Source organism: Tinamus guttatus, unplaced genomic scaffold (genome assembly GCF_059628265.1).
Source record: "Tinamus guttatus ecotype Peru unplaced genomic scaffold, ASM5962826v1 Tinamus_guttatus_pri_ptg000696l, whole genome shotgun sequence".
Classification (NCBI taxonomy): domain Eukaryota; kingdom Metazoa; phylum Chordata; class Aves; order Tinamiformes; family Tinamidae; genus Tinamus; species Tinamus guttatus.
In genome coordinates, this window is record NW_028289230.1 from 69,408 (window position 1) to 347,169 (window position 277,762).

At 45.7% G+C, this 277,762-nt stretch overlaps 2 protein-coding genes, 1 long non-coding RNA gene and 1 pseudogene across 4 annotated transcripts; 2 read left to right on the plus strand and 2 right to left on the minus strand.

Annotated features, from left to right (window-relative positions):
* Positions 1–1,992: 1,992 nt before the first annotated feature.
* Positions 1,993–120,012, minus strand: LOC104578877 (dynein axonemal intermediate chain 1-like; annotated as a pseudogene).
* Positions 120,013–125,808: 5,796 nt separating this feature from the next.
* Positions 125,809–230,073, plus strand: LOC104575381 (protein FAM219A). Of its 2 annotated transcripts, none has more exons than XM_088536683.1 (6): positions 125,809–125,868; positions 190,903–191,002; positions 222,716–222,818; positions 226,858–226,938; positions 227,292–227,346; positions 228,567–230,073. In XM_088536683.1, the coding sequence occupies exons 1-6, from the start codon at positions 125,809–125,811 to the stop codon at positions 228,723–228,725; spliced, it is 558 nt and encodes a 185-aa protein (XP_088392809.1). In that variant the 3' UTR covers positions 228,726–230,073. The 2 variants fall into 2 exon arrangements, with proteins under 2 accessions (XP_088392809.1, XP_088392810.1); XM_088536684.1 differs by having other exon boundaries at positions 228,570–230,073.
* Positions 206,245–219,635, minus strand: LOC148591849 (syncytin-2-like). Its single transcript, XM_088536678.1, has 2 exons — positions 219,603–219,635; positions 206,245–207,084 (listed from the first exon to the last, which is right to left on the minus strand). Exons 1-2 carry the CDS (start codon positions 219,633–219,635, stop codon positions 206,245–206,247), a joined length of 873 nt encoding a protein of 290 aa, XP_088392804.1.
* Positions 230,074–236,596: 6,523 nt separating the features above from the next.
* On the plus strand, positions 236,597–237,624 carry LOC148591850 (uncharacterized). The gene is made up of 2 exons (XR_015914013.1): positions 236,597–236,913; positions 236,947–237,624. It is a non-coding gene; the product is annotated as an uncharacterized LOC148591850 (long non-coding RNA).
* Positions 237,625–277,762: the final 40,138 nt, after the last annotated feature.

Below are 277,762 nucleotides of genomic sequence, written 5' to 3' on the forward strand. Positions count from 1 at the left end.
TCCAAAAGCTGCTACCTCTGGAAGCACCAGCTGCAGCTTCTCCTCCTGGGGCTCAAGCAGGTTTCTCCCAAGACCTCTGCAGTGATCAAGTACCAGAGAGGCCAGACTGTGGCCTACCAAGAGGCCTACCAAGCCAGGCACAAAAGGGCTTCTCAATCTGACACCATCATGTGGTGCTGCAGGTGCCACATGAGCACATAGGATGGGATCAGTGACCCCACTCACCTGTCCGCTCACAGCACAAAACGGCAGCTGGGCTGGCTGGGCCTGAACTGAAGTGCTGCTGCCACTGCTTGTTACCTGGCTTTAGGTTCCTTGTCACTTTTAGAAAAAGATGGCTTTAGCCAGGGAATGTGCACACATCAGCAGCCATGCTTAAATATCCCTCCTCCTCCTCCTCTACACATGGAGGAAACATTTAATTCAGTGTTCAGTGTCCCTTCAAACCTAGCCAAACAAGTAGAAGACAGCTTAATAACATCAGAGCAGCAGAGTTCATCATTTCTATCTAGTTTATACATTGTTTGGGATATAGTACCTTTTCATTTAAGGTCAGCAGTGATTGTGCTATTCCTGAACTCACGGGTCAGATTAAACAGCCTTGTCAACAACATGCAATTCAACTCTGAAACAGGTTTGCAAAAGGACATGATTTTAAGAGATAACAACATTCATACCTACACATAGTAGACATTCAAATTCCTTCTGACCCATCGTGCAGTACTTTCACACAGTGCTAACTGCACAGCTGGCTGCTTTCAGGGTAGAGGAAGCAGCCACACTTGTGTGTGTGGCTAGTCCCCACTGGGAAATCCTTGTGAAACCAAGGCCAGTGACAGGTGGCTGACACCTGACCAGGAAGGACTCATAAATCAACAAGGAAACTTGACCTGAGCCAGAGGGATGGCAACCTTGAGAGCTCTGATGGTCTTGGACTGTGGTTTTGATGGAAATAAAAAAGCTTGATGTGTATAGGACATTCTCCTCCATGGCTCCCACACCCCATCCCCAAAAAGACTGCCATGCTCCTGTATTTTCTATACTCTCTTAGCACAGGGTAGATTCTCATTTCCAGCAGTGTCCGGCAGAAGGAACTTGTTTAAAATCCATTAAAACATTCTGGATTGACACCTGGGTGATTAGTTTCTGGCCAAAGACCATGCTTAATACAGAGGGTTAGCAGAGTATATAAAGTCTTTGGGGATGTACATATAAGATGCGATCATCCTGAGCAGTTGCTTTCCTGGATCAATTCTAAAGAGCCTGAAACTGAAAATGCTCCATTAAATGTAACAACTAGATAAGAGAATTATATGGGCTTAGAAAGGGGGTTACCTTTTACAGGAATACAGCTCACGGCTGGCTGAAGCCCAGAAAGAAAGTCTAATAAAGGAATCTTGGGGGGGGGGGAGGTCAGCATCCTCCATGATTGACCCTTAAGGCCAGGTGGAAAAAGAGAAAAGGGCTTGTGCATCTCATTCCTGTCATTTGAGATAAAGATCCCATGTCTTCTCATTAATGAGATAGTATGAAGGGGTGATGCACAGTAGTCAGGGGACAAACTCTGATGATCCAGGAGCACAAGGGACATGCAGCATGGACTATGTAGGAGGACTTGGGAGGGGTTAGGACCTCTTTAATTGGTTCCAAGGAGTTTTTCAAATGAAACCCAAGTTCAGAAAAGATGTGAGCTTTGGAAAGATGTGAACCTCTGCAGAGCTTATGGGCTTGCCTGGAGCACAGTGATAAAGTGCCTTCTCACAATTGTCCCACAAACCGTAAACCCTCTTTCCACCATCACCTGGTCCTGCTTAGGAAGGAACTGAGCCTTCTTGGGTAAACAGAGGGCAGGGATCTGACATCCCAGACATCCTACTTAAAACGCTTGGAGTAATGTTAAGTGTCTTGCATCGAAGGGGAGCTTTGCCAACCTCATTATACAGAAGAAGGGACAGTGAGGAGGCACCACGAGACCTGCTATGATGAAGTGCCTCAGTCAGAGGAATGCTTGGGCATCCTGCGCAGGTTGGGAGAGAGCTTCGGGCAGGTAACGTGGCCTCGGTCATCTCCAATGATAACAACAGGGTAGACAGGGTTAAAGCAGATGTGAGTTATCCTGTTTTTCTTCTTGGCCACCACTACTTGGGTGCATATAGCTTCATACTTGTTAACACTCAGATCAAACACATGGGCCTGAGGAACAAAGGCAAAAAAGTCAAAGGGGATTAATCAGGCGACAACACCCTCTCTGCAGAACAATGCTTGGAGAAACCACAGAAAGAAAAGGTCCAGTGGAAAGCCAGCTTCAGCACAGAATTACCATCTGCAGTGGGTGGCCTTGTCATTTTTTTTTAACCAAGGGATGGGCAGAGGCTCTCTGCTGGTTTGAGGGACTCTGCCCATCCTGAAGGGGCTCATGGAGTGAGAGCCTGGTCCCCATTGCAGCTGCGAGCTCTTCCCAAGGGTCTGGAAAGGCTCCAACTGCGCTGGTCCAGAAAGGGCTCAGAGCCAGCACTGCTCACCTCAGATGCCTTAACCCCCCTTCCCCCTATTGCAAATAATGGGACAACCAGGTGTTAAATCATGGTCTAACAGAGACAGATGCACGAAGCTAGGAACGCTGTCAAAAATACTAATTACACTTGATTGCAGAGATTTCCAACATTTTGGGCTTTAATAATAATAAAAGGGTCAAATCAGTAATCAAAGACAAAATGATGGGAACACGGACAATATGACTGGGAGGATACCACCAGAGTGAAGGAAGGGGAGCACAGAGAAATGAAATGTGCAGCACAGAACAGCTTGGTGTGGGCAGCCCACTCCAGCCCAGCTGCCGTGGACACTGTGCCTACACAGATGTCCTTCTCCTGCAGCATTGACACAAATGCCAGGTAAAGGAGAGATGAACAGGAAAGGCAAGCATGGAGCGGGGCAGAGCCTGGGATTCCCACTGGAGCAAACCACAGATCTGTGGCACTAAAACAGTGCTCATTTCATCTGACTCCAGTGGGAATGATGGTAGCTACACAAGTAAATGTGTTAACATTATCTCCCAATAATTGCAATTAACTCTCGTCATTGATACAGCTTGCAAAGGCTAATAAAACATGACGTTTCTGTCTTCTCTGGTGCTGATGCGAGCAGTCTCTGGCATCCTGGACTCTCACCTAGATTCCATCATGGAGATTTTCAGCCTTATGTTTCTTTCCCCTTTTTTTTTTGTCTTCAGAAAAATAAACAAAAAAGGAAATATTTTATGCTAACAAGTACAGTGGGAATATGGGGAAAATTATGACCAAACTAGTTGTATATCTCCTGCTAGCTGTGTCTTGTTTACCACCACTTAGGAGATGGATGAGACATATTTATTTCAACATTGTGCCATGCTCACAATTTGAATCTAGGAATTAGTTTAAATCAGACTGCAGACAATGCCGCCTTTGCTTTGCTGCAGCCTGGCTGTGGTGTAAAGGTGCAATGCATTGACACCCTTGTAAAACAGCAATTGCTCCTGAGAAGGAGCATGGCTGCTAATTCCATGTTGCTTTTTTTTTTTTTTTTTTTCCTTTTAATTAATTGATACTACTCAAGAAATGGGCATTTCCTTGGCTCTTAGGTTAGTATGTATTGATCTTGTGTCACTGGGGAGAAGAATCATGCCCTTAAATTAGGGAAAATATATTCTATGAAGCCAGACAATTAAATCTTCAGTGTGTGTGGGTCATGGAGGGCTGAAAGGCTTAAAAGAGAGTTTGTTCTCTTTCAGAGACATAACACCTCAGGCACAATGTGCAAACTAGGATAGCCATCTTTCATACATAGAGGTAGCAAATTGGGAATGCCTTGGCTGGAGAGTTGGACCTCAAATTTCAGGTGTAGATTCAGAATTTGAGAATTTGGTCCTGGAAACTGATATTTTAAGTGGATGAAACTCAAGTCTTGTTTTCCACCTATGCATTTAACACCTGGGAAGGGAAGAGTTCTCCAAACTGTGGCTGTGGCTTTGAACTCCAGTCTGGAATTATAAGATATCAGGGATGTCTGTCCATTTCCCAAGCTCTTCCTTGTCTTTAAGTCTCCTATTTTTGCTTTGGTCTGATCTTGTCTTTTTTGCATCTGTAGAACTTTAGCATGGGTCTGCAGCCCAGACTAAGGATATCACAAACTGCTGGACATGGAGCCCTACAGAGATCCACCAGCATGTGAGACTACCTGGGACATGTGTCCTTGCAGGCTGCCCAGTTCTCTGTTATGAGCAGCTTTAGAAAAAAAAACACCAACTCATTGGTGTGTGATAAGAAAGTACATGTAGCCAGTTGTTACAAAACCAGAGAGCCTGAGCCCATGTGTCTCGAGCATCAGTGTGCCAGGAAGCTGCAGCATCCTGAGTTATTAGATGCTCAAAGGGCCAGCTTGTTTCCATGCCTCTGGCCCCTGATTCCTCACTCAAAACCATGGCAGCACCCATGCTGCTTTTATCTTCAGCTACACAGCAAGGCAGTGATGCTTCCCAGAACACAACACTTCACAATCCAGTGAATCCTCAGGAACTATAACAATTTGCTCATGGTCCTGAAAGCAGAGAACGTAGCTTCGATGGGAACACAGCATGTAGCACCTCGCCAGTGCAGTGCTCTGTGCCAGGACACCTGCTTGGGTTTGTTGTGGCATCAAGGACTGCTTAGGAACAAAAAGCAGATCAAAGAAGAAATCAGTGAGGGTCCCACTGTGGGTAGCCGTAGCCCCCAGCGGTTGTGCTGGAGCAGGGCGGTTAGTGCCCCTTGTTTGCTTCCCCACCACATTCACCCAGGAGCAGCTCAGCAACTATGGAGCAGGGGCTTCAAACCACTGATCTGCAGCCCTCAAAGAGTTTCCACTGTGGGGCATGACCTCAAAGAGGGACTGGAGCCTCCTGACAGTAAAGTCACTTCTCTAAGATACCTTCTGCAGGACACTTAGAAACAAAGCGGGGACCTGCAGGTCTTTGCTGCTTGCAAATCACGGCAGACACCTTCGTCCTTGCTGCTAATAAGCATTCAGATAATGAGAAAGGGCATTTCAGTCCTCTTGCTACACAGTCCCTAGGAAGGATACGTAGCCGCTTTCTCGGAGAGACATAAATCAGGCTCTGAGAGCAGGAAACCTGAGAATGGAGAGGCGCAGACAGGGAAGAAAAGGAAAGCTAAAATGGCCAAACTGAGGAAATTTTAAGAACTCTTCTTTGCTTCCCTCAGCTCAACTGCAGATCCCTGGGGAGAATAGAGAGCTGGGCAGTTACCAATGATCCTAATGGCAGTTTTATTTATGGTCCCTGTAAACCCTCCTGCTCAGCCCAGAGAGGTGCAGGAGGACACACACACTACCCTCCAAATGAAGCTTCCTCTGCTCAGCGAAGCAATTCCTTGCACCATGGGGATTTATGAGCTGCCATCAATAACTGTCACAGGAAACCTGGACACCCAGTGTGGGAAACTGAGAAATCGTGAGAAACTGTGGGAAGCTGTGGGAACAGTGAAAGTTAGGAGTGAGAAACTGAAAGTTAGGAATAACAGATTAACAGATAGAGAAACCCAAAACACAGGCTGGACGCACCGATCTCTGGTTGGTTACCTGTTGTCTGTTAGCAGGATTGGACCCAGAGAGCAATAGAGTCAAGGAATTGGCTGAAGGCAGGGGGAGGGAGCGCGTGGACACTGTATGCTCAGATACTCGGAGAATATATAAGTTTGGTCTGATGCTCAATAAAATGGCTTCTGGTCCTAAACCTTAAGCCCCTGCTCCTTCGATGATTCCCACAACCCAGCACCAAAGTGACAGACAGTCTGATGGTAGATATGACAGCCAGATGTTCACAGCAAACTTTCCCATGGTGCACAGACAGTAATTTTGCTAAGTCGGTACCCCCTGGAGAAGAGTACTCACATTAAGCAGATGCCCAGTTATCTCTGCGCTGGGATCTGATGAACCTTGCAACCTCTGTCAGATACTTTCTATTCAATAAGAACATATCTAAATTATTGTCACAGTAACAATAGGGCCTCAATGTTTGATGTATAGGCAATAATGGCTATAACTTGGCTGTGTTACACTTGCAGAAAATATCTATCTTAAATGAGCCACTTTGATGCCTAACTCTTGAACAGACAGAGGAGGAATCCAGCTCAGCTGCATCCAGACCTGCAGAGCCTCCATCTATGAATCATGCAAATATATTCCACCTTCCAAAAAACCTGCAGCTCCTGACCGAGACTCCGCACAGCTGCTCTATAAGCATAGCACAGTGCAAGTCCAAGTCTATTACTGTATCTCCAGCGTTAAACCATGCTCAGAGTTTTAAATTACTCCCTCACCAGTTCCCAGAAGCTCTTTGGTGACTCGGACCCTGTGATCTTTATGTCGTGCTGTCCCCCACAGCCCTACAGCCTCAGTGCTACGTTAGAGGGCCATGGCACACTGGAGCTACTTGAAATCCCAGCGACTTATGGAGACACAGAAAGGAATCAGATGGATCCTTCCCTTGGCCAGGCTGACCCTGCAGCTCAGGAGACTTGAGTGGAGGCAGGACAACAATGTGGTGAGGCCAGAGAACGATCTGGTGGAGAGCTGGACCCTCCAAACAGCACTAACCAAAGACAATCAACCTCAGCAACCTGTTCTGACAGCAGAACAGACTACTTGACTTTTGTGGCCCACTAAGGAACCTGAAGGCTATCTTGACCTATCCTGCCATCCTTGCATGCCTCAAATCCAGGTTGGGCCTACAGGGGCTGCAGTTTTTGCTGTCCTTTCCTCTGGCACTCCTGAGCTTTGAGCCCCCAGCTACGGTCCAGCCACTGGTAGCCTGCTCAAAAATAACCTGACAGCAACCAGAATCAACACGAGGTGAGTGGGGTGAGGGAATTATATATGTGAGCAAGGCAGATACCTGGTAACTTGGCAACAAAGAATAAAATCAGTGAAAGACTGAAAGGTGAGGGATGATTTAGTATCATGCTGCCCTTTATCAGCTGACATCTCCCTCACTGCTTGACTTTCATTGTCTTTGTGATGGATTTCCTTCATTTTCTTGACCGAAAATCATGATACCTGATCCATGGACAAACCCCATGGCTGATTTGTTTCAAACTCTTAGACAATATATTTAACAAATTTAATGTCAGGTCTGCCTGCCAGAGCATCCCAAAGACACATGGTGAGTAAATTAGCCCCAGTTTGTACCCCGATCAAGCTGACATACAGCAGAGACCTTATTTACATACTCACTACTGCTCCAATAGAGCCTGTCTCACTGCAGAATAGGCTATAGAGCAGCTCCAATACATTTAATCATCTCTAGAGGATATTTCCAGATTATACATAAGGTTTTTAAGACATTTCTTGGTCCCTCCAATGCATGAGGCCATCAGAGGCTCAACAGGAACAAAGGCAACCTGACTCAAGGAAGAAATGTTCATCAGCTCCCTGCTTCTGCAAGGAGGATGCAGTAAAGCTGCCCCAAAATTAGCACCAAGAAGGGGTGCAGAGAGCCCAAAGGACCCTTCTCACCCACAGCACCTCAGTCTATAGCCAGGGGTGATATAGAAGGAAGCAACAGGTGTGTTATCAGGCTTAATATCCTGCAGGCCCCTCTTTATGGCTACATCTCAGCTTTTTCTCATTCAACAGGAACTGGGCTACTCCTGATTGACACAGCAGGCAAACAACATCAGATGATTTGACTTAGCTCCCACATGCCAGTAAAAAGCCAAAGCTTCAGCATATAGTAAAAGAGCTGTAGCTCATTCAGCCAGGCTGAGGGCCAGTGATCTGACCACTTGGCTTCTTCAGAAAGCACAGCCACATTGTTTTATAAGAATGTGTTTGTTTATCCTAGCTAGTTTCTATGCTACTTACTACTTTCTGCCAGTCTGACTCTGCTTTGATCATCTTAGCAATTAGCAGCATTTAGAATAATCTCCTCCATGTCTCTGTCCCGCTCCTGAATGTTGCTGTCTAGTACTAAACAATTGTTACATCCTATCCCAGAGCTGATGCTCTTCAGTTTGGTCTAATATGATTCTATCATGTTGCCTGTGACTTTTTTTTTCTCCTCTTTAACATTAAAAGGATGCTCTGGAGTGAATCACAAATGGAGCTAATGTTTCTTACACCTCCTCACAAAGCTTTCTTTTGCTCTTCAGCTTTGTACTAAATTTAATTTGTTACTTTCTAAATCAGTTCTGAAAGGCGCAAGCCCAACAGAAAAATTAATCTGTGCTGAACTCCTGAGATAACTAGGCCGATAGCACACAGTACCTCTGTGCTACACTGCAATCTCTTCGGAAACAGCAGAGAGGACTCTTCCTTTGAGACCAGCATCTAAAGCCCAGCTCGAGCCCTGTTGTGCTCCTGGGGTAATTCCCCGCTGCGTCTCCCTGGGTTTGTCTCCACAGCTGTGACTCAGAAGCCCAGCTGCTGCGTTTGCAAGAGCATAGCAGCATAGGCAATCCCCAGCCAGCCTTGCAGTCCTGCTGCTTCCCCAATTAGTGCTCATTTCATATTGCACATTTGGTTTCTGTCTTTATTGAATTTCATCTCATTGATTGCAAATTGCTGCTGAGGTTGTCAAGCTCATTTACAATCCCAGTTCTGCCTCCAAAGCACTCGGAAGTCCTATCCACTTAGTGCCACCCAAACTGCTGCTGGGTTCCAGTACTAGCCCAGATCCCTGCAGCACCTCTAGCTGCACTGCACACTCTGCTGAGGATGAGTTTCCTCTGCATTACATTCACCTTCTCACCTACATCGAGGTTTTCTCACCTGCAGCATAGCTGAAGTCAAACTCTATTATAACTACTCCTTCTTCTGACCTACTTGGCCTGTTACTGTCAAAAACTAAATTAGACCAGTTTTATATCATATAGCATTATTAAAGGCCTGTTAAACTGGCTGCTCCTTGATCTGTCAGGGCTTACAAATAGATTGCTCAATGATTCGTTCCAGGATCATATTTAAGTCACCTAATTTATCCCAAAATGTCGTCCCCTTGAATACTGGGTAAAGAGTCTTTCCTTCATTTCTCTGACACTTTCTTACTCTGTCATCCCACCCCTAAGACCTGGTGAAGAACAGGGAGATTGTTTCAGGAGATCCTCACGGGGCTCCGGGCAAATCTCCCAAGGCTCTGCTGCATAAACATATCCCAGCTGTGCCATCCATCCCCCTGCTCTCTCCCTACTGTGTCCAGTGGTCCAGCCTCTGGTGTCAGGCTAAATCTGTGTCCCCACAGATCGGGATCGATCTTCATCTCCTCACGCTTGCTGCACCCTGCCCAAACCTTGTGGAAAGCCGTCACTGGAGGCTTTGGGGTGCATGTGAAGGCAGGTGGAGTTGCACAAGCAGGAGCAGCTCAGAGCCTGATCCGGAGAGTAGTCACTAATCTCTGTCCTGCTGCTTTGCCCACTGCAGTCCCAGCAGCAGGCCAGCAGAACTGCTCATAAAGTAACTATATAAAATAACTATCACAGTTCAAGATTATCATTTAAAATTAACCAACACTAACTCCAGGTCATTATAAAATGCAAATAATTAAGGTTCAGGAGCTACTGCCCCTGTACAGCAGGACTAGGACAGATAGCCGGGGGCTCTCAGCATGGTAATGGTCCTAATGCCGCTCATCCTCACTTCAAGTTCAAACCTAAGTGATGATCTGACAGGTTAAAGCAGGGGAGCAGCTAGGAGCAGCTTTCCCAACTGCAATCGCAGCAGGCTGTTCTGGTTAAAATGATGTCTATCACATCCTGAAAGAGTAGTAGCTCTAGTAATGAAAAACTGGCCCAGGAGGATCTGTGTAAGAAACAATCCCCACAAAGGCTCTGATGAAAGAGTTTTAAACTCCATGCTTTGATTTTGCACTGAAACCCACTACATCTCTCACAAGGCCACTTTATCCACAACTTGGTATCTAAGGGCATGAGGTGGCAGAGAGTAGGGTGCTGAGCTGCCTTTTGCACAGCTTCAGAGCCCACCAGAGCACCCTGTAAAGCAACAGGAGCTACAGCAGGATGGAGGTGAGGGCTCAGGACCTGTAGGGACACACCAAGGTCTTCTGGGCCTCCCTTCGTTCCCCAGAGCAGCTGCTGAGAAGGAGGAATCATCACACCGAGAGCCTGATGGCTGGGAGCCCTGAGGACAAGAAAGCTTGGCCACGACAGAGCGAGGGGAGGGCAGCATCAAGGACACTGCTCATCTCCTTCCTTCAGTTCTGATGTGGCACCAGCCCCTGGTTTTAAAGCACACACAAATCTCCCCAGCAGTCCACATTAATCTCAAGGATTCCACAGGGAATAAGAAGGTGCCTTTTAGATTTTGTGGCAGAAGAAAATGAGCAGTTTTACAAGAAAAGAACCACTCTGTTGCAAATGCCACTTAGAGGCCATTTTAAGAAAGTCCCTGCCCACTTCAGACTCCTCGGAGGTCCTTCCAGGTGATGCAAAAGGGACCTGCACTCATGTAGTGTTTTCGCACCCCAGCTATTGCCCTGGCCAGTGCCCAGAGCGCAGCGAGAGGCTCCTGCTCCCAGCACAGCAGAACTAGGAGGAAAGTCCTGGACACGGCAGGGACATTTGCAGTGGTGAGGGATTCGTGATCAGAGCAGCCTTGGGCACAAGCACGAATGCTGAGAGATCTGCCAGCAGGCCGGAATCACAGCCCATGGGGAGGGCAGGATTTGGTCCAACACCCAGGGTAATACTTGCAAAGCTGGAAGACTCAGCAAGTCTTTTATCTGCAAAATCTTAAAACCTTTTAAAGACAGAGACCGTGGTTTTTTTGCCACTAGTCAGCATTAAATGGGCAGCAAGTTGCTGAGAATTGCTCCAAGAGCAGACACAGATGCCAGTACTAAACAAATATTTCTCTCCTAGCAGGGAAAGGACAGGTACCAAGATGACAGGCGTTTCTGCAGCATCTTATATTTTAAGTGAGATACAACAGGAATCTGGTCTTCAAGATTTTCCAAACAAAACATTTGTTCAGTAAAATATGCTTATATAGGCAGGAAAGGGCATACTTGCTTCCTGAGCAACACAAAACATTAACTAATTTCCTGAAGGTTTGAGTCATTTCAAGTATTTCATATCTTGAAAGGTCAACAGCTTCAGTGAAGGGGAGAGAAGCCTGGGAGCACATGTCTGAGCAGCTTTCTTTGCAGAGTGTACGCTTGGATGGTATTTATCTTGAGGCTATCAATATTTACTAAGGGCTGCCATAACATTACCCTGCTTTCACTGCATTAGTCATGAAGGACACAGCCTCTATCTCACAAAAACATGAGAGCGAATGGACTTCAACTCATGCTCGTGAGCTACTTGCTCTAAAACCTCTTCTCTTATGATGATGCTTCAGAGTGTCCCAGAATCACAGAATGGTTAAGGTTGGAGGGGACCTCTAGAGATCATCTAGTCCAATCCCCCTGCTCCAGCAGGGACACCTAGAGCACGTAGCACAGGGTGGCATCCAGGCGAGTTTGGAAGATCTCCAGAGAAGGAGACTGCACAGCCTCTCTGGGCAGCCTGTTCCAGGGCTCTATCACCCTCACAGGAAAGAAGTTCTTCCCCATATGGAGGTGGAACTTCCTGTGTTTCAACTTGTACCCATCACCCCTTGTCCTGTCACTGGCCACCACCAAGGAGAGTTTGGCCCCATCCTCCCTACATTCACCCCTCAGGTATTTATACCTATTGATCAGATCTCCTCTCAGTCTTCTCTTCTCCAGGCTAAACAGGCCCAGCTTGCCTAGTCTTTCCTCATATGATAGATGCAGATGAATGTATCGGGAGAAACAGCAGGAAATGGTAAAAGAATGACCCTGTGTTAATTATGTTAACTGACAGCAAATGTAGTCATTGAAGTGACCAGATAACAAGACATAGAACAAACTGAGAAAAGATAAGATGGTGAGAAGATGAGGAACAGAACTCAAGTCATAAAATATCTAGATAAGGAAAACACCTTTACTTAAGACTCAGACATGGTGAGAAAAGATACTGAGGCAAAATAAGACAACAGTTCTCTGCTCCTAAAGGGGCACTGGAAGTCAGAGCATGTCCAAAACTCAACCTGTCATTGCCAATGAAGGAAAACCCAGGATGAGGTGAAGAGGATTCAACAACCGCCATCCTTTGCCTTCTGTATGACCACAAGAAATCCTGGCCAGACCACAGGTACAAATATCTTGGTGTAAGAGAATGAGTGAGTGAAATTAGTTTTGCTTAAAATAAAAACCATCTTTCCTTTCTATACAGTTTTTCATTGAGTTTTATTACATTCTCAGACAAACTCACTAAGACTGAAAATCTTTCATGTCAAATCTCCTCACAAGTTTTCTGTTGAAGTCCTAATGACTAAGAAGTAATTTTGATCAGAGCCACAACAGTCACAACAACATCTCAATCTGAATATCAAGGACCATCATTTCTTATAACAGAGCTAAACAGTTCCTCAACAGCGAGATATGCAAAAAGGCAGCTTTGCATTACAAAATCAAATTAATGCAGAAACAGTTTGTCCTCTATGTAAAAGGGCAATAGATAGGCCTGTGTGTAATTAAGATAACAATTACTTGGCATTAGAAACACTATTAATGAAACCATTTTAAAAAAATCACCATAATTGCTCCGCAGCTAAAGAATCAACACATTATCATGCTATTTGTTGGCAAGCCCTGTCTCTGAGAAAAAAAATGCCTTTCTGAAATTCATTTTTCAATTTATTTAATAAATCATCTATAATATGGCCTGTGCTTGATCCTTGACTTGTACAGCATATAAGGAGTCTGTCCCTCTTACTCAATACGCGTGGCAACAGGCAAGTGCTGCAGAGACCTGAGCAGCTCACTGCAGCTCAGGGCAGCTGTACAGCCTGAGAGCAGCCCAGAGGATGGCAGGACTGTCACTGCCCTCAGCAGCAGAGCGGGACAAGGCTTTGGGAGGCGGACCAAAGCTAGCTCCAGCAAAGGGTTAAGATGTACCGTGTTTCAATAAAAAGAGCAACGAGGAAGGTGTGTGGCAGTCCAGGCAAAATGTCTGCAGCAGCAGTGACCTGTTGATCCTCAAACTTTTGAAACTGCCTGTAACGGGCTCTTGGGGTACTGAAGGCCCAGGCATTCTTCCCCCTGTTTCTGTGGGTACTATGGAGACCTGCTGTGTGAGACACTGGAGATTCCTCTTCCCTGACTTACCCCATACAGTCTGGTAGAGGACTGCTGTTCCCTTATTACGGGAACACCTGCATTGTATATGCAAGCGCTACACAAAGCAAGAATGGTCCAATATTCCTCTAATGCTCACCAATACTACAAGAATGTTTTGTTTCTTGTCAGTAACCCTGAAATTAGCCTTAACACTAACAAAAGTAAAGTTCCTATGTAACAGATTTAAGAGAAATGTAAGAGGTATCTCTGTGTTTGTCCACCCAAGAAGTAGCTAAATGCCTAAATGGCTTCATTGTTGGGCTCACTGCTTATGCTAAAACTCCATCCTAAGTATAGTTTCACTGCAGATGATCCAAGGCAGGCAGACCTACAGCCTTGTCTATACAAACCCTGCCAAACTATTCCTATTCAATCTTGCTCCACTGAGGATTTCCCTTGAATGTCAGCCTGAACATTTCTCCTGAATGGCTACTGACTGACCCCACCTAAGACTGACATATGCAGTCATATACACTGACATCCCTCATGTGTGTAAGCACAAAGTTGAACGTGTGGTTCATTACTGCCTCTTGTCAGGACAAGCTACGACAGGACCCAAACAGCTTGGAGAGCAATACCCAGGGTGCCAACCACTGTGGGTGATCTGCCAGCTCCGAACATCTGTCTGTGATTGAACAGCTGCTTTGTATCCTGAGAGCATCAGCAAAAAGCCATCTCGCCTCCCCCATCGTCCTTCACCCCAGATCCCCATCTCTCCCATTTCCCTCTGTGTCTGTCTTGTCAAAGGAAAGTGACTCAACTCAGAAAGTCTCACAGACTGGCAGAAGGAAGGACTTCAATCAGCATTGTCCCTCTATAAGGGATACATATCTACTAACTTTGTCTTGCCTAAATGATTGATATTGATTTCAGAATGGGATTTTATTTGGGTTCTTTTTCTCTCTCTCTTTATTTCTTTCTTTCCCCTCTGTGCAGAAAATCTCGCTGTCAGGAACTGAATGTCCAAAAAGGAGACAGAGGAGTCCTAAAACTTCATTCGAATAAAGGGAGAGTCCACCGGGCATATCCCTGTGGGGTCTCTCAAATTGTTGGAGGACACAGCCCCCCTTTTATCCTAATTTCCCGACCGAGGGACACCCTCTCCTTTTCCCCATTGGCCAAGGTACTCAGAAGTTACAGCCTTCCCGGCCCGCCTATACCAAACTCCTGCCTCCTGCCATCTGTTCTCACCTAAGGTCACCTGACTCCTTTGTCCCCCTTGCTGAAGAATGTGAGGGAATTCCCCTATTTCCCTCCTTTGTAAAGGCCCCCAGCTCTTGGCAGATGGCTCTTTTGTCCCCTCAGTCTCCCCTCCCTTTGTCCTGCTCTTCAGCCAGACTGTGGGGAAATCCCCTTATTGGTGAATACACAAACTTGAGCATTCCGCTCACCCTCTGTTTTGCAGGGGCACATGGGGAGGGAGCTCACAGCCACCTCTAGAGAGGGCTGGCCAGTTCTGCTCTGCGAGTCAGCCCTGCTGATGGGACGTTCCCCCTCGCTGAAGGGCTGTGGCTACAACATTAACAGAGCCCCAAAACAAGCTGAGAGGAATCCTGCACAAACAAAACTATTATGAGTAACATGAGCTGTTACTGGCTTTATTTGCAAGGCTACATACAACAGAGCTCAAAACTTTCTATTTTTAGCTTGGTTTCTTAAGAAACCACAATGGCTGTGACCTGCTGTCTGCTTGTCTCTCCTCCCAAACAACTTTTGACCTTACTTGCAATTTCAGTCAAAGCTGGTGGTACAAGGGCCTTGGCTATCTTGAGATCTTATGTATTTCATAAAAAGAGGTGGTCATGAAGAGTGCAAACCCCAGGCAGTGCCTAGCCCAGAGAAGGACAATCAAACTCAGCTGCTGCTCTGTCCACCTGACAGGAGCTGGCCAAGCACTCCCAGCCAGCAGCGGGTACTGTGGTGTCAGGCTGCAGGTGGACACTGGAAGGGAGGTAGCTGACAGTATCTGAGCAAAACAAGGGCTACAGCATGGTATTGCAAGCATTAAAATGGGGGAGCACAGGGTGACCAGAGGGAGGAAGGATCAGAGATGGCGAAAAGCTGGAGGTGAGGCCAAGGGGAATGTAGGGCTCAGAGGAGGTCCAAGGCTGTAACTATGGAAGGAGAGGGCTGCAGGACACCAATCCATGGGGGAAAAAAAGGTTTCATTAGCCTCATTGCTCATAGGATAACAGGTTTAAAAAGAAGAGAGGAGATTTTTCTCCTGCCATTTCCCCACAGCCATAAGGGCAGAGGATCGGTGCCTTTTAACTCCTGCTCTGATCAGTTGGTACCTCACTCGCACAGCTGCAATCTGAACAGCATTCTGGGTTGCAGCCTACATGAAAAACGTCTGCAAAAAAGGTCTTAATTGGGTCTGTACAGAATGCTCCTCACAGGCCTCTGGGGCTCTACGTGGTGTTGGGCTTACCATAGGGATCTGAGGGCAGGCCTGGCCTCTGAAGTTGTACTTTGTTGCTGTCTGAACAAACAGTCCAGATGATGAACCTAAAAGATGAGTGATGGCAAGGGAATGTAAAGCAAGAGACAAATAAACCATTCTTACCTTATAGATCTTCCCTTCTTCAGTACCAATGAGAATTTTGTGAAAATCAAATGATGTCCCACAGCCTGTTAACAGAAGAAAGAACTGTCAGACAAGAGATTGGGTTCATCTGCCCTGCACACATTCCCTGCCTATGGCGCACACACGCTGCCAAGGTTTTCAGAAGCGATTTATTAGCCAGATGCCCCCAGCAGAAATCAGAGCTGTTGCTTTGGAACCACTTCCTGAGTTGCTCCTGTCCTCAAGAAAACATAGACAAAGAGAACAAGGGAACCAGGAGAAGGGTGAATGGACTTAAAGAAAGTTGTATGGCAGGTCAGGAACAGGTTCGAGCTGAGTTATACCTGCCCCATACCCATTAGTGTGAGCTGCCTTTCCAACTGGTGCCAGGGATCAGTTAGTGAGGAGATCTGAAGCCTGTGGAACCCTGAGGCTGTCTCTGGGAGTTCAGACTATACAAAACGTAACCCTGAGCTCCATGAAGAGCTGACACGGATCTGTGATTAGAAGTGCCTGCCAGGTGACCTCTGCAGGCAATGGCACCCGAGGGACAATGTCTCTTGCTCTCTGGGGTCAACCTCAGGCACCCAAACAGATAACAAAGCTGTTCAGAAACAGAGCTTCTTTTCAAAAACATTTCCCACGGTTCCAGAGACACCAGCTTCTGGTTCAAACCCAGACTTCTCTTCTGCGTAACTTCTAGGCTGCTGCTAGGTACAGAAAAGACATCAGCATTGCACTCTGCCCTCATACATTGCTTTTATTCCCATTCTCAAACATAGTCGCACCAAACTTCCCGCTAGGTTTTAGTCTCTGTCTTTGATTCTGAAAGTCCCTAAGGTCTCCAAGAGTCCAACTGCTCTTGACACCTTTGTGGAGCTCCAGGACAGCAGCATTCTCCAGGCAATGGTGGAAGCAGTGAATGTTAATAGTGTTTGTCCCAAAACTGGGATTCATTCTGCTATGAATTTTAAATGCCTGGTACAAATGTAAGAGTCATCAGGATTAGGTCTGCCTTCTAACAGATTAGTGAAGAACAGATCTTTTTTGCTTCCTTGTTTTTCACAAAAATATAAATGATTTCCTATGCCTAAGAGCATCCAGAGAGGAAATGTCATATGATGCCTCCTTGTGTCCTTTTCACCCTTAGCTAAGAAGCCATTTAGCAGGCTCATTTCCATAAAGCCAAAAGCAACAGGTATGATTCATGAAGAAATCTTTCACCAGGTGCTGAAACCCCTACCTGATTTCAAAAGTCCTGAATCAAGCAACATTGTGACCTGTGTTTTATACAGGCATCAGTCACAACAGGCTGTGACTCTGTGAGATCTCTGGGCTTCCACTCCCAAGGCAGGTGCAACATTATCCAAGAAATCCAACTTGCAATCTCATTTCCATTTTAAAAGAAAAGCCACAGGAAGCAGAAGGCAGAATTGAAAGAGACATTCCATGACGGGCACTAAGTACCGAGAACCCTCTCAGGAGCGAGGTTCATGCTTAACTGGAGAGCTCAGAGCCTTCATCACGCTCTGCCTGCAGGACAAATGCACTAAAGAGGGAAGCCACACACACCTGCAGCTCCAGGGGCATCAGGCATGCAGGTATCAGCAGGTAAGTGGACACTAATCACTAATGGAGAAGGTGCTGGGCACAGAGGAAGGGGAGCGGTTGCATCTAGAGACCCTCTATCCAAGAGCAGACATGGTGGTGATAGGAGGGTCCTTGCAGAAGATGGGGTATCTGAGGAGTGCTGCAATAATCTGGGGATGTTGATCATCAGGGAAGCCACATCAGGGTAGACACCAGAGGAGGAACAGGGACAAGCAGACAAGACTCAGAAGCAGAGAACATTTTGCAAAGGCAGTCAAAAACAGCCTTATGTCTTAAATGTTTAGGAAAAAAAAAAAAAGAAAAAAGAAAACCACAAAGGAATTGTTAAGGTCGTTTCAACCCAGTAATGCTGTCTGCATTTTTAACATTTAAATAGATTGTTAAATATTCAAGGCAAGTCTTTGAAAATCTATTGCCTGGTAACATTAACCAATAATCTCAAAGCCCCTGGGAGTTTTGCACTGTACTGCTTTAGCTGGTCTCTCCCAAACTGTGTGGCAGAGCAAAGACTTCTCACCAACATACATTACCTATCAATTATTAGCCTAGAAAGACGGTGATCCTTAAATGCAGAGCAAGTGCCTTCTGCAAACCCAGGCCATTGCTTCATGCCAAAAGAGGTATTTTCTACAGGATATAAGGGATTTTTCAAGGCTCCCTGTGCAGTCTAAGGCCTCCAGAGCTGACCCATCCCATCCTATCTCAGACATAGGAGGGGCAAGATGAGAGGATTCAGCCTGGAAGTATTGCACTGTCTCCACTTTCTACAGAGGGAGTCCAGCCAGCTGGCTCAGAGTAGATGCTGAAATCTAAACAGCAAAAGTCAGATGAGCTATATCCCACCACAGGCCAGTCAAGAAGCATGCACAGGAGAGATGGCTTTTCATCTTGATTTGGCTAGTCCAGACCAATGTCTGGTAGGAGCAAAAAAGTGGATTTAGTTTTGACAAATAAAGGTAAAGCCCTATGTCTTGTCCATACTAAGATTTCACAGCAAAACTAGACATTTATTTTTTGGAATGGATGCTCATCTTTTCTTCAAGCAAAGACAGATTTAAACAGCAAACCTTGACCTCAATTAGTGGCTTCTGCTCCAGACAGATTTTGCCCTACTACATAATCAAAGCAAGGAGGAGTAACATTTCTTTAGCTCCCTTGCAACTCACTACCCCAATTTAATTCTCTGAAATGACTGATTAGAGACTTCGTGTCAGTAATTGATCAGCATGGCAAGGACTTGGGTTCCTACCAAGCGTTTGCAACTGTAGTCCCTCTGGCCCCTGCATCGTTGCTCCTTCTACTGACAGCTTGATGACATCTGTATGAACCAGCTCATTCTGCAGGCAGAGGAGATTCTACATGCATAACAGGCTTTACAGAAACAATACAGAGATATTCAGTACTTCAAAATGGCAAATTTTATGGAGGAATTTTAAAAAGCTGTCCCTTCATGCTTGCAGTTGGCAGCCTAGTAATGTCCTCTTTTACATAAAACCTCCTGGAACCTGATGCTTTTACACACTGGTGCTTAGGGCTACTGCAGCACCTCATGCAGGCACATGACCTGAGCTGGTAGAGTGTTTTGGTCAACATTTTCAAGTGCGGGTTGCTACTGTTAGCTTAAATCACAGTGGTAAGTGAAACCATCCTGCATGCTGTAAGATGGGTATTGCATATCACCATGGGGCTAACTAAGACCACACACTTCCTCTGCTAAGGGATAGTGACTTACCACCTGGCTGGTCCTTGATTCTTATCATCTCCCTATTATTATCAGAGCAGCTGAATGTCCCATTATTCACAGGCTTGGAGGCTCTGGGATTCAAATGAAAACTACATGTCTAGCAAGCAGCTCCCCCAAGGGAAAAGTACCCTATATTGTTATCATAAGAGCTCCAAAGAGCTCTCACTGCAGGCCAGGACACCACTGTGCTGGGTGCAATGCAAACACAGAGCAAAAATGCTATGTCCCAAAGACTTTACAGTCCAGGCAGCAGAAAAAAAACATACAGATGAAAATAGAATAGATACAATATGGGTGAGTATGAAGAAACAACGAGAGGGCAAAGATCCATTCTTAGACTAGCTTTGGGAATTAGAATACCGCTGCAGAATGGAGTTAGTTGTGAATATATGAATACCCTGGGGCTGATAAAAAGAACAAAGAACTAAAGATTAAATTAGTGAGCAGTGTGGGCTGAGGACTGGATGTTTTCATGAATCTGCAGATTTCCCACTGGAGTACTGTGAGAACAAAACATAACTTTTTAACTCATGGAATCAGGTTATAGCTTCCCTAAGCCCAGAGCAGGACGCAGGTGGATAAGGAGATTCTGCTTGGGAAAGTCAATCCCAGGAAATTTTGTTAGGGAAGGTGGGTAAAGACCCTGTGAACATCTACATGGTACTGCAATTCAGAGGAGACAACGCTGTGGCACTTTTAGTGTATTTTTGGGGATAAATTCAAAGAAGCTCCAAGAAAGTTCAAAACCTGTAAAAAATAATTTACCTCCTTCTCATTAATTTGCACTGCTGCATATCCATGTGCCCTTGCCACTGATGGGTAATTCTGGGGGAGTAACTTTTATGTGCGAGAGGTGAGAAGCAGCCCAGACTCCTTCAGCCTTAGACACCTTCCTTCTGTTAGTGACTCTTCTTGCAGAATGTGCGTTAAATTCAGAAGGGATGTGTAAAAAAGTGGTCATACGAGCTGGTAAATGTGTGAGTTGGAAAGAGCAGTGCCCAAGGTGCCCAGGAGCAGAGCACATATCACCTGCCGCTCACTGCCCATCCGCACAGACCTGCTCTGGCCATTGTGAGCACAGTCAGGACACACTGAGCAGGGTGCTCACACACCAAGGTCTGACGGCTCTCCAGAGGGCACCTGCCTTCATGCAAGCTGTATCTGGTGGCCATGTGAGCCCCATCCAAAGAGCAACTTTGGAGCTGCCCACAGCTAATCATGCTGATGCACCTAGAGTGTCTAGTAGAGCCTCTGCTCATCAGACTTGTGCTCTGGACTGCCCATATGAGTGCTAGCATAGTCAAAGTTTGTCCAGATAGAAGCATAAACAACATTACGGTTGGACTTGATGATCTTGAAGGTCTTTTCCAACCATAATGATTCTGTGAGTCTACAAGGCTGTTACTCTAAACATGCATCTTCCTGGGGCCTTTCTTCAAAGATCCCTCACAGCACCTCTACCTGGTCTGGGCCTCCTCCTTGGGCTGCTTTTGTAGCCTCTCAGCTCAGCAAGGGATCATACTTGCATGGACCATTGTGCTGTTTTTATTTTGTACCCAGCGTTGCAATCTGGAAAATGCATCTGATCCAGGGGCTGCTTATCGCCTGAGCCATTCACATATTCCTCTGGGTAAACAGCCTGCCGGCAGCCTGGCCTTCCAGGAACACTGAACAATAACACGTTGCCTCTGCCTAAGAATTGCAAAGCACTTTGTAAGCATTAGTGAATTAGGCCTTGCAGCTGCCCATTTCCCTTTAGTCATTACTATTCAAGTAACAGAGGAGCCCAGAGTGATCGTGTCAGTTCCTAACAGAGACAGCCACTGTGGTCAGGGCTGATGGGCTGCTCCTAGCTACCATTTGACAACAATTCTATGCAAATTTGGAGTGGGACCTGCCAAATTTCCAGCTGGAAGTAAGAATGAATTTGTTTGCTTTGTGCTCTCAGTGTTGGAAGTGTTATCAGTATTTGAAGAAGCTTTACTTCTGGATGGTCCTTTCAAAGAGATTAATGAAGCTCTCCTTCATTTATTCCATATTTGTACTATGCTTTTCCAAACAGAAGATCTGGAGTTCCCTTAATTTGATTCTAAATAAAAATCAGAGATCATTCTTCTGTAAAACTATCCAGAGTTCAAGCTGGTTGGCCATTCCTCCTTGTTGGGTACAAAACCACAGGTAATGAAACACCCTCTTGGTTCAATCTTTGGCTTTCCCTGTCAATCTCAGCCCAAGAAAAAGCTGTCAGCTTGTAAAAATGTGCTGTTTTCAACCCTTGCCTGCTAAGTACATAACAGCTCTGCTAACTTCACCTTAAAAAAATATCAAAAATCTAATAAAACAGAGCTTTCCACATGGTTAGAGTGTGGCCAAGCTTATAACTGAAGTACAAGGAATGAGTAGAAATGACATGGTGCTAAGCAGATCTCAAAACTCACACCAGGGACAGTTAAGTAGGTATAGAACATGTTCAAGGGGACTAGAAATAAACAGCTAATTATGTAGAAACACAGTTAAGCATAGATAAATGACAGAAATAAGAGCAAAAGGCTCTCTACCAGGTGAACTGCCATCAGAGTCCATCTGCACACTCTTAGGTTTTCCCACTGTGGCGTTTCTCTGAAGTTTACTCCAAAGTGTGACACCTCCTAAGTGGAGCAGGCTGAGCACACTCTGTTATTGAGGCTCACATGATAGGGGTAACTTGCTAAGTCACTTTAACTTGATGTATTTAACTGCATGATCTATATCCAGATGTTCGTATTACCCACTTGATCTTCTGATGTTCACTTGGTAGTTACCTGTCCCTGCCTAGGAAGCTCTGAGAGCTAATGTGGGACAGGGATTTAGGATTTATAAAAGAGATTTTTGTACCTAAAGTTGCATATATGAACCTGGAGGAGTTTGCAAAGGAACTAATAATCAATGCATTCTCTTGCTGTGTTCATTGCAAGGAGCTCCCTCTCCCTGTATAACTATGGGACAAAATACATACAGTTAGACATGAACTCTTGCCCTTGGTGGCAAGGCCTAAAATGCTCAGAACAGACAACCTTTGAGCAGCTTGGTATAAATAGTTGAAAAAAATGAGCACCCAAGGATGTAAATAAATTTCTTTGCTTGCTGGGAAATAATTGCATTTTGAACTCCATGTATTTTAGGGTAATTCAATTATTTGCGAGGTACAAGATTTGAAATCTTCAAGTGTTAGATCAGCTAGTCAGCAGAGAAAAATAGAGTGAGATTCGGAGACATAAACCTAAGGCTCATTTAGGGACATTAAGGTTAATTCTCTATCAATGCATGTGCTCAAAAACAAACAAACAAACAAACAAACAAAAAAAAAAAAAAAACAAAGAGCAGGAAATGTCATGCCAGAGCTGGGGAGGAGGTTGTACCTTCCAACTCTCATTCTGAACTGAAATCTTCCAGGAAGCATTTTAGAAGCAGGAGTCTTGAAGGTGAAGAAGAAATTGGATCATTCTGCCCTGTCTCTGGGTGACTCTCCCAGGACTCTCTCTTGCTCTGAAGCAAGAACTCATCTTGAATTCCTGCAGCTGCAAAGCAGGAAAATGATTTCTGACCTCCAAGCCTATGGATCTCTGTTCTGTGGTCTGCAGCTGCAGGCAGGATGAAGGATAGCCTCAGAGCAAGGAGTTGGCTGGTTCTGCTTATTTCAAAGTTTAACATGGAACCCCAGACCAGTTGGAGACCAGCAACGCCTGCAATCTATTGCTGCCACTTCTTTTCAAACCTGACTCATTATAAATACTAATAAATCTAGTGCATCATTGAACTTTAGAGGCAATTGGCTTTAGTTTGTCTAGAAAAGGAAATTGCCACCTACTGCTTACCTTAACTAACGTCCATGACACTATCCACCCATCTAAGGAGACAGAAAAGAAGTTCAAGTTGTTGTCCATGTCATCTTTTTGCCACTTGACCTTAAAACAAGCAAACAGTCCCAGTCAGCACTGGGCATGCAGCATTAGCAGAGCAGAACAGAGTCCTGGGCATTCAGCAGTGTCTTCTCACATCCTTCCTAAGGAGGATGTGGTTTTCACCCAAGATGCCTGATGCTGGGCATCTCATAGCTTCCACACACACTTCCCTGCTTTCCACAGGCAGTGTCACAGGCAGGGCTCCTGTCACTCAGGTGTGGGACTCCGACTCTCCTGCGGGGATGCTGGTGGGAGGGCAGAGTCCCACATCTGAGGACTCTGTCTAATTCAGAACCATCTGCCCACCATCAACAGGAGCACTGCTATCGAGGACAGGTCTCTTGAGGCATCTGAGCCACATAGCACTAGACACTACAGTGCAGTGCCTTCTCAGAGATCCCTGAGCCTACTCCAAATAGCGGTGCTAGTGGGTAGTGCAATGGTCTCCAGAGCAGGACACTTACACAGGTAAATGATTTCTCTCTGCAAAGTAACCCCATTCCATTTGGCTAACTACTCCAAGCACAGTGCCACGTGGTTACCCTTCAGTCAGCCCACATCACATTAGCTTTCTGTCCCTATGTGAGGGGCAGACAAGCCCTTGCAGGCAGTTACATTTTCCTAAATGCAGATACATTTTCCTAAAAAACATTTGTGATAAACAGACATAATTATCCTGGTGCTTACCAAATACTCCATCTATGACCAGTTATTTACCTGGAACCTACTCCAGAAAATAAGCAGCATTCATATACTTTAATTACACAGATTAGATATCCTGATACTACTTCCTTGGGAGAAATAGTGTTATTTCTATTTTAGAAAATTGTTTATACTATGAAGCCCTGTGGAGCATGAAAATTCAGCAAGAGACTCACCACAGAGTAATTAATCCTCCAGTGAACAAGTTTCCTACCTAGAACATGCTGTTCTGAGGAAGGAAAAACAAAATTTTACGGGAATCCATCTGAGAATGAATCAAAATACCAGTAACACGGCCATGAGAAACAACCGAAGAGTCTCATGAAAGCAAATATCTTTAAGCATCCTTGCACCAGAGAAATAATAAGGTTCTCAGTGGTTCCTTCTGCTATCTTACCTTAGCGGAGCGGCACAAAACAATACAGCCCAGAATAAAATGGCTACTGAAGTAAGAGTTAGTTCAGTGGCACACATAGGGAACAGTGATTTCCAAGGCTGGAATAGTGCCATAGTGCATAAAATGTGCTGGATATCTATTCCACAAATGTGTTCTTGGGATCATGACCCAGCACTGACAGTGATGGTCATCAGTGGGTGCTTCAGATGAAGGGGTTAGCATAGTGAGGATTTTTAATTCAAAGTGAGAAATGTGGTGTTCAGAAGAACTGGTTACAAACACAGGTCTCAGGTGTCTGATGTGAGGCACATAAAAATTATGTTTCAAATTTGAAGGTTTTTTTTTTTTTAATGTCACTCTAAACCTGTCTGACAATAAGATCTTTCTATTCATATATCCAACATATCTCTCTCTCAATTCATGTCCCTCCTATCTACTTTCCCAAATGTTTTTTCAAATAAAAAACTTGGCTTGAGGCAAGGGAAGCAAATTCCCAAGGCAGTATCTTCTGTGAAAAGACAATGCTAGGATTTTGCTATATAAGCTTGGGAGCAGTTAGCAAAAGTGTCCCAATATCCTTTACTGTGCCAGGACCACACCAGAGGAAAAGCAGATTCCCAGTATCTGAAATCTCCAGATTAAACCCAACAATAACCCAAGATGCACATGAAAGAGAACTGCAGGCCACACACATCTTTGCTGCAGTCAGTATGGGTCTGAGCCCATCCTTAAGCCTAAAGCCACCATCTGCCCCACTTACACGATGTAGATGCTTAGATCACAGCTGGTTGAGGTCTTCTCTGAAGAGAGGCCCAGCACAGCTACCATCAAAGTACACAGCCAGGCTCTCATTAGTGACATGTGCTCAAGCTGGGCAGAGGCAACTGAAGCCGATTTCACCAGCTCTGCTCTTGCTAAGCACAATGTAGACATTTTGTTCCTGAGCTAGAGCCAAGTAACAGCCCATCATAGCAACAGAAAACATGCAGATGAAGGCCCAAGCGCTGGAGTCCTTCCTTGATCCCACTGTGTGAATGCTGCCTGGAGTCCTCATGTCCACACTAACACAACCTGCTGTAGCAAGCTGGTGAAGACCTTTTCCCCAGCATTTGCACGCTCCAAGGACTCTCCCCAGTGGGGATCTAGTTGAGTCTTTTACCATCACTTCTCAGTTAGATTTAACAAACCACTTCACCTCATGCATTGCACAGACAGCTGGGGTCAACTGCCCCAAACAGCCAAGTGGGCTGATTTGCTTGGTACACTCCTGCTCCTAAATTCAAATCAGTCAACAGAAGTCAACAAATTCTTTCAATTTGCCTTCAACACCTCTGACACCTTAATAGTGTTTGTGATTTTCTTTTCTCCTGATCTCTGAATACCATGAACACTTATTAGAGTGATTAACCTTCACGATACTGCAATAAAATTGGGCATCTGTTCAGAATTGGTCTTTTCTCTCCTCCCAGAGGCCTGTGAACATGGCATAACCTCCTGTCATTAGCAATATCCAGGCTGTATGAGGTGGCACATTTGACAAGAGCACTAGGCAACTGTGCATATGGTAGGAAAGTTATTTATTTTCTGAAGCTTATGATAATGATCCTGGGATTTTAGCTGCATGATACAATTCAAAGAAAAAGTTCAACTATGATATGGCGAAAGCAAAGAACCATATGAGAAAGGAAAGTGTGTGTAAACAGTGGAACTGAGACAAGTAAACATAATGGTGCAAGTCACTTGCTGTGACAGATCATTGTGGGATCTGCAATAAAATCAAGGAAAACTGCTCTTTAACCTGACTGTTTTTTGCAGTGCAAAAATAGCCTGTGAAACTCAGTGCTATGAGGTAACTGTGAGAAGAGCCTAGCACTTTCTTCTTTTTGTGAAGCCTGTTTTTTTGAAGTAAGACTGTGCAAATCTGTATTTGTTCATAAAAACATAAAGGTAGAAATCTGTATGTTCGCTGCTATGTACATAGGGTTAGCAGGGCAATAATCCACTAATTCATGGCAAGAGAATACTATCATCTTTGTGGATAGCAGCTGGTAGTGGCTCTTGTTCAAGGCAGGAGATTAGTCCAATCTGATTTGAAAATTCCTATCTTTCTGATGTCATTTCTATATAAGAAATAATGCTGGATCAGTTCTCATGGTGTGGCGGCCACTAGTCCCCCACGTTAGCAAAATACAATTGGTCAAAACAATCCCCACCATGCGGCTGCCTTGGCTGCTTTCTCGTAAGGGGACACCTGCTATTGCAAACACAGATCCCTCCAGCTGCCTCTCAATCTGCCAAACTGTAGGGTGCAACACACAACAGATGCATGATGACTATTGAGCATTTACTTCTGTCCTTGTTAATTAGCTTCCATGGAGCCCTTTGCTGGAGCTGGAGTAACAGGACTCGACTGTCTCCTGTCCTAAGTCAAAGAAATGAGTTCTGGTCATTCAGCGCTTAAAAGAGTAAGATCTGTCACAGGTAAAGAGGAGGAGACACAAAAGTATTAGTGAATCTCCAGGACCCCCTTCTAGGAACTGTTTGGGTAAGACATGCTCAGACAACTCCAGCAGGTGACAATCTCTCTGGGCTGCTAAAGAAGGTCCCTGCCAATGTGAGCTAGAGACAAATTCCTCCCAATGCCAACCTGGCAATCCGTGTGGCCCTCAGCAAAGCCACCATGGCACTGTCTGGGTGGGAGGTGACCAAAGAGGACCTCTATCCTGCTCTGATGCAAGGCGAGATACACCGTTACCATTGCTGACAGTTCATCTGGCCTATTCTCATAAGCCTCCAATGACAGGCACTTCTTGTGTGATGACTTTATTATATTATTATTGTTATAGCATTGTAGCATTGGCTACATATGGGAAATCTCCTTTACTGCAAATCAAGCCAATTACTCCTTGTCATCTCTCTTTCGTTCATTCCCTCCTTGAAGCAGTCTTTGAAAGGACAAGAAAAGTTTATAGTGTCACTGCTCTTCTTTCTCAGACAAACCCCATTACTCCAGTGTTCCTTCCAGATCCTGTTCTCTAAGCTTTCATCCTTCCTGTTCCTGTCCTTCATCCCTTCTCTGCAGCTGGAAACACGCTCTGCCAAGCCTCCCCCAGGCATGAGCAGGCAGGACTGCAACCTCCTGCATTTCAGATTCCTGCTAACACAGCAGAACAGCACGTGTCTCTCAACAATATTGCACTGCTGACCATTGGCTGCAATCTGCCATAATCCCCCTTCTGGCACCCTGCTGCCTAACCAGCCATGCCTTGTTTTGTATCCATGCATTCATTTCCCCTTTCTAAATGTAGTATTTGCACTTGTCTTTATTGAATTTCATCACATTGATTGTGGACCTTTCTTTCAATTTATCAAGATCATTTTGAACATAATTTCATCCAGCAAAGTGCCCTGTCCTCCCAAGGGGGCTTCCTTATTCTGTAATTTAAGTTGTTAATGAAAGTATTGATCATAAGAACAGGCTGGACCAGCAATTGGAGGGTCTCACTTGAAGTATCTTCACAGTCTGACAGCAAGCCCTGGATAACTGTTCTTTGAGCACACTGCCTGAGCCACCTGAGCAACCTCTTAATGGTTATTTTATCTAATCTATATTTCTCTGCTTATAAAAATGTCACTGTGTGAGCCTGGATCAAAAGCTTTAGTCAAGGCAAGATGGATAGAGGTGATAACCTCAACTGCCTCCCCTTCTTCATGATGCCCATTTCTCTAAAACAAAAGAAATAAAAGAAATTGTACTAGCCTGACAATTTATTCTGCACAAATTCATCTCAGCTTCACTGAATCACTCTGTTATCTAGACATTTACAGATGGTTTTGCCAGTTGTGCCAGAATTTGGTCTGGCTGGTCAGCTGGTCCATTTATACCATTTTTCCCAAGGTATTTTTTCACTTTTCTGTTCCTTTGGGACCTATGCTCCTTTCCTTGGCTATGTTTGTACTACAGGCCTGAGTGTAGCCTGATGCACTGCATGCTCCATCATCCACACTTTGAGTCCTCACAGCTGGTTAGGATGCCTCTAGCCTGGGTGAATTGTCTGCATGCTGGTTTCTAGGCCCTGCACCATTTCCATGCCATGGTCTCTCAGTCTCAGATGTTTATTGTAAGGTTAAACAATATGGATAGCATCAAATATTTTATCCTTCTTCATACTACTCATTATTAACTGAAAGCTTGCTTTACTTATGGGCCTCTATTCATCATTCCTTTAGCTTCTAAGGTACTTCCTAAATATTTTCTCTTCCCTTTTATGATCCATGATAATCATATCCCATTTTGCACCTTCACCTCTTCTAGCTTTGTTCCTATTCCTTCACGCTTTTGTTTACTACTCAGCCATATATACATATCTTTGTTTCCATACTTCAGAGTTCCCTTATAATTCATTAAAAAGCTCTAGGTATCAGGTGCTCTCTGCACTTCTTGCCTTTCCTTTGCTCTCAGATAGCTTGCCATTTGTCTGAGCACAACAGTTCAGGGTGTTCACCCATCTGGCTTCAAATCTGACTTGTGTCACCGTCTCACAGAGGAGCCCATCTGTGAATAACGGGAATGCAAATGCTTCCCAGCCCCTCCAGAGAGCCAGGAGATGTTTTGCAGCATGAACCTTACTTACCTAATCACACCCTGGGAGCACATGAGATAGATGGGGAGATTCAGATACTTCTCTCTCTCATACAGAAGCCAAAGATTTTTAAGCAAGACCTAAATCATGGCCTCCCACTGACAAACATCTGCTTCTTGAGGAGACACCCAAACACAGCAAGTAAATCACCCTTCAGCTGTCTTTAGCTGCACTTGTCCAAGAATACTTTCTCCATTTTGCTGATATCCTGTTTTTACATATCTACAGATGTCATAGGCTGTCTCAGCATCACATCAAGGGTTTGTCCTGAAGTGGTGATCCAAGATAAATTCCTTTGCCGGTCATTTCTTTTGGAGTTGGGCTATCCCCTCCTGTGTTCCTGGAGCAAATGTTCTCCTGAACTCCCCTACTGCCATCTTTGATTTGAGCTAAGAAACAGTTCTCATTTCTTCCCTCTATCACATCCAAATGTTTCTTGTTCGTTCCTGTCAGCTATTCTCAGCTGAACAGCATCTGGAAGCATCGAGTCATTACCAGCAGAGAAGAAATTTTTCACATCCTTTTTCTTCTGTCAATGACAAAGTGTCATTTCTTTATTTCCCTGCCCTTATCACTTGCATCTGCTATTTGCCCAAGGGATCCACTGTGGTGAAAGTCCCTTAGAACCATCAGCTGATCCTGAGACCGCTGACTTTCTGTTTTGCTGGAGCGAATAGCTTTTCCTTCTTTGATGCTGAGACAAACTAGCACCTATATAACAAAGCCCCCAGATATCCTGCATCAAGCATTCTGCCAGCTATTCTTTGCTCTTTATCAGGCTCATCAGCCTGGCCCTGTTAGTGGGCCCTGCTGCCTCCTGAGGATCACCAGCCAGCTATCAAAAGGGATGCCAAGGCCTTCGCCTGGGGGAGCACACATTGCTCTGATGAAATCTGTCACAAGAGACCCTAAAACACCAACTCACTCGGTCACTTCACTCACATGCAGAGTCACAGCAGTGCCAGTGGTTATGCATCCCAAGTGACAGGCAGAGCAAGATTTAATGGTGAGGAGCAGGCCTCACCCTCAACTGTGGGGGGTCCCTCACGCTAACTTTGACAGAAATACATGTTGTCCTATGTGCATGTAGGTTGAAAGAAGGAAAATAGAAAGCCTCACTCCTCATCATGGTTAGTTGGGATGAATGTAAGACTGAGCTAAATCCAGATGACTCAACTTGACTCAGGGCAAGAATGAAGATCTTACAGAGCTCTGATAATTGAGAGCAGACTGCTTGCTCCAAGTTCTAGGTCAGAGCAGCCCAGTTAACCTGCCTTTTCAGCTATACTTTAGTCTATACTTTGGGGAAAGGGAGCTCCAGGGTCCTGAGTGCACCTTGGCCACCTGACAGGCCATATGGCAGAAGAAGATTTGGCTGTGCCCTGGCTGCCTGTTGGTCTGAGCTTCCTGCCAAATGTAAATCTGGGAAGCAGAAAGGAAGGAGCCATGGGAAGCTCCTATAGGTCCCCTAATGAGGAGCCAGGACAGCAGATGTCACAGAAAGGTTCTTCTGAGCCTCTGATGTTAGGACTCTGTTCATCGCTTACATAAAGTAGGTCCCACTGGAAACCACACGTAAGGTAGAAGTATTCAAGGCCTTCTTTGTTGCAGTCCTGCATGAAAAGATAAATTGTGACTAGACATATAATAAAATTAACTTTAAGGCCAGAATGCTGAGTTAAGACAGATACATACAGCTTAACCAGGCCTGCCGAAATTCACCCGTGGGTGCTTAGGGCAGCAGCTGAATCAATCTCTTAATTATTTGCAATTATCTATGAGAAACAGAAGACAGGAGAGATCCCAAAGGACTGGAAAGGAGCAAATAACTCCCCCAGGAAACCCAAAACAAAGACTGTCTTGAAAGATAGGTTACCAGATTTTAGACCAGTCACCCTAACTCTGAATGTGAGAGCTGGAAAAAAAACGTTGTTATCAATACATAAGTATCTACAGGATAAGAAGAAACAGTGAATACAGCTTGTCAAGAAATGATCTTGTCAAACAAAATTGATTTCCTTCCCTGACAGGGCAATGGGTCTAAAGAACTAGAGGGAAGCAGCAGATATGATTTACCTTTGATTTAGTAAGGCTTTAGCCATACTCCCTGTGATATTTTCAGAATCAAGCTAAGAAAATGAGATCTAGATGTAATTACTATGAAGTGGACGAATAATTTAAAAACGAATCTTCAAGAGTAATAACCAGCAATTTCCTGACCCCCTGGAAAAAACATCTGTTAGAGGGGCCCCACAAGAGACTGTCCTGGGTCCAGCTCTATTCAGTATTTTTAATAGCAACTTGCAAAACTGCAAAACGTATGGGATATTTGCAGATGCCACTAGTTGAGAAGGAGCGGATTTTGTTAGAATTAGAACTCAAACTTACCCTGACAAATTGGAGACAGCCTGAAAACAAGGTGAAATTCAGTAAAGACAAGTGCAGAGTGCCACAGACCAGAAGAAGAAAACATATAAACAAGTTCAAAGTAGGGAATTTCTGGTTACGGGGCAGTAGTACAGAAAACGATCAGAGGCTGGTGAGGGAATCAGCAAAGTGATACTGCTGGGGAAAAGATAGAAATCCTTTTCACACGCATTAAGAGGTGTGTACCATGAAAGACATACAAGGTAATGACTTCAGTTTGTTCAGTACTGGAGAAGACAGCTACATTATTCAGTCTCATTTTGAAGAAAGCACTTCAGGAATGATATTGCAAGACCTGTGATGCCCTGGCTGGGAGGAAAGGGACTCTCCTCTCACAGACTCTGCCAGTTCTCATTTCTGTGATTCAGGAACAGCTCTCCAGTTCCATAAATGAAGGTTCAGTCAGATTTTAAATTCAGTCTCAGGTCTCATGAGTTTACTGCATGTCAAGTTCAACCACACTGTGACTGCTTCATTCACTGCAATAGATGAGATTGCTTTGTGTAACAGACAAGTCTTATAAGAGTGAATAAAAGCTGATGCAGAGATATAAATAAAATTACTTTAATTTACATATATATATATATGTAAATTAAAAACACTCAAAAATAAATCCACTTAAAAGTGTTCCTAATCTGAAAATCTAGATTTTCTTTTAAATGTAAATGTTTCAGCTATGACAGCAATCCACAGATAAAAGATAAGCACAGCAGAATTCTCAGTGCTATTCTGATCTCTGTAGAAAAATATATTGATGATTTACTGTAAAATCATGCAACATGACAGAATGGATCAGCTCTATGTGCTTAGGAAGTAAACTTGTCCCCATGATAGAAACCATTAAAGAGATAAGGTCTACAATGAGTACATCTTCCTAAAGGTGAACCAGTAATATTTAAATATTTGGCTGCACTATTTGCATTAGAGAGGAGATTGTTTAGACGGTTGATGAATCACGAACTGTTCAAGGATCCCGATAGCTTTCGGTCTGGTTCATGCTTCCTTCATTGCTCTTTTCCTTCAATGCATCTTTAATGAACAACTCTAGCCCTAAATACTCCCTACCATCCTCTCTGCAGCAGAATTAGGGACTTATTCTGATGTAGATTGAATCACAGAATGATTTTTATCTACTGTCTTTTTGTGTACACAACTTTCTTGATAATAAGCATGCTAGTTAGGAGAGCCAGGGTGACTTACAGCTTTGGTAACAGTTGATAGATACTCAAATGAAGACAACTTCTGCATTTACAAAGATGTTAGGCAGTGTCCAAGGCAGCCAATTTGGCAGGACAATAACTTTCCAAGCAAATATCCAGGAGGCAGAAACAAAGCATCTCAAAGCACCCTGGCAGGGAAGGTGCAGGGCAAGAGCTGTTAAAGAGGTCAGGTCCCCGAGACCCTGGATGTTCCTGGAGCAGGACTGCTCTGCAGGCCATCAGCTACCTGCTCATGGGCTGCCTGATGGCTTTATTTGTGGGTATAAGGAAAGAGCATGCTCATCCGGTGAGAGATGGTTGCTCCTGCTACAGACAATAGTGTGAACTTATGGTCCAATAATTTACAGATGCCTCCTTCTAACAGCATATAGCAATTTGCAAGCATTACTACAGGTCTTCCTTATGTTTGCTCCTCAAAAAGTTCCTCTACCAAGCAAGAGAGCTCCTGGAGTAGCCAGCATGGCTATCACTAAGGGAAGCTTTCAGCAGAGGTGTTCACCACCACTGAAGATTTCACATAAAATAAACTCCCATGTCATATTTAGCCTTATAAACACTCCTCTTTTGAAAAAAAAAAAAATCACTCTCCTACAGGTAAATCAAGTGCCTTACACATTGACAGCTGTGTTCTGGGGCTCACTGCCCCACACACCATCCCTTGGATGCCAATGAACTCAAGAGGGTTAGACCGGCAGACAGAAGAATCAGACCCACTGCACCACTGCGTCCACACACCACACACCCCTTTGAGAAGGAAAAAAGGGATAGTTTGAGAGGCAAAACCCATTTCCATGATGCTGGGAGTGACTCCGGTACTGAGCTGAGCAGAGCGTATGGCCATGAGAGTGACATTCACGCAGGGCAAGGATCCAGCCCGAGGCCTGTGCATCATTCATGCTTCAGAAACTCAGATTCGTGTGAAGAAGCACAGCTCAGTTATAAATAGAATTGGATAAGGCTGGCCCTACTTTCAGTTTGTTTTCTTCCTGCTGGGACTCGGATGCTCTGCTCAGTACAGTGTTTCACCAGGAATCTGCTTGCTTATTCCCCTCACAGTGTTTCCCGCTGTATTTATTAGGAAGAATCTAATGTCTGCTTCCTTACTCCTCGGCTGTTAACATACCAGCCTGTTTGTCCTGTCAGTGGTCGTGTTCCTGTGTCAGACACGACACGTAGCTGAATGATGAGTGCCAAAGGCCAGCAAAGCTCTGGGGCATTCAACCTATTGCAATTCATGGCCCATAGTTTCAATTCTGACTGTGCTCGTCAAGCAAGATTTCCAATTTGTAGACAAAATTGGAAGTTCCCTGCTCCATGTGTAGGGGAAGCAGACACACATGGCAGGCAGGCTCACATCCAAATCCCCAAGCCATCTGATGCTGCTAAGTCAGAGGCTGCATTTCTAATGTGCCTGACAGAAGGTTCCCGCCATCGTGGAGCAGCAGAGAAGGGGAGAGACAGCTCCCAGGCAGGCCAGACACTGCACATCTCCTAGAGCACAGCTCCCCTTGGCCCTGGCGGGCAGCAGAAAGCTGCAAAGGGTCCCAATGTACCAATGTGGTGAGCCCCGCTTCCCATACCCTGCTATAAATCAGCACGGCTCCACCTACAAAGTCCCTGCCCAGCCTGCATCTAGCTCTGCTCTTATCTCTAGCTCCTCTTCTTCAGTGAAGCCCTCCAGCTTCCACAGGCTGGGTAAGACCCATCCATTCTGCATTCTTTCTGCATCTATTTTCAGGATCCAGCAGTCATCATTTTAGACCAGGGTGATCCCATTTTATGAACCAGCATAGGAATACTTTCTTCTACAAAGATCCAATGTAATTTCATAATTCCTGTTAAATATTTCATTAACTTTTGCAATTGCCATAAAGTAATAGAATGGGATTCAAGCAATCAAACAAATGCATTACATCTCTACCATTTGAAACTGCAGACTAGCATTTTCAGCATCTCAAGGCCTTAAGGGACTCTTAAAATTTAAGAGTGATTTTTTCTCCACAAACTAGCACAACTACAACTAACAAGCAAAAAAAAAAAAAAAAAAAAAAAAAAAAAACCTTGGCTTGTAGGCACCAGAAAATAAATAGACAGCCTGAAAATCCACAATAAAACGGTTCAGATCTTAAGTAAAACAATCAATAGGGAGGGAGAAGAACAATACAGTGCTAGAGGAAAATTTAGTTAGCAAGCAGCAGTGACAGCAGAAAGTTCAGTATCTGTATGAAGTACAGATGGAAAAGCAGCATCAAAGGGGAAAAGCTCCTTTTCAGACAAAATTTACATGATCTGCAAGGGAGGATTTACAATGCTTTGCAAGAGAATTTCTAACCTGCAAGAATCCATAGCCAAGGTGCAGTTTAAAAATAACTAGCTACAGAAACTGAATTTCCAGAATGCATACTCTGATACTACCTAAAAAAAAAAAAAAAAAAAAAAAAAAAAAACCACTGCTGTTACCAATCAGGGATTTTGTCCATTAATGTCAAAGATACTTAGGAAGAAGTATTTGGGCACTTACCTTGCATAACCTTAAAGTGGCTCCTAGAAGTGGCCCAACATTTTTTGAACAAACATGTTGCAAAAGATTTCATCAATGGCTTCTGTCACAGCACCATGTCCTGCCTCAACCACCTCCACCTGACTATAGGAGTCCTCTCTATCCCAGCACTGCTGTGGCATTCATACCTCCTTCCTCCTTTGGCTGGTCTACAACACTGCAGAGCACTTAAGCATGAGGCTGGCAGCATGTGGAAAGCTGCAGCTTTTGTTGGTTCACAGCACATCACATCTTTTCCCTCATTCTCTACGTGTGGTTCTCATACAGCCACTTTCAAGTCCTCCAGTCTCTTTATCACTACAAAGCCCTGGGCTCAGGATGCTGAAGTGAGTCCAAGGCTTCAGGAGACACAACCTCCCTGGCTCAACAGAGATTTCCCTAAAAATAGTGGGACTTGACTTTGTGGGAGACAGGATTTCCTCCAGCACAGCTGTGACTCTGCAGCAAACTTTCCCAGCTACTAAGGACACTTGGGAAGGTATGGTTCTTTATCCTGTTTTCTGCAGCCAGAAGAGAGCAACCTTTCCCATATACAGCCCCTGCCTACATTCCCTTCAGGAGAGGACAAGGGAGCAAAAACATATGTCAGATAGTTGTCAACTATCAAATGCTTCCTGGTGCTGCAGCGGTGAGTGCAGTGCAAGGTCCTGGACAGCCTGGGGCAGCTGATGCTGCAACACCCTGATATTGGATGTAGACTAATTTTCTGGGATATAAAAGATCAACCACGGTTTTTGTCCTGCTTGCACTCAGCCAGGTATGCAAGGCAGGGCTGGTAGAAAGAGCCAAGTAGGAGAAAGATCCTGGAGGGCTGCAGAGGCATGTTTGCTGTGCAGACATTGCACTGACCCTGAGTGAGAGATGCAGTTTGCTTGTATAATCCCAGGTGTTCTGTGCTAAATGAACCTTGCTGTCTGGTTTCTGTTCTGTTACCCCTTCAGTTCATGTTCTCATTCCTGCCAGCTCTCAACACAAGTCATCCTGAGTGTCTTCATCCCATTTCCTGTCCAGCCTTCCTAGTTTCAGGTCTCCCTTGCTCTCTTCTCCAAATTTGTTTCTCCTCTGTATGTCTTCTGTCACAGTAACCTCATCAAGTTTAACAAGTTTTTACCACAACTACCCCCAGGAAACATTCATTTCATGCTCTGTAGCAGTGAAGGCAAGAGAATGGGAGTGAGTCTGTCTGAGACAGCGGATTTTTATTCTGACCTTGAGAGCAACCTTCTGTCTCTCCTTTTTATTTTCTTTGCATCAAACTCTTTGGTTGCCTGAAGCCAAAGAAACACACTATTATGTGAAGCAGTAACATCTTGGAATCAAAGTATGCTGCAGAAGCTGTTTGTCTGATGGTGGATGACAGATTTATGAGACTGACAGCCATCAGGAAGGAAACAATGTGCTGGTGTGACATTAGATTACGACAAAATGTTTTTTCTTCTTTAAGTGCAGGGAATACAGTCAGCTCGCTGGAAAGGCCTTCTTTGCAGAGCTGTGCTCAGTAGCATGGAGTGGGGTGCAGAACAGCAGGTTGTGCTGACTGCAATGGTATTCTGTAAAGAAATTCATTTCCTTCCATCAGAAAAACAAGATTTTGCTAGGTGAGTCCCCGGTAATGTCATGTGTTGCAAGACTCACTGAAAAGTTATTTAAGGACTTAGATGAAAACACAGAAAGCAGAGATGCAGAAGAGATCACACTGTTATGGGAAAAATTTCAATGACAGAGTCTCAGGAGTATTTTATTTGATTTGCACCGAGCTGGAGCTTCCACAAATTCTGCTGGGAAACTCTTACACAAGCTGATACTTTCTCTGGTTTCCTTTAGCAAAGTGCAGACTATCAGAATGCTGCTATGTCCTTTTCATGCTAACAGTGAGCATCCCATTTACCCAGAACGGCATTTGGCAATGAGGTAGCAAGCACTGGCCAGTCTTTTCTCCTCCATGCACAAATATAAGGCAGAAAATAACTCTTCCAAGACCCCATCTGAAGCGCCGTGTTGTCAGCTCCTCAGGCAGGCCAGGTCAGATTTAGTAAATTCACAATGAACAAAGCTGCTTTTCTAACCAGCCATCTCTCTATAGAAATCCCAGGCCAAATTGTGTTCCCAGGTAAGCCTGACACAGCTGAGATTTGCTCTAAGCACAGCTGAAAGAAATGTTCCCTTTGCAGTTAGGGTCAATATTCTGCAATGGGAATTTAGTCAGTAATTCTGGTAGTGAGCAAGTAAGAAAAGAAAAAAAAAATTGCAGCTCCCTGCAGCATTACTGGCTTTGTGATAATTGACTCTATGATAACTTTGAGCACACAAGGACCCCCATACGAAGACAGTGAATTATGGAATGAATCTAACACTACTATAAAATCTGGAAAAAATAAGCAAATAAAAACCAGGAAATGATATTTGATACTTTTGAATGCTGGTCTCTTTAATTCTGCTAATTGTCATTAGACTATTTGAAAATAGATATGAGAAAGTTAAAAGAATCATAGAAATGGCCTTCTATATATTCTTTATTAACAGCACTGTGATAATTTGGAAAGGGACTGATTTGTTGTCTAGGGTTCCTGAAGGAATACATAAAGTCATCAAAGAAATACAACTATGCAGTGGATATGAAAGTAAAAGTTATTTTTATTAGCAATAAAGAAAAATATGCAATTGTGATCTTTTTCCATAAAGTTCTCTTATTTCCTAATACAGCAGTACTGATACCATAAAGGAAATCTTCAGGGATGAAAGTTTATTCTTAAAATTTTATTGTTGGTAGAATACTCCTTTCTCAAAAAAAAAAAAAAACAGAGAAATATGCTTACACACATGCACTGTTTTTCTTCAAATCTATGTAGCTTGTTTACCTCCGCAAAACAACAAATCCATAATCCCAGTGGCAAGCAGAAATAAAAGTCCTTATTTTGACATGCAACTATGAACTAGAAACACACATGGAAGCAAACTTCTTAACAAAATGTGTTTTAAGAGACAGCAGAAGAGCAGAAACAAACTTTGACACAGCAGACAGTTTCAGTTATCAATCCCTGTTTCTGAAATGCTTAAGCTTCCAAACTTTTCAAGCTTTCTCAGATGAAAAAGTCTATCTGGATTATTTGAGGTTTGCAGAAAATATTTGGTATAACCCAGTGACAGAAGATAAGAAAATAAAAAGCACTCTCCTCAGCTGTAAATAAACCTAATCATCATCTCTTTAAAAAAAAAAAAAAAAAAAAAAAAAAGAGAGAGGGGAGAGTGAAAAGAAAGTGTGAAGCTGAGAGTGCCTTCCCAGCAGGGTGACCTGTCCCCAGAGGAGGCTGCTCTGCTGGACTCTGCAAGGTGTGTGGCAGAGTAATCCAGCTGTACCACTTTGGCCACCCTGATTTACACCCAGAGCAAAAATGTGGGATTCAGCCCCTGGCATGAACAGATGCCCTGTCCAGGGACTTGCTCTCGAGGAGTACTCAGGGTTGAAGATGGCATGGGCTGAGGCTTTGGATGGCTCTTTGGATCATTACTGTGACTGCAGTGGGCCACATGTTGGGCATTTTCACAGGAGCTCTCTCCTTTTAAGCTGGTGTTCGATCTGTTTGCACCATGCAGTCAAAGGCAGAGGCCTGAACTCGCTGACCTGGGAGATCATTTCCAGTTTTATTTTCTGTTAAGACTGAGGTTTCAGTAACTATATTGGCCACACATCACTGCATACATATGTATTCTCATGTTACATATGTCTTTATATCTACATATGTGTTTGTTTCTTTCTGGTTTTGGAAGTTAATCAACTGGAAGTAAGGAATTAGAAGTAAATGATTTAAAACAAGCCAGAATTTTCTATTATTTACACTGCAGTAGGGCTTAATATATAGAAGACTCTTGTCAAATCTATAGGATGTAATTGCCAGGCACTTTATGAAATGAGGGCCAGTATCAGGCAGACAACCTCATTCTTAAGTAACCGAAAATTTGTACTATATTATTTTGGTCTTAGTAATAGGCTGTGTTACATTGTTTTATGCAAAGTTATTGAGATATTACTAAGTCATTGAAGATGAAATGGCAAAAGAAAAGAACCATCAGGTTGCTTTACTCACTTCCAACTTTGTTTCTATTGTGAAAGGGACTGTATTGTTTCAAAAAAAGGGCACCATGTAGTCCAAAGAGAAAGACTCTTAATTTTTTGGGGAGACCTTTGTTATTTTTCTAATTGGTCTTTAAAGTCATGAGTTTGCAGTCACTCCAAAAGTAAGAACTGCACAAGGTAATCTAGAGAAGGAAGAGGCATTCAGTCTAGCTGGAATATTTGTGCAGAAGGAACAGTCTCTTTGAACTACACCTGAGAAGCCATCACTTTATAGAAATGGTTAGTGCAAAATGAGGAATAACAATCCCTTTTCTCAGAGAAAAAAAAATACATCCTTCAGGTCCATTTTTCTCCCATTAAATGAAATTTGAAAACCCTTTCTAACCTTTTTGGCTGATGTTGGCAAACACCTACAGTTCAGATCTTTCCAACAGAAAGACAAGTTCTTCTGACTGCTGTTCAATCACCTTATGACAATGCCAATAGGGGAAGCTTGAAATTCTTCCACTTGCAAGCAAGTTTTATCAGAAGATGCAAAAAAAAAGAGCTGTGATAGGAAGGACAACCTATGCATGACATGTGCCAAAGCACAAGGAACATAGTGTGCACGGAGGCATGACTGCATTAGGCAGGAAAGCCCAGCATGGGTGAAAGCAATAGTTTTGGTGGCAATATCTTTAGCCACAGCCAGCAAACCAAAAATACATCCCAGGACCTCAGCAAGTCTATCGAGGTTGAGTTGAAATGTGTGCTGGCACAATGTGCTGCTGTGGAAGAGGCCAGAAGCACGTACTCCTTACAGGTCTCCAATTTTAACTCTGGTTACGATGTAGATATAAGTATAAAGCCAGTCGGATGTAACAATATATTCACCCCAGCCCTTTACCAACCATCTGTCTGGAGACTGTAACAGATGCCAGGGAGGCTTTTTAAGAGGCATTAGTTTAAGATCAGCACCTGCACGTCACAATCCTTAATTCACTAGAAATCTTCAAGGTCAATGACATAGTGCATTTTGAATCCCAATAGCAGCCAGTTTCACAAGGAGATGTTTCTGGGCCATCTCTGTCCCATTCCAGGTCTCTCTTAGGGCCAATTTCATGTTTTACACCCTGCTCATTAGTGGCTGCCCTTGGAGTTTGTATTTGGAAAAATAAATAGTATTAGATGTTGCTATATACAGAGGAGACTGGTTCCTCCCCAAACAGAAGTAAATTATAATAATGAAAACTAATGAAAAATAATAATTTAAAGCAGAGGTTTGCTCACATGTTTAGCTCCTGTTGAGGACCAAGGATTCACCCAATTTCTTTGCATTTCTGTACAGTTTAAAAAGTAGTTTTAAATATCACATTTGAATCAATCACCAATGCATGCATTAAACCAACACCTCTGCCCCTGCAGCAGTTTCCCCTGCTGTGCCCAAACTCAGTGCAATCAAAAGGCAGGTTAGAGGAAAGGAAAAGTGCGTTTACCTACCACACTGGATTCGTGTGCTTTCCTGACTTAGCGCTGCTCTTGTAGCTGGGCTGGGAGCTTGGCTTCTTCAGACTGTAGATGGCCACGTTGCCGTGATAAAACCCCATGGCCACGAGGTGCGGGTGGTTACTGTGGATGTCCAGGCACATGATGCCGCTCTCGCTGCTGAAGACGTACTTGGGGAAGGACAGGTTCTTCATGGTGAACAGCAGCAGCATGGCCCAGCTCTGCTTCATGAAGTCATCTAGGCAAAGAGGAGTTTCCCTATCAAATTAGCTTCCCAGATCTTCTATGATCAAGATGTATGATCTGACAGCACTGATCTATGCCTAAAAACAATCCGAACACAAGGTAATGTGGAAAAGACTTGAATCACAGGAACATTCATGTTGGAGTGCCCAGATCTGAACAACTTTTCCTCCATTGACATGCCAGTCCCAGGACACAGGGATAATGTGCTTATGAAGAAAAACAACTATTTTCAGAGGTTGTTTCTATGAGGAAAAGTTGAGAGACTTTGGAGGACAAATGTATTCAAAACTCCTGGACAATTACCTTTTGGGGCTTGGATTTCATTAATATTGCATACACACAGACAGGTGTATCTCAATTTCTGTATTGGCATAGTTTGATATTACAGCGACTTCTGCTTCTTCAGAGAAAAACATGTCATTTAAGTACGTATGCAGAATCACACCCACTGCCATTATATGTAACTGTGCAATGCACAAGTCACCACAGCTTTATTTTCAGTTTATATCCAACATCTCCTTCGTTTTGCATAAAAAATCTCTTTTGCCGAAAATTTCCATTTTCCTTTGAACTTATTTTTACCTTTCCTTTCTGCAGCCTGCAATTAGCTCTCCCTATTCTCAATAGGACCATTTTTCTTCCAATTTTATCATGTCCAGACTGTCCTTAGGTTTTTTTTGCTTGTCTAAAAAAACAATTTCCAAATTCTTTTACAGGATGTTGATGCAGATAAGCTCCAGAGAAGTAAAAAATGAACTTTCTTAATCTTTCAAAACAGTGTTCTATCTGAGGGAATCCTAGCCATCCTTCCAAATGTTATTTTTTCCTTTGGCACATAGTATATGGGAAACAAATTTACCACTTTTTTTTTTGTGTGTGTGTGTGTACTTCAGCTACCTACTGTATGTCATATTTCCAGAATAGTCACCTTTTAAAAGCACTTCCTACCTTTCCTAACATTTTGATCAGCCTGCAGGATAAGGGCTTGGTAAATGCATACGCAGAGATAACATTAATTTCAGAGAACTCTCCTTGGCACTGAGCTGTTCCCAAATCAGCCTGCAGGTACAGATGTTGCTTCCCACAAACTTACTGGGGTCACATAAAGAACATTTAAGGAATTAGTAAAGTAACACATCACGCACCAATAAAACCCACCCATCAACAAAACTATTAATGCTGCTCTTTATTTGGATCACAGATGTATTCTAACTTTGGAAGGATGCAACGCTCCTCTGTAGATGAGGGCCAAGCAAGGGGAAGAATTTCCTTAATTTGCAGAAGTGTGAGATACCAATGCCAATGTCAATATTTCATTTTAGAAGTATCTGAGCCCAAACAATATTTTTAACATACTATTTGGAAAGAGGAGCTTATTCCTAGAATTCCAGCTGAAAAGGAAAAAAAAACAACCAACCAGTCAACCAAAAACTTGCTTTTTCTGCCAAAGATCTGCACTATCCTTCTCAGAATTCATAGAGTTCCTGGCCAGAATTCAAAGGCCAGAATTCATGGCCTTTGTTCTTAGCCAACTAATGTCATCAAGCTGTTACTAAGTTAGGCCCAGTCCTGATAAAGAAGAATCCTTGGCACTCCTCAGCAGGAGAAACACTCAGCAAGGCTGTGCAGGCATCCTACCAGGAGCAACTCACAGGAGAAGGAACTAGGAAATCAAGTCTGCTATTTGGCTTTCGCACTCAACTCACTTCTTGCTCTAATTTCTCCTGGAGTGTACTGAACAAGGAGACATATTTCTAAAAATATCCATGGCGCACGTTCATTCTGTCTGTAGCCACTGAGCTGCACAGACAGCAGAAACATCTCCAGGGACGTAGTCACCCACCAAAGACCCGAACTGTTTCCCGGAGGTGCCTCTTTCTTTGTTGGTCTGGCAGGATCATATGCCAGCCCCAGTCCTCAATTAGATGGGGCAGAGTAGGGCCTTGACTGAATAAAATAACTCAGCATCACCAGCAAATGCTCCTGGAGAACGTTTGCCTCAAAGCGGAAAGCAAGGCCTTGGAAGAAGCTCTAACAGAGATGAAATGTAGGATTCAATTTGCAGATTAAGACACCTAAATGGCTGGCTGCCAGTTTGCTCAGAGCCTGAGTCCCCACTGCGACAAGCAGAGATCAATCATTGCACTTCACTGAGTGCACAAAACTCACCTTAAAGAAGATCCCTCTATTTGTTCTGCTGACTTATTCTGCAGGCTCCACTGACTCTAAGGGAAAAACCCAGACTCCCACCTATTCTCTCTTTTGTGTTATGAAATACACTGGATATGAGTTAAATCATAGTTGTGTGAATTCTTCAGATAAGCCTAGATAACATGTTTGCTCATGTAGAGCCTATTTCTGATGAAAGGCGAAGAGATGAGAATAAGCCATAATTAACATTGAAGCATGGCATATAAATCCCAGTAAAACATTAAGCTCCAGAGAATAGGCATATAAATCCATTTCACTGAGGGCTGAATTCTCATCCAGAGTCCTAAGATGTGACATACCAACATCCTCTGTAATAAACTAAAAAATATAAGCTGATTTCATTAGCAATATTCAATACTCCACAAAGCGCATAACCAAAGCAGCATATCTGAATTATAGTTTTAATGCATGGGCTTTTCAAGAGGAAGGTTTGTGTTTCAGTAAAACCTAAATGCTCTCGATGAGCACTGCAGTGTGCCCCAAACCCTGCGTAATCAAACTGCCAAGATGAGGTTAGTTACTGAAACAAGGTTAAAAAGTGTGGAGCATGCAGCGGAGCAAAAGGTGCAGACTCGAGTGGTAGCGGGAGATCTGAGACAGCTTCTCTACTCGGTGCTGCTCTGCACTATTACAGATGCATCAGCATGAACTGAAAAAGCAGAGTACCTGCTCCATGCAGGTCCTCCCCGTGCAAATGAAAATGTGACTTTTTCCAAGAACTAAGGCCTGGAAATAACTGAGATACTACATGGTTGTTCTGAAAAACATGCCAGCAGGAGATGTTCTTCCACTTACAGGAAGACACAAGGCAGCACAGGAATAAGAGGACAGCAAAGAGACTCTTGCCATAATGAGGAAGAGCTGTATGTGATGAGGTTCCTAAATGTCCATTTGAGTAGAGGTTAAATTTCAGATCCTGACACAGAACAAGGGTATGTGGAAAGAAAAGCTCTGCTAATGAAAGCAGCAAATAGCATTAATACCAGGATCAACCTGGAGAGTTGAGCCTGTAAGCAGTACATGCAATCAAAATAGCTTTCAAACCAACTGTTACTGCTGTATAAAATATTCATCTGCATTTGCATTTAGAGGTGGGAAGATTCCACCCAAACCCCTTTTCAGAAGAATTCAGATTCAGTTACAGCAATATGATTTGAGACGTAATTATAGCACCACCAATTTGTTAATGCAAAAAAAAAATCTGAAAAAACATCTAAATGTTTCATTCTGACATTTGCTAAATGTCTCTTTTATCAGATTTGTAATTTATCTTTTTCCTTCAGTTGAATTCAAAAGCATTGATAGATGTTGAATATCAGATCAAAATATTTTGTTTCTTTGACAGAAAATCCCTGTCCCTTTTGGTTCACCAAAGATCATCAGGCAGACATGGATTTCCTCCATTTCTTAAGAAATGTTTGGTGGGTAGAACCAGTCAGCTCAGTGAAAGAGTATCTCCAAGTTGGAAACCAGAATGCTTGGGATAAATCCTGCATTCACACAGTAAATCTCCAAATGGGAACTCTCAATCATCATCAAGCAAAGTAGAGATTTTTTACTGCACAAGAAGCCTGTGCTACAGTTTCTTGTTTGAGAAACTGGTAAATTACTCTCTCTTCAGAGGATTTGAAACCCAAAATACTTCAACCCTACATATTAGATCCTATGATACAGATTCTTATAAAGCAAGAGTGTAAACTGTCTAGCAGAAATTATTCAAGCCAAGAAATCACCATGCTAAAAGTCCTGCTGCATAAAATCTGTCCTTTCTCCTCCAAGATCCCATCTAAAAAGAAAAAAGCAAGATGGGCGAGCACAATCGTAAGCAGGTGCTTGTTTCTGAGCATCACAGCTGCACAAGCACATCTTTTTTCCTTTCCTAAATATATCCATGATTCGATGAGCTTCCTGGCTGGGCCTCCCTCCTCTCAGCTTGAATTTCTGAGCAGCCAGAGGAATGGGCCAGCTGTGCTTGGCACCTGCGCAGGCAAGATGATCTCCTCTGTGGAGATCAGTTTCAGAGACAAAAGCTGTGGTACCCAGAGAAGTGGCTCAGCTGCTTACACGCCTTTAAAGCCTTTAAAGGACAGGAGAGGTTTACTGCAGAGCAGCAAATTTTCTCAAGCAAGATCTTTTAAAGCCTGACTACAGCCTAAACATAAGCCCTTGCTGTAGCGTATGTGGCAGAGAGAGATGCAAGCCACAAACAAATGAATTCTCAAAGTCTCAAAGAACTTTATTTTTTTTTTCTATCAGCAAGTAAAACCTGGGCAGTGTAGCGCTGAGCACTGCCTAATCTGCCCTGCTGCCCAGCATGATGAGTGAGTCTGTGCTGCTTCGGCAGGGTTCTCCTGGCTCTCCTGGCTTATTGAAAAAGCTCAGGCAGCTCCCTACCTCACTGCAGGTGCAAAAGGTATATTCCAAAAGAAAAGAAGTTGCTGGCACTTTGAGCTCCACTGCACGTCAGCAGCATAGAAATACCAGAAGTAGTACAGAAAAATCATATATCTCCTCTTTATCACCAAGGGAGTGAGAAAGGCCTGTGGAGTAGACTCTAAAGGCAAGTCAATGAGCTGGAGGCACAGGGAGCAGGACTTAGGACTTCACAGGGATCTGCTCCAGGTGGCCCCATCCCAGGATACCGGAGAAATTCGGACAGGAATCGCTGATGCCTGCTCTGTTTGTGTTCCCTCTGAAAGCCCAGAAGCACTTGAATACACTGCTATGGTGATACAAGGCCAGAGCACTGTGGCTCTAGCTCTGAACCACACTGTGGTCAGGGAAAGACTAACACAGAACTTCCAAACTACACCTCCCTAGAAAAGAAAAAAAAAGTTTTGAGATGCATTAATCTTGGCCTTCTATATATCACAGACCACAAATATCGCTGGTATGTCCTGTTTTGAGTCCTGTAATTTGTTTTTTGGCTAGTACGAGCATTCTTCATTGGAAGACCTCAAGAGTCAGAGAGGGCTTTGTGTCATTTGGTAGTTTGTTTCAATGACTTTGAGTGATTAAAAGTTGCACCTAATTTCTCATTTGACTTATCTGGCTTTCCCTCCCCACTGCTAATTCTTATTATGCCTTTCTCTGATGGAATAAGGACTTCCTCCTTATCTGGTGTTCTCTCTTCATTAAGATACTTAAAAACTGAATGCTTGTCACCTTCAAGCCTATTTTTGATAACCTTCACAGACTGAACTCCTCAAGAATCTCACTTATTTCTACTAGTTCTGCACACAGCGACCTGCTTAGTGAGAAGCAGGGAGCCACCATGTGCCTTGTCACACCAGACCAAGATATTGTATTCACAGCTGCAAAAAGAAAGCTCCTTTTCAACGGACAGGGAGAAAAAAGGGACTTTGCACAAAAATGTGAAGGATATCACATGATTGGGACTTGTGTTATGGGTGGGTAAAATTCACTTACAATCTGGATTTCAGATGGATATTTTCCCTTGAATCAGTTTGGGTCTCGTTGCTGAACTATTCTGAATTTTTCTGCATCCTTCAAAAAATGTTGGCTCCAGAACCATACATAATATTCCAGCATCAGTCTCCCTACTGTTTAAATCATCTCTCTGCTGCCACTCAAGACTCCCAGTTTGCATTACAGGATCACGCTAGCCCTCCCTGCCAAAATATCACACTGAGAACTCAAATTTACTGTTAGCCCACAGAAGCCTGTCTGTTTTAGAGCTGCTGCTCTCCAGGACATGGCACTCCTGCTTGTTTATAGAATTATAATGTTATATTAGTCTGCATTAAAATGCATTTGGTTAGAATAATTCCAGTTTATCCAGAGATTAATCACTGTGTACAACAGCCCTGCTCCCAGCATGATTTACAACTCCACCTGCTTTTCCATCACACATCTCCTCGACTGTGAGCTCCTATTTCCATCCAGAGCAGCAATGAAAATAACGTCTAGCTCCAGGCCTACTGCTGATCTCCCCTCGGAGAAACTGTATCAGATGATAACTTGACCAGCATTTATTTTGTGACATCCGTCAGTGGCAGTTGAATCCTGTTGGTGAGACCACCTGGGTTTGGCTGAACTCACTGAGAGGAGACATTTTCCACCCCCAAGGAAAATACACAAATCCTGCAGTCAGCAACCCTGAATTTGCAAGATCTGCGCACTCTGAGGGATCCCACCAGTCTGGTGCAAGCAAATTAAACATCATTTCAGTTTATGTTAATTCATGCATTTGAATATCATCATTTAACATGCTGCCTGACACCTTTCACTAATCGCTGGACTAATTCCTGGTATTTCTGATAAAGTTAATGTTATTAGCTGTGGGTCTTCTTAGGAAGAATGGAATCTGCTGTTCAGATAGGAGAGAGAAAAAAAATGGATTTTCTAAGTCTTTTGGACATTTCAGGAAAGACAAAATTGACAGGCGACAAGGCAGGCTGTAATTTATACACATCTTGAGGCTGTGCCACAGTCCTAATAACTGCTGTGAGCTCTGCAGCCCTCAGAGGCAAAGCACACACCTAAGAAACACAGATCGATAGATAAAAGCAACCTTTAAGGAAACAAGCTGTCAGGTGCGCGTGATTCTTACTCTAAAATACTGTCTGGCGAAGTAACACAAGAGACACTACAGACAGTTTCTGCTCGCAGGCCATCAGAAAGGAGAGCCCTAGGAAATGCCTGGAAGGATGCACTTTGTCGTTGCGTTGGAGCGCAGGGGTTCAGAAGCAGGCAAGAACAGGGGAGGAAGGGATGAAAAGATGCAACGTTGCCGTGCAACTCAGCTCTCCCTGGATTCACCCAAAGGAGAGCAGGGGAGCATTAGAAGAGGAAAGGGAATACAACCTGGGCAGAGCTTGCAGTGCTGTACATGAAAACAGACTTTTCTCATTCTCATCGGATAGGGTTTTGGATAATAGGTCTAGTAGGCATCTTCTCTTTCTAAATTCTCTTTTTAATCTGCTCCTTTAAATAAGGTACTCGCAGAGGTTTGATTTTACAACGCAAATACTAAGAGTGCAACCGCCCTCATGTTATGAATGCGAACTTACATCCTGAGGATATTCATATAACAGCAAGAGATGGTCCATATGATGAAGGGGCAAGCTGAGGAACTCAGAGAATCACAGAACGGTTGAGGTTGGAAGGGACCTCTAGAGATCATCTAGTCCATCCCCCCTGCTCCAGCAGGGACATCCAGAGCACGTGGCACAGGGCGGCATCCAGGCGGGTTTGGAAGATCTCCAGAGAAGGAGACTCCACAGCCTCTCTGGGCAGCCTGTTCCAGGGCTCTGGCACCCTCACAGGAAAGAAGTTCTTCCTCATATGGAGGTGGAACTTCCTGTGTTATAATTTATACCCATAAACTGCAGGAACTACAGATTTGTATTACAGAATCTGGTCTGCCAAGACTGGCTAATGTGGTCTCAGTCTTTTCCTCTCTGTGCTTTACTTTATAGCAGTTCTGAGGATACACCACACAGATGGGGGAGGAAAAGAGAGTGACAGATTGGGGCTATAAAAGTTCCATATATCAATAACATCAAGAACATTCCTACTGTTTGCAGGATTACATTTATGTTTTATTCCTGAGACAGGCAGACTAATAATTTAACATAATGCACTTACAATAATATGCAGAAAAGCCAGTGCAATCAGACAATAGGAAGACCCCAGTGCTCTGCTTCCCAGTATGTCTCCAGGACTTGGTGACCTTTCTAACTTCACCCTTAGCACCCTGATTGACTTTGCTCAGCTCCCACACCTCACTCCCAAATGCTGCCCCAAATCAACCTCCTCTTCCAGGTCTTCCTCAGAGGTTCAATTCTTAGAGTTCAGATCTTTTCCTGCTTCATCATGTCCACCATGACTCCCTTCTTGCACATCTTGGACAGGACATCAGATACTGACTCAAAGCGAGAGGGCACTGGCAAATAACTCCCCTTCCAGGACCCTTAGGTTAGAGGGAGTGAAGGGCACTTCCCATTCCCAGCACGCAGGAAGATAGGCTCATCTGCAGCGTGCCATGGAGCTAGGAAAGTAGACAAGTGTTAATCCTGCTGTTACATGTCTGGCAGCGAGTAGCACAACCAACTGAACTCTTATTCCTGCCTTTCTTGTTCTGGTCAGCTTAGGCTGCAGTCTTGATAGTGTTTCACCATTTAATGCCTGAGGGTCTTTTTCCTCTATCCCTGCCCTGAAAAATTGACATACTTGAATTCATTTGCAACCAATAAAATATTCGAGCGCCATCAAGTGGCCAAATGCTTGTTAGCGGTGAGTGGCTTCCAAGAGCTTGCACGCTGTTCAGAAATCTCCAGGATCAGGCAACAAATGAGCATCTCTAACTATGCCTCCTTTGGCACAGCCTGCTGTTACTGTAAACAAGCCAGACCGTCCTCATCTAAGTATTTTTGACCTGACGAGCTCTGAGGAGGATATGGGCACTGTAGGAGATGCTTATGTGTTCCATAATTAAAGGAAAGAAACATTAGGGTTGTATGATCGTGCTGCAGCCTCTTGACAGCAGACAGATGCCTGATGAGGTGGACATGCACAGCCTAGACCATGGAGGAAGCAATCAGAAATCATATGGCTCCTTAAGAGTACTTTTCTGAAAATATTTGGCAGAGTAGTCAGTTTTGGTTGAGGGGCAAAGAGACAGCTGAGTAACACGTTATATGCCAGGCCAATCTGCACTCAACTTTGCACAGGTATGTACTTCAAGCACGAGTGAATATAAGAGCTGCCTTTACAACTCAGACATCTGCCCCATCCTGTTCCCAGTAGTGGCTGAAATCAGATGCTTAGGGAAAGGAATAAAAACAGGGCATATAAACAGTGATAACCTTCCAGAATCCTGTCTAGATGCCTACCAGTCTGTGGCTAAGCTTCTCCCAAACAGAAGTCCCAAAAGGTCCTCTCCTCATTTCTGTGTGCAGCAACCAGCCCCAGACCATTATGCCAGGACTGTACCTTTCCACACTTCTTTTTGTGGTTCTGGTGTATATATGGCCAGTATATACACAAGATACTAGTATATACACTAGATAATCAGTCCTTCTCACAGTAATTCTTTATTTTTGGAATGTTTTAGTGCATTAAATGTTTTGCATCTGAAGCAGATCTGTGAAGCAGACAACTGGTGGTTAGTCTAAATGGTTTTTAAGAGCTTCTAAAAGTAGATTTCGGAGTAAAACTATTACTTTCCTAAAAAGCTGAATTTAAATGAAGTACTTCTATTTATGCAGTCCAAAATAAAGCCAGCTAGCTAAGTATATGGTAATAAAGCAGCAGTTTGAAATCCTTTGATCACAGAACAAAAGCAAGGGAGAAAAGGTAGCGATGGGAAAAGTAGAGAGGATCTTTCAGAGTGAAATCTCCAAACAGCAACTAATGGAACTGGTCCAAAAGGCTCGCAAAAAGTATTTACTTCAAATATCTGTGCAAACCAGGAGTCATATTTTAGCTCACATTTGGATGTGATGGGAAAAGCTTGAAGAGGAAAAAAAAAAAAAGAAAGAATTACAGAATCACAAAACAGCTGAGGTTGGAAGGAGCTCTGGCGATCACCTGATCCAATCCCCCTGGATTGGGAGTGGTCAAATAACCACCCTCACAGCAAAAGAGTTTTGTCTTATGATTAAATGGATTTTTCTGCATTTCACTTTTTGCCCATTGCCTCTCGTCCTTTCACTTGACACCACTGAAAACCACCTTCTTTACTCCCTCTCACCATGTATTCACGTATAACTTTCACCTTTCTTCTTTGACAGCCAACTGAGCAGACTCCCACTCTAGGAAAACAACCGCTATGTGAACCAAACCAACGTACAAATCTGAACAAGACCATTGATGAATTAGGCCCTCCATCACTATCAGAGTCAGCTGAGCTGACTGAACTGGAAAAAGCTCTTGGAACAAGTACATGGAACAAGTACATGCCACCTTTCTTTTACTGCAGATGAGACTCTTTCTGATGACAGACACTTTCTAAAATGCAGCAATGATCTAAAACCAGTGTGAAAATGTGGCAAAAATCATAGTCTTCATAGCAAGTTGGATGCCACAAAGAGTGGCACAAAGAGTGAGCCTGAAATTGCCCAAAAGGAAGGCAATATTCTTCTTATCTCACGGCTGGGGAAACTGAAGAGGAACTGCTGAAGACACAACCCAAAGTTAGTTACATGATTCACAGTTTAGATTTCTCACTGATAGAGATCTAAGCATCCCTAAATCCCTTTTCTGTCATCTGTAGTTAACTTCACCTCACAATATCCTAAAACTCACTTTTTCTTCTCTCTCCTGAATTTCAGCAACGTGATATCCCTGACCACAAAACATGCAGAGGAAAAATAACAAACAACAAAAAATGGTACAATGTTTTTTATACTCTTCTGACTTCATAAGTTCTTATAGACTGAAAATTTAGGCTGTACTTATTTTTCAAAGATCTGAATTTTTGAAGCATTCTTGGCAGGCTCTTAACCTAAAGTGACCTATAATAAAAGTCAATGGAGGTTAAAATTCCTGGATATATTCTGACAGTCAGGAAGTCTAGTGAGTACAACCAAACATGAAGTGAAAAATGGAGAACCATGATTGAGTTCCCTAAGTGAGGATCAGCTGAGAAAAATGTTGTGCCAAGAAAAAAATATATTTGTGTTGTGCAGTGATAAAAAATGCAGCAGTAAACTAAAAAGAGTTTGGATGTTTCCTGAGTTTCAATTCTTCATTACTTCACATAGATTACATTCAGGATTTCACAAATTCTCTCTGCTGAAAAATGATTCTTACTCATCTCTCTAGAATAAAAGACAGAAGAGAAAAGTCTTTGAAGGAAAAGTCTTTAAAGGGGCTTTATACGATTTCTTTGTACAGATCTGCCCTCGGAATAATGGCAAGCCATCTAACTTCAGAGCTTACAAAGTAACTTACATGCTGCTAGGATTAATGATGGAATGAGCCCAATGCAGATTCATAAATTCTAAGGCCAAAGGAGATCACTGTGATGAATAAATCCTGTATTTGCTCCCATGCTTAATTACTACCATTAAAACTTCCAATTTATTTTCAGCTTTCTGAGATCTCTGAACTTTACTTTCAGTCACTAGATTCTATCCTAGATGAAAAAGTAAGATGAAAGAGTGCTCTTCTGTCAGGTATCTCCTTCCCCTAGAAATAGTTAATGGGCAGTAATCAAATCACTACTTTCCTCTTTGATAAGTTTTGGTAAGTTTAGCTGATTTACTATTTCTCCGTAAAGCAGCGCTTCCAAACATAAATCTTAGGGCACTGATGGTGATATTGCACCTGTGTAACTCTCAATCAATGTTCTTAAATGAGAACTAAAGAGGAGCAGGTCTCTAAAGCTGCCCTGTGACTCAGCTCTCAGAGTGGATGCTAGCCAGCAGAGAGAGCTGACTTAACAAACTTCGTGCTCTTTTCAGGGGTAGAGGATGGCTAGGACAACCGAGAACTCTCCAAAACAGGAAGACAGGGCGAATGGACTGGTCTAGAGAATTCGAAGCCCAGGTTGGATAATCTCTTTGCAAAAAAAGTCCCCAGAGTCACTGTCTTTTAAATGAGAATTGCTTGAATAAAGCCTTTGGTTTCTAGGACTGCTCTATCAAATCTGAGATGAAGGAAGCTGCAGATACATGTTGTCTTTTGCAGGTCCCTTGGCACATGAGCTGGGCCTTCTCACCAGTAAGAATGGATCAGCATTGCTTGACCTCTTTTGGAAAGAAAAAAAAAGAGACAGTCAAAGCAGAAAGGAACTCAGATGTCAAAGCATTGAAAAACAATTAAATAACTAAAACAGGCAGACAGACATCCTGCCTACTCTGTAATCCTAAGTCACCACAAAGGATCTCTCACATCCACAGGCTCTGAAGTCAAAGAACAAACACGTGTAAGTGCAGCACCAGGTTAAAAGGCAAAGGCACTTAGAAATTAGCTCTGCTGGGAGACGTGCAATACGAGTTATCCCATCCTCCAGCTATTTCTATCTTAACCTTGCAATGCTAGAAGCATCCTGACAAGCCATGTTTGGCCTGGAGAAAGGCTGGATCAGGGTTGCTTCCTCCTAGTCTCTAGGACTAGATGTCCCAGACGTAGCAGAAAGTGTTTTAAATGAATAGTAAAAAGCTGACCTCTGGTGTCAGGAGCAGGGGTATAGAGAGGAGACAGTAAGAAAACCATTCTCTTGTACTCCTGTACTCTGCTTTGAAGTCTGAATAATTCTCTGATAAGCTTCATTCACTAACACCACTGTGGGACAAATGAATATAACCAGAAAGCAATATATAGCAACAGGCGACAGTGCTTGGCAGGAGCATTGATGTTTTCATTTCTGTGCTTTCATATCAGTTCTTCCTCCACAAAGCATCTAATCAGCCAACGCTGTACAGTGGAAAATGAATGGTTTCCTTCTGAGAGCTGCCTCACGATGCCAGAAAGCAAGGCGAGTTTGTTTGTAAACATTTGATTAGGAAAAAAGCAAGTAAAATTGGCATGAAAACATGCAGAAATTAATGCTGTGCCACTCTGATGCAGATATTTATAGGAGAGAGGAGGAGGTGACACCAGCCAACATAACATATGTAGCACCATACTAAATTCCTTCGCCAGCGATTCTGCCTGCACTAAGCTAGCATTTCCACAGATCCGCGCTGTAAGTAGCTGACTGACAGGAGCTGACATAGTTTCCAGTGCATATATTGGGTGTTACGTTCCTGTCCTGACACAGCACTCATAGGACAGCACAGAAGCATCCTCAACGCCTCTGTGAACACCAGGAATGGGGCTAAGGAGGGGAATGCTCCCTGCTTCATCTCCCCTAAGCATCCTTTGAAAATCTCCTGACCAGAAGCAAACTCCTGGGCAGTTAATCCTGGGTTAATGAGCAGTCATTAACCCAGGTATATCCCTCCGTGGGCGTTTTCATGCAACAGGGCCTTGCTCTGAGGAAGTGTCTCCTTGGAAGACCCTCTCTCTGAACAGTAGGACCGTGATGAGTTTAAAAGAACTCTATACATATGTCTGCCAAGGAGTTAAGAGGTCCTTGCTGCTATTGGGGCTAGGATGGCCAGCAGTGCCAAAGGAAAAGAGAGTCTCCTCTACAAAGGATGGGTTTTTGCTCTCTCATCTGGCTGAAGAGGGAAATCCCTCTGCTGGTTTCCAGTCCAGACCCTGTTATTTTTGAATTTCATCTTGGGAAAGATAAAAAAAACTGTGGCAAGGAGTGTTAGGTGCCCTCTTGCAAGTTTTTTTCTCCAACAAGTTAGTGCCGAGACAGGCTGCATAAGAGGAAACAGAGTCCCCATCCTCTCAAGCTTTTAAGAACAGTATAGCCACACATCTGTCAGAAGCCATTTAGGCAGAATTAAGCTTGTCCTGGTATAGGGAAGATGATTTCTGCAGGCCCATTCCAGACAGATTTTATAACATCCCTTAACTTCATGCTTTAACTTTTGTATGAAACCAGTGCTACAATACACAAAGATCAAAATCAAACCAATATACAGATTAAAAAAAAAAAAACAAGAAAAAGTCCTATGTTGTAATGCAGAAGGTAGATATTGCCAAACACCTTCCCAGTGAAAACAATAAGCTGATTCTGATCTTGTTTATGTGAACAGAAATTAGACATAACTCCATTATAGCCAGATATGATCATAAGCCTAAACAGGAAATCAGAACTCAGCCAGGACTATTTTAGATATTATCTGTTTGCGCTGTCCTACTCAACACAGCAGGGAGTGTCATGACCACAAAATACCAGCAAGGTGTAATAACCATCCTTACTGGTAGTAAGCTCTCGCTGCCCAATTATCTCAATCATTTCAGGTAATTTTTAGAATTCCTTATCTGTAACTGCTTGCCCAAACTGTCAATTTCTTTTTCCACTTCAGATGGAAATAACATTCTCTCCCTTCTTTTAACTATCTCTGCGAATATGTAGAAACATATGCTATGTAAAAGAAGAAATGCATGATTAATAGTGAAACGCCACCCATTGAGGCTTGGAGAAAGCTAAGGACTTGAGAAATAAAGAATTAAAAAGGGAAAGGCAATAGCGTGTTAAAATGTGAATCAGCTGGTGGGCAATACCCAACATAGAATATGGTCCCAACTGACTGTCATTTGGAAATTAATTAAGATTTCCTGTTGGTGGCACCTACCCCGAGAGTCCAGTTGAAATCATTTATACACTGCAGCACAACTCAGAAACAGCATTACAGTCTTAGTATTCAGGATGGGACTCCATACTGTCAGCTGTAATACCATATGCAAGAAATGATAAGAATTTGTTTCAAAGAAGAGAAGGGAATTACAATTTTCATAGAACACTGTGAAATCTGAAAGGATTAGAGGCTGTCAGAGATTCTGCAGTACAAGAGGCATATAGGAAGAAGCTAAGCTCTGATGTCTTTAAAGTATGGGAGATCCCAATGGGGCCAAGCATTTGGCTAGAAAGTTTGAAAGCATTTTTGCAAATCTGCAAATATAGTTCAAATTTCCTTTGCAAAACTTAACTCATACTTCCCAATGGGAGTCCAAATTCAGAAAATTTAATTAGAAAGTCAAATAAAGTTGAGCCACAACAGCAATCTAATCATCATAGGTCAACAGAAACAGCTCAAAGGAAGGTCATGAACAGCAAGGAGCATCATACTAGCAAAGCTGGATCAAACCTGTGATTTACCAGGGATTTCCTAATTGTATTCCAGGGATCAGAGTGGAGCTGCAAGCTCGCCTGACAAGCCGTGTGAATTGGCAAAAGGTGCAAGTCATTAGTTTTGCACAGTTGCCAATCCATTGGGATTTCTCTTGGGTCACAGAAGTCCATTCAGTCGGGAACCACTGTCACTACCTCCATCAGGGGACAACTGCTTAGAGCTGTGCAAGGCATCCTCCAGGCAGAAGCCACAACAGAGCTACCTGTTTTATCAGGAGTACTGCAACAACAGGAGGTTTTTTTCAAGCTTCTGCTTCACTATTTAAGCACAAGCTCAGCTTGCACTTAGTTTCAGAACAAAACATTCCCAGCCCTCCTGACAATTAAGAAGGTTTTAAAAAACCAAACAAGTTCCACCCTGAAAGCACAGCAGGCAAATAAAAAGAAGTCAGGTCTTATCAATCGTAATAATGTCATGGTTTTGTGAGCCTGCCTTATGATCTCTGAATGATGAGACTTGGCAATATTGTACCAACCTCTGGGAAAAATTTCCTAACTGCCCAAGAAATTTTCCTTATGTTGTGCACTGTGAACTCCGAACACTTATTAGTATTACCTTTCCTACTTCCAATTCTTCCTGTTCTCTCGCATATATATATATATATTTATTTCTGCTTAAAACATCATAAATTCCTACACTGCACCCAAAATGATTTAAAGCACATTGTTTTTATCACATACAGGGACACAAATATTCCATCACTGACCACTCCCTTAAATTCTAGCCCACAGACTACTTTAATAATGGAAGTAATTTTGCTTTAAGGGCTGCTAAAAAAAAGAAACAGATATTAGTTAATATATTTCTCAAGTGATTACATAAAAAACAGGTAAATTTGTGCCTGCAGAGGTTGGTAACATCATTTTTATATATGGCCTTCCATTTAGAGATAATCATTGCATGCAGTGTAGCAGGAAACAAATTAAGCCACAGAGAGAAGTTACGGAGAAGGAATTGTGCCTACTTCATGCAATGTTTTCATGTAAATAGTTTTTCGTACTGTAATTTCAATCCCAGATTTAACTGACACGCATGCTGCTCATGCTGATTCATACCGCCACGCTGTATAACTCACCTTCTCTGCATAGATTCTTCTATAATGCCCAATATTTTGGTATCAGAGTAACAAAGCTTAACAAATAAAGCAAGGAAAATATGTTAGGTCCTTAAGTGGGCCCTTTTGGCCAGTGAAGCACCAACAGTTACTCCACTGCTAATAATGTCTGTGTAGAAAGCTCGATCACGAGCTCTCAAAACTTCATGTGTAGTGATTTATCTTTTCCCCAGCTGAATTAGAGAGAAGATGGATGATTTCATCTCAGTGCACAGATAAGAAAGTATTGTCACAAAATGAGCTAATCTAAACACAAACAAACTGATTGCAGCGGCATGGCCGAGGGTGGTAAAGTATTACAGCTGAAAGATATCAAAATTCATTTTGAGCTGGTACATCCTCTAGATCTCAGCCACACAGCAGCGTGCTTATTAAGAATTCCCACTGCATCTTCCCCATCACAGGACTAAAATGGAGATGTTTTCTACAGCAAAAAAAAAAAAAAAGAAAAAAAAAAGAGGGGGATGGGAAAAGCCCCAAACCACACTCTTCACTCGAGGGAACTGCTTGGTGCATTACAGACTCCACAGAAGGACTCATCATTAAAGCAAGCTTGAAAGACTCAGTGTGCAATGGAAAGGTGAAGATCACCTGATCATACCTGTGTCTACAGCAGTTAATGTCAAAAAAAAAAAAAAAAAAACATAATGGAACTCAGTACAAATGATTTATATAATCAAGTTTTTCAAAGACAACTCTTAACTACAAAAACTGCATTCTTAGAGCCATGAAAGATTAATAGCTCTACCTTCTTATGAAGGATTTTAGAACTTTTGAGCTTTAATGGTACTGAGATTAACCATTGCAAACTATGCCCTATGCATTAAATAAAACTTATTCAGTCAATGAAGTTCCTTATCCATGTGGATGATTTCACAAAGGTGTGTTTGGGGAACAGGATATTGAGAAACATCTCAGGTCACCAGATGCAGAAATTTTCCTTGGCAGACAACTATAGGAAATCCATATGAGTGTATTAAGCTCTTCCTTAAACTAATAATTGTGCCTGCACTGGCCTTAGGTAGCTCCTAGGTCTCCCTGGCATTTATCGCTCCTGATATATTTATGGAGAGCTATGAAGGCTAAACAAATGAAATCTTTTTGTCTTCACTTGTATGGAGGCTGTTCTCATTCCCTTCTGATCCGTACAACCCTTCTCTTTGCTTGTTCTAGTATGAATTTATGTTTCCTCAACACAGGTGACCCTGGAAATCGTGTTGTGCTCCTGCTGAGACACAGTCATAGAACATGAATGATGAAGAACAAGACAGTATTTGTGCTGGAAATACTTCACCTGACTCAGCCTCAAACAGCTGCACAACAGCCCATAGCTATTAATGCAGCATAAGCAGCAACTCAAAGTGGCAAGAGCCAGTAACTCAGACGAAAGGTTGGGAGGTTGCATATTTTATGCAGACATTGAAACAAGAAGTTATGGCAAGCATAATCCATGTAAGATGAGAGTTCCTGCCACCATCAGAATGCACCCTCAGTTTTTGCCATCTCCTATTTAAAGTCTTCTGAGATGACTGAGACCTTTCAAATCTCACCACATGCTTCATTTCTGCTCATCTCCTAGGTTTGCCATCATATAGAAGACGGATTTTCCCCATGTTTTGTTTGACTTAAAGTCATCACTTTCTGTGCCACTGTTCATCCCAGTAATGGTACTTTCAGATTCTATTTCTTACACTGCTCAGGAATGACACCACTTCCCAAGAAGTTTGCTACTCTCTCACTACTGCTTTAAAAGTGAAGTACGATCAGGATGAGAAAATATTTGAATGGAATGAGCAATAACATCTGAGTGGTGTAAGTAGTGCTAATGCCTTAGAAAGAGGTAATAGCCATTCTGGGTTAGCAATGAATTAATAACCAGAGCCATGCAGGATGCAATACTCAACAAGAGCTTCCCCGTAAGACAAAAATACAGTCCTTGTTCTTGGGATCTCTCAAGATCTCAGTTTAGTACTGCTAAACACAATATATGTATTAAATATATAGATCATATATATATACACATATATATATATATCAGTTGCATTTTGTCCTGACTCCTGCCTACACAATCACAATATACTGTGGGAGGCCAGACACGACTCCTGAAGGCTTCAATATGAGTCTAGCAGAAATCATTTTATTCGCGTTACAGCACGCTATTTATCTGCTACATTTCTGCTAAGTCATCTAGCCACGCGTACGCTTACATTGCGATTGGTTGCATACTACTGTCCACGCGTCTTCTACTGTACTAGGTTGGCTGTAGATATCGGGGCACACGTTTACATGATTGGCCCGCACACAGTCCTCTATCCTGCACTGATAAGCTTGTTTACAGGTTCTTCCTCTCCTACTTCTGTGTTCTTGCCGCTGGTGACTTTCCCACAATCTTTTCACCTTGGTCTTAGTCCGGCTCATCGTATCCGTCTTCTATCGGGAAGCCTCCATTACTTAGATATCCTCCCACAGTATACTTTGCTAAATTTTCTTCAAAATGTGTCTAACCAGTTACCATATTCTCCTTCAGATGCAATCCTACACCCTTCATCTTAGTGGCCGGAAGCCACTCTGTATAACATTGGAATTCCCCTGAAGAAAGCACTGTATAAATCTGATTTATTGTCAGGGTAAAAGGATTTCATCAAATTCCCAGCCTTTGTGAAACTATACATGTTAAGGAACTTCTTGAAACGTTAATGAAAAGAGTTAAATCAAGACCAAATCTTTGATACAGATTCATAGTCTTACTACTGTTACTAGAACCATTTGGAGTAAGTGCTTTGAGGACCATATCAAGGTTTTAGCAGTGAAATATAATACAAGCAGAAGAAAACCAAGTCCTTCAAAATACAAGTTAAATAGGAAAAAGCAATTATGTAACTGGCATGAGTAAATCATTGTAACCAAGTTATACTGGGTTGTTTTTTATCTAGATTTTACTTTGCTATTTATCTACCTAAATATTAGGCTAAGTCAGGGTCTAGCAAGGGCTGGCTGCTCCTTAAGGGATAGGGAGCTGATACCCAACTGCAATAACACAGTCATCAGGGTCCTCACCAGCTCGTCCCACTGTCCCCAAGTGAGGCAAGCAGGGCAGGCCCAGAGATCATGGCAAAGTTCAACCAAGAGTCCAGATCATCCAAGAACTTTGTGGTGACAGGGCAGGCTGAGGCTGGGCAGGATGGTTACCCACAGGCTGGGGCAGGTATCAGCAGGGCCGGGACCAGCAGAGGCAGGGTCACGGTGGGGCTGGAGTCTGGCACCACTCTAGTTTGGTTGGACAGGGACCAAGGGCCATAGGCTGGGCTGAAATAGGAGCCTGGGCCTGAGCACAGCAGTGGGAGGCCCCAGGAAAGGTGGGCAGAGAGAGTAAGGCCTGATGGTGCCCTCAGGAGCCTGACCGTATGATTGCTTATTAGATTACAGTGTGCATGGTATACTTGATTCCAGGATTTTAGTCAACTTGATCCCAAACTTTTGATATCAAAAAATCAAGCTACAATAACAACGTAACCTTAGTATTGGAGTGGGAGTCCAAATACAAAAATAAAAATATACTGTTCAGTTAATAGAATATGGATATATAAACAAACATCTGTATTTCAGCAAATAAATCTTTAAAATAGATAGAAGTATGAAACAACACTTTTAAGAGAGAGTGTGCAGAGTTGTTTTGCCTATCCTCATTATCTTCTGATCATCTTGTCCTGCCAAGTCAAGGGGTCTCTCAGTATAGAAGGGGGTAAAGTCTTCTAGTATGTTCTCATTATCAGACCATTGTCTGGACATCCACAGCGAAAAGAGCTAACACCTCTCTGCTCAGTTTCTTTTTGTGCAAATGCAAAAAAAGAAATCCCACGACAACTTAACTGCAGCTGTTTTCAGGGACAAAGCTAAGACAGGGAAGGAGTCAGACTGGCTTTATCAGACAGGTAAGGCTCTGTGGCATACAAATGTTTAGTCTCCTGAGGATCAAGATGCATTAATCAAACTAACTGGGCTAGACACAGAGGTAAGTGGATAGAAGTTAATGGCCTGCAATGCACCGGAGACATGACAGGATGGCTGAGCGTTTTTTTTTTTTTGATCTCCAGGCTGTACAAAACCTCTTAATATGATATGTCTTTTTTTTTTTTCCCCAAACCCATCAACAGAGCTCTTTATTATTTCATGCTTAACAAAATGCTACAGCACAAGACTACATTATCACCTGATTTAAAATTAAATGAACCAAAAGGTTAAGGCTAGGAAAATTAGGCAAAGCTTAGAGAATTTAAATTACAAATCAGTAATTAAGTCACCAACTGGAATTAATGTTTCATGTGATTCATTCAAAGTATTATACTTATTAGGTTATATTTACTAACAGAGTTGACAGTATAATAGGTACTGCCATTGGTACACTCCCAGATCTTTTATGACTGGTAAGAGAAACTCGGTATTTGGAAAATAGATATAAAAGCATTGTAATTTTCAATGTAATTATGTTTAATTGACCACAATTAATTACTTACCTCAATACACCAAATGTATAATGGCTTAAATTTCTAACACTGATTACACTAGAGAAGTTTTCAGAGACCACAAGACCATGGAGGAGAATACAGATATTTTGCGAGTGAACTTTAGACACAGTAGCCCCGCAAAAGCCAAGACTCTCAAGCCATTAGACTCTTGAAGAACATAAGCTATGAAGAACATAAGATTTTCCTACATTATTGCTTGTTTTAAATCAAACAAACATAGCTGCCAAAAAGCAGAAATTAGAGACAAATACCATATCTTTAAAATTTACACATTTTAAAATTCCAGAAGTTGGGAGTTTACCACACTTCAAAGTTAACTGTTCTCAATTACCCAACAGCCACACTTTGGGCTCAATTCATGCAACTCCAGCTTTCCTTAGATCTCATTGCAACATTTTTTTTCTGGCAGATTAAAGATCCCGTTGTTACATGAGCTGTCTTCCTGATATAGGAAGTTAGTAGACCATAATCCAACTACCAAATAAGCTTCTCATTGACAAGCAAACAGAGTTCCTTGAATTTGTTTCTAAGGTCAGCCATCCAGTTCTAAGATCCTTCTTTTGTTCTTTTCTGAACCCTTTCAAATTTATGACCCTACTTCTCAGCATGTCAAAACCAGAAGTGAGTACACCATTCCAGGGCAATCACTCCAGCACACTAAATCCTAGGGTAAAGAAGCCTCTCAGTTGCCTTGCAAAACTTTCCTCTGTACAGAGACAAGGATCTTAGAGGCTTTTTCTTAACTGCAGTATAGCCCTGGGGTTTCACCACTGCAGAATCACAGAACAGCTGGGATAGAAATGGACCTCTAAAGATCATCTGGTCTAACCTGCAGGCACAAGCACAATTGCCCAGGACCATGTCTAATCTAGTTATAAATAAATAATGCTCTGATAAGGCTCCCCCATGGATGTATGGCTTGACCTTCTTTGTTTAGAAATACGAGCATACACTTGGACACTCTAATACATAGTCATAGAATCATAGAATGCTTAAGGTTGGAAGGGACCTCTAGAGGTCATCGAGTCCAACCCCCCTGCACACGCAGGGTCACCTAGAGCACGTGGCACAGGACTGCGTCCAAGCGGGTTTTGAAGATCTCCAGAGGAGGAGACTCCACAACCTCTCTGGGCAGCCTGTTCCAGGGCTCTGTCACCCTCACTGTCAAGAAATTTTTCCTTAAGTTCCTGTGGAACTTTTGGTGTTTCAGTTTCTGGCCATTACCTCTAGTTCTGTCGGTGGCCACCACTGAAAAGAGGCCAGCACCATCCTCCTCACTGCCTCCCTTGAGGTACTTATAGACACTGATCAGATACCCTCTCAGCCTTCATAGGGCAGATGTTCCAGGCCCCTGATCATCCTTGTAGCCATGAGCTGGACTCCAGCTCCACATCCCTCTTGGACTGTGGAGCCCAGAACTGGACACAATACTCCAGATGTGGCCTCACCAGGGCTGAGTAGAGGGGCAGGATCCCCTCCCTCGACCTGCTGGAGATGCTCTTCTTAATGCACCCCAGGATCCCAATTGCCTTCTTGGCCACGAGGGCACACTGCTGCCTCATGGTCAACTTGTTGTCCACCATGACACCCAGGTCTTTCTCTGCAGAGCTGCTCTCCAGAAGGTCGGTCCCCAGCCTGTCCTGGTGTCTGGGGTTATTCCTCCCCAGGTGCAGGACCTTGCACTTGGCCTTGTTGAATTTCATGAGGTTTTTCACCGCCCAGTTGTCCAGTCTGTCCAGGTCCCTCTGGATGGCAGCGCAGCCCTCTGGGGTATCGGCTACTCCTCCCAGTTTGGTACCATCAGTAAACTTGCTGAGGGAGCACTCTGTGCCTTCATCCAGGTCATTGATGAATAAATTGAACAGGACTGGACCAAGGACTGACCCCTGGGGGACCCCGCTAGCTACAGGTCTCCAACTAGACTCTGCACCGCTGATCACCACCCTCTGAGCGCTGCCATCCAGCCAGTTCCTAATCCACCTCACTGTCCACTCATCTATCCCACACTTCCAGAGCTTGCCCAGGAGGACGCTGTGAGGGATGGTGTCAAAAGCCTTGGTGAAGTCGAGATAGACGACATCCACCGCTCTCCCCTCATCTATCCAGCTGGTCATTCCATCATAGAAGGCTATCAGGTTAGTCAAGCAAGATTCCCCCTTGGTGAATCCATGCTGACTACTCTTGAACACCTTCTTGTCCTCCATGTGCCTGGAGACAACGGCCAGTATGAGCCGTTCCATCACTTTTCCGGGGACGGAGGTGAGACCCACTGGCCTGTAGTTGCCTGGGTCCTCCTTCTTGCCTTTTTTGAAGACTGGCGTGACATTGGCCTTCTTCCAGTCTTCCGACACCTCCCCCGTTCTCCAGGATCTTTCAAAGATGATGGAGAGTGGTTTAGCTATGACCTCTTCCAGCTCCCGCAGCACTCTGGGGTGCATCCCATCAGGGCCCATGGATTTGTGGGTATTGAGGTTCCTTAGGTGCTCTCTGACCCAATCTTCCTCTACCCAGGGCAAGTCTCCCCCGGCTTCTTCTCTTGATTGTGATTTCTTGTATTCAGCTATTAAAGTGGTCCAAATTGCTCTATGTCTTTGACTTGATTGTTCCATTTCTTACCACTTCCTATATTATTTATCTCATCAAAACATTTTATTGGCAATGATTTTCCATTTACTTTTTCCACATGGATGAAAACATAGGCTAGCATTAGGTCTAGTTTTTGATGACTTTTGATGCGCCTGCCCTAGGGGAGTTTTATCATTGGGTTTGATTTCCTGCTTTCTTTTCCCCATTAGCCTCTTTTAATTAATACAGCGTAGTCAAGAATCACTCCTTGCAGCTATAAAAAGCCACATAGCATACACAGTATTTATAAATCAACACAGATTAGGCACATGTCCTCCAGGGTTTTCTTTTTGATTGTGGGGACGCTGAGTGTTCATACAAATTTTCTTAAATTATTCACAAATAAAACTCACATTTTTACATTTTTTTTCTCTTTGCTTATTTGGATGATACATGTTTTCCACATTGTAATAGGAACCCCTTAGAGCAGCAGCTTGGTTTATTACTTAGAGGGGCTTCAGCCTGCCTGCTGTAACAAATATAATCAAGCAAAATCACTGGCAACTAAGCAACCATTAATTTTTAATTCTCTAACTGTTTGATTTTTCTTTCTCAAGATAAATTCTAATATAACACTAACTGTTAAATAACTAGCATAATAACTGGATCATCAATATTGTCAGTGACACTCCTACAGTTTATATGCAAATGCTCCAAAATGTCAATGAACAATACATTCACAACTAAGAAGAAATGCTCGGCCATCATACTGGCACAAGACAGTTCTCAATATTGTTATCAAAAAATCAGAGTCATCCTCTTGGGTCTGTTAACATTAAAGAAATATTTAACTTGGACAGCATCAAATCAATGCCTCTGAACAAGCCTCTGAACTGACATATTCTCCCAAAGCTGGGATCTGTTATGTTGTTTTCGTGCTTTATACAAATATATGCCAAATAGGAAATGGAATCCAGACTACAACATGAATCTCCCTTTGAGGTGTGTACAAGCGACTGTAGGGCATATGAATCTCTATTAGTTTTTTTTTTTTTTTTGTGGTACTGTGCTTAAGAAAATGCAGCAGCATTACTATGGATCCTAAAAGGCCATGGCTCCTTGCTGGACCACTGGTGTGACCCGGGAGCTGCCAGCCCCTTGCTGTAGTGCAATCCACTCGCATCACAAGTACATACAGCCTTATACAAGGAGTTTCAATTAACTAATCTAAAATGCTTTTTCTCTCTCTGACAAGGACTTCACTCTCATATTCTCAATAAAAAAATTAACTCAAGCAGCTTGGAAAAAGGGAACTCAGCAGCATCCTCTGTCCCATTCTGGGAACATGAATTAAATAGTTATCATTTCCAAAGCCACCTGGAAGAGACTTTCCAAGAGCTGATTCAGAGATCTGAATTTCTAAGCCAGCACTTGGTTCTGTTAGTGCTTTTACTTTCAGAAGCTCTTCAGTTATTCATCAGAAATTAGAAAATGTAATAGCAGGTTGTTATATAAATATAGTCCAGCCAGTATCTTCCACATGCCACATCACAGCCTTTAAATCTACTACTACAGAGAAGAAAATTATACACAAACAAACACCCAGAACAGTTTCTAACACTGCCTCTCCTTTACCCCTGCATCTTCAAATCAGAGTTTTCACAGACTCGTAGGGTTCTTCACCTCAAACATCCACTTCTCTCCTTGACCTAAGGATTACTTGTTGGCTATAGGACTTTTTCTCTCATCTGTGCCAGGAATTACACTGCATGCTATCTTGAAGTTCAATTAAAGCTAGTTATCCAACCCATGCTTTAAAAGTCCTGTCCATAGGAATGGAACAATGACTTTCCGAAATCTTTCAGAGTTCTATTTTCCATGAATTCCTAATGTATCTGTGAGTTTGAGACAGCTGGACTTCACATCTCATTGATATTCATATAATTTGACCAAGATCTTGCAGAAAACTTCAAAGAATCATCTATATTTCAAGATCAGATAAAGCATTATAGTTTCTAACAAGCAGTAAATGTGAATTAATATTCATCCTCCTTATCTGTGTGTGGTGAGATTCCTTCAGTGTGAGGATCCCAGGCCTCCTGCTGAATTATCTCCCCACTTGCTTAGGTCACAAGACCTATACAGAGAGTAAGTGTATTGTCAAAGCTGCTGTCCTTTTTGGCAGGGTGACTGATGAAATAACTCTGCTGACAGAATCTATCTGTATATTCCCTAGGCTTCTAGTTGCATACTTCACAATTTTTGATTTAAAAGCTTTTATGAAATGGAACCAGCAAAGCTGATGGATTAAAAACTGGCTCATTGACAGACCCTAAATTGAAGCTGTAAACAGAGAGAGAATGAAAAGAGCAGGTTTCTAGTGCAGATTCCCAGGCATCTGTTTAGTCCAAAGTGACACAATATTTTTATTTTGATCTACATAATGATATAAAATATTTGCTGGTAGAGCTTAAATATGGAACAACATTGGGTGGCACAGAAGATATGATGTAGACAGCTGCTCTTACAACATGCTCTGAACCTCTCAGTTAAATGGACACCATCACACATCCGAGTTCCATGCTATGTTGGGAAACCAAACATGAAGGTTACATTGAGGATAGAAGGGTACAATTTGGAAAACACAAACTTAAAGATGTGTTCCAGTTACTGTGGCTAACCATAAACTACCATAAGCTGTCAGCGGCTTGGTATAAAGTGAGAGAGCCATCAGAGATGCAGTTGTGTCTCTATATGAAGCACACGTAAGACAGCAACTAAATCAGTGTGTCTGGATATGGTGTCTGCACTCAAGAAGAATGTGGATGTGCTGGAGAGAGGTCAGAGAAAGCCCAGTGAAATGACATGACAGATGGAAAAAAAAAAAAAAAACACCTTCTTGAGTATGGCTTAATGAGTTTAGCTAAAGAAGAGAAGAATGAGAGATGTCTTCATCAATGCACATTGGGCACTTACCCATGGAGAAGGGACTTGCTGAAAGGATCTTTTGAGTTTGCTGACATGAGAATAATGAGTTTCAGTAGCTGAAAATGTAAGCTAGATAAATTCAATTTTGAAATAACATGCATTCACCACCAGGAAGACCAATTCTAAGTTGAAATAGCAAAGTTGGATAGGCCAGAGGGACATGGTGAAGGATTCACTATCAGATGGCGTTTTGACAAAAAAAAAAAAATGAGTATAATTCTAAAAGGTAGGCTTTGACTCAGCCTGTAAGAAAAGTCTCCCAGTCAATGTGTGGAGGTAGGACAGAATTCAGCCTTGCTGTCCATTACTTTCTTCCTTGACCCCAAGAATACTTCCCTCCCCGTGTTCAAAAGGCAAAACTTGTGTTTTAAAGCTTCAGTAGCTCATCTATCAGGATCAGACGAGAATCTTTTCCTGATGCCTAACCTTGCTCCTGGATTTGGGGGTTTTGCACATTTATCTTAATCAAAAAAGACTGTCCATGGCTGAAGTCTTCCACTTTTCAGGGCAGGGTACAATTATACAGTGATACCAAGAGTCCTTTCTGATGCTTGGCTCAAATATCTTGTTTTCCTACTCAGGATCCTACACTCTGTGTTTGAGAGAATCTGCCCTAACTCAGACTTCGATGTCTTTCTATAGCATGTAGTATGAACCAGGCTCTGAAACCATCAGGGTAAAGGATGCCTAAGGTATTTCCTTCCCTTAGAAGAGCCTGGGTACAGGATACCTCAGCCTCTTCTACTCTTCAGTTATGCCACTCAAAGCCCTGGTGAGGCCACACCTGGAGCACTATGTCCCCAGTTCTGGGGCCCCCAGTACAAGAGGCATGTGGAGCTACTGGAGAGAGTCCAGCTCAGGGCTACAAGGATGATCAGGGGCCTGGAACATCTGCCCTATGAGGAAAGACTGAGAGAGCTGGGCCTTGTTCAGCCTGGAGAAGAGAAGGCTGAGAGGGGATCTGATCAGTGTCTATAAGTACCTTAAGGGAGACAATGAGGAGGATGGTGCTGGCCTCTTTTCACTGGTGGCCACCGACAGAACTAGAGGTAATGGCCACAAACTGAAGCACCAAAAGTTCCACAGGTGTTGCAGCTTGGAGCGGGTCAGGAATGCCAGACATCAACTTCATAGAAGCTGGAACTGACTTCGTTTATTAGCTTTTCATGCAGTACATTTATATGATTCTTAACAATTAGTGATGTAATTACACAGGCTCCTAATTGGTAGACAATGATCTAACTCAGACCCTTACAGCTCCCCTTACTTGTTTAGCTCATCCTTTTAGTTCAACAGCTCTTTTATTCCCTCTGACCTTGGTCTACTTTCTTATCTCCTAGTTAGCACTCCCTTTGTTCTTTCACTGAAACCTGAAGGCTGGAATTGAGCAGGCCTGCTGGGCAGCCATGTACGCGGCTCTCTAGCCATCCCTCTACAATTCCCCCTTTTTCTTTTGTACCAGCAAGGCCTGCTTAGTAGTACAGGACACTTCTTCCTCTCATGATGTTCTGCAGGCTCACACTTCCCACCGCTAGGGTACCAGCTGTTTGCCTGCTACATCTGATGTATGTGAGGTTGCTTCCAGCTAAGGCCTCTCCCATTTTCTCTGTCACCCATCCGATTTCAGAAACCAAGCATAGATAATTACTCTTGAGGTAACACTCGTCGGCAGGATACTGAGACTGAGTATTCTCTTGAGTTAGCAGATTAGAGGGTTGCTGACAGACTCCCAACTCGGCAGGCGTCCCCGCAGAGACAACGTGGGTCTCAGTGTTAGGAGTCTCACCGCCCCCCCCCCTTTACGCTCTGCTTTATCTGTTTAAGCCCGGTGCATCCTGTCACGTAGGGCCAGTACGTGCCAGCAGGCAGACCGGGGCGGGTGGACAAACTCCACCTTCAGCCACATAACCTTCCCTCCTGGTCGTGCAGGTGCGCATACCAGTAAGTGGTCGCAACCGTCAGTCTGAGGGTCTTGCCTTTCTCATCTCCTCCCTCTCGGGTGTTTGACCTTCAAACTAATTTAGAGGATGTTTGCAGTTAAGTTGGCTACAAGCCCGGTTGAGCAGCCGCCTTCAGCTGCTTTTGGAGGAGGTCGGCTCTGAGCCTGGCTGGGCAGCCGCCTCCGCACTCCTTATCTCTCAACCCGGGCAGGCAAACATCTTCTTTCTCAAGGTCTTAGGTTCTGTTTTGTACAACAGTTTTATGATTCTACGGATCGTACAAGTTTCCAGCCTTCAACCATACCTCATGTCAGCATCAATATACATAGGATGAAACACATGATAAAGAGGAACATAGCAAATAGAAATACTAGCCCTACTAGCGGTTGCTATCCTCGTCTAAAGCATTACAATTCTTCAACCCCCACTTTAAAAGAGAAATCAAATCCCCCCTTTTCTTTAGATTAGGTGACCCCGGGAAGCAAGCCAGCCTTGAGGCGTCAGATTCGGATTGCGTGAAAAAGCAGTTAATAACCGTGACATTAAAGCGCGCAAACAGGTACAAGCAATCATTAAGCCAATTACAAACAACAGTCCCCATAGTAACAACATTAACAACGATTTCATCAACGATTTTATCCATCCCCCAATTCCTAACCAGTCCGTTAGTCCATCTAGACCGAAGAATCCCACATCCTTTGTTACTTTCTCTGTATGCTTGGTCAGGTCGTGGAGCTGTTGATGTATCGCCGCTGAATGATCCTTCAAGTCCATACAGCACATGCCGTCAAAGTCCTGACACCCATGTCCGTGAGCAAGAAGCAGGAAATCAATAGCGGCACGGTTTTGTAATACAGCGTGTTGTACCTGGGTTAAATCATCTGACAATTCGCTAAGCACCATACTGGTTGCGTTTGCCTGCTTGACTGCCCAGCATGCAAGCTGTTCAATATTCCTGTGGGCTCGGGCGGCTGACACCCCAGGACCGAAGAAAGACGCCACTATCACCTCCCAATCATTCCATAAATCAACATCATCAATGCAATCACTGCTTATAGCAACCTTTGTACTTCTTCGTCGCCTAACTGCTATTTTCCGGCTCCCAGGAGGCCCGTGGGGCCATATCATACTAAGGCGACCGATTGTGCAAGGTCCTCCCATGGGCTGGGCTGGAATGCCAGCCCAGGCTCGATTTCCACATATAAGGAAATATCCGGGAGGAAGTTTACGAGGCAGAGCATTACCTTTAACCTCAGGGACTGACCCGGCGCACCAGTTTTCCCAACTTAACCTGTTTCCAATCGGGTTTACAGGGGTGGTGTTATTGGATAAGCGGAGTGGATAAGGCAGTGGTACTGCCGTGGCGCTAGTGTTTAAAAAAATGCAAGCAGTAGCATTAAGAGAATCTAGTAGCTCAAACTCCTGTGGGGGGTTATCCATATCCAGCTGACCGTTAACCCACTGGTCGAACTGCGACATCACGACAGACATGTTCTTATAGTCACACCAGCTGCTACTTGCGTTCTTACAACTATCATCATAGTGAGCCGCAAAAACCACCGCTTCGCTATCGTTAAGTGGGACCCCTACCAAACAGGTCACAAAGGGTGTGCTGGGTGTCGCTAAGCTAGCACAAAATTGTGTAGTATTTAGCTCTCTGGCCAATGTTACCCAGATATTTTGCCGAGGGTCGAACAGCCGTGGGTGGAGTACCGAAGCCTCCCACTCACAGACACTAAGGCCCACGAGAATCAGCACCAGAAATGTCTTCATCTTGCGTGGGTGGCGTTGGCCCCTCTGCTACCTTCGTCCACCTGCTGGGCACCCACAGGGGACCTGAAATGGTAGAAACACACATGTAACCCCTGCCGAGGAACAGCACTTCAGCAGGACCTTCCCAGATTCCAGTTTTCGGGTTTCGGAACTGTACCCACATTCTGGTCTCCACGGGAGGAACACACTGCGTGTGCTTGACAATAGGTGGCACTTCCTCTGCACCAAAAATGCACAGATGATTTAGCACAAAGAGAACAACTGAAAGGCGCTCTTTTGGGTCAGAAATGTCCTCAAACTTTCCCAGATACTCTTTCAAGGTTCGATGGGCTCGTTCTACTACTGCTTGTCCCGTAGGGGAGTGTGGGATACCCGTACTGTGCTCCACCCCCCAGGTATCACAGAAATGATGGAGTGTCTGACTAACATACGCGGGGCCATTGTCAGTCTTAATCTTTTCAGGTACCCCCAAGACTGCAAAGCATGCTAACAAGTGTTTTTTTACATGTATGGCCTTTTCCCCAGGCTGTGCCGTTGCCCATATGACTTTAGAAAAGGTATCGACACAAACATGGACGTATTTCAGTCTTCCAAAGCTCGACACATGCGTGACATCCATTTGCCACAGCTCTAAGGCCCTCAATCCTCTCGGATTAACCCCGATACCCAATCCTGGACCATGGTGACTACACTGTGGGCACGCCTGCACAATTCCCCGTGCATCTTCCAAGGATATCCCGAACTGTCTTGCCAAACCCTTAGCATTAGCATGCAACATTCCATGACCCACTCTTGCTGCCTCGAACCGACTGAATGGTCCCATCCGAGGGGCTACACTCACCAACTTATCTGCTCGGGCGTTCCCTTCCCCTAGGCCTAATTCCCATGTATGGCTACGGATATGTATCACGCAGTAGGACTCGGACCTCATCATAATCGCCTTCCTTAGTTGAAAAAACAACTTTCCCAATCGCTGATCTTCCATGGCCTTAATCAAGGCATCTTCTATTCGGTCTACCACTCCTGCTACGTATAAGGAGTCAGTGACCACATTCAAGGGTACTGACACCCACTTGGTGAAGGCCCAAACTACTGCTTTCAATTCCAAGGTTTGAAGGGAATCCTTCTTCTCTGCGGATAAAGTCTGAGACTCCCACCGATCTCCATTCCGCCAGGTAATTGCGGCCAAGCGCGACTTTTTACCTGCATCTGTGAAAGCTGTCACCGCATTTGCCAATGGTCGCTTGGATCGCCTAGGGCGTTCGACCCAATCATAATTGTTTAACAAATGACCGATTTTCCCCGACACTGGGCGCGATATTATGTCCCCTGAAAAATCCAACAACGCCAGCTGCAGAGCTGTCGAGTGCCTAATTGCCCACTCTAAATCTTCCTTTTGTATCGGTAGACCTATCATGTTTGGCTCTTCACCTGCGATCGCTACAACCCGATCCCTACCTTTCCGAATTAGAGATCCCAGAATCTCAAAGGGTGTCGCAAGGGCTGTTTTTGGGCGCACTGCAGGGAATACCCATTCTAGCACCGATACCTGCGTCTCTCTCCCTTTTTCTTTTGTGAGCTGACTAATTACAGCAGCGTAACTAGTCGGCCCCTTTAACAGTAGTAAGGTTATACCGAGGTCCAACCTCCGGCGGCGGGCTAACCGCTGAGACAAGACCTGGGAGAGATTCTGAAGGCACTGTTGTTGCTGCTCTGTCAGGTTGATTGGCGTCGCTGGGTCGGTACCTTTTAGTAAGGGCACTAACGGTGCAATCTCATCATTGGTGATACCTAGGACAGACCGTACCCATTGCAAATCCCCCATAAGGGTTTGCACATCAGACAACGTGCGCAGGCTCACCTTCAATTCTGCCTTCTGTGGCTTAATGGTAGCCTCTGATATAAGCCAGCCCAAGTACTTCCAAGGCTGAGTACGTTGTACCTTTTCAGGTGCGATTTGCAACCCTCGCTCCCGAAGGGCCTTCGAAATTACTTCCTCCTCCTTTACCGTAATAGGTTCTGCTCGCACAAAAAGGATATCATCCATATAATGATAGATCAATGAGTGTGGCCACTGTGTACGCAATGGCTGAAGGGCCGCAGCCACAAACAGTTGGCACATTGTCGGACTGTTCTTCATTCCCTGGGGTAACACTACCCACTGATAGCGCCTAGCAGGTGCTGCCCTATTTATGGAGGGTAGCGTAAATGCAAAACGGACGGAGTCCTGGGCTTGCAGCGGGATGGTATAGAAACAATCTTTTAAGTCAATTATCAACAAGTACCAATTTTCCGGGATCATAGAAGGAGAAGGCAGGCCGGGCTGTAGAGCCCCCATCGCCTGCATCTGTTGATTAACTGCACGAAGATCATGAAGTAACCTCCACTTCCCTGACTTCTTAGGGATAACAAAGATCGGTGTATTCCATGGGCTAGTGGAGGGCACCAAATGACCCGCCTTTAACTGTTCCTCTACTAACTCTTCCGCTATTTGCAGCCTCTCCTTCGTTAGCGGCCACTGCTCCACCCAGATAGGGTCTTCTGTTATCCAGGTGATAGCAATGGGCTGCTCGACAGTAGCCGCTAAGGAAAACCCTGTCCTGACGCAGTTGAGAGAACCACTCCTAGCTGGGCCATGCACTCCCTGCCAATCAACATCTGAATAGGAGCAGGCAACGGCAGGATAGACACGTGAGTGCTGACCACTTGATGGTCTATTGTAAGCTGTACAGGGTAAACACTTTCCTCTGTTTGTTGAACCCCGCCTACACCTCCAATGCACGCTGCGGCTATCCTTTTTGGCCAATGCCGTGGCCAACACTCGCTTGAGATGATGGTGCAATCTGCACCAGTGTCCATTAACCCTTGACAGCACACGTTTTGGCCCCGGAAACTCACTTGCACCTTTACTAACGGCCGATGTTTCATGTTTAGAGTTAAGAGGGCTTGTCCTCCTGTAGATCCAAAGCCTTTTTGCTTCCGTGACGGCAATGAAGCCGCCCGGGGATTAATAGCCCCTAACAAATTCTGCAAAGGAACTAATTGAGTCAATTTACTACCTTTAGCAATAGTTACTGGTGGGGTCAATGTGTATACCACCAGGTTGATTACTCCTTCCGAATCCGAATCAATAATCCCAGGTATTACAAAAATACCAGACATTCCTGCCGAAGATGGTCCCAATATCAACCCCCCACTTCTTTTCCCTGACCAAGGTAAGCCCTTAAACTGGGATGGGATTCGCACGGGGGAGGCATCTTGTAGACAGATGCTTACTGCGGCTGCCAGGTCAATGCCCAGGCTTCCCCTTGTGGCAGGCAGCCAGAGCTCCCCCCCTGCACCATTGTTCTCCTCGCACGGGCAGGGTTCGCGCTCACATTCCCGTTTCCCGAACAAACAGTACCAGGGGCTGATCGTCACGCCTTTTGGGAATGAGTGTCTCTCTGACATCGGGGGCACCAAACACGCCCTTCATCACAATTCTTCCGAATATGTCCCCGACGACCACACCGAAAGCACTTAGGGCCATCATCACTCGGCCGTTTCTTCTGTCCCTTTCCCACAAGGGGTTGCAGTGCCGCCGCTAACACTCGAGTCGCCTGCGCCTGCTGAGCGGCTGAGTCAAGCAGTGCCTGCTCTACCCGAGCCCCTAAGAATGCTCCTGGGTTTCCCACACCCCGACGAACAATCTCTTCAAGCATTTCCTCAAGGGACACTCCCTGAGGCAATGTCACCAGCACATCCCTAGTTCGCTTAATAGCATTCTCGACTGCTAAGGACTGTGCCATAAGCCTCCTAGTTCTTTCATCTAACGCGTCCATTTCCTCTAAGGCCTTAAGCAGACGATCCACAAACTCACCAAAAGGCTCGTTTACACCCTGTTTAACATTTACAAAAGACGGCCCCTTCTTTTCCTCTGGTAAGGACATAAACGCTGATAAGGCGGTCTGTGTCACGAGCCTCAAAAGAATAGGAGGATACTGCATCTGCACCCCCACATCCGCGAAGTTTCCCTGTCCGATGACCGTTTCGGGCCGTAAATTAAACAACGGATCATCCTGCCCCCGCGGCACAGCGCATTCCCGTGCCGCGTGAGCTGCCCACTGTCTTTCCCATAACAGTAACTGACCTGGTGTCAAGATTAATTTTGCGATTTGTTGACAGTCACTAGGAAGAAGCATATCGCTGTTAAAAATGTAGGATAGCATTTGTCTGGAGGGCTCGCCTTTGATCCCCCAACGCACGACCGTATCCCTCAATTGACTCAGAATTTTCCAGTCAAACGGATCCCATTTACCCGCTGCCCCCCCTTGACCATCCGGCTCAAAGGTTACCGGGCACGCTACCCTCATAGCCGGCTCCCATTGACCCTCCAGAATTGCATCCCTGATAACCCCAGACCAACGCGAAGAGGAAACCCGCGGACCCGAAAGCCCCCCGGAAGCCCCCGACCACCCCCCATCTGTGGCTCGCCCATCTGCCTGGGCTTGAACCAGCGCTCTAGAGGCTTCTCGGAACAGCTTATCAGAGGGTCGGTCCCGGCTTCGCTCTGGTGGTTGCTCCTGTGGTCTATTTCCAGCTGCCCCTGCCGGGAGTGATGGCGCCGATGGCTGCTGTGGCGATTCGGGAGTCGCGGTCGATTCGGCTGGCGCAGGTTCCGGTGGTGGAGGTGATGACTCCAAGGGACGCTGAAGTTGCGACGACCCACCTCTGAGAACGCTATCGATCAACTCCTTGGCGGTGCTCTTTGGGACTGCAGTGGCGCCTCGTCCAAGGGGGCCCTTCTGCACTGCCGATCCCTCAGGAGTTGATTCCTCCCCTTGCAGCATCTGCGTCGCGGCTGCTACCATTTTCTTTTCAGCCTGCATACACTTGAGCTGATTCGCCACCTCGCGCCAAGTTTGACCCAGTTCTTTGGCAGCTTTGTTGCCCTCCAGAGTGGCTTCCCATAATGAGTTCCCTATCTCACGCCACTCTGTTATACTAAAAACAAATTGTGGCTCCTTTAAATGTCCTTTCTCCCTTGCCCACTTAATCAACTCATACAGCTTCTTCGTGCTCACTGCTGCTTCCCTTTTTGCTAATAAGTCCAGCAGCAGTTGTTCAGCAGCTTCTCGCTCCATGTACACGTGCACTGGGAATTCTGCTTCTAACCGTTACCCCACGCCGTCTTCCCGTGTGCGCAATCACGGCCGGCTTACCCGCTCCGGTCCCCTTCTTGGTCGGATCACTCGGCTGCACCCGTACGTCGTCCTCCGGAATCCCGCACCGTTGTGCCAGGTCCCTGTACCAGTCCCTGTTCGGAATCTGGTCCCTGTTCGGGCGCCACTTGTTGCAGCTTGGAGCGGGTCAGGAATGCCAGACATCAACTTCATAGAAGCTGGAACTGACTTCGTTTATTAGCTTTTCATGCAGTACATTTATATGATTCTTAACAATTAGTGATGTAATTACACAGGCTCCTAATTGGTAGACAATGATCTAACTCAGACCCTTACAGCCCCCCTTACTTGTTTAGCTCATCCTTTTAGTTCAACAGCTCTTTTATTCCCTCTGACCTTGGTCTACTTTCTTATCTCCTAGTTAGCACTCCCTTTGTTCTTTCACTGAAACCTGAAGGCTGGAATTGAGCAGGCCTGCTGGGCAGCCATGTACGCGGCTCTCTAGCCATCCCTCTACAATTCACAGGAACTTAAGGAAAAAAAAATTTTAACAGTGAGGGTGACAGAGCACTGGAACAGGCTGCCCAGAGAGGTTGTGGAGTCTCCTCCTCTGGAGATCTTCAAAACCCGCTTGGACGCAGTCCTGTGCCACGTGCTCTAGGTGACCCTGCGTGTGCAGGGGGGTTGGACTAGATGACCTCTAGAGGTCCCTTCCAACCTTAAGCATTCTATGATTCTATGATTTGCAGAAAACAAAGTATTTGGCCTAACAAAAGTCTCTGGGCTTGCAAAAGGCTGTGTACAGGCTGAAATGGTTTGTAATATGGAGCTGATCTTAATTTTTATGAAATCTTTGGAGCAAAGAATGCATTGGGAATTCTCTACTAATTATTATTTTCTACTTGGCTTCCTAGATGGAGAGATTCAGGCTTCTTGCACAAGAAGAGAGAGAGAAAAGGCAAGTCATAGAATGCTTAAGGTTGGAAGGGACCTCTAGAGGTCGTCTAGTCCAACCCCCCTGCACACGCAGGGTCACCTAGAGTCTCCAAACATACTCCCTCAGTCCCTGGAGGGTGACTCTCTCTTTTCTGGAGTGAGCAAGTTATGTTAACAGTCATTTTTCTCTACTCTAAACTCCAGGCCTGGTTTAATGGCCTGTTTCCTCAAATAGTCACTGCCAGTTGTGGAGAGTTGTGATGAACCCTCCCTTCAGTTGTCTGTTCAGGATCAAATCCTTCCAGAGAAACTGTCTGCAAGGGAAGAGAAGCAACTTCCTTGTTCATGCCAATTTGATTTCACATTCATCTTGCTAACTTGTCTTCACTACCCTCTTGGAGAGAAAGTTTCTCGGTGTTACTGAGGACTCAACTCCTTGAGGAGCTGTTCTTCATCCTTTAGTGCTAAGTGCTCACAGAGCACTAGGGATGAACAGATTGAATTGACTCAAAGAATGACAGATATGCTGTGGGACGAGACCTCCAGCGGAGTGAGCAATACTTTTGAGACACAGAAGTGAACAGGAAGCTGCAGAATATTATTGTGAAAGCTGCCTGGCTCATTTTCTCCTCTCCTTGTTCCCTCTGAAGCACATTGAGTATGTCACATGGGGGAATATCCTTGTAATCTCCATCTGTCAGCCTAAATCAGTGGAGGGTAATAAATGAAAGAGTATCTATGTTCTTTGGGAAGTGTATTTGAGAAATAGTAAAAAAAAAAAAAGACTGTCCAGTAGATACCCACAGGTCCCCTGTGCTTTGTTGCCACCATGCTCTAGATGAGTTCAGCAAGAGCCCTCCTGTGGTCTCAGTGTCCAACCAGGACTCCTCAGCACCCATGGGTGTCAAGCCATGTTCTATCAAATACCGGCTCATGTCTGTCAAGGGTTTGGTCCAGATTTTACACCAATTTAATTCAGTCAGAGTCATAATAACTTTTACTTTAGATGCAGTCACATCAGTAAAAAAGGGCCCTGTACCAGCATAGATCATCCTCCTGATTTTACAAGAAAGCTAGATCAGTACAGAAGTCTTTACATGGCCTAGTTCCATCCACAGTCAGCCCCCCCTAACCAGAGCCATCTCAGATCTAGCAGAACTGGGAGGGAACACCTTTCTCAAATACCTCAGAGTGTGAGTCTGTACTCCTCACTCACCCTTGTGATGGGCAAGTTATATATGCACAGTGCAAAGAAACAGTAGAAGAAAATGTAGAAACTGCTTTACCCTACTCACCTCTTGTGCTGGCAGACAGAGCTGCACACAAAAAGCCATCCCTGAATGCCATATGTCACTGGCATGCCATGTGTCACTGGCATACTTACTTCTGCAACATGAACGAAGGTTCTGCTAAGCCCTGCACTTGTGTTAGTTGTGGAAGCATTGAAGAGCAGGGGCTCAAGGTTAAGAATCAGAAGCATTTTGTTGTTGCAAGCACATATATATATTCCCCAAGCATGCACTGTTCCCATGCTGTCCATGCGCTCCCTCCCCCTGTCACTAGCCAATTCCTTGACTCTATTGCTATCTGGGTCCAATCCTGCTACCGGGTCAGCAGGTAACCAACCAGAGATTGGTGTGTCCAGCCTGTTTTTCTCTATCTGCTAATCTGTTATTCAGCACATTCCTGACTTTTACGGTTTCCCACAGTTAGTGGCGGTGGTGTCAGCAAGGCAGACTACAAGCCCAACATCCATCACAGCTTCTCTGAACCCTACACTGCAGGCTGCTAACATAGCAATAATCCAACAATCTCATTTGTGCAAAAACAAAACAGAAAGACAGTTCCTCCTGATGGGAATAAAAATTAATTCTAGCCAAAAAGCAAAGACACTGAATTGCAAATTATGATGACAATACTCCTGTGTTCAGAGGAAAAGGAAAGTGCCATTATCATCAGCAGGGTGGTACTTAACCAAAAAAGACCATTGGTAGAATTACAGGAAGGCAGGGGCTTCTTTGCTCAGAACTCCCCACACTGGAGTGAAATGGACTCACAGTAAACAGGGCCCTTTTGTTTCAAAACATATGCTTTGGGCAGAGCACAAATGTGTTACTTGTATCCTGGCAGTTCTGCCAAATCCATGTTGCACAAAAAAAATCTGCTAATGTTACAGCCACTGTATGTGGCTGTTCTGCTCCTGGCTCTACCCCAGCCCCTACCTGTCTCGAGGACTATTTATTCTATCTCGGATTCATCTTTCCTCCCTTCCATCATCCATGAGATAGGCATCTAGACTAGCTTTACTGGGGAGAGACCATCACTTCCAGAAGGACATTTAGCTCCTTTTCTTGGACACCACCCTTGGGACAGGACAGATGGTCTCTGGATGTGCTGATCTTTCATAACTGACTGAAGAGGAAGCCTAGGCCAGCGACTCAGCTCCTCTTAGGTGGCTACAGCTAAGCGAGACGAACTCTGCCCTCTGTGCCTGCTATAAAACTGGGATAAGCAGCCATCAATATCTTGCACACTTAAGATGACAAGCCACTGACCTAGGATCTGCTTCTCCCTACATCTGCATTGCTCTCAGCACAGGGGACCCTGGCAGAAGTAATGCAAACAAGTAATTCTGCACAACCCAAAAGCACAGATGTCAGGGCTTTGCTTAGTGTAATGAGCCTGAGCAATTGTCAGAACAGGCTAAGTGGGAAGGTTATCACTCCTGAGCTTGTATCTCTCCTTATGCCCCTGGGGAGCAGGGCAGTGAAAAGACTCTAATACCTACACTCCTCTGAGCACAGGAGCTGTGAGCACAATAAGATTTTGCTCTGCTGCACGAAGTGAGAAGTATCTTGGGTGTTTCTCCCTACCCTTTGCAAAAGCTGATGGTAATCTACCCTTTAGAATAGCAGCTGCCTGCTGAATTAGAGAGATTGTCAGGACAATTTAGGCTTCCTGGCAAACTAAAAGGAACATTTCCAGGGTTCACATGGAATGAACTTTAAGAGAAAAGTGTCATTTTAAGATAAAAACATAATGTTGCTATATTTCAAGCAGAATACAATCCTCACAAGTATAAATGAAAGCAACCCATCTGTTTTTATTGTCAGAGTAGACAGAAATACAAAAGAAGAGCTATTCTGGGCCACACTGAAGGCCCCTATAGCCCACTCTACTGTCTCTGACAGTACTGAGCAGCAACTGCTTAAAGAGCACAAGAAGCAGGGAAATATAGTTCTACTTCCATGTATATTCTCAGAACTTCCAGCAACTTGCACTTTTGAACTTAGTGAATCAGATGATTTGTTCTTTCCAACAGGCATCAGCAAACTGGCATGCCATTAAGTTATCTCACCCCTTTTGAATCCATGTATACCTTTGTCCCCCAGAACATGGAGGACAGGCACAAAAGTTCCACAATATCCTTATGTATCACATTATTGTATTTTAATTTTGCCTTGGTTCAACAAATTCATAAGGTCTCCCTCATTCTGGTGTTACAGAAAATAGAGAATATTTTACTCTTTTTCACTTTCCTTGTACCACTCAGGATTCTATAGACCTTTATCACATCCCCTCTTCCTTGTCTATTTCACAAGTCCTAGTCTGCTAGTTCTCTCTGATATAGAAGTTGTATATATATTTCTGTGTTGCACCTTGTGAAGGAAAGGACACAATCTGGGATGCAGAGTGAGACAACTTTATTTTCAAAACAACTTCTTTTTATACTCTCTTAACAAAAGTGTTGCAAAGCTTACAACCAATCAGCATATTGCCACCCATGCAGTTGTAAATAGCTTCTTTTCCTGGCTTTGTTTCTTGTCTTCTGACAAGACATTCTGCATGGGGGTTGCAGTCCTCCTCCTTTTCCTGCTCTGTTCTTTATCTGCTGATAAGACTGACATCCTTGGGGTTAACTATCTGCTAACAAGGCGTCTATTATCTACTGACCTGACAAGGTACTATGCCTCCACATTTCTGCTCATCCTTTTTGCCCTTTTTTTGGATCTTTTCCATTTTTTCCATAGCTTAATATATTCTTCTTCAGAGTTCACAACTAGAACTGTACACAATAATAAAGATGTCACTTTTATCAGGGAACTTGTTTTCTCTTTTGTTTTCTACTGTTGTTTCTATTGGTGTTTCATATGTTCTTTTCTATTTTGTTTTTGTTGTATCCAGAAGTTTACTTTTTCTTTCATAGCAATTCCCATCAAAACTTGTTCTGCCTTTTTGACAATTGCTGAGCACTACTGACTGTTTGAAAAGGAAAACCTAGAATGACTTCAAGATCACTTCCTGAATAATAGCAATTTCCTTCGGGACCAGCACTTAGTTTTTTTATCCCACATGCAGTACATTTCTCAACAAAGATTTTCATTAACCATTCTATTAGAGCTGAGATCCCCCAGCTTCCTTTCAAAAAAAAACCAAAACAAAACAAAAAAACTGCTTCCTTTGTTAATTCAGGATTCTAACTTTTTCAGGACAAATAACACTAGCAAAAATGTTCAACTGTAATTTTCAAGTAAATGTAGAACAACTGAAATGGCTGGTGGGCAAAGATGCTCCTACTGGTAGGGCCCCTTCTTTGGCTTCCCCATTCTTTGTCCTCCATAAAAAAATCCTGTGGTTACAGTGTTTGGGGTGAAAGTTTCAGTGACTAATGCTGCTATCTGCCCATCTCAAATACTGTTACCTGTAGCAACATGACTGATTTTCATTTCAGTATTTACCTATTTCAAGCTAGACAGAAAAGTGCCTTACTCTAGAGTCATCTTTTATTTAAATAAATAAATAAATAAATAACAGTCAAGGAAGGACAACTATCCTGGGAGAGAGGATGGGGAAACTGCATGGGTCAACACACCTGGTTCCTCTTAGCAGATATAATGAGTACCATTCTGCAATCTAGTTTGAGATTTTGGTGGTGGTTCTGTATTCCCTTTTGCGAACAAGACCTGCCTCAAGTAAAGGTGAGGTTTCAAGGTCAACACCCCTCATATGGGAACGCCAGCAACAAGACTAGTCGTATTCCCAAATGAGGAGGGAAGCAGAGTCTTAGGGAGGCCCAGAGGTACTTTCAGAGGTTCTAAGAAATTCATGGAGTAGCTTGCTAACATGGTAACAGTGAAAAGCGAACACTACCTTGGTGAGGAGATTCCAGGAAAATTTTATAGTCTCCCATCAGGACTCCTTCCTAAAGGAATTGCCCTGGGAGGCAGTAACCCTAGGGGGAAGCTACCAGAATGCTGTCCCTGGAGTAAAAAGCTATTTACAACAGTCAGCTCTTCAGTGACAGCTGGAAAGTAGAAGACAGAGGGGAATGCAAGAGATAATGTTTATGCGCAGTGTCTGTTACTATCTTGTCTAGACAAGAGTAAAGGGGCAGAAGCAAAGGCAAGAAATCAGAATATATTCAGAATATAGCAGCCACTTTGTCTGTAAGCAGCAACAAGAGTTACCAAACAGGAGGAAAGCAAGACTGTTGATACAGATGCCAGTTACATTCAGGGAAGGAGACAAAAGATGACATTAGATGGCAATGGTATTGCTCTAAGGCACCATTCCATAGCTGATCAGGGGAACAAACTGGAGATGTTGCGTAAATAAATAAATAAATAAATAACATAGAGAAACTGAGCAGTTAGGTGTAATGCGCTCAACAAAACAGCAACAATATAATGAGAAAATACTGGTTTGCTAGAATTCTTTTCCATTATCTGAAAGTGAAAGCAGTAATACTAAGCACACATTAATATAGAGAAACATAGGAACTCTGAAAGATATGTTCATAGCTGCTCATAGCTATCCTATGTCCAATCCTAGATACTACAGTAGGGGAAGAGCCTTTTCACAACTTTCAGGCTTGATGTGTCCTGTTGGAGTTTATCCTTTGAGACAACCTGAAAGAAGGTACCATCTAACAAGCAAGCAATGAGTTTACACTTAGAGCAGTCTCTCAAGACTGGCTTCAGGCAAGAGGTAACAGATCTGGTCCTTCAACAATCAGAAGGGCAGGAGCAGAGAAAGCCCAATCAGAGGCCAGGAGAAAAGATAAAAAGGACTTGGTGGTGCTTCTAGAAGCCAGTCCCTATTTGAAGGAAAACTCAGCACTGCCATAAGCCAAAATCCCTGGCTAACACTGCCTATGCCTTTCTGGATATTTAAGTCACATAAAGACCCCATCCCTACCTTGGATTAAATCTCTGTCAATTGCTACAAAATCACCTGAGATCACCTATGAGATGCAATCCATGCCCAGAGTGTTATATGATTTAATTTCAATGAACCACCTTGACATTTTAAATCTCTCAATAATGCTTTCATATTCGGTACTTACAAGAACCATACTCCACTGCAAAAAGGTCCTTATACTTTGGATTCCTGTAATGAGAGAATTAATAAAAGATTGCATTTATTATTAACCACATAGCTCAACAAAAATGCATAGTGTATCACACTAACATCAGAGTCCATTCTCATAGGACTGCGTACAGTCTAAGGGCTTGACCTTGGGAACATAGGCGCAAGTAAAGTTTGTGTGAATAATTTTTCTAGACTCAAGACTTATAAAAGAAATAGAACATCAGAAGACCACAGCAGTACAAGGAAAGGATAAAAAGGGCACAGGCTGAGATAGGATGTCAATCTCCAGCACCGTTTGGCTTGTACATTTCATGATCACTGAAAAGCTACATTTAAAGATGAGTCTTTAAGGAAGGGGAAAAGGTAGGGATGTGTCAGCTTCCATCACTCAAGGCAAGAATAAAGGAGCTTCTAAACCACAACAGAATAATATCCGGCATACTCACTTTCCCTAACCTGTCACTAAGTAATGATGGATGTTCAAGAGACAGCTATCAATTCAATAATTCATGACCACTACCACAGACCAGGAAGGAAAATTCCCTTCTGATCCAGTTGGTGATGAGTATGTTTGCTGAAGCGTAATGACTATGAACATTTAGCTATTTATGATGCCTTCTAGAGTCCCTTTATTGAAAAACATCTACCTTCTTTTACCTCTCCTGATATGTGTGGACAGTTACTGTAGGGTTTCGGTGGGACAAAAGTCAATACTGCTGCTGCCCTTGAGCTCACACAGCATTCTATGGATATAAATTTTCCAACATATATGTATGTCAAACACATCTAATGAATGTTTTTGCCAACCTTCTATTCTGAATTGATAACATAAAAACATTTCTCTTTTCGTTTTTCCATTTTTCTTGTGCTAATACCTCAGAGTCCTAATGTCCCTTGGGAGACATTAGGGGACTTTCACTAATAACAATGTGTAAAAAAAGAGTAAATTTGGAAATCTTATTGCATAATTCAATTTGGGATTATTTTTCTAAGTCTAGGAACACCTTTCTTTTATTTCCTTGAAGTAAGAACAACAATAGCATACACTACCTACAAAAAAGGTCTTTTCTCCCAATTTTATATCTCATTTTAGTATTAATTTGCAATTCTCACACAACTGCATCCTCCTTTCTTAAAGCATAATTACTGCAATGGCTTGAATGGATGTGAGACTTCAGTCATGCTCTGCCTCTCCATAGATCTTGTTTGGCAAGACACTGAGCTGCAAATAAGTGAGAAGAGGCCTGGCTGCAGGGGAGCAGAAGGCAGAAGACAACTATATCAATCTCATGCTTAGTGCATGAACCAGACAAGTTCTAGAGAGGATTAAGCCTATTAAAAAGTAAAAGGACTCATTTGTGCTGATGAGAATTTTTTCACTGTAATAACTAATGCCTCAGAAAGACAGTGTTGACTTGAAAGTATTAGTGATAGCTTCTGGACTGACTAGGAACAAAGATACAAAGGTGGACTGTAGGGCAAATTGCTACTACACTGAACTGTGTAAGATCGCAGTACGCAACTATTACTGCTGTCTACACAAATACCTTCATAATGCCGTGAGTAAACAGGCTTTTCTCCTGTGATGGTACTTGGTCACTGGCCCTTCTCCTGCCCTAGGCTGCCCTAGGATTGATTCCTACTGAATATTCTGCAAAGGTAGACATGTCACTCTCAGCTTGCTCAAGAAGGGATTCTTATTTGCTCTGCCAACTGCACCTGCCTTGCCCTAACACTGTGCATAGAGCCTGCTTTTGCCTTCCCCTTTTGCTGAACGGTGCGTTCAAGTCTCACAGAGGGTGCTTTTCATCCAAAGGCACCTGGCATGCTTATGTGCTGCCAAAAGTAGCTAACTGGCACTAAACAGTGTTCCCAATGAGACAAGCGCTGCCTAGTAAGCTGGTATGACATTTAGTCCATTTTCTCTGCAAACCAGCAGAGGAAGTGTGCAATAAAAAGACTTACCAGGAGATGGCAGTAACTGCAAGTCTCTTGGTTTTGTCATACTGGAACTTCCAGAGTGGGAGGAGGGTGCCCAGCTGGTCTCTGTATTCATCAGAGGTATCCTCAAAATATTTAAAATATAAAAACAAAAATCAAAGAATAAGTCTTGGTGAATAAATCTGAAACAAAATAGCATGGTGCACTGGCAAGAGAAGCTTTAGAAAGGGCTCTGTCATACCTGACAGCTTCTCTACAACCCAGTTGTTTGTATAACAACAATTTGATCCTGAAGTCCTAATCTCAAAACAGCACCTAAAGCCTGTAAATATACTTTTCCAAGCACTCAGTCGTTGCAACAAAAAGCTTATAGTCCAAAAGCAGACACAGGTTGAAAAAGAAAGCAGAAGGCTGGAGTGAGGAGTGACCTGTCCAAGGGCAGCGGGGCTGTGGAAGGGCTGAGACTATAAGCCAGGTCTCCCAAGTCACAGTCCAGAGGATGAAACACTGTGACAAAATATTTCATTCATCTGGGGACACTTGGAATAATCTATTAGTTTCTCTGTGCATGCATATCACCAAGTCACAGATAGTCATATAAACATCAAAGGCTGAGGGATTCTTATCTGGAAGCATGACAAAGCTGTGGACACAGAAAAGCAGAGTACAGAGAAAGGCCCTGCTCGGGTGAGCAGATACGGCTCCCCGTGTCCCTGTATTCCGAGTACACGGGTATAAGCACACACCACACGTGGTTCTTTGGGAGTGAGCTGAGCAAAGGTGGCAGCACCCTTGCAAACTGGCATAGCCACGACAGTGTCCCCATGGCTGGGCCAGCCGGGAGGCTGCTCTGCACTGCCGCATGGCGCATGCCCCAGGGAGCTGTGTGGAGTCGGTACCTTTTGGCTGGCCCTGCTGGCCCGGGCTGCTGGGAGCAGGGCCCATGCGACACGTCTATCACACTGGGGTCCCATGTTCTGTTTGCCTTGCGTGAGCCAGCACGTTGTGAGCCCCGTTCGTTTTAGCTCCATTTTCCAAATGTTCAGCAGAGGCAGCACACTGGAAACACCAATGTGCTGTAAGGTAACAAACCAGTTGCCTGCAAAAAGGCACTATGCCCTAATCTGCCACTGCTAACCTCTGCCTGGGCATAATTTGCTAAAATCCTTGACAGGCGTATGTGCTTGAGTGTAAACATCTCTCAGCAGGGCCGTACCTTGTGCAATATCATCGAATGTGTTCTGATTCACCATCCGCTCCATTATTTTGGCAGCCTTTGAGACCTTGGTTATATCATCAGTCTGTTGAAAAGAAAAACAAGGAAAAGAAAACGTATATCCCACATTTTTACAAGTTCTTCCGACCTTGTCTTACTGGAAAATTCTTGAGTACTTCGATTTTTACTTGAATACAGGATAACCTGAAGCTCCTCACGCCAGCATTTAATGATAAGGGCACTGGAATTAAGGAAAATGTTTTATATGATTTTTGCAAGCTACCATCCTTTGGATGAACTTCAGTATTTGCCCCTGATTTAGCATAATTGCAAGATGTTCATCTAAACCTCGGTGAAAACTGTTTGGGGCTGTTTTCCTCAGCCCAGCACACCTACCTCATAGGGGAATGAGGAGAAAGCACACACATGGGCCCTCCCCCATCTCCTGCGTGGATGGGCAGGGAGCTGTTGAGTAAACTTAATGAGAAAAGGAGCACGTACGTAATGTGGAAGAAGGGCCAGGCCACATGGGAAGAAGATAGGAACCTTGTCAGAGAACGCAGGGATGCAACGAGGAAGGCCAAGGCCCGCTTGGAATTAGAGTTAGTGAGAGATGTCAGGGGCAACAGGAAGGGCTTCTATAAATACATCAGCAGCAAGAGGAAGACTAGGGAAAATGTTAGTTCGCTGCTGAATGGGGAGGGTGCCTTGGTGGTGGAGGATGCAGAGAAGGCAGAGTTACTAAATGCCTTCTTTGCTTCTGTCTTTACTGCTAGGGCCAGTCCCTGTGAACTACAGGGCCCGGAGACAAGAGAGAACTGGGAGAGAGGAGGACTTTCTGCTGGTCGAGGAGGATTGGGTTAGGGACTAGGCAAACTGGACACCCATAAATCTATGGGCCCGGATGGGACGCACCCAAGAGTGCTGAGGGAACTGGCGGGGGTCATTGCTCAGCCACTCTCAGTCATCTTCGGGAGGTCTTGGAGAGCCGAGGAGGTGCCGGAGGACTGGAAGAAACCAACGTCACTCCAGTCTTCCAAAAGGGCAAGAGGGAGGAGCTGGGAAACTACAGGCCGGGCAGCCTCACCTCCGTCCCTGGAAAGGTGATGGAGCAGCTCATCCTAGAGACCATCTCTAGGTATGTCAAGGAAAAGAAGGTGATCAGGAGTAGTCAGCATGGATTCACCAAGGGGAAGTCGTGCTTGACGAACCTGATAGCCTTCTACGATGAGGTGACCGGCTGAATGGACGATGGGAGAGCCGTGGATGTTGTCTACCTGGATTTCAGCAAGGCTTTCGACACCATCTCCCATAACATCCTCATAGGAAAGCTCTGGAAGTGTGGACTGGATGAGCGGACAGTGAGGTGGATTGAGGACTGGCTGGACGGCAGAGCCCAGAGGGTGGTGATAAATGGGGCCGAGTCTAGTTGGAGGCCTGTGGCCAGTGGTGTCCCACAGGGGTCAGTACTGGGCCCGGTGCTGTTCAACTTGATCATCAATGACTTGGACGAGGACACAGAGTGCACCCTCAGCAAGTTTGCAGCTGACACCAACTGGGAGGAGTGGCCAACACTCCCGAGGGCTGTGCTGCCATTCAGAGAGACCTAGACAGGATGGAGAGTAGGGCAGAGAGGAACCTCATGAGGTTCAACAAGGACAATGTTAGTCCGTAATCTCAATAATCACCCGCACGCTCAACCTGGTGGGTTGAAAAGCAAGTTTTTATTAGTCGGTCGGCAGCGGACCTCTTACAGTTTGCCTGAGATCCGTGCCGTCTTGGGAAAAAGTTTGTGTTTTTATAGACAGCTGCAACTCCTGCATACGTTATTTGCAGTTACCAGTTCTTCACGGCTGATATCTTATTTCATGGTTGCAGCAAGAGCAGGGGGGGGCTCAGCATGAGTGGCAAGCTATGTTCACAGAAGCAAATAGCGAAATTAGGTACCTAGTCATCTCAACCTTATTAACTTCTTATATGGCCCCTCTTTGCACAGGGTTCTACAACAAGTGCAGGGTCCTGCACCTGAGGAGGAATAACCCCAGGCACCAGGACAGACTAGGGGTTGACCTGCTGGAAAGCAGCTCCGCGGAGAGGGATTTGGGAGTCCTGGTTGACAACAGGTTAACCACGAGGCAGCAACGTGCCCTTGTGGCCAAGAAGGCCAATGGGATCCTGGCCTGCACCAGGAGGAGCATTGCCAGCAGGTGGAGGGACGGGATCCTGCCCCTCTCCTCAGCTCTGGTGAGGCCGCACCTGGAGTATTGGATGCAGTTCTGGGCTCCCCAGGACAAGAGGGACATGGAGCTTCTAGAGAGGGTCCAGTGTAGGGCCACGAAAATGATTAAGGGACTGGAGCATCTATCGTATGAGGAAAGACTGAGCAAGCTGGGCCTGTTTAGTCTGGAGAAGAGAAGGCTGAGAGGAGACTTGATCAACATGTTCAAGTACTTGAGGGGTGATTGTAGGGAGGATGGGGCCAGGCCCTTTGTGGTGGCTGGTGACAGGATGAGGGGTAATGGGTACAAGTTGAAACACAGAAAGTTCCACCTCCATATGAGGAAGAACTTCTTTACTGTGAGGGTGACAGAGCCCTGGAACAGGCTGTGGAGTCTCCTTCTCTGGAGATCTTCCAAACCCCTCTGGACGCCACCCTGTGCCACGTGCTCTGGGTGTCCCTGCTGGAGCAGGGGGGTTGGACTAGATCCAACCCTTCCAACCTTAACCATTCTGGGATTCTGTGACTTGCTAATAGTTCAGTGACATAATCATATTTAATAACATATCAGCATTCTCTGCTCTCTGTTTGAAGAACTTTAGAGTCTTGCATGTTAAGTAAAGACCCAGGGATCTAAGCATCCTTCAGTTAATTACTGGCAATTCCAACTCCATGCATACATGCAGATCAGCAAGATCATACAATATATAACAAACATGCCAAAGACTCTATGTTGCCCAGCTCTTCTGGAAAGTCAAGGAGAATTTAGCTCCTGCTTGCTTTAAGTACTGTGGGAAATCTCATCCTCCTGGCCTGGGGCCAGTACGAGTGGCAAACTTGCATTATGTGAAGGTACATAAGCCAGATTTCACAGATGGTTAAGGGGCTGTTAAGTGAGAAATACCAAATTTTCAAAAATAATTGAAGGGAAGTACTGGGGACCTTCCAGGAGATGGCATCTTGCAAGGCCAGCAATGCCTATGTAACTGTATCAGTAATGTCATGTAAGGCCAAGATTGCCTAGGTAACCTTATCAGAAGTACCGAATTTGGATATGAGTGTGACAAAAGCAGGACCAAGAGAGGAAAAGTATCAAGGGGTAGGTTGCTTATTTGGAAGAAGAGTGGAGAAAGGGAAAGACCCAGGTGGATGGGAGGAACACAAGCCTGGGGAAGTAGAGAAAAGGGCTGTAAAAGGGGCTGTTTTGAGTGTAAGCAGGTGGCTGGACAGTAACGCTTGCCTGACTGAGCTACGTGTCAGGTCACCCCAGTCTTATCCTATCTTCTTATTAAAGTCTCTTCCTAACTACTTCTGTAGGGGTGTACTCCCTATCATGTGTGTGTATGTGTGATCACAGGTAAACTCCAAGTTGGACTATGACTGCCTGGACACTCTCTTCCAATACAGAAAGAAGGGGCGTTAAGTGGAGTTAGTGGAGATCATGTGTAGAGAAATGCTGTGCTGAGAATCTGCACTGTGCTGGGAATCTGCACTGTGCTAAGAATCTGCACCACCTGCGCCTTGCTGATAATGTACTGGGGAGTGTTAGTGAGTTGTCCTTGGCCGGCTGGGAATGGGGAGCTATGTGGGAAAGAGTAGTTAGCCGTCTCTGGTAAACAACTTTGCAGAGCTGGGAAAGAGCCTATGCGGCCGGGACATAGCAACCTCCCTAGCAACCAATCGTAGCTAACCTGGATATCCCTCAGATGCTTGTAGGTATAAATATATGTGCACTTCCGCTAATAAACGGAGCAAGATCTAAACTCATATTGGGATCGTGTCTTGTAATCCGGCTCGGCTCCCGTAAAGGCCTGTGCAGTTGTCCTGCGCCTGGTTCCAACATCTGGCGCCCGAACAGGGACCCAACGGCAGGGTCGTCGGGACCTGGCGGCGGGAAGGTGCTGTGGCAGGTCGGAGATCCTGGATAGCCACGGTTGACGGGGGAAGATCCGTGGGCGGAAGATCCGGGGTCAGCGCGGCTTGACGGAGGATCGCGGAAAATCCAGGGTCACCACAGCGTGACGGAGGATTGAGGAGCTGGGAAGCGGCGTCTGGTGTGAGGTACCCACACCGCCGGGACAGTGCTGGGCACAGGGTCTAGGGGCGGGGGCAGTTGAGCCGTCGGGGCCCCTCCACGAAGACCGCCTTAACCATGGACTGGGAGGCGGCAACACAGCTATTGCATATTCTCGCCAAGCGAGAGGCAGCTGTGAGTACAAAGAAACTCTATGAGTTGTTACGATGGGCACAAGAGATGGGACATCTGCAAACTCTGGAACTTATGTATAGTGCCACTGAGTGGCAGGAGATAGGGGACTCTCTCTGCGATGCCACCATTGGGGGTAGTAAAACGGCTAAGGACTTGGGTTGTACGTGGCGAGAAATAATGATAGCGAAGGTCCTCCTCACTCCCGCGCAATATCTGTTATGGGAACGGGAGTGGGAGAAACAAATCCAAAAGGTGGTGAATGCACGTAACATCTCGGGAGATCCGTTGTGTGGTGTGACTGTGCAGATCCTTATGGGACGGGATCTCTATGGTGACCCCGCAGCCCAGCCAACCTACTGGATGCCCATGTATAATGCTTCACGGAAGCAGGTGCTGTTTTTAGTGCCATCAGAACGAAAGACCCCATCATTTACGATGGTGAAGCAGGGATTGCGGAAGTCCTACGGAAATTTGGTGAATAGGCTCGTGCAATCCCTGGAGCAAACTACTGATGAACAGGCCCTCTGCAAGCTTTAGATCTGGTGCAGAGAGAATGGGTTCAAAGCCGAGCCCCACCTAGTATTCAAATCCGATGTGAAAGCCAAAAGCAAGGTGGCCGCCGGAGTCACGTCCGCCTTTGCGAGCACTTCAGGGCCGGGACCGCCACACCGCTGAAAACCGCTGGTGTTTGGAGATCCATCGCCAACCCCCCCACCCGTGCCTGCCTCTGTGCCTGTGCCTGCGCCGCCTACACCGTCTGTGCCCCTGCTTCCGGACCTGCCCCTGTTGCGCCTGAAGAACGGTCTGGCTGGGTCCAGGACTTGTTAGATAACCTCAAAAAAAAAAAAAAAAAGGGGCGAATAAAGTGCGAATGAGATCAAGGAGACTTATGTTGCTGAAGGCTTGATGAAAGCCAGGAGGGAGGTGCAGAGGAATTTGATTCATCTTTTAAAAGTGGGGGTTGTAGAACTGTAATGCTTTAAGTGAGGACGGAAACCGTTATTAGGGCTATTGTTTCTATTTGCTATGTTCATCTCTATTATGTGTTGTGTCCTTTGTATATTGATGCTGACACGAGGTATGGTTGAAAGCTGGAAATTTGTATGATCCGTAGAGTCATAAAACTGTTGTGCGAAATAGAATCCAAGATCTTGAGAAAGAAGATGTTTGCCTGCCCAGGCTGAGCGATAAGGAGTGCGGAGGCGGCTGCTCAGCCAGGTTAACAGCTGACCTCCTCAGAAAAGCAGAAAAGGCGGCTGCTCGACCGGGCTTGTAGCCAACTTAACTGCAAACATCCTCTAAATTAATTTGAAGGTCAAACACCCGAGAGGGAGGAAGATGAGAAAGGCAGGACCCTCAGATTGACGGCTGGGACCACTTACTGGCATGCGCACCTGCGCACCCAGGAGGGATGGTTATGTGACTGAAGGCGGAGTTTGTCCGCCCCCCTGGTCTGCCTGCTGGCACGTACTGGCCCTACGTGGCAGGATGCACTGGGCTTAAACAGACAGTGCAGAGAGAGGGGGGTGAGACTCCTAGCACTGAGACCCACGTTGTCTCTGCAGGGACGCCCGCCGAGTTGGGAACCTGTCAGCAACCCTCTAATCTGCCAACTCGAGAGAATGTTCAATCTCAGTGTCCTGCCGATGACCAGTGGAACTCACTAGTGGAGTGCACAGCTACGTGAGGTCGTGCCACTGGACAGAAATTGTGTTTGTGCTGTTTGTGTGTGTGTTTGGTCTTTAGATCTTTATTGTGTAATATATATCAGCAGAGAGGGCTAAATAAGCACAACAAGAAAGTCCAGAATTTGAAAACGGGAAAGTCAGGAATAACTCAGACTATGGGTTCCCCCCCACCTCCCCCGCCCACCCCCCCCCCACCGATGGAGGACTGGGAGCCGTACTCTGACTTATATCCTTGGACAGAGCTTAGGGGAATACTTAATTGATTTAAAAGATTGTTTTTTCACCATACCATTGCATCCTGAGGACCATGACATAGTGGAACACATGAACCAAACGCTGAAACGCCAGCTACGAAAAACGAAAAATTGGCAAGAGCAGTATATGTTTTAAATTTTGAGATTACCCCAGGATGGCCTAGTCCCTCTGATGGTCAAACACAGGGCTGGGCTAAAGGGAGCCCTGACAGAAGTACAGTCGGGTCCGTGTAAGGTGATGCTGAGAGACTGGAACACGGGAAAATGGACGGGAGCCTTGGACTTGATAACCTGGAGGAAAGGGTATGCTTGTGTCATTACGGATACTGGAACTTATGGGTGCGCTACAGCCGGGGATTCCATCGCCTGCCATGTTACCTCAGGGGTGGGATCTGTTGATTGTGGATTTAAAAGACTGTTTCTATACCATTCCCTTACATCCGGAGGATTCCTCGAGGTTCGCCTTCAGCCTGTGTCGAACGATTAGGGGAGTTAGTAGCTACGCGCTTATGCCCGCGGTATCTTCCAGGATTGCCTTTGAGCCTTCTCATTCTTTCACGGGAGAATTCCCTCACGGTGGTAGTCATGCAGTGGCAAAAGAAAAAAGGGGGAGAAGACTACCTTGCAGTTTTAGAATGGATTTTCTCCTCAGTTCAACTGTGCAAGAGTGTGACCCCTCGGTTGGAAGCGGTGGCTCACATGATCCGCCGTGGGAGAATTCGGGTGCTGGCAATCTCGGGGGGTGAGCCAGCGGTGATCCACCTTCCCCTGCAGGCGGCAGATCTGGAATGGGCCTTGCGGCACTCCACTGCGCTGCAGCTAGCGCTCTTGGAGTTCCCTGGGGAGGTGACTTCGGAAAGGCCTGCAGGAAAGCTTGGCCACTTCCTTACCAGCTATTGGTGGGTAGAAAGACCAAAGTGTGTAGAAAGACCTCTGCGTGATGGCCTCACGGTGTTCACAGATGCAGGAAAATCTTCCAGAAGGGCAGCCATCACCTGGAAGGAGAAAGACCTATGGAAAGCCCACACCCTACAAGCGGTAGAAGGTGACTTGTTGCAGACTTTAGAATTGGCAGCTGTCGCATGGGCGCTGATGCACTGGAAGGACATCCCGTTGAATATTGTATCGGACTCCCTGTACGTCGTCGGAGTAGTACAGCGAATCGAGGATGCGCTTTTGAAAGAAACTTCTAACCAGCGATTGTTCCAGCTGTTTCTACAAATCAAAAGAGCGGTGAGGTGGCGTTCGACAGCATTCTGTATCATCCACGTCCGGAGTCATCAATGGACACTAGGTTTGGGAGAGGGTAACAATCGGGCTGACCAGTTAGTGAGCTTGGTGCGTGAACATGGGCCACTGAATCATTTTGAAATCGCCCAAATTGCTCATGAACAGTTCCACACTAATGCCAAAGGCCTGATCCGGATGTATGGTATAACTATGTCCGATGCCCGCGGAATTGTGCAGGCCTGTCCCCAGTGTAGTCATCATGGGCCAGGTCTGGGCATTGGTGTGAACCCCAGGGGCCTGAAGGCATTAGAGATATGGCAGATGGATGTAACTCACGTTCCGGAGTTTGCTCAACTTAAGTATGTGCATGTGTCTATTGATACTTACTCGCATGTAATATGGGCAACCGCTCAGCCTGGGGAAAGAGCCCTTCATGTGAAAAAACATCTAACCGCTTGCTTTGCAGTATTAGGAGTCCCAGAAGTGATTAAGACAGACAATGGTCCGGCATATGCCAGTGACAGTGTCCGTCAGTTTTGCGAAAAATGGGGTATTAAGCATGTCAGGGGAATTCCAAATTCACCCACTGGCCAAGCCATGGTAGAACGGGCTAATCGCGCCTTAAAAGATTACCTGATGAGATTTAAGGAAATGACAGACCCAAAAGAACGGCTGTCCTATACACTGTTTGTATTAAACCATCTTTGTGTGTTTGGAGACGACACGGAACCCCCCATGTGGGTGCACGCGCAGCGGGTCCGTAGTCAAAAGATACAAGAATCATCTATGAGCGTGCACTACCGGCACCCTCGGACCGGGTTATGGGAGGGTCCAGCAGAAGTTGTATTCAATGGTCGAGGGCATATGTGTGTTTCTACACCCACAGGTCCACTATGGGTTCCCAGCAGATGGACTCGCCCTGCGAAAGGACCCACGGATACGAGGGAGCGTCCTGTCGGAAGGGACATGCAGGACAGTGGTGGGCAGCAGCGTTGCTGATGTTCTGAGTACTGGGCTCTGGGACGGAAGGGGCTCCAGGGTACCATCCACGGTTGTTTGATCCTCGACAGAACATCTGGGTGACCTTAGCTCGAGAGCTAAATACCACGCGCTTCTGTGCTAGTCTGGCCACCCCTAGTACCCCCTTTGTACCATGTCTAGTTGGGGTACCTGTGAACGAGACCACGTGGAAGTATTTCTGGAATGCAGTAAAGGTAATGCCATTGTTGGGGAATCCCCAAACTTTGAAAAGATTGACAGTACTCGAGAACTTGGCAACGGGAATCAACCGTTTCGATCTTTGGAGCCACAACCTGCCTGCAGGGCCTGAACCACAGGAGATAGAGTTAATAGATTCTCTTAATGCTTCTATTTGCCTTTATATTAATGCATCGCATAAGGGTTGCGCTTCGGGTTATAATAATAATTGTCGCAGTAGCTCTCAGGTGCCCACCTGGTTGTACCCAATCGGCAACGGGAGTCGTTGGAATAAATGGTGTGGTAAGATGTCCCACAATTCCTCACATCCGGGATCCAGCCCTGTAACCCCTCGAACGTTGCCTGCAGGATATTTTCTCATATGCGGCAACCGGGCTTGGTCCGGAATTCCATCAAAGCCCATAGGGGGTCCATGTACAGTAGGCCAAGTAAGTATGGCTTTGCCCTGGGTCCATCCTAACAGCACCAGGGTCAAGAGAAGAACTCGGCGAATGGCGCGTAGCATAACCCAGACGGAGGACTGTAATGACAACGTCCATCTCTGGTCCAAGTGGGAGGTAATTTTGACATCCTTCTTTGTACCGGGGGCAGCAGCGGCGCGAGCTCACAAAGTCCTAGACACCCTATTCTGCTGGGTGGTTAAACAAGCAAATGTCACCAGTCATGTCCTCTCTAATCTTGCGCTAGATTTATCACAGGTGCGACACGCAGTGCTACAAAACAGAGCAGCCATCGACTTCCTGCTGCTAGCCCATGGGCACGGATGTGAAGACTTTGAAGGAATGTGCTGTATGGATCTGCAAGACCACTCTAAGGCAATCCACCAGCAAATCCAACAGCTGATGGAACACACCCAGAAGATACAGAAAGATGTGGGCTTCTTTGGACTGGATGGGTTAACTAATTTATTGGGTATTGGTGGGTGGCTGAAATCCTTGCTTAAAAGAAGTTTGATGCTTTTGATTATTCTGCTTTTAATCCTAGGCTTAGTCAGCTGTGCCCTTGCATGCTTAAGGCAAATGCTATCCTCCCTTACTCATAACGCCTGGTTAATGCAAAAGAAAAAAGGAGGACTTATAGAGGAATGGCTTGGAGATCGAGGACACCTTACAGCTCCAGGCGGTTGGTAAAACCTCGGCAATGAAATGATCGAGAGTCCCTGAACTGCCCATCAGCAGATCAATAGACAACGGGTGCTGCTCAGCAGGACGTCAGACTCTTGACTGGAAAGACCTTGCAGACCGACACGGACTTGGGGATGGGGGCATGTATTAGTAAATCACAGCTAATATGACTAGTTGTTCTATTGCTTATGCCTTGTAGTTTTTGGCTGTGCTTTTGCATGTATTAGACATAAGGTATTCTGTTTTTGCATGTATTAGACATAAGGTATTCTCACTTATCAGCAAGGCTTGATTAGTGCAAAAGAAAAAAGGGGGAATTGTAGAGAAATGCTGTGCTGAGAATCTGCATTGTGCTGGGAATCTGCACTGTGCTGAGAATCTGCACCACCTGCGCCTTGCTGATAATGTACTGGGGAGTGTTAGTGAGTTGTCCTTGGCCGGCTGGGAATGGGGAGCTATGTGGGAAAGAGTAGTTAGCCGTCTCTGGTAAACAACTTTGCAGAGCTGGGAAAGAGCCTATGCGGCCGGGACATAGCAACCTCCCTAGCAACCAATCGTAGCTAACCTGGATATCCCTCAGATGCTTGTAGGTATAAATATATGTGCACTTCCACTAATAAACGGAGCAAGATCTAAACTCATATTGGGATTGTGTCTTGTAATCCGGCTCGGCTCCCGTAAAGGCCTGTGCAGTTGTCCTGCGCCTGGTTCCAACAATCATGCTGAAAACAAACAAGAGGAGGTGACACTTAAATAAGAATGGCAGGTCAGGGGAATGTATTCTAAAGGGTGCTGTAGGCACAAGAATTACAGAGGTTCAAGGGAGAGACTGAACAAGTATTCCCATCCATGCACCAAAGTACATGAGGCTTGGAAAATCACTGAAAATAGTTGAAGGCTGGAAGAATATTTAGGGATGGGGAGCAGAGAGGCGAGGGGGATATAATATATATTTGCTATGTTTTTACTCTTTCCTGTGGAGGCATAGTACCTTGTCAGTAGATAATAGATGCCTTGTTAGTAGATAGTTAATCACAAGAATGCCTTAGTAGTGCACGGTTGATGGGCTGACCCGCAAGGACTAATGTCTTATCAGCAAAGAACAAAGCAGGAAAAGGAGGAGGACTACAACCGCATGTGGAATGTCTTGTCAGCAGATGAGGAACAAAGCAAGGAGAAGAAGATAACCACAACTGCATGGGGGCAAGATGCTGATTGGTTGTAATCTTTGCAACACTTGTGTTAAAAGAGTATAAAAGGAGTTGTTTTGAGAATAAAGTTGTCTCACTCTGCATCCCAGACTGAGTCCGTTCTTTCGCAAGGTGCAACAAATGGCGCCCAACGTGGGGCCCGAAGACTAGCTGTCTCTCCGGTTGCACCGCCCAGCTGAACTCCCGGGATTCACGCTGAAAGGAAGCGTAAGGATCACGCTGAAAGGAAGCGTCCTTTGTGCGCACACCAACACCTCTTGAAAGGAAAGAGGTAAGCAGCTGGGGACTATGGGGTTACACTTAACGAAGGAACAAAAAGATGTTTTAGAAGTCTTTTCTAAGATCTTAAAACAACAGGGCAAGAAATTAGATGAAGAAGACCTACAAAAAGTTCTTGCATGGGCTTCTAAAAACGATCCCTCCGTGAACAGTAAGAACATATTTGATAAGGAGAAGCGGGACCAAATTGGGGTCTGATTATGGGACTGTGCCACTCGCGGTGATAAGGCTGCTGCTGGCCTGTTGCCACAATGGTGAGTTGTATTCGAAACGCTGAAATCTCACAGTGGGTCGCAGTTGAACACAAATGACGGAGTCGGGGCCCCTGACATCCCCTCCGTGCCTCCATTACCTCAATCATGTCCTGATGAGAATCAGAAAAGAAAATGCGCTGCAAAAGCCTTCACGGTACAGTCACCTGATGACCAGGACGATGATCCTTTTGACCCAGGTCCTATTAACCCTGGAAAGGAGCCAGACCTATACTCCCTGGATCTGCATGATAAATGGGCTTCAGTAAAACGAGGAGCAAGACAGGCGGGGGATGTGGGCATGCTGAAAGCCTTCCCCGTTATCTATGCGCCAGACCAGAATCCGCGCTGGGAAGGATTGTCACACAATCTTATTAAGGATGTGCGGCGCACAGTGACAGATCATGGCCTTGGCACACCATATACCACCCACCTTATACAATCTCTTTGTGATTCTTTGGTTTTTATGCCTCACGATTTTAAAACTCTGTTTCGCCTGATTATGACTGATATGCAATATACGATGTGGGAGTCAAAAATGAGACAGCTTGCTCGAGCACAGGAGGAGGAAAACCAGCGCCAGTCAAAAAGCGGTCCTTTACGGACTGTTACTGTGGACATGCTAATGGGGGAGGGCGATCACAGTGCCACAACAGCACAAGCAGGAATTCCCCCTGAGGGCCTGCAGCAAGTTAAGGCACTTGCTCTCCGCGCCCTTAAGACCGTTCCGGAGAGTGGTAAACAACGAGAGCCTTTTGTTAGCATAAGACAAGATGCGGATGAGCCTTACATGAAGTTTTTAGATCGGCTTAATGAGGCTTTGGAGAAACAAATTGATAATGAACAAGCACGAAGCTACATTTTTAAACAACTAGCAATTGGGAATGCTAACCCTGATTGCCAGAGAGTTTTGCGAACACTAAAGGATCCTACTATTGATGACATGCTGAAGGCGTGCATTAACGTCGGCTCTAAACTGTATGAATGCTCTCTGATGGCTGAGGCGTTTGCAACAATGCCTATGAAAAATCCATGCTTTGCTTGTGGCCAATTTGGTCATATCCGTAAATACTGTCCAAAAACGCAAGCAAACAGAGGAGCGCCTGGAATATGTCCGCGCTGTCACAAAGGACGACACTATGTCAATCAGTGTCGATCAAAATTTGATAAGGAAGGTCGACCACTAGCCCCTTCGGGAAACTTCAAGCGGAGCGCGGCAAGGGGTCGCGCCATGACAGCAAATCAGCCCTCAGAGTGGCCTCACCGGGAAGCAGTGGCGCCAGCACAGGCGGCAGCGCCGGTGTGGACCTGACCACCACAATAGAAGTGCTAATTACTGATACATCAGTTGTGCTAATTCCAACTGGTGTCCATGGCCCCCTGGGGCAAGGAATGGCAGCACTATTGATTGGGCGGTCTTCAACAACGAGACAAGGGCTGTTTGTGTTACCTGCAGTTATCAATGCAGATTTCAAAGGAGAAATAAAGATAATGGTATGGAGTCCGATACCACCCTGTACTGTGCCAGCGGGGAGCCGAATAGCACAATTAGTATACTTTTTACCACAGACACCAAATGCCGCAAAAACTAAATGCGGCATAGGCTCTTTTGGGTCCACGGGACAACCAGAGATTTTCTGGACTCAACAGATAACTATGAATCGCCCACAGATATCCTGTACGCTACAATCAGGAGTGATAAAGTTTAATGCACAAGGAATTTTAGATAGCGGAGCGGACGTTACAGTCATCGCTGTCTCGCAATGGCCAAACAGTTTACCCCTGGTGAATGCGCATACATTGCTTTCGGGAATTGGTGGGCAGAGTACCCCAATGCAAAGCGAAAGCCTGATAAATATTATTGGTCCGGAAGGGAGAACCGCAACCATTAGACCATTTATATTGCCTGGATCCGTTACCCTGTGGGGGAGAGACTGTTTGAGTCAATGGGGCATGCAGTTAAGTACGGATTTTTCTTAGGGGCTACTATCCAGCAGCAGGTCCAACCCTTGATCTGGAAAACAGACAAGCCCGTATGGGTGGATCAGTGGCCCCTTCCATGAAATAAACTGCTGCAGTTACACAAGTTAGTAGAGGAACAATTGCAAACTGGACATATAGTTCCTACTACAAGCCCCTGGAATACACCAGTTTTTGTAATGCAAAAGAAAAATAATTCCTGGAGATTGTTACATGACCTTAGAAAAATCAATGAGGTCATTGAAGATATGGGAGCCTTACAGCCTGGACTCCCTTCTCCAGCGATGTTACCTCAAACATGGACTTTGATCATAATAGATTTGAAAGACTGTTTCTTTACCATTCCACTTGCACCACAGGATGCACCTCGGTTTGCATTTTCTGTACCTTCCATCAATGCTATGGAACCCCATAACAGATATCATTGGAAAGTTTTGCCACAAGGCATGAAAAATAGTCCTACATTATGTCAACAATTTGTGGCAGCAGTCTTAAGTCCAGTACGGAAGTATTTCGACAACGTCCTCATCTATCACTATATGGATGACATATTGATTGCTGCAGAGCAAAAGGAAACGGCACAAGAGGCTCTGCGTCAGATTACGCGAGCAGCATCAGCTGCAGGATTAAAAATTGCAGAAGATAAAGTACAGGAAACTCCGCCTTGGCGATATTTAGGATGGAGAATTTCTGATCATCAAATTCGACCACAATTATTGACTCTAAAGACAGACATAAAGACTTTAAATGGTCTTCAAAAACTTTTGGGAACTATTAACTGGATCCGTCCCTCCCTAGGGATTTCCACGGAGGAATTACATCCTCTATTTAAGCTTTTAGAAGGAGACACAAGTTTGACATCCCCAAGGAAGCTTACCCCTCCCGCGCAAGCTGCACTTGACAAAGTTGTGAACAAATTAACCACTCAGACCGTTCACAGACGAAAGCAGAACTATCCTGTCAGCCTTTTTGTCTTTTATTCTAGCTTCCAACCTTATGGCCTATTAGCACAATGGATACCACAGGACGCATGTCCGTTAATAATCTTAGAATGGGTGTTTCTACCTCATAATTTTGGCAAAACTGTCACCACTGCTATTGATATGATCGCAATGGTTATTCAAAAAGGAAGAGAGCGTTTGATGTTTCTAGATGGCACAGAGCCTGATATTATTTATTTACCACTCAGTACAAAACAATTAACCTTTTCGACTCACCAGTCTCTTGTTTTTCAGTGTGCCTTGGCAGATTATCCAGGACAAATAAGTATCCACTTTCCAGGACATAAAATCATACAGTCTTTTAACTCTCTTTCTCTATGTTAATTCTGTTAGGCATGCTTCACTTCAAAATAGAGCTGCTATAGACTTTTTGTTATTAGCACAAGGCCATGGGTGTCAGGATTTTGATGGACTCTGTTGCATGAATTTATCTGACCATTCGGAATCCATCCATAAAAGCATTGAAAATTTACAAAAAGGAGTGCAGAAGTTACGTCAAGACGATGGTTTCAATATTTTTGAGAATCTTTTGGGGAATTTAGGATTAGCTGCGTGGATTATGGGATCATTGCAAATAGGTTTGATGTGCTTGATAATCTTTGTTTGCCTTTTAATTTGTATCCCATGTTTGTTAAAAACAATTCAGTATTTAATAGACCGTGCCTTGAAACAAGCATTCTTCATAAATAAAGAAGGGGGAGATCGGGGGATCTCAAGGACAGACTCGAGAGTGTTGGTGGAGAGACCTTGGGAAAAGGACACTGGTATGGTTGTTGGAATCAAACCATGGGAGTAAATGCAACAAACTAAACAATTTTTTGCTTAGCTATATTAACGCAAAGTTTCTAACTGTTGTACTGCCTGCATTTTGTACTAACTGTATTTTGCTTATTGTTAGTGTATCTATCTGCTTTGATTCTTATTATGTGTTCAGTGATTGATTGATTGATCATTTAACTAAGTCATGGCTGTTCAACTAAAAACAAATAAAGAAGGGGGAGATGTGGAGGCATAGTACCTTGTCAGTAGATAATAGATGCCTTGTTAGTAGATAGTTAATCACAAGAATGCCTTAGTAGTGCACGGTTGATGGGCTGACCCGCAAGGACTAATGTCTTATCAGCAAAGAACAAAGCAGGAAAAGGAGGAGGACTACAACCGCATGTGGAATGTCTTGTCAGCAGATGAGGAACAAAGTAAGGAGAAGAAGATAACCACAACTGCATGGGGGCAAGATGCTGATTGGTTGTAATCTTTGCAACACTTGTGTTAAAAGAGTATAAAAGGAGTTGGTTTGAGAATAAAGTTGTCTCACTCTGCATCCCAGACTGAGTCCGTTCTTTCGCAAGGTGCAACACTTTCCTACATTTTCACGTGTGGTCACTATTGGAAACAGACTACTGTGTTAGAGATTTGATCTGAACCAGAATGGCCATTCTTATGTTCTTCAGATTTTCCTTCAGTTTCTGGAAGGAATTCTTGAGAATGACACAGTGAATTTGCTATCAAGTTCAGAATTTAAGAAAGCACAGGAGAAAGGTTTCATTTTTTAATCCAGTTTTCTTCATAATGTTCTTTAGACATTAGGGCTTCATAAATATTAAGAGAAAGGAAAGCGAGACACAAAGAAGATATTTGGAACATCCCAGTAGAAATCAACTTTCAGTTGATTCACTCTTTTGATTTTTAGGTTGCCATTATTGCTTCTGCCATGATAGGACTTGTCATTCTCTAAAACACTTCCTAAAAAACAATTCACCTGTGCTAACGCTTGTCCAGCTCTATTGGCATCACAGCTATAAAAATGTCATTGGCTGCTACCAGTATATTACTCTGAGTAAGCTTAATTAACAGAGGTTAAGTGTTGGAAACTTTACAATAAGATTAAAAAAGAGAGAGAGAGAGAGAGAGAGAGAGAGAAGAGCAATAAATACTCTTCTCTCCAACCCAGTAAAAAACAGTAAAACTCATAGTCACAAGGTAGAGTTGGAAGATACCCTGAAGTCCTGCTGGTACATCAGGTGTGTTAGTTAGCTAAGCTGCCTTCCATTCACCTCCTACTTACCATTTTGTAGGCAAAATTCTCTTCTCCCTTTAGCTTGCAAGTACTACTGGAGGGAGCTGTGGAAGTACGTCAGTGCAGTCCCCTACAGACAGTGGCAGCTGTAGCTCTTACATGTCCAAGGAAACCCGCACCCCAAATATTGTGAAATTTCAACCAGAGATACCCTTCTGAAGTGAAGATCAGAAGACAAGGCTTACTTCATTGTGTTCTCATGATATGATGAATCCTATAGCCTGCATCATCTGTAACTTTTTTTTTTTCCCTTTTTAGCAAGTGGGAAACAGTTCTACCTTAAAAAAATCTGCAAATACAGGAACAATATATTATTGGACTTTTTCTTGAAGTGCAGAAAACTGTCCAGATAAATTGAAAGAGCTTTAAATCAGCTTTCTTTTAACCTAGCTGGGCTGCCAGCAATGCAGCCATGAATAACTACACTTTTGGAATTAAACTAGATCACAGTATGTTATTTTCTCATTGGATCATGTGCTATATCGGGTTTGATTTATTCCATGTTTCACTGAAATAAATCTTCAGTGGAAGGGATAGGCTTAATTTATCTTTTTTAAGATCTGTTTGAAACTGATTTTTTCTTTGTAGGCCAACTCTGGGCTAGCTAACCAAATGTAATGAGAGCTCATCAGCTAACAAATTTTTCATTCATTTCTGTGCGTAGGTTATTTTTAGAATGGCAATAATGTTAATGGAATCATATGTTAATACGGATAATGGGCTAGTACTTTGAAAATAAATGCTTTTGTCTTGGTCTTCTATTCATTAAGACTAATTGTTTCACATTTGCCTCTCAGCAGCTAGACAGTTGCAATGTGCAACTCCAGTAGACTGGAGCATGAAACAAGGCTTCTGCTGAGGTATAACTGAATATCCAGAAGACAAATCCATCCTAAAACCAATGAAATAACTGCTTGTATCTCTGACAAAAAGTATGCTGTTACTAGAAGCTCCCACTTTCAAAGAAAAAGCATGGTATAACTGTTGTCATCTGTTGGACAGCCATCACCTTCATACACCTCAAATATCCACTGTTAATCCCAAATAATATCCCCCAGGATGAAACCTGTCAAGCAGTTTTAAATCTTCTGAATTGTTCTCATCTGTTCATTTTTCACTATTTGCTCATACTCTACAAACAGCAGAATGAAGACAAGGGAATCGGTAACAACTTATCTGCTCCCCAAGATGAACTTCCATCTGAGCAATTATGTAAAGATTAATTGCAGTCAGATTTCAGCTGCTGTTTCAGAAATAACTAGTAGTCATCCAGAAACTTCCAAATGATAATTTCAACCTGTGGGCTAGGTTATCTCGGTGGGCATATCTCAGAGTTTAGCAAAACTCTGCTAAACTGTTTTGCTAAAGCAGGATGCACAAGTCAGGTCAGACTTCAAATCATTACCAATCACATGATCTAGGCATCATGTGGGTATTTCTGTTTTAAATCTAAGCTTTCTTTGGACTTTTGAAGAAATCATTAAACCATTTCTGCTTTAGAGGAGTCAAGAGAAGATGGTATTTCCGGCACACTACTGTGAAAGAGCATATTCAAAAGAAGGCTCAAAGAAATTTCTAGGGCGACATTGAGTTAGTGCTTCTTGTGTTCTTTTCCATACTTGTCAAGGTTTGTAATTATCTGCTTTGAAAAGGGGTGACCAAAATTACAGATCATGCACTATCAATCTATGTATCTATATATGCATTATTCTAGATGAGTTCTCCCAGGGTCTTGCATAACAGAAATAACATTTCTCTGCTATCCCTCACAGAATATATTCTACCAATGTACTTGCCTTTTTCATAGCCGTGTCACAACTCAGCGATACAGTTTCTTGACATCAGTTTCAACAGTAAGTCCTCACCTCATCAAAGGTTTTTTAATCAATTCTAAAATGCAGTCTTCCTCCCCAGCTGTCCCTTCCAATATGTACTAACAAGCACCTTTCCCATTTATCTAACAATTTCCCCAAAATATTATAGCAGCAGCTTTACTATTCTTTTCTTAACAAGGAAAACCACAACTGTTCTCTTATCAGAGAGATGAGATTATTTGGACACAGTCCACCTTTGGTAAATCCGTGCTATTTCATTCTAGAGTTTATTTCAGATTTACTCTCAAGTCTCTAACTACTCTTTCCCTACAAATTAATTCTAATACTAAGGTCATATTAATGGAACCATTTTAACCCTTTCTACATATACTCTGTTATTCTCCAATTGCACAGTTCCACTCCTCTTTTAATAGATTTGTTAAAGGTCCACGCTATCAGACTTGTGATTTCATTAATCTCGGGGTAAGAGGAGCTGCTCTGCATCAGGATAAGTGCTTTAAGCTCTTGGGATGTTAATTGCTCCCTCTAGCCTCTAGGCATCCTTGATTTGAGCCCTTTGTACATCTCCTGCTTGATGTTCCACAGATCCCCTTCAGCAATGATCAAAGGCAGGATGCCCTCTGAGACGGGTTATCTCTGTTATAATTAATACGTACAGCCCAAAATTTATAAGATATGAGTTGGCAGTTCCACAAAATCTACTTCCACATCTGGTGACTTGAGAGTGGGGTACAGATTCTGACACCACTCACCCTTATTTACATAGGTTTACACATGAGCAGATGTAATACTCGATGTAAGTCAGATTCTACCCTGGGATTATAGCAAGCTGCATGGCTCCAGCGCTAATGAGTGGGAAATTCAGCAGGCTTTTCTCACAATCAGTCCCAATTCTGAAGACTGGCTCCTCATCAAGAAGCTTTTCCTTTCACTTTTACAGTGTTTTGACATTTTAGCTTCCCTGCAATCACCCTTGGAAGGGGCTAAGAGGAAAAAGCACCAAAGGGGAGATCATGGGTGCACAGTTTGCAGCTTCCCACTGTTGTCAATGGAGCATGCAGCAGCAGCCTGTTACAAGGAAACATCTCCAGTATAATTCTTACTTCTTTTTAACAATCAGCTTTTAGCAATCCATCCATTAGGCCCTTAATTATATTGCTGACTTCAGGCTTAATTCTCCAACGCTTACTCAGGTGATTTATTACTTTTAGAAGGAATTGTGAAATTCAATGGCACAATTCACACAAAGAAGCCTGTAGAATATGTTCCTGGTTTGTTTACACTAAGAGGCTTTTGATGGCAGAGTGTCGAGGCTCACTCCACGAGTCGGAGTGAGCAACACTTTAATACAAAGCAGGTTTAACTCGTGTCAAGTGCCAAAGCTTACTCCACAAACCAGAACCAACAACACCTCTATACAAAGCAAGACCACCACCACCACTTCCACCACCACCACTTTATACCAGTCCACGTGGGCATGAGCTAAGAAGCAGCATTCTCATTGGTTGGCTACAGGCTCCCAGCTGATTGGTGCTCCTCCCGGTGCTTGGTTGCTAGGTCTCCCGGGCGTCGGTCCAGTTCCCCTGAAGCTTGCCCGCGAACACGTTATTCTCTTCTGGGTAAATCCCATTACTCCAGTTTCTTATATTCTTACTAAGGCCCCAACAGCAGAGCAATAGTGGGGTAGCTAAACCAGCAAAATCTTCTACTGCCAACTTAGATGTATTGCTTTAAAAGTGCTTTTATTCCCAGAGAGCACCATTTTCAGGGAGCCAGCATATAATACAGAGGTACATCATAGTTACAGGGATATAACTATACTCATTCAAGTGGCAAGCTAAGATTTGATTTTCATATTTTTATATCATTGTTTTCATTGCATTTAGCTCCAGTCATTGCAAAAACTACTTCAATTTGTCTTCTAAATAGTTTAACTCAGACTGAGAGGAAGAAAAGAACCACCCACCATTCTGAACAGATCAAATCCTGATGAAAACTTCCTGAATCCCCTGAAAACATTCCGGAACATGAAGCAAGTCTTTAGAGGTTGTTATTGCTTTCCCGGTGCTTGAAGTGGGACGACATTTTAAACACAGGTTCATTGTCACTTTGGAGCATGGACTGTGGTGCAACTGCAGAGCGCAACTAGTGCTGGATGAGAAGCCAGTGCCAGCCTGGCAGCAAACACACAGCAGCAGCTGAGTTGTGAGCTTGGGTTAGGATACCTGCTGCTCAAAAAGGTCAGACTAGCAGCCACTATTCAATTTTGTGTACATAGGCTTAGATCTCAATAATTATTAATAACTTTCATATAAAGCACATATGGATATTATAGGTATATAATCATAAGTGATAATTATACAACATCATACTAAAAAGTCAAATGTGTCATATTGCTTTAGTAACATTTTGTAAGGATCACAATTTCTTTGACTTGCAAAGAAGAAAATTATGGCAAACAGCTAAATCCCTTGGAACTCCTTGAAAACTCAGACATTGTTTCTACTTACTTCATTCTATTATCCTTCACATGCTAGTCAAAAATGGAACACAAAATTGATAATGCACACCAGAAGAGACCCACAAATCCCATTTGGAAACCAAATTAAAGTCAAGATTATGGTGTCACTTTTTTGCATTTTCATAAAATAATACAGCAACTAGAAAAAGGAAATGCTGTTTGGGAAATACAGTTCCTGGCAAAATAAATGAGTGTTTTCTGCATTTCTTAAGAACCATTACATGTCAGTTGAGAGAACTAATTATGCAACCCACATGAGTTGCTAACTTTCCCCTAATTTGCACTCTGGGTGAGTTTCTGCCAGATTATAAAATGTGCACCTGGCAGTACCTGTGACTCCAGGGAGGTTGACTTTCTATCCTTCCTCTTCTCTTCTTTCTTTGCTATATGGGCTCTTGGTTTTTCTTTCTCTTTAGACTTTTCCATTTTCTCAAGCTCCTCCACATAGGCATCATAGATCTCCCATTGCAAGACAAACAGGCAAGGTTTACAGGACCTGATTATACTCCAGAAAACAAATGTCTGCACCATCACAAAAACATGACAATATTCACGAAAGTAGCACTCCCCCTGGAATCAGTCCAAAATCAGTCAAGAGACAGTATTTTTAAAGCTTCATGGGGCATGCCTAACTTTTTGAGGAGTCAGTATCGCATTCTTAGCTATTTCCTTACCCCAACTCCCTTCTTTGTGCTTCACATCTACATCTTTTCCGTAGGATATTCTGTCAGCCCTCTTGGGCCATTTTACCAGTGTTAATCAGGAAACATGCATTAATCATTTGCCTTATGCTTATGCATTTCTCATGTGGTGTTGGAAAATTACATTGTAGCTGCTTAACACAATTTAAATCTTTGACTCTGCAACAAAATTCTGCAACATATGATCAAACGGAAACTGAGAGCAGTTTTACATCTTCTGCTCTGCCAGAAATGTCTTACTTGAATAGATCTGTAAGTAATTTTTCCAATTAAGAATTAATTCATTTGTGCTGGAGCACTAATACAATATGAAGCAGATATGTTACTTTTGAAACAAACAAAAGAAAATCTAATTCTGACACATCAGCTTCGGAGAGGGTGTATGATTCAAACACAAAAGGAAGACTAAAACACTGACATAAAGAAAGATAGCAGAAATACTCATTTAAAAAAATGTATTGTGTTACAAATTTACAGGTGGAAATGGAAAGTAAGGATGTTCCAAACATCATGGAAAGGACAAAGAAGATGTGACAAGAAGAATGGGAGCAGCAGCAGAACAGACAACTTTGGAAGAGGAATATGCAAGCATAAGGAAGAAAAAGAAGAAAGAAGAGTTGAAGAAAAAAAAAGTAGTTAAAATACTAACATATTCATTCAAATATTCAAAAGAATAAAATGAAAACAAGGAAAAACTTTTCCTCTTAGGTTTCAGACACTTTCATGCAAAATTTTAACAATAGCTTCTTATCGTAACAGTTCTATTTTTCTCAAGCTTTCAGATCATCTTAGTGTCAGAAAAAAAAAAAAAAAGGAAACTCCAACTCCAGTTGGATGGAAGGAAGATCTTAGGTTAATTACACTGTGATTTCAAGTTCAGAAATAGACTGAGCTACAATTTTCAGCTTAACTGTGACACTCTCCCCCCCACTTCCTTTCCTATCACCTTCTGGCAATCTCATTTTTAAAGACATTATACTAGTTTACCACAGAAAAAAAACAGGTAATCCTTTTCTCATGGATGTTTCTGTGGTCAACTGGTACAATAAACAGATAAAATAGTTTGAGTCAATATTCGTATCAGTGACAAACACAAATGCATTTTGTGAGTATCTGTGGGAAGCAGCAGAGTTGATTGGATTTCCTTTCCATCTACATATTTCACCTGTAAAAAGTTTATATATATATATATGTTTTTAATATATATATACACATACATACACACATATTTTTAAGAGATGTATAAATACTGAATAACAGTTTTGGAACAGATGTTTATCATGAATAAACAGGCACATTCCCACTACCTAAAATGGAATTAAGTCTAATTCAAAGGCTGCAAGTGGGCCTTCCATCAAGGCAGGGAAGGGGGCAACACTAGTTTGTTCTCAGATTTAAGCCAGAGATCAAAGCCACAGTATTTGAGCACAATCCAGTGCAAGGAATACAAACATGGCAATTTAGTTTCTCCTTTCTCCCATCTCATTCTCCTAAGTATACACTAAAAGAGCTTATAAAGCCAAAAACAGATACCTGATTAGCAGTAGCTGAAAAATTTTTACAAGGTGTAGGCTCCGATTGACACACTCTGTCCTGAATGAAGAAAAAACATAAAAAAGTGTAACCAAACTCTTTGCAGTTCTAGATGCAGAAACTAACTTCTCACAGCATTTAGTTGGAAAAATATTGATTGCATGAATTCAGCATCCAATGTGCTAAAATGCTTTGCATCAGCTCTGCCTAGCAAATGCTTAGCAACATTCTACTACCTGTTAAAATACTCTACCAGATTGTAAAAGTTTTGACCTATATATTAAAAATCCACGTGGACACCACAGAGTCAAAAGAAAAGAGGTGAACAGAATGATAACCTTTAAACAAATCATTTGATCTTACTGAAACAATATTTCTATCACCCTTTTACCAATTATTGGAATGAAGTTAGTAAATCTCTGTGAAATACTTTCATTTGGGGGAATAGTGTTTTCTTTCAGAAAAATATTGTGTCAGGATATTTTGAAGAAGTTGCCTGTCACATCTCACTGGCCCCTGAAATACAGTAGTCTGAGGTGGAAATTGCACATCCTTCACAGCCACAACAGTGCTTGACAGCTATTTAAGGGCTACTTTCTGCTTTCAAAGGCACTCAGGTGTTTTTCAGCATTATCAAAAGGAAAGGAAGATGCAGAACTAGGGAAAGAGAAATAACAAATTGTATGTCCTCTATAGGGATTGTGTGTCGTCTACAGGGATTTTAAAAGATGCAGAATTTGAAGTAAGCACTTTGCAAGTGCATAAATTCTCCTCGGATCCCCAATCCCTACTGGTGACTCCTCTTCTAGGAGACAGCAACTCCAGCAGCACCATACTTCTTAGATTTCTCCAAGCTCATCAGTCCTGCAGGCTCTCACCTTAGGTGAAACGTCTGGAAAGCAGGCAAGCAGGCTCGCCGGGGAAACCATATGGATTTGGACTCCAAGGCAGCAAGGAAAATGGGAGAATTTTCTCCCCGAAGCATCTATCAGACTCAGAGGCACCTGCCGTCTGACCTCACAGCTGGGGGCAAACATCATCGTGACTGTTCTGTGAGGGCCCTGGGAAGACAGGCTCCCTTGGAAGATCCACAGGCCCAGCAAGAGGTATGGGGAGCAGAAGGTCTTGGGCCTGCACTGACCACAAAGCCCAGACATGGAGTGGGAAGGGAGATGTACTGTGTATTGGCAGTGAACATCTGCCAGCCTTATGCGAGCCTAATGCTCTAGTACCTGAGCTTAACACAAACTTTAGCACCTTTATCCTCACAGTCCTCTTGCGATAAACAGCTGCTTATATCCTCACTCTGCAGATAAAAATCAAAGTACAAGGCTGTACAGGGCGTGTGTGACAAAAGAAAAATGAACTCCCTAAGGATCCCAAGCCTTCAGCTACTCCCCTAACCACTGGTCTATCCTCTTTCTTTTTCTGCTAAGGAAAGATACATGAAAAGTGCTATAATCAGGTAGGGGTGTAGGGATTTACAGTAGCACCAAAACCTCTTTTAGGATACCCAAGAATCCATGATGCAAGAATTTTTCATCACCCCAAATGTTTTACCATAGTTAGTCACTGTTTTTTTTCCCTTCTCAACAGTATCTGCAGGAATTAGAGGACACAACATAAAAACAGATGCTCTACATATCCTCCCAAGGGAAGGCTCCTCCCAGCCCCTGAAGGAAAGGGCAGAAGCAGAGTACCCACAAGGGGTTGTTGAGCATCTTTGAAGCTCTCTTGATGAAGTTGAACTGGTTTGCAAGCTTGCGCTCCCTTGGTCTGGGGGGAGGAGGCTCTTCTGCCTCTGCAGCTTTGGCTACTTCTGCTGTTCCTGTCTCCTCTGCCTCTTCCTCTGCTGCAGCCTGCAAGAGAGTAGAGCAGAAACTCTCAACTGGAAGAACCACACACCTCTTCCCCGCTTCGGAAGGGCTTTAGCTCAGACTGCTGGATTTCTACTGTTTAGCAGATGAGATTATTATTGAAGATTGAGGGGGCAGTAATAAAACGGGCAAATATTTTTTCTTTCAACCAAGTCCATCTGTAGCCGAAATGATACATACTGCAGAAACACACTGGGACGGGCCGGGGTATGTAGGGAAATACTGTGCTGAGAGTCTGCACCACCCGCACCTTGCTGATAATGTACAGGGGAGTGTTAGCGAATTGTCCTTGGCCGGCGGGGAATGGGGAGCTAGCTGCTTCGGGTAAATAACTTTGCAGAACTGAGAAGAGCCTATGTGGTCGGGACCTAGCAACCCTCCTAGCAACCAATCATAACGAGCCTGGAAATCCCTCAGATGCTTGTAGGTATAAATATACGGGCACTTTGGCTAATAAACGGAGCAAGACCTAACCTCATATGGAGTCCGCGTCTTGTAATCCGGCTTGACTTCCAACATCTGGCGGCCGAACAGGGACCTGGCACAACGGTGCGGGAAAGTCAGAACCTGGCACAATGGTGCGGGAATGGTCGGCCTTGGAACATCGCCTTGGGACAGTGAAGGGAGGTCGGGGAGCCGAGAAGCGGCGGTGAGTGCAACAGCACACCAGGATTGGACGCAAAGGCCTAAGTCCAGGGGTGCACAAAGGTGGCCCCTCCGCGAAGACCGTCCTAACCATGGATAGGGGGGCGGCACTCACCTTGCTGGGAGAAATTCTCGCTAAGCGAGAGGCCAGCGTGAGTACAGAGAAGCTCTATGAGTGGGACAGAATAGGGGTGGAGGAAGAAGCAGTGGTTAAGCTCCTCCTGCATATTCTCTCTAAGAGAGGAATTAAGTATGATGAACAGACCCTCTGCAAGCTTTCGATCTGGTGCAGAGAGAATGGGTTCAAAGCTGAGCCCCACCTAGCATTCGATGTGGAGACGTGGGAGAACGTAGGGTGGCAGCTCCGGGATCATATCGCTGACGGGGATAAGCAGGCTAGGGACCTTGCTACTACATGGCAACTGGTCCTATCTTCCTTATCCGATATGAAAACAGAAAAGAAAGTGGCCGCCGGAGCCATGGCAGCCTTTGCGAGCACTTCAGGACCGGGACCTCCACGCCACCGAAAACCGCCGATGTTTGGAGATCCATCGCCAACCCCCCCGGCCCGTGCCTGCCTCTGTGCCTGCACCTGCGGCACCTGCGCCGTCTGTGCCCCCGCTTCCAGACCCCCGCCCCGTCGAGCCTGAGGAACGGCCCAGCTGAGTCCAGGACTTGTTAGATCATCTTGGAAAAAAAAAAAAAAAAAAAAAAAAAAAGGAGAAGTGGGGCCAGGGAAGAGAAGGGAAGAGAAGGCGAATGGAATGAGATCAAGGAAACTTATGTTGCTGAGGGCTTGACAACAGCCAGGGGAGAGGTGCAGGGGAATTTGATCTGTCTTTTAAAGTGGGGTTTGAAGAATTGTAATGCTTTAAGTGAGGACAGAAACCGTTATTAGGGCTATCATTTCTATTTGCTATGTTCATCTCTATTATGTGTTGTATCCTTTGTATATTGATGCTGACACGAGGTATGGTTGAAAGCTGGAAATTTGTATGATCTGTAGAGTCATAAAACTATTGTGCGAAATAGAATCTAGACCTTGAGAAAGAAGATGTTTGCCTGCCTGGGCTGAGCGATAAGGAGCACGGAGGCGGCTGCTCAGCCAGGTTCACAGCCGACCTCCTCCAAAAGCAGTTGAAGGCGGCTGCTCGACCGGGCTTGTAGCCAACTTAACTGCAAACATCCTCTAAACTAGTTTGAAGGTCAAACACCCGAGAGGGAGGGGGATGAGAAAGGCAGGACCCTCAGACTGACGGCTGGGACCACTTACTGGCATGCGCACCTGCGTGACCAGGAGGGAAGGTTATGTGACTGAAGGCGGAGTTTGTCCGCCCCCTGGTCTGCCTGCTGGCACGTACTGGCCCTACGTGGCAGGATGCACCGGGCTTAAACAGACAGTGCAGAGAGAGGGGGGGTGAGACTCCTAACACTGAGACCCACGTTGTCTCTGCAGGGACGCCCGCTGAGTTGGGAGCCTGTCAGCAACCCTCTAATCTGCCAACTCGAGAGAATGTTCAGTCTCAGTGTCCTGCCGACAACCAGTGGAACTCACTAGTGGAGTGCACAGCTACGTGAGGTCGTGCCACTGGATGGAAATTGTGTTTGTGCTGTTTGTGTGTGTGTTTGGTCTTTAGATCTTTACTGTGTAATATATATCAGCAGAGAGGGCTGAATAAGCACAACAGGAAAGTGCAGCATTTGAAAGCGGGAAAGCCAGGAATAACTCAGACTATGGCGTCCCCCCCACCTCCCCCGCCCACCCCCCTCACTGGTGGAGGACTGGGAGCCGTACTCTGACTTGTATCCTTGGAAAGAGATTAGGGAAATACTTTGGCAAGAGCAGTATATGTTTTAAATTTTTTGAGATTACCCCAGGACAGCCTAGTCCCTCCGATGGTCAAACACAGGGCTGGGCTAAAGGGAGCCCTGACAGAAGTAAAGTCGGGTCCGTGTAAGGTGATGCTGAGAGACTGGAACACAGGAAAATGGACGGGACCTTTGGACTTGATAACCTGGGGAAAAGGGTATGCTTGTGTTGTTACAGATACTGGAACCAGATGGGTGCCAGTGAAATGGGTGAGACCTTGGCTGGAAGCAGACTCACATACATCAGACGTAGCAGGCGAGCAACCGGTACCCTAGCTGTGGAAAGTGTGAGCCTGCAGAACAACAACATGGGAGGAAGAAGTGTTACTGTTATTATTAGCTGTATATTGTGGCTTTTAGGAGTTAACGTTGCTTTTAACGCTATTATAGGAGCTGATGCTGCTTTTAACGCTAATGGATATGTTATGCTTCTTAGGCGTATTGTTAATTATACCCAAATTAAGAGTTGTTGGCTTTGTGGGACAGCAGATCAATTTGATGCACTGGTGTTAGGTATTCCTCTAAGCAACTGGATAGACCTGAATCCGTGTAGCCTACTCAATACATCATATCAGTGTAAAAAAAAAAAAGGGGGGGGGGAATTGTGGGAGCATATCTAAGTAACGGAGGCTTCCCGATAGAAGACGGATATGATGAGCCGGACTAAGACCAAGGCGAAAAGATCGTGGGAAAGTCACCAGCTGCAAGAACACAGAAGTAGGAGAGGAAGAACCTGTGAACAAGCTTATCAGTGCAGGATAGAGGACTGTGTGCGGGCCAATCATGTAAACGTGTGCCCTGATATCCAGGAACAATGCATCCATCGCCTAGGACAGCTCATCTCCACCTCGTGGGCAGGACGGTGATGCTCTGAGCTTCCGATAGGCCTCATGGTCGTCTCCAACCCAATCTCCGTGTTTGCCCTCATCATGCAGTGGCAAAAGAAAAAAGGGGGAGAAGACGATCATCACTACACTCATCGCTTTATCATTCTGGAATGGGTATTTTTAGCAATGCGACCAAAAAAGAGTGTTCAAACTTGGATGGAAGCACTCGGTGAAGCAATCAAAAAGGGACGTTCAAGGGTCTTGGCGATCCATGCCACCTGTGTTAATGCAGGCACTCCCATTAAAGAAATGATGGTTAATTATCGTAACCCTAGAACGGGGATCTGGGAGGGCCCCGCCACTCTCATATTTAATGGTCAAGGGCATATGTGCGTTTCCACCCGAACAGGTCCGCTGCGGGTACCCAGCAGGTGGACCCGAGCCGTACCAGAGCGGAACGACCATCCCGAAGCCTGCCACCCCTTGACAGAGACCACACCATGCGTCGAGAACGAGGAAGCAGAGAATGGACTGCAAGGCGGGGAGTCAGGTTTGGAGGGGTCTGGGGGGTTTGGTTGATCCTTGCGGAACTGACTTTAGCTAGCAATCCTGGAGTGAAGGTACAACACGCGGTGCTACAAAATAGAGCGGCTATTGACTTCCTGCTACTGGCCCACGCACATGGATGTGAAGACTTTGAAGGTATGTGCTGTATGGACTTGCAGGACCACTCGAAAGTGATCCACCGACAGATTGATCAACTAATGAAGCACACAAACGCTGTGCAGCAGGACGTCGGATTCTTTGTCTTGGAAGGCTTTGCAGACTTTCTTGGACTTGGGGGATGGGTGCGTGTGCTGGTGAAACCGGGGCTAATGTTACTAGTTGTTTTACTGTTTATGCTTTGTATCTTTAGCTGTGCTTTTGCATGTATTAGGCGTATGATATTTTCGCTCACTAGCAAGGCTTGATTAGTGCAAAAGAAAAAAGGGGGAATTGTAGGGAAATGCTGTGCTGAGAGTCTGCACCACCTGCGCCTTGCTGATAATGTACAGGGGAGTGTTAGCGAATTGTCCTTGGCCGGCTGGGAATGAGGAGCTAGCTGGGAATGGGGAGCTAGCCGCTTCGGGTAAACAACTTTGCAGAACTGAGAAGAGCCTATGCGGTCGGGACCTAGCAACCCTCCTAGCAACCAATCATAACGAGCCTGGAAATCCCTCAGATGCTTGTAGGTATAAATATACGGGCACTTTGGCTAATAAACGGAGCAAGACCTAACCTCATATGGAGTCCGTGTCTTGTAATCCGGCTCGGCTTCCAACAGAGGTATGCTAGAAAATGTCTATTTCAGCTAGAAAACAATCTTGGCACAAATTCAAATGGCTACAAGTTGACACTGGAAAAAAATCACTGTAAATTAATTGGAAATTAGAGATATCTGGCTACCAGATAGTTGCTTTAAAACACAGCCTGACATGAATGGGGTAATATGGCATGACTGCCTATGACAAAAGAAACCCAAGATCCAGGAAAATGTATTTCAGTCCCATAACCCATGTTTTCATTTCCTTGCTAAAGAGACCAAATTTATTTGAAATTAGTCAGATTTTGATTCCAGGGCCCAACACAGTTTGTGTAAAAACAAACTTCTTGCAGCATATTCCTTTTCTGATCGTCCAACTACCTTTAAATCAAACCAGTGCTTATTTCAGGTAGTTATACCTGCTGCTTTCATCTCTCCCTATCTAGCTTTTGCCCAATTTCCCTTTCAGGGATGGATAGGTTGTCCAGGAAGTTTCCAGCTCCCAGAAAGTTACAGTCCATCCTGACGGAAGCTCTGGATGAAGACAGACCTGTTATGCAGGGACTTCCCACCCCGCTGTGCATCTCCTCCAAACCAAGCAACAGAAGGAAGACCCTGACTATTTGGTAGATTCTCATCATAGACATCTCAGGCATAAAGAAATCAATTACAGAAGCTTCTAAGTCAGTCCGTCTTATAATAAAGTGATTTTCAAATCTAATATTAAAAATAAGATGAGCATCTCTCAGTTAACTATGGAAAATTACCTGTGTATCTTCTGTGCTTTCTTCATCTTTAATCTCTGCTTCTTCAGGTATTATTGCAGAATCCTCAAGAGGGGGCTTTTCTGATAATGGAAGAGATAAGTGTATAAGCCCTACACAATAGGACACATTATCCCATATTTTGCAGACTCTCCTGTCCTCTAAAGCATTACTACAGATACATGCTTTTCCAATACTATCTCATTAGTTAACACTGTGATCCATTCTCATTTTGCAGGGTTATGGTTTGCTCGAAGACACCCAAGGAGACAGTATTATTGCAGTAATTACTGCAGTAATTCTAGCTGGACTGAAATCAAAACTCTGATTTTCACTCAGATCAAATCTCTGAAGTTTACTACTCATCTGGGTAGTTTTGTTTCAGGCTTTGCTTTCAGTTCTGGACCTTTCAGTCCTGCAAAAACGGCTGTAATTACATACAACCATGGAGAATGACCAGTAGAAAAGAGCAGTAATGAGTTTTTATCTCACAGATGCGGAGAAAAAATAAGAGATAACTTTTGGCTTTGTGAATCTTACCTGTTTTTTGGATACTGCTTTAGCAGGCCTTTGCGGTACTGCCTTTCCTCCTGAGGATCCAGTTTGGCCCTGGAGAAAAACAAACAAAACACATCCAATGTAAACCTTTAAAACATTTTGTTTCCTAATATAACCACAGCAGAATGAAACTTGAATGTGCTTGCTAACATCTCCCGCAATGGCATATTTCAAAAGCCAAAATAGTCCAGTCTATAAATTATTTGAAGGAAAAGCAGTTACTTTCCTAATATGACAGCACTTTACCTGCGTGAAGCAACACTGTGCTCTATCCTTCTTACTGCTAATCTGTTATAAACCTAAATGTTGTGCACACTGCATGCTAGTGCCCTGTTCAAACTCGTCAGAAAGTCTGCTTTGGCTTCAAACGCTTGCTCATCACAGTGAGGCCAGGGACAGCACGTTAGTACCTAGGGAGCAGTGAGTGCTGAGAGGCAGTGGAAAACACTGATGAGCAGCTGAGAAGTCAATCACTGCCGATCCCCCGCACTGCATCAGAGCAATAAATAAATAAATAAGAATTTTAAGATAGACTTTGAAGAAAACAATGAAAAATGGTACAAGGAGCCTTACAGTGTATTTCTAGGAGAGGTTACAAGGAAGTTAAGGTAATAAGAAGGGCACCGGTGACAATGTCTTACAAAAGCTTTACAGAAAGTAGGGAGGAAGCAAAGAGGATGCTTTTCAGAGGACACTGAGGGACAAATAGGAAGAGAACCTGGAAGACCATGAAAGTGCCTTATTTTAAGAGGAGCCTGGCTGACTGAATTGAAGAAAACTGACAAACCAAGGAAAGAAGAAGACATAAGAGAACGCCCTAAGAAGAGCCTCAGAGAAAATTTACATCTATATGTTCTATAAAGTTGAAGATAATTTTTAAGGATAAAAATAGACTGGTAGCTGATGATGGGATTAACAGCGTAGAGATATTTATTTACACCTTCTGGTGTTAGGGGGAAAAGACAGAAAAGAAAGATGCTATGGAGATTATATGAGAAGAAGGTACAGGATGGGTACACAGGCAATCAGGAGATCAGATGGGACAGGAAGTAAAACCAAAGGAATTTAAATGGAAAAAAAACAACAACAAAAATAAACTTTGTATTTGTGAGAGGGCAGAAGGGTTTGTAAAATGAGAAGTTGGAATGAAAACAAAGAGGTGAGGTTCCTATATATTTTTCCATTTTCTTTAGAAGAACGTAAGACTAAGCCTTTCAGATCAGATGTACAGTCCACCTTGACAAGTATCTGTCTCCAAGAGTATTCAAAAGCAGGTATCTATGGAGCATTTTCCAGGATGCCCTTTCAGCCTCGAACAGGGATTTCTTGAACCAGAAATGCTATCTTTTTATTTCTGATTAGTGTCTCTCCCAGTAATTTTCAATCCATGTATATTTTTAGCATGCACAGGACAACCACATGCTAATGCAAAGAACCACTGCTTGCTGTTCAAGGCTGCCACTTCCTATTTTCATCTGACTTACCTAGTTTTTCTATTGGAAAGTCTACTTTATCTCACTACTATTTTCATCCCCTTTTCCATATATCTTACGAATACCTTATGGAGTCTCTACATGGGTCTCTACACAATTCCTAGACTCTCCCCTCATGATTCCTCTTGATTAGGAAAATTAAATTTCCACTTCTACCATCTGCTTCCTGTGCATTAAGCAATTATGTAGCCATAATGACTTTGACCCTACTTCCCCAAGTCTCATTTCTATAACCCCATTACTTGTTAAGACTTGGCAAGAAGAATTCAGAAGAAAAACATTTTCTTCTGAAAATGTTGATGAGGCTGAGAATTTCAATGTTTTTTCCCTTTGTACAAGTTAAGCTATGCAATATTAGTGGTATTACAAGGTGTCAGGGTTTTTTATTTATTAGGAAAAAGGCATATTAAAAACAGTGAATGGGGAATGAGTAGGCATACACCTCTGTGCTTATAAAATGGGCCTCACTTTGAAATAAGGTGTGTTTTTACTCTTGGAAGAAATAAAGAGTTTTGACATTTCCTTGAAGTCCCACCATGGGCTGGGGCAGACCACCCGTGAGCCCTGACAAAATTTGAGACAGATTTCCAGAGCAGAATTTAATTTAGACCGAAATCAAAATGAAACTGCTAATTTTAAACACAAAATAAAGCCTACTCACTATTAGCCTCCGTAAAAGGGCCTATAAAGCCCATTTAGCAGTTACCCAGCAGTGAAGGCACAGGCAAGGCAACCTGAGGGTAATTGGTTTTGGCAGTTGCAACATTTCAATTAACATGATCTAAAGAAGCCCCAGTGAATAAATATCTGTGATTCTACCAAACTCCCCACGTGACAGTGCAGGAGCTGGGTTCTGAGTGCCCCAAGGAGGCTGCCCAAGCCCTGCCCTCGGGTCCCCCGCACCGGGCCGGCCAGTCCAGAGCCACGCAGAGCCCGGGGAGGCCGCAGTCACGCAGTGCTGGGAGGACGCGGCTCCTCCGCTCCGTCCTTGGTCCTTCCTCTCCTCTTACACCAACTGGCCGTCATCACGCTACTTGGGCAACAGGTAAAGCTGAAAATAGTGTTTGTATGTTATCCTAGAGCCACTGAGGGCAAATACTGTTGCTCTGCTTGACCCAATATTGCACAGAAAGCGTGTGCAAGCACCACCGCCGCTGGGACGTGCGGCAGCAGCCTGGGGCTGCGGCCCACACCAAATTCTGCAATATTAGAACCAGGAAACACGCTTTGAAACCAGCAGATCTGTTTAAAACCTACAGAAGTGGCAAGACATAGGGCAAACATGGGTCAGACAAGAATACAAAATGTTTTAGGCTGTCTCCTAATTCAAACTCCCACTCAAATGATACCACAATGTCTATGGCTGTGTTGTCTGTTGAAAAAGGCAGTCTGGATATTCCTTTTTGGGGAGGGATCTCTGAGCTTTGTCCTCTTTCTTTTCCTTCTGCAAGAAAAACCTTTCCAAAGCGGCACATTGACCTTCTTCAGATCTTTTCTTGACGCTCCTCTCTCCCACATGAGCTATAAAAAGTCCTCAACAGCACATGTAATAAATAAATGGTAACTGTAAATCAACATAATGGCTGTCTGCTGGCTAGCAAGATCCTCACAGCAAAGACTGGCTTCAGACACACCTCTAAAATTCAAGCATCTTTTGGCTGATATTTATAATTAGCAAGATAAAAAAAATCTTAAGCTAACAGACTATTACTAGGATCACAAAGAGGAACATTCAGAAGTTAGAAGAATTAAGGTTGCTGTGGCAACCTTCGCTTCATCCTGTTGGGCACAGACATTATGATACACTGATTAATTACATAATCACACATCTTTTGTAGGCTCCCTGCCTCTCTGGAGCTCTCCTGGGCTTACAAGCATGGACAGAGTTCATATAATAAGTTACTACCATAATTTTGGCTTATATGGTTCAGCATCTGGGAGAATGATGTTTGTTTGTTTGTTTGTTTGTTTTTTAAATGTAGCCTATGTCAGACACCCGCCCAGCAAACAACAGTTCAAATCAAATAGTTAATTTTTGGCGAATTATATGTAAACTGAAGATAGCCTTAATACAGAAACCATCATGAGTCATCATACATCTTCTTAAGAAATGGTGCTGCTATATCTGTCTGCAATAATAATAATTAACAGGAATACAAGAGTGAATAATTATGGGAGATTTATATTAAGAAAAAAAAAGCATTGTTGCTAGGGTACTATAGAGTAGATAGAAGGCATAAAAGAGTTATAAAGAGTTTCTCACTTCCAGGTCATCACTGTAACTCAGAGCACACTGAGAGGTGCTATGGCAAAAAATGCCAAAGCAATAACTCATGTATGCTAAAAGTGGCTTTTTCTGATGACCATTTGCATCTTACATGGAATAAATGAACAGACTGAGCATAATTTCCACAGTGAAAAGAAATTAGAACTCGGTAACTGTCATAATATCTAAATTAAGACTCTATAAGGGTCAAATGATTCGCCTCTTCTGTACCCTTCTTCCAGGGCATATTTATGATAGTAGTGCCTGGAAATTCTTACCTGGGCCAAACATTGACTTTTCTAGAAAAAAAGCACAAAGATACAGCACTGTAACAGGGCAGCACAGGTGAAGAGGAGAAAATCGAGGAAAAGTGCTCATTTAGGTTCCATATAATTTTTCTTTCTTTCTTTCCCCACTACTCCCCTTAAAGCAGAGAATTCATTGGGAGATACAAATAGTTGCAAAATCAAGTCCTTCAGCTGGAAGTTTTCCTGTTGCTGTGCTTGAGCTATCCAATATTCTTTTCTAAGTGCATTTCTAAGTAGCATGCTTGGTCTGTCTGCAAATTAAATCCTTCTAAATATTTTTATTATAAAATTTAAATCCTTCTAAATATTTTTATTATAAAATTGAAAATTTAAAATAAGAAGGAATTCCTGGCCACTTTCCAAAGGACACTGCTGTATATCCAAGGGGCATTACCAGGCTGGCATTTGGGAAGAGCTATCCTATTTCTGCATCTGCCTTTTTGAAGAAATGCGTAAGCGGAAGACAAGCAGCAGAGAGATCTGCTGTCTGGTGAGAGCACATTATAGCCTCCCAATATGCTTCCAATTTGGCCTGAAAAAAGGAAAATAGAGAATCACACTTTGCCATACACCCAAATCTTGGTCTTCTCGCTAACTCTATCAACAGTGATTTTTATTCTCTCTCTCTGCTGGTGATGTGACAACCTCCTAATTGCTGATCTGAGACTTATTAACTCATTTCACACAAAACAGAGCTGTCAGTTCCTGCTTTCTTGGAGAAAGAGCAAAAGCTCTGAAGCTGTTTCCAAGTCCTGAAGCAATCCTGCTCATTCGTTTTTTTTTTTTTTTTTTAAGAGATATTTTGCATAGTCTTACTTTTCAACAATTTACCCTCTGATAGAGATAGCTCCCAAGTTGTCAGTGGCAATGCTGATTGTAAGTAAATCATCTAGGAAGCAGAGATTTACTCCCAAGAACAAGCGTTCATTCAAGAAACAGCTCAAATCTTCAATTCCCGATGGCAGAAATCCTTCAGGAAAAAATGTGTCCGTCCTTCATGTTCCCATCCAAGGCCTGCCCCAACTGAACCAGTCAGAGATGCGAGGATGTTGCCACGTGCCAGGAGGAGACCCCTCACTGCAGGCTTCTGAGTGTCAGCTGAGCTCACCCCTTCCCAACAGGCTTTAGTGGATGCTCACTGCACACACGCTATGAGGTGAGAAGCCAGGTACCCCACTGCACAAAATCCCCTTGAGCAAGGGGAAATTCCTCCCTGTGCTTAAGGCATAAGGAGGGCTGAGCTGCCTGGGTTTGCAGACTCAGCTTAAAATACCAGATAGTTCAGAGGCAGGTTGGTTACTTTCCAAAGGAGAACTGTCAGTTTGTATTGAGCCAATTTTCCAAGGGCTGAAAATCGGTTATGTACTAATGAAACACTCAGGGCAGTGATAAAACCGTATTTTCATATTTTTTAAGACCACTGAAGAGACATTCCTACAGCCTCTTTGCTTCCCATACAAGCTCTCAGACAATCAGATTGCAAGGCTGAGTAATCAAAGATCATTTCTGCTAAATGTACTTTATTTTCCTTAGCAGAGACTTTATCCTTCCATCCTCCCCTAGAGCACAGAAGAAAGGTTAACATGTAACCTGAAAAAAATAAGCACAATGCTGTTTGTGGGATTCTGAAGGTAAGAGGGAGAGTCAGTTATAGGAGTAAACCAATTTAATAATTTCCTGTTAGCTTTTAATTCTTGTTTGGAATATTAGCAGTCTCCATAGTAAACCATTGCATGACACAATGAGCGGAGAAACAGGGCATGGAAATAAAGCCAAAGGAAGCAAAATAACTTCTAGGTTGCCCTGCAGCAGCCAACCACTTGCACACACTAGGGATGCCAATTCAGGAGCTATTTGCCAACACATTTTTAATCTGCTTTCTGAGATACTAAACTAACTGTTTATTTTATATTACATAGATGGTTTAATGCATGTTTAAGAACCAATAAGCATCTTAAAGCCTTTGGTGGCAAAAAAAAACATGACTGGTTGTTGACTGCATTGGGGAGGGATCTCCTTGGCTTGTTTTGATGACTTGCTGAACAAAAAAGAAACTGTTATAGGTCAGCAGGCCCAAGCCCACATGCCAAGTGTAATGAGAAGTGCCTCCCTGTCCAGAACTGTTGGCTCCTTCCTCTCGCCACCCAGAAGTGACCCAGGGTTGACACAGGGCTGTGCCCTGCTCTGCCAGCAGGCCTTCTGTGTTCTTGTACAGGTCACCCAGGTCAATGATTCCAAAGAATACTATGTTTTTGAGGGTCACTTGTCATACTCGAGACCTAATTTTCAGAGAAGCTGAGAATATAACCTATCCATTGACTTCAGTTAGATTTGGGGATATTGGCTTAAGCCTTTCCATAGCTCTGCGTCTGCCTAAGATACTGCTGGGCTCGACTGCTTGTAACATATTTCAGATCTTCAGATCCCAAAGGAAGGATATGACTGGGGTACAGATCAAACATAAGTTTTATTATTTACCAAGCTGCATCAGGAACACAAAGCTGCATCATGCACACAACAGTCCAGTGCATTTAATTATTTTAACAGACTTTGAACATGGAAGCACATTCCTTCCAAATGAACACAAACACAGACCAGGAATGGCCTAAAGACACTTCTCATTAAGGATTAGATTGAGTCAAATGATTCACCTTGGAGGGCATGGCCTTTATGCCTAATGACAAATCAGCTTTTGACATATTTTGATACAAGACCTGGGGAGATTCCATTCAAAGAGAAATAAAAAGAGATCATGTGGCAGAGGTTGAACTGGAGATGAAGTCACCAGGATGAAGAGATAAAGAGCAAGACAAGAAAAGAAGCTGATATCAGAGGAGAAGGCAGAGACAAGAAGGGCACACAAGAAGAACAGACAACCACCACCTGCAGGGAAAGAAAGAAAACAATGATCAAACCACTTGAAGAACACACAGCCATGAGAGTGAAGGAGGGTCTGTAAATGATGCCTTAAAAGGGAAGAACTCGATAATGGTCAAGTAACTATCTTGGCTGTGAGAACCATCTTAGGAAGCAAAAGTTCAAAGAGAGTGATCCACAAAGAAAAACCTAGGAGGCAGAGCAGGGCAAAGGAAATGTGCAGGAAACGGGAGAGAGGAATGAAGAGCACAGAGATGGCAACGAAAGGGATGAGTTAAATAGTCCACGGAAATAATGTTCATGAAAAAATGGGCTCACAGACTGCTAGCAGGCTCATTTCCTGTGTCGTTATGATCGTTGATAGAGAGGAAAAACACGTATGAGGCAAGACCTTAATCATTTTCAAAAGAGATTTTCTTGGCAAGAATTGGAATCTAGACCTTGACTCAATGATTTGTTTCATATTGGCCATCAGGCCTCAGTAAATAACAAATGTCAGGGCCTGGCTGTCAGCTGAGGCAACTGTGACAAGAGCTGGGTTTTGAGTTGGTGACAATGAGGCAAATGGCCCTGGACTCCAGAAACAGCCCCTGGAAATGCTCGTACTTCCTCCACAGCAGGCAAAACTTCAGAAAACAGCAATCAGATTTTAACGAGTGCAAGGCACATATAGGAAAGGTGATATAGGTTGGGTTGCAATAACCTGGGAGATCATAATTTTATTAAAAGTTATGTGAAAAGTCAAAAAATGCAAAAAATGGAAAGAATTTAAACAGCTTATGACTTTTCAAGAGCTTCAAAAAAACTAATGCAATTGCAGAACATTTAATTAAGCTTTTCAAATAACATGTAAAACAAAGCCTATTCATTTCAGATTACTTAAGATGATGGCTACTGAAAACAATTGAATGTTATGTGGAAACTTTAAAAATAAAAGAAATCGAAATTCAAAGTATGCACTTCAAGCTAAGTTTAGCACATATCATTATTGCTATTAATGGGCTATATGGTTTCAGCATAAATATCTTCATTATCTGGGACTGAATGCAATCTTTGGTTCTGAACTTGTGGCAATAAAGCCCTCTTGTAACTTGAAAATTGCTCGTTCTTCAGAGTAGAAGCATTAGAAACAATGTGAGGAAGGAGCAGGAAGCGCTGCCATGACAGCACGCTAGGGCGAGCAGCGCATGCGGGCCGCATGCATGAATATGCAGCAGGGAGGGGGTGGGGCGGCGGCCGGATCCGGACCCGGAAGCGGCGCGGCTGAGTCACCCCGGCGGCGGTGGTGATGAGGCAGCAGCAGTTGTTGCAGCTGCTGCGCGTGGTGGCCTTGTCCTTTGGCGACTGAGGAGTTCCTGCCCTCTCGCCACCATGATGGAGGAGATAGACCGGTTCCAGGTGCCCGCCGTGCGCGCCGAGATGCAGCCGCTGGTGAGGGGCAGGCGGGGCCGCCGTCGCCTCGTCGCGATGGGGGGCGGGGCGAGGCGGGCGGCCGACCGAGCGGGGGTGGCCGTTATGTAACGGTCGCCACGGCAGGGCTGCGGCTGTGTCATCCCGGGGTGTGTGGCCGCTAACGGGCCCTCCCGTCCCGTCCCGTCCCGTCCCGCTGCAGCGGCGTCCGCCTAGTGTGGGTGGTTCGAGGGGAGCCCCCCGGGCCGGGCGGCTACTCGAGGTCCGGGCCGTAGACGTGCGAAGCCGGCCGGGCTGCCGGTGCCCGCAGGCAGACGCCGTGCAGAGCGGCGCCTCACCAGGCTGAGTGCCCGACGCTGCCTCTAAATAGATGTATCTCTTTCTTTATCGTTTTTAAATCCATGCGTGGTTTATTCTGTGCTAAGAAATAGAGGATTTTGTTTTCCACCTACTAGATGCAATTATGTGGAATTAATGCACTCTGGAGAGGTTGAAATCCAGGTTGTGCCAGGGGCACCCTAGGGGATCCCTCCAGGCAGGAAGCAGAGTAGCCCCCGGGACTCTGTGGCTGCTGAGATGGTGCTAAATGCTGGGCAGCGATGCCCAGGCAGACAGGCCCCAGGAGACAGCAGTTCATCAGCGGGTGGCCCTCGGCTTTGTTCCTCTGGTAGCCGGGGCTGGCGCCGCATCCCTGTGGCAAAAGGGCCTCCATCCTGTTCGGGTGTCTGTCTGGGAAAGGTTCCCCCTATGCTGTTCTCCTGCCCGGGAGGCACCTTGTTACAGGCGGCTGGAGACCTGTTGACCACACAGTCCACACGAGCATTAACCTGAAAGCTGGATACCGAGCTGGCTCGCTCGAGATGTTGATCCCCTCTGGCGGCTCCGGTAAGCAAATTCCACCTCTACATCTGATTGTGTGAGCAGTGTGAAGTGTTTGGAGAGGAGGAAAGAACTTTAATGAAATGCATCTGCGGATCCTGCTGACAGCAGGTGAGAGCAGGGCGTTGGCAGCTTCACGGTAGCACTCAAAATTTCCACTACTGAGGCTTATAGTGCATCAAGCTCCCTGTTACTTTGAGTTGATGTACTTCTCTGTTCCTCATTTTCTTGTTGCTAGCATTGATAAAAAGTTGAGAACAAAATAATTGCCCTGTGGCGCATGCCTTATTCTTTTTTGTGTGTGGTTTCCCAAGGAGCGGCAGTGGATGTGACGAGACCAACCCTCTTTATTCATGTCACTGAGGGCAGTGGGTAGCCCAGTGAGATTAACAGGTTTGGAAAAGGCTCTTGCAGTGAGTGGATGTGTGTGATTCCTTCATGTGCTCTGAAATGCTGGCCCTGCTCTCAGGTGTGGGACAGCAGGTCTTGTACAGCGTCTCCAGTGCCTTGAGGCTGTGTGACCTGGTATATGTGCCCTGGTCCCTACCTGGCAAGGAGCTTGGAGCAAGCAAGGCCGTGGTGTTCACAGGATTCTCTGCGGCTCAGCACCTGGCTGGGTTTTAGCATAGTATTTGCTTGGGTAACACATTTCCGCACAATTCTGCTGCTTTGTTCTCTTACTGTTATCTCCTTTTTTTTCTCCCTTTCCTTCCTGACTCCTATATTTTAAATTATGGAATAACCTCTCAAGACTTGTTTTGTCTTCCTAGTGTAAGAGGTTTTGTGCCATCTGGCCTCGGAGATGCTTCATTTGATGACAAAGACCAAAAGAGTCTGGAATAGGTGTCCCCATTCACAGGGGGTTTGTTTCCCACGTATGAACTGTGGCCACTGTAAACTGAAGCTATTAAGAGAGATGTTTTGAAACATAATCCTGCTGAAATGTGTACATGACCAGTACCCGGCAGTGTCACAGGGGGCCCCGGAGTGTTACTTATCTCCAAACCCTTCTCAAAATCCTTAAAAATGTTGCTGCACTCTTGACCAGCATACACCTTTCTAAATGTCCTGTCCCTCTGTGTGGATGATGGTCTTGACTTTTTGATGGTTTCATGCTGAATGCCAGGCTAACTATCAGCTATGCCTAGAGGCCGCCTGATAACCCAGGTTGCTGACCTGATGTTGTTCAGTGTGGGAATATATAGGATAAAAGGTTAATAAAGGTCACCTGTTGAAGATTGCAAAACTAGGAATGAGGAACTGCTGGTGAAGCAGAGGGGATTCACTTAAATCCAGGATTGGTCATGGGGTTGCTGACACTCCAGGATTGGTGGGTTAATACGTGTGAAGGTTGTATAAATACCCAAACCCTGCATTTAATAAAGGCCTTTGGCTGAAGACCACTGGCCCCTGCTCTGTCAATTACCCTACAGTTCAGATTTGACACTGCTACAGCTGTAAGATGCTTATGGAAAGCTGTCCTTAAAAAGCAGCTTTTGTAGGCACCTCGACTTCCAAACCACCCAGGACACTATTGATCACCTGTCTGTCAGGGGTGACAGAGCACTAATATCTGGTGCCTCCTGAGAATATTCCCTGACAATAACCAGCGTTGTACTTACTGAGCAGGGACAGAGAGCTTGATGCAGCACAAATAACTCCTTCAAAAATTGAATTTGTCTGGAGGGTGGTGGAGGAACCTTCTCTCTTTGCCAGTCCTGTTCTTTGTAGGTGTCTGACCAAAACTTGCCCAGTAAGGGCTGCGTTGGCACCTTGTTGCAAGACCGAGAGCAGCACCAAACTGATGTAATGGGAATAACGTGGAGCGCTGCTCTTGGAAAAGCCTCCTGAGACCTCTAGGCTCTGCGGGTTGTTCTCTGCTAATGCCAGGCTGGGGTAGGGGCTGTGGTGCAGAATGAGGAGCTCTTGATCTGCAGGCTCTGCCTTGGCCAGCTCTTCCATACACGATCCTCTACGGTTCGGACCCGGTGATATAAAGCTAGGAGCATGGACAGGTATTTCCTTTCCCCCCAGCCTGCTTGGATAAGCATCACAGAAGTCAGATTCCTTGACTGCCTCTACAAAGAGGTGTTTTAAGAGGAGAACTGCCGAATACTAATGCAACCCAAGGAAGGGCTCAGTGCAGGGCTCAGTGGGAGCGAGTTCCTGTAGTCATGTGGAGAGAGGGACTTACAAACCCTGGTTAAACACAGGCCTGTTGCAGGATGGCGCCTGATGTTGCATATCTCTGCAGGATGTTACTCTACCTATTTTGATATTTTGGGCACAGTTTTGTGTGTATTGTTTATGGGAGGATGGAATGACCATAACCTGCGCTTGGTTCATGTGGACATGCTCCATAAGAGCAGGAGGCTTCCGATCCTTGTTTCCTCTCTTGGATGCTGGTGCCTCTTGACTTGCCTCTTGGAAATGGCTGCCTTTTCAAATCCACACGGTTTAATTTGACTTGGAGTCTTGTTTGTTCCTGACTGTGCACAGTGAGGCTGTTACAGAGAAGATTAAAATATTCTGTGAAATAACAGTAAGAGAAGCCTGTACTAAGATATGGACCCTCTTCTGCACTGGAGCCTCATTACCTTTTCTCCCTGTGATTTATAAGCGTAGGTCTGTTGCGTTTGTCAGATGGCCTTTTGTGAAATCCTCAAATATCTTTATTTAAAACACATGTACTGAACATAAAGCAAGTATGGAGTCTGCTGGTGCTTGAAGCCCAAGCCCTCTTGAGTTTGTGTCTGGCATGTACTGAGTACTGGTGGGTAGCAATGATAGCCAGATGGAAGTGCTGGATCACACATCACTCCTGTGCACTGACCCAGGCAACTGCTGTTCCTAGCACCAAAATGCAACTAGAGTAAAAGTGCAGTTTCACACTGGCACCACTGCTGCCTTTCATGAGAAGAAAATGTTAGTCCATAATCTCAATAACCACCTGCACACGCAACCTGGTGGGTTGAAAAGCAAGCTTTTAGTAGCCAGCCGGCGGCGGGCCTCTTGCAGTTTGCCTGAGATCCGTGCCGTCTTGGGAAAAAGTTTGTGTTTTTATAGACAGCTGCAACTCCTTCATACGTTATTTGCAGTTACCAGTTCTTCACGGCTGATATCTTATCTCATGGTTGCAGCAAGAGCAGGGGGGGGCTCAGCATGAGTGGCAAGCTATGTTCACAGAAGCAAATAGCGAAATTAGGTACCTAGTCACTTCAACCTTATTAACTTCTTATATGGCCCCTCTTTGCACAGGGTCCTACAAAAACACCTTTCAAAGTGTAGCAGCTTCAGAGAAGCTTCTCCACCAGCTCCTGAGGTCTTGGCCTGCTTTCTGAAACTTATTTTCCCACTTCTCCATCCCTGTGAAAAAATGGGAGCTCTCTTCAGAGAAATTGGGCTAATGATGCCTCTATCTAGTTCTGAAGCTCTGCTGCCAAATTGGTTCCTAGCAAATAGTTGCAAAGCAATGGTACCTCAGGCTGGTAATTCTAGTTGTGATGACTAAGGCAGACCTAAGGATTTTATTTAACCACATCCTACAATGAAGCTGTTTGCTTTTTTTAGCTGAGGTGTCAAATTTACACTGATCCTGCAGCTGTAAAACTTTCAGAAACCTTGAAGATAGAAAAAGATGCATGTCAATATAGCTTTTTTTTTTTTTTGAAAACTAAAAGCCAGAAGACTAAATGGAAATGTCAGATATGTCTTCAAAAATTAATTATAATTTTAGCTGTCAATATGAAGTGCTTAATGCAGTTAGTGTTGTCTATTTTCAGAAAGTATTGGCTATATCTCATACCAGAGAATTGCAGTGGGAGATACCTGTTTTGTTTGGTGCATCTCTAAAATAGGGGAAAACCTGAAAATAGAAAAGCCACAGTAACTAATAAGCAAAAAGAAAGGTTATACCTGTAGGGCTTAGAAATAGTATGGTAATATAACATGAGGTTTCTAGTGCAAATACACAAGAATCTTGTCTTTCTAGAAGAAAAAAGCTAAAATGAAAATGTCATCCTATGTATCTTCATTGTAATGTAGCCCTGGGGTTACATAGCTGTGCTGTATAAACACCTACAGTATATCAGATTTATGATAGCCCAATACTATGAGTCCTAAAATAGAAGCATCTTTGAGTTATAAAACCTTTTTGAAGAGCAACGGTGTCATTTATAGCAATAGTCCAAAACTACCTCCCTGAATACTCGGTTTCTTCTCCTGTCTTTTTCTGCAATCTTCATATTAGGGCTTTGGCTCAGAGAGACTGGAACATCTACCCCTTTACCTCCCTGCAGGCCTTTATATCTCTCAACAAGCTATGGAAAAACTAAATAGTTATTTTAGCCTGGACTCTCAACCAGCTGTGGGGAGGGATGTGGCTCTTGGTAGGGACAACCTGCACAGGAGCATGGTGAGGCTGGCGCTGGCTCAGCAGGAACACACACAATTTCTTCTTTTCCACTTTTTTTTTTTTTTTTTTTTTTTTTGCACAAATTCTTATTCATAGTTGTTCTCTCAGACATGTTTTGAAATCTCAAAAAAAAAAAAAGTATTTTAAAAGGGTCACTGTGAACTTGCAAAGATTTAAAATTGCACAGTTTACTCTTCAGACTTTTCCATAATGGCCAGGAGTTAATTATGTGTTGCTCGATACTAGTATTGTCTCAGACGCTGCTTTTTGTATGAAAACAGCTGTGTGCTCTCTCTGCCAGGAGGTAGCGGCAGGTCCCTAAGGAATCAAATAGGCTGAACAAAATGCTGGGGGCAAGAGGGGAGATAACTCATGCCTCCCAGTTCTGCAAGCTTTCGCTCCAAGAATGGCTTCAGCTTAACCACAGGCAGTACAGCATATGTGACCTCTCAGGATTCGTGTCTTCCCTGCCCTGGATTTGAAGCTTGAACCCAGTAAGAACAGGGGAGAGGACCCTGCCACTGATTTTATTGGATATGAGATTCAGAAGTGAGGTCGGATGGCTAAAGACAGAAATGGGAATTGCTCAGGATGATGATGTGCCTGTTTTTTTGGCCCTTTGAGACCTTAGCTGGAGTAATTGTCTTTCTGCTTCTATACAGATCAAATATCTGTCACTTTCTGCAGACAGTTTCTAGAAATGTGTCTGTGCTTCCCCCTGCACTCGCACATGCTGTGCATCTTCTGTGCAGTCTTAGACTATTTGGGATGTAAAGTCCCTCTGTGATTATTCTGTGTCTGTCACTATAAAATTGACACTTTGGTGATGAAGCGCCTTGCAACTAGTAAATCCGTCAATTCCAGCTTTAACCCTGTTTAGCCTCTTGACCATTATTCTTGCTTCTGAGGTTTAAAATCTAATCTTGTTCAATGGATCAGTGTCTGTTTTTGAGCATGCAATAAATAACAAGTATTTGCTTCTCTGCTCTGACCCTGAGGGTGGTGAGTTGGAGTGAATAAAACTGTAGGTGAAAATTTTCTTCAGTTTTGAATAGGTTGAGGTAGAATTTCTTCATCCTACCATGCAGAAGGAAAGAATCACAATTTGTGATGTCTGAAAAAGCTCTTCAGCTGTGCTAGCAACCTGTCTCATGAGGATCAGCAACCAAGACATTTTGCCAGAATCTTTTTAAAAAGCTTCCCTTAAGTTCTGCCATGTAACTGCATTTTTATTACAGCTGTTAAGTTGTCTGTCTGGAGTTAGTGGATAAAACTGCAATATAGATCAGGCTCTCAACTACCCAGTGAGTAACTGGTGTGAAAACTCCTCAACCTCTAGCGCTTTCCCTGTCTACTGGACCACATCTCTTAGTGAGCTGTGCTGAAGTACATGGGATTGCCCTTTCTCATCAACTATTTGAGGATTTTCCCTACACGCTTCCCAGAAAACTTGTTTTCAAAATAGATTGTGGAATTTCTTCTGTCAAACTTGTGTTTCCTTCTGGGTCCAGGGCCATCAAATGTGAAACCTTTATGCCTGGCTATGGTATAGCTCTTGACTCGTGCTTATCTGTCACTGCTCCTCTCAGCAGCTTTTCAGTGTGCTTCCTCAATTAAGATTCATTGCTGTGAGCAGCTACCTTTTAGGCTTTACAGAGCCTAAAAAAAAAGCTGTGCACACAGTCTCTTTTTACAAGGACCCAGGCATAGTGTTGGTGTTTTACTGGTAGTTTGTGTCCTGTGCATTTTGCTGATTATATAGGTGTGCAGGTTAATGATTTAATACCCACATTCAAAGAAACTGTTTATTTGGGTTTTGACTTGTTTCAGGGTTGTCTTTTGTGTTGGGCCTTGGTGTGCAGAGATGGACTTGGGGCAGCAGAAGCCCTTCTCCCATGAATACCTGTATTTCTCCCACCCTCCAAGCTCCATGTAAATGTCGAAGGGACTTTGTGTTTGTTCCGTGAGTTTGTTAGAGTGCTGGAGAGCCCTTGAGCTGGCATGAGATGTCCCGTTCCTTTGGTGGCTAATTCTAATTTGGTGGACAAGGAAAAGCAGGTGGAACTTCTCTTGAGCCAAGATGATTCTAGGAATGGAGCTCCTTGGAACATGTCAGAGTGTGCAGGTCTTACTCCTGTTAGAGGCTGGAGTGCAAGTAGATTCAAATCCATTCCTGCTCAGCCTCCCAGTCTGCTGAGTTCCTAGATGCACCTTTATTGCTGTCTTCTGAAGTGATGTCACATGTTCTTTAAGGTCACAATATCTTAAAAAAAAAAAAAAATTCCTGAAGTAGCTACGAGAGTCCAGTGATTCCAATTTGATACTTGAAGTGTACTTGATACAAAGAGACTGTCAAACAGAATGCACAGAGTCAGAGTGATGACGTTCGTGTTATTCAGAAAACTTTTGAATTTCACATGAATAGCGTAGTCCATAAGTCAAGCCCTTGTGTTCATGACCTTGGTTAGAGACATCTAAGTGTTGCCAAAGGTCTGCTTGTAAACACAGATTTTCACCTGCAATAGTTAGTGTAAGTGAAGGGATGCAGTAATCGCTTATCCTCCTTGGTAGTCATTTAATTGTAGGGGTTAACTTTTGATCAGGGATTAGTTTTATGCTTAGCTGTGGCAATTAGCTTCAGATAAGTTAAAGACCAAATTTAAAAGTGGTTTCTGAAGTCTGCAGTGCTTGGGTGTTCACCGCCTCAACAGATCCTCCTTCTGGGAGTCGGGAGGAGGAGGAAGAGCTGCCCGCATTGCTGAGTGTGCATATTGGTAGTTGAAATTAAAACCCAAAATGTTCCTGACCAGGGGCTGCCTTGCAAAGCTTTTGGCTGGTGGGATCTCGTGACTGATGCTTACTATGACTGACACTTCTGAAGACAACTTGCTCCTCTGTGTGCAAGCAGCATTTTCTTCCCTTCCATGTGCCTATGATGCAAATGTCAGACACCAAATACGTTTTCCATCTGGAACTGCTGCTCCGGTTGAGCACCACATAGGCATAAGGCTTTTGCAGGTACAGCTCTGCCATTTGGGGTATGGAATGGGATCTCTGCTGCTCATCACATTGCTAGAATGACCAAAGAGCACTCCTGGTATTAAATGCGGGGCTGATTTGTTTCTGGTGCAAAACAAATTTAGCCTGAGTGATCAAAATGCCATAGCATCTCCTCAGCTGTAGCACTGAGCTGTCTTTGTTTTGAATACAGATCCTTTTTGAAAGAAGGACATGCATGGTCTGTAAACCTTGGTTCTTGTAATGACTGCTCTTGGAATAAACATGGAGGAAGAGACAGCTAAGCATAATATCCCTTGAGACAAGCTGTGGAGTTCTGAGATCTTGCGTTTCATACTGGAAATGAGGCTTTCAGTTGGTCATGCAGGTGGTGACTGTGTGGTATGTGCTTTGCAGGATCTGTGTGATACAGAAGAAGCAGGAAAAACACTCGTCTTTATTTTTATAATATTTTCTAATCTCCATATAATCCTGCAGAATAATTATAGTATAGCTCATGGACAGGCTTAACCATCCCTTTTCCCCTTCCCTTTTTTGGAGGTCTCCAATCTTCCCCATATACAAGAGGGAAAATATATATATATATATATAGAGAGAGAGAGAGAGAGAGAGAGAGAAACAGTCCAGAGAGAATAGTTGCAGTTGCATGTTTACAGGCCCTAAAGCTGGAGGTCACCTACCCACTGGAGCATGTGAAAGCCCTGTTTCACACTGTGTTGGTGGCAGTTGATAAACTTAGGAGAAACTGAGCTAGTGTGATCGAATTCCTGTAAAGCTCTGTGGGTCTGAAGTTGGATTTTGCTTCCAGTTTTGATTGCTGCACTAGGATTAAGGGAAAGGAATAGGGGAAAGGAGTTGCAGGAAGTCCAGTGCTACAGGAAAACATGTTATCAAACCTCTGTATTGCAGTTTAACTGATAGGAATAGCTGCTTTGGGATAAAAATGCGAAGCCCAGTGCTATAGTCTAGAATTCTGCACAGCCCTAGTGATTCCTCTGCTGCTTGTCTTTCTCTGCTCCAGTAGAACTAAACCCTTCAGCATAGCATACTGCTAAAAGGCTTTTTCTGAATCTAACTTCTTGTAATTCTTGGAGAAATCGGGGTAAAATGATTGTGAAAATAACTGAGATGATCCATGCTGTGCATGTAAGAATTATTATAAAGAGATTATCTGGATATGGGAGAATGCTTCATTTGGGCTACATATAATTTAATAATCTAGATTCCCTGCCTTTTGCAGAAAAGATCTTTCTCCGCTGCAGCGGGAAATGTCACATATGAGCTTTTTTTTTTTTTTTTTTTTTTTTAACACTTCTGATCCTGCACTTGCAACATTGAATTCAGAGAATTTAGGGGAATACTTCTTTACTTTAGGTGCAGACCAAATCAGCACAGTTTCCCCTCAAAAAAGAAAACCCACAAAACCACATTGGCCCACCAGATTCAGTGAGTGTGTGACATCTGCAGGTGACTGGGAGGTGTGAAGCTTGTAGCGCTTCTCTCTTTGCTCACGGCTGCAGGCGATGCTTAGTTTGACAAATGGAGACTATAGGAGCTAGGTATGTGCTTAACCTCCTGCCAGTGATTAAAAATCTATTTGTTGATCCATCTGTGTATGAAATGGAAAAGTATGCGCATGCTTTGCCAAGACACAAGCTCTCTGTTCAACTCCAGAGTGGAGTACTTAGGATACAGTACCTAACAGTGCCTGAGTTCTCCCTCCCTTCTCACACGATTAACCACAGAGTCTGAGATACTGCTTATGTGCCTGCATAGTACTGATTTGAGGACCTGATGGCTAATATCCTAGCACAAGCCTGGTTAGAGAGAGACAAGATGCTTATATTGGCAATATGAGTTTGTACTTGATGCAATTTAATTTTGGTTTCCAACTTGTCTGTGGAAAAACAGTCCAAGAACTTTTTTTATTATTTTAAGATAAATAGGACAAAACCAAGTCCTAACGTTTCTCTGCTTCTTATTTCCAGGCTACTTGGTTTCAGATTTTGAGAGGGTTTTTTCAAATGACCACTGAAGTCTGGCTTGCTTCTTCTAATGAATAACCGGGAAAAAGCTGCATGCTTTTACCCCAGGTATTCCCCGTTGACATGGAAGTTGGTAGATATTGTGAAAGAACCCGCTGGGAGACTTTGCATAAATTCAAAACTCATTAACATCACAGGGAATTGCTAGCAGTTGGTTGCAATGGTGGTAGGATTTTCATGCTGACATAGAGAGAAGCTAAGGGGCTTGGTTGAGATGGGCCTATTCAATGCCTCTCCAAGCCTGACTTTCAGAAGTGTATTAGACACTTGCTGCAATTTTTATTCCTTTGCTCTCAGGAACTTGTTACTCTGTTTTAGTAGGGTTGAGGCTTGCTCATCCTGTGCTTCAGGCTGTGATCTTAATTGATAAAAATGGCAAATCCTTTAACCTTTTAAGGTTAAAGGTAAATCAGGCTGGTAAATCAGGTCAAATTCAATAGGGATTATTTCTAAAAGTGTTTTGAAAACTCACCCTGTCTTTCCTTGTGGAATCACTACCAAGATCTGTTTTAATAGTAGTTTCTAGCTGGACATCTGCCTGCCCTTCAGAACAGGGAGCTGTTTCCCAGGCAGGTAGTAGAGCAGCATGTTCTGTACTGCAGTAATACTGAGTGGTTAGCTGTCCACCACTGCCTCCAGAATCCTCCCAACTCAAAATTCAAAATAGTGTCATACATGTGGAATTTCTGTCCTTTATTCAAACACTCTGCTTCCCCTTAGGTGTCTAAAGGGATACATTTTTGAAGAGGATGTAGTGAGTCTGTAGCTGGGAAGTATTTTGTGTGTTACTGGGATGGGTATCTGTCCTATCTCACATCAGTAGCTGGGCGCTGTAAAGAGCTTAAGAAACTGAGCAACAGGGGAGAACATCTGGGTGCCTGATACCTGGGAGCAGAGCAGCTGTTAGAAACCTCCCTTTACAAGAACCAGGGGAGAGGCTGCAGACGCTGAGGTGGCTGAGCTTCCTGGGCTGCACAGTGAAAGGCCAATGCCAGGACATGTGGAAATGGGGAGATGGAAGGAGAACTGTCTGGAAAGCAAATGCAGGAGAGCTGCTGCAGCAGTAAGTGGTGGGTGTAATTAAGAGATAAGACAGAGGGCTTAACATGTGTGAATCTGTCATATACCAGCAGATGATTCTGTGGCTTCTTTGTACAATATCATCAAACTCCCAAGTCCTGTTTTCAGCCTCTGAAAAGACTTTAAAAAGTGATGCCCTGTCAGTGCTGCACTGACGCAGCTCTTTGTTTAGGAAAAAAATTATTCCCACGCTAACTGAAATAAATCAATAACTCCAGCAGTTGCTTTGGCTGCACTTTCAGATTTTTACAGAGCAAAAGAGTGTTGCCACAAGTAGTTGCCTTTAATAATGATAGTTTTGTTTTGAAAATGGGGAGCCTTGTAGCTTTGAGGCCTGAGTAGGGAGTGCTGTTTAAATGCCACAACTCTCCATACTTAAGATCCTGGAGAACGGGGGAGGTGCCGGAGGACTGGAAGAAGGCCAATGTCACGCCAGTCTTCAAAAAAGGCAAGAAGGAGGACCCAGGCAACTACAGGCCAGTGAGCCTCACCTCCGTCCCCGGAAAAGTGATGGAACGGCTCATACTGGCCGTTGTCTCCAGGCACGAGGAGGACAAGAAGGTGTTCAAGAGTAGTCAGCATGGATTCACCAAGGGGAAATCTTGCCTGACTAACCTGATAGCCTTCTATGATGAAATGACCGGCTGGATAGATGAGGGGAGAGCGGTGGATGTCGTCTATCTCGACTTCACCAAGGCTTTTGACACCGTCCCTCACAACATCCTCCTGGGCAAGCTCTGGAAGTGTGGGATAGATGAGTGCACAGTGAGATGGATTAGGAACTGGCTGGATGGCAGAGCTCAGAGGGTGGTGATCAGCGGTGCAGAGTCTAGTTGGAGACCTGTAGCTAGTGGGGTCCCCCAGGGGTCAGTCCTTGGTCCAGCCCTGTTCAATTTATTCATCAATGACCTGGATGAAGGCACAGAGTGCTCCCTCAGCAAGTTTACTGATGACATGAAACTGGGAGGAGTAGCTGATACCCCAGAGGGCTGCGCTGCCATCCAGAGGGACCTGGACAGACTGGACAACTGGGCGGTGAAAAACCTCATGCAATTCAACAAGGCCAAGTGCAAGGTTCTGCACCTGGGGAGGAATAACCCCAGACACCAGGACAGGCTGGGGACCGACCTTCTGGAGAGCAGCTCTGCAGAGAGGGACCTGGGTGTCATGGTGGATGACAAGTTGACCATGAGGCAGCAGTGTGCCCTCGTGGCCAAGAAGGCCAATGGGATCCTGGGGTGCATTAAGAAGAGCGTCTCCAGCAGGTCGAGGGAGGGGATCCTGCCCCTCTACTCAGCCCTGGTGAGGCCGCATCTGGAGTATTGTGTCCAGTTCTGGGCTCCACAGGACAAGAGGGATGTGGAGCTGCTGGAGAGAGTCCAGCGCAGGGCCACAAGGATGATCAGGGGCCTGGAACATCTGCCCTATGAGGAGAGGCTGAGGGAGCTGGGCCTGTTCAGCCTGGAGAAGAGAAGGCTGAGAGGGGATCTAATCAGTGTCTATAAGTACCTCAAGGGAGGCAGTGAGGAGGATGGTGCTGGTCTCTTTTCAGTGGTGGCCACTGATAGGACTAGAGGAAATGGCCGGAAACTGAAGCACCAAAAGTTCCACAGGAACTTAAGGAAAAATTTCTTGACAGTGAGGGTGACAGAGCACTGGAACAGGCTGCCCAGAGAGGTTGTGGAGTCTCCTTCTCTGGAGATCTTCAAAACCCGCTTGGACGCAGTCCTGTGCCACGTGCTCTAGGTGACCCTGTGTGTGCAGGGGGGTTGGACTAGATGATCTCTAGAGGTCCCTTCCAACCGTAAGCATTCTATGATTCTACTTTCTTTCCATGCCCTAGTGGAGCAAGGGAGATAGCAGCTTAGGTCTGCTCCCAAAGAGCAAGGATGGATCAAAAACAGGCTTTATTTTAAAACTGAGTGCTGCCGTTTTTCTTGGGTTGCTACAGAAGTGTAAGAACTGCTGTGCAGTTAAAATTACTTCTGTATCTGCCTTGTTGTCTTGCCTTATTGCAACTCTAGCTTCAGAAATAATTAACTGTGCATCAGTATCCAAAGGCAGTATCCATGTGGAAATAAAGCATGGGATATGTGCACGTTGGAAATGACAATGCCACCAAGGGGCCCTTATCAAATCTGGTGAATTTGCTGGTGATCTTTTGCTCTCTAAAAGGGACTTAAAATTTTCTACAAGCAGTGTTAATTAAAAACAAGATAATTTGGTGGTGCTGTATCTTTAAGTATTCTTGTCTAAATAACCAGGTCTAGGTGTTAGAAAAATGGTACAACCATCTGTTTCAAGAGCTAAAATGTCAGCTCTGACAACAAAAGCCTTTGATTAGATGTGCACTCAGTTAATATTGATTAAAATTGCAGTGTCAATTAAGCAGAGTCTGGTGATAGTGCCCTTGTGTTGCTATAGGCAACCGATGTGTTGCACACTTACTAAGTGTTAGACTTATATTTGATGTTTCCATTGTGTTTCTGTTAGAAACAAGATTTCCTTCCATAGATGAACAGTGCTCTGACAGCCCTGCATGTCCACAGAAACCATGCTAACAAGATCAGAGATTTAGATTTCTGTTTTCATTTGATTATTTTAATGTGTTTCTACTGTGGAATAGGTTTTCTATTCAAGTTTTACGTTCCTTTGCTTGCAGGGTGCTAAGGGGCAAATGAAATACAGGCTGCACATCACATGGCTTTATCTTTTAAAATCAAGCTGAATTTTACGTTTGTATCTTAGCAATGCCTTTGAGATTCTGAATGACCCCCCAGTTATGGGCTTCTCAAGAAGCCAGCTATTACCTTAAGGCAGGTGAGGAACAAAACAAGACTAGATAAATATATTTTTCACATCAGCTTTCATTTGGAGCCCAGCAACTCATTCATGTCCCTGAGGTAGTAGGAATTTTCCAACAAAAACAAATGAATTCTGTCTTGGCAATGTAATTTAAATAAACAATGTTGGGAACTTTATGGCTTCTGAGTGGGAGACGCTTGTGTTTCACACATGTAGCTTTGATTTTTGTCTTTATATGCTTTGGTATTTCCCACTGAAACCAGATGGTAGCCAGCAGCCATCCTGGTCTAAAAACAGCCTCTCCAGATATCGGGGTGATGCCCACATCCCCTGTTCTCTCTGAACAGCCACCTCTCTGGCTCCTGCACCTGCGAACTGGCTTCAAACAGGACCTACAGCTGCAGAACAGCTTTGCCTGGAGGTAGGCTGGAAGTATGTGAACTTGCTTGCACCAGACACAAAAATATTAATGTAACAAACTTTGGTTTCTTACTCCTCGTCGATTTGACTGATTGACATGGGACGTATCTATCTCCTTTATCATGGGTAAATTAGCATTATTTTCTAGTGGGTTTCTTAGGGCTCTTCCATGAAAGACACCTGCTAATGTGCAGTTTGGGATAGGCAGTTGTATGGCTAGTCCTGGGCTTCACTCCAGCGATGGCTCTTCCAGCCAGGCACTTGGATGGATCTCTGGTACTGCTGTCCCTTCCCCAGAACCAGAGCGCCCCTGTGCCCCAGCTCCAGCAAGAACTTCAGTGTCACGTTTGGAGACCTGAATGAATTTTAAATGAAGCCTCTCCACGTTGACGTGCCAACATGGGGCCCACTGCGTCAGCAAGGCCTGTCCCAAAAAGCAGGTAGATTTGCCTGCGATGAGCTTTGTGCTTTCCAGGTGCCATGCTGCAATACACCTCAGGCACCTTGCTTAAAGTCAGTGGAGTTGTCGTTCTGCTGCATTGCAGTAGCTCCAAAGGTAGTCAGACCCCCAGAGCATTGAATTTTATTTATTAATAAAAAATAAAATAATAATAATTACTGTTAATATTTTGCTATGTGGAAGAGAGGTTCTTCCGCCCTATGCACAGTGCTGATCTTACAGGGATTGTGTTGCCTCTTGGTTACATGTCCTTTACTTACTGTCATATTCAAACTACTTCTAAACAGGTTATCTGCTAAGAGTGTGTCAGGAGGGAAGTTTTCAAATGATTTGTGTGCTTATCTGAATGAGTCTTAGGGGCTCCTAAAGGATGTGTTTGGTAGGTGCCCTGGCAGGGGAAGCATAGTGAAAAGCTGAGCACGGGTGTCTTTTTTAGGAAGAGAGAGACAAAACTTGGTTTTGCTTGCAGTCATTTGTTGAACTGTACTATAACTTTTTTGAACAATTTCTGTGTTCTATAGAATAACTTCGTTTCATCTTTTGTGTTGGTGCAAGGCAATAAGTGCTTGAGGGCACCTGCAGTCTCTAGAGCTCTTGTAGTGTAATGGGGACCTGTTCCCCTATTTGCAGCAATGCCAATTCTCCTACTATAAAGCTGTTTGGAAGCTGGAAAATCTACTGGTAGAAGGACTTCTGCATCCTGCTGCTATTGGGAAGGTGTTTAAGAACAGAGTTGTATGGATTGGCCTGTAGTGTCTTGTTCTATTCTTGAGTTAATTTTATTGAGAAAATATCTTTAAACGCTGATTTTTTTGATCTTGTAGCTTTAAAAATAAAGAAATTATTATAATATATAATATATTATTATATTATATATTATAATAAAAGAAAAATCTAAGAGTAATAGAAAATGGGATCATTTATACAAAGGACAAAAAATCAGAGAGCTAAATAGCGAGGTTTCCTGCACAGGGATTCATACAGGTATTGATTTTTGTGTTGCCAGTTCCCAGTGATTGACACTTAATTTTAGGGCAGATGTCCCTTGATGTAGAAACAGACGATAAGCAGTTGGGTGTCACCACTGTTGGATGCTTCCTGCAGTGCTTTGGGCGAGGAGCCTGGAGGTCTATGGAGCAGAAGGCACTACAACTTAGGTGGTGGTCACTTGTGCCCCAAATAGTGAATGAATGGAGTAGAAACTCTCGTATTTAAAGATGTTGTCATGAGTCAGAAGGCTGCAGATGCCATATAAATAGCTTGGAGAACAAGGTCTGTCTCTCTACACTTGGGTAAGCTCAAAGCCTGGCTGTAAGCAGCTTATCTCCTGGTGCTGAGGGTGAAGGGGATGCTCCAGGCAGAGGTTTCTGATGCCTTGGGAGCTTGTGTTGATGCTGTCACAGTGCACTAGGTGCCCAAGACAATTGGAAACCGATGGAAAATCTTTAATCTGTCCCAGGGAAAGGCATCTGATGAAGTTTTGAATTATCTGTGGACTGTGGTTGAGCCAGTAAGAATATATGGGAAATCAGGAAACTTGCATCAAGAAGCCCATCTCCAGATGCTTTAGGAGAGCTATGTTTAAAGGAGAAATTAAACAGGACTCTTTAGCATGTACTTGTTTAAGGACAGCCATATCAAAAATAGCAAATGTGTGTGTTACAGCAGACGTTCCTAACGGAGTATGACTGGGCCAGTGTGGCTCGCATAAGGAGTCAGTACCAGCTGCTTGCAGTGCTGCTGCAGCTCGAATTGTGGTTGAGCTCTGTGCAGGGATTTGTCTCCTGAGGGCGAGTAGTCCCAAAGGACTCAGCATGGGATGTTATTTCCTGGTGACTTGGAGGCCCTTGGCAGCCTTTCTGTCCTGAGACAGACTTTCTCTACACAAATATCCGTGTAGTTGGGCTCAGAAGGGGAGCTGTTTTGACTGTGACTTTTTTCTTAAGATGTCTGTATTTCACGTGACACCATTTAGCCAACCTGCTTTCAGGGACCTCACTAAACAGATCTTTTCCTAACGAGTCCCCCTAGCACTCGTGTCCCACCCTATGTTACTGCAGATTGCAGGGTCATACGTGGCTTTAAAACGCAGGCTGCAGCTGAGTGTGCGTGTGCAAGTGCTCCCTTCTGTCCTGTATGCAAAGAGACTGCGGCCTAAGAGTTCGAGGGAAGAAATCTTGCACCCGGTTAGCTTGCAAACCTCTTCTGGGGGCTTGCAGCTCTGTCACTGGAGGACTGACAGTGGGTATCAGCACCTGAAGTGAGATGGAGGCTGTCGCATCCAGGACAAGTTGCAGTGCAGCAGAGCAGAGCTGCTGGAGAACTTCAAAGAACCAACTCGTCAGTCCTCTGCTTGCAGAAGAGGGAGCGACGGGCATTTCCCTCAGTGAGGAGTGGTCCCAGTGGGGTGGGATTTCTGCCAGGGAAGCAACAATTAGTCTGTGGTGGTAATAAAATGCTAGAGGCCAGGGATGCTTAGGAAGGAACTGCCCTCAGAGGTCAGGATCTTCTCTGCAGTCAGGGGTTCTCTGAAATGTTGTTAGACACTGAAACCTGGTGAGATGAGGGGAGTTCTTCAGGGCAATATTAGATGTAGCACTTGGGGATATGCGTAAAGGGTGAACTTTCTGTTGGGGTCCTGTGATCTTGGTGATATTCTCAGTGCCAAGCTCTTTTTCCGATGAAACCAGCTTAAAAAAATAAACCTCTTGCTTTATTTTAAGCACTGTCCTTTAGTTTTTGTTTTTTTAAGCCTTATTTTAAATGACACTGAGAAATTCTTGTGAGTGCATTCATAGGAAGATCAGGCCATTGGTTAATCACTTGAAGTGCTCATCACTTCGGGGCTGAGACACTTGCTGCAGACACCTGCTTGTTTTGCAGAGCCCTTCTCAGCACCTGCCTGGCAGCAGAACAGAGCAAACGCTCAAACCACCGTCACGTTTTTGGTCACCTCTGTGATAAAACAGTGCTGCTCTGCTTCCTGCTGCAGGAGGAGAGCACCATCCTGCTTAGGGGTATGTGTTTGTCCTCTACCAATCTGAGCACTTCTGTATCCTGGAGACAAATTACGAGAATTCAAAGATGTCTGTTCAGTTGTGAATATGTTCTGTACTCTTAAACTTTCTCTTTTCTCTTATAGAGCCTTATAAGAGATCCTGTGTGAAGGAGTCAAGCAGAGAAAGTCTTACCTAGTTTTCGTTTAAAAAAAAAAAAAAAAAAAAAAAATTGGAACATGACTGCAGAATTAGGGAGTGAGGCAGTTACTATGTGCTCTGTTCTCCATTTTTAAGCCTTTAGCTGCTCTCAGACCAACTGTTAACTATCCATAGCAGGAGATTAAATGTCGAGGAACATAACAATGGTAGTAAAAACATAAGAAGAGAAATGGGGAGATGCTTCAGGGTATAGCGGAAGGAAAATGACTGAGACATGCAGAGCGACTGCTTTCTTGGAGAAACCTGGATTATGGTCTTCTCGCTCATGGTTGCAATTTCAGCAGTAATAATATTCAGATGGTGGAAGATAATCATTTGGAACATCCCTGGCATTTCCCTGTTATTAGGTTATTTTAGATTTGAGTCCAGTATATATTGCAGAATGAATCTATGTGAAAGCCAAGCTTGTTCCTGTATAAATAAGACATTTGGAAGAATAGGCAGTATGAACACTTCACTGTCAAACCAGCAAGCTGGAAAAGTCAATATCCGAACACTTGGAGTTTGATGTATAAAGCCCCAGCTTTTTTTTTAGTAATAGTCTCTTCAGGGGCATGCAAAAGATTTTCAGGCTTTTAAACTGAACTAGTTGAATAATAATTTCACAGCTGAGAAATCAATTGGGAGTTGGAGGGGGGGGAAATTTTTTTTTTTTTTTTAAAAAAAAAAAAACCAACTTAAGCTTTGCAGGAGATTTGAGGCAGACCTGTTCTTTCTGCAATTTTGTGGGATGTACTGATTGAAATACTGATTGTATTTATAATCTCAAACATGCAGTACTTTTAAGATGTCTTTTGCCTTATCCATCCTGTGTATGGGGTCATGTTAATCTGCTGAAACCTGGGGTCTTCATGCACTTGTGATCAGTACAGCATGGCTGTGTCTCCTCGTTGACAGTCTGGACGGCTTTATGGAGCCTTGTGTTCCAGCATGTTCTCTTGGCTTAGTTTCCACTGTTTGGTTAATAAATGTTTGTTTTCACTACTTGCTGTTTAGTAAAGCTCGCTGCTAGAGATTCACCTGTTCTCGTAGTTGCATGCTCTGTATCTATTAAAAACTGCCTGTTCAGAAAATCACTGCAAAAAGGAAAACAAACTTCCTTTCTAGAAATAGCTACCGTGGACTAGCAATCATTGCGTTGTACGGTTGGTCTCCCTTCAAGAACCAAGGCACAGGATGCTACGGTATCTGTCAGTCCTGGGTTAGTGCTACTTAGGAGGAATAGGCTTTTTTTTCTAGGGTGCATGAGACCGAAAGGCCTTCCGTGAGCATCCACATAAGTGCAATATAGCAGATTATGTGAAAGTGGGGGGGAAAAGGATGTAGTGTAGCTTGTTCTACTTCCCTTTCTCTTTTTCCCTCTTCCCTAAAACCTGTGTCTGCCAGTGCCCAGTCACTCTTTCTTGTTCTTCTAGATGTTTTGAAACTGTTGTGTGCAGGGCAGCCTCTCTCTGTCCCTCAGTGACTCAACAGACTTGCAGACAGCAATTAACTTGTGAGAGTGGCTGATGCAACTGGTGGCAAAGCTTCAGTCCAGAGGAGTATAGGTGAACTTGAGGAGTATACCAGCAGAAACCTAGTGAAATCCAACAGGACTTGTCAAGTCCTGTACCTGAGACCCCAACTAAATGCATTGGTGTTAAGTAACCAATTATCTGAACAGCAGTTTTTCCTGAAGAGGACCTGCGTGTCTCAGCAGATATAGCTGAGAGTGATGGGGCATCCAGCCTATGGGAAATGATTGAGGGAGCTGGACTCCTCTTTTCTGGAGAAGGCAGGGATCTAATTCCAGCCTGGAGCACTTGAAGGGGATTACAGAGGTAATGGAGCTAAACAACTTGTTAGTGATAGACAGGGTAACAAGGGGCAATCGCCACAAGTGTTAGGAAAAACTTCTTCACGAGTCTGGTGCTGCCCTGGAAGCACCTAAAGGTACTTAAAGAAGTGGAGGTTTTCAAGGCTTAGCTAGAAAAAGCCACAGCTAACGTGATCTGGGGCTGGTGATAATCCTGCTCTGAGGTGATGATGTCACTAGAGATCTCTGGAGGCCCCTACCACCAGCACTTCTGTGTTTCAAATACACTTTTTCTTGAGAAGACTTCTTGTTTTTGTGTTGTTGTGGTGTGTGGGAGTGTTCTTTTTGTTTGTTGCTTTCTTCTGAAAGACTGAAGAACTTGAATGAGATAGGTAGGATACAGAGGATACAAGAAATGAATAAGAATGGGCACAAACAGCAGAAGCCAAAAATGGAAACTTAACTTCCCAAAGCTTTAACTAAGGGGACTGGCCATGAGCAGTGTTACTGCTATTCCATATTTGCTGGCTGGGTTGCTCCTTGCCTGACTTGGTGGGAAGGTGCTGTTTATATGATCCCCTCAATCTGGGCCTGGATAGTCACACAAGGCTTCATTTGTAATGGAAACCATCCAGATCAAACCTTCTCTGACAGCAATGATCTTCCCTTCAGCAAGGTAAGGTTGTGAGTCAAATAAAGCACTGACTGCTTTTAATAGGTGAGGGAAGGGGTTCTGCCACAGGGTTACATTGCACACTGCTCACCAGGAAAATATTCCTTGAGAGCTTAAATGGAGCGTGTTTGATCTGGGCCACTGAGATTCCTAACTTGGAGTTCTGTAGTGGTATTTTTAGAGCTGGTGTCCAAATGGGGAGCCACGCTTTAATTTTTATGCAGGACTGAAATGCCATGGTGACTGACCCCTGTAAATGCTTGAGTGGGTTGGAAAGAAGCACATCTGTGTCTAATGAATCTAGTTAGAGCTGAGAAACTTTAATTTCTACAGCTTGAGGTGTGGAGAAATGATTCGAACAAAGAAGTTATGTCTTGATATGAACACTACATCTGCATGGTGGAAAAAAAGAAAGGCTGACCCAGGGCAACCTCTCCCTGATTTCTTCCAGTTTTTGAGGGGTGTGTGCAAGAGCCCAGTTATTTTCATTCTTTAAATACTGTTCAGATCTCTAGAGGTAAATGTTACATGTTTCATCTTGTTTAAAATGCAGCTTAAGGCCTGTTTCAGCAGTGCACGGAAATATGGAGATGTGTTACAAGATAATTCCTGAAGTACAGATCCTGCATCCAGAGCTGTGGTTTGGCCATGGAAGGAAAGAAGACTCAGATGGTCATCACCTGACAGTGATGATCTAAGAAGGGCATTGAGAGCCGACATCGTGCTGGACAGAGGCAGCTTTGAGGATAAAAGATGGATCTTTGAGGAACCAAGATTCACTATTTCTGCTGCTTAGGTAACAGCCTGCTGCTTTTTTAGAAGAAAATCAAAGGCCTCATTTTAAAGAAAGATCTGACTATGGTCCAGGGTAATCTATGAGTCATCAGACTGAAAACCTCTAATGGACAAAGCATTGCAATGAAGGGCAAATTTTGACCATACTGTAATGATGTTTGGAGCCTGCACTGGATGAGACAGTTCAGTGTTTTCAGAAAGGCCATTCTGAGCATCATTTAACTTCTACCTTGTTTTGAGCCTATAGTCTTACTCCTTCCCCTCCGTGTTTTGGCAGCTGTGTTTCTGGTTCTTCGATGCATCTCCTATTGTCCCTAGAAGCCAAATGTTCCTCTGTGTGCTTTTTTTTTTTTCTTGCTTTAAAGGATAAATTTTGATTTCCTTGAGGCTAGAGATGAAAAAATATCTAAGCAACAGATTAAATTGCTCAGTGAAAGCCTCAGTTACAATAGTGCTGGCGTTTCCCTCTCCCACACAGATTTAGACTGAATGGAAACTGTTGTTTGGGAGGAAAAAACGTATTGTAAAACCTGCACCAGTGTTTCAGATCCCATAAATGAATTAGTTGTCCATCACGTAATTACTGTCTGGATAAGAACCCAGCAACTCGGGTCCTGCTGTGCAGAGTTCAATCTTCTGCTCACATAGACTCCTTTCAAAATCAAAATAAAAATTCATTCCTGCTTGTGATATTCTGGGGCCAAGTGTAGCAGTTAGAAGATGTCCTTTCACATAGTTGTCTGTCTCCTCCTTTGCTGCCACTCCCGTGTCCTCTGGGCACGTGGTGCCTCCATACCTGGATCTTGGGAGCGTACTAGGAGCGAGCGGGTAGGAAAGGGTGCGACCATCACCCAGCAGCCAAATTCAGAGCAAAGCGTCTCCTTGTGCACAGCAGTGTTGTGCAACAACCCCGGCTTGCTTCGTACCCTGGGAACTTTGTGCAAATGCATCTTCAGATGGTGGGTGATAAGGAAACCTCAAATGTTGCTCACCTACAAAGCGGTTGTAAAAGCGGCACCCAGAGCAGGGCTGGGTTGGTAGCTGGCAGAGGTGACGGTGCCCTCAGGACTGTGCTGCTTTTCCAGCAAGTGCTGTCCTGTCTGCCAGGAGCTGAATCCTGAACTGCTGTTTCTTATTAGACCAGCCTGCATAAGCCTACTAAAATCAACACTTGAAACTAGGGCAGCTAGGTGTCATCGTTCATCAGTGCTTTATAACATCAAGGCACTAGGGTTAATCATAGGAAAGTAAGTGGCAAGTGGACAAGTCAATTTTTAATCTAATTGCCCTTTGTTTTGGCAACTGGTTGGAACCGCTGACCTTTAAATGGGTCAAAACCGTAAAGTCATCATCTTGGGCAATAAACGCCTTGGCACAGTGTCCAAACACAACAATAGGCTATGATTTTGCACTCTTAATAATTAAAATATATATAATGCATTCACTGTCAGTAAGGTAGATGTTTCTGTTTGATACTTGTTAGAGTTAGAACATCCTTACTTGGCAAGGAAAAGTCATATGTAAGAGAAGTAAATCTGTTGGGGTTCTTCTAATCTGGTCCTACTCCAGTGCAGGTTTCAAGCTATTCTGATTGGCAAACTGAATATGCTAGTCCTGAAGATATTAATAAGCCTTTTATAAATGAGTTTTAACTTGTTAATTAAGATTTCCTAGTTACGGTTGTGACCTGCAAGGAAACATTTAATTGGGTGTTTTCCCTAGCTAGCTACATGCCTCCTCACTAGGAAAAAAGCAGGGATGCTTGTGGGATTTGAGTGCCTTAGACCTAGTGTGAGCAAGGGCTGTGGTGCTGAGCAGAGCAGCAGAAATGTTCACATATAGCCTCTGCAGGGCAGATCTCTGCTTCAGAGCAGAACTCACTGCTTCAGTTTCCTCTGACTTCAGAGACAACTGCAGAAGCATAAGGCAAAAGAAACCCACTCTTCTCAGCTGGAGAATGAGAAAGGGAAGGGATGCCCGCTCCGGATCCCAGAATAAGGATTCTGTGAAAAAGCCCTTCACAGAGGCACCGTGGGTGTTTACAGCAGCCGGCTGTGTTTGGAAGAGGGATGGGCAGATCATGAAGATGAAAACCCCTGTTCTCCAGCGGGATGGAGGTGACAAGAGACTGTGCCTGGAACCAAAGCCCTGGCAGCCTGTGCTGCCAAATGGAAGCATCTCTCTGTGTCCTGACCGGCTTTCCATGGTCCAAACCAACCTTCCTCACTTAGCTGCTAAAAATTCTACTAAATTACTGGATGGTGGACTAAATGCCAATGTATTTATTTTTACTATAGTTAAATACTCATGAAGCTCAGTTAGTTTGAATGAACCATTGGAGCTAATTCAAAGCTTCTTACAGCGAGGAGGGTTTTCCCTTCTGCGGAAGTGGAACCACCTCCTCACAGTGATACCCTGTGAGCATGGGGGGCACAGTGGGAGCTATGGTGCTGGGTGGCAGGGGCGTTTGCCATCCCTTTCAGGTGGGACAGGGATTTCCTGCTCAAGAGAAGGGTTCTTTAATACCTAGCATGGGACTGCAGTACTAAAGACGCCAAGGAGAATGTTTCCCTAAGATTAATATTGAGCTTTTGTCCAATTATATTTCGAAGGCGATTTCTACCTGCTCTGCAGCTCTTTTTAAATTATCAGTTGCAGGTGAAAAGTCAGGAGCCTGAATTCAAGTTCATTTTGACAGTTTTCAGCTTAAAAAAAAAAAAAAGGGGGGGGGGAATCCAGTCGCATCTGTCTGCAGGCGTTATTGGGCTTTTTGAGAAGTGTGTTGGCAAATCTGGGGTGAATCACTGATTGAAAGCAACTGTCTTGTAGCAAAGGCCGCATGGAAGTGCCTATGGTGGCGTGGGTATGGTGAGTGAAGAACCCCTCTGTGGTGAATGATTACATGGACCCCAAGCTGTGTTTAATCGGAATCCCTTTATTGCTCAAGTAAACACCTTATATACTAACACCATGGCTACTAGAGCCAGTCAGCTTTGGATTCATGGCCTTGCGGATGCCAGGAATCAGCCGGCCCCGTGCTGTATCCAACTAATCTCTAAAGTAAGTTTTGCATGCGAACAGCAATGCGCTGTTCTGTCTTGAGCTATACTGTCCCCCACAGTTCCCCCTTTTTTGTTTAGCCAGGCTGTTGACGATAAGAGCTACCATGATTCGGGATTCAGCCTTTTGCAGTCTTGTCACCAAGGCCCACATAAACTGCAACACTAAAAACAGACATAAGAGCACAAAACCACCCATCGCTACAAAAATCCATGTTTGCAAATTTAAACCCGAGAGCCATGTCTTCATGTTTAACCATGTCAAATTGTTACTTAGATCATCCATTACCTTTTTTTTTGCGTCAGTTTTTGCAAACTCGAAAGCTGATCTTGCAACTGTGAGTGGAGTAATTGGATATCCCCTTCTAAGGCTAAATCGAAAGCAACTTGTAAGTGCTGCTTGACTTCACTCTGCTCATTTATCGTTTTATTCCATTTTAATGCTGTAACACATGGCCAGGTACGAACGTGCTCTCAGTCACAAAGCAATTTCGTTTGAGTTTGCATGGCGTTTTGTTGATCTCCTATCCATATCACAGCCACTTCTACAGCCTCGAGTCTTGCTAGTATTTGCTCATCTATTCTTTCCTGGACCTGTAATTCCTGTGTGACATCGGTTAGAGCCTCCTCTACTTCGTGTGTTGTTTGGACAGATTCCGCTAAGGCAGTAGTGGCTACTGAGGTGGCGATGAGGATGATAACTGCTGAAATTATACAAAAAAATCAACCATCCTAATTTTTTATTGTTGTTTACGAATTTTATCCATTTCCTTCCCATGTATCCTTGAAAAGCAGCCTATGCTACCTTCCCCTTCCCATTTCTTATGAGATTGATGGGAACCCAAATCTCTGCCCATCATCTTGAAGGTATTACCTAAGAGAGATTATTCATTGTGATGTTTTGATGTGTAAAACAACTAGCATAAATAGGATTAGTACTTGTTACAGAAAATGAAGCATTACAATTCATGATACTCAGATTAGATGCTAATAAAAAGACATATAGATGTGAAGTGCATACCGTAACCTACTGGGTGTGAAGAAGGATCAAATTAGCCTGAGAATGGTTGCTATTAGTTGATAATTGAGAAATGTTCCTTTACAAAAAAGGGTAAAGCCATATGCCATAAAGCTTCATGCGTGGGTGATGTGATCCCATTATATCTCAAGCTAAGAAGCAGCCATGATGTTCCCCCATTATACCAAACAAGAAAGTGATTAGTGTTAATGAAAAAGGGGACGAAATGATTTCCATTCCATAATATGCCATTAGGTCCCCAGTCAATGCATTCTGCTTGTTGCCCTGCAATTGTACAATTTCTGATTCTTGGGGACTACAATTGACATTTTCCACTGGTTTCCAAACCAGCGTATGTATATCCTGTAATTTGTGTAATGCGCATCCAGGGTAATTTGGAGCTTTGTATCCCAATGTTATATACAGAATCATTAGATTTTTGTAATCCTGGGATGGTAACAATGGTAAAATTAATTCATTTTTCTTGCTTCACAGCTGTCATATGATATTGAGGTCACAAGGTCCATCTTCACTGTTGGTAGTGATACATATTGGTGGCAAATCTGTTATACGGGCGTAGATTGATTTACTTGCATCCAATTTTCTTTCTGTATGGATGGTGGGACCCAAGCACTGCCTGACCACAACATCCCAATTGGAGGAGATGCATCCCACCATGTCAGGGGTCGAAATAATGGCAGATCAATGATATGAGTCTAGTAAATTTGTGCTGGGGTTATAGGTATACACATCACACACACAAACATCCATAATATTCCATATCGGGTATCCATATTAATCATATAGGTTAAGATCAATGTATATAAAAGCATAAATTATTATATAGGTTAAGATCAATATACATAAAAGCATAAATCTGCAAACATCACCACATCTATGCCCTGCTACATCGAATGTTTAGAAATGATTTGTGATTCACTCCAACGGCCCGTTGGTTTTTGACTCCTGCACTGGGCTGGAACTCTCCTGTGGCTGTGATTCTTCTATTGTCAAGTAAGGCTTTACATTTTTTGCTGGTAACCAACGGGGACCATTAATTCTGGAGGCAAAGGCAGTTGCAATTTTATCCAAAACTTTCTGCAAGGCAATTTTTGCTTCTGGCGTCAATCTTTGGGAAGATAACAGATCTGAATCCCATGTCAACAAGGTAAATACAGGGGACAATTCTTCAGTCATGATGCCCAAAAGGGGTCATACCCAATTGATTGTTCGTAATAATTTTTGTAGATCGTGAAGAGTGGTAACCTGGTCAACAGTACACAATGGTTGTGGGAACACTTGTGAAGTAAAGAGTTTCCATCCTAGATACTTTCAAGGCTGCTCTGTCTGCACCTTTTCCAGGGCTATCTGTAACCTGAAGGTTTTTAATGATGATTCTAATTTAGCGAAAGCAGTGAACAGCACATTTTGTGTTTCAGCAGCGAGGAGGATGTCGTCCATATAGTGATATAGGTAATTCTGTTTAAAAGATTGCCGTACTTTTAACACTGTATCCACGACTATCTGGCAAATCGTGGGGCTATTCATCATGCCTTGCAGTAGAACGACCCAATGGTATTATTGCATAGGTTTACTGTTATTAATTGAAGGCACAGAAAATGCAAAATGGGCGCAATCATCAGGGTCTAAAAAAATTGTAAAAAACCAATCCTTTAAATCAATAACAAAAAGAGGCCAATCTTCTGGAATCATAGTTGGGTTAGGAACACCAGGCTGTAGCGGCCCCCTTAGACTCACTGCTGTATTTATAGCTCGCAAATCTTGTAATAGTCTCAATTTTCCAGATTTTTTTGGAACGACAAATATAGGGGTGTTCCATGGACCAGTAGATGGTACTATGTGACCTAATGCCAGCTGCTCCTGAGCTAGCTTTTGTGCCCATTCCAGCCGCTCTCCCTTCAATGGCCACTCATCGACCCAAACAGGCTTGTCCGTTAGCCAGGTGAGCTTGAGTCAGGGCTGGACATCAGTGACCCTTTGTGAAAATTTGTCGTTAACACCACGTTCCACTCTGATAATAAATCTCATCCTCAAAGATTGCAAGGTACTGCAAGAACATATGGTTTTAATAGGGCTTGTTTTTTGTCAGGGCCTTCCACTAACAAGGTTTGTGTGCTTTGTAGTGGAATCTGTAACCCCCTGACCCTGGTGACCACCACAGACGCTTGCGTTAAAGGCCAGGTCACTGGCCATTCATGTTGATTAAGAATAGAAATGTCGTCGACAGTATCCACCGGTCCTGTAAATGGTTTACCATTGATCGTGTTTGTCAACATGGGTTGCCCTGGTAATACCTTCTGCGTCCAAAAAATACTTGGTGCCCCTGTACTACCAAATGCTCCTTCCTGCCTTTGTTTATTGTCTGCCACGACAGCATGATACGGTAATAAAATCAACTGCGCAATACGCTCCCCTTCCGGGATAGTACAGGAAGGATTTGCAGTCCAGGCCATTGTTTTAATCTCTCCATGAAAATCAGAATCAATAACTCCAGGTAATATGAAAAGTCCTGACTTGGTGGTTGAAGAATGTCCAATTAATAGACTACATACATTGTGAGGTAGGAGGCCATATACCCCAGTAGGTATAAGGTTTACTGATCCATCTGATATCGTAACTGTTGTCGCTGTGGCCAGATCCAGCCCGGCACTGCGGGCTGTGCTGTGTCAGAGGGACTGGACAGTTTTAAACCAGAGTTCACCGTGCTTTGGTCCCCAGTCGGGTCTGCCAACTGTTGTTGGGCGACCCTGTTGTGCATTTTCGGGGTGCCGGGTCTTGTGCCCTGCTTCCCCTTTCCCTGGATTGGATTTCCTTGCTTATCAAATTTTGAGCAACATTGGTTTCCCCAGTGATACCCTCTTCCACACTTTGGACACAGCTGAGTAGGTGGTTGTTTCATATTTTGCCTCTGTTTTCTATTCTGGGGACAATCCCGCTTCATGTGCCCCTCTTGACGGCATTGAAAGCATTTAAGCACAGCCTGTGCCACTACCAGCTGCTGAGCTAAAGCAGTGGCGAGCAGTTCTGCTTTATGCTGTTCCAATCCAATGTTCTGACAAGCCTTTATGAGATCAGCAATTGTTCTTGCCGAATTATGTACAAGATCAATTGCTCTCTTACAGTCTGCATTTGCATTTTCAATTGCAAGGTGAAATAGCAAAATCTCAGCAGCTTCCTCTTGTTCAATTTGTCTCATAATAGCAGTAACCAATCTAGGAATTGAATATAAGGTTCCTGAGATCCCCGTCGAATTGATGCAAAAGACGCTTCTCGTCAGCCCGAATCTGGCACCTTTCGCAAGGCCTTAATAGTTAATTCCACAGCTTGTGTAAATACTGCTCTTGGCAGTGCAGCTTGCCCTCCCCCCGTGGCGTAATTGCCTCGGCCCAGCAACTCGTCTTCTCCAATACCTTGTCCAGGAACAATATTATCCATAACCTGTATAGTCACAAGCTCTTTATATTCTGATGCCCAGATGGCATATTGTGCAGGTGATAGAACCATTCTAAGTATTGATCGCCAATCAGAAGGAGTCACGCCATAAGATTCTCCTACAGCTTGTATAAGATTTATAGTAAACAAAGCCTGGAGACTGTATTCTCGTATCGATTTCTGGACTTCCTTAATAACCTCGTATGGTAAGTGAGCATGAGCAAAAGGAGGGGGGGAGTCTAATAAGTGACATGTGTGATATTGGCTTCTTTTGCTGCACCTGCAAAATTTCATCTGCCATAGGGGCGGTGGCTGCCATAACCTTTACTGGAGTTAGAGGTGGGTACAAATCAGGTTCACTGTCGGGGTCTATTTCCCCGGGATCAAAAGGATCATCAGGTTCTGACGGATCTACCTCCCGCACTCCCTGTGTCGGGTTAGGGATTATTTCAAAAGTCTGCAGCTCAGCCTGTTCCTGCTTTTAAGAGAACGGAGAGGGGCAGCAGAAGCTTGTAAGATATCTTCTGCAGGTCTTAGAGCATTTAAGGCTGTATACACCAATGATTACATGAAACCCAAGTTGTGTTTAATCGGAATCCCTTTATTGCTCAAGTAAACACCTTATATACTAACACCATGGCTACTAGAGCCAGTCAGCTTTGGATTTGTGGCCTTGCAGATGCCAGGAATCAGCCGGCCCTGTGCTGTATCCAACTAATCTCTAAAGTAAGTTTTGCATGCGAACAGCAAAGGGAGGAACAGGATGTGCTGGTCCTTCAAGGTCATGGGATAGCGCTGTTCTGTCTTGAGCTTTACCGTCCCACACACCCCTCTTTCCCCATTCCCTTATTAAACTCCCAAACAGGGTATTTCTTTGAGGGAGCAGTCTCAGGGCAGTTGTTGCTGTTGCAAAGCACTGCACCAGTTCAGATGCACTGAATCGAGCAGAAAGACTAAGGGAAAATGTGAATATAAAATGACTGTGGGCTGTGAGTGCAGGAAAGGCTTTAGAGCAGGCTCGGTTGGAAGAGGGAACAATATTCTGCTTATTAATGTAGATTGGAATTTCCTGCTAGCTGAGAGTAATGCAAAGGTCACTCACCAGCTGCAAGTAAACAGCAGGCGGTTGTTTCTAAAATTAGTCAGTCTCCGGCATTTCCATTTTCTCTTCCCTACGCTTCTTGTTCTCTCCCTTAGGCCCGGGAATCCTATTAAAAGTGCTGCAGGCTCGAAAGAAAATTCACTCTGTGTTTTTGTGGTTTTTTTTGTTGATGATTTTGGTTTTCCCCTCTGTAAGTATCTCTAAACTGTTGCAGTAGAGATAGATGGATGTCTTTTGCCTGCTGTTATGGCCAGCATATTGTGGCTGCGGGCTCATGACTTTTCTGGAAGCCCCTGTAGATAGCAAACCACACTTGGGAATGCCGCGTATCCCGGCAGTGCAGTGGACATTGCACCTGGGTAGGGAGATCTGATGGCCCCTTTCTATGCAAAGGTCTCGGGCATCTCTCCTTTTTCGCCAGCCTGCACATCCTCTACAGGGCAACAATATGTCTGGTAGCTTGTCTTATTCTCTCGTTTATGTTTAAGCCTGGAATAATTTCAGTTTTAATCTTGTTAAACATTTCTGAGCAACAACATCCCAGAATTTACAAATCACATAACTCTTGGCTTGCTTCTTTTGGCTACAGCTAATATTTTCTCAGGTTGCAGAGTCGCCTGTTTCCTTCCTATTCTGTAATCAGTGTAAATATTTCTCTTTTAGGATTTGGGGTTTCCCACTTTTTGGGCATAATAGTCAAGATTTCTGACTCATCATCTCATCAGTGTTAGTGTGTTTAAACAGATCTCCTGGCTAGTCAACCTAACAGGAATATAGTACAGAAGGTATTAAATGTAAACATACAGTAATGTTGACTGTGCAGAGATATTCAACTTTCTGTATCCTGAGAGCCCACATCATCCTAGATGCCATTTTCCCATCTCAGTGTTGTTGTAACAGAGCACTGCAGGCTGCAGAAACACCACTACCGGAGAAGTGTTTTCTTCAGATTTCCATGGTGGTCTGCAAGCAGGACGTGGTCTGCAGCCTTGTGCCATGTTTTGTATATTAATTACAGGTAGCAAAGCAGAAGGAGCAGACATTAGGGATGTATCCTCTTGCACAGAGCATCCAAACTGCAGCAGCAAGAGGGGAGGAGACCCCCTGCCAGCCCATGTTCTGGTACCCCCGTCTCACCCAGCTTCACTGCAGCGTGGCCTGCGTCTCGCCGCGTTCCCAGCACGACCCAGCTGGCAGCACGAGGGTTTTGCAGCCATGCAGGCATCCTTAGGAGAGGCGGTGTCCCATCTTGTATGTATATTCAGCTTTGTTTTCTTTTTTTAGTAGATCCTGACCTCCTTTTCGTAGGTGTGGAATGTGGCCTGAAGGATGGGGTTATGTGGGTACTGTCATTCAGGATGCTCATAGGAACATGCAAACGGTGCTAGCAGGGGAAGAGGGAGAGATGGTGTTTAGAAGAGGGATGTGTAGAGCTTGTTTGGATGTTCTGGAATGATTTTCATGGCCTTGTAAACTACTAGGAAAAAATAACCCACACTGACACACAGCAAAATAAAATACCACAATCTGAACTGCTTGCAGCTCAGCGCTGTTCCGTAATATCCAGTTTGAGGGCAGCAGAAGCAAAAGGTTAAGTCTTAAAACCCATAAAGCTAAACATAACTCATCCTTTCATTCAACCACCTATTTATGCCCCTTTCACTAATCTTGGCACAACAGACCCTCTTGGTCCTCTTTAGTTCAGACTTGCATTTTCTCTGTCCTCTCTAGTATGGTTTTCATAACACTCCTGAAGGAGGCAAGTGATGGAGAATCGATTAAATAATAATAAGAAAAACTTTCACAGTGGAACTGCTAGTTCCAGTGCAGCCAAGGCAATAACCAAGAGTCATTACAACTCAATAGTTATATGTCTTGAACGGCCTGGAAAGGTACTTGGCTACAATTAGAATTCCACATACAATAGGCGAATTGTAAATGTAACTCATCCAGTGGAAAATTGTGCTATTACCCTGAAGCAGTAGCCCTAATCTGTACAGTTTATGCTGCTGCACAGCCTACACATTTAGTAATGTTCTGTGAGTCCATAAAGTTGAGAGGACAGTCTTTTAAAAGCAGAGCAGAGCAGTTAAAAAAATCATTAATACATTATTTTACATTTCTTTATTGTTTTTTAACATTCCCAGGCTTTTCCACATTACTCTGGTTTAAATGGAAAGCAATTTATCTCTGCCTTACCAAGATACATTAGGCAATGTTCCTGAAAGGGCTACATTTAATTAGTTTCAATCATAACTTTGCTACCTGCAGGATGGAGAGAAAAAAAAAATGCTACGCAGATTTATCCACAGGGAAGAATAGCAGTAATTGCAATTTGGAGTCTTTGTGTTCCACAGCAGCGCTTGGATCTTAACATGCCCTTAACTGGCGCTGTGTGCCCGCGGAGCTGCTTTGCGGCCAAGCTCTGCGCATATTGAAAGGCTCTGCTGGTTGGGAAGAGCCCTGGGCAGTTGGGAAGAGCCGCTCCAGAGCTGACCTGTCCCAGCTCCTGCAAATGAGGCACTGCAGTGGCTAATTTGACATCTGGAGCCAGCAGTCTGCATACACCTGTAGTTAAATAGAAACAGGAGGGGAGCTTTCACTTTGTGGCTAGAAAGACAAGCTCTAGGTAAGCCCTTCAACCAACAAAAGGGGTGGGAGATCCTCCTTCTGCTTTGTCTCTTACTGTAGTCTCTGTGTGCACGTAACTTTCTTTCCTCCATTGCCTCAAGTGAGGAAAGTTTATTTAAAATGGTGAGAGGTTCGGGTCAGGCAGTAGTTTGCATATGAAATGCCAGGCGTGCTCAGGTAACATTCAATCTCTCCTTTCTGAAGCAGAGCTGAATCCTCATGCTGTAGAGACGTGCGGCGTCTTACCTCACAAGAGACTCCCACATCTGTTAAGAGCGTCTATTTTTTTCTCACAGTGTTTTTGTGACAGTCACCCTGAATACAGCACAAAATGCGCCAACACCCTCTCTCTGCTGTGCCAGCAGCATCCATTGATGAGCATGGCCCAGCCGCGCTAGCCTCGGGGCAGGCGCTGGCTTTGGGGACCAGGTGGCACAGAGGTGGCTCCAGCAGCAGCTTCCGGGAGGGCTGCCCACGTGCCCGGCCTTGCTCCTTGCCGTGGGTGTGCAGCACTGTGCGGGCTGCTAGCACCGCTCAGCACAGCCAGGCCCAGAAGACAAGTGGGTGTTGGGGCATCCAACGTGGGGCACATCCTTCTGCAAGGGAAAAGCAGCCAGCCTGGGTCCCCAAGCTGCCACCGTTGTATGCACTGAAGGAAATACAAAACGTATTGCAGGCAAATGTCATGATCTGGGGGCAAGTAACTTGTCTGTCTAGCAGCTGCTTGCAGCTGAAGGAGGAGATTCATCTGAATATAGCCAAGAGCTTTACTCAGGTTGACATTATAGGTTGTTTTGTATTCATCTGCCTCTGCTGATTTGTGCTGTCGGTGCAGATGTGGCTGGTTAGGGATTTTCCAAGCTGTACCTTTTGCTGGTGTTCTCCAGGTAGACGACTCAGGGAGTCAAACTGGCAGAAGATACGGGATGTTGGTTTTACAGTGGCTAAAAAGCTCTATTAGTTGGTTGTTACTGGGCTGGATTCTTCTCCCATACAAAAACACCCTTACCACATTAGTTGTCACCTGCAGTCTGTAGTGGTTAGTACCAGACTTAGGCTCCTTTTGGAGACCATAGCAGGTTGATGTTCTTCAGGGGCAGCCATACAGTACAGCAGCTGCCAGATGTGTTGGGAACTGGAGAATTTAACTGGAGTTTAACTGAAGTGGGGGGAGATGCAACTTCAGCATCTCCGTTCTCACGTGGCCACACTGTTGAAATGTGTCTTGGCTGTATGTAAACCACCATATTGGCTCCTGTTCTACTTGTAGTTTCTCACCCTGAGTTTAAAATATGGCATGTTAATGCAAACTGATACCCACATGATGAAAATACAGAACAATTACTAAAATGTCTATGCAGGATGAGCAGGAAGATATGAGTTGAAGGTGGTGGGCATGGTTGCAGATGAAAAAGTGTTTGGCACGGCTGCAATGTAACCAAGATGCCTCACGTTGTCTCTCTGTGCGTGGGGCATTGTCAGCACCTCAGTATTATCAAGGCCGTAAGCAGGCACCTACCTGCACATTTTGCCTGATGTAAGAACTGGCAACTCAGACTAGAGTTCAGACCAGCTATGTGCATGTTTGTGGAAACTTAAAAAGCAAATCACAATTTCTGAGAGTCTTACCCCATTACAGTTCGGGGAGTAGTTATATCTGAAAATCCCTTGAAGCAGTTGGAGTAAATGGCCCTAACCTTTACTGTTTGTGCAATTTAATATTTATTTCCGCTCAGAGCAATTCTGCAGGGACTTCCCATACAGCAAGAGCAGAATAATTTAGTTCTGCTTTGTTAAAAGTCTATTAGCTCTCCTGCAAACAGGAAATAGTTCACAGCTTCCTGATACCTCCAAAATGACTAAGGTGGGAAAATCAAATGACTTGCATTTCTCTGCAAGCACAGATGTATATTCAGCATGCAGTACATTGTTTTGCTTCAAATGTTTACAAATACTGCAGAAGAACAGACATAAAATCAGAGAGAGAGAAGCCCGAACTGTTCCATGATTGTATATAACAGTCTTAATGTCATTCTCAGCATACAGTATTTTCCTAGGGGCTGTACCAAAGGGATGAAGTAAAGGTTACAATTAAATTGCTGGTCCCAGTGGTATAGAAGAAACACAGCAGTTGTTCCTGGTGTTTTCTGGCCATTACTCTTTGTCCCTTATTCGGCTGGGCTGAGGCTACCTTTTGCACCATTGTGGCTTCACCCCACATCACACCCACTGATTAAAAGCCAGGGCTCTGCAGGCACTTTATACCAGCTCCAGATTTGACACCAATCCCAAACTTTGAAAATGTTACTTTGGAAGCAAAATAGTTGTGAGGGGGATTTTTAATTCAACGCAATGACTACAGACAGAAGAGAGTTTAAATGGAAGTGTAAATGGACATGAAATGGAAGTTTCAGAGTAAGTTGAAGGCCTCCAAGTTGTGCTAAATTCGAGTGTAGGTTACAGGTGGGTTAGTGCTGGCTGTTTGTGGCAAGTGAGGTATCTCACATGGGAATGATTATCTCAACAGGAGACCCTCTTCAAGACTGATGGGCTCCCAGCTATGGACAGCAAGCTACTTAGGAGTGAAAATGAAAAGCCTGGAAATAAGGAGAGGGAGCAGGTAAGAGGAAAAGGGGGAGTGTGAAAGAGCAATAAAGACCAAGAGAACCTAAAATCGTGTCCTGAGATAACTGCACTTAGCTTACAGGCTAATCATTATGATTTCTGTCATCAGTCAATTATGTGATTATACACTGTAATGAGCCAGAACTCTGCCTTTTTGGGAGGTCATTACAGTGCATTTTAGGTATCTTGTGTTTGTACAGCATGAACATCAGCTTGGATAGATCTGTGTGCAGTGAAGAACGCTGAAGATATGCCCATGGGTTAGGCTGTATGTAGATGAGCTTTCTAAAAAGCGAATTTCATCTGAAGCATCAGAAGCTCTGCGAGCTCTGGTGCTGGGGGCAGGGACCTAATGAGACTGCTTTAATGCAGCTCTAACACACATATTAGGTAGTGGTTGGAAAGACCGTCTATCTTTCAAGATTTAAGCAGCACTTTCTGAAAGTGCCTTCAATTAACAGCTAATGACAAGCTTTCTTCAGTGCTTCTCTCGTTATCTCGTATAGCCAGATAATGAGGATGATCATGTAGAGAGACTCAAATTTATTTACCATTTTTCATTTCATTGGAAGACTCCTGGGTATTTGAGCCAGTAGCATTCCTGATTTGAGCCTGTAATGTTCCTTATTTGTGCTTCAATAAGTCAAGGGCCCAAGTTCAACTTAAATCTATCATGGCTTTCTAGATTTATACTTGCAGATAGCTTTTTTCCCAAAGCACAGATGTTGCAAACCTTAAATGATGCACAAAGCTGCTCCTACCCTGTGAAAGATGACATGTAGGTAAGGAAAACAGTATCTCTTCCCCATGTCTATCATCTTAATGCTAATGGCAATTAAAATATCTAAAAGGGGTTATTTTGGCTCATGTCACTCATGTCCCAGAGTGTTTGAGAAGAAAATAATGAACTGAAAATGTCTTCATGGTCTTCAAATAACACTGCAGGTGAGCTCAGAAACAAAGAGGTAGAACTAGACTCAAGGGACCTTTTGTATAGAAACTTTGTCCAAACCATCTCTCTTGCATTTGAGTGTATTTTCTAAGTCATCCTCATTAAACCAAGAGGCTTCAGTGGTAATGAGGTCTCTGTAATTCTCCCCCTTGTATTAATTCTACAAGCAATTTATAAATTACATTGAAAGCCTTGTAAAGATCTTTATATGTTACATTGACCCTGTGCTGATCTTTCTGCTTTTCCATACATGCTAAGTACAACAAAAGAAATGGACACAATGTGACCAAGGCTCAGAATTTACAACTGAGAAGGGACCTGCAAGGAAGACAGAGGGGAAACTCATGCATTTCCATATGCTTTTTAAGATCATGTGTTGGTCTTACCCTTTTAATTGCGAGCTCCTCATAGAAATGAGACTTGTGGGGGAAAGAACTTGGCAGATGTGACAGATTAGCAGAGACAGGTCTTTCTGCCCTGATCTGGGATGTGTGACATAATTGCAACATTGGGGAGCGCTGTCCAGATTACAGTGGTTTGGGTGATAATGAGAAAGGAGTAAGTTCCTGAGAAAATTAACAGGGAAGAGCATAAAGCAGTTCATAAGGCAATTCTGAAAAAAAAAATATTTGTCAGGAAAAGGAAAGTGATAAGAAAGAAGCCTGTATACTCAGCCCAATCTTTAAAATGTCAGGGGAACAGTTCTGACCTGTGAGACTTGATTTGTTTTTGCAATGTTATGCTTAATATCAAATATGTGCAGGAAGGGATCACTTTTCAGCACTGTAGCATAGTCCTGGAACTGCAGCTCCTGACTACTTTCATCCTCCTGTAGTGCCGTTTGAAGTACAATACTGGTAGTTATTGCTTTCTGGTGCGTGCTATCAATTGTATTCAGTAGAAATGCGTTTAGGAAAATGCTCTTATCTGGGGGGGATGAAACCCTGGAGGAGGACCGAGCTCTGTTGCTGCTGCTGCTGTGCTCAGCAGCTTCGCCTCTTTGGATCCCAGTTTTCCCAGCTATGGAATAGGGTCCGATGGTTCAGGCCTCTCTTGCAAAGAACTTTGAAAGATGAAAAGGAAGATTGAGACAGAAAAGAACTTAGCATCACTGCAGGGAACACAGAGAAGCCATCTGTGCAGAGTGGTGACAGAGGCTAAAAGACAAACAAAAGTTCAGGGAAATTAAAATGCAATCAGGAATAGACAGAATACTGCAAAGCCATTTTAGTTCACTATTACACTAAATGAGATACTGCACAATCAGTAAGAGTCTGCCCTGAGAAAGAAGGAGATAGTGAAAATAACTGCTTTTGTTTTTCCTAGAAGAAGCAAATAAGAGGAGGCATGCTAAAAGGAGGAAAATAATAAAGGAGATAGATAGAAAAAGAAGATAAAGGTCTAGTGGCCATCCTGACTACTCCAAACACAAGATATTGAAAACATTTGGGAAGACTAAAAGACTTAGATAGCAAAGCTGATGTAGTAGGGTGAGGCTGGAATGATCCCCACAGCTTATGGACCCACAGGCACAAGGCACCATTTGCCAGAACAGGAGAGTTAATGGAAGGGATACAGACATTGGTGTGCCAGCACTTTTGGCAGCCCTCTAATTATTAGGGCTTAAAGGGGAACTTTCCCAAATACTGGATCATCCTGAAAGAGATTTCTTACCTCATTTGGGGTTAATGAGCAGGCCTTTGGTAAGGCTGAGGCAAAGCAGGATGAGACTGCTGGTCTGATTAGTTATGGTGGTTCCTTTGCTCTTATTTCAGTTAACAGAAAACGAGTGTATGTGCAGCAGGCTGATGCTGGCAGAATATCTAGCAGGGTTACACTAATAAACACAGGGCAGGCACCAGCTGGGCGAGGAGAAGCCTCCTGGCTACAGAAGGACACAATAGGATGAAAAGATGCATAAAAACTGCCAAGTTAAGCCTCTAAAAAGGCTTACAGCCTTATTTGGACTTAATGCACTACAAATAGTGCATGGTCATGTAATCCAAGAGCATTTCACTTTTCAGACGGACAGGCTTCAGCTCACAAGCACCTTATTTGTATTTTGCTGTAGCCTCATTGCTCCTATTGGGTGTCTCATTTATTGAACAGATAAAGAGCTTAGACAGATAGCGCTCAAGTCCAGAATATTGTTTGGATTTTCAGTGCAGGGTACCTATGATTCGAGGATTGCTTTTTTTTTTTTTTTCTTCTTGGTCCATGGCTTTTTGCCTTTTCAAAGCACAGCTCCAACTGACCTGGGTAGCAGTTGCGAGCAACTCAGCACATCACACCCCAGGGCTGTGACCCAGGAACCCAGCTCAGGAGGGAGACCCTAGTAGTTGATGAGACCTAACACAGTTCACGTGAGAAGTGCAAAGCAAAGGTCCTGGTTCTCTAGGAGAGCCCTGCGTTGCATAACCAGGAGATGATCTTTCCTCCTGTGTGCTCTACACGACTTGTGGCTTCAGCAAGAAATCAAGTCCTTGAGCTTCTGTTACTTCAATGCACAGTCCTGATTCCTCTCTGTCCCCTGAATTATCCAAGGAAAAGGGACTACAGGAATATGTCATTAAAGACTGTTTCATGAAACATAGGTTGAATGAGCTCAAATTAGACTGCAGCATTTGAGAGCTGGGCTAACCAGCCCAACTCAGTCTTTCTAAGGTCAGTTCCCTGCTGTTTCAACAGACAAAAATGGAATAAAAACAAACCCTGTCACACTCTGGCACAGTAGCACCAATAAAGCTGGGGGCAGAGCCTGGGAGCACTCAGCTCTGTGCCACAAACCTGAGCTAAGGCCAGGCCCCAGGGACAGGTTCTTAAATCCTGCTGATTTCTGTTGCTTGTGAGGGATCGCCCAAGGAGCCTGATGCCCAGTCAGTCGGGGGGCAGTTGGGGAAGTAACAGCAGGTTTTCCTTTTGTGTGAGCAAGCCTGGGGAGAGCTCGGAGATGGATGGTCTCGCAGATGCCTACTGACACCTCTGTCCTGGCGTGCCTGCAGCCCCATATGCCTTTTTCTGGCCGTGTGTGTACAGAAATATATAAATGTATGTATGTATAGTTTAGATTGGGATGATCTAAGATCGGGATGTGTATTTCTGATTGCAATGACTGTAGTAGTAAATTTGAACCCAAAGAATAGACATTTGGCAAGTGAAAGAAACTTAGCGAACTGAGCAGATTTGATCAGAGAGTGAAGCCGGCAAAACAAAAGCCCTGGGTGGCTTCGAGCTGTCTGCCTTCCCACCGGAGCCTGAGGTTGGGGCTTCGGGCTTCATTGTGTCTCCATGACAGAAGGAGGAGCAGCCCAGAGGGACCTGAATAAGCAGCAAGGGCAGGGAGTGTCTGAGCCTGTCCCTGGAGCTGGGAGCAATCTGTGTGAGCAAGCCCTGGGGCCGGGGTTGTTGCAGCCACCCTTTCATCTCCATGCTGGCATAGACAGCTTCCCCCTTTGGCTCTTTGTGCATGCAAGGAGCTTCCTTGCCCTCCTGTTACCACCTGGTGGGGAGTTTCCTCTGTGCTTGGCAATCTGGTGCATCTCCTCCAAGAGGGCGTGTGCGACGCGGTTTGATTTGAGCACACGAAGGGGCTGCCTTCAAAGGAGAACTGCTGTGGAGGCTGCTCGGCCCCATTGTTCTTTCTGATGCTGCCCCCAAACGCAGCCACATGGAGACCAGCCCCGCTGCAGGAGGGAAGCTAATTCCTCTTTAAAAATGCTCCCTTCATGCCATTAGATGGGCCTTGGCTGCCTGTATTTCAAACCCAGCCAAGTTTATCTCAGCATTTGAGGTATATTATGCTCTTTGCTCCCGTTTGCTGCATTGTGCGAAAGATAACAGTGCTGGACTGTCCTTCCGGGGCACAGCCAGGAACATGGTGGGTGTTGTGCCAACCACTGGATTTAACCCCAGTGTGACACAATCCTAGCGGCGCTTGTCACTCCTCAGCACAGCATCTGGCAGCACCGCAGCACAGAGCCCCTCGCCATCTCCTAAACCCAAACCCTGCCGCAGCTGAGGGAAGCAGAGGAGCCAGCTTAGCCTTCCTGCTGGCAACAGGGAAGAAGATAAAAGCTGCCGCTTCCAGAAATAAAAGTATTTTTTTCTTCAGGGAGCTTCATCTTGCATTTCTTTCAGCGCTGGGTGGAGGAGAATCACATCTGGTCTTTGGAGACAAACTGATTTAAAAGCCGGCTTTATAAAATCAGCCCTTTCCCTTTAAGTCAGCTCCTGTGCCTTGGCTTCTCTGATTAGTCACATAGTGAGGATATTTCTAATATAAACGTATCAAGGGAGAGCTGAGCCAAACAGCATCTTATCAGAGCAGGATCTGTATCCTCTTGCATGCTAATTAGTCCCCCAGACAAAAATGAGGAGCAGAGTGGGGAGGCAGGGGGTGAGCTGTGATTTTTATAAAAGCTGCAGTGCTCTGTGCCCTCCAGATTTCTCATATATGGCTCGAAAGCCATGCCCAGGTGGACAGCAACTCGAGCATAGACGTGTTTGCCTTGCTGCCAATCCTGCTGCCATTTGCCAGGTTATTTCTGTTGCAAGCTTGGCTAAACAGAAACTCTTTCCTTATAAATATGGAAACCGGCCAATTGAGCTCTCCCTCTCTCAGGATAAGTTCAAAGCCTTGTGCTGAAGAGGACGAGGCTGGTGCGCACTCTGCTTGGCGCCTTCGTTTTCTGTGCTCCCCGAGAGGCACTGGTAGCATGTTGTTACTGGAATTCATCTCTGCAGGATGGCCCCTCAGGCCATGTCCAGGGCACTGTGCTGAAAACCTTCAGCTGGAGCCAAGCTGAGCCCAGCAAGGTAAGGAGAAGAGAGGAGAGCATGGCTGCCACACAGAGCTGGCCTCCCGCAGGCACTAGCATTACCAGCCAAACCCCTGCTGAGCTCTTCAGCCTGCAGGAGGGGTTGGGAGGCACTGCTGCAGGATGCAAAAGTTTGGAGAGAGGTGTGGGCTGTGGCTCACACACGTATATACACGTATATATATAAATACAAATAGGTGATTTGGCCAGACAGTAGCAGAGCAAGCAGGGGCTGCACAGCTTTCACACTCTCCATGGTGCAGGACCCCACTCTGTCCAGGCTAATGTGGTGTCCACCGCAAGATCTCCACGTGTCTGCAGTGTGCCAAGCATGGCTGGTGTGAGAGCCTTGGGTTGCATTGAAAGAGTCTGTGTTTTCAGTTTTGTTAAGCAGTTCTGAATGCCACTGAGCGTCCATTATTTCTGAGAAGACTCTTGAAATCTCTATCCAGAAGTGATGGGTTTCCATGGTGCTCCTTCAGAACTTTGTTTAGATCCCGCTTTACAATGTTCTCCTCTCTTCCGTTTTCTGCATGTCTTCCTGGGACAGAGGTAGTTTTAGTATTGGACAAACACATGTATATTTGTTCTTCTGTTCAACCTCCTGACTTTGCATTTGCTATGCAGCCTTGAGATTTCCAAGCTGGTGACTTCCATCTGGTGACTTCTTTTTCTTGAGCCAGTTTTGTGCAAGTGGTTGAAGGAAGGCATGGTGCTTCCCTGAGGCATCACGAGATCCCTCCATGTCCTTGTTTGTGAGAGCACACCAAGTAAACTGGAACTTTACAAACTCAGCTTGGCTAAATAGCAGCCTGACCAACGCACCTTGTCTTGAAGGGTGATAGATCTAGCAAGTGTAAACTAGGTGTGCAGTGGAAAAGAAACCCTCTGGACATGAATCCAGAGGCTAAAGAAAGGTTTTGCACTTTTGTCATATTTCATTTTCATTCCAAAAGTGTCCAACGTTAAGTTGATAGTTGGCAGGCAATGTTTTTGGTTGCATGGGTCTCCTCGTTGACTGAAGACATCAGTCAGGTACATGCAAAGCCAGACATACCTGCGCTCTCTGAAAGGCAGGGATTTACTAGAGAAAAGAAAGCTGAAGATGATTATTGGAAAAGGAATGAACAGGAGGAGCAATAAAACAGCTTGCTTAGAAAAAGATCTGAGAGAATGCATAAAAGAGAGTAGAATATCCCCAGTTCAAAAGGCAAGGCCTCATTCATCTTATGTGAACATGTCAAAAATCAGCTGCCTTCCTAACTGTTACCTGGAAAAGAATAGGTGGCCCCAGGGGTATGCTAGTAACAACAGTGCCATTGCCACTGTGTTCTGTTGAAAGGTACGAGTGTGGGACTGTCTTGGCCTTTTCCTGCTATTGTTCCCACCGCCAGACACACCGAGAGCTCAGCAGCGTAGGGTTTGCCATGCTGGATGCAGTGCCTGACTTACGGACATGGTCACCCCATCCCCAGGGCACTGGAGGGAACTTACGTCACTGGAACTGGACTTTCCTGCTGTTACTTGTATCGTGCTGGGACATTTCTGTCTGAGCACATCATCTCTGCGGGACCTGCCAGCCAGCATTTTTAGTGTTTCCTTCAGGCAAGCTTTGATCTCATCTATCGTGTACAGCTGCAAGAGCCTCGCTTGGTGCGGGGAGGCCTGAGGCAAGAGACACTCCGTGCACCAGGTCTGCACTGGTCTGGCACACAGCATTGCAGCACTGATGGCACCGCTTATTTTGCACTTTCCTAGCCCAGTTCTCGGGGTATTAGCCGTCCAGGGGAAAGAATCCCAGCTCCTCTCTGGGACGTGGAAGAGACTCTGGTTGCCTTTGTTTCTGGTGGGAAATACGTTCCTTAAAACTACTTTTGTTCTTGGTGATGCTCCTTTAAGGCCTAAACACTAACCCAGGAGGATGAACACAGTCACTGACAGATCCTGCCATGCTCTCGAGCTGTGCAGAGCTCTGGTGCTTTCTGTAGGATATGGCGAGAGCTGTTAGCTGGGAGCCCAGACTCCTGTTCCTGCCTACACTTGGGCTGACCCACACCTTGACTTTTAATAATTTTTTAGGATCTCTTTCTCGTGAGTTGAGGTTTAAAGAGCAGTTTTAAAGTTGCTTGGAGGTTTTGAGTGGGATCCTGGTTTCGGATACATGCCAGCAGCTAAAATGGCTCTTAAAACAACTCCTAAGGAAATTCTCTGTGTTGCTTTATTGACTTGAAGACTCATATGGCTCCTGTAGGACTTTGGAGGGGCAAAAGGACCTCAGGTCATGTTGGACCTTGGAGGGGCAAAAGGAAAAGTATAATGCCCTTACATATGTGCATCCTTTACAGGGAAGGATCTCGATCTCGAAGGGAAGGGCTCTGGAGCGGACGCTCGTCCCGGAGCTCCTTGTCTAGAGGCGAACAACAGAGCGAGAGGCAGCCCCAGCGCCGACCCCCGTGCGGGCAGTGCTGAGCTCCCGGCCAGAGGCGGCTCTGACTCAGCGGGGGCGGAGCCGGCAGGGCAGGCGGGAATTCAAAAGCTGCCCCCAGGGAGCGCGAGCGATCAGGAGCGCGGCGCGCCAGGGAGGGCGCGGCGCGGCGCGGCAGGGCAGGGCAGGGCAGGGCAGGGCAGGGCAGGGCAGGGCAGGGCAGGGCAGGGCAGGGCAGGGCAGTTAGCGCAGGCAGGGGTCAGGTAAAGACATGGTCTCCACTCGGCAGAGAGCTTCCGCCAGGAAGACTGTGGCGACCCAGACTGAACCGCCACAGAAACATGCAGCGGTCCAGGTTTCTGGCTGCGGGGAATGCCTGAGCCTCTCCACGTTACTGGGGAGTGGCGAAAACACCGTTTGCCTTAGGTGTGAGCAGGTGGATGACCTGCTCAGCCTGGTGGTGGAGCTAAAGGAGGAGGTAGGATGACTGAGGGCCATCAGGGAATTTGAAAGAGAAATAGACTGGTGGAGCTGCATCCTGCAGTCTTCCCAGGAAAGCTACCCTGAGAACTCCCCAATTCAGTCAGAAAGTCCAGTGCCCTCTTGCCCTAGGGTAGAGGGGGTGGACTTAACAGTATCCAGGGACGACCAACAACGGAAACGGGTCCCCACTCGAGGTGGCAGAAGAGCCCCTCCACGGCCCACCTCACCTCCACCGGTGACCACGTTCAACAGGTACGAGGCCCTGGAACATGTGAATCAGATAGAGGAGGCCTTGAACCAAGGCCCGTCTAAGGGGATCTCTACAGAGGGGCAGTCTAATCCATGCAGCAAGGCTGCTCCCCCTAAAGTGAAAAGGAGCACCCGGAAGAAGCGGCGGGTGATCGTCGTGGGTGACTCCACGCTGCAGGGCACGGAGGCACCGATATGTAGACCGGACCCCTCATCCAGAGAGGTCTGCTGCTTGCCAGGGGCCAAAATAAAGGATGTCACAGAAAGGCTCCCAAGGATTGTTCAGGAGTCGGACTATTATCCTCTAGTATTGTTTCATGTGGGTGCTAATGATGCCATGGGGAAAATGAGGGACGTCAAGCAAGACTTCAGAGCCCTAGGGATGGCCATCAAAGGTACAGGTGCCCAGGTGGTGTTCTCCTCCATTCTGCCAACGACGGGAATGGACTCAAGGAGGAGAAGACGGATATGGCAGCTTAACAACTGGCTGCGCCGCTGGGCCTGGCAACAGGGTTTTGGCTTCTATGACCATGGGTCTCTGTTTGATGACCAACAGCTAGTGGGGAATGATGGGACTCATCTTAGCAAGAGGGGCACACGTCTCTTTGCAAAAAGGCTGGCCAACCTGGTTAGGAGGGCTTTAAACTAGGCAAGAAGGGGGAAGGGGAGTGGCACACTGACACGGCAAGCAGTACCGCACAGCCCAGGTCAGATGGCGTCCAGCGGGAGTATGCTAGTGGGGAAGTGAGGATAGGAAATGATCACGGAGGGTCCTCTTTCACCCCTCCTGGGAAACCTGTGGCCTCTGTTGCTTCCCTGAAATGCCTGTATACCAATGCGCGAAGCATGGGGAATAAGCAGGATGAACTGGAGATCTGTGTGCGGTCCCAGCGTCATGATCTCATCGGAATCACAGAGACGTGGTGGGATAGCTCGCACGACTGGAGCGCTGCCATGGAAGGCTATGTGCTCTTTAGGAAGGACAGGCTGGGAAGGTGAGGTGGTGGAGTTGCTCTTTATGTGAGAGAGCAACTGGAATGCATGGAGCTCAACCTGGGAGTCGAGGATGAGCGAGTTGAGAGCTTGTGGGTAAGGATTAGAGGGCAGGCTAATGTGGGAGACACTGTGGTGGGTGTCTGCTACAGGCCACCTGACCAGGACGAGGAGGTTGATGAGGCCTTCTATAGGCAGCTGGATGTTGCCTCACAGTCACAGGCCCTGGTTCTCATGGGGGACTTCAACTAGCCCGACATCAACTGGGAGGACAACACAGCCAGGCATAAGCAGTCCTGGAGGTTCCTGCAGAGCGTCGACGATAACTTTTTGACGCAGGTTGTGGAGGAGCCGACGAGGAGAGGTGGGCTACTGGACCTCGTGCTATCAAATAGGGAGGGCCTAGTAGGAGATGTGAAGGTGGGGGGTAGCCTCGGCTGCAGTGACCATGAGTTGGTGGAGTTCAGGATTCAACGAGGAGGAGGCAGGGCTGTAAGTAGCATTGCGACGATGGACTTCAGGAGGGCCAACTTTAGCCTCTTCAGAGACCTCCTCGGAAGAATCCCATGGGCTAGAGCTCTAGAAGGAAGGGGGGCCCAAGAGAGCTGGTTAGTTTTCAAGCGGCACTTCCTCCACGTCCAGCAACAGTGCATCCCTGTGTGTAGGAAGGGAGGCAGAGGGGGCAGGCGACCTGCGTGGATGAGCCGGGAGCTTGTGGCAATGCTCAAGCAGAAGGCGGCGTTATACAGAATGTGGAAAAAAGGACAGGGCCCCTGGGAGAAATACAGGAACGTAGTTAGGGAGTGCAGAGATGCGACAAGGAAAGCTAAGGCACGTCTGGAAGGCAAGCTGGCAAGGGACGTTAAAAATAACAAAAAAAAATTCTTCAAATACATTAACAGCAAAAGGAAGATCAGGGAAAACGTGGGTCCGCTGGAGGACGGGATGGGCACCTTGGTTACAAATAACACAGAAAAAGCAGAGTTGCTCAATGCCTTCTTTGCTTCGGTGTTTACCAAGGGCAGCCCTTTAGAGCCCCAGGCCCTAGAGGCAAGAGAAGAAGCTGGTGGAGAGGAAGACTTGCCCTGGGTAGAGGAAGATTGGGTCAGAGAGCACCTAAGGAACCTCGATACCCACAAATCCATGGGCCCTGATGGGATGCACCCCAGAGTGCTGCGGGAGCTGGCAGATGCCATAGCTAAGCCGCTCTCCATCATCTTTGAAAGATCCTGGAGAACGGGGGAGGTGCCGGAGGACTGGAAGAAGGCCAATGTCACGCCAGTCTTCAAAAAAGGCAAGAAGGAGGACCCAGGCAACTACAGGCCAACCAGCCTCACCTCCGTCCCCGGAAAAGTGATGGAACGGCTCATACTGGCCATTGTCTCCAGGTACATGGAGGACAAGAAGGTGCTCAAGAATAGTCAGCATGGATTCACCAAGGGGAAATCTTGCCTGACTAACCTGATAGCCTTCTATGATGAAATGACCGGCTGGATAGATGAGGGGAGAGCGGTGGATGTCGTCTATCTCGACTTCACCAAGGCTTTTGACACCGTCCCTCACAACATCCTCCTGGGCAAGCTCCAGCAGTGTGGGATAGATGAGTGCACAGTGAGATGGATTAGGAACTGGCTGGATGGCAGAGCTCAGAGGGTGGTGATCAGCGGTGCAGAGTCTAGTTGGAGGCCTGTGGCTAGTGGGGTCCCCCAGGGGTCAGTCCTTGGTCCAGTCCTGTTCAATTTATTCATCAATGACCTGGATGAAGGCACAGAGTGCTCCCTCAGCAAGTTTGCTGATGATACCAAACTGGGAGGAGTAGCCGATACCCCAGAGGGCTGTGCTGCCATCCAGAGGGACCTGGACAGACTGGACAACTGGGCGGTGAAAAACCTCATGCAATTCAACAAGGCCAAGTGCAAGGTCCTGCACCTGGGGAGGAATAACCCCAGACACCAGTACAGGCTGGGGACTGACCTTCTGGAGAGCAGCTCTGCGGATAAAGACCTGGGTGTCATGGTGGATGACAAGTTGACCATGAGGCAGCAGTGTGCCCTCGTGGCCAAGAAGGCCAATGCAATCCTGGGCTGCATTAAGAAGAGCATCTCTAGCAGGTCGAGGGAGGTGATCCTGCCCCTCTGCTCAGCCCTGGTGAGGCCGCATCTGGAGTACTGTGTCCAGTTCTGGGCTCCACAGTACAAGAGGGATGTGGAGCTGCTGGAGAGAGTCCAGCGCAGGGCTACAAGGATGATCAGGGGCCTGGAACATCTGCCCTATGAGGAGAGGCTGAGGGAGCTGGGCCTGTTCAGCCTGGAGAAGAGAAGGCTGAGAGGGGATCTAATCAGTGTATATAAATACCTCAAGGGAGGGAGTGCAGAGGATGGTGCTGGTCTCTTTTCAGTGGTGGCCACTGATAGGACTAGAGGAAATGGCCGGAAACTGAAACATCAAAAATTCCATAGGAACTTAAGGAAAAATTTCTTAACAGTGAGGGTGACAGAGCACTGGAACAGGCTGCCCAGAGAGGTTGTGGAGTCTCCTTCTCTAGAGATCTTCAAAACCCGCTTGGACGCAGTCCTGTGCCACGTGCTCTAGGTGTCCCTGCGTATGCAGGGGGGTTGGACTAGATGATCTCTAGAGGTCCCTTCCAACCCTAAGCATTCTATGATTCTATGATTCTAAGGAAATGTTTTGGTAGTGAAGCATCCTGAAAACATTCCTCAGTTATCATTGCTTTTAAGTAGTTCTTGCATGCCAGCTGCTGGGCTGCAGGCAGTGGGGAGCCCTGTGTGGCATTTCTCTGATTTGCAATGTTAATGATCCAATTTAAGTTGCATAAAGTTAGGACAAGATACCAAACCTGTAAAGGGCTGTGATAATAGTGATGGTGCTTATGCGCATGAGAAGAGCCTGGAGGGAAATAGGGTGTTAAATATACCCTGTCATGATTGAAAGGAGGAGACCAGGGGCGGCTTGTGCAATCGGTTTCTTTGAGGGGACTCTAACAGGAATCATAATTACTTCCATCTTTCTTCCTTGTCCCTCGGTTGCTTTCCCAAACTATTTGTGTACTTACTGACTTGGCACTTCCTCTATTATATTAGACTCCCAGGATTAGGCATACGTGATCATCTTGAAAAAAAGGAAGACAAAAAAAAGAAAAAAGATTATCTCCCCAGTGATGTGAATACTGTTTTGATTAGGAAAACAGATGTCTGAAATTTCTCATTCACTTCCTGCCTACACTTCTGTGGCATCCCCAATGCTTGCCCATTTGAGCAAGCAAAGAGTGATGAGGCTGAGGGAGCTGGGCCTGTTCAGCCTGGAGAAGAGAAGGCTGAGAAGAGATCTAATCAGTGTCTATAAGTACCTCAAGGGAGGCAGTGAGGAGGATGGTGCTGGCCTCTCTTCAGTGGTGGCCACCGACAGAACTAGAGGAAATGGCCGGAAACTGAAGCACCAAAAGTTCCACAGGAACTTAAGGAAAAATTTCTTGACAGTGAGGGTGACAGAGCCCTGGAACAGGCTGCCCAGAGAGGTTGTGGAGTCTCCTTCTCTGGAGATCTTCAAAACCCGCTTGGATGCAGTCCTGTGCCACGTGCTCTAGGTGACCCTGTGTGTGCAGGGGGGTTGGGCTAGATGACCTCTAGAGGTCCCTTCCAACCTTAAGTGTTCTATGATTCTATGTCCTGGTTCCCTGCCAGTGAGCTGAGCTCCACCTTGCAGGTATGCAGGGTGGAAGGCAATTTCAATGCTTTTGAATATGTTCTTCAATACTACTGCAGTTTAATTAAGAAGACTTGAGGTTTGAACCATGCAGCACTGCTGGCTTTTCAGTTGTTGCAAAGCAGTGACTTCAGATGCTGCTTTCACTTATAAATAGATCTGTTTTAAAACCTGTATCCTGTAGTGGGTATTGCAGGCCTAATTTTTTACTGTTAAATAAAATCTGTTCAGCAGCTGCTCAGAACAGAGAAAAGAAAACGATGTTGTACCTGGTGCCTTGGCAGAGCTAGTGGAAAGTCAATAAGCAGTTGTTTATTGCTTTTTAAAATGGAGTCAGTGGCTCTCAATGTATTTCAGTGCATCATTCACCGTGTCACCAAAATGCCACTTATTTTCACTCAGGTAGGAGGTGGGAATGCTGAGATAAGTGGTTAGTGTTTTGAATCCAGCAGCGTGCACATGTTGCTGCGAAGTGCAGACTGTGGCTTCCTGGGAGCCTTCACTTTGTTCACCTTGTGATTCTGGAGCTACCTGAACACTTGAGACTCACACAAATGACACTTCCTTCTTACTTCAGCTCACCGAAATGTAAGCGGAGGCCTGTCGAATGGTCCTTGAAAGAGCATGGGGAAGTCTGGAAAACCTCTTATTCCGAGGATAAATAGGTGTTGTGCATAAATGAAGCAGAGTCCTCTCCTCTGAAGATGGCTGGGGGAGGAAGTGGCTGCAGGTCATCCCGAGGATGGGTTGGAGAGAAAGGTTTGGAGCCAGGGTGTATGTGACCTCTGTCATCCCATCTGGGATGGGTCCTGGATGGATTAGTGGTAGGAGACTGTAGGCTGAGCACAGTGTCTTGGCATCAGTGCCCTCCTTCGCTGTTTGAAAGAGTTTGTGGTCTTGTTAGGCCGAGCTCTGAGTCCCAATGTACCTTCGACCAAAGTGGAGCTCAGACCAGCCTCGGCATGTGCATTTGTGTGCCATATTTTCCATTCCCTGAAAAACAGTTCTGGAGCCTAACAAACAGGGATGTTTGGTGCTTGAGGGCTCTTCAGAAATAGCACTGCTGACTCCTAGGTCAGGGGAGCATCAGTTGCTTTGTCACCTGAGTGTTGTCTGCTGTAAACCCGACAAGTTACAGAGCATAGGTTACCTCACAGCTGCTACAGATAACTGTTTCCACGCACTTCTGGCTTACTAGCTGACTATCTAAGCATGCAGGCATGTCTTCTTACCAATTCCCAAAGTGATTTCTCCTCCCAGATCTCCTTTTGCAGAAATACAAGGGCTGCCTTTGCTTATGTTCTCACTTGGAGGTGTCAGGGCGATAGAAACCTACCCCTGCCATGCTGTTCTCCTCCTTCCTAACTAAGCATTTGGCTTATAAATTCTTCTGCAATTTTATACTCATCTCACTGGACCTCTGGTCTAACTCAATAAGACAATTTGTATGTCCTTGTTTCATATTTCATATACTGTTGCCGTTCGCTGTCTCCGGCCGCGCGGTCTCCGGTCTCAGCTCTCGGCAACGTAAGGTGTTCACCCAGAGGTCGGGCTCTCCGGGGCCATCCTACCCCGCTAGGGGACAAACCACGTAACACCAATATGGTTGAAGTGGAGTGCCGTTTATTGTTTACTGCTCACTACAGTTATACAGTTGCGAATGCGGAAGCTTGCTCTGCCACCAATTAGCAACAATGTCACCTTATATGGCTATGTACTGATTCTTCAGAGTAAGACAGCTGACTCGCCTTAATCTCTGCTGACCTTTTGCTTTCCGTAACATCGCGAGATCTTCCGAGCGCCAGGCCCTAAGCCTAAGTCTGGCCAAGTCAGCTTATGTCAAGCACGAAGCCATATTGTTATATCTATATATCCGTCCACATTTCCCCCTCCCCATGCAAGCGTTTATTCAGTGTCTGCTTCTTGCGTTGCGGAATTAACAGAAATTGTGATATGTGGGCGGTTATTAATTGTCTTATACAGCGTAAAGCACAACTAAGCATCACAGCGCCTACTATTATGATAATACAGAGCATGATTCCTGTCTTAACTATAGATTTTAGCCATCCCCCTAGTCCGAAAAGGTCCGTGAGTCCATCCAGACCAAAAAACCCCAGATCCTCCTGTATCTTTTTGGTGTGATCCATCAGCTGTTGGATTTGCTGATGTATTGCCTTAGAGTGATCGCTGAGGTCCATGCAGCACATTCCTTCAAAGTCTTTACATCCGTGCCCATGGGCTAGCAGCAGGAAGTCAATTGCAGCCCTAGCAAGCAGAAGCATTAAGGGAGTCTAATAGCTCTATCTTCTGCGGCTCAGGCCCTACAGGCAGGTTGTGGCTCCAAAGATCGAAATGGTTGATTCCCGTTGCCAAGTTCTCGAGTGCTGTCGATCTTTTCAAAGTTTGGGGATTCCCCAACAATGGCATTGCCCTTACTGCATTCCAGAAATACTTCCACGTGGTCTCATTTTCAGGTACCCCGACTAGACATGTTACAAAGGGGCATGTCCCTTTTCACAGGACGCTCCCTCGCGTCCGCGAGTCCATCTGCTGGGAACCCAAAGCGGACCTGTGGGCGTAGAAACACACATGTGCCCTCGACCATTGAATACGACTTCTGCCGGACCCTCCCATAACCCAGTTCGAGGGTTCCGGCAGTGTACGCTCATAGGTGACTCCTGCACCTTTTGACCACAGACCCGCTGCGCGTGCATCCACATGGGGGGTTCCGTGTCATCTCCAAACACACAGAGATGGTTAAGTACAAATAGAACCTTATCCGAACACTCTCTTGGGTCCACTATTGAATTGAACTTTTGCAAATAGTCCTTGAGTCTCCTGTTTATGCGCTCCACTATAGCCTGACCAGTTGGAGAGTTTGGGAGCCCGGTGGTATGCTTTACTCGCCAGGTCATCAGAAAGCGTCGGACAGACTCACTGACACAGGCTGGACCGTTATCCGTCTTGATGTGCTCGGGCGAGCCCATGACCGCAAAACATGTGGTTAGATACCTGCAGACATGTAGGGCCCTTTCGCCGGTCTGCACCATGGCCCACACAAACTTAGAGTAGGTGTCTATGGACACGTGGACATACTTGAGGCGTCCAAATTCAGGTATATGTGTGACATCCATTTGCCACATCTCTAATGCCTTTTTGATTGCTTCACCAAGCGCTTCCATCCAAGTTTGAACACTCTTTTTTGGTTGCATTACTAAAAATACCCATTCCAGAATGATAAAGCGATGAGTGTAGTGATGATCATCCTCTCCCCCTTTTTTCTTTTGCCACTGCATGATGAGGGCAAACACGGAGATTGGGTTGGAGACGACCATGAGGCCTATCGGAAGCTCAGAGCATCACCGTCCTGCCCATGGGGTGGAGATGAGCTGTCCTAGGCGATGGATGCATTGTTCCTGGATATCGGGGCACACGTTTACATGATTGGCCCGCACACAGTCCTCTATCCTGCACTGATAAGCTTGTTCACAGGTTCTTCCTCTCCTACTTCTGTGTTCTTCCAGCTGGTGACTTTCCCACGATCTTTTCGCCTTGGTCTTAGTCCGGCTCATCATATCCGTCTTCTATCGGGAAGCCTCCGTTACTTAGATATGCTCCCACAATTCCCCCCCCCCTTTTTTTTTTTTACACTGATATGATGTATTGAGTAGGTTACACGGATTCAGGTCTATCCAGTTGCTTAGAGGAATACCTAACACCAGTGCATCAAATTGATCTGCTGTCCCACAAAGCCAACAACTCTTAATTTGGGTATAATTAACAATACGCCTAAGAAGCATAACATATCCATTAGCGTTAAAAGCAGCATCAGCTTCTATAATAGCCTTAAAAGCAACGTTAACTCCTAAAAGCCACAATATACAGCTAATAATAACAGTAACACTTCTTCCTCCCATGTTGTTGTTCTGCAGGCTCACACTTTCCACAGCTAGGGTACCGGTTGCTTGCCTGCTACATCTGATGTATGTGAGTTTGCTTCCAGCCAAGGTCTCACCCATTTCGCTGGCACCCATCTGGTTCCAGTATCTGTAATGACACAAGCATACCCTTTTCCCCAGGTTATCAAGTCCAAAGGTCCCGTCCATTTTCCTGTGTTCCAGTCTCTCGGCATCAACTTACACGGGCCTAATTTTACTTCTGTCAGGGCTCCCTTTGGCCCAGCCCTGTGTTTGACCATCAGAGGGACTAGGCTGTCCTGGGGTAATCTCAAAAATTTAAAACATATTCTGCTCTTGCCAATTTTTCGTTTTTTGTAGCTGGCGTTTCAGCGTTTGGTTCATATGTTCCACTATGTCATGGTCCTCAGGATGCAATGGTATGGTGAAAAAACAATCTTTTAAATCAATTATTAAGATGTCTCAATCATTTAGCTTCAATTTGGTTTCCTCTCTTTCCAAGGATACAAGTCAGAGTACGGCTCCCAGTCCTCCACCAGTGAGGGAGGTGGGCAGGGAAGGTTGGGGGGGGGGACGCCATAGTCTGAGTTATTCCTGGCTTTCCCGCTTTCAAATGCTGCACTTTCTTGTTGTGCTTATTCAGCCCTCTCTGCTGATATATATTACACAGTAAAGATCTAAAGACCAAACACACACACAAACAGCACAAACACAATTTCCATCCAGTGGCACGACCTCACGTAGCTGTGCACTCCACTAGTGAGTTCCACTGGTTGTCGGCAGGACACTGAGACTGAACATTCTCTCGAGTTGGCAGATTAGAGGGTTGCTGACAGGTTCCCAACTCAGCGGGCGTCCCCGCAGAGACAACGTGGGTCTCAGTGCTAGGAGTCTCACCCCCCCCCTTTCTCTCTGCACTGTCTGTTTAAGCCCGGTGCATCCTGCCACGTAGGGCCAGTACGTGCCAGCAGGCAGACCAGGGGGGCGGACAAACTCCGCCTTCAGTCACATAACCTTTCCTCCTGGTCGCGCAGGTGCGCATACCAGTAAGTGGTCCCAGCCGTCAGTCTGAGGGTCCTGCCTTTCTCATCTCCCTCCCTCTCGGGTGTTTGACCTTCAAACTAGTTTAGAGGATGTTTGCAGTTAAGTTGGCTACAAGCCCGGTCGAGCAGCCGCCTTCAACTGCTTTTGGAGGAGGTCGGCTCTGAGCCTGGCTGAGCAGCCGCCTCCGTGCTCCTTATCGCTCAGCCTGGGCAGGAAAACATCTTCTTTCTCAGGGTCTGGATTCTATTTCGCACAATAGTTTTATGACTCTACAGATCACACAAATTTCCAGCTTTCAACCATACCTCGTGTCAGCATCAATATACAAAGGATACAACACATAATAGAGATGAACGTAGCAAATAGAAATAATAGCCCTAATAACGGTTTCTGTCCTCACTTAAAGCATTACAATTCTTCAACCCCCACTTTAAAAGACAGATCAAATTCCCCTGCACCTCCCCCCTGGCTGTTGTCAAGCCCTCAGCAACATAAGTTTCCTTGATCTCATTCCATTCGCCTTCTCTTCCCTGGCCCCCCTTTCTCCTTTTTTCAAGGCGATCTAACAAGTCCTGGACCTAGCCGGGCTGTTCCTCAGGCTCGCTGGGGGCGGTCTGAAAGCGGGGACACAGACGGTGCAGGCGCCGCAGGCACAGGCGAGGACGCGGGTCGGGGGGTTGGCGATGGATCTCCAAACACCAGTGGTTTTCGGTGGCGTGGTGGTCCCGGTCCTGAAGTGCTTGCAAAGGCTGCCGTGGCTCCAACGGCCACTTTCCTTTTGGCTTTCACATCGGATTTGAATACTAGGTGGGGCTCGGCTTTGAACCCATTCTCTCTGCACCAGATCTAAAGCTTGCAGAGGGCCTGTTCATCAGTAGTTTGCTCCAGGGATTGCACGAGCCTATTCACCAAATTTCCGTAGGACTTCCGCAATCCCTGCTTCACCATCGTAAATGATGGGGTCTTTCGTTCTGACGGCACTAAAAACAGCACCTGCTTCCGCAAAGCATTATACATGGGCATCGAGTAGGTTGGCTGGGCTGCGGGGTCACCATAAAGACCCCGTCCCATAAGCATCTGCACAGTCACATCATACAACGCATCTCCCAGGATGTTATGTGCGTTCACCACCTTTTGGATTTGTTTCTCCCGCTCCCTGGCAAGCTCTAGGATAGCTAGAATCTTCCCGAATACGACTAGCTCTTCCGCCTTTCCAGCCATAGCCCGCTGCGTTAGTTCTGCTTTGATTTTATCTCTGCTGACCCTTTGCTTTCCGTAACATGGCGAGATCTTCCGAGCGCCAGGCCCTAAGCCTAAGTCTGGCCAATTCAGCTTATGTCAAGCACGAAGCCATATTGCTATATCTATATATCCGTCCACAATATACGTGTGAATTTTCTCTAGAATTTGAGAATTTTTCCAAGGTCCTACTTTAGAATCTGAATTCACAAAAGTAGCATGAGCTCCTGAACCTTTTCTTGTTGTTTAAACCTGTTTCACTAAGACTCTCCTGTTTCACTAAGACTCTCTTAGGCATTACTCCACATCTATTAAATGTTCCACAAGAAATCAAATGAAAAAAAATCCAAACCAAAACCAAATCCTTGTCTTCAAATACATAAGAACTATGTGCTGGACCATAGTTAGCTGGGAATGAAGGTGAATCTGCATCCAGAAGGAAAAGGATGAAGAAGTTGGATAAGACTAACAACTAGAGGAAGACAGAAAGGAGGGCTGCATAGGGCCTACCAAGATCATGGACCCTATCACCTTGCTACAAAATTAGATCACCTTGCTCCAGAAGCAGATCACCTCTATTGAATTTCTACCTGACAAGTCTGTCTTGCCTACCTAGACCAGTTGGCCTACCTGACCTGGGCTTAAAATCCTCCAGGAACAGGAATTCCACAGCTTCATGGGCAATTGGGTGGTTCCTCAGTCTTACGCCTTTACGCTTTTCCCTAATATTTCCTTGCAACCTTGATGCAATTTAAGGTACTCATTACTTAACCTGAAATGTGAAAAGAATATTGCTCCCTTTTTTTTTTCTTGGTGACCACCTTTTCTATATTTCTATATCTGAAGACAGCAGTTACATTCCTCCTTACTGTTCCCCTTCTTCCCGAAACAACCCATCTCTTCCAGTGTTCCTTGATGTTCATAACTTCCATGTTTGTTGTTGTTTTTTTTTTTTCCATCAGAGAAGTGAGGGGATCACATCTTTCTTGAAATATGGGTTCCAGAACTGACTGTTTAGGCGGGAGTCTGGGGGATGGGAGTGGAGTATGGGAGAGCCTTTGGGGAGGTTTGCAGGTTACATTCCCACCTGACATCCCCCTCTGACACTTTCCTTTCTTTTGCAAAACATACCATTACTAACCATTATTTAACTTGATGCACTATAAATCTCATATCCTTTGTGCCTCCCTTTTATGGTGTTTTTCACATGGACATGTGAAAAACATGGACATATCATGGTTCCCAATGATTTTTTTGAACACTGTGTTTATAGACATTTAAGGTTTGTAGTGTTGTGATACTTAGAGGCTGCAGAGCCCTTTAGTCCAAAGCACTGTATGGTTGTGCTCATATACCCGCCTATGCACATCACGGCCCTTCCCCAGAAAACCTGCTGTCTAAAGCTGCATTACAACTTGAGGCAAAGGGAATGTACAAATAGCATATCATTTTTCTGCTTTGGGATCAGAGACTGAAGACATAAATATTTATTAGCAAGAACAATTTCCTACTCCAGGAGTCTGTGATGACAACATAAGAATGAGAGAAACCCCTCAGTGACCTGAATGTACCCCCCGTATTTGGGGTACATGTGGTTTCCTCCCTTGTTATTCTGTTTGCTGAATCAGTTTCTCATGCACAGAACATTTATCAAATTTTCAAACTCAGTGCTTGACTTGGAAAATAAGCAAAGCACTTGAGCCTGTCCTTGTTAGCGTTTGCCAGCAGCGCTGACTCGCGCGGGCAGTTTGGGAAGGCAGAAGCTGCTGGGCTACCCACGCTCGCCGCGGGCTGTCGTGCGGGCTTGGGCACCAGGGCTTGTGGGGGCTCAAAGCTGAGCATGGGGAGAACAGGCAGCCATCAGCTGCTACCATGAGAAGGCAAAGGAAGGAGCACTTGGCTTGTAAGGACCCAGCTCCTGATAATCAAGCCAATGTGTCTGAACTGGCTGGAGAAGTGATGGGTAAAGCCCTATATATTAGGTCATTCCTTGGGATTTGAGGGTAAGGGCAATCTTCTCCCTCTGCCTTATTGCAAAACAGGGCTACTTTGATGGTCACAGAATTCCTCACAGAGAACAAAGCAGCAGCATTTTTCTGCGGCTATGAACACAACTGATCTTGAGGATTGGGAAGGACAGGCAGATAGAGACATCTGTTTTCAGCTATACTATACAGCAGAAAGCTATATATTATCCTGTACTATATAGTGTGCTCTGCTATGCAGCTGAAAGCCACGGAAAGTGCATATGCCAGTTCTCTTCATCATGGACAGGAGTCCTGGGGCAGTTACAGGGTGAAAGGCAGAGGACTGTTAAGCTTGCAAGATGTCAAGGGGCTGTGAAGAAAGGTAAGGAAGGGGCATTTTCAAAGATGCTTTACAGGTGTGTGTATCTAGAGCCCGGCTCCATTGCTCAGGTAAAACAGTACCCAGTTTGCTGGGTGTCTAGGGTTATGTCCCACCACAGTCAGCAGAGGCTTTTGGGAAAGACAGATGGCAATAACAGGAAAAGACTATTGGCTCTGTGCATTAAAGAAAATCTTTGATTCTTGCTAAGTACTGCAAAAAGGGAAGGAGGGAAAATGGGAAAGAAGAAAAACAGCACTGAATTTAAGTGCCCCTCTGTACCAGCAGGTCACACTACTCCTGCTCCATGAAGACTCGCAGCAACTCATTTCTGATGTTCAGAAATGACGTATAGCACACAGTAGGACTGCTGTACCTAGCAGGAAGGCTGAGTTTTCAAGGTCCACTGTGTCAAGCCTGTAGAATAAGGCAGACTAATCCGGAGCTGCCCCAGCATTTGGATGCTGCAGTTGTCCATGGCCAGTTAAGCCATGAGCCTGTAGGGAGAAAACTTTGATTAAACTCCTGTCCCAGCCAAGCATTCTTACTGTGGCCTGATTGAATGTAGCTTTATCCCTAGGGATGAAGGCATAAGGGGGGCTCTGGAACAGAAAAACCTAAAATGTATTAAATTCTCTGAGCCATTTAGAGCCCTTGCAGCTGCAGCTTGGCACTTGTCTTTTGAGTGGGAGTGTTGTGTTCCAGTTAGTGAGCAGAGACATCACATCATCTGGTCTGGGGCCGGTCATACCACAGAGCTATAATTTTGACATTGAGGCATTCAACTGAGTCCTCAGTCTAGGGAGGCTTGTCAAAAAAATAAAAATAAAATCTCAAAGCAAATTCTAATAGCAAAAGCATGTGGTGACATCTCAGAGTGCTCACAGGCACTCACAAGCAAAAGGCTAATTAGTCTTTCTCTGGGTAGATGAGGTGTATGGAGCAAAACGCTGGCATTCAGGAGGCACGAAAGCAAAGGGTGTGTGCCCAGAGAGGCCGCTTCAGCCAGGCTGCCCTGGGAATTCAGTCGGTCTTGCAGTCAGGGTTGTTACTGTGGAGCTCTGTGCACTGCTGCAGAACATATAGGAAGTGATGGGTAGGAAATAGGACAGGGCCTCAGCACTCACCAGCCAGGGTAGATGCACTCTAGTGTTAGGAAGGCTGTCTCTGGCCCAGCTCAGTTTTATTTCCCTTTTAAGCTTTAGAGGGAAAGGGCCTGGCCTGTGCATGGCCATGATAGGGGACTCGAGCTCTGTGATTCCTTTTGATCCCTTTGTGTTAGTGATACGTCCCTGCCTTGCAGGGATGTGTTTCCACATGAGTCTGCTACAGAGGTGCAGAACTGAGAAGTGTCATTTCAAACCTTAGAAGCAAATTCCTAGTGCAAACTGGCTTTGCTCTGGGCTCTGCCGATGGTTCCTTTATCACTCCAACCTTCCTGATGCCATGTGAAAGGCTGGCCCCCATGAGAGCTCACAGGTCCCACAGGAGTGGGAGTCAGAAGAGGAAGGCAGTACACAGCCATTGAACCATGTCCTTCACCACAGGATCTCTACTCCCATGCCCTCCTGCAGCTTGCACACAGCAGGTTGTGGCTCCAAGAGTTTGGGAGGAGCCATCCAGCTCTTGGAGTCACACACTTTAAAGAGCTGCATCCTGCCTTTTCCCAAAGCATCAGAGAAAGGTGTCTATGTTGGAAGCCTGGACTCAGGTCATGGGCTGCCAGCTAGACCACCTTACACATCCCTTTCAGTGAAGCTCTGTCATGGCTGAAAAACCACTGCCCCTCCTGCACTTTGGCCATTCCCAGGAACATCCTTTTGTGCAGCCTGGATTCAGGTACAGCCCCTTCAGCTGGGTGTATTTGAGAGACTGGTCCCATGTTACCAAGCTTCAGAGAGAAGAACAGGCAACAACAGAGAGGGCCCCACCACCTCTTCTCCAAGAAGGAGTTTTTCTCCCTTCTTTTCTAGCAATCTTCCCAGGTGATCCTTATATCCTCACCTCTAGACCTTTACCACCACCTTCCCAGGTGCTGTTTATATCTCACCAACTGTTCCTTATTAACCTCTAATGGTTGGCCTCAGAAAATCCTTTTATCCATCAAGCAATCAGCATTATTATTTTCATCCCTAGCCAACCTTCCTTCCTATTCCTTATTCCTATATCTCCCCCTTTTTTGTTTACTAATGATTAAATTCCTGTTCCTACATTTCTATTCCCAAAGGTCAATCTTCTGGAACTTCTGAGGATCAGTGTCCTGTTTTCCCTTTTTTAAAGTCTTCTCTTTTCTCTTGCTTTTTCAGTAACTAAAGCTTCCAAGGCTCGCTTCCCACATGGCTAGAGCTTCCCCAGTTCACCTTCGAGTGTCCAGAGCTTCCACAACTCACACTCATCCCAAGTGTCCAGAGCTTCCATGGCCCTTACTCCTCTCCCACATGGCTAGAGCTTCCCTGGCCCAGACTCCCAACATATACCCAAGCATCCAGAGCTTCTGTGGCCCACACTAATCCCACGTAGCTCAGAGCTTTGTTACCACTTACATTGTTTCCCATTCATCCTGTAGAGCTTGCTTCTCCACACAATCTTCTAGAACAGGGGTTCTCAACTACAGCCCCCCAGGGTCCTCAATCCAGCCCGCCGGTATCTACAGAACCCCTCTCCCGCCGGGGGTTGGGGGGGGAAACGAAGCAGCCGCAGATGACTTCCTGCCACTTAATCCGCGCGCCGGCCTCCGCAGCCCCCAAACACCCGCCGGGACTGGGCTGAAACCAGCACCTCGTCCTCGACCTGCCCCCCTCAGGGGGCGCCTCTCGGCTACAAACCGCACCTCCTCCTCCCCCTCCTCCTCCCCCTCCTCCTCCTCCTCCTCCCCCTCCCCCTCCCCCTCCTCCCCCTCCCCCTCCCCCTCCCCCTCCTCCCCCTCCCCCTCCCCCTCCCCCTCCTCCCCTCCCCCTCCCCCTCCCCCTCCTCCCCCTCCCCCTCCCCCTCCTCCCCCTCCCCCTCCTCCTCCTCCTCCCCCTCCCCCTCCTCCCCCTCCCCCTCCTCCTCCTCCCCCTCCCCCTCCTCCTCCTCCTCCTCCTCCGCGATGCGCGGCAGGCGAGAGGCGCGGGCATCTCCTCTGCCGGGCAAGCTCAGTCAGCAGCCTCTGGACTGCGAGGTCCAGCCAACTCGGCGAATCGCCAGAGCCCCCGGCGCGGCAAAGTTCCTTCGGTCCCTTCTGGCCACCCTTTCCGGACTGCGCGGCCGGGCTGAGGAGGGGGGCGGCGGCATCAGCGAGGTGGGCGGCTCCCCGTCTCTCCCTCCCTCCCTCCAGCTCCAAGGCAGGACGAGCAAGACACCAGTGGGAAGCGTGTGCACCATCATGTCAAAAAAAAGAAACATTGGCTCCGAGTGCAGGGTATTCCAAGAAAAGGGGACTTCTGGTTATTTTTTCATGGAGTACAAAGAAAGAGCTGTTTGTCTGATATGCCAGAATTCAGTGTCTGTGTTCACGGAATACAATTTGTGTCGACACTACAAAACTCGACATAAAGATAAATATGATTCTTTGGTCGGACAAGTGAGAAAAGATAAAATATTAAGACTGAAACATGGATTGACAGCTCAGCAAAATACTTCTGTGAAGCAAAAGCAGTTCAATATATCATCACTTCAAGCAAGCTATCAAGTTGCCAAGCTCATAGCGCGCTTGCAGAGCATTCCTAGAGGGAGAATTTGTTAAAGAATGCCTTCTTTCTGTTGCCAAAGAGATGTGTCCAGAGAAGGCGGATTTATTTAGTACAGTGAGTTTTTCGGGACCTACGATGACACGAAGGATTGAAGAAGTGGGGAAAATTTGAATCTGCAGTTGCAAAACTCCTCAAAAAACGTTGCTATTTCTCATTGGCCCTCGACGAAAGCAATGATGTTCGTGATTCTGCACAACTAATTTTCATTCGTGGGACAAATGATTCTTTCGAAGTCACAGAGGAGCTTGCTGCACTGAAAAGCATCAAAGGAACAACTACAGGAGAGGATATCTATGAGAAAGTTTGCCAAACTGTGAACGATTTGGAGCTGGACTGGGGTAAACTATTCAGTGTGACAACTGATGGTGCTCCTAGCACGGTGGGGTCCATGAAAGGAGTGGTTGCACGCATTAACAGAAAGATGGACAAACGCAACCATTCACATCCAATAGCCATACACTGCATCATCCACCAACAAGCACTGTGTTGTAAATCACTGAAGCTGGACTCTGTCATGAAAATTGTAGTTTCTTGTGTTAACTTCATTAGAGCTCATGCACTCAACCACAGACAGTTTCAGGAATTTCTGTCTGAGCTAAATGTTGCCTATGAAGATATTCTGTACCACACAGAAGTCCGTTGGCTGAGTCGAGGGAGAGTTTTGAAACGATTTTATGACTTACTTCCACAGGTTAATGATTTTATGCTTTCTAAAAACAAAGAAGTACCAGAGCTCAAAGATGCAGAATGGAAGTGGCACCTTGCGTTTCTGACAGATGTAACAGAGCTACTCAACAATTTCAATGTCCAACTTCAGAGAAAGGGGAAGCTCATCTGTGATATGTATTCACATGTGAAAGCATTTCAAGTCAAATTAGACCTGCTCATTAACCAAGTAAAGGAGGAAAACTTCTGCCATCTCCCCACAACTCAAAACCTGTCTGCAGAAAAACCAGCAGTTGCATTCCCAAACAAAACATGTATGGATGTACTAGAAATGTTGCAAAAGGAGTTTCAAATTAGATTTAAAGAGGAGCTTCGTCTCCATGAACAGGACATACAGCTTTTCCGGAACCCATTTTCTGTTGACATTGAAACTGTTGATCCGATTTACCAAATGGAATTGGCCGAACTACAGACTCGTGACTCGCTGAAAGATGCATTCAAATCAAGCAGCCTTACTAATTTCTATGCATCTCCCCTCAGAGACGTATCATAATCTCAGGAACCATGCGCTTCAAATTGCAACCATCTTTGGCAGCACCTTTGTCTGTGAGCAGACTTTTTCCCGAATGAAACATCTGAAATCTCCAATCAGATCCAGACTAACTGATGAACACTGGCATCACTTGCTACGACTAGCAGTGACAAATATGGAACCTAACATTGACCATCTCATTAGCCAAAAGCAGGCCCATAGTTCACATTGATTACAATTGTTCTTCATTTTAAATATTGCATTCTTTTTCCTGTTTTTTTGTGCACTACTACAAATAAAATATGTGCAGTGTGCATAGGAATTCGTTCATTTTTTTTCCAAACTATAGTCCGGCCCCCGACAGTGTCTGAGGGACAGTGAACTGGCCCTCTGTTTAAAAAGTTTGAGGACCCCTGCTCTAAAGCTTCTGAGGCTCGCATCCCACATAGCTCACACAAACTTCTAGAGCTTCTCTTATCATCTAGGTCAAGCCCCTGTTCATGCACCATTTGTGGAAAACCAGAGAGAAGCACAGGCAACAGCAGCAACAACCAAGACACCCCACCACCTCATCTCCACCAAGGGTGTGTGGTGTGTGTGTTTTTTTTTTTTTGTTTGTTTGTTTGTTTGTTTTCCCTTCTCCTTTTCTAGCAATCTTCCCAGGTGATCCTTATATCCTCACCTCTAGACCTTTACCACCACCTTCCCAGGTGCTGTTTATATCTCACCAACTGTTCCTTATTAACCTCTAATGGTTGGCCTCAGAAAATCCTTTTATCCATCAAGCAATCAGCATTATTATTTTCATCCCTGGCCAACCTTCCTTCCTATTCCTTATTCCTACATTTTTTTTCTTCATAAAAGTAGAACTTTTAACTTAGAATTCATGTAGTTCATCATTTATCCCTAACTGTGTTCTCCTGGAGACTGCCTCATTTGTTTGCAACAGGCTCTAACCTTTCTCTCCATGTTGTTAAATAACTACCACATTCCTCACAGCAGTGGCTGCATTAAGGGGAAGAAATCCTGTGTGATTAAAAGTTATTTATTTCGTGTCATTGAATGTAAAGTCTTGCAAGCACTGTCCTTTTTAAGTACCGTCCAAAAAAAGTCATCTGGAGAATTCAAAGGAGCAGGGTTGCAGTAAAACATTATCACTCTACATGTTATTTGTTACATTATTTGACCAGTTTCTGTGGAAACAGAGCCTAATTGGAAAACTGCACAGCGTATCATAAGGAGCTAATGTACATGGCAGAGAGAAGGCGCTGGGGAGGAAGGGAGGGTAGTTCACTGAGGTCTTTACTGAGAGGAGGGAGAGGTAGCCCCTTGCTTTGAACCTCTGGCTTCTTACATACAGGTGTCAGCGCCAAATGATGCATTGCATTTTTATAGAAAGCCTATAAATGCAAAGTCTAGAAACAGAGATATGAAAAATCTTAATTAGTCAACTTGGAATAGTGTTTTCTGAAAGTTTGTTCTGTTTTAGTGATGGTTTCTTCCGATACTTGGAATCTAATATTGGATATATGTTTTCTCTGTACAGTTACCTATTATAAATGAGATATATATATACAGGCATATATAAATATCTTCAGTGTAGTTTTTAGCTTCTAGGTGGGAAGAAGTGGACGCATTTGACAACCAATTTTAATTTTCGCTATGTGCTAAATATAGGCAATTCTATTTGAAGCTTTCAATGAAAGGATATTAATATTTTTATCCTGAATTGATAGTTTGTGCATTAAAGGATTCAGAGAGAGAGGCTACACCCCAGAGCACAACACGGCCTGGACTGGAGTGGCTGCAGGGAGGCCTGTTGGAGCAGACTTTGTGTTTCGGGGGCTTTTGCTTTAGGGAGGATTTCAGTGGCAGTGTAAGGTACTGTGTTGACAGATGTTGAAATTAATATTCTCATTTAGCCACAAAAGAGGTCCAGCATGGGAAGTACAAACGTTCTCAGTTTTCCCCAAGAGGGACCAGAGGTTGAATGCTCCTACTCACGTTCCTTCTGAGCTGGACTTCCACACAGCCAGCCAAGAGCTCTTCAGTCTGAACCATAATGTTGGCTGGTCAGCTTTGTACTGGGCTGAAACCATGAATGCATTTCATACCAACAGACCAAATAGTCGCTGCATGAAAATGGTTTGGGACTATTGCCAGCCCAGGTTGAATTTGAACTGATGACCCCCCCCCCTCCATATTATATTCCCAATATCATCCATCATGTAGGTCTGATGTTGAAGGCTGACACTTCCAGAGCTCTTTAGAGCATACTCAACGTGCTTCCAAAATTCTGTCTTTTGCCGCTAGATTTCAGTGATATGAAACACAGATTCTCTGCTCCCTCCAAATGCAGCTGAGGACTCCTCGAAGAGCCAGTTGTTAGAAAAATGACTGCTTAGCTCTTTATCTACTTTTTTTTGTTGTTGTTTGCTTTCTTAACAGGATCCAACGGCTGCATCAATTTCAGACAGAGATTGTGATATGAGAGAGGGAGAGACTGTAGCCATGAACTATAAGCCATCCCCGCTTCAAGTAAAATTAGGTGAGTATTTGTTGATGGAAAATGCAAATGCTGTATACAGGACTTGGAAGTATGGTGTGGTGCTAGCGCGATCATAGGCAGATTTCCATATTTATGGCTGAGCATGCCAGCTCAGCTCAAACAACTCACAGAGCAATTTATCATGGTGACTGTGCTGCTCAGAGAGCCAATCTGCAAACATTCAAGGACTTTGTATTTTGGGGATGGGATGGAGACTCTCTTTTGAAACGAAGGCCTAGTTTTTCACCTCTACAGACTTTTATCAAGGTAAGATGAAGGCTTGGTCAGAAAAAGAATGAAGGTAATGCAGAGGGACAGTAAAAAAGATGGCCACAACTCAGAATTTGGTAAAAGATTACCACTGTCAGCACGCCATATGCCACCAGAGTCCTATGCTGCTGCCAAGAGAGATCTGTAATGTTATTAGAAAAATAATTACTACTGCAGTAGTGTTACATCAGGAAATGTGTTGGAGAGCAACTGATACCATTTATGGTATATCTGAGATATTCCTGCATTTCTATTCAGTAAATATATCCAGCAGAGATTCACTGGAGCGACTGGAAATGGTGCTGTTCCAGACTCGGCTTTGGTAAGTCATGAGAACATTATAGAATCATAGAATCATAGAATGCTTAAGGTTGGAAGGGACCTCTAGAGGTCATCTAGTCCAACCCCCCTGCACACGCAGGGTCACCTAAAGCACGTGGCACAGGACTGCATCCAAGCGGGTTTTGGAGATCTCCAGAGAAGGAGACTCCACAACCTCTCTGGGCAGCCTGTTCCAGGGCTCTGTCACCCTGACTGTTAAAAAATTTTTCCTTAAGTTCCTGTGGAACTTTTGGTGCTTCAGTTTCTGGCCATTACCTCTAGTTCTGTCGGTGGCCACCAGTGAAGAGAGGCCAGCACCATCCTCCTCACTGCCTCCCTTGAGGTACTTATAGACACTGATCAGATCCCCTCTCAGCCTTCTCTTCTCCAGGCTGAACAGGCCCAGCTCTCTCAACCTCTCCTCATAGGGCAGATGTTCCAGGCCCCTGATCATCCTTGTGGCCCTGTGCTGGACTCTCTCCAGCAGCTCCACATCCCTCTTATACTGTGGAGCCCAGAACTGGACACAATACTACAGATGCGGCCTCACCAGGGCTGAGTAGAGGGGCAGGATCCCCTCCCTCGACCTGCTGGAGACACTCTTCTTAATGCACCCCAGGATCCCATTGGCCTTCTTGGCCACGAGGGCACACTGCTGCCTCATGGTCAACTTGTCGTCCACCATGACACCCAGGTCCCTCTCTGCAGAGCTGCCCTCCAGAAGGTCGGTCCCCAGCCTGTACTGGTGTCTGGGGTTATTCCTCCCCAGGTGCAGGACCTTGCACTTGGCCTTGTTGAATTGCATGAGGCTTTTCACCGCCCAGTTGTCCAGTCTGTCCAGGTCCCTCTGGATGGCAGCGCAGCCCTCTGGGTTATCGGCTACTCCTCCCAGTTTGGTATCATCAGCAAACTTGCTGAGGGAGCACTCTGTGCCTTCATCCAGGTCATTGATGAATAAATTGAACAGGGCTGGGCCGAGGACTGACCCCTGGGGGACACTGCAGGCCTTCAGGCCTTCAACTAGACTCTGCACCGCTGATCACCACCCTCTGGACCCTGCCATCCAGCCAGTTCCTAATCCACCTCACTGTGCACTCATCTATCCCACACTGCCGGAGCTTGCCCAGGAGGATGTTGTGAGGGACGGTGTCAAAAGCCTTGGTGAAGTCGAGATAGACGACATCCACCGCTCTCCCTTCATCTATCCAGCCGGTCATTCCGTCATAGAAGGCTATCAGGTTAGTCAAGCATGATTTCCCCTTGGTGAATCCATGCTGACTACTCTTGAGCACCTTCTTGTCCTCCATGTGCCTGGAGACAACAGCCAGTATGAGCCGTTCCATCACTTTTCCGGGGACGGAGGTGAGGCTCACTGGCCTGTAGTTGCCTGGGTCCTCCTTCTTGCCTTTTTTGAAGCCTGGCGTGACATTGGCCTTCTTCCAGTCCTCCGGCACCTCCCCCGTTCTCCAGGATCTTTCAAAGATGATGGAGATCGGCTTAGCTATGACCTCTGTCAGCTCCCGCAGCACTCTGGGGTGCATCCCATCAGGGCCCATGGATTTGTGGGTATCGAGGTTCCTTAGGTGCTCTCTGACCCAATCTTCCTCTACCCAGGGCAAGTCTTCCCCTTCCCCGGCTTCTTCTCTTGTCCCTAGGGCTGGGGGCTCATAAGGGCTGCCCTTGGTAAACACCGAAGCAAAGAAGGCATTCAGCAACTCTGCTTTTTCTGTGTTATTTGTAACCAGGGTGCCCATCCCGTTCACCAGCGGACCCATGTTTTCTCTGATCTTCCTTTTGCTGTTAATGTATTTGAAGAAGTTTTTCTTGTTATTTTTAACATCCCTTGCCAGATTGCATTCCAACCGCGCCTTAGCTTTCCTTGTCGCATCTCTGCATTCCCTGACTACGTTCCTGTATTTCTCCCAGGGGCCCTGTCCTTTTTTCCACATTCTGTATACCGCTGCCTTCTGCTTGAGCATTGCCACAAGCTCCTTGCTCATCCACACAGGTCTCCTGCCCCCTCTGCCTGACTTCTTACACACAGGGATGCACTGTTGCTGGGCGTGGAGGAAGTGCCGCTTGAAAACTAACCAGCTCTCTTGGGCCCCCCTTCCTTCTAGGGCTCTAGCCCATGGGATTCTTCCGAGGAGGTCCCTGAAGAGGCCAAAGTTGGCCCTCCTGAAGTCCATCGTTGCAAGGCTACTTACAGCCCTGCCTCCTCCTCGTTGGATCCTGAACTCCACCAACTCATGGTCACTGCAGCCGAGGCTACCCCCCACCTTCACATCTCCTACAAGTCCCTCCCTATTTGATAGCACGAGGTCCAGTAGCCCACCTCTCCTCGTTGGCTCCTCCACAACCTGCGTAAAACAGTTATCGTCGACGCTCTGCAGGAACCTCCAGGACTGTTTGTGCCTGGCTGTGTTGTCCTTCCAGTTGATGTCGGGCTAGTTGAAGTCCCCCATGAGAACCAGGGCCTGTGACTGTGAGGCAATATCCAGCTGCCTATAGAAGGCCTCATCAACCTCCTCGTCTTGGTCAGGTGGCCTGTAGCAGACACCCACCACAGTGTCTCCCACATTAGCCTGCCCTCTAATCCTTACCCACAAGCTCTCAACTCGCTCATCATCCACTCCCAGGTTGAGCTCCATGCATTCCAGTTGCTCTCTCACATAAAGAGCAACTCCACCACCTCGCCTTCCCAGCCTGTCCTTCCTAAAGAGCACATAGCCTTCCATGGCAGTGCTCCAGTCGTGCGAGCTATCCCACCATGTCTCTGTGATTCCGATGAGATCATGACGCTGGGACCGCACACAGATCTCCAGTTCATCCTGCTTATTCCCCATGCTTCGCGCATTGGTGTACAGGCATTTCAGGGAAGCAACAGAGGCCACAGGTTTCCCAGGAGGGGTGAAAGAGGACCCTCCGTGATCATATCCTATCCTCACTTCCCCACTACCATACTCCCGCTGGAAGCCATCTGACCTGGGCTGTGCGGTACTGCTTGCCGTGTCTGTGTGACACTCCCCTTCCCCCTTCTTGTCACCTCTGTTATAGTAGAGCTGATGGTAGGAAATAGCTCTAGGTTCATGCATAACAAATTCATTTCATGCAAATTAAATAAAAAGATAGTCTAAAGTAGATCTGCAACAAACTTTACAGGGAAAACTTTTGTAAATCAGCTGCTTAAGCAAAGGCAAGTGAATTGATGAGCCCAGGAACTCAAACACATCAGGCAGTGTTGAAGGAGAAAGTATCAGATGAAAAGAGATTGCTATGAAGTTCCCCAACAATCACTCTTGTGACTAATCTTATATAAAGATTCATTAACTTTGTTAAAATAAAAATGAGAGTTGGCTAAGAAAATTTACTCATAATGTATTTGGGAGGCCTCAGTGCAACAGAGTCAGAAATACTGTAGAGAAAGAACATTAAAGCTGTAATAATAGAAATACCAAGAAAAACTTGATAGGAGAAAATCAATCTATTGTAGACTGCTATTTTACCAATCAGAAAGGACTATGGTGGAGGAAAGCCTGATACATTAATTGATTGTAGGATAACTAATTATTAAAATGAACTAATACTGTACAGTATGCTATAGCCGCACTTCTGCAAAGTTTACGAGCTTTTTTTCCCAAACATCATATATAACAGAATAATTATTCCTTCTGACAGAACTGCTGCATACCCAAATAGGAAAATTTTAAATCTACTGGCCACCAGTAAGGAGACAAAGGGAGGTGGTTTTCCATCAGATAAAGATGTATCCCTGCAATTGTAAAATGCCAGGGCAGGGTGTATGCAGTGGTGTGTAACAATTCCCTCTCTTGAGTTCCACCAAGAGAAATTCAACATGAACTAGGTATAGAAAACAGCTATAGATGACCAGGGAAGTGGAAGAAGTCATATGGAAACTAAAACAGTCTGGCTTGCTGAGCCTGGTAAAACCAAGACTGAGAAGGGATTTGCTTATCCTATATAAATCCATCGGGAGTAAACACGAGGGACACAAAAAAAAAAAAGAATATTTAAGCTAACAGACAATGTCAGCATTGAAACAGTTGGTCATAAATTGGTAAGGAATAGAGGTCATCTGGAAATTGAACTATTCTTAACCATGAAAGCAGGGAGAGCCTGGGCAGAAAATCCCCCAACACTCTTGCTGAGTTAGAGCTCCATAGGAGTGTAAAAGGGAGGCTGTGGTCCTGCTGCCTGCCGGAACTTGCTTGCTAGCCAGTGCTGGTACCCTGTGAATATTCAGTGCTGACACCAATACACTTTCCAAGGCAGTAGTGGCCTGCTTAAGGGCACTTGCCCGACAAGGCTGATAGGCATGTTCCTGCCCTAACTCCAGAGAGAAGTCAAACACCTCACTCAGCCAGAGGATACCGTGTGCCTCTTTAGTGATGTGAACACATATCCAGTGGCATTTGGATCGGCTTTCTGCTCTTAGGCGTATCAATGTAAGCCCTTGGTTACCTGGGGCAAAGTGAGACTAATTGTGTTGTCTCCTGCCAGTGGAACTTGTCTTTAATCCACACCAGCTCCTGCTGCTTTTACTCTTAAAATCTGCCCAACCTTTAGAATTTTCAAGCAGTTTAATGGCTCGCATCTCTCTATATTGGCTGCTCTTCATCCAACTCATCTTTTGTCTCTTCTTCATTGAACTCATCAGGATGTAGATTGTCTTTTAATCTCTTTAAGGCTAGGCAAAATGAAGATACTACATAAATGTTTAATAGCTTAACTGGCAGAGCCACCGTTGGGGTTGTTAGCAACTAAGATTCTAATCCTGCTGCAAGTTTTCTGTATGGATAGTGGCATTTTTCACTGTTAAATCAGAATCAATTGTTCAAATGCCAAATGCTCTGATGGAAAGTTGATAAATGTCATTTTTCCTCTCTGTGAAGAATCATATATAAATCTGTCATATGTGCTTGCTGGAAGCTTGGTTCAAATGAGCTCAATTTAAATACCAACCCACCATGAATATAACTTTTACTTCCAGAGCCCACAGTGATTGAAGTGTGACAGAACAAGAGTGCTGTGCTTCATGCACTGGAGACGGACTTATCCTGCCATTTAAATGTTTTTTCTATGTTTGTTTCTTCCTCTTTGTCATAAACACATTTCACTGCCGTATATTTCCTTGGGATTTGTTTTGATAAGAGGAAAGCTTCACAGGCACCCTCAATTTCTAGTGTCTTCCCAAATATTGGACCTATTTTTTAAGTGGATTAATAAAACATTTAGCTTGCAACTGGGAGCACAGGGGGAAGAACCTTACATCAAGGGCAAATAATATCTCCATGCGGTCCATGTAGTTCATCTCAAACTCTTACTGGAATTATATCCATACCGATTATATATTTCCTGCTTTTTAAAAAACTCCCTCTTTGTCTTTCTATCAGAAATTCTTCTGGGCTTGACCATGCTTCTTTCTTACTTGCAAATCATTGGATAAGGAGGATCTGTCCGGTGCAGTGAGGATGGATGTCCATTAGTGCTTATAACGTAATCTCCAATGCACCCTTATTAGGAGGCCTATCCAGATGGCACATGACAAGACATTTGAAAACAGAAGAGAGTTGTGATAAGGAAAGAGGGAAAAACAGAAAATCCAAAAGTGTTAATCTCAGAGGCTCCATATCCACTGGAAAGCAGCAGATCCCCAGGAGATGATGTATTATTTTAATAGAGCTTGTGCCACCTGTTTTTCTACTTCACATTTTTAATTTTGCTTCTGTGCATTGAAATCCATCCCTCTCCTGACTGTCTATCTTAGGTAGCAGTCAATGACAAGACAGTTTGTGTTAAAACAAAATTGGCGATATAGCAATTGATTGGACTGTTGCAGGATGGGTCATGGTGGTGATGAGGAACTGTGTCAGTGGTGTCTTCCTCAAGAGCATCCACCACACTTGGAGTAAGGGCAGTAAATTCCCCCTGTCCCATCATCAGGTGAACATAAGAGAGAGCAAGAGAAAGACTAACGACAGCCTTCATCCATCCCAGACATCTCTGTTTCATTCCCTTACTCTGTGGCTATGATTGACATGCAGGCTGGCTTCCACGCTGGCTTTTGCATGATCTCAACTAGTGTGCAGGGAAGCAAAACTGGAGTGCCCAGAATATAACACATGGACAGTAAAACTAGTGGGCTCGAGGGAGATATTTCTTCCACAGAAGGGGGTCCCTGGCTAACTGGCTTCAGGAAAACTAAATGGCAAGTGGTGATGATGGATATTTAAAATCAAGTGGTCACCAGGGAGTTTTGTTTGTTTTGTGCAAAACTAGAGAGGCTCTCCTTAGTTGTGGGTTCTAGAAAAAGATAAATGTTCTCTAGTTGTGAAATTACATGCTGTCTAGACCAGATTCAGATGAGATTTGAATAGTCAATACTTTTTTTCCCCTAACTTTTTTAACCTATGAATAATTCTCTGTGGACTTTTTCACCTAGACACCCATCAGGGATCCAGACACTCATCAGGCTGCCTAATGACAGCCATTTTTTTGCATCATTACTTTAGAAAAGGTACTAAAGTAGTCTCCTTAGTGCCTGTTTATAAAGTTCCCCTTCAGCCAATGGGGAGACGTGGGTATTTTTGGAGGACTGGGAGGATCTTGTCTGCTTAGATGTGAGCACATCCTCTGTTTTGACTAGTTAGAGAAGTAAGGCACTGCTTTTGGAAGACTGCCCAATGAGTTGCCTAAATGTATCCGAAAAGTGAGTGTCTAAGCTAGGCAAACTGGATCCCACCCTAAGATTTGGTGAGCTACATCCCAATGAGGCCTTCCATTGTATGACCTAAGAGGAATCCTAGTTCATATTGATGCTGTCTTGAAAGTGTTTTTTGTTTAGGTTTTCATTGCAAAACTTCTTGTAAAAAGTTAAATGTGATGTAGCAGTTAATTTTTCTGCTTTCCTAGATGCACTTTCATTCCCTTTACAGTTTAGCTCTCATTCTGGCATAGATTTTAATACCAAGAAATACGACTGAGTCAGCTCCATAAGGAGAAGCAAGTTTCACAAGGTTGCCTTTGATGTAAGCTACTGTAGCTCAATTATATTCTCTACCAGCCTAACCAGAAGCTTTCCTTGCTTCAAGAAGCAGGAAGCAGTCATAACACTCATACAGCAGAGCTATTTCATGAATAAATGGGGAGCTAGCACTTTCCCCAGCAGTTGCATTGTAGGATCTTGCTGTACAGATCTTGCTGTACTTCTTGCTGTGGTGTTAACTCCTGCCTCCCATCCTGCTGCCATGCATTTATGGCAGATACTAAATTGCCTTACTGTCAGGAAGGGATAGTACTGGGAATATCAGTCAATGAGTTGAGAACTACAAAGCCCCAAGGGTTCAACATAACAAAATTAGTGCATTTCTGGTTGAAACTTTACAGATGGCCTGTAATCCTGGTAAATGATTGGCTGCCATTTGCTCTCCGTGTTGCTACTGAAGCTATGATTTTTCAATTTCTGTAGTTAGTTAACCCCTTCTCCTAACGTTTTTTGTGTGCTCAGAGTTTGTTTTAAAGCAGCTCCACCAGAGCCACAAGGTGCACAACCCAATGCTGTTCAGAAGGCTGCCTCACTTGGGCAGGTCATGAAAAACTGGGTGGTAGGAGATGTAGTCCCAAACAAAGCAGGAAACAAATTTCTTGTATAGAACTGGAGCGCTCAATACCTGCCTGCATCCTTGGCTTCTGTTCTGCAGCATCACTTCCAAGTCTGCTTCATAGAAATACTTCATAAACAGAATAATAAGGGAAGGTTGTAGTAGACTGGACAAATCAATGCCATTAGTGTATCCTTTTGTCAGTGCCTCAAGTACTGCATTATTCCCAGTTGTTCTTCTGTAACAAGGTGATTAATGCTAATTAGGTGCAGAAGCTGTTGTTTCTGGGAGGAGGCTCTGTAGGTAAATTAGGAAAATGTTTTTGAAAAGAAGCCGTAACTCTTTAGCTAAGTCTCTGGGTTCCAGCTCTATTGATAAAACTGCAGATCTCCATATCCATAACTGTTTGCATGGCAACCTCAAGTGACATCATTACCTTTTCCTCCCCTGGGAGCATCCATTTCCTTGAACACAGGCAATACTTTGTACTGGAAGAATGAGTAATGTGGAAGCCAGAGCGCAGGGGCCATGCAGCACTGCTATTGATTTCTTCATGAAGACAGAAGTGCAGACTACCACTCGGAGCTCTCCTGAGGCTGGGAGGAATTTATTTAAACATTATTTCATATGTTATTACTCTTTCCACTTGTAAGAAAAATTGCGTGCACAGATTTATTGCAGCAACCTTCCTGTAGGTATCCGCAGGCTCCTTTGAAGGGGATGAGGGAACAGTTGCATCATGTTAAGGACAGTTAGGCTGTCTGCAGGCAGAGCAGCAAAGAGGAGGGAAGAAAAACAGTTGTGACAGGATTAGTATTGCAGATTTGTTAGATGAGAAGAAATGGGGCAGAAAGGAGGAGGTGGATAAGACACTGTAGCTGACACAAGCTCCAATAAACAGTTAAAGACATTAAGAGACTGGAAAAGAGTTACCCACTGGAGTTCAGCAGGGAGGTGTAGGTGGGTAAGACATAGAGAAGGAAGGTACCAGACAGGACACCCCTGGAGCAAAGTATTGATAAATGAATGTTAGTCAGCATGATGTGTCAAATGATTTATGCCAGAGGAGCCTGGTCTTTCTCAAACTGCAACCTGCTGAATTTGTTGTGCCACACAGCCAGGGCCTTGCTGACCGTGCCAGCCCTCCGTCCTCATCCTGTGACAAGTTACTGGGTATCCACACACCTCACACCCCAGTGTACACACAGCACCAACATCATGTGCTGCACGCAATGCTCTCAGCTAATATGCCTTCAGATATAAAGTCAGGAAGGAACAGGATATAGAGTGGCTGCGTTATGTTCGTGGCCATTTCCTAGCCATGCTTTAACCACTCTGAATTTTTACAGCACTTGTAGATTTTGGTAGGTAAGGAAATCATGAAGATTCACTTTTATGAAAATTATCTTTCTATGTGATCAGAATGGGCCAAAGTATCGTAAATCTGAATGGAGGTTTGGTGCAGGAAGCAGATGGCCAGGGCTGCAAATTTCTCTTCCTTGTAGTACCCTCACCCACCACAGTCTATCATCTCAAATATGAGAAGCAGCTCAAATCATGTACTGATTATTTCCCTAGCAGAAGGCTATGAGCCAAAACAAATTAGGCAAATTACTGAGATTCTCTGATAGAAGGAGGAAAAAATACAGCTGCTCTAGGAAAGCCTAAATACAGTAGGCAACATCACAGTGATGAACCAGTGGCAGTTCAGAGGTGTTGTTACATGGAATATATTAATCTCATCACTGTTTTCCATGCAGCAAGTAGAGGGCTGGGGTAAAAGACAGACATCTTCACAAAGGTGATTTGCACCTTACCACTGATGTTAAAAAGACCTAGTCTGCCGAGCTGACAAGGCCACCTGTTCAAGTGCTGGCACTTTTGACAAAACCAATACAGAAAAGTGGCTGTAATGCTAATTTTGGGGGCTTCTCAGAACCCTATATCCTCAACAATGGGCTTTATCAGCTCTTCTAGCTCATCTCATGGAAACGTTTCCCCATTTCTGAATTATCCAGGTGATATCATTTCTATAATTCTTTTTAATGCCTCCTTAGGTAAATGACTTTCTGTTCAGCGCTCAAGGGAAGCAAGTAGAACCCAGTGTAATTAATGCAAACTGTCTCTAGGATAGACCGCAGCATCCACAGATAATATTGTTTGATGCATTTTCTTTTCTGTGTTTGGTTTATTAATGATGAGCCTTAAACTGCACCTGACAGTTAATTGAATTTGTTCAGACTCTTCAGTGTTGTGGGCTCCCCCTTCATCTTCTCTGGGCTGCACACTCAGCTCTTGCCCAGGAAAGGTTACTGTCTGCTTATTGAGTGCCAGGGCTAACATGCTACCTCAGCAGAGCAGGGCTTTATATTAAGTAGAAAAAAAACACACACTTGTCAAAAAGGGAGAATTTGTGCTAGTATAAGAAGTTTACTTCAATTCTTGTTTTATGACTGCTGTCATTAAGCGCACAAGATGCTTAATGTTTCATCTCAACACCCAGAAAACTTTCTGTCACTTTTCTGAGATCTTAAAGGTTCCTTCAGAGACTGAGAGCTCAGAAAAAAACAGATACAAACCTCAGCAGGCCACAGCCAGAGAGCATGGCAGGCATGAGTGTCATCAGTAGCGTGGGTCCTGGCAACAGCTGGGTCCTTGTTAGGTGGTCCTGGACCAAGCAGACCTCAGCTGAGCATGACCAGAGGAACATTCAAGGAGCCCTTCTCCTCTACACTGACTCGGAGTGGTCTTTCTTGGCTCCCATTACAGTAAGCTGGGCACAGCAGAGCCCCTGTGTGCCAAGCAGAGCACAGTGAGGTAGCTAAGAGACCACCTGTGTGCCCAAGCATTACTGTATGAGATCTACCAAATGAAATGGTGGAGAAAAGGTATGATATAAGCAGCAGCAACAAAATAAGCACCTTTTACCCCCCAAATAGCAGCTGTTAGACTTCATTGTGCCCATCAGTTTCTATTTAGAGGTGTGGAGAGAAGTAATTCCAAGAAGTAGGAGTCAGTGCAGAAGAAACCTTTGAGGTTTCTTCTGTGATTCTTCATGGAGGGAGAGGTGATTGAGCAGGCTATGGAGTGATACAGGCAAATATACAACCACCTCCTCTGCCAACACCAGTGTTTTATGGAAAGGTTTCAAAATCAGGAATGAAGCAGTGGTGTAGTGGTGGGGCCAGCTGTGCAAAGAGGCTTCTGGCTCTTGCAAATCCTGGCCAGGACTAAGAATTATCTCTGCCCTAACAGTCACTTCGCCCTTGGCAGTAACAAGGCAGGTGACCTCTTCAGGAGTGAGTGCAGTCGGGACCAGTTGCAGTCCTCCTGCTTGGCTGCGTGCCGCCAGCTTTCTGGCACCTCTCCTCCTTTACCCACAAACCGCAAGCTTTTGGCACTGCTCTCTTCTTGTTCCAGTTGGCAGTCATTCTCTCTAAAGCAGGTCTCACAGAAGGAAAATAAAGCCATTTTTATACATACTACATATTTATCAAGATACATTTTTATTTAAAAAATTGTAAAGTCACAGCAGTAATTGGACAGTCTGATTCCATTTCTCCAGTTGTTAAACACAGCTATCATTCAAAGAGATTTAATTACCACCTGAATCATGACTGAATAGCCTGTGCTGAGGGTAGGCATTTATTGCATCATTCATGGAAATGAGTCATCACAGTCTGGTACTCTGCAAATTAGCTGTATTCCTTTTCGTGAAACTTCTTTCCAAAGGAAAATCTCAAACTGTTCATCAGATTTTAAAATATAGTCCTAAAAGAAGGCTCTGAAAGTCTTGTCATAACCCATTGCTCTACACACTAGTGAAGTAAATAGATTGCTTCAGATAGTTGAGTTACGAGAGCATACATTCCCACTCAGCTATCTGGGAATACCAGTCACGGGTATATTCTGGGCCTGCCCCAGGTACAAAATCAAATGTATTAGCTTCCTGTGGTGGGATCCAAGAAGGAATTAGCTTTGCAGGTAGCTTGAGGTAAGACTTTCTTTTCCACCTTTGGTATGAGCAAAGAGGGTGCACACAGTAAGTCACTGCATTTCAGGTGACAAGTGGTGACTTAGTTACTTGTGGCATCTATCCATATTCTCAATCTACTCAAAGATAGCCTTAAATCCATGGTTCAGGGGCTCATTCCTACCAGTTGTGTTACATGAGACCAAGCACCAGATTCATGTTGGGACTTCAGTTTTGTTTATTGGGACCAAGTCCTCATATGCCAAAATTCCACATAAAATATTTACTGGAGAAGAATTGTTCTGGTACCAGGTATGTCTGTACTTTCACAGTTAGAAGAATGTGCCTTATTTCCAACTTGACTAACTTCAGCTTCCAGCTACTAACTCTGCCTTTGTCTACTAGATTAAACATTTTTCCAGGGTCCACTCTCTTCCCAGCCGTTAGCGGCATCTTAACCATTTATTTAGGGAGAAAAAAAAAAAAAAGAAGCCTCTCTGGTTGGGCAAGTCTTTCTGCTCTGTAAGTGTCACTGTTTATAGCACAATAAAACAAACCCTCTACAAGGAGGGCACTTCTGCTATAAACCTGAGACCATCGTGTTATGTGTGCTTTAACTTTGACATTTTCTGCCTTCTGCTCTACATGGAAAACAATCCCTGCTTTTTCCAAACAACCTACATACCCTCCTGCCTCTAACTTTGTTTTTGCTCACTGGTAGGCAGCTGGTACAGTCAAATCAGCAGATGTTGATGTCTCTTGAAGGAATGATGCGGCTCTCCTCTCTAGCTCAGTAATCTGAAGTTCGAGAGCTAAAAAGTGCTTTCTGTCATGAATAAACTGCGAACTGGATAAGAAAAGAGAGTTTAACCACACCAGGTGTTTCAGAGCTGCAGGCGGCTAGCAGCTACTTTGCGGCAAGGGAGCTCAGTGTAACACTGGCCACTCTCCATGTTAGAAAACAGCCCTTCTCTGTCTCCCTTCACTCCTCAGTCAAGAAGGTTTGCAAGTGTTCACAAGAGATGTCAATGTTTTCCTCTTCTCAGCATTAATGATGACTGAGGCAGTCATGTTTCACATGACAGTTCAATCTGATATTGATAGAGAGATTTTTTTGCTGTTATAATTTTAGGTGGACTTTGCAAGAAAAGAGGCTGGCCATAACACAAAGAGCCTTACCTACTGCATGCCACAAATAATTATGAGAAAGGAAAGAGGAAAAAAAGTGAGTGAATCCTCCTATCCCGTGCTTTTTCCTGTTATGTCCTATGCATTTCTTTTTCTGTGGAACTGGAGGAACTGTTTTTTATGCAAAGAAAATTAAACCCCATCCTGATGAATGACATCTACTATTTTAATAACTTGGCAAACACTGTTTTGGTCTTCAGATGAGAAATTTAGGACAGGAGTGAAGGCAGTGGTAAAATAATCAAAACTGTTAGATATGCAGAAGTTCCCTTGGGAGAAGAGAAATGCTGGTCCAGAGCAAACTTGGATATCTTGCATATAGGCCAGAAGAAAAAATCTGTCTATGGTCTTGGAATTTGGAATTCAAGAGATGTTTATGACAAACTGATTGTTGTATCTAATAGAATAGATAGGAAGAGAATAACGCTGAAACTTTTCCAACACAGGATACAATTTGAAAATAAAAGCAACTTTCCAGACCTCATAGACCAGTTGTGTAATCCAGGAGGAGAATCACAGAATTGTGAGAAATTAAGCAGACAATATTTAGAGATCTAAAAATCAAGATTCGCATATATACTTCTTGTGCTTCTTCATTTCAATCAGATCTTGTGGGTAAGGATTAGAGTGTAGGAGAAAGGGAGACTGCGACACCATATGGTCATCGACAAGACTCGTTTATTGAACATTCAGTGTGCACTCTTATACACAACTTAATTAGGTTCATGCATATTGCAAGGCTTGCGCTCATGATTGGTTGCTAAGGAGGTTGCTATGTCCCGGCCGCATAGGCTCTTTCCCAGCTCTGCAAAGTTGTTTACCCGAAACGGCTAACTACTCTTTTCCCACATAGCTCCCCATTCCCAGCCGGCCAAGGACAACTCACTAACGCTCCCCAGTACATTATCAGCAAGGCGCAGGTGGTGCAGATTCCTAGCACAGTGCAGATTCTCAGCACAGCATCCCTCTACAATTCCCCCTTTTTTCTTTTGCACTAATCAAGCCTTGCTGGTAAGTGAGAATACTTTATGTCTAATACATGCAAAACCAGAATACCTTATGTCTAATACATGCAAAAGCACAGCCAAAAACTACAAGGCATAAACAATAAAACAACTAGTAATATTAGCCGTGATTTACTAATACATGCACCCATCCCCAAGTCCGTGTTGGCCTGCAAGGTCTTTCCAGTCGAGAGTCCGATGTCCTGCTGAGCAGCTTCCGTTGTCTATTGATCTGCTGACGGGCAGTTCAAGGACTCTTGATCATTTCAACGCCAAGGTTTTACCAACCGCCTGGAGCTGTAAGGTGTCCTCGATCTCCAAGCCATTCCTCTATAAGTCCTCCTTTTTTCTTTTGCAACAACCAGGCTTTATGAGTATGTAAGGATAGCATTCGCCTTAAGCACGCGAAGGCACAGCTGAATAAGCATAGGACAAAAAGCATAACAATCAAAAGCATCAGTCCTGTCTTAAGCGAGGATTTCAGTCACCCACCAATACCCAATAAATCAGTTAACCCATCCAGCCCAAAGAAGCCCACGTCTTTCTGTATCTCCTGGGTGTGTTCCATCAGCTGTTGGATTTGCTGGTGGATTGCCTTAGAGTGGTCTTGCAGGTCCATACAGCACATTCCTTCAAAGTAAGCACTGCATGGTGTACCTGTGACCCCCCGAGACTGCCAGCACCTGAGTTCTCTCACGGCAGACCATGTGAGCCACCGCTTCCAACCGAGGGGTCACACTCTTGCACGGTTGAACTGAGAAGATCCATTCTAAAAACCGCAATCTAGCTGGTTCTTATTTTGTGTAGCTGCAGTAGCTTCCCTATCTCAAGGACACACTGTCCTCTACTTTACCTCTGCCTCACTCAGGCCCTGTGCACTAACTCCATCTGGCTATGTCCTTTCTCCATTAGCCAGGTTTGCACAATACTCTCCACACTTCCCCCGTTTTCTTTTTGGGCTATCAAACTCGCATTCCATTCTTGGTTGACTATTCGCGTAAGCATATTTTGCAAGCATTTAAAGATACATGGTACAAAGAGTATAATCATAATAAGCACGATCCCTATGGTAATTAAATGTTGCACAGCTGAGGTTAGCCATGGGCCCAAGCCGAGACCTTTTAGCCAATTATCAAGGCCGAATCCTGTATCTTGTTGCAAGTATGTAGTTAAGTCGCGCAATGTCTCCAACTGCTTATGTATGGAATTTGAATGATCAGAAAGGTTCATACAGCACATTCCTTCCAGTTCCTCACACCCATGACCATGTGCTAGCAACAGGAAATCAATAGCAGCTCGATTCTGCAAGGTAGCATGACGAACCGAATCAACATCTGTTAACAGCCCTGAGAGAGCTAGTGACGTGGCATTTGTTTGTTTTGCCAGCCAACATCCTAATTTTCTTAATGTCGCCAGCGCTTTTGCTGCCGCTACCCTCGGGGCGAGAAAGGATGCTACAAATGTTCTTTCGCGGGACCAAAAATCGGCGTTATCATCACAGTCACCTTGAAACGCGTGTGTCATTCTTTTTATCCTATGGCTCTTACGGTGCTGTTCTAGTATCATTGATGTGTTTGGCGTGAGTAGCGTTAGCCGCCCAAGCGTGCACGGGCCTCCCTCTATTTTGGAAGGAATTCCTGCCCACGCCCTGTCCCCGCATATTAAAAATACTCCTGGTGGTAAGGCAATCGGTGTGTTGGATGACTTGGATACGTTCTCCGAGGTTTTGTTACACCAAACGGTATTGTTACCCCATGTGGCATTGACTGACACAGGTAATGATTGGTTCCAACCTGTTCCCCGGTACACACTTGTCCAATTGAACCGTAGGCATGCATCAGCCTTGATTGACCCCAATAATTCTAACTCTTGGGGTTCTAAGGGAGCACGTGGAAAATGCGGTACGATCGTATCCCAACTATCCACGTAATTACGTGAATTGTTGCTTTGACAACTGTGAACTTTCTTAGGGCAGGGCCAAGCATCTAAAGGCACTCCCACTAAGCATGTGGAGAAAGGGCTTCCGGGTGAAGCTAGGGCCAAGCATATGGCCTCCTGCCCAGTCTGATTTGCAAGGGTGACCCATATATTTTGTTTTGGTTGAGCAGGTGCCCATATGGCTCTACCCCAGCATGTGCACAACACTAGAATCAGTACAGTACGAAACATTTCTACATTCCAGCGCGCAAGGTAGTCTTCTCCCCCTTTTTTCTTTTGCCACTGCATGATGAGGGCAAACACCGAGATTGGGTTGGAGACGTCCATGAAGTGTATTGGGAATTCAGAGCATTCCTTCCATTGCGACATTCTCCTGTGTGCACTGATATGATGTATTGAGTAGGCTATATGGATTCAGGTCTGTCCAGTTGCTTTGAGGAATACCTAACACCAGTGCATCAAATTGATCTGCTGTCCCACAAAGCCAACAACTCTTAATTTGGGTATAATTAACAATACGCCTAAGAAGCATAACATATCCATTAGCGTTAAAAGTAGCATCAGCTCCTATAATAGCGTTAAAAGCAACATTACCTCCTAAAAGCCACAATATACAGCTAATAATGACAGTAACACTTCTTCCTCCCATGTTGTTCTTCCGCAGCCTCACGCCTTCCACAGTTAGGGTACCAGCTGCTTGTCTGCTACGTCTGATGTATGCAAGTTTGCTTCCAGCCAAGGTCTCACCCATCTTGCTGGCACCCATCTGGTTCCAGTATCTGTAACAACACAAGCATACCCTTTTCCCCAGGTTATCAAGTCCAAAGGTCCCGTCCATTTTCTGCTTTCAAACAATTCTTCCACAAACACTTCTTCCACATTATCCACCCTGTGACCATAGTCACTCAAGCTTCACATGGAATTGTTTAGGTGTTAATATTACATGCCCTAAACATGATGCAGGTAGGCGAGTGATTGCACATTGGTACATTAGACGGAGGAAGTTACAGAAAAGGAAGGGAGTCTAGTTCTACAAGAATATATATACAGAAAATATTGCAGTTACAATAGTAAGTAATTGAGTATAACAAACTTTGTATCCACCCCGTGACTCCAGTTACCATTGTATATTGAAATTTAGTCTCAAATTAGAGTCTTAGTACTTGGGACATCAATTGGGTCATCCACCTGTAAAGGGGGTATAAGCGGTGAACTGAATCATCTTTACGTTAATAGCTTTCATTATAGTAGATTTTATACAGGATATTGTTATACTTAGGATAATTATCATCACAATGAACATCACCACATATTCTATCAAACTGAATCCAACCAGTGATACCAAATCCAAACCAACTAAACACCTTCGCCAGCCAGCTAGTGTTCATTGATTCTCAGAGTTCATGGGTGTCTTTTGCCACCTGTCGCATCTTCTCTGATTGGATATCCAGGTCCTGTGTAACATTAGGGATATAAATGCTGCAGTCGGTACTGGAGAGGTTTAGGTAGCCACAAAGTCCATTTTAGCATAACAGCATCAAGTCCAGTGCCATCCGGTACTGAAGAGTCATTTTTGATGTGGCTTGTAATTGATGATTGAGCAACTGTATACTAGTATCGGTGGCATTAGCTAATTTTTCTACTTGATAGGCTAGCTTACTTAACCATAATCGCATTTGTAAGACCAAATCCAAAAAAAAAAATCCTTCCATCTAAGACAGATCTTGGGAAGTACGGCAATCATTACGAGGCACAAAGTCTTCACTTACTGATTTATATTTTATGCTGCGATTATGGCACAGCCTATTTGTAGGGAAATGTAAACTGGCCAATAGTGTCTGACCCAATTGTGTTGTTCCCAATTGGAGCAATTTATCACATTTTAGCAATACCACAACACTGGCTTGTTTGATACTGAATCGAAATATGTTCCACTATGTCATGGTCCTCAGGATGCAATAGTATGGTGAAAAAACAATCTTTTAAATCGATTATTAAGATGTCCGAATCATTTTGAAAGGTTCTCTGTTTCCATTTCTATTTATGTTTGCATAGTTTCAATTTGGTTTCCTCTCTGTCCAAGGATACAAGTCAGAGTACAGCTCACAGTCCTCCACCGGTGGGGTGGGTGGGCGGGGGAGGTGGGGGGGGGACGCCATAGTCTGAGTTATTCCTGACTTTACCGTTTTCAAATTCTGGACTTACTTGTTGTGCTTATTCAGCCCTCTCTGCTGATATATATGTTACACAATAAAGATCTAAAAACCACAGATACAAACAGCACAAACACAATTTCCATCCAGTGGCACGACCTCACGTAGCTGTGCACTCCACTAGTGAGTTCCACTGTCTCAATTGCCTGATCCCATCCTCGCTGCCAATTAGGTTGCGAATGGGTTTGGGATTCGGCAATAATCACACAGAACAAAGTGGCTACGGCTATTCAGGTGAAAGCACGTTAAAGAAGCAAAGTATGCCTAATTACTCATGAGGTAATACTTGTCGGCAGGACACTGAGACTGAACATTCTCTTGAGTTGGCAGATGAGAGGGTTGCTGACAGGCTCCCAACTCAGCGGGCGTCCCCGCAGAGACAACGTGGGTCTCAGTGTTAGGAGTCTCACCCCTCCTTTCTCTCTGCACTGTCTGTTTAAGCCCAGTGCATCCTGCCACGTAGGGCCAGTACGTGCCAGCAGGCAGACCAGGGGGCGGACAAACTCCGCCTTCAGTCACATAACCTTCCCTCCTGGGTGCGCAGGTGCGCATCCCAGTAAATTGTCCCAGTCGTCAGTCTGAGGGTCCTGCCTTTCTCATCTCCCTCCCTCTCGGGTGTTTGACCTTCAAACTAATTTAGAGGATGTTTGCAGTTAAGTTGGCTACAAGCCCGGTCAAGCAGCCGCCTTCAACTGCTTTCGAAGGAGGTCGGCTGTGAGCCTGGCTGAGCAGCCACCTCCGCGCTCCTTATCTCTCAGCCTGGGTAGGCAAACATCTTCTTTCTCAGGGTCTTGGATTCTGTTTTGTACAATAATTTTATGACTCTACAGATCACACAAATTTCCACCTTTCAACCATACCTCGTGTCAGCATCAATATACAAAGGATACAACACATAATAGAGATGAACATAGCAAATAGAAATAATAGCCCTAATAACGGTTTCTGTCCTCACTTAAAGCATTACAATTCTTCAACCCCCACTTTACAAGACAGATCAAATTCCTCTGCACCTCCCTCCTGGCTTTCATCAAGCCTTCAGCAACATAAGTTTCCTTGATCTCATTCGCCTTCTCTTCCCCAGCCCCCCTTTCTCCTTTTTTTCAAGGCGATCTAACAAGCGGAAGCGGGGGCACAGACGTTGTAGGCGCCGCAGGTGCCAGCACAGAGGCAGGCACGGGCGGGGGGGGTTGGCGATGGATCTCCAAACACCAGCGGTTTTCAGTGGCGTGGTGGTCCCGGTCCTGAAGTGCTCGCAAGGGCGGACGTGGCTCTGGCGGTCACTTTCCTTTTGGCTTTCACATCGGATTCGAATACTAGGTGGGGCTCGGCTTTGAACCCATTCTCTCTGCACCAGATCGAAAGCTTGCAGAAAGCTTGTTCATCAGTAGCTTGCTCCAGGGATTGCACGAGCCTATTCACCAAATTTCCGTAGGACTCCCGCAATCCCTGCTTCACCATCGTAAATGATGGGGCCTTTCGTTCTGACAGCACTAAAAACAGCGCCTGCTGCGCGACATTTTGCCACGCGTCCTTTCTCTCCCTTACTCTTTCTTTGATCAAATCCCCGTCACTGCCCTCCCAAGGGTCCGTTATTGAGGCTGAAGACTGGGGGTCCCCCGATTGCTCCTTTTGCTGCGGCTCTTCTGGAGGGGCAGCACTAGTTTCAGGTGGCGGTGGTGCCGTAGGTAGCATTACTCTAGTCACGGAAGGAGCTCGTGGCTGATAGCCCCCCTCCGGGTACTGCAAATTTTTCTTATGAGCTTCAATCGCCTGATCTGCGGCCTTTTTCTCTGCCACCCGTTGTAGCAGAGTATTCTGTACCACCCTCCACAGCTTTCCTAGCTTTTTAGCTGTCTTATCATCATCTAACATTGCATCCCATAGCTTATCACCCAGTTTTCGCCACTCCGATAATTCATGCACTGTATGTGGGACAATAAAGCAACTCTTCGCATACCCCCAGGCTAATAATCCTGGTAATTCTTTCTTTAAGTCAATTCCCTGAACATTACATTGCTGTAAGGTACGGGTAAATAATTCATACGCCACTTGCCTATCCATTCCTGACGTCAGCGCTGTTGCAGCTCTCCAGGCTCCGGTGGCGCGTATGGCCCGAAACCATCTATATGATCTTCGGGGGTGCCGTCTTTCCAGCGTTTGCTCGGCGGATTTGCACCGTCCTGGCTGCAGAGGACCCAACTCCTACTTTCTCCACCGTGGTGCGTCCTCCTTTTTTCTTTTCAGTCCGGGAGGATTCAGTCCTTTGCTATATCACGTCGGGGTCACCATTTGTAGGAGAAAGGGAGACTGCGACACCATATGGTCATCGACAAGACTCGTTTATTGAACATTCAGTGTGCACTCTTATACACAACTTAATTAGGTTCATGCATATTGCAAGGCTTGCGCTCATGATTGGTTGCTAAGGAGGTTGCTATGTCCCGGCCGCATAGGCTCTTTCCCAGCTCTGCAAAGTTGTTTACCCGAAACGGCTAACTACTCTTTTCCCACATAGCTCCCCATTCCCAGCCGGCCAAGGACAACTCACTAACACTCCCCAGTACATTATCAGCAAGGCGCAGGTGGTGCAGATTCCTAGCACAGTGCAGATTCTCAGCACAGCATCCCTCTACATTAGAGGGCAGGCTAATGTGGGAGACACTGTGGTGGGTGTCTGCTACAGGCCACCTGACCAAGACGAGGAGGTTGATGAGGCCTTCTATAGGCAGCTGGATATTGCCTCACGGTCACAGGCCCTGGTTCTCATGGGGGACTTCAACTACCCTGACATCAACTGGAAGGACAACACAGCCAGGCACAAACAGCCCTGGAGGTTCCTGCAGAGCGTCGACGATAACTGTTTGACGCAGGTTGTGGAGGAGCCAACGAGGAGAGGTGGGCTACTGGACCTCGTGCTATCAAATAGGGAGGGACTTGTAGGAGATGTGAAGTTGGGGGGTAGCCTCGGCTGCAGTGACCATGAGTTGGTGGAGTTCAGGATCCAACGAGGAGGAGGCAGGGCTGTAAGTAGCCTTGCAACGATGGACTTCAGGAGGGCCAACTTTGGCCTCTTCAGGGACCTCCTCGGAAGAATCCCATGGGCTAGAGCCCTAGAAGGAAGGGGGGCCCAAGAGAGCTGGTTAGTTTTCAAGCGGCACTTCCTCCACACCCAGCAACAGTGCATCCCTGTGTGTAGGAAGTCAGGCAGAGGGGGCAGGAGACCTGTGTGGATGAGCAAGGAGCTTGTGGCAATGCTCAAGCAGAAGGCGACAGTATACAGAATGTGGAAAAACGGACAGGTCCCCTGGGAGAAATACAGGAACATAGTCAGGGAATGCAGAGATGCAACAAGGAAAGCTAAGGCGCGGTTGGAACGCAATCTGGCAAGGGATGTTAAAAATAACAAGAAAAACTTCTTCAAATACATTAACAGCAAAAGGAAGATCAGAGAAAACGTGGGTCCGCTGATAAACGGGATGGGCACCCTGGTTACGAATAACACAGAAAAAGCAGAGTTGCTGAATGCCTTCTTTGCTTCGGTGTTTACCAAGGGCAGCCCTTATGAGCCCCCAGCCCTAGGGACAAGAGAAGAAGCCGGGGGAGGGGAAGACTCGCCCTGGGTAGAGGAAGATTGGGTCAGAGAGCACCTAAGGACTCTCGATACCCACAAATCCATGGGCCGTGATGGGATGCACCCCAGAGTGCTGCGGGAGCTGACAGAGGTCATAGCTAAGCTGATCTCCATCATCTTTGAAAGATCCTGGAGAACGGGGGAGGTGCCGGAGGACTGGAAGAAGGCCAATGTCACGCCAGGCTTCAAAAAAGGCAAGAAGGAGGACCCAGGCAACTACAGGCCAGTGAGCCTCACCTCCGTCCCCGGAAAAGTGATGGAACGGCTCATACTGGCTGTTGTCTCCAGGCACATGGAGGACAAGAAGGTGCTCAAGAGTAGTCAGCATGGATTCACCAAGGGGAAATCATGCTTGACTAACCTGATAGCCTTCTATGATGAAATGACCGGCTGGATAGACGAGGGGAGAGCGGTGGATGTCGTCTATCTCGACTTCACCAAGGCTTTTGACACCATCCCTCACAACATCCTCTTGGGCAAGCTCCGGAAGTGTGGGATAGATGAGTGCACAGTGAGGTGGATTAGGAACTGGCTGGATGGCAGAGCTCAGAGGGTGGTGATCAGCGGTGCAGAGTCTAGCTGGAGGCCTGTAGCTAGTGGGGTCCCCCAGGGGTCAGTCCTTGGTCCAGCCCTGTTCAATTTATTCATCAATGACCTGGATGAAGGCACAGAGTGCTCCCTCAGCAAGTTTGCTGATGATACCAAACTGGGAGGAGTAGCCGATACCCCAGAGGGCTGCGCTGCCATCCAGAGGGACCTGGACAGACTGGACAACTGGGCGGTGAAAAACCTCATGAAATTCAACAAGACCAAGTGCAAGGTCCTGCACCTGGGGAGGAATAACCCCAGACACCAGTACAGGCTGGGGACCGACCTTCTGGAGGGCAGCTCTGCAGAGAGGGACCTGGGTGTCATGGTGGACAACAAGTTGACCATGAGGCAGCAGTGTGCTCTTGTGGCCAAGAAGGCCAATGGGATCCTATGGTACATTAAGAAGAGTGTCTCCAGCAGGTCAAGGGAGGGGATCCTGTCCCTCTACTCAGCCCTGGTGAGGCCACATCTGGAGTATTGAGTCCAGTTCTGGGCTCCACAGTACAAGAGGGATGTGGAGCTGCTGGAGAGAGTCCAGCGCAGGGCCACAAGGATGATCAGGGGCCTGGAACATCTACCCTATGGGGAGAGGCTGAGGGAGCTGGGCCTGTTCAGCCTGGAGAAGAGAAGGCTGAGAGGGGATCTAATCAGTGTCTATAAGTACCTCAAGGGAGGCAGTGAGGAGGATGGTGCTCGCCTCTTTTCAGTGGTGGCCACCGACAGAACTAGAGGTAATGGCCACAAACTGAAGCACCCAAAGTTCCACAGGAACTTAAGGAAAAAATTCTTATTTCCTGTGAGGGTGACAGAGCCCTGGAACAGGCTGCCCAGAGAGGTTGTGGAGTCTCCTTCTCTGGAGATCTCCAAAACCCGCTTGGATGCAGTCCTGTGCCACGTGCTCTAGGTGACCCTGCGTGTGCAGGGGGGTTGGACTAGATGACCTCTAGAGGTCCCTTCCAACCTTAAGCATTCTATGATTCTATGATTCTGTGATTCTCACATGAAGGTGGAACTTCCCGTGTTTCAACTTACACCCGTTACCCCTCATCCTGTCACCGGCCACCATGGAGAAGAGCCTGGCCCCATCTTCCCTACAATCACCCCTCAGGTGCTTGAACATGTTGATCAAGTCTCCTCTCAGCCTTCTCTTCTCCAGACTAAACAGGCCCAGCTCGCTCAGTCTTTCCTCATACAACAAATGCTCCAGTCCCTTAATCATCTTCGTGGCCCTACGCTGGACCCTCTCTAGAAGCTCCATGTCCCTCTTGTCCTGGGGAGCCCAGAACTGCATCCAATACTCCAGGTGTGGCCTCACCAGAGCTGAGGAGAGGGGCAGGATCCCCTCCCTCGACTTGCTGGCAATGCTCCTGATGCAGGCCTCCTGATGCAGTTTTTTTCTTAAACCTGTGTTCACTTGAGTAGAAATAATGAGTGTACATCTGCAGAAGCTCTTTTTAGATGAAATATTTTTTTTCTGTCCCTTTAAAATATGTCAAGGGAGAGAGTAGCTCTAATTTATGTATTATGTTTTGTAGATTTCAGTTTATAAATTGAAACTTTTTAGCTAGTCTTGACAGATTGCAAACACTCATGCAGATATCCAGCTTTGCTTTTCTGTCTGGTAGCAAATATATCCTTTTAAAAATACTTTAAAATACCAAATAAATCATTCTGAGAAAGTAAATGTTAAAGAAGAAAAATAAATTTAAATAAAACTGATGCAATTTGTACCTTTCAGTTTTGACAGTGGTGGATGAGATCAGGCAGAGGATGGGAAACCAAGAATCTCAGTTTTTTTCCTTCCTTGCTGCTATAGATTCTTTAAGTAGCTTTAAGGTGAAACATTTTTTTTTCATCACTAAAACATAGCTTCTTGTTTCGCAGAGATGGTTCATGTTTACACCATGTCGCTAAGTAAAATGCTCTTTGTAAATACTAATAGTAAATTATTTTGCTCAAGTTTTCTTTGCTAGTTTGCTAATCGCACTGGATGCCCAGCTCTCCTACACACCAAAGCCCCATCATGTATCTAAATAGAAAAATCATTTCTTCCAATGACTGTAAGAAGGTCAGAGCTTTGGGGATGGAGCAGTGTGCCTAGGGCCCAGGGGCTGCTCTCATCCGAGACACACACATGTTGCTGGAGCATAAAGCCACTTCTGGAGGCACTTTTGGCATAAGTAGGTTACAGTTTTGATCCAATCTGGAGCAATCATTTTCCTATGCTCCTCTGTGCTAAGGAATAGTCTGACACTGAAGTTCAGTGTCTGCTTTCTGAAGAGCAACATGAATAGTAAAATCAGCCTGGTCATAAAGACACCTCTCTGGAACTTGTGCATGCAGTGTTTTAGGTGAGAGCATTTCCAGCCCCTTGTCTTCCCAAGAATTAGGTCCGTGTTGCTGTGCACATAATGAACTGAATTCTTGTTGCAGTGCCTTCTATATATATACAGAGAGAAATGATATACTCTATATTCTATATTAGCTGCAACCTCATGTACTGCCAGAAGGATGCAAACATGGCTCTTTTATTCCATGGATTTTATACCAGTTCTATGTCTGGTCAGACCTTCAGGGTGGCTTAAAATGACTCAGAGCCCATCTATGTTTGTGCCAGCTCTCAGCTGTGCCAAGGGGACAGAATAGCAGCCAGATCAGCAAAACATAAAGAAATGCAGCTACAAAGGTGCTTAAAACACTGGTCCAACAGGGACCTTTGAGCACAGATTTATCTGCCTACTCTTGCTAATCAATTCTCACAATTAGACATAGTTCACTAATTTCCCCATGTGTGGCTGGGTCAGCGAAATGAGATACTTCAGCTAAAAATACTGCAACTTGCAGAACTGACCCAAGTTGGTAGCTGGATGATTTAGTAATCTAACCCTTGCCTATATATGAAGACTTTTCTGAAGCTGGGTAAAACAATCATATTTTCAAAAGACTAATCTGAATAATCCACGTTGGGCCTCCGTGTGTATTATCTTTAAAACAGATTCCCTGTATCCAGAGCAGAGAGCTGGCCACAGACAGACCCTTTTCATTCCTGCTACCCCCGTTCAGTAAAAATCACTTTATTTTGCCTGTTGATGCAGGGGAGCAGAACTATGGGCTGTGCTAATACTACCCATGTGGTCCCAGATACCCTTTCCAAATCTCTGCAGGGAGCACAGCCATCATCAGGCTCCCTGGCATTGCCACACAGGAGTCTTTTACTTTCCTTTCTATGCAGCCCTCCACAGTGTGCATACAAAACTCCTACTGATGGGCACATTCAAGGGGAAATGTGCCCTGAAACCTCTCCAAGTGACACAGTCCTAGCTGACAAAAGCTCTTTGTCAGAGATGAAAGTTAGTGAGGGTTTCGCTGTTGACTAGATGCATGCTAATGTCCAGGAGCTTATGATGCGGTGAGCTGAATCTGGGGCTTGGGTTTGAAGTGGAAGCTGTAGTCAGCATTTTGTTCTTTCTCCCACCTTTTTCTCTTGACTCTGTTGATCATTCAGCAGGATGTGAACAGACAGGCTAATTTTATTTACCGTGTAATTTAAATTATCGGCATGCTTGAGAAAGTAGAATTCATCAGGGAAATACTGCAGTTACTAGCTCTGAAAGGATCTCAGCTGGCAGTGGGGGATGCAGGGGCAAATACCTCCAAAGATTTCATTTCATAGATCTCAAAGTTAGAAAAATACAATTCTGTCACCCAGGATTCGTTTCTAGCCTTCCCACTGCATGAAATCCCACAGACCAGCACCGTCCTGTGCCCGTGGCAGGAGGCTCTGTCTCCTCCGAGTCGGAGAGGCTCAAAAGCAGTCGAGTTAGCGAGGCTCAGCTCACGGCTCGCAGCAGGCAGACGGGAGCAGCCTCCAGCCCAGAGGAAGCGAATCAATCAATCAGCTTCATCTGACACCGAATGGCTTCTGTTGTCAGCGCGCGGCGCCCGGGCAGGACACACACAGTTAAACACCGTGGCTTCCTGCACCGCAGCGCTGCCTCCACCCACACTGTCTCACCCCAGCTAGAGCCAGGACCTAGGGGCAAATGGTCAGCATGAATTTTGGGGACGGGGGACATGGCCTCAGCATAGCTCTTCAGTGCAGCCCAGGCTAATGTCTACCATGCTTCTACGTTGCCTGCTTAATATTTGCAAAACGAGCGGCTCTGCAGGAGGCTAAAGCTTATGACCACCCTTGTCATTTCTGCTTTTGGGCAGAGCATAGGCAAAACCAGTGCCACACATAGCAACATGCACAAAAGAAGCTGTTCAGCATTTCATTTTTAAAAGATAGGAAAATGTTATTAAAACTGGATATGATTTCTTTAACGACTGAAACCAAGGGAATTAATTGTAAGGATTTATTCCAGGCCATTTTTTTACATAGACACATTCACATAAGTGCTTTCTGCATAATATTCTCAATTATTCACTGCCTCTCACCATAAAGTAACTAGAGACATCCAGCCAACTCAACAGGTAACCATTTTAAATTGCACTGAGTACATGGTATTGCTTGAACTCATTCTCTGGATCTTGATTAGGTCAGTATCTAGCACTCAGCAATAAGCTGATCTTCCCCCTGTTGTTCCTCTGAGTTTTCCTGCAGGAGGGTGCTCTCCATTTGTCACCAGGCAGTCATTGCCCATCCTCTGAAACATCCTGAATCAGCCAGGTGACAGCACCCAAGGGCAGGAACCATTTGCCGAGTGCTGTGTGTATTTGTGGCACTGTCTTATTCAAGACCTCTGCTTGCTGCTGTAGTGTGAGATCATGACCAAACAGGATGCAGGGCTGGACAGATTATGTGCCTGATTGTGTCTGAAGCATCTATTTCCCTTGCTCCTTTATAGTTAGGAGTTACTGTCATCGTATTGAAAACTTCTTGGCCTTTGCTGGTTGCTTTCCTATCACCAGTAGAGCATTCCCAGAGCACATTCCCCAGTGCATTGGTCTGAAAGCAGTGTCCCTGTCTCCGTTCTCCAATGTTTCCACTGAAACAGAAGCTAGTGGTGCTTGGCTCCACTCAAGCATGGAGCCAGGAAGGTCGTTTGAAGATAACTACCCTGTTAATGAGCAAACAGGAACTTCAGACTCCTATCTGAGCATCTTCTTAACGTCAGAGGTGCATGCAGGCTGCTTCATACCCCTCCAACTCCTTCTGCTCTATGGGACTTCTTGGAGGAAATGCTTGGCTGTAAAATCAGCAAAAAGCTGGCAGAAAGCTGGCTGTAAAATCAGTAAAAAGCTGGGCAAAGCTGCATCTCCCCCAGCTATAGCCCCCTGCCAGTATTGCTAGTGCCTGCCCATGGCTCTGCCAGCTATCACCTCTGCCCTCACAGCATCTCCCATGGCTGCCTCATGGGGAGGGGATGACAAACCACACAGGAGAAAATTTTTAGCTAAATGCTATCGTAATAAAACATATTTCAGCTAAGTGGGATGGAAGCTGAACAACTGATTTCAGATACTTGCAAACAGAATGTAAAGAGCATTAGTGGAGCTATGCTCTTATACTGTGCTTTTACTGCCAACACTTAGTGATTTCTCAGAAATAGCTGGAGAACAGCCTTGTTTCGTTCTGTTTTCCAAATCTCTCCCTATCATTCACCTTGTGTATCTGCTGTATCAGCTTCTTACTGATCGTCAGAGAGCAAACCTACAAGACGTGACATAACCGGCCTCTGAAAATCACTGACTTACCTCATTTGTTCCTGTATGTCACATTTTCTCTGAATTTGGCAGCAAAGCTTGTTAACAACCTTTCCTCGTTCTTCTGGTGCCTGAGAGTTGCCCAGAATTAGACAGTTTTGTAGGGCTGGAATTGATTTCCCAATAAGATGCATTACCTTTTTGGAAGCTCGTTGCTTGTCCTGGAACATAGTGGGCAGCACAGACAGTCCTGGACATGCAGAGCCTTGTCATAACACCTGCCATAACATCCCCAGGTGCTGGAGGACAATCTGTGACTAGACCAGCTGCCTGGTGCCTAAAGCTAAGCAGTGGCATTGAGGCTACAGGAAACCTGTGGGAACAACAATCCTTTCCAAGTCCAATGGGGAATAGTTTCCTACTATACTGAACAGTCTAGGATGATCCAGAAGGAAAGTCCTATTCAGGAGAATTGCTGAGACATTCAGTTCCCCTATTTCACACAAGGTTTGGTGGTGCTGGCTCAATGAAGAGTTGTGATGTTGGGATTCATGTTCATTTGGGGCTACCATCAGCCAGCATGAGACAGACTTAAAAATACTGTCTGGGCTCCTGGGCTTCAAACAAAAGTCTGCAGGGCAAAACCAAAAGACTTGGAAATCCAGGAAAGCATTCAGTGCCTAGAAATGGGCTTCATAGACTCCACCTGTGAAGAAGGAGGAAGCACCAAACAGAAAATGGTTCCCATTCTGATGCACCTCATTTTTCCTGTGTATGAGCCTGGAATTTGTAGCCCAGAATTACTTCAGGAGAAAGGCACTTACGCAGTTCCTTTGATGCAGGGAAGTGTTGGCAGCAGTAGTAGGTTATAATACTCAGAAGACTCAGAAGTGACCTTTACCTGTCTCCATCACCTTCCCAGAGCTTGTCCTAACACCTCGGAGCTGGGAACATCTCCCATTCCTTCCTGCAACTCCTCACTTTTAGGTTCAGCATTCATAGCATCCAAGAGGGAGCTGAACTGTTGTCTCAGGCTTAAAAAAATCTGGCTGGGGACAAAGGCATGGATGTGACAATTACATTACATTCCTGCAGCGTTTACCTTGCTTTGGAAATGTTCACTGCAGGCCACTCAATAAGCAAAAGAAGAGGTTAAATAGGTAACATGGTATCATTCAAATCCATACACTGTAACAGCACTCCTTAAGAACATGGAAGTAGTCACAGGAAGACCTATTGGAGAGAACAGACTCTTAGCTAATGTCCAGATTCATCAGCCGAATGAGTAATCTGAATCAGAAAACAGCATCAGTGCTTGTACTGAGTAATCGATGGGAGGCAGAGAGCGCCAGGCTGTTTAAGAGGCTCAGGCAAGCCTCACTGTTGTGGCAGAAAATGCCACCAGCAACCATGTTTTTGAGTCAGGGGCTTTTGTGAATTATGCAGTCTCTTTGAGTATCGGCAGCTTGTCTCGAGGATGTGTATTTGTGGTCAGTGCTAGAGCTTCTGGTACAGATGGGTGGAAGTCTTTTTTGTATTTAGGGTTGTAAACGCTTCCATAAAACCATGCTTCATCTCACTATGTCTGAATAGCAGAACTCATGTGGCCTGTGAAATAAATACCAGGCTTTTATTCTGGAGACAAACATAACCAATACATTTGCAAGTTACAGGCAAGAGAAATTACCTTGATTTAAGGTTTTATCTTCAATCCTGTATCAGTCTCTTTGCAGCTCATGCCATGGAGAGTTATTAGCTTGATCCTTTCCCTGGCAGCTTCAATGAGCATTTGTTCACACCTGCTGTCAGCAGAAGCAGGGCTGAACATGGCTGGTATGAGTGTGTGCTCTTCTCTGCAGGCTCCTCAGCTGTGCTCAACACCACAATATCTAGGAATCTCCACTGGTTATTTGTCCCTGAAAAAAGGGAGACTTTGGACATGCACCCCCCCTACACTTATCTTTGTGGAAAGGACAGAGTTTGCCCATCTTGCTCTTGCAAGCTTGCAGCTCTCCTAAGACAAGTAAGAGGTGCTTTTCCCTCAGAGAAGTAAAAAATTCTGTAGGAGAAAATAGCATATAAGTATGTATATAAACACATTTCACACACCACAGGGGATGCAGAGTCAAAACAAATTCGCTATTCAGGTTCCCCAGTCTGGTAATTCCATGTTATTCAGGCATGGCACAAGAATAGTTTCCAACATTTTCTCACACTCTGGAGAATTGTGTTTAACTGGGCCTTTACCCAGTGTTTGTGTTTTACTGGCCCTGGCGTTGCAGGGTGAGGTGGGGCAATTAGCTTTTGTGCCAACTCAGCCCAACTAATTTCCCCAAAGAAATCAGGAAGGAAATTGAATGGAAAATTGAATATCAAAACAGACAGGAAAAAAAAAGCGGGGGGGGGGGGGGGAATATAGGAAGATCATCCTTCAGCTGTCTTGCACTCAGAAGCTCTGCAAAGCAGAGGATGAAAAACACCCTGTGCATCATTCTGTCTCTACTGTGTAAGATTTTCCAGGCCCTGGGTTTTTTAATGCTTACATGGCAATCCATCGTATATGGGCTTTCATCCCTGCTGGAGGCAGAGATGTGTTAGTACAACGCAAAGATTGCAAATCCACAACAGGCTTAGGCTTTGGGGCTCTTAGGCCTGAATTCTAGTTGTGTTCCTGTGCTGGGAAGGTATTAAGAAGAAATAGATTCTCCTCAGTGAAAAGCTAATTTAAATCCCCTCTTGCAGTAAACACCCAAAAAACCCTCCACATACTGTCAGTTTTAAGGTTACATCTCACCGGCAACTAGAACATGCTCTGAAAATTAAACAAATTTTATGCTGCTTAAAAATAGAGCTCCAAATGTTTCACTCCTTTTTAAAAAATAAATATAAAGAAATAAAGCCCCCAAGATTCAATGTGAGATAAAAAAGGAGGATCCTCCGAGGACATCATAGGCTGCCAGAAGGAAAACAGGGGAGGTAACAACATTTTCTGCTACAGGATATGGGGTCAGAGTATCCTAGCTTTAGCCTGGTACCAGGCTGGCATTGCTGCAGGACTTCTGGAGCCATCATGGCTCACATTCAGCTTGGGTCTGTTCGCCTCCAGCCACGTTCACGTGTCCCTCGTCCCCTTGAGGGAGTGGGGCACGGCTCAGTCTTTGTGAGGTTCCTGCCTGGGAGGTGGAAAGCTCTGATCCCAGAGCTCATTAATTCTGCCCTGCCTTTCAGGTCGTCAGATCCAGGTTTCCTTATGGTGGCCATCCCACCTGTTGCCTTAATTCTGCTTCTCCCCTTTGTGTCCCATCTGCAGAGAAGCAGCGGGAGCTGGCTCGGAAGGGCTCCCTGAAGAACGGCAACATGGGAAGCCCAGTTAACCAGCAGCCCAAGAAGAACAACGTGATGGCACGAACAAGGTAAGGGGCCGGGAAGGACCCTGCGCCACTCTGCGCTGCCATCCCTAGGGGCCTCACGATGAAGCAAGGACGATGCTCATTGCCATGTACCAGTGACCAAACACACCGTGCACAGCGACGGCCCTTCCCAGAGCTGGTGGGCCCAAATGCTCCTTGCTGTGCTCCATGTCATCCCCAGAGAGAGCCAGGAAAAGGATAAATAAAGGACCAGTGACAATACAGCCTGCAGGAGGGCAGGGGCAGCCCAGCCAGGACTTGGGCAGGGGGGTCAGTCTGGTTGTCTTGCATCTTTTTGAGTCGTCTGTCCCACATAATCTGAGCAGTAGGAGAATGTGCAGTACTGCTTCATGTAGCTGCTCATATTTAGAGCTTAGTTCTGACTTGGCTGCTTTTACCCCAGTAGATCTTCTATTCTGTTGTGAAAATAACCCCTTCCCTGCACTGATTGACAAAGGCTTGTGAATAATACATCTCCATGTGCTTTGTTGTACATCTCCCCTGCACTTTGAACAGTGCGGTCATACTTTGCTTGAGCTGCTTTGGCACATCTCTCTATGACACTATCAGGCTATGCTACAAATCACTGGATGCAAAATTCAAGTTCTTGGCTGAAATTAGCCAGTTTCATTTTTTTTTTTCCAAGCAAGCTTCAATGCAATAGCATATCACTTATGGACATACAAGAGACAGGAACTCTCCTGTGTCCACAGGAGGGCACACTTTGCATGCTCTAAGAAAGGTGGCATTTTTTAATAGAGGTCCTCACTTAAAATGACAGTAGAATCTGCATGAAAGCTGGATGTTTACTGATGAGTAAGAAAGTTGCATGGATTGCCATACATTAAGTAGAACTGGAGCTGCAGGTCAGAGCCTTTCTGTATGCAGCACATCCAACAGATGAGGTTCCTTGTTCAAAGTAATTCCCCAAACCACAATAGCAGCCATAAATCATGCCGAGACTTTGTCGAGTTTTATTTGTAAGTCCCTACGATGTTGGTGGAATACGTCGCATTGCTCAGCGCTCTGCCTTTGGAAGTCGAGGCCATATAAAGGAGCCAGGCCCTTACTGGAAATAAGAAATTCAGCAAATGCAAGAAACTCACAGCTGAGTTTTCCATGCCCACTGCTCCTCATTGTCTTCCAAATACAAGCTGGCTACAAGACAAAGACTTGGATTCTTTTGGCAGGAGGCTGCACACTGGCTTCCCAAGAGGAATGGTGGCAGATTTGCTGCTTGAGAGATGTAGAAACACTGAAATCAGCAGGCAGAGATGGTAAGGGAGAGAAGGTGAGATAAATACAGGCCTACCTGTAAAATTCCTGACTTCTGCAGGAGACACTGCTGTTTAAGAGCTGCAGATGGGAAGAAGAGTAATTTAGGTGGGGAGAGGCAAAGCACTGATACTCCACGCCAAAAGCTTTAGAACAGCCAGTTCAGTCTTACTGCATTTGTACCTGAACACTGTTCAAGGGACATGTGGACCCCTCCACAACTGAGTTCAGCCTTCAGGCAGAAGTCCTGCTTTTCTTAGTTACTCTTCACAGAGCTTTCAGAAGCATCCTCTGGGATCCCAAAGCAGAGGTTTGCAGACACTGCTTTGGTAGCAGATATAGCCAAGTTCCATTGTTCTCATGCAGCTGGGAGATGTCTGGCACGTTGCCTTGCTGGTCCATCTCTTCATCCCTTGGCTTTCTGTGAGCCAAGCAGCACCATGGGCAGAGCCCCAAGCGATACCTCAGAGTGGTTCAATCTGTCTTGCCATGGACAGCCGAACCTCAGGGAGGCAGAAATGCCTACAAACTTTTCAAATAGCTTGCTTTCTCAGCATAAAGGTTGCAGTCCGATGGGAAATACTCCAGTGGGAGCACAAGGCTTGTAGTTGTTTTTTAAGTCTGATCCATTGACTTCTAGTCTCTCAGGAGGAGAAAAAGCCAGTGTCTATCCCCCTTTTTAATAGTCTACCTTTCTCATCAAGTATGTTTTCTTTCACTCAGTCCACATTGCCTCTCCTTGGCCCCTCTCCACCTCCTCCTCCTCCCCTGAGTTTTGGTTCCTCTGTATTATCTGTCTGAACCCCTGACAGATGGCATCTAGTACCAGATTCCTTCACCATTCTGCCTCCTCCTGGGGTGAGGGCATAGCAGCCCCAGGTGAAAGGATCTGGACACATAACGTGTCCAGCCCTCCCAAGACCAAACTAAATGTGAACAAGGCTGGTGTGGTTCTGGCACGCTCAGTGCGAGGCTAGGCAGAACCCACAACATCATCCATCCCACTTCCACACCGCCAGATAGGAGACTGCTGACAGAAATCCCAGCATTAGTGCAGCCCTTTGCAAGCTGGGCACCTGCCCACTAGGAACTGATCTGGGAGAACAGCTCATTTCATGTAGACCAGCAGCATGACGTTGTTAAGGGATCAGCAGCCTCTCTCCTGTTAGCTGACTGGTAGCGTTCATCCCTTTGCCTCTATCCAAACACATTCCAGATTCTGGCCTATGTTTTTCTATTGCAATGGATTGACTATCTTGTCTCTGTAGTCCACTCAGAGCATGAATTGAACTCAGATTTTGTCAAAACAGATTTCATGTTAGGTAACTGAAAACATCTAGACAAGAAATTTATACTAGATCACCTGCTGATGAAAGCGGATACAAATGAAACCCAGCTTTGTTGTAAGGGCAGTGGGAACCAAGAATAAGGACAGTTAGGATGTGAGGGAAGCACTTAGATCAGGGACAAAGACAGTGTCACAGATTCTGTCTTTTGCAGAAAAAAAAATGAAGTATTGTTAAGAAAAAAATGACATTTTTCAACAAAAAGATATAGTGACTTTTTTAATCAAGTGAATTGCACCACAAAGGGCTCTTCTCCCAGATTTCCAGATACTGATTTATTTATTCAAGACACAGTAACAATTGCCAGTGAACATATCTGGAGATGTGACTTGAAAAATGGAGGGTGAGCATGGAAGTCGGTACCTGTGATATCCCTGCAGGCAGGCTGCCTCTGCCAGGTCACAGCCTCAGTTGCTCATTCCAGACATCCCTGCTTCTTGGCTTCCTTCCTAATTGCTTTAGGATTAGAAGGACTCTCTGAATGCTGTGGGAATGGTATTGAATTTTGTAAGCGGATGCCATTTTCTACAGTTCTCTTGATAGCAGAGGTGGGAAATTATGTATAAATTTTAAAATTAAATTTTTAATCTTGAGTTTCAATGAGCACAGTAAGCACATGCAACTAATCATGGGCCTGTACACCTGCTTTGATGTAACTTCTGATATATTCTTTTCTCACTGACATTTTCCAATTTTCAGTGCTTGGCAGGCCTTTATATAAATTATAACAAAAAAAATCCTAATATTTTGGGAGTTGAAGCTGAAGAGCATTGCACCTGAATAGAGAGCAGTTGGAGCGTGGATGGGATACATTGTCTTCAGGAATATATTTCCCAAACTCTTAGTGAAGCCCTTCTGCACTATTGTATGTCATTAAAGACCAGTCATTCATTTAGAAGAAAATCTTAGTTAATCACTGAATGAGATGTTCATCCTATTCTTACTGTTCCCACCCACTGAACACAGACTCTTGCTTCATTTTCCCATTTTGTTTGATCTTATTTTAAATGTGAACCAAAGTCCTTGTGCAGTTTTATAGATGAAAGAAGAGTTCTGTGTTGTGAGCTGGATACCACTGAAATAATGCATTTTTCTTTTCCTAGAAGCTCCCAAGTCTATATTCCATTACATTATGCTCTTAGGCAATTAAAGGTGCACACTCATAGTCAGCCTTTGTAACGCTTCTGATGAACTGAAATAATGGGATTTAAAAAGTGCTAATCTGACTGTGCTCTTATGCTGCACCCAGCAGCTCATCTTTCTGATATTACTAAATTTAGGAGTGACAGCTCAGAAGTATTCTGCTGTGGGGGCTGGGTAAATGAAACGGGGAAAGCCTCACTATCATATGACTTTGCCCTAGTCTATGTATGGTATTGAGCTTTACTGTGTGGTTAATGGACAACATTTGATTATTTCAGGCTCGTCGTTCCCAATAAAGGCTATTCATCACTAGACCAGAGTCCAGATGAGAAGCCCCTGGTAGCCCTGGATACGGACAGGTATGCCAAGTGTTAATAAGATGATTATGTTACAGCGACAGCAGATTTCCATGCTAGAGTGTAACATTGAGGCTAACTCCTCCTTGGACCTGTGCTGAACCCTTTCTTGCAGAGCACTTGCACTCTTCCTTGCTGTGCCCTTGGGCATGGAATTAGCCTTTCATGGAACAAGTAGGAAGAGACATGAGTTAAGAGCATTTTATGCTCTGAGGTGCACAAATGAAAGTTGATATTCAAACCACCTTGGTATAACTTCTCTGTGCCTGGAGGACTTCATGGTACAAGATAGGAGTAACAGAAGAATACAAATCTTTAATTGTTTTCTTCTTTGCTGTATGTTGTCCTTCCTGCAGTGATGATGATTTTGACATGTCCAGATATTCCTCTTCGGGATACTCATCAGCTGAGGTGAGTTATACTCTCTCCTGCCATGCTTGCCACAGATGCTAATGTTAGAGCAGACTGAAAGGGCTTAGAGCAGCCTTCTCCAGCCAGAAATGGCTGATGGCTGCACAGGCAGTTTGGCAGTGGTATGAACTATGTTAATCTGGAAGGGGCTGTGGCAGAAACTGTGTCATGCTTCTTTCTTCCTCAGTGATCTAGCTGGCTGCCTTTCCTCACTGCTGTGGCACAGGCACAAACTTGCCTGCTGTTTTTACAGCTACCTTTAGTTTTTCCCACTTCTGCTCAGCCTGCAGTGTTGGCCCATGATGTGCAAAAGCATCAGCTTGCCGGTCATGGCAGCTCAGCAACCGTCTACGTGCTGGGAACACAAACAGGGGCTCTGTGGGTATGCTGTTGTTTCCAGTTCCTGTGGGGATCAGGGTCACCCAATGTACATTTACTTAGAGCAGGCAGAAATCTCAGAGAGGTCTTGCAATCATGAACTCTTACCCGTTTCAGAGAAAAGGCAGGAAGTTAAGGCTTGCCAATTCCTCTCTGTTGTCTCTGAATATATTCCCAAGTCCTCTAGGGAGTTAGTTGCTCAGCCTCTGGCTACTGTTTCTACAGGATCTGATTGTACCTCCAGAGTGCTGAGCGGCCGTTCTGCACACAAGCCCCTGGGAGCTCTTCCCCCTTGCATCCCTTCTTTGGGCAAAGTACCATTGAAACTTTGAGAAACGGCCAAGAGCAGGGAGCAGATCAGATGATCTGGCCATCTCTGGGCCATCATGTAAAGCATTTTTTTCATTCAGGTCTGGCTAAACAGCTCTTGAATCTGAATCTACAAAGAACCAAGTACTACCAGCAGTGACTTTACCCCCTTTCAACTATTTCAGTGCCCTAGACTGGTGGGAAGGGTTGTCCTGCTGCAAGTCTATTTATTATCAATGCTATTGCATTACTCTAAATGAGGACTCATTTTCATGGAAACCATATTCCAGAATAAAATAACATGTTAACAAACTGCAGCTGCTCTGGAATGTCTCACTTTGTAGATATTCCTATCCCTCAAGAAGTGAGAACATCGAGAGGAGCCCTCAACTGGGTTCAAAACTTGGGACTTTTGTTGGCAGGACAATTCCTAATGATAAGTATTCCAGAATAAGTGACCTCCTTGCACTTCTGACCTGTCAGAAGGAAGAAGTCTCAAGTATTTGACTGTTTGTCTCTCTCTTTGTCTGTAGCAGATCAACCAAGACTTGAACATCCAGCTGCTAAAGGATGGATACCGGTTAGATGAGATACCAGACGACGAGGACCTCGACCTAATCCCCCCTAAATCGGTCAACCCTACCTGCATGTGTTGCCAAGCCACCTCCTCCACTGCCTGTCACATCCAGTAGTGAGGCCAGCAGGCTGTGATCAGTGCTTTCCACTATAATTGTAAAATTTAACAGCCATTGCTTCCTCCTATGGTAGGACGTGCACCTCTTTGTGTTCATGGAGCCAGGAGAAACCAAAAATCCATTTTATGATTGGTTGATAAGTTATTTTAAGCTATGATTAAATGAAGCAGAAGTTGCTTAAAGTGCCAGGCAGTGCCTAGCAGAACTGACTGGTCTGGAGAATGAATGCAGAAGGGCCTAAAGATACCTCCTAAGTAGGCACTGGAGATGGTTTGTAAGGTGTCTCTTCCAGAATGGGAAGGATCAGATGGGGCACCAGGTAATCCTACCCCACAAAACCAATCCATTTGCAAGATCAGGTCTGAGTCTGAGATTCCAGGTATTTTTAACCAAAGGAGGAGGTCAGTTCTTAATTCATTCACTAAACCTGATCAGTTTGTGTCAACCAAAATTATTCCATAATCAGGGCACGGGAAGGGGAACGGAGTAGAACATCCAATATTATGGCAGGTCTAGCCAGGAGTAACATAACACAATTCTTTCAGTTGCAAAGAAAACAAGTAGGTGGCATTTCACTCTGAGTCAGTACTAGCTAGAGCTGTCATGTCACATACCAATGCAATCTACCCTTAGTTCCACATTAAATTATCATCAATCAGATCAGATTCAATCTGTAATCCATGCATGCTCTCCTGGATTTCAGTCCTTGCCTAAGAGTAACATACTCAGGAGTTCAACCCAGTCACGTTTACTGACTTCAGCCTATACTTAATTCCCATGAGACCCATATTCTTCCAAAAATGTTAAACTTTGTTCAAATAAGAAAAAATGAATCCTGCACCAAAACAGAACTAGAGTTGTACAGTCTGAAGATCAGGAGATAAACAGGTAGTTGAAGAAAGCACATTTTATGGGACTCAGCCATTGATAGTCTCTTGTCTTTTCATGCCTGCAGAAGAGATTTGTTAACACTGAAAGCATCTGTGTGGTGGTGTCAGATATTAGCAGTTTTCCACAACAAGGGATTATGAACAGATTCAGCTCCAAAAAAAAAAGCCATGGGAGGAAACTGCTGTTTATCCCATCTCTGCCCTCTTCCAAGTTTTGCTTGTGTGAGAACTCTCCTCTGTAAGGCATGATTGTGTTTATTTGGTGCCGGGGTAATCAGAAAACCTTATGGTAAATTAGGTTGCTGGACTGAATTGCTAGGTCACCAACCATTTGCTTTTAATGCAAATTAATTTCTGGAATTAGGAAATGCGTTCTCTCTCTGGTCAGTCTTTAACCGTTGGCTTCAGAATACCTGGGACTCAGGTTCTGGCTGAGCTGGAATTTTTTCCTGAGGTGAAATCCTTTGACACAGACACAAGTGTGTGTTTTCCTGCTCTTCCAGGAAGGACTGTCTGTCTTGCTTCTAGATCCTGGCAAAGGCAAGAAGTGAGGGCAGTTCTAAGTTTCCCACCCACATAAATTTCCTCTAAAAATTCCTTTGCATCACAAGAAAGAGCCTGAATTGTAGATCATCTATTTGAAATGTATACAGAGTAAGTTGAGTCTTTAAGAAGTCCTCTTAGCGATTAAGCGAACACTTATTTTTAAACATCATGGATTTTTAACTGTGCAATGCAAGGCACAGTATTGTCCATGGCAATGATTAAAAGATCAGGCATATTCACTAGTTGGCTGTAGCCAACCACTAAAGCAGTGATTCCTCCTCTCCATAAAAGAGAGGCCTTGCTGCCTCCCAGGGAACAGAGAGGGCTGGCCAGCATTGTTTACTAAGCGTATCTGCCTCCTCATGCAAAAGTGCTAGTTATCTTGCCAGCTCCTCTGATAATGCTCCTTAGCTGCATTTCTGCCCCTTTGCAATCACATGCTAATGCTGAGAAGGAATATTTCCAAAATGTTTCTTAAGAAGCACAAACCACCAGGTCTCCAATTCTTGGCTTCTTCCTTCACGTGCCTGCTTTTCTCTCCAATGCTGGCTCAGGAGTGAGATTAGCAAGTTGACTGGAGGGAGAAGAGCTCTCATCTCAAAGGCTAGGGAGAAAAGATAAAAGGGAAAAAAAAAAGAAAAAAAAACCTTCCTTAAGGAGTCTTTTTCTTAAGTATAGAATCTGGTCAAAAATTAACAGAAATCCCATGGTCAAATCAAATCCTACAGGACATGGTCAAGTCTTTGTAAATGTTCCTCATCCTAAAGCGGGGTTGTGCAATTCAGTGTAAATACCACACAACCTCCTCCTCGTATTTATCCTCCTGGGTCAGTGTCTGTCCCTTCTAACCAGGTTGCACAAACTCAACCATCCGCAGAGCCTTTGCATGAAGCTTAGAGCATTTTGGCTTTGCTAGAGCAATGAGGCATCCTGCTTACAAGACTGAACCTTGGCAGATTGTAGGCCCCCAGATCTCTGTCAGATTATCTCTATGTTAGGCAAAGATGGGGCAAGACATGCTGAGACTGAGTCTTCCAAGGCTACACCTCCCCTCTGAAGGACAGACTTCCCCTAAAAACCTTTGCCCAGTGCAGCACTATGAAGTCCTTTTATTGCCCTTATTGCTGGTTCTGTTTTTTGCCTGCCACGTGCCCTGAAGCAACCCCACAACCCTGCAGTTTCCCCCAACCCTTTGCACTGTGTGATGTGCACCTGCTTTCAGCATAACCCTTTAGGGTCCCTGGGAGGAAACTACTCTTTTGTGTATAGGACAGAAAGAGGTGAGTTTAAATATTAGCTACACTCAGTGCTTCCCCCAAGTACAGCAGAAGCACAAGCCAAATGTTTTTTCCTGCTCACAGAAGGAGTTGGTTGCACAAATAGCTGGTTTGGCATGACAGTACAGGACCATAAAATGGCAAATTTTTGGCTTCTCCTCTCTATGCTTTGTGTTCATATATTTTACTAGGGGAATAAAGTAGAAAGAGTGGGGAAAAGTAGTTACCTGTGTAGGGTTGTTATCAGGAAGGCTGAATGAATTCAAGCAATGCACATGTGACTATCACAGAAAATTGACCACTGACCCTTCTGACCTGCAGCCCCTTAAGCAGGTTATTAACATGGGGTGTGTTTGTTGGCTTGCTGTGGAATATGATGGTCAACGTATTAACTGCAGACTGGGTTGACTCTCCCGTTCTGGTCTCATGTTCAGACCTTTGCTTCATATGGGAATTTTTCCTTGTGCCCTCAGTGGAGGTTCTGCTGCAGTGACTCTCCTTGGGAAGGTGTCTAGATACATGCCCATTCTGCCCCTGCTCTCCTTAGGTCAGTCTATGCTGCCATGGCCCAGAGAAAGCATGAGCAAGGAGCACAGCCCCAGCCTTCTGTCGTAGCATTATATAGCCCTAAAGCCTGCAGAGCTTCTGGGCATTCTTCTGGCTGCACGCTGCTTGTGAGAAAGTAAGTCATTCCTTGTTCCAGCCTTTGCACTAACTCAAATGGTCTTCTCAGGCCCCATTTTTAGTTCAAAGCCCTGCAGAATAGCAAGGGGAGGAACGCAAGGACATGAAAGGCTACATCACTGTCCGTCTAAATTACCATGCAAATGGGATAACATCTCATATTGACACTGGCACCTCCACAAAAGAATTTTCATTTGATGCCCCCTAAAGCCAAGCTGTTTTTTGTTGTTGTTGTTGTTAGAACTGGTATAATTTTGATCACCAAATTACCTGAGTATAAGCAAATCTTTTCTTTTTTATTTTGCCCTTGATCATGAGCTGACTTTGGACTATGGAGTCTCAGCACTCAACTCATCTCTCCTGTCAGTCTGTCAGTTCCCCATTTTCAGATACCTGTGCTTAAGGAAGGCTGAGGGTGAATGTCTTGGTGTTGAGTGAGATCTCTAGGTGCCATGGTCTAGTCTGCTTTTCTGCTGGCTTTATTATAAGATTTGTGTGGAAAAAGGCTGATGTACAGACAACTATCCTAAAGGCTCATCTGTTAAGAGACCTTATCACACATATCTTGATGCTTTGGAAGAGCACAGGATTATTTCTGACATTTCTGTATGCCTGCGCCCAACGTGTATGTTTGGCCATTGGGTCAGCCACACTTGTTTGGTTGTCTTGCCCGCAGATGCTTTTTTTGCCTGCAATAGCAGGTGGCCCAGCCTGCTGCTGGACTTCAGAAGGGGCTCCAAGAAGCTGTGCTCCCCCACGGACAGGATGGACTGGGCTGCTTCTGCTTTGGCTCTCCAGCTCTTTCCCAGAAAGAGGCACCTGCTCCGCTCATCTGTGTGTTGGCTGACACGTTTGTGTGAAATCCTGATCAGAATCCTTTCCTCTCCATACAGGATGTCCTTAGAGCATCCTGCAAGCTGTACAAAGGAGTGCAGGAAGCTTGGAAAGCACAGCACCCTGCCCATGACTGAACAGAAACAAGAAGATGCTTTTGAAGAAAGGAAGGCCCCAGCTGGGCACCAGATAGTATGACAGAAAGGGAAAAACAGGCAGTAACTGGAAAGGTTGCCAAGTGCTGCCTTGGCCTAGGGCAGATCCCAGTTGTCCAAGTTAATCTATCTTAGTACAGTGCTGATACCAGCAGAGACAAAGCTTGATTTGGGATGCACACACCAGAGTTGTCACCAAAGCCACAATCCAACTACAGAGTCTGTTGGACTTTTAGAGCACAGAAATGTGGTGTGGGGTTCTTTTCTGCTCTTGGTACATGGTACATTTGCTGTAACCTCAGGCATCCCTGCTCCATGTCCATTCCCTTCTGCACCATGAGGGAGAAACCTGCCCTATCAGGATGCCACCCGCCCTGCATGGATGTTGCCGAGTGTGTGGCAGGCACCAGTGGTAGGATGGCTCTGCAAGCAAGATGCAGAAAGGATCCTGTGAAAGTGTTGCAGGTATTTTCAAAGTACTACAAAAGAAGAGCAACACAGCTCGCTCTCCCTCCATTTTCTCACTTGTGATGATTCTCGCCTGTGCCAGAAGGCTGCAGAGTGGAGGTTAATAGAGAGGTTGGACAGCTTTGGGGGCAGATGTTTGGCAAGGATTTGTTTCCCTGTTATTTGGCAGCTGGCTTTCGCACAGCTGGCTTCCCGATCTGCATGCTGCCAGAAGAAACACGGAAAGAAGATTTGATGGCCCAATAGCACCATCCCCTGCTAGCAGAGTTAAGGAATTTAAGAGTGCAAGTGGATTTACAACTGAGATGGTCAGTTCTAATGGGAAGGAAGAGAGCATTAAAGGACTCATTTGTGATATTTCCAGGGCAGTTTCATGCTCTTATTTTTTAACATCCATGTAGTGATTTGATAGTATAACAAGCCATTTTCTCCAGGCTCTTCTTTTACTTTCTATTCTTCCTTCAAGTGCACCTGAGGTATGGCCACTCTCCCCTAGGAGATCAGCTTTGTCATGTAAACAGTGCTTGTGAATTTACCCTGGCTTTGACCTTGATCGCCTGTAGAGCTGACGCTTCAGAGCACCCTACTTTTCGGCTGTCCAAGTCTCAACAGAATATATATATTATAGTATAGTATACTATATACTATATACTGTATAGTTGGGAAAGCATGCAGCAAAAGTCCTTCCTCTGAGAAGGCATGGGATGAGGTTCTTTATAAGGTGCTTTTCAGCTTGTGGCATCCCTGCCGCTTGCTTTCAAGGCTTTCCTGTGCAAGGGTTTGCTCCCAACTTTGAACCACATCTCATCAGAGAAACCTGCCTGTGTTACAGAGCCACACACACACCCTGAAGCAGAAGGCCCAGCAACTTAGGATGAAGGAAAATTTGTGACCTAGGATGAAGACATAAGAGATTAATGCCAGGCTGGTAGGGTGCAGGATTCTCACAGGAGCTGGCACCCACATTTTTCAAAGCTTGCAGCTTTGCCCTGCAGCCACAGAGAGCAGCTCTTCCCATTGCTTCCCACACCCAACTTCCAGCAGAAACTAGTGAGGGGTCTGAGCCCTTCTTTTCCTCAAAAACAAAGCTGCTTCAGCAAAAACTGTCTTTGCCATTGGTAGGAGCATGTCTTGCTGATTGTGCCTGGTCCGGGAAGCAGCCATTTCCATAGCAACAGGTTGTGATATAGGCAGTGGGATTACATCGGGGAGGGGAAGCTACAGAGAAGGGCTCATTAAAATGTGACTGCCTCAAACTCCTAACTGGATGCCAGCGCAACAGGTACCAGGAAAAGAAAAGGCCACAAAATAAGTCCCAATACCTGCAGAGGTGTTTGCACTCTGGGGCAGCATTTCATCCCTAGTTGCCCATTGATTTGTCATGAGTGAATTCACCCAGAAACCCGTCTCTTCACGCTCGCTACCCTCTCACATCCTGGTTGGGTGGCTTCCAAAAAATCTGGGACTCCATTTGTTATCCATCCTCCTAAACCCCCATGATTTGGGAGACATAAAGTTTGATGAGAGATGCAATACAGACCCACAGAGAGAGCTGGAGAAATCGGACAAGCTGTCTTCACAACAGTCCTTCTGGTTTCTATCACCTTGCTCTCCTGCAGCTCATAGATTTCTTTGCTCAGTTTCCCGCATGGAAGAGCTGCTAGGGATAGCAGATATGTCCAGGTTGTAGCTACCTCTGTCCAGAGACGACTCAAAGGCAAACATGAGAGCAGCAAGAGATCCAATATGCATGATGATGGGGTAGCTGCAGAGCAGACCTGTAGTGCTTCCCTTCAAACACCTGAGTAGCCCAAGGCTGCTGGGAAAGGCTGTATGGTTCGAGGTCAGCCAGACTAGTGTAAAACCTCTGGCTCTGACCCAGCAAGCCGAGCAGACCAGCTTCACCTTCCAGGGTCAACATTGCAGGAGGGCTGTGTCCAGATCTGTGCTCGGGGATCCAAGGCCTGCCCCTCTCCTCCTGCTGCTGCCTTCATGGCTCCGACACCTGCGGCAGAGGTGGGGTGGGAGGTCTGTCAGCCACCCCCTTGCTGAACAGGGCAGCATGCTGTAAAGTAAGCAGAAGCATTGGCAGATGTAGTTCTGCAGAAAGACAGACACTCTTACCAAGGATGAAGTCTTTGCAGGGGAGAAAATTAAGAAAGACTTTTTTCCCCTTTTTGCACATTTTAGGCATTTTTACTCCTTCCACTGGGGTTAGTGAACCTTCAATTTAATAAAGAAGGAAATGAATCACCATTAAATAGCTTTCTAAAGGGTTCTGAAAGCAGGTGTCACTTGTGTGCAGAGACGGTCTGTCTTCCAGGCCTCATTTTGCATCCTGCAGATGAGTCACAGCTTGTGTGCTGTGTGGGACCTGGGTGGGAGAATCAGCACCGACCATCGTGCCCAACAGCTACAGCTTTCCAAGCAGAACCAAGAGTCAGACAAAGAAGGGGGAAGCAGCAGCAGCAACAATAAAAGTATAACTAGTTGTCACAGGTAAACTTCAGTATCTGTGTCCAGTGGTTAGTTCTAGAATCGCAAGCCTTATTATATTGCACACGTCCTCCTTTCACTCCTTTTTTTCTCAAAGCAGCCATTGTCTTTTCTCTTTTTTTGCCCTATGAACTGATGATGAGCAGCAGAGGCAGCTGTACCAAAACGGCTCTCAGCCCAGTTCCACGTCCCCCTCTCCTATCCCAACCCCAGCCAGTCCGGACAACTGTTGGCCATCGCAAGTCATAATTTGTAGTAACTTCACTTGATTTCTTTCCACAGCTTCCTCCATGAGTGCTCTAGCAGGGCAGTAAGGGAGGCTCCTGTTGTGTCCCAAGAGGCTTCTTTGCCCCCTGGCAGCACCTTGCAGGCAATCACCTTACTGGGGGGACCTGGCAGTGCCCATCTTGCCTACAGAGCAGCCGATGGGAGCCCACCAGGGAAACTGGCAGGAAGTGGCTGCCATCCCTGTTCTTGTTGGAGGGAGAGGAGTTTATTTTTATTTTTTATTTTTTTTAGCATTGCAGTCATTGCCCCCCTCCCAGTGGCCAAATTAAGGGCTGCGCTAATATTTGGGGTTGACTGGCTGTCCAGGTGGGCATGGAGCTTCACACTGACTTTCATAGCTAATGCCAGGGCTGTATCCAGGCTCTGGATGCCCATTGGGTTTCTCCCTTACTGCAGAGAGCTGACCATGCTTTCCACTGTGTCGCTGGCACCAGTTCACAAATACTGGCAGACAGGTCCGGATCAAACTTGAACTTCCACTTTGGGTCCTCAGCTTGAGGAAAACAAAACCCAAATAAATGTTTCCAAGGTCTCCTTTCACCATGCGGTATGTGGTGCCCCAGGGAAGGGGATGGAGGAGGCATTTGTGGGTCCCTGGGAGCGAGATCCTTTTGGGATATATTTAATGAAAATGTCTTTCAGGCAGAGAGACCTTCTAACCTTTGCATAAATCTCAGAGCTGGAGAAGTATTTTCGACTGTCCTGGCATATAGTGAAACATAGCTGAAACAGCCAAATGCAAAGTAGAGTTTAAACATAGGATTTGACCTGAATAACCTTTTAATTAGGAAGATAAATTTGTTGTAGCTTGACCTTAGTCCATGTTAGGAACCTGCTAATCATTTGACATGCAGAGTGTATTAATGCCGCACTTGGCCATTGGTTTTATTATCTGGTTTTGGGGTGGGTTTTCTCTCACTCCTGAAGCATCAATTTGCATCTGGTAAAGGTTTTAATTTTTCTTTCCCATCCAGAACATGTAGCACACTGCTGTACTTCAGTTCCTGTCCGCGTAGAGTATTGCCTTAAACAGATCAGTTGTGTTGTGGTTTGTTTTGGGTTATTTGTTTTTTGGTTTTCTTTTTTATTTTCTGCTATCAGTTTTATGCATTAATTTATTTAAAAATGTGGGGTTTTTTGAAAAAAAAACATGAAACGTATAATATTTTTTTTAACATTTCCATTGTAGTATTTATCATTGTTACTGGTTGTGTGTAGTGTAACAGAACTAATGATATTAAAAAGCATACATATGAAACTCGGCCTGCCAGCCTGTGTCACTGGAGTGGGCTGAAAGGAGGGACGAGGGGGGACAAACTGCAGCTCATCGCTAATGCTGAAATCGGGGTGGGAGAAGGGCCAGGGAGGGCTGCGGATCGGGCGCTGCTTTGGCTCTTCCCACACTGGGAGACCCTGGCAGAGCAAAGAGCTGGAGCAGAACCCAAGGAGATGCTTAAGCACAAAGTTTGGGCATTGAAATGGCCGGTTACATTTGCTAAAGGTGGGAGGGGGCTCTCGTGATGAAGAAATGGGACTTGGACTGGCCACTCTTCATGCAATGCTCAAAAACAGCCTATCTGAGCCCAGTAAAAGCAGCTGGTGTGGAGCTGGTCCATGTGGCACGGTTAAAACTGCCATGGCTATCGCGGCATTTAGGAACAACTCCTCCTCGAGACAGTGGGAATGTGCGTGGGGTTGGACTCAGCCCTGGCCCCTGGGCAGCATCTTTCCTCCAAAGAGTAAGAGAGGCAGCAAGAGGCTGTGTGATCCACGCGATGCCAACAGGTAAAATAACCCATTCTCCTGCTTTGCAGATGTTTCTAATCCTTAAAGCCACTGGTGCAAAAACTGAGGGCTGGTTCTGCCATCCAACACCTCGCTGTTTAACTGCATGTACCGCGTTAAGCCCAGTGTCCAAAGCAGAGGATGAGTTTTAGCAAGGGAGCACAGCCAGAAAGATCCGGCTTGGGGCTCCCACCAGCCCTGGCTGGTTTGGGAGCCTTCTGAGAAAACCCTGGGAGACGTGAGGCCCTCTCAGAGGTGCTGCTGCGGGCTGGGGGTGAAGGGACCAGATCCCCCTTTCCTGTGCCCCACGGTGCTGCCACCACACTGCCGAGGACACTGCAGGCTGGGAAAGGCCCCCAGGGAGGGGACTGGGCTGACGCTGAGTGTAGCTGGGGTTGCGAGAGGCCAGCAGGGTGTGAAGATCAATAGCGGTTTCTTTCCTTCATTTCTTCCTTAATGGTGCATTAGTCATATCTGGCTGCTCTGCGTGTCCCAGCTGCCCAGCCCATCCCCAGGGAGCCTGGCGGCAGTTTCAAGGGACCAGAGCCCAGGGGCAGAAGAGGTTTCTGAGAGAGCAGCGTAATGGGGACCCCATCAGGAACAGCCAGACCTGGGGGGGGCGGTCCCTGCCCGCTGCTGTCCCCTGCCTCTTGCAAGCATGAGGCTGCGGACGGTGCAGCGCGTGGAAGATGGATTGGCTCTGGGGGCGCTCTCCAAGACTCACCAGATCCCCAGTGCCAGCACACAGTGGCCCAGGGCCACACTCTTCACCAACCCCACGATGGACAAGTCCTGACCAAGGAGCTCCACTGCCCAGGATGTTTTCAGTTCTCTTATATTTCTAGCTAGTCTATACTGTAAGCTTGGCTACAACCTCTTAGCTTTAATAAATTCTCACAACTGACAAGCGATGGTGTCTCCAACTAACCTGGGAATCCCTAAGACCCGCCCCCCTCTAGCAATGTGGCACAGCTCTGGTTCCCAGCCCAATATTTGGGTGCAAGGCTGCTCCTGCCAGCCATCAGACCAGCTGTGCCCAGAACACCACCACGGAGGCAGTCCCATGGAAGCAGCAGGACAAGAAGACACCAAATCCTCCAGTTCCCCACACTATGATGTCACCGGTGACATCACCCCCTCCCCACAGCTCCCAGCCCCATGTGGCTTTCACAGAACCCATGGCACCCGCAAGGATCCCACCCCTGCATCCCACCCCGACGGCCCACACCACCATGTTCCTCTTCGCCCAAGAGACCAAGACCCCCATGAGCACCTACCCAAACTCCTACCGGCCGCCCAACTCTGTGAAGAAGACTTTCCAAGAGCCCTCAATGCTGCTCTGGAAGGAGAACAAGTTCGTGACCAAGGTAGGTGGATGCCTGTGAGGAGGTAGCACCTCAGCCCAAGGCCACAGCTGCAGGAGTTTCCACGTGGGGCCACATGGTGTTCATGGCTCCTGTGCTCTCTCCTGGTCGTGCCTGATTTCAGCTTCCACAGCACTTTGATGCTCCTGTATCTCTCTTCCCTCTGGGTTTGGGGTCTCCTCTGCCTGCACCTGCAGCAGTAGAATGGTGTCGCTTGGGGCCCGTGGGGCAGGCAGTTGCCACCATGAGATCTTGCATGTTGGCACCAGTCATCAGTAGGTTTCAGAGTACTGAGAGGGCATAGCCCCAAGGGAAGGGGAAATGGAGCATGAGAAACAGGCCTTTCCCAAACGCTGTGGGGGACAAGGTGCTTAACATCACCCCCAAATAGTCCTACCCCCAGTCCTGAGCCTGGTCACCCGTTCCTGCCCCAGGGATGTGTCCCCCCTCATCCAACCCCCTTTGGGTGCAGCCCAGCTCTGCAAGTACCTGCAGGCCTGGTGGATGCTGCAGATGAGCAGCTGGTGATGCCCTGTCCCTTTTTGGGGCAAAAGGGAAGGTTTGGGGTGTAAATGGTGCTGCCGCAGCAACCCAGGCACAGAGAAGGGCGGCCCCAGGTCACAGCCTGGCCCGAAATCAGCTTCGCTGGGACGGTCGCAAAGGCAGGCACTGCCACGCCTGGCTCTCCCTCCCACTCTCTGCTGCCTCTAGGGATTAGCAATTCCGCCAGTGGGGAGCCCCACAAGCCCAGGCCAGCAGGAGAAGCTGCTGAAGGCCGTGGCGCAGTTCACCTACAGGAACGCCATGGAGCCCAGCGCCTACCTGCCCAAGAAGTACTGGGTGACCCGTCAGGAAGGGTGGGCCGAGGGAGCCCATGCACGTCCTCATCCCCTTCCCCATGCTAGGACTTGGGCTCCCTCTACACTGGTGCCCCTAAAGTGCACCAGACAGAGACGAGGTGCTGGATGGTGCTGGCGAAGACCTTCCTTGCAGCCCCTTGGACAACAACGAGGGGATGGTGGTGGTATCACCTCTACTGCAGCTTGGAGACCCTTAAGAGTCCCCAGCACAGCCACTGGGGAATTCGGATGCTCTAGAGAGGCCGTTGCATCCCACGGCCCCGCAGCACGTCCTGCCTGTGCCCTTTGCCTTGCAGAGAGGTACAACCCAGTTTTTGTCAACGAGGTACCACGCTCGTGGCTCTGGGCACCACGACTGCCTGCATGGCATGGACTACTATGGCGACATTAGGCGCCTGGACACCAGCCGGCACCTCCACACGCTGGCGGAGAGGGCTGTAAGGTTGGGGGGGGGGGCGGGCTGGCCACCACCCTCCTCTTCCTTGTGGTGGGGGGGGGAACGAGTGTGGCCAGGGTCTGGCTAACACCCCAGGCCCACGGGAGCTGCGCTGACCTGGTCCCCACTTGTCTCTTGCAGGAATAGCGCATACGGCCAGTCCAGCCACAGAGTAACGTGCTATGCACTTTCATGCAGCCCTCAGCCATCCTGCCTGTATACAAGCCCTAGGTATGCAGAGCAGGGAGCCGTGACGGGCGACTGGAGCTCATTTTGGGGGGGGGAAAGCCACCAAATTCCTCTTCCAGCTCCCTGATTTGGGGGCCAGTCCCCAGGCTGCTCACACAGCAGCAACAGCAGTGGCTCCTGGTGTCACCCTCCAAGGGCCACGTTTCCTCGTGCTGCTGCTCTTTACCTGGCAATCCGGCCTGTCCTTCATTTTTAACATCCCTTGCCAGATTGCGTTCCAGACATGCCTTCACTTACCTTGTCGCATCTCTGCATTCCCTGACTACGTTCCTGTATTTCTCTGTAAAACTGTAAAACTATGGAATTGGTGGGAGGCTTTCTTTATGTCTCCTTTTGTACCAGGAGCGGCAGCTCGCGCTATTATTGCTGCCTGTCCTGATTGTGCAAGATTGACTCCTTTACAGGAAATGGGTACCAACCCAAGAGGGTTACAACCAAGGCAGATATGGCAGTCGGATGTTACAGAATTTGCGTCCTTTGGGCGACTAAAGTATTTACATGTTACTGTGGATACCTGCTCGAAGGCTCTCTGGGTGACCCCTGCCACTTCCACAAACACCAAGTCAGCCTGCAAACATTGGGCTCAGGCGATTGCCGTCCTAGGAAAGCCTGACATCATAAAGACAGACAACGCACCCATGTATAAGAGCAACACCTGTAAAATCGTTTTCCAGCAATGGAGAATAACCCATCAAACAGGTATCCCTTAGAATTCCAGTGGTCAGGCCATTATCGAGCGTCACCATCAAAATTTAAAACGATTATTGGCTGCTTTGAAAAGAGAGGGGGAGAAGGGCCCCTACAAATTAATCAGCAAAGCATGCTATGTCTTGAATTGGCTCAATCCTCGAAATGATGATAACATACCTATTTTCACCCATTTTTCTAAAAACTCAGCTGATCTTTCAGGAAAAGAGGCGCAGGTAGAAGTTTTCTGGCCGCAGAAACAGATCTGGGAAGGACCAGTTGAGTTGGTTACGTGGGGACGGGGTTATGCTTGTGTACTTACAGGAGATGGAGCGACCTGGGTATCGGCCAAGTGGGTACGGCCGTGGTTGCGGAAGAGACAGGAACAGGTGACGGACCAGGATGTCAGAATGGACCGGGCTCAGCTGGCTGGTAACCATTTTGGTAATGGTGACAGGGATAGTGCAGGGGAAATGGCGGACGGAAATTCAGCCGAGGGAGAACGTTTGGGTCACCATAGCTAATCAGACAGGCCTTCAGATGCCTTCTGTCTTAGCTTGCAACATCCAGGGGACCCTTTCCGCACCTGCTTGATCGGTGTTCCTGTTTGGCAACCCCAGGGATTCAGTGGGTACGTAGCTAACTTTACTGCGCTTAATGATGCTTTGTTAAATAAAACTATGTGCCCTTACCAACCAGGGCAAACGGCAGAATTGTTAGATGGATGCTGGCAGTGTGAAATCATCAAAAGTCTGAAAGAAACTCTGACTTCCCCGCCAGAGGAATTAGACTTGTTGGGAAGTCTAAACGCCACAAATACCACCCGAAACGGTGGATGGGTTAGTTTTGAACCGCATAGCGAAGGCGCACTTGAAGAAAGTACATCGCAATGGGCGACAGTTAACTCGGGGCTGAAAATTAACAATGTTTATCTTCACACATATACCCAATGTAATTTAACGAGCTTCTCTGCAGAACGGCTACTGCCAGGAGTGTTTTTAATATGCGGAGATCGGGCGTGGAACGGAGTACCATCCGATCCACAAGGAGGTCCATGCTACCTGGGGAAACTGAGCTTGTTTCATCCTAATATATCCCAAGTGATGACCTTTGTATCCAAAAGGAAAAGACGATCGATACATGAGTTAGATTGTACAGAAGTCGGAGATCCAAAGTTTTGGTCAAGGGTTAAAACTATCTTTGTGTCCCTACTTCTCCCAGGGGGCACTGCCGCCCGAACAATGACTTCCTTAAAGCAGTTAGCATGCTGGACAAGGAATGAGTTAAATTTAACGTCAGACATTTTAGACCAGCTATCGCAAGATGTAGCTAGCGTAAATCATGCAGTTCTGCAGAATAGAACCGCAATAGATTTTCTGCTATTAGCACATGGGCATGGGTGTGAGGATTTTGAGGGTATGTGTTGTTTAAACTTGTCCGATCATTCAGAGTCCATCCATAAAAAGATTGTGAACTTGAGGGAAGGACTGCATAGGTTAAAAGAAGAAAGTTGGGGATTAGAAGATTGGCTCAGATCGCTAGGCTTAGGACCATGGATTACAGGAATTTTGTACCACTTGTGCGTGATCGGGATGGTTATACTCGTGCTTGTAACTAACTATGTTGCCTTGCTTTTGCCAATGCTTGCAACGCTTGATGCATGATATCGCTAATTCTGTTTTTGAAAAAAGAGGGGGAAGTGTTGGGGCCTTGGCGGTTTTGCAAGAATATGAGGAACTGAAGTAATAGGATTCAAGGTCACCCGGAGGAGAAGATAACGCTTGTTAGCAACTTTTAATGAACTAAGTCAGCCACAACCAGATAAGCGTCCGGGAGGCCCAGCAACAGAGCATCGGGAAGAACACCAGTCAGCTGCAAGATAGTTATGCATGGACACTATAGTCCAACCAATGGGAGTGCTGTTGCTTAGCGCATGTCCGCGTATACGGATGTTGGAATTGTATAAAGCTACGTAGCAGACAATAGTAAAGCGAATCGAACCTGCTTCACATTGAAGTGTCGTTCATTCCATCTCGCGATGGTGGGCTTCGGCAATTGGCTTTCTTCCAGTCCTCCGGCACCTCCCCCGTTCTCCAGGATCTTTCAAAGATGATGGAGATCAGCTTAGCTATGACCTCTGCCAGCTCCCGCAGTACTCTGGGGTGCATCCCATCACGGCCCATGGATTTGTGGGTATCGAGTTTCCTTAGGTGCTCTCTGACCCAATCTTCCTCTACCCAGGGCAAGTCTTCCCCTCCCCCGGCTTCTTCTCTTGTCCCTAGGGCCTGGAGCTCTAAAGGGCTGCCCTTGGTAAACACTCAAGCAAAGAAGGCATTCAGCAACTCTGCTTTTTCTGTGTTATTCGTAACCAGGGTGCCCATCTTGTTCACCAGCAGACCCACGTTTTCCCTGATCCTCCTTTTGCTGTTCATATATTTGAAGAAGTTTTTCTTGTTATTTTTAACATCCCTTGCCAGATTGCGTTCCAGACATGCCTTCACTTACCTTGTCGCATCTCTGCATTCCCTGACTACGTTCCTGTATTTCTCCCAGGGGGCCTGTCCTTTTTTCCACATTCTGTATACCACCGCCTTCTGCTTGAGCATTGCCACAAGCTCCTTGCTCATCCACGCAGGTCTCCTGCCCCCTCTGCCTGACTTCTTACCCACAGGGATGCACTGTTGCTGGGCGTGGAGGAAGTGCCGCTTGAAAACTAACCAGCCCTCTTGGGCCCCCCTTCCTTCTAGAGCTCTAGCCCATGGGATTCTTCCGAGGAGGTCTCTGAAGAGGCTAAAGTTGGCCCTCCTGAAATCCATGGTTGCAAGGCGACTTACAGCCCTGCCTCCTCCTCATTGGATCCTGAACTCCACCAACTCATGGTCACTGCAGCCGAGGCTACCTCCCACCTTCACATCTCCTACAAGTCCCTCTCTATTTGTTAGCACGAGGTCCAGTAGCTCACCTCTCCTCGTCGGCTCCTCCACAACCTGCATCAAAAAGTTATTGTCGATGCTCTGCAGGAACCTCCAGGACTTCTTGTGCCTGGCTGTGTTGTCCTTCCACTTGATGTGAGGGTAGTTGAAGTCCCCCATGAAACCAGGGCCTGTGACTGTGAGGCAATATCCAGCTGACTATAGAAGGCCTCATCAACCTCCTCGTCCTGGTCAGGTGGCCTGTAGCAGACACCCACCACAGTGTCTCCCACATTAGCCTGCCCTCTAATCCTTACCCACAAGCTCTCAACTCGCTCATCCTCCACCCCCAGGTTGAGCTCCATGCATTCCAGTTGCTCTCTCACATAAAGAGCAACTCTACCACCTCGCCTTCCCAGCCTGTCCTTCCTAAAGAGCACACAGCCTTCCATGGCAGCGCTCCAGTCATGTGAGTTATCCCACAACGTCTCTGTGATTCCAATGAGATCATGGCACTGGGACTGCACACAGATCTCCGGTTCATAGAATCATAGAATCATAGAATGCTTAAGGTTGGAAGGGACCTCTAGCGATCATCTAGTCCAACCCCCCTGCACACGCAGGGTCACCTAGAGCACGTGGCACAGGACTGCATCCAAGCGGGTTTTGAAGATCTCCAGAGAAGGAGACTCCACAACCTCTCTGGGCAGCCTGTTCCAGTGCTCTGTCACCCTCAAGTTCCTCCTGCTTATTCCCCATGCTTTGCGCATTGGTGTACAGGCATTTCAGGGAAGTAACCGAGCCTGCAGGTTCCCCAGGAAGGGTGAGAGAGGACCCTCCGAGATCATATCCTATCCTCACTTCCCCACTACCATACTCCCGCTGGATGCCATCTGACTTTGTCTGTGTGGTACTGATTGCCCTGTCTGTGTGACACTCCCCTTCCCCCTTCTCACCTAGTTTAAAGCCCTCCTAACCGGGTTGGCCAGCCTTTTGGCAAAGAGACGTGTGCCCCTCTTGCTGAGATGGTTCCCATCATTCCCCACCTCTTCACCCTGAGGATGAGATCCCCCCCTTTCCCAAGCACTTCCACTCTCAGCTGATGGTTTGGGTATCCATAGCCAGGCTCCAGGAGTCAAGTGGTCATCGCAGGCATCAGCCCTTACCCCCAAACCCTGTCCCTTCCTGCTTATCCCACCTTTGCGCTGGGAGATGGGTTCCAAGAAGAGCCTATCACTAGCCCCCAGCTGCCTGTTTCTTTATTGCCCTTAATCTTTGGCTATCACTTATCTAAAAATCACCCATCCTCCCTGGATTCTCTAGTTGGCCTTTTGGTTTTTGCATTAGCCAAGATGGCCTTCAAGTCTCCTGGGAGCGAGGGACCTGCAGGCTGGCAGCTCTTGCACGGTTCAAGCCTAGCTGAGGGAGGTTTATTTTTCCCCTAAGGTTGCTGGCCTGGCTGGGTGCCTGGAGGGAATCTGTTGTTGTCAGCTTGTCCTTTTACCATATTTTTTTCCTCAGATGCAGATGGAGGAATGACTCATATTCAGCATCAGCCAAGGAGGGACGTGTTGGAGGCATTGCTACCTAAATTCAGCCCACTCATAAGTAAAGGGAGACTTTCCTGAGTTTATCAGGTATTTCCCCACATGGCTGAATCTGAGAAAAAGCCAAGTCACCGTCAAACTGGAGATACAGCAAAACCAAGGCTGTTTCAGGGGCCTGGGGTGGGCAAGGAATAACTGATGGTGTAGATTACATGACTGCAAGGCAGTGGTTATGGGGTCATCCTGCTCAGCATGGGAGATACCCTGGCTGGAGAGCAGCTTGCTCTCTTCTACGGGCAGCCCAGGAAAAGTTGTGGGAAGGATTCGGCACAAGTACCCCCATGTACCACAGTACGAAGCCATGCCACAAACATGGCACAAAAAAGTGCCATGTGCCATTCACAAAAAAAAAGTGAATGTGCTGTGGAAAAATGCTCTGTAATGGCTATGGAGCAATTTTATATGAAAATATTGTCCTGCATGTGTAAGAAATGACAGCAGCTGTTTCTGGGCTTGTTCACTTGCAAAAGTACGCTGGCTTTTAAAATGCAGTGGAGCAGAATGATGTTGTCCCCCACAAGAGTCTGTCGGACTAGAAAAGAATAATGCACTTACTTAGAGACTAAAAATATCAGTAGCTGATGTTAAGCTGGTTTCTTTTTGTTTTTGCTGACACTTGCACTTTCAGACTGATGCCTTTTCTGTAGGGCTTAAAAATGCCACCAGTTGCTGGTTCAGGCTCTCCTCGATCCTGTGTTAGCAAGGGTGAGTTCAGTGACAGTCCGAGTGTCTTATAGTTCATTAAGCAATTGCTGAAGCCAGGAAAAAAAAAAAAGAGAGATTTGCACTCAAAGACCAAAGGCTTTTCCTATAGTGCCCTAAAATCAGCACTGGGATGAATGGGTCCTGAGCTGGGACCAGCTCCAACTCTGCAGAGCTGGGTCTATTTTCCTGAAACATTGCCTGTAAGCAGCATCTCCAGCTTGCAGTTGCCCAAATGCCACCAGAACGACCTGCCTTCGAGGCTCTGGATGTTGTGTTACGTTGCATTTCCAGATGGAGCCGACATGGTCCAGAGCCGTCGGGAGCCCGGCAGGCAGCGATCAGGGAAGTGGGGCTTGGTGCTTCACAGTCCTCAGCATCCTTGATGTCGGCAGAGGAGATGGCTTACCTTGCCCAAGAGATAGCCAAGCTGAGCTGCAAAACTGCTCTGAGCATCAGTAACTCCTGCAGGGCCAGGGGGAGCAAAATTTAAGAGACTTAGTCCCTTTTTTCCCCTATGACACTAAAGCTTCTCTATGCACAGCCCCATTGCAAAGACTGGGGCTGCACTTTTGGATGAGGACGTGCACTAACATCATGACAGCGATGTCAGTGAAGGCAAAGGACACAAGTTCTCTTACGGCTGAAGGGTCGCCCTATAACGTGACAGCCTAATTCCCTGCAGGAGCAACAAACACGGAAAAACAACTACATTTGTACTGAACTGCAGAAAAAGGCATTGCGCAGAGAAAGGTAAAAGGGGAAGACCGGAGAATTAAGGCCTTCCCGGGGACTGCTGGGCCAACACACACCATCTATAAGAAAAGTTAGAGAAAGACCAAGGGAAGTGACAGTGACCAAACAGCAGGTGGGAGAGATCATTAGAAGCAAGAAAATACCCTTCAAGAAGCTGAAATCACAGGTGGATGGGTTGCAGGGGAGAGCTGGGGAACACAGGCCTGGGCACCTGCATATTAGTAGATTTTGTAACAAAAAACAGAATTAGTGGGTGTTTGGATGAATATGAGCTCCTTAGGAAGTCAGCTGTCCTTGCCTTAAAAACCTCTTGCACTTCTTAGAAAGAACCAGCGGGCATGAGGATAAGGATAGTCCGTCTGAAAGAGTTCACTTTGATTTCCTAAAGGCTTCTGACAGAACCAAAGAGGACCCGAAGGCGGCAGAGCAGACTCAGAATAAGAGGGCAGACCCTGGAAAGGTTAAATACCTGGTTAAATAATAGGAAAATGGTCCATTCTCTCAGTGGAGATGGTCACAGGGCAACATCTCAGGCCCTGGGTTCACTTGAGGGGAAGAGATCTGCTGAGACAGTAGATAAAAAACACCAGAACTAGAACATCGTGACCTGAAAATGGCAGCAAAGGAGTAGGACAGTAGCAGTATCCCTGGTAGAAAAGCACAGTGACCTTTCCAGTGGGATATTTGCTGTAACACACTTAATTTGCCTGGGACACCTCTCCATCCCCTGGAAGGAAACCAAGGTCTTCTTTACTGTCCTCCTCTTCTATGGGGAGGAATCGCTTGCTCAGCAAATGTGGTGGAGTTTGCGTTTTCAGCCCTAGAAGCAAAGCAATATTGCAGGGGAGAGCATACCTTAAGATATGTGCACTTTTTAATTAAAAATGCCTGATATTTAGTGCAACTTGACATAATCCCATGGAGAAAAGAAACCAGTAGTAAAGGCAGTTCTGCAGCAGGCAGGAGCGACCTTGCCAGGGCCAGAACTTACTCCAAGTTTCCCTTTTGAGTACAGCGTATCCCCGGCACCTCTGCATTCCTCTGGGAAGAGACAGTTTGGGGTCCAAGCCAGATACGCCACCTGAGAGTGGGAATGCTGTGAGCTGTCAGACCAGAGCTGGGCATGGAGCACGGTTTTCCCACCACATACAGCACAAACTTCTGCATGGAAAAATTTGCCCCAAGAGATTCAAGCGTCAGAGGAGGCAGCAGGCAGGTCCCCACACCCGGGCCACGCTCCTGCTCCGGCCCCTTCTCCATCTCCGACCGTGGGACACACTCTGTTTGGCGAAACGCCCTGAGCAGCCACCCTGTGAGGCTTCACCTCCGCACACAGCGTGGCTTAAACTCAGCTCCATGGGGACAGTTCTCCCAAAGGAGGAAACACATCTGCGGCAGCTCCAGCGGCGGCACTGGGCAGGGGTTTTGCGCTCATCCCATGCCCCTCCCAGCGCTCCCGACGCACTTTTCCTTTTCCCATGGGCAAGCCTGGCATCCTCCTCCCCCCAGCGCCTGCCAAGGCAGCCCGCCAGCCTTCTTAGCATTCAGCACTCGTTGTCTGGGAGCAATTGTGGCTGCCAAGGAGCCAAACTCAGTGGCTGGGAGGATGTCGGTCCGGCATCCCCCCGCTCCCGGACCGTCGTATGATTTCTCCTAAGGGATAAGCGCTCACAGGAACCACTTCTCTAAGCTGATCCATTGCCAATAAGCCCGGTGCCGGCTCTCCGGCGTGAAGACCAAAGAAGAGTTTTCCCTTCCCAGTGGGATTTTCTGCTTTGAATGCCGGAGGAAGGGGGAAGCCACTGGCCTGGCACTCCTTGCAGGTGAGATGCTTTGGAGGCCCCTCTCCCTCGTCATGTGTTGGGGCACAATGGAGCTTTTCAAGTTGAGTCTGGGTTGCTTTTGCCTCCAGGGTAAGTTTTGCTCTCTTTGTGGGAGCCCCAAAACGGACAGCTCTCTGCCTCTCGGGATTTTAACCTGTTTTCCTGCGGTCACATATGGACCCAGTGTGCGGACAGCGGTGCAACCCCCCCCCCCCAGTGGGTGTTGCAAGAGGGGTTTCTGTGAGGGAAGGCAGTGGGAAGTGGGGGCTGGACCCCTTGCTTTAATCCTATACCTGGGGGGGTGGTTTTCCCATGTGTTTTGGACTCTCATACCGGAAAACACTATCAGCAGAAGCAGGATGTGCGGGGGAGAGGTAACCTGCCCTGTTCGTCGTGGTGGAGCAAACTTCCAAGAGGCTTGTTTTAATCTTTGAGTGCATTGCAGAGCTGTGTGCTGACATAGATCAGATCCTATATTCTGATACACAAAAGAATTTTGTGTCCCAACAGTCCAGTGTTTAACACCCACAGGTGGAAAGCAGAAATCCTGCCTAGCATCACGGTGCAGAGCCAGATCAGAGTTACTGGGGAACAGCCAACCCCCATCACAGACAGCAGGCAGTATCTCTGCTTTTTAAGAGAGCAAAACTCCCAAGATAACAAACAATTCCCTTTTTTTCATTTTGTTGCTACATTTGAGATTCCAGGTTCATGAAAGGGACTCGTTGAAATAAACCCCCTGAGTGCTTCGAGGCTCACCCAGTCCCAGATATGCAGTTTTGCAGGTCAGCAGCTCGGAGGTTTTCAGCAAGCTCTCTGGACCAAAGGGCTACAACTATTTTGGCTACACAGTTGGGATGTTTATTCCCTAAAGTGCAGACTGGCAGCTGTGACCATAAACCCATTTACTCTTCTTTCCCTGTAGCCTCTCAGTTATTCAACTACCCCGCAGTTTGCTCTGCAGCCAGGTCAAAGGAGAGGTTTGCACTCACATAGACTTCACTTCTGCTGATCTAGAGTTCTTTTTCTGCATCTCAAAATTCTGCTGATTAAAATAAATCCAGTGAATTAGATCTCTCTTCCTAAAAGCTCTGGACACCATGTACATGTTTCCCAGTGCTGGTGGGAGGTGAGGAGAGGTGCGCATCTTGTAGAGGTCCCAGATGGCCAGGAACTGGAGATGGCACCGTGGTGGCATGCCAGGACAGCAACACCACCACAGAGATCATGCTCTTTCTCTTCGCTCTAATAAAGATCTTTGTCCACTGTTAGAAGTAAACGTGGTTCTTCACTGTTGCCACACTAGGAAATGAAGCAGCGCCAAGGATTGTTCCCCAGCAAACTTCTTTTCCTTTGCAACGGAATGGCCTTGGAGCCATCACACAGTCATATATTGCGTTTCAGCTAGAACAGTGATAAAACCCTGGCTGTTTTGCAAGAAAGGAAATTATATGCCTTGTATCTGGCAATGCTCCAGGCAAGCTGGAAGGGCAGAGAGCAAACACAGGCTTTGCCCCACAGCTGACACCCTCTCCCCAGCCCCTGCCTCTCATCCTGCCAGGGGCTGCCCTGCTGCAGCAGGACAGAAGAGTTTGCTCTTCCCAGGCCTTGGAGGGTTCCATTTCATAATAAAATCCTGGAATTGCCTAATTCTGATGGTGGTTTCTTTGGAAATCCCCCACCAGCAGGAAGAGCGATGAAGTGCCTTCTAAAGAAGCAGTAAGGTATAATGTGCTCAGGCATGAGCAGGATCAGTGTCTGGACAGGCAGATAGGAGACTGATGAAATCAGAGGTCACCCAAAGCATCGTGGGCAGAAGAGGCAGAAAGACCAAGCTGATACCTCCCCTTTCCCTGGACATCTTCCCAGTCTCAAGTGATTTTCGACTCAGGGGATTTCCTGGTGTTGGCATGTTTAAGTCTTCAGTGTCGCAGTGGATCTGCTTGCGTAGGCTCCCTCGCACACATGCTGGTGGGAGCATCTGCAGCAACTTCCAGGACCACTGTTTGTGTGCACAGCCACCTCCTCCTGCTTGTGAGCCTCTCCTTGGCACCTCATGTCCTCTCTGGGAAGCCTCTGAGCAGTCAATCCCTGCTCATCCTCTCTGGCTTTCAAAGACCTGCGCCCCTCAGGTATCCTTTTCCCACACCAGCACATCCCTGGTAGCAGAGCAGGCTGCTCTCTGCTTTGCTCTTCTCCTAGCAGCTGAGTCACTGCAGAGCCCCGAGCCCATTTTCCTGGAATAATCTCTGACAGATCCCAGCTCCCCCTCCTGATTTGCAACGGGCAGCCCAGAACCAGGAGTTTCTCATGAGAGTCTGGGGCTGTTTTTCCTGATGTGCACTGGGTTTGTGGTCTGCACTGACCTCCTCTGCCCATTTATTGCCCCACTGCTCAGGCTCACACGGCACTTCTGCAACTCGTCCCTATCCCCAACATCCCCATTGCTGGTCAACTGAAAGCAAGATATTCCTCAAGAAAACAGCAAGGACCAGAAAAAGTACAGGCCAGTATGGTTGCTGGAAGCAGCATCTGGGAATGGTTCCTCACAGAGCCATGTTGCTGAAAAGTAATCTGAGTGCAGATCAAGAAGTATTTGCAATCAGGTACTCGCTCTGACAAGCCAGTCACTAACTAGTTCCTGGCAGTTAATAAGTAAGATGGAAATAGTGGACATAAGAACAACAACTGCCAATTGCCAGAGAGCTGCTCACCCACCTCTAGTTCTGCTTATTCTGGTGGACCAGACTTCACCACATCACAGTGCAGCTTGTTTTTTTTGAAGGCCCACCTTCCCATTGTATCCAATGGGACAATTTTCTCGGTCAAAATTCTGTAAAAGCAAAACAAACTCTCCTTTTGGAACACCTGACCCTGCTCTGCTTACTTGGCAAACAGCCTTTTGACTGTTCAGACCTCTTTACGACTCAAATTCAGGAAGTTCCCCAAAACAGTTATGAGAAGAGCAATAGTGTAAAATCTTTGTCAATTTACCAAGCTCTTCTTAAATTGAGTCCTTCATTCATGCTTTGCTGACTGCTGCGAGTCAGACCTTCACCTGTGTAAACATGCAGGATTTCAATGGACTTATGATGATTTGAACAATCTCCAGATTTAGACAGTAATTGCAGTCTTCATCCCAATATCATGGCAAAATGAGGCATTTCTAGAAAAGGGGGCTGGGCTTATGGTGCCTCATGCATCATGCCTGGTGCCACCATGGACATTCAGCCATGATGCTTTTACTGGTGTAGGAACAGGGGAAAAGCAAGAGGCAAAGGGAACAAAAGGGTACAGTCACTCCAGTGCTAAGACACAGGAGGGTTGCAGCTATATCTTTGGGACTTCAGGGACCCTTATGTGGCTCCACAGCTCACCCTCAGACGCAGGCCTTGCAGATGTCTGACTTTGTGTGATGGCTACCACTATGGTTGTCCATCTTCCTCCCATCTGTCCCTGCAATAGGATAGGTCCTGCACCCTACTTTGATGTAAAAGAGGTACATGGTCAGCTCAGGGGCTGGATTAGGAGCCCCTTATCTCAGCAAAGATCACATCATTGTTGCTGAGATGACACTAAATCAAACCATAGTTGCTTTGCAAAACTTATGAGAGGGCCTTAGTAAACCTTCCACTGACATTGTGGAAGGATCCATTTTGACGAGGAAGCTGCTGAGGAAGAAATTGTGTTTGGCATGTGTCCAGTTTTCTGACTAGCACTGCAATTTAGTTACAGTCCCGAGTGGGCTTCCTAATGAATGAGAAATGCTACCCAAAAGCATATTGCACCAAGCTCCCTCTGCACAGGGAATCCTCCTACTCCAACTGGGCAGCCTCCCTCCTTCTGCCACATCTCCTAGTTTCTGTATAGTTCTGACCCTCTGCAGAAGTGAAATCAGCCTGTCAGGTCCCTGGGCGCACAGAAACAACTTACCCCTGTTCAGGAGATACATTTGACTGTATTTTTGTTTATAGAAGTATATGGCAACTTCAGGTCATTGTGTAAAATTATGGAGAGCTTCAGGTTTGGAGTGCAGGATTGGAAAGACAGGTTATATGGACCATGGCCTTCATAGTCCATGGTGATGTGCAAGACAAGGATGGAGCAGTGAGGGCTTCCACATGGTGGGAGGATTTAGGAAGAAGGAGAGACAGGATAGAGGAACACAGAGCAAGAAGCTGCCAGGACAATGGCATCCAAGAATCACCTCAGGGAGCTCTCCTGGGTCCAGGAGATCTCCAGTGAAGCAGACTGCCTGGAAGGCGCTCAATCACCCTGGATGGGCACCTGCCTTTGAGCACGGGGAGAGGCAGGAAAGGGTAAATCCCTGACTATGATTCAGCAGTCATGCTCACTCTGCAGAAAATAATTTTTAAAAAGCTCTTGGCAAGAGAAATTGAGCTAATTAAGGTATTTTGTGAAGACACAAAATGTATGGGAGAGCAAAAGAAGCCAAAGCCAACAGCAAGGTTCCTGGATGACATGTTTTTGGAACCCATACTTGCTTGGCTTTGACTTACCCCTTCCCTTCACAGAGCCTTTAAAGGGAGGGACCCAGCCCTAAATAACTCATCAAATGGCCTTGATCAAGTCATCACAGGCACTGCTTAGAAATAGCCGAAACATTCCCAGCCACGCTGGGCTTACTGGCAACCAAGGCTTTCCTGGTGGTATTACCTTAATTAGGAAGGTTGCATGAGTTCTGCTCCTAATCCTGCAAGGAACAGCATGTCCCAGAGGTGCTCATGGCACAGACAGACAAGGGGCTATATTTGCTTGCTTTCCTTTCTCATAACTGGACAGAGTGGCAGCATCATCGGAGAGGCCAGCTGGCATCAAGGACCTTTGCTAGAAATTGTTTATTTTGTTCCTAAAAATATGAAGAGGACAAAAAGTTCAGCATGAGCAGCTGAAAGGCATTTTTCAGAGACACTGAACCCAGATTCTCAAATCTGAGGGAGGGTTTCTTTCCAGCTCAGTTAGATACCACGCTCTGCTTGCTCCAGGCTAGCATTTCCCAAATCTTAGGGCTGATGATGGTATTTACAGGGCTGCTGAGCGTTGGTGCTGGACATGCTTGGCAGTGGTGGGAAGAAAGGTCCTTTATCTTCATGAATATGGATTCTCGGTGCCTGATGTGTGTCCCAAAGTAAATCTGCTTCAGTTTGCTTTGTGCCTGTACCCACCTATGGTTGTGTGAGGCGTGACCAGTGGTTTCTGTCAGTTATCCGTATCTAAGCACACGTAATTAGATAGTAACTTCTAGGGGAATTTGTACCACAGACACAGGCTCACATCTTGGCAAGTAGCATCCCTGGGAAATTCACATGCTGACATCAAGCCTCATGGACAGATCAATGTCACAAGAGCTGTCAGTAGGGAGCTGTCAGTGAGCTAAAAGTTCAGAGGTGAAGGGTTATAGCCCCAGCTCTGCTGCCAGCTTCTCACATAATGTTGAACCAAACAATGTTTAGCTAGACTAACACAGTGCGAAGATAAAATTCTATTAATAGTTTGGTGCCACATGCTACTGATGAGTGGTACAAAACTCAAAGAAAAGCCCTTGTGTTGCAGCCCTCATGTTGCAGTGTTGAGCTTCCTCAGCTCGCATGGATTTCCAGCACAGACAGGCTGCCTTGGCTTTTCAGTGGGATGAATCTCTAAAAACAGACATTTTTTTTGAACTTCTAAGATGAATGCAAGATATTGCATAAAGTTTAATAAACAAATAAAAGGATTGTGGTAACTATTGCAACAACTGCAATCTTCAAAAGGCATCCAATAGAAACAGTTCTCTGCTATAACAGAGAACAAAGTTAGCAGATGCACAGATGAATGTGAGAGAAATCTATACTGTTTCTGTGGAGGGAACACCAGGCTCATCAACAATGGCATAAATCAGCTCCTATATGTTGTGAGCTGATCTGGATCTGGTGCTTGGATTTGCAAAAGACTTTTCATAAGATTCATCCGCCAGGGACTCAGTTCTCAGAATAAGAGAGAGATTTCTCTGATGGGCTGGTAAGTGGTTAAAGATAATAACAACAACAACAAACACGCACACAGAGATCAAATAAATAGACAATAAATAGACAACAGCAGGAAGATGTCAGCAGGTGCCTATATAAATCAGTGCTGTTTGACAGCAATCTTGAAAAAAGGTGTGAATAATGAAGTAATGATGCTCATGGCTCAAAATTATTCAGGATAATCAAACAAAAGTTGACTGTGCAGAGCTGAAAAAGGAGCTCATGACACTGATTGAACAGCAAAATGATTAATGAACTTATTTGGGGAAAATACAATGTAATATACATAGGAAAAGCAATTCCACCCATAAATACGTGGATAACTCTCTTGAGCGAGCTCTTTTCTAGCCTGATTTTTCTCTTCTTCCCTTATACATTTGCTAATGCCCAGTACTGGAGACAGGATATCAGGGCTTGCCAGGTATTTTGTCCAACTCAGTAAAGTTTTCCTGCTCCTTATGTTTCTTATGTTTCTATCTAGTGTTCAGTTCATTACTAAAAATTACGACAAAGCAAACTCCCAATTAAGATGAAGGAAAGTATTTCTGTGAATCCTGGTTTCTGGCTCCTAAAAAAGAAAAAACAAGGGAGGAGGTCTAGAAAAATGTACTTGTGCCCTTGGACTATCTAGAGATTATGTGAGATTATGTAGGAGATGCGTTCACAGAACCTGCAGAAGTTTTCTTCCTGGTACACAGGATTGTCAGGAATTGTTTGGGTTGCTGGCTCCACAGGACCATGAAGAGCAGTACCCCAGCATCAACACATCCATCCTCATCTCATTCTCATCCACTGTAGGAGTTGTACTGTGAATTCTGACTGCCTCCGCCTGCGCAGTCAGGCCCAACGCAAAAGCCCTGAGCTATTAGTCCAGCAGGCCCATAGGATTTCCTGAGAGAAAACATGGGAGCTATTTTAAGCTATTGTTCCTCTCCTTGTCATTGTGTACTGGCTCCTGTTTACATTCACATTAGCTTTTGCAGATACTGAGCTAAATATACACTGCCAGGGAAAAGTATTGTTCTTTGCTTCGGGAGGGGAAATTCTGCAGAAATAGGTGTTTAGATAAGCATCACTGTTCTTGTCTAATGTCATTTGTCTTCCCTTACTGCCCTTGACATGGTACGCTGATGGTGCTCTTCAAAATGTGACCCTTGGGGAAAAGAGGAAAAAAATTTCACAACAAGAGCTGAAAGTTGTCATGTTTTAACTGTAATTAAAACCAAAAGGAATGTCGCAAAAACTTGAATCATTTATTTCTATTCCTCCCTGTTTAAATTAGACACAAAATACACAATGGATGATACATCTGTGTCAATGACACATGATTTAGCATTTATTATTTTGTTCAGGATCTTCTCAGGCCACATCCATTGATTTTACAGTGAAAATGGATGCAGCTTCCCAGCTAACAGGATGATATCCATCCCAAGTCCTCAAAGGCCCAGGATGAGGCCCATTGTGATCTAAAGCAGCAAATAACTAAGACATTGCTTCAAAATGTATGTCCATTGTAGGATGAGTTTAGGGTCTCTCTTACAAAGATATTCCTTAAATATGGTACCTCTGTGTCGAGGGGATACAGACCAGTGTCAGATATACTAAATGCAAGTTTACTTCAATACTTATGCAAGTCAAATTAGTCAAGTACTTCCAGACACCTGAAGCAGTATGGCTTTATCCCTGATGTTGCTGTACTATCACAAGAAGCCACCTAACATAAACAATAGCCCAAGGGGGCCTACTTGGTGACCTGGATAAGCATTTGGAGATTTGGGGAATTTCAATTATTTTTCATAAGAAAGATTTGATCCAGATTGGGGTGGGGGAACAAATCATCCAATTATTTTTGAGGGTAGGGAAGGACAAGTACTTATTTAAAAAAACCTTAGCTAGCTGAAATATTGTATTAAATATTAAAGACATATCACAAAAGTACAATCTTTCACAGATAGTGATGTTTTCTCCATTAGTCATATGAGTAAGTTAGTCATAGGTATTTCTCTCTAGTATCATTCCTGGTTATTTGTACGCCAGATATTAGAGAGATGTAATTCTGGGAAATTAGGAGGATATGGGCAATGCCGTCTGGGTATGTGTATAGGAGGTGGAAATTTCTATGATCTGTAGAGTCATAAAAATCTCCTGTGGGAAGCAGAGGCCAGACCTTGAGAAAGAAGATGCTTGCCCACCTGGGCTGAGCGATAAGGAGCACAGAGGCAGCTGCTCAGGCCGATTCACAGGCAGCCCCCTCCGAAACCAGTTGAAGCCGGCCGCTCGGCCGGGCTTGTAGCCAACTTAACCGCAGACATCCTCCAAACTAGCTTTGGAGGTCAAACACTCGGAAATGAGGAAGAAGAGGAGGAAGGCAGGACCCTCGAATTGAGGGCTGGGACCCCCGACTGGTGTGCACGCCTGCGCACCCGAGGGGGGGGAGAGTTGCGCAACTAGAGGCGGAGTTTGTCCACCCCCTGGGCTGCCTCCTGGGTCGTACTGACCCTACGTGCCAGGATGCACCGGGCACAGAGAGGACAGTGCGGAGAGAGCGGGGGGAAGGAGAAACTCCTCACTCTGAGGCCTGCGCTGTCTCCGCGGGAGGCGGTCAGCAACTCTCTCGCTCTCATCTGCCAGCTCGAGAGCACGTTCAGGTCCAGTATCCTGCCGGCAGGTATCACCTCGTGAGTAGTTATCCATACTTGGCTTCTTTTATGTGCTTTCACCTGAATAAATGCTCGATGTAGTCACCTCGTTCTGGCTGATTATTGCCGAATCCCGAGCCCATCCGGAACAGCATGATCGCCAAAGGAATGGTGGGTTGTCTCCCTCTCCTGTGGGCCTCTAAAACATCTTGTGCTCAGATGTGTTTCCCTTGGACACATACAGTACTAAACCATGCTCTGATTGTACCGCAGTATCGGATGGGCAAGGCTTCCTCATAAAGAACACCTGTCTGAAAAAGTGCATTCATGTCTCCCACCACGAGCCTGATGGCATCGGCCTGACCGACTGCAAGCTGCACTCCTAGCAGCAGCAGTGGAGCTGGGACCCCGCCACCAAGACCATCGTCAGCCTCAAAACGAAGCAGTGTTTGTCGGTCCACAAGACACGCGAGTACTCGCTGGTCAAGCTGGAGCCCTGTGGGGACCAGGAACGCCAAGCATGGGCCTGCAGCAAGAAGGGACACTTGACTTCGCAAAGCCTGGGCTTCCACCTCAGTACCAAGGAAAGAGGCCACAAGGTCTTTGTCTCAAGAGAGAAAAACCAAGTTCAGTAAGTGGAAGTCGCTAGCAGATAAAACCGTCTGTGCTGCTGCCTAGATGGCAGCTCTGAGGCCTGGTGAACCAACACAAGCAGCTGTAGACAGACTGGTCTGGACATACAAAAGTAAGATGAGGTAAATTTAGCAACTGATAACATCTAACCTTAGGCATCATCATCACCTAGAAGCCACCTAACGCTTACTTTCATCATCCTAACTCATGGTCACTTTGGCCAAGTCTGAAGAGATACCAAAAGGCTCAAAGCCAACCCACCTACATTTCTGTACCACCACTTTCTAGTAGTTGCTGTTCAGTGTTTTGCAGAAAGCATGCATCAAAACTCAAACGGAAGGCCAGCTGGAAAACCACCTCCCCGTTCTGGTTCTTGATCACAAATCCCTCTGGACGCAGGTCCATCAGCTCCGTCTTCAGCCTCTCCGCCTTCCGCAGGGACGCCGTGTAGTAGCACCAGGCCACCACGGCAGCAATGAAGAGGATGAGGCCGAGCAAGATGGCCCCAAGCATGGGCCTCATCTCTTTGGTGGGCTTCTGCTTCACAGGGGTGAAGCTTTCAGGCAGGAAGGTGTACATGGTGCTGTTTTCCTCTATTTTTCTTGCGCAAAGGATCAGGAAGAGAGATGTCTTGGCAGTAAGTCCTGCAGCTCAGAGACTGGCAGTTTCTTCTCTCTGTCTATGGTGTTGACCTTACTATACTCGCAAAGGAAGAAAATGGGCCATTAGGAGCATTCCCATCTCTGCTGTGTCCCAGAGCACTGGTCTCTGAAAAAGAAGAAGGATATATATAGTCTCTGAAGAGTCTCAGAATCAAAGGATCACTTGTCATCTCCACCCTCTCTCCATTTCAGTAGCTCCATGTGGCCCCCACCATCATGTGCCAGGTGGTGTACATATCTCAGCAGACGCTGCCTCAACAAACGCTGCCTCACGGAGACAACTCAGGCAGACAACATCCTGACCCCTGGAGTACCCCAAGGCCATAAATGCCAAGCCATTGCCTTAATTATTTGTGGGGAGGAGCAACAAGATCCAGCAAGGAGGGAAACATTATTGGGTCAACAGGGAGAGAGATAAGGAAGGGCAGGAGTCAGGAGGTGAAGAGCCTGAGTAAGAGCAGGGCTGATGCAGAGATAAGTGTCTTTAGCAGACGGGGCTAATTTACAGCCACGAGAGACACCATGTAATGAAATCCAGTGGCTGATCCCAATTTTAATCAATTTGTCTCCTTGGCAGATTAAATTCAGATCATCTCTCAGGCTGTTCCCTCCCTGTCCCCCACCCACCTCAGCTCAGGCTTGTACCCAAGGACATTTTGCAGCGAAAGAGGATGAATCCCAGTTTTTCTATATGCCCAGGTGGCCAAAAGGAGTGGGGGTATACAGGCAACTTGTAACCAGTTCCAGGACACATTAATTTTGTTGGGGACAGGGCATCTGAAGGGCTTTTTCTTCTAGCTGGCTGACTCCATCCTGCACCCTCCTGCATGGTCCCCAGGAACAAGGTTGCCTGTTAGGCCACTGCGGAGAGGCCAAGATCCTAATGGATTCTCTTGACCAAGGGCTCGCTCGGCTCAGCCAAGCACAGCGTGGGGATGGAGAGAGGCGAGAAGTGAAGTCAGGACATGGGAGAGTGGGAAACAAAACCCCAGGGGAGGCAAGAAGCTGCAGAGGAGCAGGAGACTCAGCGTGGGATCATGGGAAGAGCTGGGTCCCCTTACTCTGTTTTGTGTCACAGCATGCAAACCAGGGGGGAAATAAAGCCTTCTTTTCAGGCAAGAGCAAAGCTGGTTGCAGTGATTTCCTCTACGGGGGTCAGCTTGTTTCCAAAAGAAGAGAAAAGCACTCTAGAGTGAAAATACAATTTCTCCCTGTGCCTCATCCCTGCCACATTCATTATGGGAGCACATTTTCCTCTGCACCTTGAACAGACCTTTCTCCCAGGGGAGAAAAAAAAAGGGGGGGCAGAAAAAGCAGAAATCTTTCTTTTTTTTTTTTTTTCCCCACTGATTTCTTTGAAATCTGTTTCCTCCCTTGGTTCAACAGAGCATGTTTGTGAACATGATAAGCGGCAAATATGATGCACTGGGGATAAGGAAAATCATGGGCATGGGGGCAGGGAAATAACATCATATTTTGCATGTGTCCTGAAGCAGATATGGGGCCCGATGTGGCAGCTGGAGGAGGGACAGGGATGCAGCCAAGACGATCACAGCAGCTCAGCAAGGGCTGGTTGTTTTAACTATCTGGGGCAGCCTGTAACCTCCCAGGCTGCCAGTTGCTTTAAATGGGATTAGGGTGGAAGTAGGCTGTGATTAGCCTGAACAAGCGATAGGTTTAGCGAAACTACCTGCGCCGCCGCCAAGCGCCACGGAGCTCTGGGAGCCTTCGCTTGCCGGCTTGGAGAGCCTGGAGGGAGGACACAGCGCCTGGAGCATCCCACAGGTGCATCCTGCGCCTGCCCAAGCCCCCTTTGCCCACGCTGCTCTGGACTGAGCGCAGCTGCTTGCAGAAGGAGATGGTGGGAGATGCTGCGTCGGTTGGTGCATCCCTCTATCCCCACCATGCTGACCCTCCACCGGCCCCTGGGGTCCGGCACCTGCTTCTGGGAATACCCATACGTATTCCCCTTTAACCTAAACATGGTCCCTCCCTCACCGCGCTGGGAATTCCTGGCATGCCAGTGGGAATGGGAGGACGAAGCTTCGGCTAGTGGGGATGGGCGCCAAACGCCATCTCTCTCAGCCCTGAGGAGCTTGGGGACGGGTGAGGTTGTCACTCGAGGAGAAGAAAATAAAATGCAATGTGTCTGCCCTGCTGGACCTGCGGACTAGTCCAGGAGAAGATATTTTACCAGCTCCTGCATCTTCTGAAGAAAAGGAAATAAATGCGGGTTTCTCCCTTAGCTCCTCATTGGGTTTTAAGCCCAGGGAAGGGTCGATCCTGCTGCCTCTTCGCGCTGCGCCATAGCCAGCCACCTCCCAGCCTCCTCGTGACACCGGGAGCAGCAACGCAGCTTCCTGGGGCGCCAAGGACTTTCTGGGCCCGACGTTCCCTTCCAGGAGGCTGGTTTATTATTTATGAGCAATGTTGAGGCTGCTCTATTTTTAGACAGCTCCTTCTCTCTCCCCCAGCGCGGGCCAGCACCGATGACGTACAAGAAAGTGCTGCTGCTGGAGCGGCCGTTCAGCAGGGAAATAACATGTTTCAGAGGAGCACAGCAGAGGGAGCTGGGAGGCGGCTCTGGAGGCAGCATCCTTCGCTCTGGGTACTGAGGACAAGGCAGGTGGCGCAGGCTGCGAGCAGGTGCCCATTGCATCCTTTGCCCAAGTGGGGCCCCTTGGCACGGCCAGAGAGGACCTCCAACCACACGTGGGGAGCGTGGCCTCTTCTGACACTGTTTTTTTGACACGAACGCCTGTTATTTTGCCCCGAGAAGACTTTGCTGTGACCTCCAGCTCCTCTCAAAGCAGAAGATGGGAAGCAGTGGGGGTCTATGTGCTCTGCGACCCGCTGCAGCGCCACTCCCCCACTGCCCCAAAGCAAAGCTTCCTCCCCACTTCAGATTTTTCTTTTTCTTTTCTTTCTTTTTTTTTTTTTTTTTTGGTCTTAAAGCAAAACCTCAGAGCAGGACACGCTTTACAGAGTAAAAATAAAACACCATTCTGGGACCCACTCTATTTTTGTCAGCGCCACTGTGTGACCCGCAGCACCACCAACGCTGGCACCTTCACAACTAGGGCATTGTCTAAAGAGGGTCACCCACGCCCGGCCTCTTGCACGTGGGTCAACTCTGGTTCTGAGCTCTCGCCTAGCCCTTGGGGAAGCTCATGAGTTTTCCATCCCGGGATGTGGTGGTGCCTGGGGCGGTCGCCTCCTCCCAAAGTGTTTTGCCAGGAGCCGAGCTAATGAAGCAGCGCGGCCTTTGCTGACAGGTCACCTAGACCTCAGATACTGCCGTGCTAGGGACTCCTGTAGAGCCCTGGCCTAAAAACACTCAGCTTATGCCCAACGGGAGTGGAAGCAAAAGGCTAAGCAACACCGGCATCAGATCCCTGTGCCAGGGACCCCTGGACCAGACAAATCACTGGTAGCAACAGAAACGTAAGTGATGCTCAGCACTTCACTCATCTCTCCCACTCATGAACCCAGGACCTGGCCAGGGCCTTGTCCTCGCTCAGTTGGTATCACATGGACCTGTGTTAAACACCACTAAAAACTTATTGTATCTGCTATGTCTGTGCCCTATAACATATACAGTTAGATAGTAAAGGTTATGGCGTCCTGTGCTGCTGTCCTTTGGTCCCAGGGCCCAACTCCTGCTGTCACAAGGTTTGTTTCTCCCATCTTTGCTTTCCCTTCTTTTTTTTTTTTACCTGCTTACTGTGCTGCTTTATAAATGAGATGAGAAGAGCTGCCTTGGCGAGCAGACCTTGCCCTCCAGTCCAGCAGCGACTCTTCCCTATAGGAGAACAAGGACAAAAACCTGTCCCCACCACCTCCCACTAGGCTTTTACCCTTTCTCCTGCTCCTCATCTTCTTTCTCCTCTTGTCCTCTTCCAAGACAAACTGCCCCATGGCCGGGGCCGGCAGGATGCCAGGTCCAACCCACATCCTGCAGTCTTGACCACGGGGCTCCCAGCCCAAATTCTCCCTCCATCATTTCATTTGCTGGGAAGTGTTTTGCTCTTTTGTTCCTGCCACCCTTCTGCGTCTCCACAGTATCCAAAGGGCTCAGGCCACCCAGCAGTGCTCAGCTCGCCAGCACCGACAAGTCCCCATCCCAGCATGTAAGTAAAAAGCCCCAATTTGAGTTTTTAGAGACCTCAGCACTTTGGGCACTGAGGCTCTGAAACCTGAGCCCATCTGGACACCAGAGCATGAGAATGTGATACAGGCAAGAGAAAAAAAACCTAAGCATGGCCCTTCGGTGCTGCAGTTTGCAATTTTCCAGACATTAAGTTGCCCAAAATTTCCAAGTCCTTCTTATAGCTCCAGAGAGTGGCTGAGGACCCCAGGAACAAGGCTGGCGGCTGCTACTCCATGTTTCCACCCATACCTGTGTGAGAACGGAACATGATGTTTCTGCAAAACCCTTACACTCGTGGTGCCCCACGGCGGCCCGCAGGGCTCATGACGGCCAAGGGCGCCTCGCGCGACTTCACGCGGGATCTGGCGCGAGGCTGCCCTGTCGAGGGTCACTCGAATGTTGAGGCTCACTCCACAAATCAGAGTGAGCAGGACTTTAATATGAAGGTGGTTTAACTTGTGGCAAGTGCCGAAGCCTTCTCCACAAGCTGGAGAGAACAACACCTCTATGGGAAGTGAAGTCAACTCCACCCTGCTGTTGTCTGTAGCAGGGCTTTATACCGGTGCAGGTGGGCATGTGCTGAGGAGCAGCCCTCATTGGCTACAGGCTCCCAGCTGATTGGTTCTCCTCCAGGTGTTCGGTTGCTAGGCGTCGGTCCAGTTCCCCACAAACTCCACTTTCCTATATATTCTTACTAAGGCCCCAACATCTCCCCCTCTTTTTTCCAAAAAAGAAAAATTAGCAATAAACATTGCAACATTTACAAAAAAACAAATTAACATAGCTGTAAACCTCAGCATTTTCCCCTCTTTTTACAAAAAACAAAAATTGGCAATATCATGCATCAAATATTACAAATAAAAACATAGTTGCAAACACAAGCATGATCATTCTGGTCACACTTTTATGATAATGTTTCATTTTTAAATTCCCAAGACAAAAGAAAATGGTCCCAAAGGAATACACAATTTCATTTTGCTTACAACCACAGAAATTCTTCTTGGAAAGGTAATTGTGCTCTTCATTTCAGCAACAGGGGAAGGAAAAAATCTTGCCCTTTGGAGCTGGGGAGGATGGGGGTCCAAGTTAGTATGGTCAGACTGGATATGCTATCATTTTTAGTTTTCAACCGCTGGAAAGTTCTTCCAGTCACGGAGTCCGCTGCTCATTACTCTGTCCAGTTCGTCCGCCCGCCCTGGCCTGCTCCCAGCGACACTGCAGCTTGGGGGGGCGGGAGAAGGAGAAGAGGGTGGCGGTTGGGGGGGGGGGGGGGGGGGGTGGTGGGCGGGTCGCTGGCTCTCAGCTCCTCCCCAGGGGACCAGTGCACATCAATTCTAATATGTGCCCGTCAGTCTCTAATCACTGTGGATTTTGCCACAGAGAGGTTGACTCCTGCACTTTCTCGGGTTGCAGCGGAGAGTTCGTGGAGGCAGCCATTGTCTGGGGATACTTGTTCGCCGCGTCCCTCACAACGCGGCGGTTCCCGTTTCCCTGTATTGGCGTGCCGTTTTTGCGGAACCGTGATCGGCACTCCGCTGCCTTATGCCCGAACCTTTGACATCTCGTACAGGTCCCATTAAATCCTCTCGGGGCCGTACCTTCCATCCTGAATCTATTAGGACAGTTCCTCCTCATGTGTCCTAATCGACCACATAGGAAACATGTCCCATGAAATCTCTTGTCTTCCTTTCTAGACATTCTTTCTCCTTTAATTGCTGCGGCCAAAGCCGCACCATGTATTTTTGCTTTTTGTTCTTCCTCCATCAATGGCGCTCGGGCACAGGTCTCTATCATTTGGACAATTGAAGCTCCTGGTGGCAAAGTAGCTAACAGTTGCTTGCAAGTTTGGTTTGCGTTTTGAACTGCAAGATCCTTTGCCAATATTGCTTTCATTTCCGCAGGCACATTAGGTGCCATATCCAAGGCTTCCTTCAGTCGATCAACAAAGTTGAAAAAAGACTCATTCGGTTTTTGTGTTATTTTGGTGTATGGCAACTGTGGCGTTCCTATTTGTGGTAGGGCAAGGAAAGTGGCTAGCGCTGCATTTTTCGATTGCTGTAATATCCTGGGGTGGAGCGCTGCCTGGGCCTCGGTTGCCCGGTAACGCCCATTGCCCATCAGTTGATCAAGGGTGGCAACCCTTAATGGATCGTCCATACTGCGATTCAGATTCTCCAATTGTTTTTCCTCTAATCTTTCCTGCCATTTTGCTAACCAAAGCATGTAAGCGGTAGAGGAAAGCAGGAGCTCCATTATCGCTCTGCTATCCGCAGGTACCATATGGGAATATTTAAACAGGGCGGAGACCTGATTTCTCACCAACTTATTGTCGTGCCCATACTGCATTACTGTTTTTTGTATGCCTTGAACAAATTTCCAATCGAGAGGTTCCCACCTGGGGCCCTGGGCTCCCGTTACTACAGGAGCTGCTAGAGGTGTAAATACAAATTCTCCTTGTAACTGAGCATTCTCTATGAGCCCTTTATACCGTGCTCCCGCATTAAATGTTGGATTAACAGGTGGCATTTCCTCATCATTACTTCCACCTGCAGTGGAAGTGGCTGGGAGCTCCGGCAACAATCCTTCTTCAGCTGGGTCACTTCCTCCAGCTGCTTTCTTTTGAATCTTAGGAGCATCTTTTCATGCCTCCCACTGCTCTAATTGTTTGTCTACATTTTCCAACCCTTCGACTATAGCCCTATGGGCAGCCTTATAGGCTGCCTTCACATCTCTGGCCTTGGACCCACCGTCTAGTCGCCGCATTTGTTCTAATAATTCTGTCATTTTCTCTGCCTGTCCCCGAAGTTCTTGTCGCATGTTTTGAACCACGGCATTATCATCGTCCGATCCATCTGGGATCGGTACTTTAACTGGGTCCACTTCCATTTCGGGCGCTGTGGGGGTTGGTCGCTTTTCCCCCTCCCATTCGGGCGCTGTGGGAGGTGGTCGCTTCTCCCATTCGGGTGCTGTGGGAGGTGGTCGCTCCTCCCCCTCCCACGGGGGGAGATATTCATCCACTCCTCCCCATACTTCTTGTTCGGCCAAAGTTACCGGACATGCCTGTTTAGGTGAGGTTACCTTTCTCTTACTATCTATTTTCTTACACTGAATTGGCTCAGTATTGTTGGTACATTCAGAACTTTCAGACCCGTTTTCCTTTTCTTCTCCATGGAGCGCTTCCCAAAACGCGATAGCGACTAACCGCTCAAACATAGGCCATATGAGACGATATGTCTTTGTGAGGCGCCACGCTTCCTCCGAGCCTAATTGTACACCATCCCATAGTTCTTTTCCTACTCGCTCCCATGATTCAAATTTACATGCCTGGGAGGCTTCTTCTATGATTTTTCTCTTCTTACAAAATAGCAACAAATCGGTTAACTCGGTTTTCGAGACCTCAATCTTAGTTTTTTGAGCAAGCCTTACGAAGCGTTCAACAGTATCATGTTCCATTGCTGTTGCAGCAACTTTCACTCTAGATGTGCCAATTCCCATTCTGACTCACCAGGTCGTGATCACAATCCGCTTTTCTCCAGTAAGATCCCTTGCGTTCTCGCACGATCACGTCGGGGTCACCAGATGTCGAGGGTCACTCGAATGTTGAGGCTCACTCCACAAATCAGAGTGAGCAGGACTTTAATATGAAGGTGGTTTAACTTGTGGCAAGTGCCGAAGCCTTCTCCACAAGCTGGAGAGAACAACACCTCTATGGGAAGTGAAGTCAACTCCACCCTGCTGTTGTCTGTAGCAGGGCTTTATACCGGTGCAGGTGGGCATGTGCTGAGGAGCAGCCCTCATTGGCTACAGGCTCCCAGCTGATTGGTTCTCCTCCAGGTGTTCGGTTGCTAGGCGTCGGTCCAGTTCCCCACAAACTCCACTTTCCTATATATTCTTACTAAGGCCCCAACACTGCCCCGAGCCCTTGGCTGTAAAGAGTCAAGATATTTTCGCTTTCGAATGGGAGGACCTGCAGCAAGGGATAGCAGGACAACTCACATGGGCTAGGCTACCGCAAGGGTTTAAAAACTCGCCAACCCTATTTAATGAGGACCACTATATGAAGGGAGCTGGGAGAGCCCGGCCTGGTCATGGACTCCAGAAATGGGAGAGGTGTTCCGGGCCCTAAAGAAAGCGTTACTAGAGGCCCCTGCATTGGCCTTCCCTGATCCATTGAAGGAATTCCATCTTTTTGTAGATGAGAAAGAAGGAACTGCGAAGGGAGTCTTAACCCAAACCACAGGCCCATGGCGACGGGTGGTAGCATATCTGTCCAAGAAATCAGACTCGGTAGCCGCAGGTTGGCCCCCGTGCCTAAGGATGATTGCTGCCACTGACAAAGGATGCAGATAAGCTAACATTTGGACAACAGTTATGGGTAACTAACCCTCACCAGGTAGAGGTAGTACTGTGGCAACCGCCAGCCAGGTGGTTAACCAATACCAGACTGGCTCATTATAGAAAATGGGACAAGAATGGCGGGGGCAGCAGTGGTGGATGTGGATGGAAGAGTAATTTGGGTTGCCCGTTTGCCGGAAGGTACCTCAGCGCAAAAAGCAGAACTCACTGCTCTAACAAAAGCCCTAGAAATGGCAGAAGGGAAAAGATTGACTGTATACACGGACAGTCATTATGCATATGGGACCATGCATATACATGGGGCCATTTACAAGGAAAGGGGATTTATAACATCGTCAGGAAAAGAAATTCGGAACAAGCAAGAGATACTTCACTTATTGGAAGCCATACATAAACCTAGAGCGGTAGCCGTGATTCATGTCCCAGGACATCAAAAAGCGGGGGATCTAATTAGCCGAGGAAATCAAGCGGCGGATGAGGCTGCAAAACTGGCCACGCACAAACCCATCGAGAAGGAAGTAATGCGATGGCGCTGAATCTTCCCCCGCGGGGAATGGGCCAGCTACCGCCAACTCCAGTATACTCTGAAGAAGATTTGCAGTGGATAAGGACAATTATTAACTCAGCTGCACAAGTCAACCCATCTGGGAGAAAGAAAAGCAGCTAAACTCTTGGAAACGGCTAAACTTCAGTTCCACAACCAGGGGGCGGTAGGCCGTAGAATAATAGAGGAGTGCATAGCGTGTCAGGTGATGAAACCTGGAAAAAGGGCAGGACAACACCTGGGGGTCAGGGAAAGGGGTTGGAGACCTGGGAGATCGTGGGAGGTAGATTTCACCGAAGTCAAACCAGGAAAATACGGATATAGGTACTTGTTGGTTATGATAGGCACCTTTTTGGGTTGGGTAGAAGCTTTTCCCACTAAGCATGAAACTGCCCAGGTGGTAGCCAAGGTGTTGTTAGAGGAAATAATCCCACGCTATGGGGTCCCGGAGGTTATAGGATTGGACAATGGACCTGCTTTTGTGGCAAGTGTCATTCAGAATTTAGCCCAAATTTTGGGGACCATGTGGAAATTGCATTGTGAGTATAACCCCCAGAGCTCGGGGCAAGTGGAAAGAATGAACCAAACTTTAAAAGAGACCTTAACGAAACTGGTAACAGAGACTGGCGGGGACTGGGTGACACTCCTTCCCTTTGCTATTTTCCGGGTACGAAACACACCCTATGTTCTGAATCTTATCCCCTTCGAAATCATGTATGGGACTCCACCTCCAGTGTACCCACTAAGAGAAGGGGAAAGGAGAATCGAACCGGGACCAAAAGATAATGCTTCAGGCAGTCCAGGCCGTGTATCAAGTACATAAGGAGATCTTTCCACTAATCAAGGCTATCTATAATCAAGGGAAAGGGCCTATGGAACCCATGCATGATCTTGAACCGGGAGACTGGGTATGGGTAAAAAGGCATCACCGAAAGTCATTAGAAGCAAAGTGGAAAGGACCTTATGTTGTGGTTCTTGTAATCCCCACTGCTCTAAAGGTTGACGGAATCAGCCCGTGGGTACATCACTCGCATGTGCGAAGGGCATCCCCTCCAGAACGAGAGGAAGCTGAGAAGTCGGAAGTTGAGCAGAATCCTGAGAACCCCCTAAAGATCCGCGTCAAGCGACAGAATGCGGCATCTCCTGGTCCTAGTTCTGGTGACGACCCGACTGGTAACAGGGGAAAGCCCCCATCTACCTTACAAGTGGACTTTGTCAAGGTGGGAGGATGGGCAAGTGGTACAGACAAGGGTCACAGCGGGATCCCCTAGTTTCACTGCTGATTTCTGCCCTAGTTCAAATCCGGGGAAGGGGTATTGTAATAGCCCCAATCAGTCGTATTGGGAATGTGTGACCATTTCAGTGTGGGACTACCCTTCACAGATTGATAAGTACTTGAGGGTGGAATAGAATTTGTAAAGGATCGAGTGGGTACTGTACAGTTAATGGTGATATGACAACAGTATTTAGATGTGGACGACCAAGATGAGAATGAATTCTCAAAAATGAACAGGAAGGGGGGAACGTGAGAACGGAACATGATGTTTCTGCAAAACCCTTACACTCGTGGTGCCCCGCAGCGGACGGCGGCCCGCAAGGCTCATGGCGGCCAAGGGCGCCTCACGCGACTTCACGCGGGATCTGACACAAGGCTGCCCCGAGCCCGGGACTCTGCCATTGGCCGCCAGGCAGGGCCGAGTGGCTGCTGGAGGCGGAGCCGCTGCCGGGCGTGGGAAGATTTCGAGGAGAGACACTCGTTACGACCAATCCAAAGAGAATCCGGAGCGGGCGGACCTTAAAAGGAAATATCTAGTTTTTGTGTAACCGCCCACTCCCTTGCTGGTATATAAACCCTGCGCGCGGCACCAGGGGGGTCCTTGTGCAAGATTCCCCCTTTGAGGGTGAGCCGGGGACCCCAGCTAGCTGGTAATAAAGTTGGGTCCTGCAATTATGGGCCTCTCTGCTCTTCTCTCACTCGCGGGTTGGGAACCGGACTTAACACCTGTACCCCAGGACACCCTAGGGCTGAATACAGCCTTCAGCCTGTTAAACCCCCACCAGCAGCTGGTGGTGGGGCAGCCCCAGCCATAGAGACACAAGCCCCGACTCCCACCCTCTGCGAGACCACGGATGCCAGTGGGGCCATGCACTCACTCTGCCAACACAGGGGGATCTCAAGCCACCTCTGAGCAGTGCAGTGGGCCGAAGGCTCCTCTATTTCCACTCTCCACTGCTGGAAACACTTGCTAGGAAAGGGGCTGTCCTGGAAACCCAGCCAACCCAGAGCAGCTCATTGCACAACCTGCTGCACAAATCCATCTCTCTATGAAGTTTTCCCCGCCAAATACCTGCTAGCGGCACAAGCAGGGCCAGGGACTCCAGGCTGAGCAGTCACTCCCCTCAGGATACTAAAACCCAGCTGGTCGCAGCTGCAGGGGACCACAGGGACGGCGCCCACTTCTAAGAGCACTCAGGGATTACACCCCAAGGTCACAGCGCTGCTTCACGGATACACCCTGCTTGTCACAGGCTTCTGGGACCCTGTGGCCACCCCGGCTGCCCCATGGCCCGACGCCCTGGTCCCTCAAACGCCCAAGGCTCTGTGGACACAGGGACCTCAGCTCTCCTGGTGCTGAGCGCCCTCCACTTGGCTTCTGCCTCGCTGGGAACCTGCGCTACCCGCAGCGGCCCCGGGGCTGTGCGCAGGGCTCGGCCCACCTCGGCCCGGCCCCAGCCCGCCCCGTCACGCCGCTCCCCGCGGGGAGATGTAGTCCGAGAACTACGTCAAGTCCAGGCCAGCCACACTTCCTCATCTTCCTTCCGAAGGGCCTTCCGCGCAGTTCATGCAGGGGCTGGCAGGGCACCAAGGGCTGTTGGCGGCACCGAGCAAGGCAGCAGTTGCTGCATTTCCCCCCCGCTCCGCCAGGGACTTGGTGGGCCGAGGGGAAAGGATGTTATGAGTTTCCTTGCCATGGGGTTTGCTCCGAAACGCAACCCCTGCAGGCTGCATCCTCTCAGCCAGCGAAGCATCCTGCCGAGCACGTGTCTGGCACCAGGAGGGTGTTGGGAGCACTGGTAAGGTGCCGTGGGAGGGTGAGGCGGGTGCCAGGGTGGCTGGTGGCTCCCCATTCTCTCCCCGTTCATGCCAGGCTGGTGAGAAGGGGGAGTTTCGTGGCCATGTAGGGGCCCAGGGAGGGTTGCCCTAAGCGGATTTAATGAAAGCTGGTCTCTGCTCCTCAGTAGTCCAAGGGAGCATGTCAGGGATTGCAGCTGGTCTGTGAAATCCCCGGCTCCCTTAGCAGAGAACATTAACCCTGAAAAGATTAGAGTGCATCTATGAGATTGGGAGTTCACACAGAGACAGCAGAAAGTTATTAACAAGTTTAAGGAGGTTTGGCCGCAGAGCAGAAACTGGCCAAGCTAAGAATCATCCAGTCATAACTCTGTTACTAGCTACTGTCCTTTGTAGTCCTCACCAATAAGCAGCAGCCACGACGAGGAGAGCTCGGTATAAATAATGTACATAGAAAACAATAAAGCGTAGTTTGTGTTGCATCTACCCCAGTTGTTTGTATTTTTGGCCGCCACGACTGCAACAGGAGCAGAGCAGGATTCGGACACAAATTCAGGATGGATGGTGAAGATACTGGTGCCCTCTGGACTCCTCCAGGCTTCTTGAAGTGGCTCGAGTCCCACCTAGAAGAGGAGATAAATATGGGGATTTGAGCCACGCAGAGGAAGAAGCAAGGAAGAAGAGCAGGAAATCTGTTCCAGGGCCACAGCAAAGCCCAGGCAGATGAATTTGGGCTTGGTCTCCCCAGTGCTGTGGTCTAGTGAGCCCGCCTAGTGGGCTCTCTGCCTGCGAACGGCCACCCTTCCCTGCCCCTCCGTTTTCCTAAAAACGTGATTCTTGGAGCTGTACAGAGCCATGGGGATCTGCCTTTCTTGTTTGGACAGTGGGAAACAACTCACCACAGCTTGGCAGTGGGGTAAGCAACCCCAACATGCCCTGTCAGTTACTGTTGTCATTTGGGTTTAACTCCTGCTCTTGTGAATTTAAAGCCAATTGCGTGTTTTCGGCAAGCTCCTAACATGGGTCCGCACATGGCTGGTGCTGCAGCAAAGCTGCGGGGTGACCGGGCTGGGAGCCTCCCCCTGCCCACACTGCCCCGAGGCCAGGAAGGAGCTGCCTCTGCAGCACCCGCATCCTGAGTGCAAACACGCTGGGATCAACAGGCCCTGAGTGAACCCAGGCAACTACAGGCCAGTGAGCCTCACCTCCATCCCCGGAAAAGTGATGGAACAGCTCATACTGGCCGTTGTCTCCAGGCACGTGGAGGACAAGAAGGTGCTCAAGAGTAGTCAGCATGGATTCACCAAGGGGAACTCATGCTTGACTAACCTGATAGCCTTCTATGATGGAATGACCAGCTGGATAGATGAGGGGAGAGCGGTGGATGTCGTCTATCTCGACTTCACCAAGGCTTTTGACACCGTCCCTCACAACATCCTCCTGGGCAAGCTCCAGCAGTGTGGGATAGATGAGTGCACAGTGAGGTGGATTAGGAACTGGCTGGATGGCAGAGCTCAGAGGGTGGTGATCAGCGGTGCAGAGTCTAGTTGGAGGCCTGTAGCTAGCGGGGTCCCCCAGGGGTCAGTCCTCGGCCCAGCCCTGTTCAATTTATTCATCAATGACCTGGATGAAGGCACAGAGTGCTCCCTCAGCAAGTTTGCTGATGATACCAAACTGGGAGGAGTAGCCGATACCCCAGAGGGCTGTGCTGCCATCCAGAGGGACCTGGACAGACTGGACAACTGGGCGGTGAAAAACCTCATGAAATTCAACAAGGTCAAGTGCAAGGTTCTGCACCTGGGGAGGAATAACCCCAGACACCAGTACAGGCTGGGGACCGACCTTCTGGAGAGCAGCTCTGCAGAGAGGGACCTGGGTGTCATGGTGGATGACAAGTTGACCATGAGGCAGCAGTGTGCCCTCGTGGCCAAGAAGGCCAATGGGATCCTGGAGTGCGTTAAGAAGAGCGTCTCCAGCAGGTCGAGGGAGGTGATCCTGCCCCTCTACTCAGCCCTGGTGAGGCCACATCTGGAGTATTGTGTCCAGTTCTGGGCCCCACAGTACAAGAGAGAGGTGGAGCTGCTGGAGAGAGTCCAGCGCAGGGCCACAAGGATGATCAGGGGCCTGGAACATCTGCCCTATGAGGAGAGGCTGAGGGAGCTGGGCCTGTTCAGCCTGGAGAAGAGAAGGCTGAGAGGGGATCTGATCAGTGTCTATAAGTACCTCAAGGGAGGCAGTGAGGAGGATGACGCTGGCTTCTTTTCACTGGCGGCCACCAACAGACCTAGAGGAAACAGCCACAAACTGAAGCACCAAAAGTTCCACAGGAACTTAAGGAAAAATTTCTTGACAGTGAGGGTGACAGAGCTCTGGAACAGGCTGCCCAGAGAGGTTGTGGAGTCTCCTTCTCTGGAGATCTTCAAAACCCGCTTGGACGCAGTCCTGTGCCACGTGCTCTAGGTGACCCTGCGTGTGCAGGGGGGTTGGACTAGATGACCTCTAGAAGTTCCTTCCAACCTTAAATGTTCTATGATTCTAAGTGAGGAATCAGAGGGGAGCTACTGCTTAAGTATGCTAAATAGCTAGACCAAAAATGAAAGGTAGGAGTAGAGGTGCTGGTGCTTTCAGGAGGCAGAAGGCTATTGCTGCCCTTCTTCGCTTGGGACTAATGCCGAATCATCTGAAAAAATTGGCTTAAGTGAGTCACATGTAATAGCTTAGCAGAAGGCTTGCAAACAAGGGACTTTTTGCACCAAAGGTTCATCTGGCCTGTTAATAAACACATGGGTCTCATACCCAAGCCAAGAGCCACAAGCCTGACATTTACCCTGCTGCAGAGGCTGCCTGATCTCCTCAGTACAGCTCTGCTGTAGGAGGCTTTAGCCAGGTTGACTTTATGACACTGCAGAATCCGTTTTTTCACATCAAAAAAGAGTCCACTCAGTTGGATTCCAGAAGCTGCCACCCTTGCTGTTCAGCAGATCTCATACTTGAGCCATCCTCACTGATGCTAAGTGCAGCAGTACAGATGAGTGATCAGAAATTTCCATGTGCAAAGGAAAGGGGAGTCAAATCAGCCACAGATATTTGAGCCACTTATGTGTGGTTTCTGTGCAGTCTGCAGTGAACCAGGCAATTGAACCTAGAGCTCGGGCAGGTCCCCAGAGCAGCTGCCCCTGGGATGACCAAGAGCACTAAGAAACATGCAGGGGAGAAAAAAATTAAAAAGTAGTTTCCAAGACCTGAGGATCTCCTAGTGTAGAAGGGTACTTGTTAAGCATAAGATTTTATTTCCAGGCAGTTTCTCAGCATATTCTTTCACCCACTGAGTGGGAGACACAGACCATTGGCCCAAGTAAATAAATAAATATATCAAAGTACCTCATCCTTAGCAATAAAAAGACAACTGACATACTTGAAGTACTGCTTGTCCACAAAATAACAAAACTGGGCTTGTATTACATACCAGAAGCTACCAAAACAATAGCATATTTTCTCTCCACTTAAGGGCATTACCTAGCTGCTGCTTTAACTCTTGTGTGAAAGGGTGTTAAATGAGTGTTTCAGGAACAGCAGCCCTTTACAGCTCCTTGATACTGCACTGACATTCAATATGAGTTGTTTTCATTTCAAAACATGGAGGAGCATCCGCAATGGTTGCTGTTACACAAATCTTTTAACAGGTTGAAGGAGCCTGGCCACATACAATCAAGTAAACTAAGAACTGTAATGTATTTAACTTTTGTATTCAACTGCAACAAAGACTAGCAATGCTCATGGCAGGTGCTTGATATTTTATTTCAATACTTCACATTATATTTAAAATAAAATTCGCTTTGCTACAGAACTCTGGGTAAAGTTTGTTTTAAATTAAACATGATCAATACGAAAAGCATCTGATTGCAAAAGATTAACTTGAGTTGGAAATACACACGAGACCCCTCCTTGGCACCCGGCCCATTGGTTCAGCTTGTGTTTCAGATGCTGCCCTTCAGCTACTGGCCAGATGGACCCAGTTAAACCCTCAGCCAATGCGGGACCCTGAAAGCCCAGGGCACCCCTGGGTTCAGAGGTAGCTCCTGCTGCCCCCTTGCACTGGAGGATGGCATGGAAGAACCACCCTCAAGCCCAGCCTGGGAGCACAGGGCACCTTGCAGTTCACATCCGGCTTCCGTGGCCACTGTAAAAAGCCCTCGGGAGGCAGCGCTGAGCCCCACGCGCTCCAAGCAGCAAATCCTAGGTCAGCCCATGCCTCTGTGCCACTCCTCACATGCCTTCCCTGTGACAGCTGGGAGTCCAGATACCAGCGTTTACTCAGTTGCACAGAAGGCAAAATGGCCTTTGACCACATGAAAACTCTGAAACGCTGCCGAGTGCCCTTTTCCAGGTACATAAATGGAGCTGATGCTCCGGGCGCTTCCAGAAAAAGCAGGTTTCAAGTACAGCCATGAACACAATTACCTTCTCTTCAGCCCTGGGCACCACAGGGCTGAGCACCTCTGGTCTCAGCACACAGTTACACGACAGAATCTGCACAACTGAACAGACACGCATCACCCAAAACCAACATTCAAACTTCAGCACATTGGTTTGTTCCACATTTCATTACCTTTCCCCTCACCACTTGGTTAACGCCCTTGCTGGACACGACCTGGCACGACCTACGTTTTTGTTCTGCAAAAGGAGCTGTGGCTACCCACGCTGCAATGCACAGGGACCTCAGGGCACCAGCGGAGACAGTGAACAGCCTCTGCCTGAATTGAGAGTTGCCACTGCCCAGATTTTCACTATGCACAGACATTAAACCAACACCTCTGCCCTTGCTTCCACAACAAGCTCTTTAAACAGCACAGTTTTCTTCTGTATTTCACAGTAAACCCTTATGAGGGCAACCATGAAAAGCTTAAAATGAACAAACCTCTCTATTAAATTCATCTATTGGGTTGTAATCTACCTAAATAGTTACTTTTCCACTGAAAAGATTTCTTGCTTATTCTGCTGGCAGGTCTAGTGCTAGGCAGAGGCTTTGTTTAGGTATCAGCTCTGAGAATCAGGTAACACTGTTCTCAGGAATGACACCACAGCACTTAGACTGTTTTCCAGCTTTTCTGACTACCAGGAACCCCAGCTCCTTGCTTTCAAGTCATCACACCTCTCACCTAGAAAGGAAAACTGGGCTTTACCCAAACGCCCAGGAGCTGCCCTCTGCCTAGGAAGCTGCTGCTGAAACCCCTCCTGAAAAATCTAAGCAGAGGCAGCCAGAGCAGAGTCCAGCACCAGCTCCGTGCCCTAAAGTGAGGGTGAAGCTCTAGAACTGCTTTTACTCCAGTGCAAGGAGGAAACTGGCCCGAGAGAAACATGCCTGCAGCGCTGGTGGTGCTCACAGGCCCACAGGAGCAGGCAGCACCCAGGCCCACAGGATTCGGAGCCAAAGAGCATGAAATGTGAACCATGACACTGGGAATGACATTGGAGGGTTTTATTAGTTGTTCTTCTGCAGAATCAAAGTATTTAGCAAATTACTTTAAAGATTCCTCAAGACTGCTGATATTTTATTTAGAACCTGAACAATGTACATTTTAATATACTTGGTACTACCAAAAACAACCCCAAACCTGATTTCTAGTGCTAGATGTTATGTATTTCTATAGCAGTGTGGAAAATGGAACTAATGCAGTGAGTATATTTTTTTCCCCCCTCAAAGAAAGTGCTTAAAAGAAACCTCCTGCTTCACACTGATTATTATTTAAAACAAAAGATAACTGACTTCCTAGCAGGACATTTCCTTAAATAACCTACAAACCTGGGGGGTTACAAATACTGAGCCCCAGCTCTTTGTCTTCTGATTCAAAAACCGACACAAGCTGCAGGCCCAGGTCAAGTTCACAGCTTACCTGTTTCAAGAGAACTTACACACCACTTAGCATTGGATGCTTATGTCTGGCAGAAGTGTTGGATGCATGGGTCAAAAATAATAATAAAAAAACACAGGAAGAGGAACAGCTTCTCTTTTTATGCATAGCGACAGTTTCTGAACCAGTGTTTTACTAAGTTACAGACTAGCTTTCAACCAAAAAATAAAACTCCATTGTACTAAAGGTCAAATGTAGCCAGTTAATCTGGACTGTG

Bases quoted from the DNA above. Each gene is read 5' to 3' on its own strand.
- LOC104575381 (XM_088536683.1), top strand. From the start codon at position 125,809: ATGATGGAGGAGATAGACCGGTTCCAGGTGCCCGCCGTGCGCGCCGAG. The intron at 191,003-222,715 runs GTGAGTATTTGT...TCCCATCTGCAG, and splicing joins CCCGCTTCAAGTAAAATTAG to AGAAGCAGCGGGAGCTGGCT. The intron at 227,347-228,566 runs GTGAGTTATACT...CTTTGTCTGTAG, and splicing joins CGGGATACTCATCAGCTGAG to CAGATCAACCAAGACTTGAA.
- LOC148591849 (XM_088536678.1), bottom strand. From the start codon at position 219,635: ATGTTCCAGGACAAGCAACGAGCTTCCAAAAAG. The intron at 207,085-219,602 runs GTAATGCATCTT...AACGTATCCAAG, and splicing joins AGCAACGAGCTTCCAAAAAG to TCATCCAACACACCGATTGC.